Source organism: Scophthalmus maximus, chromosome 1 (assembly GCF_022379125.1).
Source record: "Scophthalmus maximus strain ysfricsl-2021 chromosome 1, ASM2237912v1, whole genome shotgun sequence".
Lineage (NCBI taxonomy): Eukaryota > Metazoa > Chordata > Actinopteri > Pleuronectiformes > Scophthalmidae > Scophthalmus > Scophthalmus maximus.
In genome coordinates, this window is record NC_061515.1 from 18913966 (window position 1) to 19202323 (window position 288358).

General features: G+C 41.1%; 9 protein-coding genes, 2 long non-coding RNA genes and 1 pseudogene across 48 annotated transcripts; 8 read left to right on the forward strand and 4 right to left on the reverse strand.

Annotated features, from left to right (window-relative positions):
- Positions 1-2741: 2741 nt before the first annotated feature.
- LOC118311613 lies at positions 2742-8189 on the forward strand (annotated as a pseudogene).
- A 224-nt stretch (positions 8190-8413) lies between these two features.
- Positions 8414-26968, forward strand: LOC118311876 (huntingtin-interacting protein 1-related protein). The gene is made up of 33 exons (XM_035635983.2): positions 8414-8843; positions 9200-9263; positions 9902-10044; positions 10172-10228; positions 11460-11540; positions 11623-11699; positions 11815-11876; positions 12940-13080; positions 13165-13222; positions 13489-13564; positions 13671-13814; positions 13919-14041; positions 15342-15525; positions 15623-15711; positions 15862-15978; positions 16095-16196; positions 17085-17279; positions 17809-17919; positions 18012-18206; positions 18293-18440; positions 19117-19203; positions 19301-19408; positions 19520-19656; positions 20353-20463; positions 20566-20624; positions 21488-21518; positions 21604-21666; positions 22871-22971; positions 23089-23194; positions 24202-24325; positions 24549-24610; positions 24706-25698; positions 25817-26968. The coding sequence occupies exons 1-33, from the start codon at positions 8763-8765 to the stop codon at positions 25844-25846; spliced, it is 4260 nt and encodes a 1419-aa protein (XP_035491876.2). The 5' UTR covers positions 8414-8762; the 3' UTR covers positions 25847-26968.
- A 2258-nt stretch (positions 26969-29226) lies between these two features.
- On the forward strand, positions 29227-50402 carry rilpl1 (Rab interacting lysosomal protein-like 1). Of its 5 annotated transcripts, none has more exons than XM_047333887.1 (8): positions 29228-29798; positions 31941-32088; positions 35424-35542; positions 38245-38490; positions 42463-42513; positions 42604-42758; positions 43474-43578; positions 48520-50402. In XM_047333887.1, exons 1-8 carry the CDS (start codon positions 29511-29513, stop codon positions 48650-48652), a joined length of 1245 nt encoding a protein of 414 aa, XP_047189843.1. In that variant the 5' UTR covers positions 29228-29510; the 3' UTR covers positions 48653-50402. The 5 variants fall into 5 exon arrangements, with proteins under 5 accessions (XP_047189841.1, XP_047189843.1, XP_047189838.1 ...); XM_047333882.1 differs by lacking the exon at positions 42463-42513 and adding an exon at positions 44995-45082; XM_047333884.1 differs by lacking the exons at positions 42463-42513; positions 48520-50402 and adding an exon at positions 44995-45088.
- Positions 50403-54459: 4057 nt separating this feature from the next.
- On the reverse strand, positions 54460-70436 carry kmt5aa (lysine methyltransferase 5Aa). 14 transcript variants are annotated; one of them, XM_047333899.1, is made up of 8 exons: positions 68342-70436; positions 62221-62233; positions 61514-61658; positions 61072-61327; positions 60586-60673; positions 59710-59769; positions 58946-59136; positions 54460-58262 (listed from the first exon to the last, which is right to left on the reverse strand). In XM_047333899.1, the coding sequence occupies exons 3-8, from the start codon at positions 61590-61592 to the stop codon at positions 58052-58054; spliced, it is 885 nt and encodes a 294-aa protein (XP_047189855.1). In that variant the 5' UTR covers positions 61593-61658; positions 62221-62233; positions 68342-70436; the 3' UTR covers positions 54460-58051. The 14 variants fall into 14 exon arrangements, with proteins under 14 accessions (XP_047189855.1, XP_047189860.1, XP_047189850.1 ...); XM_047333904.1 differs by lacking the exon at positions 62221-62233 and adding an exon at positions 64753-64853; XM_047333894.1 differs by lacking the exon at positions 62221-62233 and adding an exon at positions 64753-65802.
- Positions 62455-64092, forward strand: LOC118310117. The gene is made up of 3 exons (XR_004793717.2): positions 62455-62589; positions 63099-63284; positions 63789-64092. It is a non-coding gene; the product is annotated as an uncharacterized LOC118310117 (long non-coding RNA).
- On the forward strand, positions 67343-89591 carry sbno1 (strawberry notch homolog 1 (Drosophila)). 7 transcript variants are annotated; one of them, XR_004793673.2, is made up of 33 exons: positions 67343-67478; positions 73689-73808; positions 73901-73996; positions 74117-74344; positions 74453-74588; positions 74806-74906; positions 75059-75155; positions 75503-75663; positions 76168-76301; positions 76401-76491; positions 76573-76734; positions 76887-77022; positions 77108-77213; positions 77331-77484; positions 77590-77772; positions 78341-78438; positions 78529-78680; positions 78839-79042; positions 79992-80162; positions 80244-80413; positions 80537-80668; positions 80910-81045; positions 81166-81278; positions 81390-81461; positions 81548-81647; positions 81854-81928; positions 82066-82212; positions 82436-82530; positions 82613-82699; positions 84173-84310; positions 84404-84480; positions 84910-85285; positions 85688-85747. XR_004793673.2 is itself a non-coding variant. In XM_035632728.2 (33 exons), the coding sequence occupies exons 1-33, from the start codon at positions 67461-67463 to the stop codon at positions 88727-88729; spliced, it is 4227 nt and encodes a 1408-aa protein (XP_035488621.1). In that variant the 5' UTR covers positions 67343-67460; the 3' UTR covers positions 88730-89591. The 7 variants fall into 7 exon arrangements, 6 of the variants coding, with proteins under 6 accessions (XP_035488621.1, XP_035488630.1, XP_035488668.1 ...); XM_035632728.2 differs by lacking the exons at positions 84910-85285; positions 85688-85747 and adding exons at positions 86890-87083; positions 88587-89591; XM_035632737.2 differs by lacking the exons at positions 84910-85285; positions 85688-85747 and adding exons at positions 86890-87083; positions 88587-89591 and having other exon boundaries at positions 74456-74588.
- Positions 89592-93242: 3651 nt separating this feature from the next.
- On the forward strand, positions 93243-96682 carry LOC118313986 (cyclin-dependent kinase 2-associated protein 1). Of its 2 annotated transcripts, none has more exons than XM_035640035.2 (4): positions 93243-93440; positions 95512-95612; positions 95855-95981; positions 96070-96682. In XM_035640035.2, exons 1-4 carry the CDS (start codon positions 93413-93415, stop codon positions 96135-96137), a joined length of 324 nt encoding a protein of 107 aa, XP_035495928.1. In that variant the 5' UTR covers positions 93243-93412; the 3' UTR covers positions 96138-96682. The 2 variants fall into 2 exon arrangements, with proteins under 2 accessions (XP_035495928.1, XP_035495920.1); XM_035640027.2 differs by lacking the exon at positions 93243-93440 and adding an exon at positions 93946-94108.
- Positions 94007-96137, reverse strand: LOC118313997. The gene is made up of 2 exons (XR_004794552.2): positions 95487-96137; positions 94007-94669 (listed from the first exon to the last, which is right to left on the reverse strand). It is a non-coding gene; the product is annotated as an uncharacterized LOC118313997 (long non-coding RNA).
- Positions 96683-99008: 2326 nt separating the features above from the next.
- On the forward strand, positions 99009-133575 carry LOC118304770 (M-phase phosphoprotein 9). Of its 6 annotated transcripts, none has more exons than XM_035629683.2 (24): positions 99009-99126; positions 105567-105838; positions 106508-106655; positions 110020-110109; positions 110202-110710; positions 111029-111194; positions 111374-111440; positions 112058-112161; positions 113152-113268; positions 114566-115035; positions 115529-115678; positions 116367-116454; positions 116634-116849; positions 117932-117979; positions 118135-118199; positions 118745-118846; positions 119091-119324; positions 119405-119568; positions 122924-123181; positions 128525-128645; positions 129490-129581; positions 129964-130163; positions 130294-130362; positions 132753-133575. In XM_035629683.2, exons 2-24 carry the CDS (start codon positions 105597-105599, stop codon positions 132852-132854), a joined length of 3822 nt encoding a protein of 1273 aa, XP_035485576.2. In that variant the 5' UTR covers positions 99009-99126; positions 105567-105596; the 3' UTR covers positions 132855-133575. The 6 variants fall into 6 exon arrangements, 5 of the variants coding, with proteins under 5 accessions (XP_035485576.2, XP_035485577.2, XP_035485578.2 ...); XM_035629684.2 differs by having other exon boundaries at positions 129532-129581; XM_035629685.2 differs by lacking the exon at positions 122924-123181.
- A 22994-nt stretch (positions 133576-156569) lies between these two features.
- LOC118310673 (membrane-associated phosphatidylinositol transfer protein 2-like) lies at positions 156570-228249 on the forward strand. 6 transcript variants are annotated; one of them, XM_047334695.1, is made up of 28 exons: positions 156570-157094; positions 184720-184924; positions 191052-191266; positions 192760-192881; positions 193359-193592; positions 204325-204663; positions 205652-205747; positions 208896-209000; positions 209170-209234; positions 209476-209532; positions 212346-212436; positions 212865-213018; positions 213149-213338; positions 213495-213614; positions 214132-214343; positions 215258-215433; positions 215588-215758; positions 215893-216033; positions 217465-217626; positions 217720-217992; positions 218465-218613; positions 219327-219443; positions 219897-220013; positions 220124-220272; positions 220713-220862; positions 222146-222329; positions 222416-222544; positions 223551-228249. In XM_047334695.1, the coding sequence occupies exons 2-28, from the start codon at positions 184847-184849 to the stop codon at positions 223914-223916; spliced, it is 4362 nt and encodes a 1453-aa protein (XP_047190651.1). In that variant the 5' UTR covers positions 156570-157094; positions 184720-184846; the 3' UTR covers positions 223917-228249. The 6 variants fall into 6 exon arrangements, with proteins under 6 accessions (XP_047190651.1, XP_047190652.1, XP_047190653.1 ...); XM_035633815.1 differs by lacking the exon at positions 156570-157094 and adding an exon at positions 178616-178890; XM_047334696.1 differs by lacking the exon at positions 209476-209532 and having other exon boundaries at positions 156571-157094.
- A 10953-nt stretch (positions 228250-239202) lies between these two features.
- On the reverse strand, positions 239203-241943 carry LOC118307062. Its single transcript, XM_035629873.2, has 10 exons — positions 241892-241943; positions 241730-241798; positions 241557-241643; positions 241018-241360; positions 240639-240921; positions 240285-240518; positions 240112-240203; positions 239869-239973; positions 239582-239758; positions 239203-239435 (listed from the first exon to the last, which is right to left on the reverse strand). Exons 2-10 carry the CDS (start codon positions 241786-241788, stop codon positions 239430-239432), a joined length of 1386 nt encoding a protein of 461 aa, XP_035485766.2. The 5' UTR covers positions 241789-241798; positions 241892-241943; the 3' UTR covers positions 239203-239429.
- A 16771-nt stretch (positions 241944-258714) lies between these two features.
- LOC118312891 (kinesin-like protein KIF2A) lies at positions 258715-280277 on the reverse strand. 4 transcript variants are annotated; one of them, XM_035637955.1, is made up of 21 exons: positions 280039-280275; positions 279145-279239; positions 278287-278403; positions 274371-274425; positions 273170-273289; positions 272131-272231; positions 270701-270796; positions 268938-268992; positions 268693-268855; positions 268518-268608; positions 268380-268443; positions 268204-268295; positions 267507-267649; positions 267167-267371; positions 265761-265871; positions 265565-265632; positions 264896-264985; positions 263122-263266; positions 261889-261990; positions 261395-261530; positions 258715-259401 (listed from the first exon to the last, which is right to left on the reverse strand). In XM_035637955.1, exons 1-21 carry the CDS (start codon positions 280097-280099, stop codon positions 259316-259318), a joined length of 2196 nt encoding a protein of 731 aa, XP_035493848.1. In that variant the 5' UTR covers positions 280100-280275; the 3' UTR covers positions 258715-259315. The 4 variants fall into 4 exon arrangements, with proteins under 4 accessions (XP_035493848.1, XP_035493840.1, XP_035493856.1 ...); XM_035637947.2 differs by having other exon boundaries at positions 273125-273289; XM_035637963.1 differs by lacking the exon at positions 264896-264985 and having other exon boundaries at positions 273125-273289.
- Between the last annotated feature and the right edge of the window lie 8081 nt (positions 280278-288358).

Sequence of the window (288358 nt, forward strand, 5' to 3'; positions counted from 1 at the left end):
ATTTAAGACTGCAGGTGGCGCAGGTGAATCATAAGTCCATTTCTTTTTTCTTTTACATTCCAAGATTTATAACAATAAAAATGTGCAGCAGTAAAATAAAAAATACAATTAAAAAAATTCCATAATGATGCAAATGTGATGTCATCCCTGTTGATGCACTGATGAAAGGAACACAAATAGAGAGACATTTTTTTGGTAGAATAACATATGTTGTGAATGCTTCCATTTACACCAATTAGTTTGTGTCTGTTTGTTTTCTTTATCGATAGTTTGTTGAGTAGTTTCCTTTGGACATGTCGGTAATGCTGCCTGTGGAAGCGGAGGAGTTCATTCAAAGTCTGGAAATTTTCTCTATCAAGGAAGTGGCGTCTACGAGGAAAAGAAAACCAGCTAACCCAGCTGCTAGTTAGCCTTACTTAGCTAGATTAATAACATACAATATAATAATAATACATTTTATTTGTAGATATAGATACATAAACACTATAAATTAGCCGACATGGCTGTTACTTCTCTATGACAATAACTGTTTGTGTCACAATCTGAAAGCTTCAGTTTTTATATATGTCACATTTACTCTTTACTACTTATCAAATATGATGAGAAACAATAAAGCTGTATCAGTATGTGTGGGCACAAAAAGGCTGCCTCATTCTGATGGCCATAATTCAGAGACAAATCCTTGAAGGTTTTTTTAGTCCGGTCTCACTCAAATACATGTATGCCAAGTTTGAAAATATGTAATTTAATATAATCTGTAATAAAAAAATTTTTTTTTCAATTAATGGATTGTTAATTAAATCGTTTAAATAGTAAAAAACATCACATCATCCTAGAACACGTCGTGAAATTGCATTTTTTGTCTGGTTAACACTCCAAAAGAGAGATTGACGGTTTAATTTTAAAATTTACAATAATGTACCAAACAGGGAAGGGACCATGAACTTGCAATGAATATTAACCCTTGTTTTGTCTTAACATTCGGTATACTCCTCTTGTCCTGCAGGTAAAAAATTACCTGCCTTCACTCAACCCCTAAATTAAAGCAGCTTAATTGAATTTTAAAAGCTAAAACTATTTTTGAAAGAAGTAACAGCCTGTCATTCATCACAAACTGTGTGAATATCTAAGTTTTCCCTCTTCACAGTGGAGAAAGACTGCATTTTTTCAGTGGACACCACTTGCTTTAACTACAACACAGCTGTCATAATTGTTTTGTTTAGTGGAGATTTATTATAAATATTATTATTTCTTAAACTACTGCATAGGTGGTAAATAACATTTGACTGGTATGATGAACAGGTAGAAAGTTGAGGCAATGTCCTGCATGGCAAACAACATATCTTGTGGGCCCTGGGGTCATCTTTATGACATTTTGTGCTGCCATCCTGCCCTTGTTGTCATATGGTGATGAGGACCATATTGTTTTGCTGTTCTTTGATAAAAAAAAGTCTCTCTTTCAGCTTGGGGTATTTCTTCTACATCTGAAGATGATGCATCATGCCCTGGGTTGTATTCCTCCCCATCTTCTTCTTCTGATACATCCTCCTCTTCTAAATCAAAGTTGTCTCGCTGTACATCCGAGAAAATTTGATCTATGGCCTGTTCGACACTGAAACGTGCACTCATCGCTTCAGCACAGAGCGAATTCGGGGTACTGTCATCTGCAGCATCTTTATAGCCTCTGAATGTAGTATATAATATTTTTTTGAAAGCATTGTTTTTGCGTCAAAAAATATATATATTTTGTGTCTGAAATAGTTTGAACTTGAGTCATGTATGGGGTTCAAGGAAAGGTGATGCTATACCCGTGCGAGATGGTTTAAGTTCTGTCTAAGATCAATCAGTAGCACACATAAACTTGCTCGTGTGTGTGTGTATTTTGTATTGTGTAACTGACTCTGTGACTGTTATTTTGACCCGAAGACAGTCTTTGTACCCTGATGGTGTATAGCTTTTATGGAAATATGAATATGAAATATGAAAGAAATATCTTGAATTTGTTATTTCCTGTTTTATTCTGAAGTTCATTTCCTCATGTGTAGGCACTTCCTGTTTCCCTGTGTGTTTGGTGTCTTATCTTTGCTTGTGTCTTGATGGTTGTTCCCAGCTGTTCCTTATGTCTCACCTGTGTCTGATTACCTGTGCCCTCTTGTGTCTATTTAGTCTCTGTGCTTCCCTTTGTCTGTGTCAGTTCGTCCTGTCCAGTTTGTACCTGTTTCAAGCCTGTTAAGTTCTAGTTAGTTCTCTGTAGTCTACTGTTGTGTTTTCCTGCCTGTATTTTCCGGTCAGTGTTCAGCTCTATAGTCCGACTCAAATCAAGTCTCTCGACTAGCTTTACATTTTAGTAAACTCTTGGCCATGCATCATTTATGGTCCTGTTCTGATTATAACTCCGTCAACAGATTAACTTAAAGCACCTGCAACCTCACTAAGCTGGTAAAAACAAATTGTAGGCTTGTTGGATTGTACTATAAGTCAAAGATTTGTTTCCTATCATTGATTCATCTGACAATTATTCTTTCAATCAATAGTTTCATGGTTTGGTCTATGAAATATCAGAACACATTTAAAAAAATGTCAATCACATTTCCAATGTGACATTGGAAATGACATAGTTATTCAGTTTACAGTCATAAAATTATCACAATTATTGCTGATCTGTGTGATTAGAATATCAACATTCAGTTTTCAGTATTTATTTATTTATTTATACTTTGTTGACAGGTGGTTCAGACAAAATGAATACATCGTTCCCCATCTTGTGTCAGCTGCAAGACTTCAATCCCGGGAGCACATTTGATCTTTATATGGTGGTGAGTGCAAAATGAGCTGCATAATTATAATCACGATGCAGTACAAACAGCTGATTTCATGTGTTCTTTTGTGTCACCTTCTTAGATCCACCATGAAGCCATGATAATAAACCTTCTCAAAATGATAATGTTTCATAAGGTCAAAAGGTACACATTCAAACTCAGAGAAGGCAGAGAAGACTCCTTATTTCTCTAAAAATATTAATAATTTGTGACTTGTGTGTTATGTAGGATTCATGTGAGGCAGCTGATGATTCTCTCCTTGTCCTGATGGATTACTGCCACCGCAAACTCACCCTGCTGGCGAGCAAAGCAACCAGGGAGAACGCCAAGTCTCATGACCCACACAACCTGACAGTGAAATCAGATATATCCTCTATAGAGGTAAAATAGCGAGATTTATGGTTCTCTTTAGGTTTGATATAGAATAGTCTGTCCCTTAAATTGATGGGTAAAATGAGCTGTTAAAGGAGCTCGCTGGAGATTGAGATCTCCCTGAAGGCTGTATCGGTGCTGCGCTTCATCACAGATCACAGCAACAGGTACTGTATGGCCGCGTCTAAGATGTCAATAAGGTTTAGAGATCAGAAGTTTAGGGATCAGACATTTACTGAGCTCATCATATTTTAATGAACTACTCATACTTTTGAATTTAAAAAAAAAAATAAAAATCTGCGAATGCAGCTGACAAGGTCTCCAAGGAACTGTCATTTTCATTATTGCTCTGTTATCAATTCATCAACTAGTACATTTGAGGAAAAGGTGTATGTATAAATAAAACAATTGTTTTATTATTGTTTTATTCAACCAACTGTCCAAAACTCAAAGTTATTTTCACTTATCAATGACATAAAACATAAATTAAGCATATTTTCACATCTGAGAGGCAGCTGATTGACTGCTGCCCTTGGAGTCGCTTCAGAGAAGGTGAAGTACCTTTAAGCGTGTAAAGTTTGTCCTGATTTTTATATCTGCTAAAAATTATGTTTTCACCATTTGCCTCTGTCTGCCGCTGAATGTGAGGTAGAGAAGTACATAAACAGCAAATGGCAGGAGGTTCCTGCGGAGGACTGTCTAAAGATGACTAAACTTGATGGCCAGGTCTGGATTTCCCTTTACAATCTGCTGCTGAAGGAAGATTGCCTAAGGAAATATGAATTCAACAATTTCAACAAGAATCAGCTTATAAAGATATCGTTTGACAGAAATGATGAGATTCTTCTTTCAGTCAGGTCAGAATCTCCTCTTCCTGGTGGAAATCAAAGCTTCATCAAATCATATCATATCTAATCTCCTCATTGTTTTTTAGTTTTTTTTTCTGTTAGTTTTTTCTTAAAAAAAAAATAAATACAGAACACTCTTGGGGAAAATATTAATACAGCAAAATACAAATGTTGTTGGTTATAAATGAAATGATCGCATAGACAAAGGGGTATCAATTGAAACTCAAGGCAAAAGGCTACACAAGAAAAGAAAAAAACACACACACACACACACATATATATATATATATATATATATATATATATATATATATATATATATATATATATATATATATATATATATATATATATATTCCTGTACATCTTTCTTGCAATTTTGCTAGACTTTACTTTTTCTTAATTTTGTATCGTTTATAAACCATATAAAGGAAGGTTTAGAATATCTCCATTGATCTCCTCAGTTGTTAGAAAACATACTTTGATTATATAACCATGGGGTCTTGTGCATCCTCCTTTCTTATCATTGTGAGTAATGCTCTGCACAGTGTTGATAGGGACACATATTTTGGGCTCTGTTTGTCCTTGGGCAAGACACTTAACCCTAACTTGCCTCTGACAGCTCTTCTGACAGTGTATGAATGTGACAGAAAAATGCGTGGTAAAAAGCAGCGCTGTATGAATGTGTATGAATGGGTGAATGTGACTTTCCTGTAAAGGGCTTTGAGTGGTCTATATGACTAGAAAAGCGCTACATAAATACAGTCCATTTACCATATATTTTATTTAAAGTGTGATAGTGCCCTCTAGTGGCGTTCGCTTGTATTGTTATTTTTGTTGTCATACATGCGTTTCCCTCATGCTACCGGAAGTAGTCGGTCCGTGTCGCGTTTTCACAATTTCCCCCCCCCCCCCTCAGTAAGCTTCATAAAAGTCAGCAGCTTTGTCGTGGTGTGTAGTTACTCACGGGATGCTTCTTTATGAACAGTGGGAGGTTTATTTTCTCTGGTAAATGTTGTGCAGCACTGCAGCTTGACTGACGTTACGACATCGCTACATTACACAGTATGAACTATTTTCTTCTTCTACGTGCCTAACCGGCAACGATATCAAGGTCACAGCGTTACCTGGTGGACTGGCAATGTACACTTGAATTCACCTTACAACATGGAGTTTCTTTGGGACTGTTGAGCTGGTTTGGATAGCAAGCGAAGAGCTAGCGAGGACGAAGTCATTGGAGATAATTCTGATGAGGATGTTATGGTTGATGTACTATTTGTGGGCTTATCATTCATGTCCCACAGCTCCAAGGTTTGGAGGCAGTTCCTGACTCATCTTGCAGTTACAGACCCAGCCCCTCCAAAAAAAGAGCTTGTTTTGGAGCAGGTACACACTCTATATAATACACACATATTCCTTTTATCAACCTATTTCCCTGTGAATTAACCTTCAAAACATTGAAACAACTTTATGTGTAAATCCTAGAAATCTGGAACCGCTGATATTTTTTCCTACAGATCTAAAAAACGTTTTTTGTTTTTTTCTGCAGAGAATGTCAGGTGAAGCACTGGCCTAGACACAAGCATAGCGCCAGAATATGTTGACATATAACTCTTGGAATTTAGGATTTATTCTGACCAAGCGTTGGTTAGTTGGAAGAGTTTTGTTTCTGACATGTGTAAGAAACCACACACACACACATACACACGTACACATACACATTCACACAAACACCAAAAAATGGCATCTTCAAAATGTCTGTTTTGTCTGACCAATTAGTCAATGCTATTTAACAGAGAAAAGCATAGAGCTCTCATATTTGATAATGTGAAAACAGGCATTAATATTGCTGTCAGTAGATATGACTATTGGGAGACAATGTCTAAGGTGAGCATTATGTGTGTGCTGTGAGTTTGATCCCTTCTTATTTCTGCAAACTAATCTATATTCTGATCTGTTCAGCAGGTGGTGTATGTTATCTTGCAGCCTGAGAAAAATCATTCCTACTGAGATAAGTGCAGTTTGTTTTTTTTCGGGGGGAGGGCGACAGCTGGGAAGACAAGCTAACCCTAACTTGCTTGCTCCAAACTAGAACACACCATGTCTGAACTCTGCTGCCTACAACAGGTATGATAACTAAGATATCTAGGAAATGGTTCCAAAACTCCTCCTCGGTTGTACAGTCACAGCTTAGGAGATCCGAACTTCCTCATTCCTCCTGCTCACACGGTTTTCATTGTAAGCGTCAGAGGTATGTTTCTGGTTTGACCGCATATCTGAGAGTGCTCCTACCGTTTCTTCACCTGTGTGGCTCTGGGTCACTGTCATGTCCAATACCTGTTAAAACTGCACAATGAACTGACAAGAAAATAAACATCATTACATTACACTTATCACGGCAATTAGTGTTTTTAAAGACAAATTGAAATAAAATTAGACGTGACATTTAATTTTTTTAAATTTCCAAATTAAAAATACACATTCGGGTGGAAACACACTTCAAGACGCACAGTCAACTCCGCTAACGTCCAGGCTTCAGCAGTGTGAGTTAGTTATCCAGGGCAACACCAAGAGGTAATTTAGTCCGACGCCACTTACTGTACATTGAATTTGCTTTGCTGCCAGAATCGAGGAATAATTTCAGCAAAAACTCTTTGAATGTAAATATGGGCATCTGACTATTGTTTTTAGATGGCTTAGAAAAATGTGAGCCCATCATTTACGTGTCAGATGAGTCTGAGCCTGTCAGAGAAGTGTTAATTCAACTATGTTTATCATTGAGTTTGCACTGCTGTTAAACTACTACTAATACATTGTTGAGAGGTGTTTCTAATGTTTTGCCTACATTTACCAGCATGAGGGAATAAAAAAAGTTTAGAGGCACATTTTAACATAATGACACCACTCAGTAATAAATATAAAGTTTAACCAAAGTTGACATTGTGTTTAACAAAAACTGAACATTGGAAGAAAAGAAGAAAGTGTGACAGAGTGGATACATCACAATGCATTAGATTGTATAGGTTTACCTCAAAGTAGCTTAGAATAAAGACTGTAAACATTGTGAAACAGCCCACGTGGCTCTGCCAGAACCTCTGGCGTTGTTTCATCTCACCAAAAGCGTAAAAATGACATGTTGTGGTTTTACTGGCAGTTAAGTGCCTGACTATTTCTTGACTGTTTTTTTTACAGATTAAACAGACTACAAATAATATATCAATTAAACAGTGAAGCTAAGCTTACTGTCTCCTGGTTTTACAGTTGCTCCAACAGTCAAGACAGACATGATAGCGGTAGGAGTCTTGTCATCTAACTCCACACTTTGATCTGCTGCTTCAACAGTCAATTGCTGACAGCCTTCTTTTACCAGGGTCATGATCCTCTGGCCAGCTGATCTCTGCAGCAGCTGGTAGATGAGGTCATGCAGCTCATTACAAAACAGTGGCCCTGCAATGAGCTACAGAACCCCTTCACTCCCATAAGTGCCAGCCACCCCACCACCACCACCCCCCTAATAGCCCAGCACACACGGTAGAAGAGTTTCATCATCATTGTCGTCATCATCATTGAGCCTCTCAGCCTCTGTTCTTCTCTCTCCATTTGTATTCACAGGGTGTGGAGTCACAGGTGTAAGGTTTGGATCAACTGTTCAAACTGTTTGTGTTTGGGCGTGTTAAAAAGACATTACAGCTTAATTTTTTTCTTCCCACAGGCAAGTGAACCCCCACCCAAAGCCTTCCCTCAGCATGGTACCAGCCAGCCAAGTGGAGGGCTGAAGAAAAGACAATTTTTAGCGGAAACTTCACCATTTACAAGTGTAACAATGTTATTTATGAAGCAGTAATAATGCAGACAACACTAGATTCCACCAGTCACACTAGTATGACAAGATAGAATAAGATAAGATAAGATAATCCTTTATCCGTCCCACAACGGGGAAATTTGGGTGTTACAGCCGCAAAAGTGAAAGTTAATAAAAACTATATACAGATGTGTTAAACTGAATAGCACTGGAATCATATTCAAAAATCTGTTTTACTATGTGAAACTTTGTGTACATACCCACAGGTTGATCTCTATTGTCTCTATCATGACTTTGTAAAACATTTTTCTAAATATCTGTTATCTTGTTATTCATTTGGTGATTGTGGACGACTAAGTATATTTTCTATATGTGTAATTTCTGACATACAGATACTGTGTATATTTTTCTAACACAGTGTGAGGATTTTAAAGGCGTTGTGTGGAGCGGGTGAGATGTAAAACCAGTCCTACAGGGCTGTTGAGTGGTGTGACCTTGTTTTGTCTTTCCGGTTTCACTGCCTACATATTTACTTGGTGACTCAGTGGAGATGTTGATAGTTGTTAATTGTGACTTAGCCATCGTGTCACTACTTTTTTATAAAAAATATTTATTTACAAACCTCATACCCGAGGTATTTTACCGGCCGACAGTCGCAACTTTTAACAAACCCATTGTTGATTTAGTGTGTTTTTGTTATGTCCAGTGCGCGTTTTTACGGATTTAGTAAAACGTTGGAGCGCTTTTACGCACAAGAGAAACGACTTCATCGGCTCTCGGTTCTGCTTTGTTCAGAAAAGGCTGGTTAGTTCATGCGTGACATGCGCGCTGAGCTTGTGACGAACCAATTGTTTAAAGGAGGCGAAGAGCTGAAACCTGGGCAGACAGAGGCCATCTGACTTCTGAGGCACAGGGACTAAGATGAGCAAACCAAAAAACAAAAGCGACAATAAGACGGAGAAGGCTTTGGCTGCGGAGAAGGAGCAGTTTGGTAAACAACAGGTTAGTAACTGATTTTCTCTAAATGAGGCAAAATATTATTTTTTTTCCTCTGGTCAAATTATTTTGTTTATCCAGATTCCATTTATGGTTTTATGTGTCCACTAGAAACGTGTGATAACTATTTTGATTTAGATTGACGCACCAACAGATCGTTTATTTGGAAGTTAAAACCAACAAAAAAAAATCTGCCTAATGTCACAGACTTGAGAAAAGGCTTAGTCCTCTCGGTTGGACTAAATCAAACTTTGTCTCTTATCTTTCACCTATTTCCGCAAGCGGCATCCTGATGTTGACTTGTCGGGAAGAAGCAGAGATGTATATTCGTGTCTTAATGGCTTTTAATTCATTTCTTTCAGCTCCACAGCATCAGCAAAACCCTCACCTCCGGTGAAACACCGCCCAAAGAGAAATATGTACGCAGTATCCTTTCAAAAGACACCTACCAACAGGTTTTTGTTCTGAAAATATAAAACTAGAAATATGTTTACTGACCAATGGATTAAAACGTATCTTATCTGTAGCGGCTTTGTGGACCTGTCCTTAAAGCAAAATGCTCAATATGACTATGGTAACATGCTGATGCTATATGAAAGACCTCATCACTTGGTTTATGTTGATATTTTGATAAGATAAACACTAAGTACAGATGAGAATATCATTAGGTTTGCAGATATTTAATTAAAGTATTGGATAAAGGAAATATTTTCCCTGATAATGGAAACAAAAGATGAAGGTATATGAATTTCTGTCAAATGTTACACGTGTTCTTGTGTATGTTCTTGTGATTGTGCTTATTGTAGTAGTCACAAGATGTGTCAGTTTTTCTATCAATTTCAATTATTAACATTTGGTCCTTTAATGGCTCCATCCATCCATCTAGTAGTTGTTGAGATGTTTCAGTATTCTTGCATGACTTTAAAGTAAAAAGTATTTCTCAAGACATTAGTCTGATGTTGAATTGAGACGGTGACTGGCTGTTGTAGGAAATATCATGGGCTGTTTCCACCACAGTTCACCCTGTGCATCGGTACTTTGGAGTTTCCTTAACAACTATGAAGATATTATCATGGGGAGTCACAAGGAGGGTGGAGCTTCCACCTTCTGGTCCTACATCCTCAACCTGCCTCTGTCAAGCAACTCCATGATCAGCTGGAAGTTCTGTTACCTGCTGCACAAACTGCTTAGGGATGGACACCGAAATGCAAGTTCAAATTCAACATCTCCTCCATCCTCCCGCTGAAAACTCTTTTTCCTTTAACTCGCCACTTTTTCCACTTTTCCACTTTTCCACTTTCACACCGTTGATCTGTGTCCATATGACCCAATAGGCTGTTGCAGATTCTTACCGGCGCTGTCGCAACGTTAAAGATATGGGCGTCCTCTGGGTGAGTGGCCACCATTTTATAGCTATAACATGTGGATCTGGATGTGTGTGCTCAAATTTGTGATATAACAATAGTGTATAATATCAAAATGTGTTGCAAACAAGATTTGTTCAAGTGTGCAAGAATCTGTCAATATACACACTCAAAAAAAATTGTATTTGGCTTCAAGAGCTGGAAATACAATTCACTCCACTTTTAAAGTAGAATGTAGAATCTTCCTCACATTCACAGATTCTTCCACACATTCTCATAGCTGAGTCCACACATACACATTTAGGTACACAATGTCTAAAAACTGCGTTGAATGACCGTTGTGTGATACTTGCTTGTCATGTTTTGACATATTTTTAAGGCATCATATATTGTATTGTTGTCATTGGCAGAAAGTAACAAAGTACATTCACTCAAGCACTGTGCTTAAGTACAGTTTGAAAATAGTTGTACTAATGCATTTGACAAAAACAAAGTAAGCTTATAAAAATTCAACACGTGACTCTAAAAAAAAAGCAGTTTCTAGTCCAAGTTTCTTATCATCCGCAAGATCCACGAGACATTTTCCCTCTAATATTCTGATCAATTAATACACATTTCTTTTACATCCCATTAATCATGTCACGACCCCTCAGATTTAACTGGTGACCCTTTGTAGAGGCCCGACCACTGGGTTAGGAACCACTTAACAGAACTATAAAGTCAAGTACAGTAGTTAAAACTCCACTTTGAGTATTTACAACAGTAAAATGCTGCTTAAGTATTTATCCATGAGTATTGATGGTATAATAGTGTGTTATATAATCATTTATTAGTACCAAGGTCTTTTTCCTGCAGAACAAGTAATTTTTGCCGACAATACTTCTGTATCTCTGTTTAACTAAGGCTCTGAACCCTGGAGTTTCACCTGTAATGAAGTATTATTACTTTTACTAGAGTAAAGGACCTGAATACTTGTTCAACCACTGATTGTTGATGCATTTTATTGGTTCCATCTTCAGGTGCATCGCTTGTGGTCTGCCTCTTATTCAATAAATGATCAAGTGTATTGTTTCTTTAATCTAGAGTCTAGTCGGGCTCCTGAGCTAATTTGTGTTACTACAATTGTGGCAGTTTGTCTGTCTGCTGTGAGCTGTCTGACTTGTGTCTCTTTTATTATCCATGTATGAGCAACCACATTAATTTCCCCTCTCTGGATTAATAAATCTGATCCGATCTAAAATATCGCTATGCTCTCCAGGGAAACTTGCACGATCGATATGGCCACATCGTCGCCTTGTCAACCAAATTCCTCTGCCTCAAAATGGAATTTCATGCAAAGGTAATGCATTTATACAATTATATGCGACAAACTCAAAATGATATTGGACTTGGTTTTAATGACACAGCATTCTCCTCCACAGCACAAGGTGATCCCAGGCAACCTGGAAGCCAGCGATGACACTTTGGAGAGGGAAGCAGGAACTGACATGAACAAAGTGTAAGTTTGACACTCAGCTATATGCATGTGCACTTGTTGTTAACCAGCTGCCACATGAATACACTGTTCCTGAATAAATATGTGGTTCTTACATTTAGATTTTATTAAACTGTAGGTTGGATATGACCCAGGAGCTGTTGGATTATATGGACGCTGGACTGAAGATGGCAGAGACAGGTCAGTCTATCAACCCTTGACACCTCATAGAGTAATCCTCTCAAAAGCAGTGGTCATCAGTTTGTAATGAGTTGGATAAGGCCATATTTTTTTGTTTGGGTTTTTTTGTCATGGCAGCACTATGAGTTAGGACATTCTGAATCCCTCCCCGTCTATGGTTCTTTGCCTCAAGCAATGGTGCTTGAGTCACCCATAGGCGACAATATGTGTGACAAATAGTGCATTTGCTGGGGACTATTTTCCGTGATGGATTATTACACAGTTGGTGCTTTAGTAGTAACAGTAATATTGATATTAATAATAAGACTTTATTTCTATTGGACCTTTAATGCAAAGATGATGCAGCCCAAAGTGCTTAACAAAACATGATAAAAAAAAATCACTGTTTGAACAACAATACAATAAAATGTTAAAAAAACAAAACCAAGCAGGAATAAATTATAGAAATAGCAAAGATAAAGCTGACATATTATGCTCATATTCAAGTTAAAAATATTAATTTGGGTTACCACTAGACAAGGTTTACATGCTCTAATGTTCAGAAAAAGCATCAGTCTTCTCATACTACCCATTCTTGCAGCTCCTCTTTTCACCCTCTGAATAAAACGCCTGGATTTCTTTTAGCCCCTCCTCCCGATAAACTCCTGCTCTGATTGGCCAGCTGGCCTTGTATGTTGTGATTATTCAACCAATTTCAAGATGTGTAGGAAATGTCACGCCCCTTCACCAGAGAAATGAAGATTCTCAGATTGCAGGCGGGGTTTCCGAAAGGCTCCAACTGTGACACAGTGGGAGAGAAATCTGAACCAGTTGTTCAGAACTAGACTGCAGGGTTTGACAGCCCAGAATAAACCACAGGGTGGCCTGTTTCATCTTTTGTGGGCCTGCAGGCTCCACAGATACCCACATTTATGTGCACAAACACTGAAAAAGTGATATTTGCATTATATGTCACCTTTAAAATATAGGGGCTAAGGTTTTTGACACTATGAAAAAGAATACAGAATCCTGCCAGGCTTATCCTTCAATGTGGTTTCGATGTTGTTGTTTTTTTCGTCCAAAGTTCTGCGTCAGCTCGATGCCAACGGGGCCAAATCTACAACTGCAGCTGGACAGTGCAGACTGACTCCTCTGATTCCACTCATACTGGATTGCAGCTTCCTCTACCACTTCTCTGTCCGGCTGATGTTCAAACTTCACAGCCGTGAGTGAACCACACAAACCGTACCTTTTTATCCACTCTGACCAAACTGTGTTAGATCGACCCGTCACATCCTCTTCTTCACAGGCATCCCCCCAGATGCTCTTCTTGGACATCGAGAGCGGTTCCGCGATCTGTTTATGAGGTAGGTTGGTAATGAAGAATTTATGGCTGCTTATGCATTTCTAAACAACATAAAAGGTAAAAGAAAATGGAGAAGATGCAATCTTTCAGAATCAATTCTTCAGACCATCGTTGTCTGTAACAAAAAATCAACATCAATACCACATCAATAATTAAGAAAAAACCTTTCTGCAATTTACTCCACACAAACACAGTATATTAGTGTTATTTGGCATCAGCACTCCTTCAAATCTTCTGATGTCATATCTTCTGCATTTTCTTTTGCAGCCTCACACAGTTCTTCGACAGAGCCAAGGAAACGGAGTTCTTCAAGAGTATCATCCAGATCCCAGATCTTCCAGATGTAAGTAAGCGGTTGGGAGTTTCCATCTATCTTCCCATGAGCACATAGATCAGTTCCATGTGGTTTGCAATCATTCAATTGCGTTTTGTTTGTCTTTACCTCGCAGGCCCCGCCAAACTTCCTCCGTGCTGCTGCCTTGGCTGAGTATAAAAAGCCAGTGGTGGTGATGCCCAACGAGGAGCGGCATGAGGAGGAGGAGGAGGAGGTGGAGACACAGCCGGAGTTTAGGGAAGCACCACAGATGCCACAGGTAATAATGCATGCATGCAAGTCAAAAGATGAATTCTATCAATGTTCTCCACATGAATGTCTGGTAGTATGGCTAACACTGAGGCTTTTTTTTTCTCATGGCAGTACTATTTGCTCAACCAAATGACAGCACCTGATACATCGCTGGAACAGAGAGAAACGGAGAGTGAGAGCATGAGAAGGGAGCTAGAGGTGCTGAAACCAGAGCTACAGCTCATCAGGATTGAGGTAAGTTGGTGTTGGAGTGTTTGGACTCTGACTCGGTTTCTTTTCCTTCAAACAAAATCAATAAAAAACGAAGTCTGATGTTGTATAATAATAATAAGTATTTTAGTTGTAATTGTTTAAATCTTGGCAAACCATAAAAAGCTACCTGTATGCAATTTACTCATGGCTAGTTTGACAAGTTCTGCAGCTATAAGAGCCATTTAAAAAAAAATTCTAACCAGACTCATGGACATACATAGGTTTGACACATGTATCAGCGATAATGATACCTTCAGAAAGTGTCAGATTTGACTTGAAGATTAAAATTGTGATTTCAGATGCAAATTGCAGCATTTGGGCTTGAGCAGGTCAAACTGCTGTAACTAATTTATGAAGGTAAATATGTTGCAAAATGCAAGCGCTTGTAGACTAGATTTGTAAACTTGTAGAATACAATGTGAGAACTTGTAGAATTTTTTTTTACCTGTATGTTGAGATTTTCACTCACAGAAAATATTCACACCTGTGTTCTGAATTTGAAGTCACACAAAAAATATTCACATGTGTAGATTGAAATTTACAAGAATACAATGGCAGCGGCAAACTTGTAATCTAACATTTACTCATATTCATTTTTACACTAAATGTGCCGGTGTCGGTCACATATTGATACATTATGTCATCATCAAGGTAACGTTCTGATCTGGGTTCACCTAAATCGGTTACCCTCAGCTCATCTCAGGAAATACCCAAATTAATCAAGATTTTTTTTCTCATGATGACGATTAAACTCAAGACAATACTGTCGAAACACACAAAATAATTGCTAACACTGATCCACAGGAAGAGATGAAATATAAGTGGAAATGATTGAAGTAAAACTATAAATAATAAATAAACTTTATTTTTGTCTAATGCCATTTCATAAAATAAATGCTTGACTGTTGATTTTTAGTCACTTAGTTCGGTAACGAATTGATTTAGGTGAACCCAGATCAGAACGTTACCTGGATGATGACATTTTTTTCGACAAGTTCTCACATTGTATTCTATTCAAGTTCACAAATCCAGTCTACAAGCGCTTGCATTTTGCAACATATTTACCTTCATACAATTCCCCTTTAATTCTGCCATGAACTTGTTTCTGTCACCTCACACACAGTGTCTTTGCCTCACACCTCTCCCTCCACAACCCCCTGCAACTCTCATCTCTGATCTAAAATGTCTCCTTATGCAGCTGTGTGGCGGTTTTTGGGGGGACTTTTCTCGGTTTTCTTTTGCCTACTTCACATATAAACTCCCTTGTTCCTCCTGTCCTCAGGCCCAGAGGTGTGTGACTGAGTTAAAGGGTCAAGTGAATCGTCTGGAAGCCGAGGTTGAGGAGCAGCGCACCCACAAGCAGATGGCAATGGTGGAAAATGAACACCTGCGGATGGAAGTGGAGGCCTTGCGGTGCACTAATGTCGCCAATGTCGGGGCACACATTGGATTCAAAGAGGCAGATGGTGAGTAAACAGTTTATGTGTACAGGTGAATGAGCCACATCAATGTTGATGAATGTCACTGAAATGTAGTCGTCTTCCTCCCGCCGTGTCTGCACAGGTAGAGCTCAGGCAGCGGAGCTTCGTTTCACTCAACTCAAAGAGAGACACGCCGAGCTGATCACTAGTCACGCCGACCTAATGAAGAAGGTACATTGCACCATTGCTGTTGTTTCTGTCACACCAAAAATGTTTCTTCACTGTCCAGGCGACAGTCAGATGAGAGGATCAGCACCACCTGACAGCAACAGGTTCTGTCTGGAGTCGTGCTAATGTTGTTGTGTGTGTGTCCATGTGCAGAGCACAGAAACAGTGAAGGCGCTGTCCAGTACAAAACAAGACCAAGGCGATTTACTGAGAGCAAAGAAACAGCAAGAAAGTGAGCTGGAAAATCTACGGCAGGAGAAAAGAAACGCAGTGAGACAGATTTGACCCCCGACTACACCGCTCACACACCTCCTGATATCATCACTGATAGACAAGGAAAGATTCTCGTGAATTAATACTGACTCAGTGACTCCTCTCCCACTCAGATGAATCAGCAGCAGCAGGAGGCCGACCGCCTCAACAAAGAATTACTGGAGAAAAGAGCAGAACTGGCCCTCCTTCGCAGTACCCTGGAAAATAAGGAGATGGTGAGACTGACTGTAAAATACGCCCACACAAACTGTCATACGTGGACTGAGCGTTGAAGATTCCTTGGCTCGAATGTCCAACAGACCCTTTAGCACCACCATAATGCCAAGTTTAAGTTTTACTTTTAGGTGTTTAGAGTTGGAGCCCTTTATCTACTGACTAACATGCAAATTTAGTCTGATAAATGTATTTTTAGATTATTTTCTTCCACAAAGTAAACTCTATAACAAAACTCGATAACAAAAAATAGTGTTATCGACTATAATGTCAGGTCAGATTTTTTGGTCGTGATTACTTAGTTAGAGTTGGTGTTTTGTGTCACTGCTGTTGTTAAACATTTTCAAACATTCACACGGCCCTATTTAATCTACAATACAAGAAGAAAAATATGTTTGAGATGCCGTTCATTCCTTTACCTTAATGTACTTGGCATAAACAACATGACATTTCTAACCAAACACACACAGACATGTTGCCCTGTGTAGCATTTCATGAAGATCAGTCAATGAGATGATATGGATTGAATTGATATTTCATGTCTATCCAGTTCATCCTGTTTTTATGAAATATCAGAACCATTGTGTCACTCATAATCTTTTATGTAGAGTATATGACTTATTGTCCCAGGATATTCAGTTGAAAGCTGTAAGTTAGCAAAATGAATCACAGTGCAGGACAGTTCCATAGACGTCTCGTCTCATACATGTACTAGTCGGCGAATAGATTTAAATGTCTCAGGATAACCACTGTACTTTTCAGTCACAAACAGAATAGGACCAACATAGTCCCTCTTGCAATTTGCTGCTTTTTGCTCTGTTTGTTGAATCGTCTTATGCGGAGACTCGACATCCACTTACACGCTGTATTTGCCATGTCATCTTCTGCAGGAGGGATCTCAGGTGAGCGGCAGCCTGGCAGCTATGCAGGCAGAGCGGGATGTGCTGCTGCGTTCTGCCAGAGAGAGGGACGCAGAGCTGGCCTCGCTGAGACAGCAGGCACAGCGGCAGCAGGGCTCGCTGGACCTGGAGATAGACCGCAGCAACAGAGAGCTGGAGGCACTGAGAGCTCAACTGCAGCAACAGGTAATGTACACACTGACGACCAAGACGGAACCCCCCATGCGGCGACGTGGGTTAAGCCTTGAAACCGTTTCACATACACATCAAAATTCAACGGTTAATAAAGCTTTAAATTATTTTCATTGTTGATTCATCTGTTGATTTTTCTTTAAATTAAAATGGTAAAATCCCATCATAGACAAAGATGTCTTCAAATGTCTTGTGTTGCCCAACCCAACAGTCCCAAGCACAAAAATATTCAGTTTACTGTCTGAGAAGATGAAAGCAAAGGGAATTTTTTTTTTTAAACTCAAGATAATGAATTAGTGCTGGTGCTCTACTTTTTCTATGTTGGCACCAAGGCTTCAATATCTTAAAACATATTTCAATGGATTCACCTTCTTGTCTGACAGCTGCACCTATTATTATTATTCTACATTGTGGAAAATTTCACATTTAAATGTCTGTTTCTGCTGCATTGGAATTGCTACTGTTTGCTTGAAAAGTACCACAGTAATATCCGTGATACATCACTACTGCCTTTTTTCCACAGCTTGCCATCAATGCAGAGCAGAAGCTGGAGATCGACAGGCTGAGGCGAGAGCTGGACTCAACACGAGCAGAACTGACTCGTGCCAACAACACCCTGCAGAGCAAAGAAATGGTAGGAGTAACTTTTTTCTTACATCTGACATCAACTCCTCTTGAGATGAAATATTGGCAGTATAATACACCTATACACGTTTTGTTCTGCAGAGTGGCACCCAGCTGAGCAGTACACTGGCAGGGCTGCAGGCGGAGAGGGAGGGGTTGTTGCAGTCAGTGAGAGAGCAGCAGGTCGAGCTGAACTCCCTCAGGCAACAAGCTCAGCTCCAGCAGAGCTCCCTGGAGCAGGAAAGGCAGCGGAGCAGCATGGAGCTTGGAAGCTTGCATGCCCAGTTACAGCAGCAGGTGCTGTGCTGTGTTTATGACTGTGCAGTGTTGTGAATGTCTCAGTGGTTGGTCAGTGATGAGTTCATGTGTGTGTTTGAAAACAGGCCTGTCGTGAAGGCGAGCTGGCCCAGAAGCTACAGGACGAGCAGTTCTGTCTGCTGCAGTGCGCCGTGGTGGAGGCCGAGGGCATCATACTGGACGCTGTGGCCAAAGTGGACGACCCCATCCACGTGCGCTGCATTAGCTCACCTGGTACACCCCTTCCTCCCAAATACTCCCAGTCATCACATTGTGTTTAACACAAGGAAACTAACAAATGTTTTTGCCAATAATAGTTTTATAAAATACATGAAATGGTTAAAAAATGCTTCTCACAAGTTCCCAGAGCCTTCTGGTCTTCAGACAGTTTTTTTTGTGTGTGGAGCAAAAATTCGCACTTGCACTCAAAACTCGAATGTAAACATACCTTTTGATCAAGCAACATTCATATCACAAATTACAATAAGCCCAGATATAAAAAAAAAAATAAACAGCCAGCTGCCAAAATAACCAGTCACTAAGAGGACAACCATCAAAAATCAGAGTTGGGGCATAGGTGGAGGAAAAAATAAGATCAACAACCTCGATATCCAAGAACAGAAAAAAGACACAAATACAAATAAAATTGGTGAATGCTCACAGAGATATACAGAATAAATTGAAAGCAACAAAACAGAGAATAATAGATTCTGGAAAACACAAAATATGTAAGGAAAACATTGATTCTGATTATGATAAAAAAGTGATCAACAATCCAGTGAACATCCACAAAATAAGAGTAACTAGCTAAAGTAGATAGTAGTTAACTTTCTTGACCAACCTAGTCCTTAACTTGTGATTTTGCCTTTCTATTCCATTTTTCTCACTGGTTCTCCCTCTTGCTTTTTAGATTATTTGGTGAACCGAGCTGAAATCACTCTGAGTTCCATAGACAAGATGCAGCAGAGCCACGTGGTCTACCTGGGAAACAGGCATGGTATGTGAGGGGTGGCGTCACGTGTGTTCAGGTTATGGGATGCGTTGTGTTCACCTCGGACGATGGGTGCATTTGATGCTTCCCCTGTTCTCTTTAGATGCCAGCGGTTTGCTGAGAGCGGTCACACAGTTCTCTCACCTCGCCGCCGACACGATCGTCAACGGAGCGGCGACATCGCACTCTGCCCCCACTGACATAGCTGACCGTGAGAGACACACACACACTCACGCTGTAGCTGTTTGAAAACACACAGTGCTGTAAACTCTTTATGCACAGATGCTACAAATGCTACATCCTGCGTCTCTGTCTCACGCAGGCTTGACGGACAGCTGTCGGGACTGTGCAAACCACTGTCTTCAGTACTTGAAGGATCTGAAGCTTCAGGCCAGTTTACAGAGAGCAGACCCCTCTGTGATTCGCTACACTGTTCAACGGCTCCTCTCTTTGGGACAGGTTGGTCAAAATCTTTTATCTGAGGACTACAGCCATGCCTATGGCTCTGTGAGCAGAGCTTTGAGACAAATTCTGTAGGGAAAGACTGATATTTGTTTATAAAACGTGTATATTTTTGCCTTGCTTACAATCAATGTAATCCAGTAGTGTGACTGTCAAGGTTATACGACGGGAAAAGTAAGAAGATCACTCTGGTAAATAGGATGACCATGAATGTCTGTATAGAATTGAAATGTCATAGCAATCCCTATGTCATTTAATGCAGTAATTGCTGAAATATTTTTATCTGTTTGTGTAATTGCACGATAAATGTCATAAGACAATAGTCATTTGAATTTTCTTTGAGGACTTGTCTAGTCTCTGTATGTCTCTCTTTCTTCCTGGGACTATTGGGAAAGTACTGCTGATTACACATGAGCTGTATCATATTACCCCTGGTGACCTGTCAGTTTTTTTGTGCATTTGGGTTGTAATAAAAGAAAAATTATAAATAAAGAAATAAAGAAACATGAGAAAAAGAAACAAACCTGACCCGTAGCATGAATAGAAATCAAATAGGCTCAGATCTGGCTACTGGCTCAGGCAGGGTAGGTCGAGTTTTGGGGTGACAGGGTTAGGGCATGCACAATGGCCCTATGAATAAAACCCATTGCTCTGGCCCTAATGTCTAACTGTAACTGCTTGTTTCTCGTATAGGATTTGCATCCGAAAGGGCAGGATGTGCTAAAAGAAGAGCTGGGAAGCATGGTGGACAGAGAGATGATCGCCACCTCTACTGCCATCGAGGAGGCTGTGCTGCGAATGGACGTAAGGACGCGCATGTTGTAATGGATACAAACGTGACAAACTCCCGGACACATCTACACCTTAATGATGCTTGAAAATTCTGTTTACATTTATGCTGGACAGGAGATACTGAATCAGGCAAAGAGAGACATGACTGGTATTAAGCTGGAGGTCAACCAGAGGTGAGACCAAAACTGTATATCTATATCTATATATAATTCAATTCAATTCAATTTTATTTGTATAGCGCCATATCACCACATACATTGTCTCAAGGCACTTCACATAGTGAGGTCAATATTACAATATTACAGGGAAAACCCAACAAATCCCACAATGACCAAAGCACTTGGCGACGGTGGAGAGAAAAAACTCCCTTTTAACAGGAAGAAATCTCTGACAGAACCGGACTCAGTTGTGGGCGGTCATCTGTCTCGACTGGTTGGGGTGAGGAGAGAAATGGGGAAGAGAGGGAGAAGTAGGCAGAAAGAGGATGGGAGGAGAGACAGTAGGAGAGAAGAGAGAGAGAGGACAGTTGTACAACCGCCGCTTTAATCTCTACCAGACTGATACTTATAATTAAAAAAATACAATTATGTTGTTGTTATTATTAGTGATGCTATTATTATTATATTATTATTATTATTATTATCATCATCATTATTATTATTATTAGTAGTAATAATAATAATAATAATAATAATAATATAATAATAATAATAATAATAACAATAACAATAACACGAACAGTAATAATAATAATAATAATAATAATAATAACAATAATAATGACGGGTTTGGGTCCTGCAGCTCTGGAGTCAGAGATACACTAGGAGAGATAGAAAACACAAACAGGGTTAGTGACATGTACTGTAAACATATCGGGGGATAGAGGGGTTGTATAACAGTTGCTTTAATTTCTACCACACTGATACTTATAATTAGTGAAAACTGACACTTATAAATACAATGATGTTATTAATAAAAGTCTCCTTCACTGTCTAATTTCCAATCTGAATACTTTTTTCCTTCTGTTTCATCACAGTATACTGGGATCCTGCTCAGACCTGATGAAGGTAAGAACTCTGTCCAGTTTCAAATGATTTTCTGCAAAATTTTCACTTCATTTTCATTTCTTCTGCTCTGCTCTCTCCTCTCCAGGCTGTTCATATGCTGGTGACAGCCGCCACTGACTTACAGAAAGACATCGTGGAAGGAGGCAGGGTGAGTTACAGAGTTTCTCCTCAGCCTTCTGAAAAGCCAAAGCTAAAAAGTCCTTTGCAGAAAGTGACAAGAAAGTGAATGAGTCATATTTATCAAGAAACTCATTCCTACTTACTGCGAAGTATAGGAGGAAGAGCCGCTCTCAAGTCATCACATGATTTGTCTAGCAGACATAACCAATGAGAAACAAGGATTTAACCCAAACCTTAAACTAAATTAGTCATTCTAGAAAAGCACATTTTATTTTGGGGAAATCCTTCATCCTCCTATCTCTTGTAGCAATTAACAATCTGTTATATTTAATTTATATTTCATATATTTATTTTATTTTGCACTGTGGAATTTCTGCTGATTAAAGAGTTTATTGTCAATGAAATTAAAAAATCCCAGAAATGTTGATGTGATCAAAAAATTGGAATGGCTGTTAAATTCTGATGTGTTTAAAGTTTGCTAACCTGATTTCTCCATTGTATATTCAGTTTTTTTCACATTAATTCATACATTTTGTTGAAGAAAACAATGACCTGATGAGCTGACTGTCAATTTATGAAGTTACATCTCTGTTTTTTTTTACTTTTTTAAATTTGTTTGAAAATATTCTGTATATGCAGCACTATGATACTGGCTTATATGAGTGTATGGTGTCTTGAAATTCAGTCATATGTATATATTCAATTGGATTCTGCTGCGGATTGACAAAGTTCATTAGGGATATAATATATGACAAAACGTTTAGTACCGCAGTAAATATTTAAGGGGAAAAAAATTCAATGTTAGCTGATTCTTTTCCTTGCTCCGCTGATAGATCTGATAAAAGCAAAGCGAAAAAAGGAAGTCACTGTAACTACTGTCATCCATTGCAATTTTTTTTTATTTAACTTAAATGTATTTTTTATTAGAAAGAAAAATCCATCAATTTTCTTCTGCTTATCTGAGTCTAGGTCACAATAAATGATTGATTATATGATGGGAAATTATTGTAATTGAAATAAGAGATACAGTATAATTAAATAGAACTAAATATTGATATAAATGCCAGTAAATGAACTGCATAGTAAACAAATCGTAGGCATTATTTTTCACACAAGTTTTCCATCCGTTTTTGACTGGTATGATCATGAGAATGGTTATTCTGGTCATTCTGGTCATTCTGGAAAGAACAATAACAATAACCATCATGCATCTGTACTGGTTGTTTCGACAGGGAGCAGCATCTGTTACAGACTTTTATGCCAAAAACTCTCGCTGGACAGAGGGACTCATCTCTGCTTCCAAGGCAGTGGGCTGGGGTGCCACACAGCTGGTGTAAGTGCCCGAAAACCCACAATACAGACACGTACTACGTGTTATGAGTTATTCTTGTGCTGAATGTCAAACTGTACAATGAAATTGTGAATGCCGTTTTCACCTCTTTGCTGTCAGAGACTCAGCTGACCTGGTTGTGGGTGAAAATGGGACGTACGAGGAGCTCATCGCCTGTTCGCATGAGATTGCCGCGAGCACTGCCCAGCTGGTTGCCGCCTCAAAGGTACAGTCTTGAGTCAGAAGTGTCTCCAGTTGGTTTGTGAAGTAGTGTTGTCGCTTCAAAGGCTCCCGGTGGAGATTGCCACCACAAACTGATGCTGTGGAACAAGGTTTTTATGAGCAGTTCCTGGTGGTGTCAGCAGTCAAGTCATGTCAGATTTACTTGTATAGCCAAAGAGTTGAGCCAAAGTGCTTTACAAACATGGCAAAGGAAAAACAACACAAGTAAAAACTGTGCAAGACAAAGATGCAGTAAAAGAAAAACAAGATAAAAGTAAATAAGATCAAATAATGGCAGACATTAAAAGAATCATAAGACAGAATCAGGCTAAATTCAAACAGAACATCCTGGTCAGACAACCGTTTAAGTTTTTGACCAGAATGAGGAACTGAATGGCGTTGTTGCGTGGATGACCTAAAGCTGGGCATACACTGTACATTTTAGAAATGCTGTTGTTAAATTCCAACTCATACCTTCCGAGTAAATCGTCTGCAACGTGAAGCCTAAGCCCTCGATTTATGTGCTCACACTGTACAGACCGATTGTCAGCCATGACCTGACTGCTCACACTGTGCGGGTGAAATGCCCGTTGGCCCCTGCGGAAAACTCCTCCGAGGTAGAGAAGATTGTGTTTAATATAGAAAAACGCTGACAAGACAGAACTGTTTGCCACTTTGCATTGGCGCAGTCAGGAAAAAGGCACTGAGTTTGAGGAATCGACTTTCGGCATTTGTAATTGGGAGACGGTGGACCTCTACCAGCTTTGTTCACCCAAATTAAAGCAAAATAGCATATTTCACTACCACTGGTATCTAACTCTTATCATCCACTGTGTTGTGGTAGAGACAGAAATCTCAGAGGAAGACATATATTTAAACCTGGGGGGAAAAAAACTAATTGACATAGTCTGCACCAGGGTAAGGATCTATAATTATAAAAAAAGATAGCAAAAACCTCATGAAATATTCCTAAATTCTTAAAAGTGCCGCTGTGATTCACTATCATTTCAGGTGAAGGCCGACCGCAACAATAAGAAGCTGAACACACTCCAACAGGCCTCGCGACACGTGAATGACATGGCCGCTGTGGTCGTCACCTCCACCAAACATGGGCAGCGGCGGTTCTCTGACCAGGGTGAGAGAAGGAAGTAGATACTTTAGTACCTTTACAGATCTGCTAACAACATCTGAACCAAAGTCTATGACAATTCTTCAAATATATATATCAAATATGTATGACAAAAAAAGTCATAAATCAGCTGGGTTCATTGTCCAAAAATGTTATGGCGACCCCTAGACCAAAATGGTTGACTGACTGACCAACACCGCCATCAATATTCATAATTATGTCTTCAAAGGTACAATGGACTTCTCTGGCATGTCTCTGATCAAGCTGAAAAAAGAAGAGATGGAAGCTCAGGTGAGGCCCCTTATGTCCCATTTCGTTTAGCTCACCGCCTATTTGATTGTAGTTCTGAAGCTAACGACAATGTTCTGCTGCCCTGAATCTGTTAGGTGAAGGTGCTGCAGCTGGAGTGCCAGCTGGAGCAGGAGCGGGTCCGCCTGGGGGAGCTGAGGAAGAGGCACTACGACCTCGGTGACTCTGGGACTGAGGCACAGGATGCACCCGATCACTTCCCGCCGCCGCCGCCGCCCACTCTTCTCGAGTCCACGCCGGTGCCTCCATCCTTTTCACAAACAAAGCCTTATCTGAACACTAAGAGCTTTGCGCCGAGCAACCCGTTCGCCCCGACTCAAATACAACCCTTCCCGCTGCCGCAGTCATACACACCAACAAACACCTACACACAGGCCCAAGCTTACACACCGTCTCAAGCCCACACACCGTCTCAAACATTGTTTCAAACACCGTCTCAAACCTACACACCGTCTCAAACACCGTCTCAAACCTACACACCGTATGAAACACCGTCTCAAAACTACACACCGTCTCAAACACCGTCTCAAACACCGTCTCAAACCTACACACCGTCTCAAACACCGTCTCAAACCTACACACCGTCTCAAACACCGTCTCAAACACCGTCTCAAACCTACACACCGTCTCAAACACCGTCTCAAACCTACACACCGTCTCAAACACCGTCTCAAACACCGTCTCAAACCTACACACCGTCTCAAACACCGTCTCAAACCTACACACCGTCTCAAACACCGTCTCAAACCTACACACCGTCTCAAACACCGTCTCAAACCTACACACCGTCTCAAACACCGTCTCAAACCTACACAGCGTCTCAAATACCGTCTCAAACCTACACACCATTTCAAACCTACACACCTTCCCAGCCCTACATCCCAGCTCAGCCTTTCACACCAAACCCAACCCAAAGTTACTTAAAACCTCATTCATTGTCACAGCTCTCGTCTCACACTTCGCCGCCGGCTCAGCCTCAGACGACTCCACAGAACAACACTGAGAACACCAAACCAACTTTTAAGAAGCCAAATATCTTCACTAAATCTGGAAACTTGCTGAAGAACGCGGTAAGTTCCGACCCTTCATCTGCAACGTTTTGTATTCATCTAATAAGCAATAATAAATGATTCATCTGAGTGGATGATTGGTTGTATGTACACTAGTCGGTTCCTTTTCTAATTACAGTTCAAACGAGGCGAAACAGGGGAATCCTGAAGTACGACTGAAAAAGAAGACATGATGATTTCACTTCCGCATAATGGTTTTAAATATTAGAAAACAATGACTTTATTTAACTAACCCATTTCTCTGGCTTACCCGTTCCATTAAATGTGCAAATGAAACCATAACATTATACTTCCTTTTCCAGCTCACCTTTGTGATCATAGTGATGCTTATATTCTCTGACATTGCACATAAAAGTAAGAGATGAATTCCTGCACACTGTCAACACTGAGTTTAAAAAAAATAAAAAATACAATATTTTCATTCATGGAAAACAAAACTGCTTAGAAGCATGCACGTCTATTAGGGGAAATATTATAGACAATGTACACAGAAGAAAAATATTAAAGATCATAAAAATCAGCTGAATTTAGCAGTTTTCATTTTCACTAATTGTTCTACACTCTGTTTGACAGAGACTAATTTGTTCCCTTGTGCAGTGTGATGTCTCACCATCCCAGTGATAGAGATTTCTGAATACATTACATTACATTTAGCAGATGCTTTTGTCCAAAGCTACTTACAGTATAGTGCATTCAACCATGAAGATATTACCCAAAAGGTACAAGAATAAGAGTACATAAATACAACAAGATAAAGTGCGTTCCTGAGCGTGTGACTCAATAGGTGTGATTCAACACAAGAGCAACAAAAATAAAATAAAAGTAAGAAAAATGTATGCTGTAATATTATCTACACATCTAAGACAGAGAGATAAGTCAGTGTTTCACTTTACATTGATTAACAGGTTGCAAACACTGTATTGCTCATGACTTAACTTCCTATAAAGTGAAATAGGCAGGAGAAATGTAAATCAAATCAATATTGGCCTTTAATGTAGCACCAGTTCTCTACAGTGTTTTTCAGAGTATCGTGGAGAGGCTGCCTCAGTTGTTCTGTGGATCTACTTCTGTCGCTTCATGTGATCCCAGACTGACTGCATGCTTCTCTGTGGGGTTTCAACATCTGCTGCAGGACTCCTTCCCTTCTTCTTTTCTCTCAACATAGTTCTCTATGACCCTGGCTGTGTGTTTGTCCTGCTGCAGAGGGACTTAGGTACCGATCAGACACCTCCATGATAAAATCTAAATGATTAAAAGTTGTTTTTCAGTTTGAATTTTTCTTTTCTTTCTGGATTAGGTGTTAAATAAATTATTTAAGTAAGAACACATAAAAAAAAACATAAAAACACAGTCATAAAAGAATAAAATGAATAAACGTGTGACAGAAATGTAATTATGGCTTTGGTTTCAAGGAATTGACTGACTGCCTGCCGGGTTTTTTTGCTTGGGGAGGATGTATTGCAAAAGCTCTGCCCCCCTTAGTCTTCAGCCTAGGATCTGGAACAATTGCAATGTAATCATCTTTATGTACATCATAAAATATTAAAATACAAAAACATTCAATACTTAATACAAATTGTTTATATTCATTAAATCTATTTGAAGTGATAGTACTGTCAGTGATAGCTCAACAAATCCGGTGATGAAGGCCACAGAGAGCAGCTGAAAGCTCCACAACTACAGTATGTAATCTTATATCATTGAATAAGATTACAGTATGACACTAATAACATATATTTATTATTTGTTCCACCAGTCAGGTATCCTGCTTATTAGTTGTTGACAAATACATTGATGGTAAATATCACCTAAATGTGGAGAAATAGAAGAAGTGTCAGTCAGTCAGAACAAGTGAACGTCTCTCTCTCTCTCTCTCTCTCTCTCTCTCTCTCTCTCTCTCTCTCTTTCTCTTTCTCTCAATTCTCACAGCGACCTCATCTGTCTGTTATTTCTGTCATGCGCACAACAAACTGCAATCTCACCACCATGGAAGTAGCCACTGTAGACTCCCAGTGACCGAGGAAAAGGTGCGTCAAGTTAACAAAACTAAGCTCAGGGGGGAAAACACCGGCAGTTAGATATTGCTTCTTTCGAAATAAAAGCGTAATACAGACCCCTTAATGTGACTGGTAAAAGATATTTATCTTAAAATGAGCCGCTAGTTTAACCTTTACCAATATGTTAAGTTTAATGGAGTAGAAGTATAATGTTACACAAACTATAAATATTAAAGTAAAGTGAAAGTATTTCATAACTGTTCTCAGATATAGTACTAAAAGTATTTTATCTTTTTATGGTACAAAAGTCCAACCTCTAAACCTCACATCTGATCCCTCAGGCACAAATAATGGGGGATAATAGATAAATAGATATAGATAGATAGATACTTTATTGATCCCATGGGGAAATTAGGCAACCAGCAGCTTATATATATATATTATAAACAAAAAATCGAAACAAAAATATAGAAACCTAAAGATATACACATCAAATATATTTTTAAAAAGTAAAGGTGTGTAAAAAGGGGGTGAAGAGCCAGGAACTAACTGACTCTGGTACCAGAGTGGAGGTGTGTGTTCAGTCACCATCACCCTGCCATTGTTGAGGCGTTTAAGAGTCTTGTGGAGAAAAGACTTCCTCCAGTTCACAGGTTGTTAGTTAAACACAGAAGTTCTGTGTAACTTAAAAGGATTGTCCTTCCAGCGAGAGGAAGTTTGCGGTGGCGAAGGAACATAATAGGAAACCGCGGACTGAGGCAGCAGTCTGCTACTGAACACACTTCTCTGCCTGGTAAAGGTTCTGTGCAGTCGGTTGGAAGGGATTGTCCAAGACAACGGGGTGTTTAGTGGACTTCTCCTCGTGTACTGTTGTTGGTGTGTCCAGCATCAGCACCAGGCCACATAGCTGTCTTTCCTCATTAGCCTGTCCATCAAGGCATCCCTCTTCTTAATGCTGCTTCCCCAGCACACTACTGCACAGAAAAGAACGCTGGCAGTAACCGACGGGTTAGTGGATTTCCAATAATTCATCAACAATGATCAAAAATCTGCAAAAGCTTATCCCCACTCAAATCATAATCCAGGAACCCTGTTATTTGTTCTTCAAGTTATCTGGGTTTCACCAACAGATCATGGTCTTAAAAGTGGAACAAATTTGCAATTAATCCAGTTATGTACGGAGGAAATGTAACCTAATATTTTATTTTGAGCATAAAAAAGAGAGTATGTGTGTGTGTGTATATATATATATATATATATATATATATATATATATATATATATATATATACAATCACACACACACACACACACACACACACAGAATTAGAAATATGCACACATGACAGCCTTTCACAATCTAAATAAACATCTGTCCGAAAAAGAGTAGGAGAAGCAATATGCTTATCCGGTCCTCCCCCAAAAGTACAACTCATGTCACTATTGAAATAATCTTGAATCACCCAGAAATTGCTCTGCAGCAGATTCATCAATACAGTGTTTTTTATTGTGAAAGGGGTAGTAGGAAGTGCGCGGCTTTATTGTTGACGATTTGGCGCAGCGCAGGGAGGAAAGCAATGGGACGCAGGCAATATTTATCCCCAATAAATGAAACAGAAGCCCGGACTCAGACGTTAGTAATGGACAAGCAACAGTAGCCGCGTGTCGTCCTGCGTCATTGTGAACCAGTTCACAGGTTGTTAGTTAAACACAGAGGTTCCGTGTAACTTAGAAGGAGTGTCCTTCCAGCGGGAGGAAGTTTGCGGTGGTGAAGGAAACATAATAGGAAACCGGGGAGGGCCAAAGTATCCCGACATGGAGGAGTCCGGGTCGGCCCTGGAGAAGAATGTGGCTGACCTCACCGTGATGGACGTGTACGATATCGCCGCGGTGGTGGGCCAGGAGTTCGAGCGGATCATCGACCAGTACGGCTGCGAGGCTCTGTCCAGGCTCATGCCCAAAGTGGTGCGCGTGTTGGAAATCCTGGAGGTGATGGTGAGCCGCAGCAGCATTGGCCCGGAGACCGAGGAGCTGCGGCTGGAGCTGGACAAGCTGCGGCTTGAGAGGACGGACCGGCTGGAGAAGGAGAAGAGGCACAGAAAGGTGTGGGAGACTTGACATGTCACGGATCGATGCTGTTGATCGATCTTAAATTAGCCGTTGGCCTGTATCAGGGCCTCAAAGTTTCCTCTCTGACTGTGATTTAACCAGAGCTGGAGTAAGTACTCAGATTGTGACTGAAGTTAAAGTACAATAACACAACATTAAAATAGTAAAAATACCAAAAATTCTGTCAAAGTCCTACATTGGAAATGTTTTTTTAAAAATGTAACGCTACCAATATCACTGTGAAAATACTCCATCGATATTAAAAATACCACTTAAATTACTTGATTATGAATAAGAATAACCACTACCCCAATTAAAAAACTCTATTAGAGTACTAGTAAAATCCCAAATGCAACACTGTATTATCTCCCATTACAGGTACAAATCCTGCATTGGAAAAGTTTATAAGTAAAGTTACCAATACCATTGTAAAAATAAAAAGAACCAATAACCATTACCTCAAGTAAAAATATTCCATTACTAGTAAGAAAAAATACCTATACGTCATATATAAAATGCAAACATAAGTAAAAGTCTTGAATTATAAAGTAGTTTTTTAGAAGTAGAACTACAAAAGCCCTGGTGAAAGTAGTGTTTCCTTTGTATAATCCTGACTGCATCTGTAAGATGTATGTTGTGCAGTTTCTCCTCCTGACATGTGGTGCAGTAGCTGGAAATTAAAATTCTCATGTCAAGTGGTTCAGAATTGTAGCAGTTTTTTTAATGTGGTGGTTTTATATGAGCCGGTCTGCTCGCTGCTCCCAAAAAAAGTTCATGTCAGTTTCTCGTGACGGTGACTGAGCCACAATGAACACACTCACCAGTTCACTCATTAACTGTGTCTCATGACTGGGATAAAGTGGACGTTTCAGACCGTGACAGCTGAGAGGGCAGTATGAGTCAACATGATTCCCATGTGTTTTTGTTTTTTTTTCAAAATCTGGGTCGAATCAGTTGTTGTCGTTTCCTCCTATGCTTTTATTTCTCTTGTGTATTTATGCATTTATTGAGTCAACATTCAAGGTTTTATTGGAGGATGCACATGCTCTGGCTTAAAGAAGCTGCATCCGATAGACAACCCTGCAGCAAATCTCTTTCATTAACAATGAACCTGTCTTTTTTTTAGTCAATTGAATGTTTTATCTATGCATTTTCATATCACAGTGCAAAGTCAATGCCTGTTGTAATTTCTCTCAGACTGAGGTAAAAAAAATAATTTCTGACTAGCTGGACAAAAAAACATTGTATGTTCAGTTTTCTATCATAAAGTGTCACCTTTTCAACTTTTAGAGGATGGCACATTATATTAACAGCACTTGCCTGAAATTTGTCACATTTTTAAGTTCTCTCCAGTGTGAAAAGTATTGCTCTGACACTTGTCTGTATATCCATGGATCCGCTTCAAACAGGAACTTATAACAGCTAATTCAGTATATTTTTAACGATGCCAATGTGTCATAGTGTAAATAAATGTTGGTGAGAAATGACGTCAGACAACTGCTCTCCTTACTATGACTTTGTCTTTTTCCTATAATTTCTCACCAATTTAAAGTATGACTGTACAGCTGAGGCTGATGGGAATGTCTTCAATTCTTGCAGGTGTTTGATGATAAAAAAAAGAAAAAAAAGAATGGTAAACCTCACTGTAGTTGTTGAGGTATATCTTTTGGGGGGGAGGAGGACAACATTTGAATCTGGTGGTGTGACTCGAGAAATAGTTAGAGGATCACCAAAGTATTTGTGATTCATCCTCTGGGGTACACGAATATCTGTTCCAAAATTAAATGGAAATCCAACAAAATAGATGTTGAGATATTTCAGCTTGGACCAAACTGACGGACAGTGTTGTCAATAGAGCCACGTTGCTGTAGCATCATGCTGCTAACATTTTTCTAACATGGCTAAAACCACATTAAGTTTATAATCATGACCTATGAAGAGCTGAGAACACACAAGCAGGGATAAAGCACTTAGACGTACAGGCGGTCAGAGGATGGTGACATCCTGAACGCAGTTATGATAATTTTTTTGTGAAGATGAGGCCATCTTAAAATGTCCATGTGTAATAGGTGGGGTCAGTTATGTACAATAATGTTCAATGCAGCTCTGTGCGTGTGCTTTATTGTCTGTGTACAGGAGCTGGAGCTGGTGGAGGACGTGTGGAGAGGAGAAGCTCAGGATCTGCTCTCCCAGATCGCTCAGCTGCAGGAGGAGAACAAGTCCCTGCTCACCAACATGTCCAACAAAGACCCCATGAGTGAGGAGGACCTGCAGAGGCACGAGGGTGAGGACGTGTGTTCACAATACACACACGCACACACACACACGGACACCCAGAAAGATCAGTTCATGCACTCAAAATGTAAAGAACTGGTAAATGTAAATCATTATTTGGTGAGAAGACAGGACAATATCAGTGACTTCTACAAATCTTTATATGAATTATAACACAAATGTATCTGAAAATGTAACTGAAGTAAAGCAAATGAACATATTTTACAAAATATTAAAATCATCCTCAAAACAAACAAAATGTCATTTTCTGTCACTTGGGGTGTCACAGTCAAAACCATAACAAAAGGCAGAGTTAAGGGGCTCAGTGAAGCAGTGTGGCATCATGGGAGTTGTTGTCTTCATCGCGGTCAGCTTCTCCTGGTTAAGATTCCCTAAGTGTTCATGGTCCAGGAGCTGAATTCAAAACAATCAGAGCTGCTGATCAAATCCAGTGAATAGAGTAGCTTCACAGTGTTTCTCTGACGCTTCTCACCGGACACAGGACTTCTCTGAGGGGCCAACTTTGGAGCCAACTTCAATTCAATTCAATTCAAGTTTATTGTTATATGCACAGTAAGGAAACATGTTTTCCTGTACAATGAAATTCTTCATTTGCTGTCCACAGAATGCCAGACAATGTAAAATCTACAATATATACTACAAATATACTTATAAAACTACAAATATACAAAATAAAACAATTATAAAAGACAGCATGTGAAAAATAAAGCAATAATAATAATAATAGAAGGTGCAAATATAAACAGTGCAAGTTATGGATGTGCAAATTGAACGAATGTAAACAGTCAAGTACAATTATATGAGGTAGACCATGATTATAAACTCCTATCCGCTGTTTAGGAGTCTGATGGTAGTAGGAAAGAAAGAGTTTTTTAGTCTGGTGGTCCTGCATTTAACCCTTCTGTACCTCCGGCCTGAGGATATAAGTGTGAACAGTCCGTGCTGGGGATGGGTGGGGTCTTTGAGAATGGAGGCGGGTGTCCTGTGGACCCTGCGGTGGTAGATGCTCTGCAAAGAGGGCAGTGGAGTCCTGGTGATCCTCCCTGCAGTCTTCACCACTCTCTGCTGGCGTTTGCGGTCCATAGCAGTAGTGCTGCAGTACCAGACGGTAATGCAGCTGGTCAAGATGCTCTCAACAATGCAGCTGTAGAAGTTGCCGAGGATCTTTGGTGACATGCCAAACTTCCTCAGCCTCGTCAGAAAATACAGCCGCTGTTGGGCCCTCTTAACCAGCTGTGTGGTGTTAAGTGTCCAAGTGAGGTCCTCACTGATGTGGACGCCCAGGTATTTAAAGCTGCTCACCCTCGCTAATTCAAGCTCCTGGATTCAAAGTGGCCGATGAGGTCTCCTCTTGTTCCTCAAGTCCACTATCATCTCCTCGTCTTGTCCGTGTTGAGGATGAGGTTGTTGTCCTCACACCATAACACCAGACTGGCCACCTCCCTCCTGTAGGCCGCTTCGTCCCCACCAGTGATGCATCCTATCACTGCGGTGTCGTCCGCGAACTCCCACAAGGATGTTGTTCTTGTGGGAGGCGACACAATCGTGGGTGTGTTACTTGCTGCTAATGTTTGCTCAGCTTGTTCAAATCCAGACGTCCCATGACTTAAATCCTTCATGCAGTTAAAATATATAGTTACACCAAGATCTTAAAAAGTGTATCGTAAAAATGTGAAAAAGTCAGTTTTGACAAACAAAACACTGACACGTGCACAGTGTATATGATGCCACTGAAAGGTGACCGAATGAACGGCACCGTGATTAACATTCTCCAGGTTTGAAAATGAGTGGAAACAAATGGGATAATGTCCGAGCACAACTCAAAAACACATATAACGCAGACCGAGTTGGTTTTGGACATTTTAATGCAGAAGTTACATTATTCTACCTTAAAGTAGTAAAAGAAAAGTATTCATCAAAAAAGAAAGAGAACTTAAACAAAAAAAGTCCAGGTATCATGAAAACTTTTGCAGAGGTGGAAAAGTACAGTGAAATGAAAAGGAAACTCAGAAAATAAACGGTGAAGTTCATGAATCTTGTGTTTTAAATATCACTCAATTTTATACTTTGGGCATGTCAGAAATTTGGGTCGGCCGACTTCAGTCTATTGCACAGTTTGAAGCGGAGCCACGAGTCCATTCCTCAAACTCAGCGCTTTTTTTCCTGACTGCGCCTGTGTGAAGTGGCGAACATGGTCAATTTGACTTTGAGTAAAATAAATACATAATATATTAAATATAATAAATAGTCAGTGTGTTGGAGCATATTACTACGGGTGGAGGATCCCTTCGCTGCTGAATGGTTATTGTTGGTAATATCATAAATTATAATGTTTATTGGACATATAGTGTGTGCATCCTTATACGGCGGCGGCTCTTTTTTTGCCTCTTTTTTAAGGTTTCGGCATACAGATTACCCACGTTTTAGTCGTGTCAGTGTTCTTTTCTATGGTAAACACAAACTTCTCTGCCTCAGAGGAGCTTTCCAAAGGAGCCGACGGTCATTTCACACGCACAGTGTGAGCAGTGAGGTCGTGGCTGATGGTCGGACCGTACAGTGTGAGCAACTGAGCTTTGGCTTCACATCGCAGACGATTTACTCTGAGAGTGTGAGTTGGAGTTTAACAACAGTGTATGCCCAGTTTAAGACTTCAAAACTAACAGATGGCACAAACACAGAGAAAGTATCGTCTCAGTCAGGAAACCTCCTTTTCATACATCTGTAATTCCTATTTTAACATACTGAATTAAACTACACATCAAACTGTCTAAAGAGTTTATCCTTCTCCTCTTCATCATCTATCAAGTCCATTCACTTCACAAAAGCAATTGATGGTCTTAGAGCTCTTTTAATCACATCATCTCATTGACACAGCTGTTTGTATCGATGATTCCTGATACTCGAGAACAGCCGTGGATGGAAACACGCATTCATTCATATTTTATTTTTCTACATTTTGATGGAAACCTGACTAGAGACACTGGCTATGTCTCACATTCCCATTCCGATCCATTTCACGCATGCAAGCACACACACACACACACGCACGCACACACACACACACACACACACACACACACACACACACACACACACACAAAGGAAGCCTTATCCGTGTCTGACTTTGAGCCAGTCTCTCGTGGTTTCACACAGAGCCCACAGTCACCCTGACACGCTGTGGAAAGAACAGCCTCAGTGTGCAAGTACACCTGCTAGTCACACGCACGCACATACACACACACACCTACTCTTTCAGTAAAGACAAATTAAAAATAAGGGAAACTTTCTGATTTGAAGTTGTCATCTCCTCTCTTTGGCTTCCAGGTATGACAGAGCGAGAGAGGCAGGTGATGAAGAAGCTTAAAGAAGTGGTGGACAAGCAGAGAGACGAGATTCGAGCCAAGGACCGCGAGCTCACGCTGAAAAACGAGGACATAGAGGCAGTAAGACGACAAATTTGCTTCTTTTATTGTTTTACATTGATAGCAGCTCATTACCAAGGGTGTAAACATTAACAAAGAGCTGACATTGATTCTTTTAGTGCTAATTTTGATGTAACCACATGGAATATTATTGATTATGCCTGTAATTTTACTTAGTCAGATAATGCAAAGTCATCCATAATTCATAATTTCCATCAGCCTTTCATCCTGCCAGCAGCACTTTTAGTTGTTAACAGACGCTGTGGTCGTCATGGGCAAAAAGAAGATGAGAGGGTACATATTGTACTGTAAACTTCTTCAGAACCTCCTGCATCCAGTGGTGGACAAAGTACACAACTTCTTTGCTTGAGTAAAAGTATAGATACTCCTGGTCAAATGTTACTCCAAAAAAAGTAAAAGTTGCTGAGTCAAAGGCCGTGATGTAGTTGGTGCGTGGTTAACACAACTACATTTAAAACGGTAAGAATCATCCTTTGAAACATAGAACTAAGGTACAGCCATGGATAATTTGGTGGGAAAGTGTCGTCTGCAACGGCTGCCGTAGCCATAACTTAACTTACATAATGGCATAGCGAACCTACGACCACCTGCTGATGACGTTGTCTCATTAGATAGCTACAGGGGTGGACTGGGACTGAAAAACAACCCTGGATTCTGACCCAGACCAGCACACAACAATAGGGGCCTTGAAAATGCAAGGGCCCACAACAGTGGTATAACAATGCTTAATCTATCTTTATATGGTGGTAGATAACAGACCCTCTAGAGGGCCCGGGGCACACTCCCCCGCAAGAAAATTTTGTACATTTCATAGTTAAATCCATCAAACTTGTGAAGTTTGACAGCAATTTAAGAAGCTAGATCTATGAAGAACTTTATGCTCTTGTAAACAATTGTGTACTGTAGTTCCTGGAAGAGATTTTTTCTTGAGGATATTGCAATGTATCAGATGATTTTTCCTCATCTTTCTAAGACTATAATTCTGTCTGTATTATGATTTTCATTTAATTACCCCTATCATACATATGTTTTCTGATCCTCAAAGAAATTAAGATATTTTTCAGACATACATTTTATTTATAAGGGCAGCAGAGAGTCTACTCTGAATGTACTGAGTGTAATATAATGTAAACATACTCTTCACTGATGGAGACATTTTACTGATCTTGCAAGAAATCTGTCTGTTACACACTTGTGTGCTCGTTGCCACTGTCTATTCTCTGGTATGCTGTTTTTTCTTCTTCTTTGTTTACTTTGCGAGTAAACACCAAACGTTTGCATTTGAGCTGTCACCCTCTGTCGCCCTGGCAACTGTCTTACATGATGAGGTTATATTTTAAATTGAAGAAAGAAAAAAAAACATTCATCCGTGCTTGGCCGAGGTTTCCTGACTGCCGCCCGTTCTGTGATTCTCCAGATCACAGAGATGGCCAGTCTGCCCCTGGCTAGCTAAAATGTCTCTACCGACCAGCTGCCCAGTCTGAGAAGCGCATGCGCAAGATAGAGATACAGTAACACCACCTAAACAAACAAGATATATGCAGAACTGCATGAACACAATTTATGCAGTTTTGCATTTTGTGAAGAAAAAAAATCTTCCGCTGACTTCAACGCAAATGTAACGAGTAACTTTCAAATGTAGTGGAGTCAAAGTAAAAAGTTTCCAAAAAGAAACAATACTCAAGTAAAGTACAAATACTCAAAAACTGTACTTTAAGTACAGTACTTGAGAAAAGGTTCCTCGTTACTCTCCACCTCTGACTGCATCACACTAATCCACACTTGTCACCATCTTTGTGTCATTGTTTTTAATGCCTGTACCGTTGCTCTGGTTGCGCTGATGTTTCCCAGCCAACCGAAACAGCCGTCAAAGGGCACAGCTGCAGACCGATTCAAATCTGAACAAATCTGTGAGGTGGTTGGCAGTTCAGAGATCTGGACCCAGGCTAAACTCTCCTGCTGTCACAAATCAAAATGTCTGTTGTGAAAAAGGACTTTAGCTTTAAAAACAGATGAATTTTATTTGGCCTAACAGCTGTACCAGGACTCTGAGCCAGCCCCAGCCTATATGGGGCCATAAGGAGAATTTGATTTGGGGGCCATTTCCACCTCCACCAATACTATTGTCAATGCTTGATCATTTGCACACCTTTTGTAAATCTAACACAGCACTTATCAACTTTATTATTTGTAGCTTTGTTGCTTACATTATACCAAAGTCAGCCTTCATGCTTCTATGGTTTTTAATCTTAAAAGTAACCAACTCACAATAGTGGTCTAGTATTCATTTGCACTTCAATATTCAAAGTGATACAGTACTGAGTGGCAAACAATGCAATTATTGTAAACAAGTAAACCATTTTAATTGCCTTTGGTTTGAAAAACTGCAACAAGTTCAAAATGACAAACAACGACATATACCATGGACTGACTGACTGACTGTGGTTGTGTCGTGCCTATCGTTACATTGCGCATGCATGGGGATAAACGTGACCTCTGACAGAGGCAGTTGGAATTGATTAAACCAGAATTAGCTTGTCAGCCAATTAACATAAGATTGGATTGAATTGTATGATTGCCATTGACATATTACATTTAGATAATAAATCAATCTCTGTTGGGGGCCCCCCTGGTGGTTTTTGTTTGCACCATGTCTCGCTGCCTCGTCCTCATCGTTTTTGTCTGCCTGCGTGTCTCGGCAGCTCCAGCAGCAGCAGTCTCGCCTGATGAAGATCAACCATGACCTGCGTCACAAAATCTCCGTGGTGGAGTCTCAGGGGAAGGCGCTCATCGAGCAGAAGGTGGAGCTGGAGGCCAGTGCTCAGGCACGAGGCCAGGAAGTCGGCGCGCTGCGGCAGGAAGTCGCGCGCTTAAGAGAGCGACTCCAAGGAGAGCTGCCTGCCCGGAATCCTGACGAAGCCGCGCCTCAGCCCCCCTCACCTGCAGAGGTAACACAGCACAGAAAACCACTGAAATGAGTGGCTCACACTTTTGACCTGTGCAAGAAACCCTGGAAAGAAATATCAGATACAAAAGATTCTTTCATTGTGCAAAAACTGTCTTAAAGGGACTTAAAGGGGCAGTAAGCAATTTTGAAGAGAGCTTGTTTCTGTCTTTGTTGTGGTGGTGATTTTAGTGCTGTGGTTAGGGCCGTGAACCAGTGACCTCTGGTATGAGAGTCCGACGCACTGACCACTAAGCCAAAATCATGCAGTTGCAGCGCCACCAGCTAGCATGTCTCTCAAGGTGTTGACACGTGAAGTTTACAAACTACACTCGCAGTTTTGTGAGGTGTGGTCCGCACCATTTTTTAGTTTTTGATGTACCGAGTCAGTGCTGAGCCGAAACCCTGGATTTTCAGAGGGGAGCACACAAAAGCGACAGCTAACGGACGGTGAGGAAATATTTGCTGACTTTTACAGAACTTGTATTGCTTTAGAATTGCTTACTGTATGGAGGTAAATTTGTTGCATAACTAATTTGTTGTTGTATAAAAGAGTCACACATGTATCAGTAAATTTATATTCACAGAGAAAAATGCTTTAGGAGTTGCAAACTTACCCTCTCCCACAAACACAAAACTACAGTTGCACCTTCTCAAATACTTGATCAAATCCTATTCTATGAGTCACAAATTATGAAAGTCATATGCTGACATTTTTGCTACATTCTTTAAAGTAAATATGGTGCAAAACACATTCACACACCTGTGTCAAATTATGTGAAGTCACGGACAAAATTTGCACATCTGCTAAACAGTAAAATGAGAGTTGCACACTTGTAGAATTTTTTCTCACAAATATATTTTTTTTTCTTGGACATTTTTCAAAGTCAATAAGTACACCTGCTTGACACCTGCCTGCCCACTGACACACACACACACACACACACACATACACAGAGCCATGACATAAACGTTATGTTTGCAGCGCATCTCCTGGATGACAATTCCATTAGCATTTGCCTATACAGCCTATGCCAAGGGTGCCAGCTCCTCTACCATCAGACCGTGCGACTTGAGCATGGACTTGAGGGAGTTTTTTTTTCTCTGTGCGCATGCCAGGCGGCAAAATTAACCAATGAGGTTATGCCCGCTGGACCCTTCACAAACGAGCTCCTTTGATTGGTCAAAATGGATCTGTGCTGCGCCCAGCGCCCGCCCCCTTATGCTACAAGTGCACAAATCAGTTCTGCTGTGTTTTGCACAATTTTTACTCCAAAAAAATTATCAGCGTATGACTTTCATAATTTGTGACTCATACAATAGGATTTGTGCACCTTTGATTAAGTATTTGAAAAGGTGTTACTGTAGTTTTGTGTTTGTCGGAGTTGGGGAAAAATCTTTTTTTCAACTCCTAAAGCATTTTTCTCTGTGACTACAAATTTACTGTTACACGTGTGACTATTTTCTTCAACTACAAATTTACTGATACACATGTGTGACTCTTTTATACAACTACAAAATTAGTTATGCACCAAACTTACCTCCTATAACTGCCCCTTTAAAAGTTCTTCTCGAGTGTTATTTTCCCAAAAGGTAGATCTAATCCTTTAAGAAATAAGTATGTAATTATAAATGCAGTGTCATAGGCCAGTCACATTAATGGGAATGTCACGTGTGGCTGTATATTTAAAAGAGGTTAACCAATATGATAACCAATAATTTCCCACTTAAAGCTTGTAGGTGAATGGATGAACAAAACCGCTAAACATCTTTTTTCCCTCAACATCATGATAAGCACACGCACTCTTACCGAAAGGCTCAATAAACAGATAATATACTCCATACTCTTTCACTCCAGCGTGGCAAAGCTAACGCTACAGTGGTGGTGGCTGGGGGCTGGTCACACAGACATGACCTCTCTGAGCTGATGTCTGGTGGGGTTGACCCCGCCCCGCGGCCCCTGCCGGGTTCCCTCGGCCCAGAGGGACACGCGGACGTGTGCGACGAGGCAGAGGACGAGGCTGTGTTGCTTTGGGTAATGCAGTAGTGCCAGTTAGCAAACCAGAGCTCATGTGATTGTCCTGAATGTCACTCAAGACCTGCACTGCTCCCTGAAAAAAACTGCAACCTTATAGATTACAGAGGGGGAAAAAAACTGGTAGACTAACATGTGTCTGACCCACGAGAAGTGCATGGGTGTTTGTGGGCTAACAGAGTGTGACTGTGGCCTTTTTTTATTTTTGCTCCTCAGCCAACTGGGTCAGTCTCTCTGGACGCCTGCACCGATTACCCTTCTAAATATAGATCAGTCAGGCAGCTCGGCCTCTAACAGCACTTGAGGTTTTCCCTCATGCATTAAGCCTGAAACACGGACAATAAGAATGGTGATTTAAAGTCCAACTGAAAAGAAACAGCTTTCTCTCGTCTGCTGCAGCAGATCTGATCTCAATCATTTGTCCTGTGTTCTCCCTTGAGGGGAAAAAAAATACCAGAGAACTTGTTTACATTTTTAAAGTGGTAATGTCAGCGTTGTGTCATTGAGCCAGACAACAGCTGCTACACAACACAAGAGCAACAGAGTCTTAACAACATCCTACATCAGGTTCAGCTAAAATCACATCCTTATCTCACTGACAGACACAAACACACATCTTGTTTCTGAACAAGCATCCAAAGATCCACTCAGTTAGACTCTGGTGTTCCTCTCTATAATTTCAGGTATCTGCCTTATTTTACTGCTCTACAGTTCTCTTTCAGCCGTATTGTATCGCGCAATTATTGTGCCACATTAGTGAGCGCGCAGTCAGACTCTTCTGAGCACACAGTGGGACTCTCGATCAGAAAATATTAATCTGACCAAAGAAAAAATTGTCCTGTGCACACTCAACTCTGCCTACACACTCGCTCAATCTCTGGTCTGTGTGCTCACAAGCACCCGCACGCTTGCGCACAGTGTCTCTGCGGTCTCGACATCTCATGTGCGCTCGCAACTCTGCCTGGACGCTCGCTCGAGGTGGCAGAGCCTCATTACAAATGCACCCAAAACAAAAGCTGCTGCCTAGCACAGACTGGTGCTAGGCAGCAATTCTGATTGGCTGTTTACATCCAGGCTTGAAGCAGTCCCCACCCAGCATTTTTAATGAGGCTGTGCCACCTCGAGTGAGCGTCCAGGCAGAGTTGCGAGCGCACACTAGATGTCGAGAACGCAGAGACACTGCGCGAGCGTTGCGGGTGCTTGTGAGCACAAAGATCAGAGATTGAGCGAGCATGTAGTGTGTAGCGTTCAGAGCGCACAGGACAATTTTTCTTTGGTCAGATTAATATCTTCTGCTCAAGAGTCCCACTGTGTGCTCAGAAGAGTCTGACTGCGCGTTCACTTATGTGGCACAATAATTGCGCCATAGTATTGAAGCTTGTGTCAAGTTGCAGTTGACCAGACACAAGCTTTTGGCTGTTGCAGGGAGGGATCGTGCAAACAGACATGCTCTGGTTGTAGTCTCTGCCTAGCACAAACCTCCAACAGGTTTTCAAGCCTTCAGGGCTCCGAGCCTGCTGTGAATCCAACACAGACTCCAACAATCCCCTGAAGCTGCTGCAGCTGAGAGGAAAAGGAGCATTTCTGGTATTTCCTCAAAGACATTTTGTTTCCTTCTTCACTGACAAGATTTTCGGCTCCAAAAGGGACGACTGATTTTGAATTCAGTTGGACTTTGTGTACAGAGTACATATTAATAAGAATAATAGTCTGGTTGTTTTGTATGTTTTTTTTTCCGATTAGTGCATGAGTGACTTCAGCTGCATGTGGTGTTAAGATGTTTCAGGTGTTAGTTTGATAGACAGTGAATGTCTCAGGTGTACTGAGTTAAAAAAACAACAACAGTTGGTTTTAGTTCAAAGGCTGGGGGAAAGGGCCAACTAAAGACATGTTTTGGAACAAGGCTGGATGTCTGACTTAGAGTTCAACGTTTGCCACCAGGAGGCGATGTGCGATGAGGACATGCCTGCTGTGTTCCAATATTTTACCAAGGTATCCTTGCTTCCTTCCTTCCTGCCCTCCTTCCTCCCTTCACTTGCTAGGGTTTTGTTTCCTCTGTATGATGCATTTCTCTCTGAACAGGAAGCGTTGTGCGAGGAGGAGATGGGGGGGCTGGACCCACAGGACCCCAACCGGCCCCGGTTTACGCTACAGGAACTGAGGGACGTCCTCCACGAGAGGAACGAGCTAAAATCCAAAGTCTTCCTGCTGCAGGAGGAGCTGACCTACTACAGAAGGTACAGTACTCACAGGCACTAGGATTTCAGCCCGGAGAAATAATCTCTCATCGTAACACAATGTCGGCAGTGGAGTCTTTTGAAATTAGTCTTCATATCTTTTGTTATATTTTGCATGGAATTGAATAATCTACCTCCAAAACAAGATCTTACATTTTAATTAATTGATAACTTCATCCTGAACGATGTCATACTGTATTAAAAAAATTCCAATTTTTTTTAATAATATGATTTCTATCTTGAGTGTCACTATCTACAATACTTGATACCTTTTGCGCTTCATGAAAAAACAACCTATAGGATACTTGTTTGTGTGATTCATATTTTTTTTGTCTTTTCCAACTCCTGTTTTCTAATATTTCCAGTTTCAGACATTTAATGGTGGTGGAGCAAGGAAAATGTTCAAAATAAACTTTAAGAAAGTTTAGACTTAAGAAACATATAAATTAGAGTTCTCTCGTAAATTAACAAGTTACGTATGTTACCCTGTGTGCCTTTGAGGTCTATTGAACATGTTGGTTGCTTTATTAATTGATTATTATCGATGTTGATCAAAATGAAAATATCACTAAATCTGGTTTCTTTTGTAAGCCAAAGTAAGTTGCTTGATAACTACGTCGGAGCATTCTCGATTATAATTGTCATAGCCCACAACTTTATTGTTCTATGCCAAAAAAAACATGTTAATGATGATTGTGATGCTGTGTCTTTGTAGTGATGAGACGGAGAATGAAACTGTTACTCCCTCTCCGTCTCCCTCGCCTGAACTGAGGACTCGCTCCCGATCGTCTGCCCAGCCAGAGTCCGGAATCAAACGCCTGTACGTTGTGCCCACAAGCCTCACTCACTCACTCACTCACTCACTCACTCACTCAGCTACATGAACATAGCTCGTGAAAACACCCACTTGCTAAAAACACACACTCCCTACCTGAACTTTGGGAAGGAATTGAGTATGAAAGTCAAAAGATTGCTCTGCATGTGCAGAGTCGAGGCTGATCACTTTAGCTGCTTTCTGACATGCACTGAAGTTGGGACATTCTCCTGAACTTTTCCAGAGGGGCTGTATGTGAGAACCCACGTTGCTCTATCCTTTTTCAGAACTTTTCCTGCCATCAACATAGTAACATTTCCAGAAAATGTCAGAGTGAGCGCACAGCAGGAAAATCTGGAGGATTCACGGCGAGCGAGTGTGTGCTCTACCCAGGCACCACCCCTCGCCTCAATGCTCCAGAAACGTTCCTGCTGTTGTGAACTACTGACTGCTGCGTTCTTCACATGTGAACGGCAAACTCCTGAAAATGTGCAAACCCAATTTTCCGGACATTTCTTTTAGTTCTTGTCTGAAAACAGCCTCTGTCTGTGAGTGCCCAAACATTAACATGTTATTCTTCAAGAAACATGCAAAGGAAATCTTCACCAGCTGCACCAAACATCTGGCTCTATTTCAGGCTGCTAACATCAGCTTTGAGAACATTTTAATTCAGACAGTACATGTAATTCTACCTTCTGAGAGATTGCTGCGGTGAACGTTATACAGAATAACTTCATTCAAGGTTCAGTGGTGAAAGCGGCACAACTAAATGTCATCACTCGTTAGCACCAAGTGTAGAGTGTGACCACGTTTCAGCTGCAAAGCCACTTTCAGCCATTTCAAGTGGAAAGAGCTCATGCAGAGAGCCCCATCCTGCGTTTGTCCGACCTGTAAAAACAAGCCAGAGATAACACAGCAGCTGAGAAAAATACCACTAATGTAGTAGAGTTGGAAGTACAACATCTCCCTCTGATATGTAGAGTAATAAAAGTATGAAGTAGTATAAAATGGAAATACTAAGTTAAGCACACGTATCTCACAACAGGTTACTGTACGTAGTTAGTTTTACCGCTGTGTGGGCGAAGGACACCTTGCTTGACTTTTTCTTTCAGCTCTGTCAGTCACAGCCTCCACCCTCTGTGCATGGTGATGAGTTTGGTGTATTGGCTCATGGCTCAGGTACAACACATGATATAAATTAACATGTTGCTTGTGAAGAAAGAGTTTTTTTTCTTTTCATGTGCCTGCTGCCATTTAATCCTCACTAAAATGAATTTTGGTTTGATTTTGGTTGGGAACTTTACATGAGGTCAAAGGTTGATGTGGTCCCTGTCTCCCCCTGTGCCCCCCCTCCCCCCCTCCTCTCTGTGTATCTCTTTCTGGTTGTGTGTTTGTGTGTGTGTCTTTACATCTGTGCAACAGGATCTTCACAGCCATTATGCCGATGGTGGCGGCTGGTTTGATCCCAGATGACCCCACTTTACAGCCAATCAGACGTCTCATATCGCTTGTATGACTTTATATTTCGTTGGCTTCAGAGTCTGTCGTTTCCTCTGCTAACAGCCTCGCCCCCTTTGCATTCGCTGGCTTTCTGAGCCCTCCTTTCCACCTTTTGCAGCATTCTGATTGGCTGATTGTGGGGCTGTCGTATTATCATCGTCCACCAGGATGATTGTGGATCATTGACATCAGCCAGTCAGAATTAACATGTAGTCGTCTTGTCTTGTCCTTCACTGACACCAGTAACCGCCTGTTCACGTATGCGACTGAGCTTTAAACTGACAAAGTAATTCCGTGGAATTTACAAACTAAAGTTCTATTTAGCTCTTTTGCATTGGTTATTAAAGTGCTTGTACTGGACAGCAACAACAGAACCACAAAAGAATCACACAGGCCAAGGTCAGAGTTCAAATTCAATTCAAAAATCTGTAGCATTTTTTATCTAATGCCTTTAAAGGGATAGTTCAGTGTGGAAGTGGGGTTGTATGAGTTACTTATGGTAAGTAAATATGGTATGGCATAGTTAATATGTTACCTTATGGAGATGGTGATCAGCGATGTCATTTAACAGAGTTTGGAGTAGAAGCGGTAGTAGCAAAAGTCTTAGTCCCACTGTTGCAGAGGGGACCACTGAAAAGCCGTTTAAGTTGCACCTAAGTTGCCAACACTCGCTGGCAGAGTATCACTCTGCAAATCAGCTGTTCAAAATCACTGAACTACCCACTTAATTTAAAAAACAGAAACTTTTTGTTAACTATTGCGGGACTTAACTTTTGCCACCACTAAGGTGCTCTGTGTAGAAAAAAACTATTATTACATTCATTTTGAGACATTATCATAATTATTGTAAAACAAAAAAAAACTTATGAGAACATTCCTTACCCCATGGTCCATTAGCTTAACGTACTCCATGTGGCTCAATGTGTGAGTATGAGATGCCACCATAATTATATTTTGCACTCAATACATGTATTGTCCACATACAGTAAGTGCACAAATAACAACCTCTCTGTGCACTCTTTGGGTGTAATTAGACAGAAAGTGTAGCATACCTTTACCCAGCATTATTCAGATGGCTGCTTGTGAAAAACACTGATCAAGCACCAGATGCATTGACCGTGCCTATATTTGTGTTCAGCTCAGTGTCTGACTGCATACAGAACAACAAAAACCTTCAGCTGGTTCCAAATTTCTCTCCAGTCTCTCTTTGTTTCCTGTTGTGTCTGTTACTCAAGTTGATGCACCATGACCCGCAGCTTTTTAGCTTGAGTGGGGGGAAAAATGCATGTTATCTAACTTGTGTGAACAATGGGAGGCAAATACGCCTTTTGCTGTATAGAGAACAGATAACTAAGTTTTGTTGGTTTTCTTGATGATTTAGCCAAACAGCTAATGCATTTTAATCTTGATTGTAGTTAATCTTACTGTGGTGAACTTTTAAATCCCAGCACTTAAACTGTCTCTAAATTTAGAAAAAACTAATCAAGACATAAATTTATTTGACTATGTGCTACATTTACTGTAATAGTAAGTAAGTGAGCTAGTGATATAAATAAACGTTCACCTCAGGGCTGTATCAAGTTCAGTTTTTAAAGGAAATAAAAAAGTAGAAATGAGTTGCGCTCCATTTACCCCGGGGACGACGTCACACCTGAGTTGACTGCCTGTGCTCAAAGAATACAAATCTACTTTCACTATACTACGTCATTATGCGACGGTGGATGTTATCGTCGTGCGTCTGTCGTGGTGAAACTGCAAATTTACGAAGATGAACTACAAAAAACGCAGTGGCTCCATCCATCATTTTTCAGTGTGTATTACCACTGTGTGACATCAGATGTAAATGATTCATATGTAACAGTAACTTACATGATGATGTACGTCAATTCTGGGTCATATTTATACCCTTCTTCTTCTTCTACTTCTACTTAATTTAAGTTTGTGCGTGTCACGTCACGTTAAATATCGCTGCCGCAATGAATTGTGGGGGCGTCTATTTCTCCTGTTCTTTCGCTTCGGAAATTCCAGTGTACCTTATGCTAAAGGAGATAGGTAAGGAAGCATTGAATCACCTTTCCTAAACATTTAGAGAATCTGAACAGCTCTTATCATGGCTGTTGATCAAATACTTCCGGGTCAGGTCAGGATATAGGAAAATTCCCAAATCAATTTGACAATTCGACCGTACCCCCAGTTCTTTATAATAAGAATTTGATAAAAATTGTATTTATATAGCACCTTTCAGAAGTAACTTAACAAAGTGCTTTCACGAAAGCAAATATACCAGTCACAGACAATTAAAATCAGCATTCCAACAAAAATGCGGTTTTCAGGTAACATATCTGTATAAAAAAAAAAGATATAGAAAGACAATATGAAAAGATGGAGGAGTCCATTTTGCAATTTCCTCGTGGGAACTCGGAAATTCTGACTTCACAGTTTGAATGGAGCGCACCATAATGCCTTGGCTGTGTCGCAGGGAGGTATCATGTTCTCCAAATTAGCTTATTCAGCTACAGCTCATGTGTCACAAAATAAGCGAGCTGCCAACCAAGAGAGCTAGATAGCTATGGGGTAATACTGTGTCTTCATAGTGCAGTCAGATATAACAGATGTGAGAGCAAAACTTAGGAACTGCAGGTCATTATGAGTCATTAATAGACCTTAGACCAAAACTGTTACTTGAGAAAAAAATTGTGTTCTGTTTCTGTCCTTGGTTGTGTCTCCTGCAAGTTTGTGTGCAACCCTGGAAAGGCCACAGATGTTTGGCATCATTAGGTCATTATCTTCAGGTCCCACTGAAGATAATGACAAAAGTCAGGGATTCCTCCTCATTGCAACAGATGACTTGATAGGGATTATGGGAAATACGGATTTAGATGCAAGAGACAGACACACAACCAACAACACAAATTTTCTGTTATTCTGGGTCTGAGCTTCAGCATTCAATTTGAAGTAAACTAATGGATATGAGAGCCAAGTCTCAGCTTCAACTTCAGTTAGTTTATGTCAGTGTTGACAGACCTGTGCGGTAGACCATGTCAGTCAGTCAGCTGCTCTCTGTCCACTTGGGAAAAACCAGACAAAAGACGGAGAGAACACAAACAAGAGCTGAAAGTGGCTGCAGTCGCCAGAGAAAATACAAGGATTCTGAGGATGTCCGTGTGTCCAAGACCTCAGGCAGTCAGTGATCACAAATGATTGTCCACAAAACATAATGATGATTTTATTTGACCTTATAAATCTGTCCAGTTGCTTTTAAACCCCTAAACTGTGGAATCTGTGTTAAAAGTTCTATCCATAGTGGTAGGTCGCCAGAACTCTAACACTGCTTTACCTATAACTGAAAGTCACTACGAAAGCTAGATACATGTTTCTGTTAGCCACTGCCATTGACCTGTCTATTTAAAATATCGCCTCTGTCTCCTCTAAACTGTCTCGTCGCAGGTTTAGTTTCTTCTCGCGTGACAAACAGCGGACTTCGCAGCGGAGTGCGCAGTTTGACGGCAGCTTCGGCTCGTGGGCGGGGAAGGATGACGTGTACACAGAACAGGCCCAGGAGGCGTTACAGCACATGTAGTCATGGGGACTACGCAGGACTCGACGAGGTCACTCAAACTCCAAAACTCACAAACACTGTTCATCGCTTGTGAAACATCGACCGCACACCAAACCGCCACTCGTGACTCACACTGCAGCCGAATTATCATGTGCTTGAGGTGAGAGGCCCGACAGAACAGAGGAGGGAAATGGATAAAGATCATCGTCTTTAAAAATGCATTTAAGTCATGAGAATTATATATCTGATGATGGCAAATACAGACTGTTCAACGTTAAAAATGCCAGACAATATTTTTGCGCCGGAAGGTTTTTACAGATGCAGACGATTCACGTGATTGACAGGGGAGAGGGTAAATTCAAGTTGTCGATGGAAAGTGGAAATTTGTTGCAATTCAAGTGGTTAATGGTGTGCTGCTTAAAGTCCAGAGTAAATTGTTGTTGAACATTTCTACAGAGATGAAGGTTTGGGACACAACAGTGTGCAATAAATGTCAAATATCAAATGTCTAAACCTGCACAACTCCGCATGTTGAAATGGGTATTTGATGAATGATGAGGGTTTTATAAAACAATCCCACACAGAGATAAAAAAAAAAGCAAATCTGCAAAGAAAACATTTCTGATCTGGAGATTTATTCTCAAAGTGAGAGCAACACTTTCGTGTCCCATTAATTTTTTTTTGAGATTCCTGTCCTTGTTCATGCAGGTCCATCACCAGCATTCTGACATTTTGAATTATGCAGCTCAACGGATTTAAAACGCACAGGGCATGTTTATAAAGTGTTGCACAGACAGCATGTTAAAGCTGTCTACAGAATAAAATGAATAGGAAAATAACTTACTGATCATTTGATTTATAATTTAGTGTATGCCATGCAACATACAGTAAGTATGGGAGCCCATTTTGCTTAGAAAAAAGAGAAAAGTTAAGTCATAAAATTGATTTCAATAATAATATTATAAGTAAGTAATACTTACCCAGACAAAATCACTTCTTATTTACCATCCCTTTTGACAAAATATCAAATAATTATGAATTAGAATATTGTTGAAGTTTTGTCTCTAGTGGCAATATTACATTTAGCGTATTATTATTTTTCATGAGGGGCTGTGGCTCAGGTGTTGGAGCAGGTACAGTAAGCAAGAACAACATTAACATTAGTTTTCATGATGAGGTGCAAACGATCTTTAAAAAAATGTAAGATAAACTTAATGACTGTCCTATGTTTTTCCATTTAATTATAATACAGATATACATAAAAATGGAAATACATATAAGTGTAAGTTGCAGTTTGGATTTTATTTTCTTTAGGTTTACTTATCTCAGAAGTCAGAATTTTGAGATACTTTCTATTACATCATTTTTAGTTTTGAATTATTAATCTTGCCTGAGTTACTCTTAATTGCAATCATGATTTATTTATTTTTCCATGCACATGTTTCATGTTTCTTTTTTTCTTTTTCTGGCATTAATGGGCTTCCATAATTGCAAAGCGTATGCGTATCGCTTAGCCCACAACTAGAGAGACCTGAACACAATTGTCCATCCCGTGAGAGCAAAAGATGCGATGTGTGAATTCTAATATCATCCATGACTCATGTTACCAAAAATTTTGACTGCTCATCGTGCATGTATGCAAACTCACACTTTCCACAATAACAACAGTTTCACTGTCACCAGCTGAACCAAAAGCAGGTCATAATAAGTGAATCCAGTAAAAAAAAAAAGATAATCAGCAGCTTACCTACCTTTATCATAAGAACCGCAATAATATGTGCAGATTGTATTAGTGTTCATATACTCCAGGACTCAGTAAAACTAGATTTAACAAAAGCAGAATTGTCAGTATGAGACTTTACCTCTTAACTTATTTATTTTAAGGAGATTGCTGAGAGGTAGAGCATCAGAAAAGTGATTTTGAAAATGATTAAAAAACGACAACAACTGTAATAAAGCTGGAGTGTAAAACTGATTTTTTTTTTAAAATGGTAAACACTGTTTGTAGCTTCCCTTCACACTTAACACTGGCTGTGGTCCTCACCCCTGAGAGGCAGTGAGTAACTGTGGTGTGACCTGCTGTTTTAATACCAGTGGCACTTTATCTTCATTTATATTCACCCAGAGAGGTGGAATGAGTGGATGTAAAAGGACGAGAATGCCATAATGAGGACTGCGATGAGTCTAAAACTGAGTGTCAATGAGTGTCAAAGCAGCTTATTTTACATATTTACCAATACATTGAAATAAATTATGAGTATTATGTGCTAGGCTTTCAAACCAACCAGGGCCTTTCTTTGTGGAGTTTTCATGTTCTCCCCGTGTATGCGTGGGTTCTCTCCATGTTCTCCGGCTTCCTCCCACAGTCCAAAGACATGCAGAAATGGGTTAGGTAAATTGAAGACTCTAAATTGAGCCTAGGTGTGAATGTGAGACCGAATGGTTGTCCGTCTCTGTATGTGACCCTGTGATAGGCTGGCGACCTGTCCAGGGTGTACCCCGCCTCTGGCCCAATTTCAGCTGGGATTGGCTCCAGCACCTCTGCGACCCTTAAGTGGATTAAGCAGTAAACGATGGATGGATGGATGTGCTAGGCTATATCTGGAAGTCAAAGGGATCCGAACAAAAACATTGAAAGGGAAATACCGTTTTCAAGAAACAAAACCTTACCCCGGTTCTTCATCTTGTTGTTGTTGAAGTCAGTGTTTAACACATCTCTCATGTGTTTACTTTAGTCTTCTATGAACTGATTAAAATGGATATTTAAAAGACATAATTAATGGATCTGTGCTTTATTAAATAAAAGGGATTTTATTCAAATGTGTCTGCTCAATTATTAACTCTGTACAGTTTGAAGTGCTTGTCTGCTTTTTTACCCTGCGCGACAACACAACAACGGACGGATTTTCGCCAAACTTACAAAATATTACTTGGGAGGGTATCTCCAGATGATTCACTTTTGAGGATATGGTCTGAAAAAACAATATTTTTAAGATGTATCAGCCAATAATAGTGACACAATCTAAAGCTGCTCAGAAAATTATTCCCCAGCATATGTTGTCATGTGATAAGTGACGTCATGAAGAAGTCACAATGAAGTCAGAAAATTCCGTCCTGCATCGATCAAAAATGAATTTTATTCAAAATATCTCTGCCTCCTATCGGATCATAGACACGACTTAAAGCTCATATAGATCCAAAAATCATTTATGGCCATCTTGTAGGAAGGATCATGATGTCACAATGAAGTCAGAAGATGACAGCATATGGCATAGCAATGTCTTCACTTACTGCAACCAGTAAGATTAGATACATGATCTAATGCTTATTCAGATGAATTTAGTTATTCATCGTCAAATGGTATGGCTGATGCCATGGTGATGGCATTATGGAATGGCATTATTACAATATGATAGTTATACAGGTATATTTCATTTTTTTATTTCTCATCTGCCTTCACTGACACATAATGTTACTAAGCAAACAGTGAGAGAGCAGAAGGAGTCTTAACAATCAAAGTACAACAGAAATTGCACTGGCTCTCACAGTTTTGCTTTTCATTGATGATCCGCGTCAGGCCAGGAGCCTGAATGTTTCACATCCAAACACACTGAATTCATTCTTGGTCAAATAGCCCTTACACAGCCTGGAGGTGTGTTTGGGGTCATTGTCCTGTTGAAAAATAAATGATGTTCCAACTACACGCAAACCGAATGGCATAGCATGCCGCTGCAAGATGCTGTGGTAGCCATGCTGGTTCAGTATGCCTTCAATTTTGAATAAATCCCCAACAGTGTCACCAGCAAAGCACCCCCAAACCATCACACCTCCTCCTCCATGCTTCACGGTGGGAACCAGGCATGTAGAGTCCATCCGTTCACCTTTTCTGCGTCGCACAAAGACACAGTGGTTGGAACCAAAGATCTCAAATTTGGACTCATCAGACCAAAGCAAAGATTTCCACTGGTCTAATGTCCATTCCTTGTGTTCTTTAGCCCAAACAAGTCTCTTCTGCTTGTTGCCTGTCCTTAGCAGTGGTTTCCTAGCAGCTATTCTACCATGAAGGTCTGATTCACACAGTCTCCTCTTAACAGTTGTTCTAGAGATGTGTCTGCTGCTAGAACTCTGTGTGGCATTGACCTGGTCTCTAATCTGAGCTGCTGTTAACCTGCGATTTCTGAGGCTGGTGACTCGGATGAACTTATCCTCCGCAGCAGAGATGACTCTTGGTCTTCCTTTCCTGGGGCGGTCCTCATGTGAGCAAGTTTCTTTGTAGCGCTTGATGGTTTTTGCGACTGCACTTGGGGACACTTTCAAAGTTTTCCCAATTTTTCGGACAGACTGACTTTCATTTCTTAAAGTAATGATGGCCACTCGTTTTTCTTTACTTAGAATTTGTATTATGGCAAGAAAAAAGCAGCTAACAGTCTATTCAGTGGGACTATCAGCTGTGTATCCACCTGACTTCTGCACAACACAACTGATGATCCCAACCCCATTTATAAGGCAAGAAATCCCACTTATTGAACCTGACATGGCACACCTGTGAAGTGAAAACCATTTCAGGTGACTACCTCCTGAAGCTCATCAAGAGAATGCAGAGTGTGCGAAGCAGTAATCAGAGCAAAAGGTGGCTACTTTGAAGAAACTAGAATATAAGGCGTATTTTTAGTTGTTTTACACTTTTTTGTTAAGTACATATTTCCACGTGTTAATTCAGTTTTGATGCCTTCAGTGTGAATCTACAACGTCAATAGTCATGAAAAGAAAGGAAACTCATTGAATGAGAAGGTGTGTCCAAACTTTACCCATGCAGCTCTTTATTAGGAACACCAAATTAACACTGGGTACTTCCTCCCTTTGATTACAAACAGCCTCATTTCTTACTAATTCCACAAAATGTTGGAGACCCCCCCTTAAATTCTACCCCATGTTGGACATGTGACTGGATCACAACATTTCTGCAGATTTGTCGGCTGCACTTTCATGCTGCCAGGTCACCTGTTCTACCACATCCCAAAATTGTTCGACTGGATTCACACCTTGTGACTAAGGGCACTGAAGGTCACTGAACTCACTGTTGTGTTCCTGAAACCAGTTTTGGACACGACTTTCATTTTGTGACATGAATCATTATCCTGCTGGAAGTCTCCATTAGAAGATGGTGAACTGTGGCCATGAAGAGATGAACATGGTCAGTATCAACAATGATTGACTTAAGTGAGACACGAAAACCTTCATCACACATCACACCACCACCAGCAGTCTGACCTGTTGACACAAGCTGGGAAGACTTCATGGATTCATGCTGATGACTCCAGATGGTGACTATAACCTGTGCAGCCTCAGCAGAAATCAAGATTCATCAGACCAGGCTTTGTTTTTCAATCTACATCTGTCCAGTGTTGGTGAGTGTGTGTCACTGCAGCCTCAAGTTTCTATTCAGACAGGAGTGGAACCATCCACCTCACGGTTGGATGTTGTTCATCCTTAGATTATCTTTATGTGCGCTCCAACCAGTCTGACCACTCTATCTAGGTCACTGATATCAGATACTCTCCCCATTTCATGTGAACATTAACTGAAGCTCATGACCTGTATCTGCATGGTTGGATGATGCATTGCTCTGCTGTCACATGATTGGCTGATTATATCTGCATGATAAGGTGCTCCTAACAAAGTGCTAATGAGTAAAAAAAAAAGAGGCTTTAGATACCATATAGACAAATGAATTGCTTAAATATTTCTTGCAAGTATTTGAAGTCATTTAAAAAAAAATTGAACTTGTAATCATTTATTTTGAAGAATTAATCAGATGGCCACTCCTGTTACTTGCATAATACATCTTTATTCATTGATGCCTAAACCCCAGCATTAAGATTTATTCGACGTTACAACAGCAAAAAAATTATTATGTCCTAAAATGGCCAACAGGTCAGTTTTGCCCCTCAGGTATTATTGCATTAGTTCTACATAAATAAATAAAAAACAAATCATCCAAAAGGCAACATAGATGTTTGAAAAGGCTCATATGAAAACATTTCACACTTGTGACACATTACTACTGTTAGAGGTGACAGGGGAAGTGTACAGAAGGAGGAAATGTATTACGTCTTCAACACAGTGCATTTCCTAAACTCTTTTTCACATGGGCTCTTTGAATTAATCCTGGAATTCAATCATAGACTGAATGTTTGGGAAACTTAGTCCTTTCATGATTAGAGATTCGCAATTGAGACGTATGAAGAGAGGATGGATAACGTTTTGTTGGGTCCCACATTAGTGCAAGTTTGAAATATAGCTGCTACAAATAATGAAATTCAGGTGTCCGCGAAAAAATGTACTCTCAGCAAGAATGCAAATAAGTGAACCTCCCAAAATGTGAACCTATTTCTTTAAGACAAGAGCCTCAGGAATACCAGAAATAACTACACCAAACTCATAGTATAAAAACTGTTAAAATTTACATCATACTAGGAATAATACAAATCAATGACAATGTGTTGCCCTGCTAGAAAAAGGGAAGATGCATTTCATGTGAACACTGGTAAAATATTTGCTACTTCATTGGGAGACAGAAAAAAAGACGAGTGCCAAAACAGATTCATTTCAATTCATCGTGCTTGTGCTGAACCAATTACATTTTTTTCTGACTGTAAACACATCCCATAAAAAAGACCACAACCAGCAATGAATTGATCTGCTAACAAGCATTGTGTGCGTGCTTGTGTTTGTGTGATCAGAGCCTGATGGATCTTATTCCTCCATTGTTTGTCCAAAAACAGTGTCTCACTGCGATATGTTCCTTCATCACCATGAACACACACTTAGTTTATTTTGACTCAGTCCCACACACCCCATCCTACAGTGCCAAACGTGGATTAATTCACCACGGAAAATAGTCCCCAACAAATGCCCCCATTTCAACTGTCAATACCGTGACCAGTTGTTTTATGACATTTTTGAGTGTCAAAGTGTTGACAGACGGATTCACGTATTGCTAATAATTGTATTATTAGGGTTGAAACTATTAGTTATATTTGATAAAGTGTTTTCTGGAGGACTCTGAAACATAGATCGAGTTAATTAAAAAGATTAACCGTATATATTATATTTTAAGTATGTGATTGTAAGTGACAGAACTCTTGGACCTTCTGGCCTCAATAATACATTTGAAAAAGCTACTAAAACAATTAAGTAAAAAAAATAAGACCTGTTGGTTCAGCTGTTAAATAAACTAATTAATACATAAATACAGTTTTCACAATGAATGTCTAGTTATTGAAATATATGATAGCTTTGTGAGCGACAAAAACAGATGTAGAAAGTGGGAGTGTAATAGTTCATCTGACCCAAGGTTGCATGTGTGTTGTGTGCATGAAATTTATATGACACATTCAAGCCTTTGCTTTAAAAAAAAAATAAAACTGCGTACATGTTGTTTTCCAGCAGATACTTTACCAGATTCATTTTTGAATGGAATCATTTGATATCTTGGGAAACGTGCTGAGATGTCAGATTTGATGCTTTTATTTTGAGGCATTTGGGGAGCGTCCCCTAACAAAAAAAACTGCTGTGTTACAATTAATCTGCCACTCCTCTTCTCCAGCTCCTCAAATAATAATATACATTAATAAGACCCTTTAGCTCATTACCACTAAGCTGAAACTACACTTCCTGGTTACTTAATCATTGGGTAGACTTACATGTACCAATTTTGACTGTAAATTCTAAAAACAAGACAAAAGAATTTGCTAAAATATTAATTTCACATTTAGATTACAGATTATAGCTTTTGATACATTCGGGTGTATATTCATTATAAAGGTTGTAGTGTGCAGCGTTGTTTAGCTGGACCAAACTGTACTGACACATGTTTCTAATAGTGTTCTATCCCCTGATGTTTGTGAATGAGGTGGACACACCTCTCGATATAATTACAGTCTCTGCTGCAAACTGCAACCTCAATAATAAACACATTATTACAGTAAAACTAAACCCTCTCTGATTGAGTCAACAGAAAGTGGACATTATTATCTTTGTAAAGGTAGCATTTATGGGTGAGCTGTTGTATTGGACTGCATTGTAGACCACAGGTGTACCTAATAAACACTGAATACATTTTCTTATGCAAAATTTTTCTATGCAAATTATCATTAGGTTGTAGCTTTTTGATAAAAGTTTACATTAGTTCCTATATGAGAAAAGATGTTTTACATTCATCGTACGTTTTGTGGACATCAAACATGACTGGAAGCTTCATTGTTACTCTTCCCCTTCGTCTGAACTCAACGAGCCAGTTAACATGACAGGAAGGTTGTGACAGGATAAACTCCATCCCAGCCTCACAAAGCAAACAGTGATAAAGAATGATATTCAGGTTTTTAAAATTCTCATAGATCTAAATTAAAATTTGAAGTAAAACGTATTTCCCAAAAGGTCAAACCTTTTCCTAAATTCACCCCTGACTTTGCAACAGCAAGCAAATAAATATATTTACAGAGCAGTGATATGGAGAATGTCAGGAAATTAAAAAGACGACCCGACTGCTGAAAACACCTGGTAAGCCAGTGGAGGTCGCAGAAATTCAGCGCACAAATCATAGATTGATTGAAAACAAACTTTCATACACATTTACCTGTAAAGATACATAAAATATGAAACTGTCTACACCTATCTGCATTATTTGAACACTTAATTCAAACATGCACCGTAAACATTAAAACGTATGTTATAAAGACTAAAAAGACCCTTGATCGCAGGAGGAAAGACTATGTTGAATACTGTTATTTCACATTTAAAAAAGTATAATACCTGAATCCAGTGTCAAATATCTTTTTCGTAATCAGTACCCACAATGCCACCTGAACCATGAGTGTGGTGAACTACTACACTCCTTGAAAACAACGGTAGTTTGTGAGATTTTAATGGCTGAAATTAAATTCCACTCTGACAGAATGTGTCTTTGAAAAAGGGTTGTTCGTGTGTCGCATCATTCTCGCCGATTCAAACGGGGATCCAGGGCCATAAATAGAAGTATTGCTGGAAGTATCTAACCACTAATTAGGAAAAAAGCAGTATAAAAAACGCAGTGCCTCAACCACCACGTGCATGCTGTCAGAGCATTGGTCTATAGGTAATACAAAATGTAAAAAATAAATGTGCTGCAAAACAACTACAATGCCTCATATACACATATTTTAAATAAAACGACAGATTTAATCTGACGAGGCAGACAGACCTCAATCGATCGACCCCTCGGCCACATTAACAGCCACGTGACCCATCCAGCTTCCTTAATATTGGAACAAAGATGGCACACGTTCTGTTTCTAAGGCATTTTGTACACTAGCAAAAGAGAAACACAAGTGTTACTGTATTTTTCCCTTCTTTTCTTTTCTGTTTACGAGGTCCCCTCAGTCAGAACTTGAGCCACGGATGGGCTGCGATGGAGGCTTTACTGCGGTCGCCATAGTCGTACAGCAGCTCCTCGCCCTCGTCAATGTCTCGAGAGGCGACGAGGATGAGGTGAGGGATACCGTTGATGTCGTGGAGTTTGGTTTGGCAGTTTCCATTCTTACTATGATTTATCAACCTACCCATTCGACCAGTCTCTTTTGTGGCGTCCACACTGTCGAAACAAAATAAACACAACGTTCGCCTCAGTATGTGCTACGCTAGAAAAACGGCAGGCAACCACAGCACGATCCGCTAACTGGCATCTTCATGTCAACGTTTCTAAATGGAGCCTTGCAATACCTGCAAAAGATTTGTCAACGTACTGCTGAATCATCTTTTGAAGTTAGAGTTTTTCTTATTCTGCTCTTTAAAAAATAAATGTTAAGCACTTAAAAGAAGTTAAAGAAGTAGTTACAAACTGAAACAAGGGCAGAAATATTTATTTCTCTTATGTCAAAGTTGTATGTCAATTTTGGTTGGCTTTCTTGTTTGATTACTCAGTACAAATAATCTGTACAGACAAAACAGAATCCTGCATACTTTGTTCTCCTCTTTTTTTAAGGGTTTTTATTGACTGTCTAACGAGTATGGCGAGAATAGTTGACAGGAGTCTTTATCATGAACTGGACAAATAAAGGTCTCCAGTGAAAAAGACTGAAAGAGTACTTTGATATGAACTGTCAACATTTCACATTATAGAAGCCAGGTGATCATTTAAGAGCAAAATGTTGCATGTATTTAATATTATTTAAAGTTCTATTAAATACCTAACGTGTGTAACTTATGAAATAACATTTAGTCAGTTGAGTCCAGTAAATGTCCAGAAAGTGAAAAAAAAGCATTCAATTTGCATACCAGTATGTTTTGCAGAGGTACTGGAAGTAGTACATGTAGCAGCCAGTCGCGGGGTTCTGAGCGTATTCGGCCTCCCTCATATTGGCGTCGGTGATCTGCAGCAGGTCTCCGTGGTACTCCACCACGTACTCTCCTTTCTGGAAACACCGAGTGGCAAACACTGCTCTCCCTTTTCCTTCTATATGCTGCACCTTTAAAAAAAATAAGTGGGAGAGATTTTCTGTGAGGACATTCAAGCTGCATTTGTTGTGGTACATTTACAAGAAGAAAAAGCTGTTTAAAAAAGGTTTTCTCATGTCTCAACTAAATGTGATTCAGAAAAACAGGAATTATTTGTAAAGGCCTGGCCCGACTGAGCCCAACTAAATAAATCAGGATCAAAACTTATGTGATCAGACTTACTGTTGCTCGGTTTAAGAGCTGCAGTTGTCTGTACATGAAGTGTAGATCACGTCAATTCACAAAGGAGGAGGTATAGAGAGCAAGACATATAATATCCAGACAAAATTATCGAAGAGAAACCGAATGTGACATAAGTAGAGATGATCACTTCACTGCTCTGCATGTAATCTTGTGAGACCACTATAGGTTTAAGCATGAATGATAATTCCCTGTGTCATTACATTCATACATTTAGGCTGCAACATGACTTCCAAGTATCAAATTTTACATTGTATGTATTTAATTTGATCCAAAACAAGACTAGTCTGAAGGGAGACATTTAAACCTGCGTCAATAAGAGTTGTTAGAGGGAAGCTGAGTACCTCCATTCCTTCCTCTATTCCCTTCGCGATGAGATCGTCTATGAGCTTCTTTTGTTCACACTGGTAACAAAGTTAACATGGAAATGGCATTACTGGAAAACAGCAGCACTCACACACACACTCACACACAAATATTTCACAAAATCAGCTAAATCCTAATACTGTATTGGCCTGAATATATGATAACGTAGATAAGAAACACCCCCCTTTTGGATTTTTCGCCAACAAAATGAAACAAGAATAACCAGAATGACAAAGGAAATATTTAATTCTTCTGTTGGTCTCTTGGAAGTGGCATTTCTCAGCTCCTTACTATAAAATTCAGCAGAAACTCTTGACAGTTTGAGATCATCTGTCTTGTCCTTGTCTTTTCCCATTGGAATGGTGATCTGAGGGGGTCTTAGGTAAAGCTACCAGTTGAGGAAGTGGTTGGCTCATCACTAAAGACAAATGAGGGATTCAGGCTATGGAAGGGGGAAAAAAATACTTTGAAACAAACCACTTTTCTCCTCTTGTCAGGAATTTTAATTCATTCATAAAATGAAAAAAAGGTCAGACATTTTACTTTTTTTGTACTGGGAATCATAAAGGTAAGGCACACCAATTCAGACACTCTGCTGGAAAGCATCTATAGGGTTGCATTCGACAGTAGTCATGAAGTGTCAGACATTGTCGTGCCAGAAAAGAACAAAAGAGAGAAGTTCGAACTGGCTCCTCTCTGGCCTCGACACATTTTATACATGACATGTGTGGATGTCCAAGGATCAGAACTTTTGTTCAAGCCAATACAGTAAAATCTGGTACAACTTTATTTTGGGCAGCTATCCCAATTCATACGATATTCTGTTGTGTATGACAAAAAGAATTTCATCTTACCTTTAAAACCGTCTTACTTTTTCTTGAGCTTCGTCTTATTGGATAGTAGTCTGTGACCTTTCTGTTTTGGGAGTTTTTCCCAGCTGCACTTAAGTGGAAAAAGAGAACACGACAATTGCGTCAACAACTAACACACTATTGTGTTAACTGATAGGGTTTCGCCCTCTACAGAATTCATGTAACAAGCGGCACTTGAGCGGTTATGTGTCCTGTCATGATCTCAATGACTAAAGAACACGCATCTTCTAAGTACAAACAGTTTGCAATCAATAAGTTTCTAAAAACCTGTTGTCCTTTTGCTAAAATGCAAATGATTGCTGTATCAACTCAAATCATCTACTCCATATGGAGTATCTGTAGTGTATGGTATATGAATTTTACATTATTTATCTTTCTTGAGTTATCGTGGTCATAAATGCCAGCATGACGACATCATGCCATGACGGCCGGATATAAAAATGCATCAGTGATGAGAAACACGCGTACATTCTTCGCGGTGGCTTCTTTCCTCCGACCCTGGGGCGGACTTCTCTCCTCTGTTGGCCGTGGAGAGCGCTGCCGTTGTTGCTGAGGAGGAGACTGTGACATAGGCTGTTACCGAGCGGCAGGGAGGGTTCAGTGGGGGAGTGGAGGATGGTTTGAGTGCAGTAGAGCTGCGGAGGCGACAGCTGTTCATCTGACCAGCAGGGTGAACACTGGCTCTTTGACTCTTTCGGTGTAGTGATGGTGTTTGTTCTCCAGCCTGGGACGAATGAGGAAAGGGCGAATGAAAATGAGAAGTATGCTTTTATAGTTCTTCTGACTTCCCACTTGTACATAATCTGCTGAAATGTAAAATAAATAGTGATCTGTTTGCCCTCCTGCTGAATGATCTCACACTTTTCTTAGCTGGAGATTGGGCTGTCAGAGCTGCAGTAGAGACACTTACCCTCTCCCTGCCTCTGAGCCTCATTTTGCTGTGAAGTTATTGGAGGGCATCTCCCTTCCTGAGTCAACTTGATCGCCATTTCATCCTGACCTGGGGATGTGGATTTGGCGCGGCTTAAGACAGTAACTGAATTGCATACTATATCCTGTGAATGCAGAGACAAAAAAAACAAACTTACTTAGCTCAATCCAAATGCTGAAACATTTGTGAAACTTGGATATGCACAAGGCACTTTAGCGAAGCATTCGGGAAATATGCTCAATCACTATCTTGCTGAGAGTTAGATGAGAACATTGCCGAAGTTGTTTTGAAGCCTCAAGTTTAGCATTTTGACCTACGCCTTCTTTGGTTTTTTGCAACCAGAGTAGGAGCGCGGGGGGTCTGACTGCAAGCTTGTCCACTGCGCGCCCACCTACACCTGCAATCATGCAATGATTGGACGTAACCAGCTGTAAATCACGCTGTATTCACGCTCCAATGTATATTGTGCTTTACTGCAAAATTAACTGATGTATTTGAGACTACCAAACTAGCAATTGAGACAATGAACACCTCAGGAAAATGTTTACTGATGTTATGAAATAGTCATTTTCTCAAAAACTTCAATGGAAACGGACTTAATTTTGCAACCAATGGAGTCCCTCTCTGCTGGTGATTCCAGAGAATACAGGCTTCAGGTACTTCTGCATTTCATTCACTTAACATACCACTGCCAGAGATCTGTAAAAATAAATACGTCAGTTAATGACAAAATATTAAAAAGGTTTTCTGTAAATTGCTTTAGTTTGTTTGTCTTTGTGTTGTAAAAATTTAGTGCAGTTGTAAAATACAAAAAAAATAAAAACATGCCATTATGATGCATATGTGATGTCATCCTCGTTCTTGCAATGATCAAAGGATCAAAGGCACGCACACTCCTGTGATCTGTGATCTGATCGCATATACATTATAGTGAATTCTCTCAGTCCCATATGAATTGAAGCAGACAGAGGAGAGACACTGAGCTACAATACCACATATGAAAATACCAAACCTTATCGAGACCACCACCCGGAAAGATAAGCACAATTTTTGAGGTATGTCTTAGGCCGACCACACGATTAGAATGAACTCGTTCATATTTTCTTTGAATTTACACTTTTAAGCATTTAAATGCAGCCTTTAATTTAAATTGAGTTGGGGTTAGCTTAGCTGCATCTGAGTTAGCTTAGTGGGTAACACTGCTGACCTTGCCAAAGTAGGTCGGGGTTTGATTTCCAGTGTGGGCCCTCAGGCAAGGCCCCTAATGCCACCTGCCTACCTCTGATATGTGTCAAATATTATGATAAACACATGATAGTGCTTTGGACAAAAAGCGTCAGCAAAATAATGCAATAGAGCGCAACAGTGAGGTTCCGGAAGTGAAAATCCCAATCATTTTTATCCATTAACATTTTTATTATTAGTCATAATGTCGTAACCATCCAAGGTCGACTTACCACAAGCTATTAGGTTGTGAAACAATGGTATATGTAGAAGCCACAAATCTGTATGATATCAACCTAGTTTTGAGAAAAAACATGTTTTACTCACTATGTCATTAAAGGTTGGGAAGGTGATTTCGAAAATCGCCGCAAAATCCGACTCGCTTCCTTCAGACCTCCGTCCCAAGCCCCTCCCCCCTCAACACATGAACGCGCACAGCTGCCTGAGTCTGACTCTGACTGCGTCGGAGGAGGAAGACACGAGTGGACCACAACATGCTAACTGACTGCTCGTGGCTCATTCACAAGTAAGAAAACACCGGACATTATCTTAATATAAACGTAAACAATGAACATGGCTATTGTTGGTGGGCACATTTGTCAAGCTAACATGTTAGTGTTGGGAAATATCATTGAAAATAGAGTCCTGATGCAGTAACTTGTTGCTGGCTAGATAGCAACAGGCTGCCGCAGGCTAAGCTAAAACATAAACACGGTTAGCAGTTCTACACAGGCAACGTTTGTTTTGAGTTTACATTTTTTTAACTTCAGCACATTTCAGCCATATTGTGATGATGAAACAGCTGCAGCACCTTCAGAGCTTGCTGCCCTTTTTTTCTGTTACTGTCTGTGGCACAATGAAGGTGCATGTTATACAAGACTCATAACATGTTGTTTAGCACGTCAGAGCTTCCACGATGAGTTGAGTGTTGTTAGCTCAGACTGAGTTTACTCCAGACTCTATTCAATGTATCAAATCATACATCGAACCATTTATCATGTATCTAATCTAATCATGTGTTACTGTACAGGCCAGAACTCGAGGACTGAGCTTGGAGAAGTGACGTGACACGAGCCTGCTGCTTCACTTTCTACACCTCACATCAGCAGATGCTGCTCCACCGGCCGTCCCGTTGCAGGTCAACCTACTTGTGTCTGCCAGAACTGCCCACAGACATGGAAGGATAGTGCCGAGGGCAACTTCATGACCCCCGTGTCCAGGCTGCCACATATGGAGGTTTACATTTTGCACACAGTATTTTGTGCAATACCAATGTTAATTTATGTTCTGTATAACCTGCTCTATATTGTTGGAATAAAAATATTTTAAATGTTCAAGGCCTTTTCCTTATGCTCACAGCATAAACAATCCAACCATTACATTTACCTTTATACAAGCTGTACAAATAATGAGAACACAATGTGTCATGACAACTGTTTATTTTTTGGGAACATCATACAATATACCAAATATGTATGATAATATTAGCATAAACAACATATGTACAACAATGAAGAAACTGTCTGCACAGGGTTCCCTAGCTCTAGTGTCAAAGCTGGTCTGTCGGCTGACGGGTCAGGCTGCACTGTAGTCGACTCTTAGGCAGTGGTCCTGTATAAAGAATATCGCAATAATAGATGACTGAAAACATTACAGCAGCATTTTCTGCAGTGACAAACAGTTTTCTTTGTCACCTTTTTTGCGAGCCAAGTATAATTGATTTAGGGATTTGTTGGTGGACCAGCCACTCTTTCATATATATTTGTGTTATGACTCTGTTTAGATAAATATTGAAGATCATAACAAGTAGTTCTGAGGTTCAGAATCTGTAAAAAAAATAAAATTAAACAACCCACTTGGCATAAACGTTTACACTTTGGAATTTTTTACAACATTGCCATATGGATTTTAAAGTAGCTTTTGTACACAAGTATTTTACCACTTCATGCTCAACCTACAGTATCATAAGCCGATTCACCTGGTCCTCTACTGACCTGCTTCTCTAGCTGTTGAAGGGTATCGTCTGGTCTCAGTGGTCTGGTCCGTGGCAGAAAACATCCAGGTCCTGGACTTCTTCATGTACAACTTGCTGTACCTGGTATAAGAGAAAGGAGGTCAACTTAGTGAAATATTCACATTACCTTACATTGAACAGTACTTTTCATTTCATTTCCTGCCCGTCGTCCAGATCGTAGTCTGGGAGCAGGGAGACGGTTTCTCTAGGGCCGAAGCCCTGCATTGCTCCGGGACCTGCCCGTCCTCGGGACCTGCCCCTCATGCCCGGCATTGCGGCATTTATTATTGCACACAGACTGCAACATGCACATCAACTGCTACTACAAGCCTCTAACCACGTACACCAAGCATTCTCACCATAAACGCGCACACGCACGCACACACAGACACGCACCCACGCGTAACGCTACGTCCCGTTCAGAGCGGATATAGATAAACAATCAAGCGACATTTGCTCACAGCTACAGTGACGACACCCGGCGAACACACAGGCAGCTTTAGCTGTAGATAGACACAAGCTAACGTAGCGTTAGCTAACTTACCTAGTGGCGCTGGCTGATAAACACACAAGCTTCCCAACACTTCTGTTGGTAACACAATTGGAGAACATAAACCGCTTTCACCGAAATGAAGCAGAAAATTACCTTTCACCCTCTTCTCCTCCCGGAGTTGACGCCAGCGGTGAAGAGCCACACGATGTTTACTCTGTTCACTCCTCCTGTAGTCTCCAACCTCTTTGTGTCCGTAGCCGTCTCCACTGTTCTGTCTGTTGCGACCGGAAGCTGTTGTAGACACTTTCTATGCCGTTCTGCAACTCTTTTCTTCTTTAGTTCAGTGCAGCAACTCGGCTACTGGAGCTACCGGAGCTACCGGAGCTACTGGAGCTTGTTTGAAGACGCTGTGTAGGAGACTGGTCACACGCCCGACTGTGTGGTGAACGAGCGGAGTGCGCACAGGCAAGAGAAAGCTGGTTCATCCAATCACTCTCTTCAGGCTGAACTTTCTGATTGGTCGTGTTTTTTACAGTCCTGCCGCGGCCACAGATGAGGGATTGTTTTCGTTTCAGTGTCGGATCATTCAATGTACTCATCGCTATCGGTTTGTTATGAGAGCTTCAAGTAATATGACAGAAAGTGCTTCTCATTAAAAACGCCTACCGTACCTTTAAGAAATACTATGGCCTGTCACAATAACTACCTTTTGTTGCACCATAGTATCCCGGAAATTATTGCTATAAACAATATTATTATCCTTTTGATACCATTTTTTTGATACTGAATCATGTGAGCTTGCAGTACATTGGTCCTACACGATTTGTGTTGCTGCTAAGAGAAATGTTATCCAGAGTTTAGACTTGTGTTCAAGCCTCAGACAAAACCAGCAAGTTGAAGACATGGTCCATTTAGAAAAATACTAAGAAATACATATTTTCTGACATTTTATAGCCCAAACCAGTGATTAATTAATCATACTACGAGAACAGATGACAGGATAGAAGCAGTGAGACTTGCTGGACTGTTGTTGACACTCATTCTAATGTCAACAAACACGCATGTAGACACAATGGCTGTTGTTGAGGTCAGTAAAAATGATTGAGTTCATATGCATGTATCTTACGATAAGTGGATAATGTAGTTATCGTGACGGGCCTAGAAATTCTACACTACCCACAATGCTAGAGTTTAACATTGACATCTCTGATTGGTGGAGCTTGCTGTTACCATGGAAACACTTACTACACCCGCGAACTTCGTGTCGGCTAGTGATGCTGCATTCCATTATACCTCGGAACTCGCAATTCGGGCGTCAGTGTTGTCGTTCCTCAGAGTTGAGGATGAGTTACTGGTACCCGCTGCTAACACTGAACTCTACAATCGTTATACACTATATACGCACACAAAACACAAGCCGCAATACATTACAAGACTAATCACAATATAAACACTATAGTGATGATGAGGCAGGTTAAATTCAAGCTAAGCTGTCGGTTGGGAGTAGTTGGAAAGGCATTCGCAATGGTTCTAGGGACGAGGAGTTCCTTCACTGTTAAAATAATTATGTACACAGTCTTGTACATGTGCCTTTTCCCCCTGCCTACCAATTTTTTTGGCGCCGAATAAAGTGATTTATGGTGAAGATTCATCTTGTACTTTATTTTCTTGGTTCCAGGCTTAAAACTCTTTATATAGAGATTTTATGAAATGTCAATGGAGTAAATGAATGGGAAATTCCCTTCCGGAACCGGAGCCGTTCTAAAAGTGGGTGGTCACTGTTGTGCTCTGTGTAATCTAATATGTTGCCTGGGTGGGGGATCAGAGTGTGGATGGGAGACTTGGAGATAAATATAACTATTTTTAACAGTGCTGGCGTAAAAAATGGTCAAAGCCCCAGTGTGTAATTTTCATTATTTTTGTGGCTGAATCTGGTAGTAAAGTTGCAGACTGCAACCAACTGAGCATCCGACGGGGGACATTTTATGGTGACGCACCGCTAATTCGATACCAAGTTTCCAACAGCGCTGGAAATTCAACGGAAATGTGCAAATATTCTGCACCGTTTTCTGCAACCATATTAAATGCTGCGTTCCATTATACCTCGGACCCCGAAAGTGGGGGGGTGATGATTTTTTTCCCCGCCCCCAGAGTCCCAGTGGAACCGGACCGCAGCACAACACGGCCTAGCACCCATGGCGATTTACACGGAGGTAAGGTTCCCCTAAATGTGACTATATTTAACTCATTCAAAGTTGACGAAAAAACATCGGTTCTTTGATGCAGGTGATTATACATATATGAACACACAATTATGGACAATATAATCAATTTCTGTGAATAAATTCTTCCAAATATTACACACTGTAGCTTCAATGCATTCTACACCAACTTGCAGAAATGTAGGGGGCGGTGTCAATGTGCAATAGTGTAATATTGTGTTTGCTTCACTCTTCCAACCTTGCTTAATGAGCTTCAACGTTATATGTGGGTTGATTACAAGAACATAAAACCAAACCAATAAAGTAAAATAAGAGATACACATACTCAAACCACTATGGCACTTTAAAGTAATTTCCACCAGTGGTGTGGGAGGGGCGCTGAGGAGGACCATGCTGGCTCCACACCCACATCCACTCTCCCGTCAGTACCTTTAACTCCAGGGGCAAGGCACTGACAGGCCTCTTGGTTGTTCGTCTTCTAGCCGAACTAAATCACACATGAACAGATGCCTGTAAACGGTAAAGCTAACATTACAAGACAAATCAATGTGTCTGTTCGCGCCGTCTGATGTCAGAAACCACTGGTATTATCATGTCCTCAGGGCGCATGTACCGATCATCACTAGCTAATGTTAGCCGAGTACTGCTCAACAAACAGGCTCACATATAGTCCCTGTAAATAACTTACAGTAAAAACGCGTGATAATTGTCATATTGGTTTCTGTAACTTGCACTTGCAAATAAACACGTTAGTCTCACTGTGATGTAAAGTAATTATCTACTTCGACTGGCTTTCGCTCGAGCTACTTAACCGATGTTTGAAACGGCGGTGATGCCCTCGCAGGCAAACTTACCCCGTTCATGACTTGTTTTCGTGGCTCCTCACTCGGCTCCAGCGTCTCGTTTCGAGGGGAAACTATAGATGAAAATCTCTGCCAGTTCAGAGATAGACTTCGCCCCGCACCTACGGCAGTGTCCTCCCCACACGGCGGCCCCGTCCGCGATGACTGTGCCCGTGAGTTGTGTGTAAACCGCCAGGTGCTCAGCCGATGGAACCTCCGCAGCTCCGCTCCGCCATTTTTTCTACATGTAAATGATAGAGAAGAGACGTAGGAATGTCGCCCCCCGCGGGCCGGCAAGGATAGCGCGTGAATGGTGTTATGGAATTAAACCTCCCTTCCCATTTGACATTTAACATTTGATATATTCTGAAATCAATAACAGATGCAATATGGTTCTTGAGATTTAACATTCAATACATGCGTAAGAAATTAAGAGAAAGTACACCAAATGTAAACCAAAGCTTACATTTTCTAACCATTTCCAATGATATAATAATGTTTCCCTTTTTCAACATTTAAAAACGTTATACTTGTCTTAACATCAATTCAATACTATTCCCGGCACTAGACCATAGAGCAACATAAGTCGAAGTAATGCAGAGATAGTCGCCTGTCCAGGGTTAACTACAATTAAATAACAGAACCTTGTCCGTGTAAATTACAGTTTCATGTTTTTTTTTATCTTAGCGTCTACAACTATCTTGATCAAAATCTGGTTAGGTCCCCTTCCAAACTCACTACTGGGGGAGCCTACGAGGACTGAGGACACAAAATGACTGAGCAATTTGAACACTGTGCTCTTTCCAGTGTTCAGCAGAATTTGTGCTCCAGATAATCGTTACATTTAGCAAATTTAATACTTACATTTTTTTTCAATTCAATTCAATTTTATTTGCATAGCGCCAAATCACAACACACATTGTCTCAAGGCACTTTACATAGTAAGGTCAATAATACAATATTACAAAGAAAACCCACAATGAGCAAGCACTTGGCGACTTGGCGACTGTGGAGAGAAAAAACATCCTTTTAACAGGAAGAAATCTCTGACAAAACCGGATTCAGTTGTGGGTGGTCATCTGTCTCGACCGGTTGGGGTGATCCAACATAAACATACTCTATCACTCTCACCCACATGGGCACACGGTCAGTTTTTTGCAAGTACCTTAAAGTTGCTTGAGAAATCTTCTGGACTAGTATTTGCTAAAAGGCATGTAGTAAACTCTGAATCAAAGGAGATGCACAGCAGTGTGCAGTTTTAGCTTATGAAGACAAACAGTGACATGAATGCATCAAAATACAAAAATTATGAAAAATCTGCTGCAGTCTACAAGATAACGGAAACTCATATGCACTCGTGAAACCAAGTTACTTGACAGCATTAGATCAGTTTTGCTCAAAAGAATATAATTAATAACTCCACACTCTGAAAATGATATGGAGAAGAAGAGAATATCTTTTTTCATTCAATTATGAATTAATTAAATGGCAGGAATTCTAGATGTTTATCAGAACTAGCTTTAATGTGAGGGAATAATAATTAATGCTGCACAGACCGAATGTCTGTTACAGCTAAAGTATTCATGAAGGATTAAAAAAAACTGAAAATATGAACCATCCGTTTATAATGTGCAGAAAATATTACAATGTCTTGTGTATTGGTGCAATGCAACATTAGAGTACACCTGAAACGTATTTTTCTGAGGAGGATTTACATGCAAATACAAATGAACCATTTGTTATTCTAATTTCCATCTTTACCAAACACACAAAACAACACAGCTATGACCTTAGCTTTTTTTATTTTATTTTTCATGGTCAGCTCTTTTTCGGAGAATTCGAAAATATGGCAGATGTATTATGTTTAACCAAAACTTTTGCCCACGCTGCAGTTATTATAGCTTAATAGTTAAAGTCCATGAAATAAAAAGCGGCAGTACATTAAAATTTGAAGGAAGGCTCATTTCAATTTTTATGTGTGTTTGTTGCAGGGGGTTTTGTTTTTGTTTTGTTTTTTTCCCACTTAAAACAGACCGATTTTTGCTCACAGTTGCAGTGCTCATGTTATTTGTAAGGAGCAGCAACAGAGGAAGACGACGGCGAAGAAGAAGAGTCTGCAATCGTCACTTCCGACGCAGACATGCCAGGGTCACGTGACGTTGCGTTAGCTCGGTGACTCTGCTATGTTTGTCGTTTGCGTTAACGTTTTAAAAATGCCAAATTTCTCGCTTTGCTCGGTTTACCGACGTCGAGGGGCGCCCTGCGGCTGCCCTGAGGCCCGTTTCCACCGACGTCGGGAGCGGAGTCTGAGTGAGAAAGCGGCCGCTGTGCAGCCACACGTCACGTGACCTGCATGCGGCGAAGCATTTGATAAAAACATGGCGTGAGCGCGGCAGAGCGGATAGGACAACAACCCGCCGACCGACAGACCGTCCAACCGGCCGCCAGGTAACCGCACCTCTGCGGGGGAACAGTTTAACAACGACTGAATACCAGCGTCGATGAATACGAAATCCTATCACCGTGTATTGACACCTGAGGGATGTTTTTTTTGCGCTGGTTGTTTGCGGTTTGAGGCAGTAACGGCAGCGTTGTTCTAATGCTCCTGGTTGCTAACGTTAGCTAGCTAAAGCGATGACACTGCGCGAGACCAACAACAACCGTGTGAGTTGACCGACAGCTGCCGTGAAACGGACTTGCGGAGGACACCCTACGGTGGTGCTCTTGTCACAGGAGGTAAGCGCTTCACCAATTCAGTTTCCAGCAGCGGCGTCGGTTTGACTTAGCTTAACCAAAACTTTGGCTGTTAAATTTGAACGAATATGCTCGTTAACGCCCAACTGTGCTAGAAAGTTGGAAACATCAGGTTGTGAATGCATAATGTCACCATGTGTGTGGCGCTGCCGTGGGGGTAAAAGACGGACTGACGTGTAACATCTAAAGTCTCGGCTGGATCATTCTGACATTAGTAGCTACACACTGCTGAAGTTGCGTCCTTGTGAGCTTGTACATATTTGACTCTACTGCATTGTCTCTGTACAATGAGCAAAGTGAAAGAGTCGTTGAGCTAACAATTCTGCTAAGCTGTGTCACCCTGGGCTAAACCAGGCCAGTTATAGGCTGGCGTGACACCGTGCCAGTTAGTTGTTAGCTTCTGCAATTGAGCCATAACCGATTCAGGGGGTTAAACGTTCATTACGGTGACACTGCAGTTGGATCCTGTTTTGTTTATAATAATTAACCGGCTGAGTTAATGGAGAGTCCGAGAGGGGGAGGGGGGTAAGTTGAGTCAGAGGGACCAGGAAGTTAGAAGCAAGGCATTGCAAACACGTGTCTTGTTTTGGGTCACTTTGGATTGATACGCGGACCAGTTCTGGTGTGTAAACGCTTCATTGATACCTGGATAAATGTCATTCTTCTATCATTAGTCTCAGTCAGTTTTGGTTTCCCGGCTCGTTGTTCACAGTTTAAAGTTTCATTTTCACTCTTTGTGCAATCTCTTTGGAGATGCGTTGAGGCGAACATTTAAGTTGGAGGCTTGATAGTTTTTCTTACATTAGATCGAAATAATTTAACCTACGTGTTTAAATTTTAACGCGCGCATTTGAGCTTTTTTATATTGTGTGTAAAAGACGTGTTACTGGTACAATTATATTTTGTAACTGGAGATTGAATTTACTTGTTTGTGTCCCACACGTGTGCCTAACATGTGGATCGTTTGGGTCTTATTTCTAGTTTCTGCAGCGAACATTATTGTCAGTATGGATTAATTGACTAATTATTTTCTGTTTGTCTTTAAAACGTCATAGAATGGTAAAAAAAAGAGCAGAAGTTGATGATTTCAGATGTCTTGTTTTGACCAACCAATATTCAAAACTTAAATTTGGGAATGCTAGCATAAAGTTAACTACAACAGTAATTAAAATGGATGCTGATTTCTGTCAGTTGATTCATGTTCCACCCCTAACAATTTCACTTGCTTCAATTACTGTAATGTGATATCGTCTTTTTATATTATTTTTTTGAACAGATATGTGACCTTAAAAAACATATTATTGTTGGAATACTGATTTTAATTGTGATTTGTATGTTTTTGTGAAAGCACTTTGTGAAGCTACTTCTGAAAGGTGCTATATGAATAAAATTATTATTATTATTATTATTATATGTTTTCCTCTGTAAGCATGCAGCATAGCATCTTGAAGCTTATGTCCATTGTAAATATATTAAGTTTTAGGCTGCAACTAACATTTTCTGCTCATTGATTAATCATTTGGTGTATGAAATCATTCCGGTCACATTTTATTAGAGCCCAAGGTGACATCCCCCCCCAAAATTACTATATTCACAACACAAGCCTAGCAGTGGACTCTCAAAGTTTACAACACAGAACAAATGTTTAACACTTTTGGTTTGACAAACGTTTGACTTCTACAATTACAGAAAAACTGTCGCTCATCGAATGATGAATAAAACATTTAAATAGTTGCCAATTAATTTTGTCATGATCGATTAATTAACTTGGAGCTCTATTGCTTATATATGGAACGTGTTATGATATATATGATGTGGTTGTAGATGTGGTTGCGTGAGCTACTGGTCCATCAAATAGCTCTAGTCAAGATGAGCCCTTTTGTCAATATTTAAAATAACATTAAAAAAGTAACTTCATGTGGAGAAAATACATGTTGCAATAGATTCATAAAGTTGAACCTTGAACCCAAAGTCTTCAAATATGCTGAGAAAAGTGTAGAGTTTGATGAAAATATCATGAGATCCTAAGCTCTTGGTGTGGACGTCAATCAGTACATGCACAGGGAAGTTAGTACATGCACAGGACCTTATAGTATTGTAAATTCCCACATTCCATTTATTTGCCTGGTTGTTTATTATGCAGCATAACTAACTACTCCTTTTTCTACAGCCCTTTTTTGCTGTGTTGCAATACTTTTTGGGCAGCTAAAAACAATGGTTTTTACCGATTAATGTGCAGAACACTATTGGGATTAATTGATCAAATCTTTGGTCTATATAGTGTCATGAAATATTTAAATATGCCGATCACATTTTCTTAAAGCCCAGTGTTTCATGGATGTAAATAAAAATTCATCAAACAGGCAAAACTGTGCAACATTTTAGATCATATTTGGTTCCTCTGTTTTAATGATTCATGGACTAAGGCGCAGTCTGAACAGGTGAGATTTCGGCCTGCGACGGAAAGATTGTCAGGTTTCTGCTGTCCTGATGTCAATGGGAAGTTTTTTTCACCATTGTGGAACCAGGACAGCAAAGGATGTATATATTGTCAGCACTATACATGAAAGACTAATACATTCAGTTATATGCATTTGTCTTGCAGATGGATCCTGGACAGGATTTACTTCTCGCTGCTCTAAGTGAGAGTGGCATTTGCCCAAATGATATTGGGTTATTTGATGTTGATTCTCAGGATGTTGCACAGCCCTCTACAACCCAGCAAGTAAGATGATCTTTAGTTTTAGTCATTATGAAATAGAAGCAATATATTAATACTTTTATAACGTATTATTCTAATCACTGGTCCTCTTGCAGTCTATCTCCATCAGTACCCTGGATGTTGGGGTGGGGACAGGGACGGAAATTGTTCGAGCAGAGCCTCCAACTCCAGTCCCTATAGTAACTATCAGGGTGAGATCACAGGACATGATGTCCCCTTAATTAACGATGAAAGACACAATGCTATGTTGCTGCTATTGTATTGCAGTGTAAATTAAAATCAAACCCAACTCCGCCCAATATCTCCAACAGCATAAACCTCAGCCATCGACCACCACGTTTGTCTTAAATCAGCTGAACCAGTTGCCATCGCTAGGATCTGCTGTGAACAAGCAGTCGGTTACAAACCCCATCAAGCATACGATAACTGTCACCAAGGTGGTCCATGTCGCTAACTCAGCCCTCCGAGGTTCATCCACCCCCTCTACCACAACTGTTCCTCCTTCAGCGTTGACATTAGTGCCTTCCAACAGAAATCAGGTACTTTTGGGGAACCCATGTGTCAATATTGTTAAACTTTACGGTGACCTGCATGCCTCTTGGTTATCATCGTATATTTAATTCTTATTATATCTTTTTTTTTTTTAGCAGATTCAATTGAAAGACCTGCTTAGGACTGGCCATGTGAAGAGCACTGGCCTGAAGGGCAACAGTCTGATGGAACTAATGAAGCTAAAGCCTCCACCTAACATTGCTCCACCAGTAGCAACAGCCACAGGTCCAAGTGAGTTACTTAAATGTGCAATTTTTTGTTTACAGAATTCCCTGTGGGTTCAACCCTCATTGTGGATCTAATGATGTTTGTACATTTCAAATAAAAGCTAATGGAACTATCAACCTGATGTTTGGCAGCTCCCTCATAATTGTAATATTTTGACATTTTGTCAGTAGGTAAGTGACATCCACAGTATCAGTAACACCCCTCGTCTCTGATGTTTCAGGTGACATTAACAACGGTATCAAGAAGGAATTTATGGGCAAAGATGCTGCCAGGATCTGGATTAGTGATGATATTAAAGTGCAAAACTTTTCACAATCTCACGTGAGTTGTATTTTTAATAGTCCTCTTGGCAGATACATAGTGCTGCCTGATGCGTTGGTATTTTAAAGGCACTGGTGTTTATGGTTATATTTTGGAAATTATTAAAAGCATATACATATTGTATGAACTTATTGCCTCATTAATGTGTTCAGAAACCCCCGGGGATGAGGGAAGAGGATGAGCCTGAGGAGGAAGAGGAAGATGAGTTGGGGCATGCAGAGACATATGCCGAGTATATGCCAATGAAATGTAAGTATAACTGTTGCTGTAGTGGAGTATACAATTTTTGTTTAAAAAAAAAAGTCTTATAGTGCAGAACAAGCACATCTCCATCTAATGACAAACATGGAGAAAATATAATATTTGCTGAGCCATAGCCAGACTTGGAGGTGCACGTGTTTAATGGTAAGCTGTGGTCACATTAACTTAATTGGCAGTTTTCCACCAGGCACTATGTAATTCGGTCTGGTGGAAAGTGGACTGGATCGAGTGATAACCAATCACCCTTGGTTAACGATGCTCAGTTAAATCTTACAAAATGCCTCCCTGTTGTTGTTTTTGGACTGATCCACTGACCAGTCGGTTTGTCGATGTAGTAAAAATTGGCCTGCGGCATCCGGATCCTGTGGTGGAGACCAGCTCCCTGTCCAGTGTCAGCCCCCCAGAGGTGTGGTACAGACTGTCCATCTCAGAAGAAGTCATTGATCGGGGCTGCCTGTCTGCTCTGCAGCTTGAAGCCATTACGTATGCAGCTCAGGTAAGCAATGTTTTTTTGTGAACAAATACTATGACGAAAAATCCTTTTTTCACACCAAAGCAAAAGTTTAAAAAAAGCTTTTGAAACTGAAAGTCATGAATAATGTATTAGTTTCAGGGACAAGCTTAACGATTGTGAATCACAGATAAATGAGCACATTTTTTCTAAAGCAAAGTCTTATTCAGTTTTTCCGGCCTGCCCCCGGTGCTGAAAAAGATCCTAGACGAAACACAGTTATTCAATAACCTGCATCTGCAGAATCACACATCCACCTGGCTCACACATGCGCTGTATCAATTCATCCGTACACTTATTCTCTTCTACAGAAGTGGATCTACTTGCTTTACCTGTGGCACTGTGAGAAGTATCTGTCACCATTTTGTTCAAATCCAAATCCGGTGTCAAAATTAGCACAGCAGGTTAACACTGTACATGGTTTTGTCTGACACTTGACTTGCTTGGAAGTTGTGCATTTATAATTGTGTTTTCTTCTCCGTACCACAGCAACATGAGACATTCCTACCTAACGGTGATCGAGCTGCCTATTTGATCGGTGACGGAGCTGGTGTGGGGAAAGGCCGCACCATTGCAGGGATCATCTATGAGAATTACCTTCTAGGCCGGAAGAGATCACTTTGGTAAATTCCCTCAATGTCCAGACACATGAGATTACAAACTATTACGTTCAATTCAATGCCAACATGATAATTTACATATTTACTCACCACTTTTTTCAGGTTCAGTGTCTCAAATGACCTGAAGTACGATGCTGAACGGGATTTGAGGGATATCGGCGCCAAAAACATTCAGGTTCATTCACTGAACAAGGTGAGATGTTGTACTTGAGTACAGGTGTTTTCTGGCTCGTTAATGTCAAATTGTGACTCAATTCCACTTATATTTTTTCAGTTCAAATATGGCAAAATCTCCTCAAAACACAATGGGAGTGTGAAGAAAGGTGTGATCTTTGCTACATACTCCTCATTGATAGGAGAGAGCCAATCAGGGGGCAAGTACAAGACCAGATTTCAACAGCTTCTCCACTGGTGTGGGGAGGACTTTGATGGAGTTGTATCCTTTCATTGTAGGGAGTTTTTATGGTTCTTATGAAATATAAGTTACGGCACTATATTTTATGATACACAAAGTGATTAAAGTGCGATGATTATATACTGCCTTCTTTTCAGAGATATAAATGACTTTCCTTAACTCAATATCTCTAGATAGTCTATGACGAGTGTCACAAAGCCAAAAATGTGTGTCCCATCGGATCATCCAAACCTACAAAAACTGGGCTTGCGGTGTTGGAACTGCAGAACAAACTCCCCAAGGCTCGGGTTGTGTATGCAAGTGCTACAGGTTAGTAAATGTAAACTTTGGTTGAGGTTGGTGAATCTGTTCAAACACAAAATACTGACAGTGGTGTATGTTTTTTTCTGTCTAGGTGCATCTGAACCACGGAACATGGCCTACATGAATCGCCTGGGCATCTGGGGGCACAAAACCCCCTTCAGAGAATTTAGCAACTTTATTCAAGCTGTTGAGCGCAGGTACATTTCTCTTTTCGTTTGTGACAGCAATATTTTTTTCACTTAAAAACAATTGTCCACAGGTTTGACAGGTGGTAACTGGTGTTTTGCCAACGTGTATACGTTTGTGCATTTCAGAGGTGTAGGTGCCATGGAGATAGTCGCTATGGACATGAAACTGAGGGGGATGTACATCGCCAGGCAGTTGAGCTTTACAGGTGTGACTTTCAAGATTGAGGAGGTTCCCCTGACTCAGCAATACATCAAAATGTACAACAAATCTGTGAGGCTGGTAAGCAAATAAATCTGCACGTAGAGATATGTTTTCAGCACACGACTTAACTTCTTGATTTGTGCTTGCATATAGTAAAAAATGTTATCCTTGTGCTTCTCTCAGTGGGTGAGCGCACGTGAGAAGTTCCAGCAGGCTGCGAATCTGATGGATGCAGAACAACGCATGAAGAAGTCCATGTGGGGCCAATTCTGGTCTGCTCACCAGCGATTCTTCAAGTATCTTTGTATTGCATCCAAAGTCCGCAGAGTAGTGCAGCTCGCCAGAGAGGAGGTCCAGAATGGAAAGGTGAGACCACGCTTGAATTTGTTTACCTCCAGTTCTGACAAAAATGCTGTGCTTGTGTCGTTAAAAGAATTGTGCTGTCTGCGGTGTGACAACGTTTAGTCAAAAGCATCTGTTACTTTGCAAGTAAACCTAACACATTGTGTACAACCACCTGAAATAATGATCAATACGATGATGCTCTAAGATCAGAAAAAAATTACTCTGTCCCCATCCACTGGATCATCTTGTTTTTTTGTTGTGATCCCTGATCCAATGTTAGAAATGCACTGTTAATTCTGATGTAACAGTCATGTCATACTCGCCGCTGCTGCTGCTCTCAATTAGTCTTGACACAAATGTTGCATCCATGGAGGAACACTCCTGCTTCTGAAAAGTTTCAAAAGCCGTAGTATCTTATCATTAGCAGTTTTTAACAGGTCGTTCACCCTCATATAGGCTAATGAAATAACAAACTATGTATGAAGGTATTATAATATTAAACAAAAATTGAATAATTTGGCCTAAATGATTTTAAAAGTTTTCATGAAAGTCTGGCCAGTATAATACTGACAAGCTGTTTCCTCTGCAGTGTGTGGTGATCGGTCTTCAGTCCACTGGCGAAGCAAGAACACTGGAGGCCTTGGAGGAAGGAGGAGGAGAACTCACTGACTTTGTGTCTACTGCAAAGTACGGACTGACTCCAGACGATTGATTTTCAAAAAGTTTAATCAGGATATATACTGAGTATTAACTGTAATAACATGTTCTTTGTTGCAGAGGTGTGCTGCAGTCCCTGATTGAGAAGCACTTTCCAGCTCCAGACAGACAGAAGCTTTACAGCCTGCTGGGCATCGACCTCTCCGCTAAGAAGACCCCCTCTCCCAGTGACACCGCAAAAGAACCTGAACAGAAGGGCAAGAAGAGAAAAGGTAAATATAAATTAAAAGCTACGGTCAGAGCTATAACTAATCTGGATTTGTTACTCCACAATTCCTTGTTCTGATTCTCATTGACAGAATCGTGTGCCGATCAAACATTTTTCATGTTTTATAATTTTCTTTTGGATTATCTCTGATAATCTCTCCAGGTTCAGAGGTCAAAAAGCAGCAGAAGAAGAGGCCTCGCAAGCACGGAGGGCTGTCGGGTACGAGCTCGGAGGAGAGCCAGTCTGAGGATTCAGACAGAGAGTCTGGTAAAGACAGTGACGACAGCTTCAAATCTGTCAGCTCGGCAGACGAAGACGATGATTTCAACCCGTTCAGAGATGAGTCTAATGACGACGAGGAAGATGGTGAGTTTATGAGAGGTTGTGAATAGGGATGGGTGTGAGTAATCGATTCCTCGAGTAGTCCTCGTTTCAAATAAACTTGATTGGTGAACAATTGGTGTGCATGCGTGCCCACAGCACTCCTTGCTTCTGCACTTGATCCGAGACTCAAACACCATAGATTTTTGCAGCAGCGAGCGAGACCAGTGTGCGCTGCGCTTCACCATTGACCGGAGTACAACGGGGGAGCGGCACGAGGATGCACACGACCAGGCGGGGAGATAGACCCGGGGAGGAGAAGTGGCGCTTATTTCAGTGAGCCATGCATTCGTTCTCAGCAAAACCCACTGCAGAGGTGGAAGTCCAACAGGCACCGGTAGAGAAAACTGAGCGTTCAGTTATCGGCGCCCTGCTGATACCTGCCACCTCTGTGCCAGCGGAGCGCGTCTTCTCAACAGGACTGATCATAAACAGAATGCGTTCTCGCTTTTCTCCCGAACATGTTGACCTGCTTGTTTTCCTGAGCAAGAATTGAATTCATTTTGAGTTTTCAGAAAAACAGTGTTTCCAAAATTTAATTTTTTACAACCACAACCTTTTTTTTTTTTTTTTTTTACCGTTACAGGCCGACAGCATTAGTCAAGTACGCTTAGTCAAGTAAAGTGTGACCTGTGAATTTAATTATGTTTTTGTATGTAAAAAAGTTTTGAAAAATAAATCCTTAAAGGATAACAGACAGTTTTGATTGAGAATAAGCATTACGTGTCAGTATACTGTATTGCTGTGCATCGTTATCCCTTCAGAAAGATGCGTTGCATTCCAAAAATATATTTGGTACTCGAGGAATTGATGCTATCCCTCGATCTTGGAAGTTACTACTCGTGCCCATCCCTAGTTGTGAATGTTGAAACCAAGATATTTTTATTGGCCTGTCTGTGCTAATACTAAAAGCTTTATGCCTTCATTTGTTTAGATCCTTGGCTCATCAGAAAGGAACCAAAGAAACGGAAAGAAAAGAAGAAGAAAAAGAGAAAGAAGAGTATTGATCCAGACTCCATTCAAAGTGCCTTGTTGGCCTCCGGTCTGGGCTCCACCAGGCCTGCTTTCACTTCCCCTGTTAACCTCCCCAGCGCGCCTGCCACAGGTATCACATGGCAAAGCAGAAATACTTTACTGATATTGCCTTGTTAGATTTACGAATACTTTGTCTTTACTTGTCCCTAAGTCAAGGCAGAGAGTCAGGATACCTGCCTAACGAGTGAGGATGCAGTGGAACATGCCCAGAAAATGAAGAGAGATCTCCTGGAAAAACTAGAGGACCTTGCAGAGGATCTACCTCCCAACACTCTGGACGAGCTCATAGACGAACTGGGTGGACCCGACAATGTAGCTGAGGTATAAACATCTGTGGTTGGCTTCTGGCTCTTTGTGTGTAGGGTGTTATTATTTGTTTTAGTTTTTAAAGCTGGATCAGTTTTTGGTGTAAATAACTAACCCGTTTCTTTTCCCGTGCTTCAGATGACTGGCCGTAAAGGTCGCGTGGTCACTAATGACGACGGCAGCATAAGCTACGAATCTCGCTCTGAGCTGGATGTTCCAGTGGAAATCCTCAACCTCACAGAGAAGCAGAGGTTCATGGATGGAGAGAAGGTAAGAGTAGTTAATTTGGAAATTGATTTTGATAAATGTGTCACTCGTAATTCATTAGAGGTTTGGTGCCATAATTACTTTGTCCTGATCAGGACTCGTAATCTTCAGTTGCGTTCGCCTCTATCTGTATACTGTGGGATCTGAAACTTGTGGTAGCCATGACAGAATTTTGCAAATAACAAAAAAATTCTCTTCTTTTTTAATGGGACAAATGATAATAATTGTCTTTCTTTCCAACCAGAACATTTCCATCATCTCAGAAGCTGCCAGCTCAGGTATATCCCTACAGGCCGATCGCCGAGTGAAGAACCAGCGGCGGAGAGTCCACATGACACTTGAGCTGCCGTGGAGTGCAGACAGAGCGATACAGCAGTTTGGTCAGTAGATGCTAACCCCTGGGATTAGCATCTACAACTTTCATGTAATAAATTATTATTATAATTAAAAAATAATTATGACGTTGTTTAAACATTTTTGCTCTGTTTGTTTGGACACAGGGAGAACTCACAGGTCAAACCAGGTCACAGCTCCAGAATATGTCTTCCTCATATCAGAGCTCGCAGGAGAGCAGAGATTTGCATCAATTGTTGCCAAACGACTTGAAAGCCTGGTAAGGGTTCACTGAATTCTTAACTGGGACTTATTTAATTCTGGTGAAAACGTATTGTTCATCATTTATACATAATATGAACTCCATTTTTTATATTCCTTTTTTTCACAGGGTGCTCTGACTCATGGAGACCGAAGAGCGACGGAAACCAGAGATCTCAGCAGGTTTAATTTTGACAACAAAGTAAGAACATCAAACATTTGTTTGAGAGAAACTCCTGTGGTTGTTTTTGTTTTCCAGTGGCTCACTCGTGTTTGTGTTTGCCACAGTACGGCAGAAATGCTCTGGAAATCGTGATGAAGTCAATTGTGAAGCTCGATTCTCCGTTAGTGTCGCCGCCCTCTAACTTTAAAGGGGACTTCTTCAAAGGTATGACTCATGCTATTCCAAATGAGGCAGTAACTTTATCATTTGTCTGACAAAGACTCAAACCATTTTTTTTACTGTACAACTAGTTAACCTTATCCTTTTCTCCAATTATTGCAAATGCCATGATCTCTTTGTATTTAAACAAATAAATAAAGTAAATGTTCTTGTCTGTGCCTCTCTGTAATAAATGTGTTTCTCTTCTGTAGAAATTCAAGGTGGATTGATAGGTGTGGGTCTCATAAATGTGGAGGACAGATCTGGCACAATGTCACTGGACAAAGGTGATTGTCATTTTCTTTTTTCTTTTGTAAAAAATCAGAAAAGGAAACAACATTACAGCTATTTAGTCAGCTTACACTGAAACTTCCAGATAATAGATCATGATCATGATCTAATGCATATGCTCTGTGACTGACAGACTACAACAACATCGGGAAGTTCCTTAACCGTATTTTGGGCATGGAGGTCCAGCAGCAGAACGCCTTGTTCCAGTACTTTTCTGACACACTTGCAGCCGTCATTCAGGAAGCAAAGAAGAATGGCAGATATGATATGGGCATTCTCGGTAAGATAGTGTTGTTGTTGTTGTTGTTGTTGTTGTTATTATAATTTTATCAGTAAACTATTTTCATAAAGAAGTGAAACTGGGACAGATGGCTTTTTTTTCTCTTCCAAAAACATTAATTATTTAAAGTGTTTGCTTCTGTGAAATCAGTAGAGTTGTTATGTCTGCCCTGAAGGGTGGATTTAAGGGAAAAGAAAACCTATCCCCACTTGTCTTGTATTAGATTTGGGCTCTGGTGATGAGAAGGTGAAGAAGGTAGACTGCAGGAAATTCTTAACACCAGGCTACACCACATCAGGACACGTGGAACTCTTCACAGTACGTATACACTTACCAGCACTACGGGTTATGGTTAGGTTGCACTTTACCTGACTTTATATCTGTGGGTCTCTGTCCACAGGTGAGTGTGGAGAGGGGAATGTCTTGGGAAGAAGCCACACATGCTTGGGCAGATCAGAGTGGAGCAGATGACGGTTTCTATGTACAGGTATGAAGAAATTGGGGTTGTTTGTTTATTAAGATTTTGCTCTGCAAACAGTTGGCTAAAACGATAAAAAATACTTATTTTTTTAAACAAAAACCTACTCTGATTTTGTTAAGTGAGATTGATTTGAGATAAAAAAGTTTTTATCTCCTTTTTTGATAGTTTCTACTAGCTGCAACTATTTGCGATTATTCTGGTGATTATTTTTCCAACAAATTCATCAGTCATATGGTCTATAATATTTAAGAAAACAATTCCAAAAGCACCAGATATTTTAAGATTTAAAAAAAGAAAACATTCAACCTACCATCCAACAAACCCCTTTGGCGGCAAACAATTTGACCAGTCTTAGCTGCTAGTGCGTTGGTAAAAGTGATTCTGTTTAACGAATAGTTAAAGTTGATAGTGAGCCTGCATACACAAAACTGAGACCCTTGAATCGGCGCAGCAAACTGAAATCTATTTGTATTTGGTCACTCTTGTGCTTTTCCTCAAATGAAAAAAGGGTCAACACCCAAAATGTTTAGTTTGTAAAGATACCAACAACAAAAATCTATATTGAACATTTGGCATTTTTGGTAGAGAAACCTACCTAATTGACTATTTGACTATCAAAATAGTTGCTAAGTACTTTTCTGTCATTCAACTATTCAATAAACTATTCAGCTCGAATGGAAGCAAAATGTGAATCATGGTGATCTGTGTGAGTTCTACGAAATGCACCAAGATCATCCTGCTAGTTACAGAGCCCATTAATGAAGATGGAGGACGTCTCATTGGCATTGAGTGATTTCAGTACTCAATGGTTTGTGCACTGATGCAATTTTGTAAATGAGAGAATCCGTGAGTAAGCAAGTTATCTGAGATGTTGCTGAGGAAGGTCAACAAACGCAAAATGCTGCAACAGTAAGAACAAAACTTAAGTCAAAGAATGGCCAAATATGATGCAGCAGAGACCAAGACCTGCTGACTTCATCCCTAGTGTGGGTCAAACTCAAAAACATTCAGGGTCCTACGTTTCTCACATTGCAACTCGTGGAATCTTTAATTAAACCCTACCTGACTTGTACACGCCTGTCTTTCAAACTTGACTTCATCATTTTTCACAGCAGAGTTTGTTATAGAACTGTCCCCAAGTCCTAGCTGAGTTCAATATTTTCTAAGACTTGACAAAAGTAGTCATTGTTCAAGTCTTCAAATGCAGTGGTACTAACCACGACGAGTAATGCAGAGTTCACGCTACCCGTTTTTGAGCTGTGACGTGAGTTTATTGACCAGGAAACCCAAAGGAGGAACTGTAGCACAACAACACACTTCACCCATATTCTCTGCCTAGGCCTTTTCCTTGTTTCTGAACAAATCATCAGGCAAGACTATATGCAGAGCTTTTTTCTGTCGTGTTGCGCGTTTTCACTGCAACAATGAGCAGAGTGGAGGGCCCCCTTTTAAATACTTCATTTCATTTTTCATTTCCAGACGAGGAACAACAAGAAAACGGCCATACTGGTCAAAGAGGTGAACAGCAAGAAGAGGCTGTTCTTGGTGTACAGGCCAAACACAGGCAGACAACTCAAACTGGAGGCATACGCAGACATCAAGAAGAAGTTTAAAAAGGTTACACAACATTCTTTTAATTGGGGCGGCTATGAGAAGAACACATTTTTTTTTATGTGGTTAATCATCATCTTCCCCCCCACACTCTGTTAGGTCTTGTCAGAAGATGCGAAGCAGCACTGGACTGACCAGTACAAGTCGTCCGCACAAATCTGCTCTCATGCATTTTGGTATGTGTATTTGAAGTCTATATTTTAACTTTGAGTTAAAACCAACGACGATTGCCTGCGCGCCCATTCAAAACACATCAGTGAACCACACCGTTTCAGTGACATGTTCCTTTATGACCATGAGCACCGGGACTAACCTTAGTCAGTTCCACTCACTCACTAGACCACCAAATATGTGGTAATTATAATTAATCAGAAGAAAAATTTACCATAAAACAAAACTTTCAAGCCATGAACTTCTCTCGCCTTTTAAAGTGCAGCAATATATTGGACTCAATTGTTAAAGCTGCTGTCGGTAGAATTTGCAAAAATAACTTTTTTTCATATTTGCTGAAACTGTCGCTATATGCTGGTATATGTGATACAGATCGTCTGTGACATACTCTGGGTCATTCAGCTCCCTCTACTGCCTTTAATGCCATTTGCCAGAATCCACCGTGCCCGATCAAAAATCTCCAATCACTGCCAGGGGGCGTCTCTCCGCTCTGTCAGTCATCTGGGTACGAGCTGGGCAGCACTGCAGAACCTGTGCACAGCCTCACTCGCTCGGTCACGACCAAGCTCACGTCTTCACAACAAGAGCTCGCAGCAGAAGCAGAGTTAGTTTAAAAACACCGCGGCAGAGAAGCGCCAAGCATCGAAAAAACTGCCCGGCTCCTTTGCCAGAAACTGCATATATGACAAAGACCACGAGCCAAAACGAGCTAAAAAGAAGGAAGCAGATCGAGCAGATGTAAACATCGGAGCGGCTCCAAAGAAGCAACAACACCGACATGGTTCACAAACGATGCGTTCTGCTTGACTGGTAATTATCTCTGTTTCATTTATCTTTTATTTTCCATGTTATTGTCGCACTCTGTGACCGTATGCTACTGTGCTGTTGTAATCAGGCTGCTAGTTCTAATCAGGCTGCTAGTTCTAATCAGGCTGCTAGTTCTAATCAGGCTGCTAGTTCTAATCAGGCTGCTAGTTCTAATCAGGCTGCTAGTTCTAATCAGGCTGCTAGTTGCTAGGCCAACAGTGCTACGGCTATTGGTTAGTGGTGTTTGTAGCATAATAGCTGAAAATATGTTTGTGTCCAAGTGGTCTAATCTGTTTTGAGTTTTCAAGACGTGTTGTTAGCTTCACTATTTTATCACCAACGTAGCATCCCTAGCTATGCTAAATGCTAACTTTGTGTCGCTATTCATGGTGGTTTTCTCCACAGATGCTGACTTTGCTGGGGGATCAGCTGAGGAAGGAATATTCAACACAACTACTGTATTTTATTCATGTGCAAATTAAAGCTTGACAATATTACATCATTGTGTACTTTTTTTAATGCTTTTCTTTGAGCTGCTGCATCGGTAGTACTGAACTAGTGAATCTGATAACCCCAAATTAATATAATTGTAATGCGTTGAATCGATTCAAAAGGTATATTGATAGTATTAAGTAATGCTCACATTGTTGTATATTTAGGCAATGAGAAACCAATCACTTTCAAAATACACTTTATTGCAAAGCAAATACTGAGGTTGCATAAATATTAAAATAAATAAATAAATGAAATAAAAAAAAATATATTGCATAGCACAGTCTGAGGCTAAACCATCTTGGGATGAAATCAGTGCAAGCGGCAGGGACCAACTGGCTCATCACATGAAGATCAGCTTTGTCTCGGCTCCCAGGTCCTCGGGTGTCGGGCCGACCTCTGCCCCGTCTCCCACGATCGCTGCCCGGTGCGCCTCGTATGCAACTCCCTCTTCTCCTTGCTCGACTGCTCGTCGAAGCAGCCGTGTTCACTTTCTCATCGTCCAGTGTACCAGTCTCAAAGCTCTATAAAATATAGATAAGTGTCAGTATAAACTGATTTTCAGTCGCCAACGTTCAAAAACACTGACGATGTTTTCACAAAAAGTCACAGGTAATAACGTGAGGCAACGATAACTAAAAAAACGTCTTAAAGTCTATCAATATGGACAGTAGTCTCTGTTAGCTTCAGGTTAGCTTCTTACTGGTGGGAACATCATGTTACGTACCTTGCTTGGCTTCGGCTGCCATGGTAGCGTGCACGGGCACGGAGGGCTGGGAGGAGCTGTGGAGGAGGAACCGAGGTGCAGGGGAAGGGAGCAGGAGTCATTGGATTTTGAATTCTGATACTATGTCCCCACATCTCTCAATCCTACCGACAGCAGCTTTAAGTCAGTAGCAACTTGTACGCTCAGAGCTGGTGAGAGATAGACTAACACATTGATCGATTGATTGATGGATTTTTATTTTGTCCAATGGATTTGTTTACCGAGCTACAACACATCGTCGACCTTCCAACCTATAAAGCCTCCGCGAAAATTTAAGCCTCACTGACATTGATCATGTTAACCTAGATCTCCTGTGGTTGTAAATGTGTCCGTGTCATTCTGCCCTCAGGCGGGGGAACTGTAAGAAGGCGTCGGTGGGGCTACAGTGTGAAGTTGGTCTTCGGTGCAGGACGTACTATGTTCTGTGCGGCTCGGTGCTCAGCGTGTGGAACGAGCTTGAGGAAGTGCTGACCCCCGTCAGTGGAACCAACGTGAAGGTGCAGATAGTCCGCCTCCGAACAGAAGATGGACAGAGGATAGTTGGTAAGTGGAAGGACTGCTGCTGTACATCGGCAGGTTCACATTTCAGGAAGGATGCTGCTTTGCTTTTTTACTGAGCATTAAGATGAGAATGTTCATCACTACCCAGTCTTCTTTGTCTCCTGTCGGAGCTCCCTCCTTACTCCCTATCCTGGCCAATGTGTTCAGGTATCTGCAAGTCTTGTAAAGTTTTATATATCAAGTATTAAAAGGGCTTTAAATGTAATTGGTTGTAGGTTGCTAGACACTATACAACCTCATCAGACCTGCAGTTAACTGCTTTTATAACTGCTGGTTAAGATGCGTGTCTTCTCTTTAAGGTCAAGCGTAGATTTTTGCCCAAAATTTATAAATAACTTAATTGGTTAACCCATCAATCTGTTTCCTCCGAATCAAAGTTCAGGTCACTTAACTAAATAGGAAATGTTGTATACTGCAGGGAAGGGTTGCTTATGGTTTTTTGTTTGATGAGAAGACACCATGTAGCGATCCTCAGTCTTTTGCATATCCGCTTTGTTTTTTGCCGCTGTCAGTCATGGTTTGACCTTTTGTCATTTAGGCTATTGTGCTTGTGTCTGAGTCATAAGGCCATATAAGTAGGTAGAGATGTTCCAACTCTAATAACAGTATCTGGAATACCTTTGTTATTTGGACCTTTGGAATTGTTATTTATTTAGGTTTGAATTTGCTGTTGTGCTCTTTTACACTGTTACTGTTCTGTTCGACACAACAAAGCTCTTATTTTTACAAGCTGTGACTGCACTTTAACAGCTATTTAAAGTAAGTGTAATTAATTCCTAGATTTGTGTATTTGTGTTCTATTACAGATATGACTGACTAACTACATAATAAAAAAGTTCAGTCATTCATTCTCTGTATGAGTCTGATTTGCAAAGGGTTTAACCTGAGCCAGGCCCATACAGGGTCAGTAGCAAACAGCTGTTATAATACGTTTTATACGTTCTTTCAGGTATCAGAAATCCAGGTATCATAATCATTATCGGGAAGGGAAAAACGGTATCAAAACATCTCTATAAATAGGTGAATTTTACCACAAACTCAAGCGGTTCATAATTTATTACAACTGCTGATTGATACAACAGTAATATTTGGTAAGTAAGTTGTAATATTTGCCACAGCCTGCAGGTCAGCTTATTTCAGGAAATGGCTTTTTTTGGTCTGTCCAAAAGTAAAAAACCTCTTGCACATCCTAATGCTCATAATTAATGTAACATCTAGTGTGTTTAATATGTATAAAAACCAAAGTGGAAAAGATGACAGATTTTGGTAATGTGTTGTTGTCAGCCAGACCATGTTGTTGGAGTCTTTGTGGGATTGCCAGCACAGACTTCTTGAGTGGTAATAATCTTCTCATCTAACTCGGAGCCAGAAAAAAACGTGTTTCTGAAAATGTTGAACTCTCCCTTTCATATTTGCTATTAATGTAAACATTCATCATTGGTCTCACAGCTCATAATCATTCACAACCCTGTATTTCATTCTCAGGACTCATTATTCCAGCAAACTGTGTGTCTCCGTTAATTAACAAGCTGTCGACATCGGACCAATGCCAGCAGCTCGCTGTGCAGGAGCAACAGAAGCGGCAGCAGCTCCACCCTCAAAGTCTGAGTCATGCACCCAACACATAGTTTAGGTTGGACCACTCGGCTTCATGGGCATCAATCTTCTCTCCACTCCTTGAGTCCACCTCCAGCTCTGAGGGTATCCGGCTCTGCTAATGTCTATCTCTGCAGCGCAGGCTCCAAGACCGCTGCTCCTTGTGCACCCTCACACTGCCCCCTCCTCTCCCATCGTCTCTGAGGGTCAGTTGTGTCACACCAAGCTGTGGGGATTCTCTAATATAAAGGAGTGGTTGTACAGAGAACAGATTTCAGGGTTTTTTTTCTCTTGTTTTCTCTTTCTTTTAATCTCCGGGGGCTTTGGTTTTCACCTAGAGAGATTTGACGGGTGATGTTTTGTCCTCCGACATTCAAAGTGAAAAGATTTGTCCTATATAGATCCAGACAGAGTTTAAAACCTAGAGGGCATATTTGCCTGTGGCTGTTAGTCACTCCTCACACATGCTTTAAGATCTTGATTCCAGATCACCTGGCATGAAGCAAAGACTAACTTTCTTGGTCCAGACCAAAGGTGGGCGAGACAACAACCACTGTCTTTCAATGTGTGAGACCTTCTTTTATTCATAGTAAGTGGCATTTAACGCTAAACCACTCTGCCATAGTAATCTATGATGAGAACTGTGAGTTAGTTCATCACTCTGCAAACATTCATCTCTAAAGTAGAGAAAGAATTGGTTCTTTGAAGTAGAAGTGGTGCAGACCTTTAGTCCAGTCAACTGCTTGAAGACCTGATGTGTCCCGTTGTTCGGATGCTCTGTAACCGTTGTATTCACTCACGAGAAAAAACGATCGAAATGTCGCCAATGTCAAAAACCACAGTTTGTTTTGCTGTATATATTTGTGTAATTAAAAAGTCTTTTTGTTCCTTTTCTTCCATTTTCATCATCCATTTTCCTCTTTGCCTATAACAGCCAGGAGTTTGTCAGATGTGGTTTTGTAACAGTCAGGCACCTTTACAAAGCACCAACAAGGAAAGATTTGTTTTCGTGTCAGTTCATATATTTCCCCAAAAAATAATGTTGAAACAGTGAAACATCTGAGGGATGAGTTCTCAATGCACCAGTTTCTTTGCAGACATTAGATAATTGGTTTAGGAAGTCAGACGGCAGCTCAGTCTAGTCATTAGAAACGATAATGTCAAAAAGACGTCTGTTTAGCATTTATAAGCAGTATTCAAACATTTAAAAAATATTCAAATGAAATCAGAGTGTAAGTTAGTTATAAGCATATGGATTTTTAGAACAATGTTTATTAGTCAACCATTATAACATCTATATTATCACAGCTGTGTTAATGTCATACACAAATATTCACTTTTGGGTGTCTGCACGAGGACATACATCGTTGACAAATACATTAATATAGTAATTTATTATTATTTAAAATGCCTATAATTGTTCAAAAGAGTTCTCACTTTAGAGTTGCTGTTCAATTCAGCAGTTAAGATTCATCTCAGTTTATCAAAAATGTTTTCCTTTTTTTTTCTCAACTTGACGTTCATGATTGTTTAAAAATCACCTTTGGTCTTTGCCTCAGTAAACTTGTTTCTGGTCTGGTGTGATGTTGGTGATATTTGGCTGAACTAGCTGGGATTACATATTAATATTTAATAAATACAAATATTTTAAAGCAGGCAAGAGATTCTGAGAAATTTGAAATGCATGTCAAAAAGGCCCATCGCTTCTTGATTTCCAGACAGTTTTCAGAGCATTCATGCTCTACGCAGATGTTTTTTCTTCTTCTTTGCTTTATTTATTCTTGTAATTTTTGATGGAAATCCACCTGGGGGTTAAACTCACACAAATCCCTCTTTGAAAAGCAAAACAAAGATAATCTTAGGTTTTACCGTGTATCTGAAATGCATGACTATAGCTCAGATGATCCCTCTACTCAGTAATGTTACTGTGGCTGTGTCTAGCTGGATTTACAACGTGTTATCTTTGCACTACATGTTCCTAAAACACATCCCTGTTGCTTTCTTGAGCCCGGTTGTAATTCTAAATCCAATGATCGTTTCTTTTCTATAAGGCACCTTTTTTGCTGCCTCAGTCCTACATTGCATTCTTCTCAATCTGCACTGGAAGGGACAGACCAAAGTCTGGATATGTGAGCTGTGCTGATTAAACAGGTGTTTTCTGTCACAGTATGCTCAGACACATCCTTCACCTGTGGGTTAGTTACTCTTAATACATGTTCCCTCTTGTTTTTCTGTGATCCATTTAAAGACCAGTGGAAAAAAGGAAGGACAAAGTATTTTTATAATACCAATGTGCATTTGTACAATTTGTAAAAGGATCCAAACCGAATTTCTTCATGCTGCACATCTCAACTGTCAGACAGTATTGGGAGAGACCTCAATGGATCTGCGCTCTCATAGGAAGTCAAATTTTTTAACTTGAACGTCCACGATATACATTATATATCTAAGCCAACAACATTTTTATTTTGTCTTTGTTCTGAACATGGGCTGCTGACAGGGTAACATTGTTTTTGAATGCCGTTAAATGTCACAAAACAACAGCTTCTCTGAAGTTGAAGCACTTGAATCGTCGTGTGTCCCCCCCCCCCCCCCCCCTTCCTTTGAACATTGCACGAGTTGCACTACAGAAAAGAGTTTTACAAAAAATTTACATTACCTGTACATGAATGGCTGCACGGTGGTGTAGTGGTTAGCACTTTCGCCTCACAGCAAGAAGGTTCTGGATTCGAATCCAGGTTCAAAACAACCAGGGCCTTTCTGTGTGGAGTTTGCATGTTCTCACCGTGTATGCGTGGGTTCTCTCCGGGTTCTCCAGCTTCCTCCCGCAGTCCAAAGACATGCAGAATGGGGTTAGGTTCATTGAAGACTCTAAATTGACCGTAGGTGTGAATGTGAGAGTGAATGGTTGTCCGTCTCTGTATGTGGCCCTGCGATAGGCTAGTGACCTGTCCAGGGTGTACCCCGCCTCTCGCCCAATGTTAGCTGTGATTGGCTCCAGCGCCCCCATGACCCTTAAATGGGTAAAGCAAGAGACGATGGATGGATGGATGTACATGAATGAGTGAGACACTCAATAAAGCTTGATTTACTTCTATCTTGTGATACTTGCAATTCGTATACTTTTTACATTTGTTTGTATATATTTTGTGTGCTGTGTGAAATGTGCTGCTGTTACACTGCAATTTCCCAGCTTGGGATAAATAGAGTAACTATCTATACTGATTATTATGGTACACAATAACATCCTGCCACGATGCTGCAGCTCCTTCAGGACGACAACCCACCAAGTTCACGTTATAAAGTTACACATGTATCTGCTGCCATTGTGACTTATAATATTTGTGATATTTGTATTTTATTTAAAAGACTGCAAGGCTCTTTTGTACATATATTTCCAAAACTTGACATTCATCGTGCATTTAGATAAATGAAAATGTAACTTGGGTAAAATCTTGTAAATGTTTACTAGTATGTAAAATATTGAAAGTAAAAGCACTCGATGCAGAGCAATAACCACTGTGTGATCCAGGAATTGGCCAAAGCTGTTAATCTATAATAATAAATCAGAATGTATTTGTTGGTTATATTTTCTCTATTGCTTCAGATGACGTGAAGCTGACTTCTTTGTACAATCTTAAACCTTAAAGTTAAAATCATTCAATTTTTCTCGCTCACAAGAAAAAACGACCCAAATGTCGCCATCGTCAAAAACCACAGTTTGTTTTGCTGTATATATTTGTGTAATTAAAAAGTCTTTTTGTTCCTTTTCTTCCATTTTCATCATGTTGTTCCTCTTTGCCTATAACAGCCAGGAGTTTGTCAGATGTGGTTTTGTAACCACAGGCACCTTTACAAAGCGCCAACAAGGAAAGATTTGTTTTCGTGTCAGTTCATATATTTCCCCAAATAGTCTTTGAGACTATTTAAAGTTAGCATTCCAATGCAGTAGCAAATCGTTGTATTTACTTATTATGTATATATGCACTTGTATTTACCTGACAATCACCTCTCCAGCGGTGGGGATACCTCTATAGAAGTAGAAATACTACAGTTTAAAATAAGTCATTTCATTTTTCCCTGCGCAAAACTAGAAGTTCATGTTTTGCAGAGTGGTCCATTCCAGAATAATTTATAATACACTACATGAAATTATATTAGTGGATGATAACTACAGAGGCTATTTTTGGGTACACCAGGTACATGTGGGGTTTTATTTTAACTATTTATTATTGCTGGTTAGCTTCTAATGACACATCCTAGCTCATTTGTTGATTGTTTCTGTAGTACTAATTTGAATATGCAAATATGAAAGTTATCAAATTGAAGTATAGGGGGCGAAAATAATATTTGCCTATGATGAGTGGTGAAGTGGAAAGAGAAATACTCTTTATTACGTTTACTTTCCACCACCGTCACTATATGCAGCACTTCTCACCACATCAGAGATTTAGGGAGCCAGACCTTGTTCTTGTGCGGCCGACCATGTGGTCCCGGGGGGGTCCGAGGGGGACACATGAAAACAGCGGTGCTTCTTCTCCTGCGTCCTATCTGACCCGGGAGGACAGGAGAAGCGGATCCACGGTGCACGTGCCTCCAAGACAATGCGAGTGGATCCTCTAATGTGGTTATCAAACCCGAATCACGATTAACTTTTTTCTTTTGTTGTTGATGTAAAAGCTGCACAGATTCATTGAGAGTCAGTAGACGAAGCAATGGACGCGCCCCCACAGACAAAGACAGGTATCTGCAAACTGCCTCCAGCTCGGCTGCTGCGTTGGAGGGGGAGGCGAACTGAACCGAAACAAAAGCCTTTTACTACACTAACTGTGGCGGGTTCACACACAGTGTAACCGCCAACTGTCTCTGTGTGTGTATGTGTGTATATGTGTGTGTGTGTGTGTGTGTGTGTGTATATATAAAACTCACTTTAAACCTCGTTTTCCTTCCTTTAATGCGGTGCAAACATTTAAGAGGTGACTTTAAAAAAGCAGCTCGCATGTTCACACGTAAAAAAAAAAGTGTTGTTTTTTTTAAAGAGTTCACAAAGTGCTGTTTGAAGTCAGCGTTCTGATAAACGTCAACGCGACGTGTTCAATGTGTGTTCAAACCGTGTGAAAATTCCCCTGCTTTATCGTGGAAAAAAATGACGCGTTTTTCAAATACAATTTTTTTAAGCAGTTTTCCCGATAACCCGCAGCAGCGGTACAGTTGTAGTGTTCGAAAGCACAGTGGGTGTCAATATAAAGTGACGGCCATATTTGCCGGTGCCGCTGTTGTAAACAAAAAGTGAGAGACAGACGCTTCACTGAATTTCGGGTCATTTTTATTTCTTTAATTTACAATGTCTTTGGGAATGTCTTATAAACCCAATGTCCATCAGCAAATTCCGGGAACTTCTGGGAACCAGGGTAAGGAGAAAACGTGGGGAAAAATCATAGTATCCGTCGGTTAAATCGTGTGTTAAATTCGGGGTCTCGGAGAATACCTGGAGAAAGACAGTGTCTGTAGTTTTTGTCCAGTTATATATATAGGGTCAGATCCTGGGAGCTAGGCTAATTCATATCCGCCATTATTACTAATGTAAAAGAGCGCCATCCGTGATATCAGGCGGCGGAGAAAGGCGGCCGGGGTGAGAGGCGAGACGGCGGAGGTTCCTAAAATGGGTTTATCCGTCGTTCGGGGCTGCGGTCCCGCCGGGCGGCTGCCGTTACACGGTGACAAAAATGTATCACTTCTGTCTTCTTAAGCCAGCCTTGTTCCGTTTCCTCCATGATGCTCCTCGGTCGGAGCTGCTGATCGATCTGCCTCTGAATTTTTTTACGACTCTTCGAGGACACCTGGCGTCGGAGGCGGAGTATTACAAGTGAACAAAGCAGCAGGGGAGCATCGATAATGGAGGACAAAATCCTCCAGAGAAAAACCCTCACCATGGGGGAGTTTATTCATCCCCAGGGGTGGGGGAGGAAGTGCTGCAAATGAGAAGCAGAAGTAGAAATACTCAGTTACAGGTTGTGCGTTCAGGTGTTTACATTAGGCTGTGCATGGATCATGAGACAACAGACACGTGAACACACTGACCACTTCAACATCACAACAAGGGCCAGAGATACACCTTGGCCGATTTTGTCTATTGGTTTTAGGTTTTTTTGGTTATGTTTCTCTTTGAGGTCTCACTTTGTTAACCTTTTCCTTCTTTTGGTCATTTCACATCTCATTGTTGTTTTTTTCCTGCTGTTTTGTGTCTTTTCAGTGTTGGGTTGCGTCTCTGGTAGTTTTCTCCCTTTCTGGTTGTTTTGAGTCTCTTTACACCCTTTTTTCTCTCTTGATGTGTCTTTTTAGGTAATTTTCTCTTTATTTTTGGATTCTTGTTTTCTTTGGTTGTTTGTGTCCCTGTTCCCTGGGCCCTCTGACCCCTTCAGCCCCTTGGGCCTTCGTCCATTAAAGGATGAGTTCACTTTTTTTTTAAACGTCTGTCTTAAAACAATAGTCAGGTGCACAGATTAGCAAGGAAAGAGGCATTTGCTTTGCTGTGATCATTCCTCCTCTCCACACCGGACAGTACGCTATCAATGCATAATATGGTTCAGTCCACAATTTTGCAAAAATACTGAACACTCCCAAGATAATATGAGACGTCATCAATCTGAGCCATAGCTGACAGAATATAAGATGAGGTTTTTGAAGATCTTGGATTGTGAGTTGGAGCTGTGATGGTGCAGGTTTTTTGGGGGTTATTATAGAGACTAAAGTAAATCAAAAAAAGGAAAAGAGAAGATTAATTGTTACCTGTCAATGTTTGATCTGTCAACAGTTGGGAACCTCCAGTCTCCCTCAGCAGCGAACCTGGCCACGTTGCAGTCTTACAGGCCTCTCCTGAGTGACTACGGACCTCCATCCCTGGGATTCTCACAGGTGCATTTAAAAACAAACATATTCACATATATATATGCAACTGGCTTTCATTTATATGAATATATTGTATGCACTCCAGCTTTAAGTTGTTCCTTATAAATTTTGGACAACAATATAAGCTGCTTCTTCTTTTTCTTGTTGTAATGTTCTCCGCAAAAGAGTGTCTTTCACTTCCAATAAAAAAAGAATGAGATGAAATGTGTCAAACCTGGCTCATCTTGCACCGTTTGCTCCAACCTCAGGGCTCCACTGGTAGCCAAGTGCCTCAGAACAAATATGCAGAGCTGCTGGCCATCATCGAAGAGCTTGGGAAGGAGATCAGGCCCACATATGCTGGAAGCAAGAGTGCGATGGAGAGACTGAAGAGAGGTGGGTGTAAACCTGGATGTGTGCATGTTAAAATTTGGCACAGCTGTGGGTGATTCAACGTTGAAGTGTCTTTGCCTTTTCTTTGTAGGAATAATCCATGCTAGAGGGCTGGTGCGCGAATGCTTGGCTGAGACGGAGAGAAACGCAAGATCCTAGCTACCAACGCCCATCCGTCCCTGCAAGAAGATCTGACAACATGCGTCTCATGAAAACAATAAATAACTTGCATGGCATTTCCTCTGAGAGGAGGAAGTAAATGAACAAAGGATGGAAAAGCAAGCAAAAAAAAAATCACACAATTCATGTTTCCAGGTTTCTGGAGGATAATTTTAATCACGTGTGGGTTATTTGAATTCAAATATCATGGAGGATATAATGTGTTTTTTATTCCCCACTTTTGGGATCTAAATTTTGACTCCATATTTAAATAATTGGTTTATGCATGTGAAAGGGCCCATGGTTTAATAGTAGACACTGCATGGCTTGTACAGGGGTAGATGGAGAATACTTCTTTTTGATAGTGTTCAGTCTGTTTTTCAGACCCCTATAACACACATGAGCGAGTGAGTGATGGACAGAGATGTGCCAAATGCATTAGTTAATTCATGTTGAGGTCAGTTTTGGTATTAAAAAAAAGGAAAATGCTGTTACTTGCATCTTTGTATGTATTTATTACTCAGTGTAATAAATTGTATTTTCAATATAGTTGTCATTGTGATTCATTGCGTATTCCACACTCATTGGAGAGGCTGGTCTTGGCCCACCGGAGGCCACAGGTGAGATCGTCGCTCGACCCTCTACAGTTTGCCTATCAGCCTCTTCTGGGTGTGGACGACACTGTCAGCTATCTGCTGCAGCGGGCCCATTCGCATTGAAAGCACTGGAGAAATCAAAGAAAGTGATTCTCACAGTGCCGCCAACACCATCCAGCCACTGCTACTGGGTGACAAGCTGCGGTTGATGGGTGTCGGCGCGTCCACTGTCTCCTGGATCACCAACTACCTGACAGGCAGGCCACAGTTTGTACGACTGGGCCGTGTTCTGTCTGACATGGTGGTGAGTGGTACAGGAGCTCCACAGGGCACTGTGTTGTCTCTTTTCCTATTCATCGTATACACCACTGACTTTAAGTACAACTCTGAGTTGTGCAACTTGCAGAAGTTCTATGATGACTCTGCAGTGGTTGGGTGTATACTGGATGGACAGGAGTGAGAGTACAGAGCGCTGGTGGACGGGTTTGTGGAGTGGGTGGGAGCAAACCACCTCCTGCTGAATGTGGACAAGACCAGAGAGATGGTGATCAGCTTCACAGCCCCTTTTCGTCGTGGGGGAGGAGGTGGAGACAGTGGAGGACTACAAGTACCTGGGAGTCAACATCGACAACGGACTGAACTGGAAGACCAACAGCCTGACTGTGTACAAGAAGGGGATGAGCAGATTCTACTTCCTGAGGAAGCTGAGATCCTTCAATGTGTGCAGCAGGATGTTGGAGATGTTCTATCAGTCTGCTGTTGACAGTGTACTGTTCTTCACTGTGGTCTCCTGGGGGAGCAGCATCGGAGTCAGCGACACCAACAGATTGAACAAACTGATCAAGAAACCTGGCTCCATAATAGGCTGCAAGATGGACGCGTTTGAAGCTGTGGTGGAGAGGAGGACTATGAACAAACTGTTATCCATCATGGATAACCCGGACCATCCTCTCCACCTCACACTGGACAGACAGCGGAGTTCCTTCTCCAATAGGCTGATTCAGCTTCGCTGTCACAAGGGCCGTTACAGGAAATCTTTCCTGCCACAAGCCATAAAACTATACAACACCTCACCTCTGGCTGACAGATAGACCTTGTTCCACTGTCAATACTGCATGCAAATTCTGTGAATTTATTATTCTTATTTTCTATATATATATATATATATATATATATATATATATATATATATATATATATATATATATATATATATTTTTTTTTTGGCAATTCGTATATTTTAAATTTATTGTGTAAATATTGTATATATTTTTTTTGATGTGTGATGTGTGCTGTGTGAAACGTGCTGCTGCTCCAACAGAATTTCCCAGCTTGGGATGAATAAAGTATTTATCTATCTATCTATTGTAATGTCCACTCCTGATATGCCTGTACTTTAACACTGAAAGTGGTTGCATCTTATTATAAGTGAAAACGACAAGCGAGGACAACTGCAGCGATTGTTCTCTTGAGCCTTTGGACATAGATCAGGTGAAAGACTTTCAGTTACATAAAAGCTGCTTGTTGAGGTCGGTAATATGGTAGACGACAGTGATGGGGAATCATTGTTTACATTCATGTTCCCCAGAGGAGAGGAACCTGTAAAGTGGCATTTTGACATTGCTTTTAGCAATGAAAATTGCTCTATAAATGAAATTTATTATTATTATTATTATTATCATTATTATTATTACCATGACCATAACCGCACACTTACATACTGTCTACTAAGTGATCCTGCAATTACTCGTTTCATTTAGTCTGGACTGTCAGGTAATCTAAGGTCAGGATTCATCACACGATTACTGCCTGATAGAATATATGTAACAAAGGTGTAATAATAAGAAATTCATTAAAAATATATTATCTCAATGAATTAAAATACTTTTAATAATAATAAAAGTATAATTTGCTGTGATGCTACAAGTAATAGTTATTTTCAATTCACTGCATTGATTAATGACATTAATGGCTAATTCAAATGACAACACCCTTCCATAAATGTTTAGTAAGAAAATGCATATGAACTTTACCTTGCTGCTGAATCAGATGCTGTGAACAGAAATGTAAGCATCGTGTGCAGGTATTATTGACTGAGAGTAATGTCTTGTTTTTCATATTTTTTTCCATCCAACTTGCTTATGAACCGTAGCCCAGTGTTGTCTCTTGTCCCAACAGATGTGCACGCCTCTTTCAATGATCAGCTAATAGAAAAACAGAGTGAAAGTGACGGCCAATCACTGCTCAGTATTTTTAATCACATCTGGCCAATAGCGTTGCGGACAGTAAACGTTCAGCGGCCAGCGATTTCTGCAGTGCTGTGGCCAACCAGCAACCAGCTAGCCTACCCACTCAGAGAAAAATATGGATAACTTAACAGCACAAGTCAACGGGTATGTTAATTCATGTTCAATGTAGACCGTCTCCGCTTCCCTCTTTTCTGTCATGCAGTATTTTGTTCTTCGGTTTTGTGTGTCATAATTTCACCCGCGCTGCATACGCTATGCTTACAAACCTGTAACAAACCAACTAAGCTCAACATAGCTAGCGAGCTAACCATTTGAATTACCTGTGAATGGTGGCTGTAGCTGTCAGGTTAGCTTGCTAACCAACTAACCCAGGCACCCGGGGAGTTTACAGGAAACTAAAAACGTCTGAAGCATCTGCTGGCGCCGGCTGACACCGTGGCTAAATTGTCTCAACAGCTGTGGGGCTAAAGCTAATGTGTGTGTCGTGTCGTTTCTGATGATGTTAGCGAAGTTACTCAGCTATTTAATGAAGCCAGGGCAGTTTAATATTATTTAAAACATGCATTGCAGACACGCTCTCTCACAAAGGAAAAGCAGGTCATGACAGGAAGAGAGGACAGATAAGTGGATGTTAATGTGAGTCATTGGCACATGAACACTTGTTTTGGGTTGTGTTTATGTTTTGTTACTGAATGAGAACCCAAGTGAACATTATATACAGTAAAGGTTATTCAATTCTCAAATTTTCCATGAAACAGTCATAGCTAGTGTTGTGCAGTGGTTTTTCATCTGGTCTGAGGTTGTCTTAATGTGACAAAAAGCAGTGACATCTCCATTTATTGCATGTTCACAAATCGAATAAGGGATTCACAAATCGGGCATAGTGTTTAATGCAGCCTTAATGCACTTCTTGTCAATCTTGTCGAGATTTGACACATCTAGCTTCAGTGTCTAGCTTCCAAAAGAATAAAGACATTTTATAATATTTTCTGTCTGGTTTCACAAATCTGAGACTTGAATCAAAATATTCCAAATGATTAATCGGCTGTCAAAACAATAGAATTTTTCATTTTTATTTAATACTCCGCCTCGATATAACTGTTTAAATTCAAATTTTACATAATGTTGGTTAGTAAAATTTTTGTAATGCATCTTATTTAAAAATTCCTCATATGTTCTGGCCAATAATATGGCTGCAGCTATCGATTATTTTAGTAATCGAGTATTTTACCGATTATTCTATCGATTACTCAAGTAATCAGATAAGAAATACTTTTGCTTAATTTAGGAGTGTTGCTCTTTTATCCTGCCTGTCGTCCGGACCGTAGTCGGGGAGCACGGAGATAGTTTCATTGTTCCAGGACCAACCCCTTATTTTCCCTCTGACAGCGCGGTGAACAGACACACTGAGACTTCTGTGTGGAACTGAGGCGTTGCTGCATTTATTACTGGACATCAGATGTAACATTTACTGCACATCTGCAGTCCTTCTAGCTGCTCCACTCCTTTTCTCTCTCTCTTGTCACGCTCTCGCTGCACGCATGTACAAACACAGTACGCATATACTCCATGCACTGGCCCATTCATATGAGGGGCCGTTAGGGACATATTCCAGAATTACCTCTCACACACACAACTGAAATGCTCTCACACACACGAAAGGCTCTCACACACACAACTGAAACTACTGAATTCAGCTAAAAGGTCCTGGCACACATGCTATACTTTTATTTTTGGATTAAAAAATGTGGCTATCCAGCCACATTTTGTGGCTATCCAGCCACATTTTTTAGGGATGAAATTGCTTGTTGATTTTAATCTTGACATAAGCGTTGCAGGGCTCCAGACACAAAAAAAATCTAGGAGCAAAATGAAACCTTCAGGAGCCAAAATATATTGATGTCAGAGTACAATGTCAAATGTTTCCCTTACCTTTTCTTTCTCCTCTGTACTGTCTGCCTTTGTATGCCCTGCATCCCATAGTGTGCAAAATGTATTCTTTGCACAGTATGTGCCATGTTTAATATGTTTCAATATCGATACCATGAATACATAAATGTCAAAAAAATTAAACAGATCACCACCATTAATATCCTTACCACCTATGTGTTGTATAGACACTGACGACCTCCACCCACATACCATTACAAAGGAAGGGGGAAAATGAACTTCTTTTGAAAATATGTGAACTTGACACTTGCAGGAATTTTAAATGAACTAGCAAATTGTATGAAATTATGAACAGATTATTTCTTGAGGATATTGCAATATATCAGATGAGTTTTCCTAATATTTTTAAGACCATACCTCTGTCTATACTATGGTTACAGAAACATAAATATGTTTTGTGTTCTTCAACGTGGGGACTCATCAACGTTAGAGATCATGTCATGTTATGTTATGTTATGTTACAACACAGTAATTATTTCCTTTAATCACTTTCATGAAAAATAATTAATTTCAGCAGAGTATTATATGTTAAATGTTATCTAGCTATAGGCTCAATGAATTACACACTGAGACACTTGAAGCATAGTCATTAATAACAGAACAGAACAAAAATTAGAACATACAAAGCGATGACTGAACGTGAGTCTGGGTTCTATAAGCCAGGCCCCTCAGGACGCCACACTATGATGTCATACACTTTCTCTCAGCACCCCTAACTCTGACCGACTTCCCGTGTCCCTGACCTTGTGGCGCCCAGTTCAGGTTCATCTCTATCGAGCAGGCTGACCATAACTGTATCATCAGCAAGTTTAAGGATGTTCCTATTAGGGATCGACCGATACAGATTTTGTAGGGCCGATGCCGATACAGATTTTTTTTTCATCTGCCGATTTTCTTGAGCCGATATTTGGAGCCGATACTACTTTTGCTCCCTCAATTTAATAGTTAAATAGAATTAAATTCACCGGGTTGTCTCGTCTGATCTGAGGTCTTAGTCAAAGTGGGGTTATGGCCAAGGCCGTGGCTCGCCTCCCTGGGTAGAGGGAGACGAGGCTCACGTTGCTCTGGAGCATCTCGGGAGTTCCCACCGCACCGGGACTCGTCCGCCCGCGAACGGGATCCCCTGCGCAAAGGCTGCGGCGCGGTCAGCGCGGAGACTCAAAAAGTCCACCGGCAGCCGCGCCCGACTCTGTGCGGGGCCCGACGGGGGGCACCGCCAGTCCCAGCCTGCCGAAGCAGAGAGGGGAAAGGCGGGGAAGAGAAGGAGGGTACGGGGGGAGAAGAGCCAGCCGACGAGCAGAGAGAGCGCGAGGACGCGGACGATGCGTAAAACAGCAACCACCAGCCTCGCGCCTGTCGGCGGCGGCCCCCCCGAGATTAAAAAGTAAATTTCCACGAGGCAAAGGGTTTGGAGAAAAAGGAGAAAGACACAAACCCACCGGGCGCTCCGTCCACCGCGACCCACGACTAAGCCGGCCGGAGCCAGCGAGAAGTCGTGGAGGAGCGGCGGCGGCAGAGCGGGGTGGGAGACATTGAATCCCCCTCCCGCTCTCCGGAGGAGAAGGAGAGTTGGTACCCGGCGGGCGTGCAGCGCGGCAGCCTAGGGCGGAGGCACCGCGACGGCGCTGGGTAAATGGTTCCGGAGAGAGAGGGGCCGGGCCCGATAGGCGACCGGATCTGCCCTCCCAAAAAAAACTATCGGCGAACGTAGCAGCCGCGCATCGGCCGATGCCGATACATTTAAAAAACGGTCGAACACTAGTTCCTATACACATGCTAGCTTCTACAGTCATTGGTGTAAAGAATGAAGAGCAAAAGGGACAGGACCAAATGTTGAGGAAAGCCAGTGGAAGAGGAGCGTTGCCCTGACAGAAGGCCATTCTACGTGTTAAAAAAACTGAAATTCAGCCCACGAGGCAGGGCTCCAGATAGTGACTAAAACGGTCGCCAATGCGACTAACTTTTTGATTGCTCCAAAAGTGGAGACCATCCAGACGCAAATAAACAATACATAAAAATAAATAATTAAATTGGAATGGCTATATCTTTCATTTGTGTTACCCGCTAAACTCCCATCTCCTTACACCTGCATCTTCCTGCCCTGCGTGAACGGATTTGGTTTCGGTTTCACATACATTAATGTCGGTCTGTAACGTTACCAGCATGAAATCAGGAAGACAGCAGGAGCACTGGTGTCAGAGGAGGAGAAGGAAGCAGAAAACATAAAAAAGGGGCAAAGACACCGCTACATGAAGTTAAACTTCACCCGGATAAAAACTCCAGATCATCCAGCAGAACAGGCAGCAGCCGCTCTTACGTTGGCTTCTCCTCCGCCGTGTTTGTCTCCCGACGCTATTGCGCAACACCATGAGGACGGTTTAAAATCCTGTTTAATTGTACAACTTTGAAGTGTTATCATGTGTTTTATTAAGAATATTTCGATGTAATTTTGTTCGACTGAGTATAAATTCATAAATTAAGTGTAGCTAACCACATAGTTGGATAACGTTGGCAATAAAAAAAAATCTGTAAACAAAAATTATTAGATTACATTAATTTGGCACACGATTTTGTCCAAAGCGACTTATATCATGAAGATATTACCCAAAAGTGCAAGAATCAATGGAGTACATATACATTTATTAAATAGGCAAAAACAGCTTCAAGTGATCATTTCACTTCTTTTTTCTTTTTGACATTTAGGATACAGGGCAGGCAAAGGCAGACAGTACAGAGTGGAAAGAAAATGTAAATCAACAAAGCAATTTCATCGTTAATACTAATACATTTTTAAATCCAAAAATAAAAGTCTGGCATGTTTGCCAGGACGTTCAAGCTGAATTCAGTAGTTTCAGTTGTGTTTTGAGAACTTTTCAGTTGTGTGTGAGAGGTCATTTCAGTTGTGTGTATGAGAGGATTTCAGTTGTGTGTGTGAGAGGTAATTTCAGTTGTGTGTGTGAGAGGATTTCAGTTGTGTGTGTGAGAGGTAATTTCAGTTGTGTGTGTGAGAGGTAATTTAAGTTGTGTGTTTGAGAGTGTTTCAGTTGTGTGTGTGAAAGCATTTCAGTTGTGTGTGTGAGAGGTAATTCTGGAATATGGCAGCCCCTCATACATTCACAACAGGAGTTACGCCACTCAGGAGGCATGGTCACCTCCACTCAAAGCGTTGCACCTCCCGCCGGCCTGCTCCGAGGGCTCCGAGCTTTCGTTTTTTATCAACTTAAAATTATCCCAAACTTTGGACACTTTCTGTCCTTTTCTTCCGCCTGTTTCACTGTTTTCCCTCTCTTCATTCATTTTATAATCTGCGCCGGCTAATAAATCTTCACTGCAGCTTCCACAGCAGAAATAATAACCGTGCAGAAGCGTTACAATGCTAAGTTAAATTGATTAAACGAAGCTTCCAGGCAAATAAATTTGCAGATTTTTAGTAATCAAATTATTTGAATAACTGGAGGAATCGTTTCAGCCCTAGCTGATAATATCGGCCGATATCCTCCTTTCACAGACATATCACATATCACTGACTGATATTAACGGTTTGTGGTTACATTTTACGTAAAAGAAGTGTTTATTATAAGTTCTATATATTTGGTTGTATTGGTATTTTCAATTTATAGTTATTTATGATAAAGTTTATGGTTAAACTAAAATATCAAGCCTCAATTACATTTCTTTAGAGCTGCAACTGTCAATCAATTAATCGGTTAGTAATTGACAACTAATTAATCGGCAACTATTTTGATAATCGATTAATTGGTTCAGGTAGTATAATGGGGAAAAAAAAGTCAGCTTCTTAAATGTGAATATCTTTCTTTGCTCCTTTATGACATCAAACTAAATATATTTGATAACATAATGTTGAGGTTTGGGAAACACAATCAATATTTTTCACCATTTTATGGACCAAACAACTAATGGATTACAGTGTTTCCCCAAGGTTTACTGGTTTGGGGGGTTTAGGGTTAGGGTTAGACCTCGTTAGGGTTAGGTTTTACAAATCACGTTTCATCCACAATCTTTTATACAGGAATGAGAAATAAGGTACATATGGAAAGTGACCATAAATGACTTCTGCTTGGCATTATATGTAAAATACAATCTTTTTAAATAAAAATAATAATATATATATATATATATATATATATATATATATATATATATATATATTTTTTTTTTTAATTAATTCACTTTTCAGGGGGGGGCGCGGGTTCCATTGGAGGGGCGGGGCGCCCCCTCAATTCAATGGTAGGGGAAACATTGGATTAATCAAGAAAATAATCAACAGATTATTTGATTATGAAAATTATCGTTAGTTGCAGCCCAACATTTCTTTGTCACAAAGGTTTGATAACGTCATCTTAGGAATCATTGACATATTAAAAAAATATGTATGTGTATATATATATCGGCCGATATATTGGTATTGGGATTCTTGTTCTCCCAAATATCAGCATTGGCATCTGCCCCCCAAAAAACATATCGGTCGGGTTCTCCTAGTAAGTGAAGCTGTCAGAAAAATATAGTGTGTAGAAATGAAATAGAAAAAAGACAATTTGTCACTTTGAAAAGTACTGTACTTAATTACTTTCCACCTCTGCTGAGTGCTGTTGTTTCCCTCTGTTTGTTTCTAGCTGTCAGACTGACCCCCTCTGCATGGGCCCATGAACATGTCCACAGATGACAGTATCTCTGAGGATGTGTCCAGCTCAGGAGCTTTGAGCCACTGCCATGTCAGTGCTGAGGGGGATGCGGGGAAGGAGAGTGAGACCTCTCTGGTGTCATCTGAGGGGACATCAGCCTCGGGCCTGGCCGTCCCTGAGGACAGACACTTGGCCTCCCAAACAGCAGGAGGCACTGTGGAGAGCAGGCCAATGGCCATCACACCAGCATGCAACAAGATCAGGTGCAGTAACAGTAAACACACTAGACATAAAATGGTATATGAAAATTATTTTAATAATAGATTCATCTCCTTTTTAAAAATGAATCAATTAGTCTTTGAATTATAAAGACATTGTCACAAAATGCTCATCACAACTTTGCAGAGCCAAGTATGATGTCTCAATGTTTTGTTTAAAGCCCCCCAAAAATGGTATATTAATGTTTTGTCTGACGTGACAAGAAAAGCAGTGCATTTTCTCATTTGAAAGGGAGGGGCTGAATATTTGGCATTTTCACAAATTTTGTTGAACTTCACGGGAAATGTATTCAAATTTAATAGAACACATATGTGGAAAAACATTTTACATTAATTGCTACCAGTCAAATCTAAGGAATCATGGCACATGCCATATGTTATGAAGTCTGCCAGATCAGATATACAGTAAATCTGCCAGGTCAATATACAGTAAATGTATTTAAAAGGGTAGAGATGCTACTTGGACCTCGTCACTGCACAATCAAGTTGAAGTATATGAGGGAGTTTAGATAAATAGAGGTTGAAATCATCCAGAAAGCTCTGCAGCTATGTCCTATTCTGATATTTAACCCTGGCTGATGTAGTTTATATATATTTTTTACTATATATTACATTACTTTACTACAGTATGATTTAATATTGATTTTATTGCAGGAGTCTGTGTCTGAGGACAGAGGAAGCATTTGGACAAGGGAAGAACCTCCCCTTCATCAACCCAAGCTCCCTCGAGACCCTTCGGGCTTTGGTCCAGGAGATTCAGAGCAGTGGAGAGACAGACCCCGAGATCTGGAAGGATTGTGAGGTGGGGAGATATCGCAGAGCCTGAAATGCAAAAGTTATTGCAGAATGTGCAAATGAAAAGTGCACCCTTATGATGATGGTGACAGTGAAGTTGGGGTTAGCTGCTGTGACAGTTGTTTTTGTGCGCTGCATTTGGCACTTCTATTTTTTTGTGCAGATCACACCTGACAGTAAGACAGATACAACAAACACACACACACACACACACACACACACACACACACACACACACACACACACACACACACACACACACACACACACAGATCTTCTCAGACACAGGATGTGATTTGTAGGGAACAGACAACTCTGAGGCGAAGCCACTTTTCAGCATAGATGTGACGACCCTGTCTATGTTTGTGAGTGCTGTCAGTATTGTCTGTCTGCCCAGGTCAAAGGTCAGGAGACAATCAAAGCCAGATCTGGAGCACCTGTGCCAAGTGCTCTGCAGGAATAAAAAGTCCCAGCTTACTGTTGATCACCCTCTCCTGCTGCTGGCAGTCACAGTTGTTTGTTTTGTTTTGTATTGAGTTATTTATGTTTGCTATAATAAATAGCTTAATTTTGTCTGAGTTCTGTGTCCTTTCTCCGTTTGTGTCGTTTGTGAGCTTAGTAATGGGGACTGGGTGTTTAGTTAGCGGGAAACTCTAAACCCTATGAGGAAAGTCCTCTTTGTGGGCAACTCGCTGTGCCTCTCTGGACCTGTGAGGTGATTTTGGCCAGTTATGTGAAATTAAAAAAATAAAAATAAAAAAATAAATAAGAAAAAGTGGATCCTGGAATGGCAGGACGTGAGGCATTTATTGCTGCTATGTCGGAGGAGGCTTTGGAGAAGTATACAAAGGAACAGTTGCTTCCACTCGCTGAACATTATTCTGTGGTAGTAGGGGGGAGGTAAAATCAAAACTGGTTGAAATAGGAGTCTTGACAGCGCAGCTAGAAGAACCTTCTCTAGTTACCGCTACTTTATTGGCACAGATGCAGGGACTAAGTTTTGAACAACAAAAAGAGCTTCTCTGGATGCAGTTGGAGCATGATAAAATTATGATGAAATGACGATTTCGTCTGGGGGCCAGTCAATTTTGTCATAACCCGGCTCATGGGCAATGACACAAACGGAGAAAGGACACAGAACTCAGACAAAATCAAGCTACTTATTATAGCAAACGTCAATAACTCAATACCAAACAAAGCAAAACAAAGCAAACATCTGTGACTGCCAGCAGCAGGAGAGGGTGATCAACAGGAAGCTGGGACTTTTTATTCCTGCAGAGCACTTGGCACAGGTGCTCCAGATCTGGCTTTGATTGTCTCCTGACCTGTGACCTGGGCAGACAGACAATACTGACAGCACACACAAACATAGACAGGGGTCGTCACATAGATCATCAGATTACTTCAACTTCACTCCTGTGTCTACGCGTCTACGCAGGAATTAAAGTTGTCAGTCGCTTCGCTACAGAGAGGCCACGCATGAGATCAGTGTAGATCCACCTCCGCTGCCGGTGGGGAGGTCCCTAGATTACGCTTGTGTAGGGGAGCGGAATGAAAGAGCGCGCTGTTAACCGCTGTTAACAGCGCGCTCTTTCATTCCTTTCACTGTTTGCGGCCTTGCCGGGCCTGTTCTGAGGGCTTAACGGGCTTGATGTCGGTGCGCTCGCGGAGGCTTTACAGAACAGCAGCAGGGTGGTGCTTAAATATCATAATTTCACTTATTTAGAAGGCATTGAGGGTCAATCCTGTGTACACACGCTCCACCTTTTTACATTAAAACCTATGGGAAGCGACCGCATGGCAGAAAAAAAGTGGCCTCTAAAAAGGTAGATGGGCAAAGAAATAAGTGATCAATCAAAAACTTTTTTTTTGCATTAATCCCTGCTGAGGTCTCACTTAACAGTGGCAAAATAGCCATTGACCCTTTTTCCTCATTCAATTAAATTGTGACATTGTGAACTTAAAATGAAACTATTCATTATCAAAGCATTTCTCATTAATACAGTTAAAATGGGCGAAAATGTGGATAATTGCGTTGCAGGTTGATTTAAGGTGTGCTCCTGAATTCTCTGCTTGTGCCCTTAAAGTTTTGATTAAGGGGCGCTCCTAGTAAAAAACTTAGTCTGGAGTACTGCATACAACACAAATATAGGTTGTAAAGCTATACAGCACAAAGTTGTTTGCAAGAGCAAAGAGTTCTTCATAGATCTAGCCTCCTAAATTGCTATCAAAGTTCACCAGAGCATGCCCCCGGAGCATGCCCCCTGATACCCTTTGACGGTCTGAGGTCCACCCCCCATAGTCTCTCAAAATCCTATGGGTAACACTGGAGTTTGTATTTAACGCTCAGCTGCTTCCATAAATTCTACATAATCATACACATGTGGTGCAGGCAAATTCAATTTGGGAATTACAAATGTTTTACGATTTTTTAAGATTATTGGACAGTTGACAGTGAAAAGACAGGCCATGTGAGAGAGTGAGGGGTATGACATGCAATAAGGCTGTTTGCTCACAGAGAGTCCTGTCACTGTGCTGCAAATGATCCAACACACACACACCCACACAAAATCACACATACTCATAATGCAGTGTATTGCATCGCTACAAAAGTCAAAGGTGGACCGCTTTGTAAGTCTCCATGTTTGCTACGTCGTGTTGAATAAGGTTGCACAGAAATGTCAAGAATACGGTGCATTCGTGTTGAATTTTCAGCGCTGCCGGAAACCAGAGATAGAATTAGCGGTGCGCAACAATAAAGTGTCCTGTTGGGTGCTCAGTTGGTTGCAGTTTGCAACTTTACTACCAGATGCCGCCAGAAAAGTACAACAATTACACACTGTAGCTTTAATTAACTGTGATGCAAATATTTAATATCAAATCTGCTCCTCCCGCTCGAAATGTAAATGTATAAGTAACTGAAATAATGTTAATTTCAAAAGTTTAACTGCTGAACATAAAATGTGTCAAACAAGCTCAGACATCCAAGTAAAGTAATAAAAAGATTTTTTTTAATTTTTAAAATAAGTAAGGCCCAAAATAAAGTTGGTAGCATGGGAGAAAATGTAATTACTTTCCTCCTGCAGGTACTTGTATGTGCAGATTTCCATTACCCTGGTCACTATAGTGCATGTAAATGTGTGATTACCTGTGCAACCTGGTATCTTGTGTACATGTAAACATTCTGGTTAAGGTTCTCTGTGTTGGCCTTTGTGTGTTGTGTCATACATTAGATTAGGATCATCATAAGTCACGTTTCCTCTGAACCTCTTCACTATATCGAGGAAAAGACCTGTAGAAGGCAAATATGCAATATCAGTATTGACATTGTCATTCTGTGAGTAATGACAGTACATTTTTTTCTGCAACAGGGTCGATGGCTGCATCTGTTTCAGCTGGTTGAGAAGCAATACCAAGAGCAAATACTCGCTCAGCAGGAACAATACCAGTGCCAAATACAAGTGAGCTCTCTTTTGGTAATGTCCAATCACATTAATGAATATTAAACATTTGTTCTTGCAAGAAAATAATAATGTGCTATTCTTTTTCTCAGTTAATTCAGGATGAAATTAAGGCCCTGGTTCAGCTCCAGAACCGCCAGGCCAGTGTCCATCCACACACAGAGTTCTCTCCAACTTCAGTGACCAAAACTACTACTGACACAAAGGATTATATTTTCCCCTTCATATCCAGTGACTGCACAGTCCCCCAAAATGTGCCCAGTGACAATGACAGCCTGGTGGCCCCTGCCCATACCCCTTTTAGCTCCTATTCACCTCCACCCCACAGATCAGAAACCACCAACCAGAGGGAGGAGCGCGCGACCACAGTGCTCAGTAGTGGCTACGGGACTCTGTCTGCCTGGGAAACGTGTCTGGAACACGCCGGGTCTCCAGGGGATGATGAGGATGGTAGTCAAGCGAGGGAGAAGCACCACTGGTCGTCTAACTTCCAGGAAGCCACAGAGACAACTGTGATTGGGTGCCAGCAGAATTTTTCCGATGCGAGGCCTCTTGGAGTGGAGGAACTTGACCCATTGGTCTACCAGCAGAGAGCCTCTGGGTATGTCTGACCACAACTCCTTAAGATGGGATATCTTTCTTACTTTGGCTAGTATAATGCATTGTATCTACGATTTATTTATCATGGTTCCCATGGAATCAATTTTTTTACCACCGCTAATTCCATTCCGGTTTCTGGCAGCGCTGAAAATTCAACACGAATGCGCCGTATTCTGGACAGTTCTGTGCAACCGTATTCAACACGACGTAACAAACATGGAGACTTGCAAAGAGGTCGACCTTTGACTTTTGTAGCGATACAATACACTGCATTATGATTATGTGTGATTTTGTGTGGGTGTGTGTGTTCTGTTGGCAGCACCAGCCAACCTTTGACCTCTTGGGCCCAGAGGCACAAACACAGGCCCAAGAAGAGCAAAGCGGGACAAGCTTCGTCCCAAATACCTGAGTACCAGGAGCTGGCACGCGGCCCCAAAGAACCCCACAGACAAAAACCCCTTGACAGCGCAGACTCCCAGGACCAGGTACAGCTCAGCAAGTGGTAACTCTTTAAGAACAGATCAAATTGGGCAGGGATAAAAAAAAAAAGATAACATTGCTCTGCATCTCAAGTGTTTTTATTTTTGATGCATATGTCTGTTGTGGTAGTCCTGATTACATTCCTGCTGCTGTTTCTAATTCACTCATCTCTGTTGGGTTTCAGCATCGACCGGCTGGGCCAAGCACTTTTCCCCTGAGGAGGAGTGACAGCCTGATGTCTGAGGCATCAGGTAATAATTCACTGACTCATCACAGAACAACAAGGCTTGGTCAGCATAAAGAAATCACTGGCTATATGACTGTGATATAATAAACAGTACAGGATTTTGTAGTTGTGTGAAAGATGAAGATAGGCACCGTTGTACCAGAAAGGGCTTTTAGTATGAGGAAATATCAATTCATTTATGTACTCAAATGTGATGTTTGTTAGTTATGTTTTATTAGAAGTCTGATACCCAGATTGGCACAACTGCCTTTTCTCTATTGCATGTCACCACATGGCATATCAGTTTTAAAAGCTTATGTCCATGGAAAGATACTTGATATTGCTTCAGGGAATTATTACATTTAATTTTTCATAGTTTGTTTGCTACCGTTTTAATGAAACTCAGATTATTTAATTCATAGCAATTTAATGACAGCACTTTTTAAATGCAAGTTTAGAAAGTGTGTCACAGGCATACGAACAGAAAAAATATACTGCAGTTTGGAAATTGAAATTCTTTTTTTATTAATTAAACCGATTTAAAGCCATTTTTACACCTGTGTAACTGAGTTGTTGCTTTTCTAAACTTATTGCCAAAGATAAATTATAAAATCACACTTCATTGTTTTATCTGGGTCGCAGGTCTCACCTATTGGCGTCTGAATGAGAGTGAACTGTATTGCCCCTTACCCCACAACTTCGACAGCGATGCTTTCCTCCTTCTGCAAGAGGCATCCATCAGTCTGGTGAGTAAAATACCACAGTTCTCAGTGACTCTATGACTTGTCAGATGAGGAAGTCGTCCCACAATTAATTATACTTCATCAGTGTTATCAAGACGTGAAACTAACCTGAAGCTGTTTAAAGGGGCAGTAAGCGATTCTGGAGAGAGTTTGTTTCTCTCTTTGTTGTTGTGATTTTACTACTCTGGCCGAGCCTACAGGGGTCAGACGTGAAGATCGACGCACTACCTAGTAGGCCAAAACTGCGGAGTCGCAGTGCAACCCGCTAGCACGTCTCTTAACGTGTCGACGCATGATTAGACACTGCACAGACAGTGTTGTGAGGTGCGGTGCCATTTTTGCAGGGGAATTTACAGAGCTAGGGCTGAGTCAAAAACCCAAATGTTTTTACAGCACACACAAAACCGACTGTAGCAGACCGTGAGGTAATATACTCTGGTTTTTACAAAATGTGTATTGCTTTAAAATCGCCTACTGCCCCTTTAATGCAGCTGTGGATCACAGATTTCACTTCCTACTTCTACTGTTCGAAAATAAGTTTTGTGGATTTATTTATTTATGTATGTATGTATGTATAACTTATTTATTTCTTATTTGTTAACAGTTATTTTAACACATAATCATCAACATTAACATCGTTGACAATAACACTCAATGAGACTCACTCCTTATGGCTCAGAAGGTGAAATTTTAAGATGAAAAGAGGGAAAATGTGCATGCACAAATCGTATATGCATAGTTAAATGCATATGATATGTATAACGATCTACAAATCCACAGTTTTGAATTTAAACTGCCCGTTAGGGTCTGCAATCTAAGAGGTCATTATCCATCTTTAGCAAATTGAATTAGCCCAAGATTTACTGCAGACATGATCACTAAATCATTATTGTTCCAAAATATTCAACTTTCCCTTCACTGTAAATAGAATGATAAATGTTAAACAGTGTTAATTAACTTTTCTCCTAAATGTCATATCTCCGTCTCTTGTAGACTCCCCCTCCAGATCCTGGGCTGACCCTCAGAGAGATCTATAGGCACAAGCAAAGAACAGACTGTAAACGTTCAGACTGGGAAGGCTCTGATAGGTCCAGTCCTTCATCACCACAGGTATTTCACATGACTTTCACATCAGTGATCGCTTTCGTCCTTGGCATTAAGTTATCACTGAAACGACTACAGTAAATCCACACTAGCTTATATTCCTTTTTAAATGCATCACTGCCCTTAAGTTTACGCCTGCCATCCACTCTACTCAAAACAGAGAAGTTTGGAAACGTTTCTTGCTCCATTAGTTTGAAAACTCCGGGGCTGCATTGTAGTATGGACAGGCAAAAACAGACATTTGGAAACGATGACTTAGTCACCCGGATTTGCTTCCTCTTGCGCGTCATGACTCCACTTACAGGGCAAAACATAGGGGTGGGAATGTTGAGGCACCATCGATTCGATTCATATTCAGAGGGCTACGATTCGATTATAATTTTCTTTCGATGCATCTCGATGATACATGATTTTTTAAAATCTTTTTTTAATTCATAATGAAAATATACAGATACATTTCTTATATTTTATTAATAATAATAATCAGTGGAAGATATATGTCCACTGGTATGCCTGTTACAGCATCTTTGTATAAAAAAAAAAGAGTTTCAACGTTTTCTAAACTAGAACAAAAAAAAGCTGCTCTTCTAACAAAAACCTGTTATGGGCAATGAGCATAGAATCCCTGAGACAAAAAAAACCACCTACATTTAGCTATAGCTTATATGAAAATCAAAACAGCTTTCATTGAAAAAAATGATATAGAAATTTGTACCAGCTCTCATACAAAAATAGTTCTTTCTGTGGAATATGTGTTAAAACAATCAACAAAAAAGAACAAAAATGCAACAGTCCAAAGGTGCTTAGCTGGTGGATGCTGGAACGTGTAGCTTTTCATGCAGTGGGTGCCGGTCGAATAGCCTCATTGACTTGTAGTGGTGCCATACAGTCTGAAGCCCGGTGATGTTAAGTTGCGTCTTAATGTTGTTGTTTAATGAATCGCGACGCATCTGACAATCATTTATTTCTGCCACCCCTAGCAAAACATGATAAATACTTAAGGTAACAGTTTCATCTCGTGGTCAGTCTAAGTGAAGAAATACCTGCTCTTACTTTTCACCATTGTTGTTTCTTGTTTGTGGTATTTTCTGTAACTAGGTAACCAACTGCAGAGTAGACCATCTTCTTCCAGTTATGTACTGTATTTGATTTATCATGTGATACATGTTTTCAGGTGTTAGTATAGATGGGGATTAAAACTGATAAAGAGCCAGACCGCTTGTCTTGACGGAAATCATTTTTTAAAACATGAAATCCATAGAAGTATGGGTGTATTCTCATACTCTCCCTCTTTGCATTTCAGGTGTTGACCTTGGACCCAGCATTGAACATGCGGCAGTCCGATCGCACCTCTGGCTTTACTTCCCCCTCTCACTTCAGCAGCCCTTCGTTTGCCACTCGGCCTCACCTCAACCCCAGAGCCGGGACCCCTGTAACCCCCGACAGCATGGTGGAGTGTAGTCCCAACCCTGGAGATACAGACTGTATCTCCGATGCCTCCAGTGTTTCATATGCCGGGCCTTCCCCCTCCAAGGTGCAACGCTTGTGGGGAAACACTTCCCAGGCAGTCCTATTTCCCTCCCAGGATAAGACCCAGCCCTGCTTCCACGTAGCCAACCAGCAACGCATGGCCAGTGCTCCTTTAGCCAGCGAGGAGGAGGGCAGTCACACCCACACCAGCACCCTGAAGCCTTGTTCAGCCTCTGGTGCTAATCTGCGGCCTGCAGACATGGAGAGAGCTTCATCACTAGAGGACCCTGTTGTCCTTTCTTTGTAAGTGTAGCACACACACATACATTACATTACATTCATTTAGCAGACGCTTTTTTCCAAAGCATCATACAATTAGAACATTTCAATCATGGAGATATTACCCAAAAGTGCAAGAATCAAGAGAGTACATAAACATTTATCAAATAGGCAAAAACATCTTCAAGTGCTCCATTTAGAATTTTTTAATGTTTGTATTATTATTATTATTGTAAATTCAATATTGACCACATAGAGTGCAGTCATACTGTTTATTCTATATATTATTATATGATTTATGTCTGAATTCAAACACAAATTTACAGTTTTTTTGACATTAAATAAAAGGAAAAATAAAGTAAATAAATCATGACATCCAGCAGGGATTCAGTGTGAGTGATGCTGTTTTGTATGTGTTGCTGTAGTGTGGTACCGCATCAGGCTCAACGACAGCGCGCATAAATCCTCCAGTTTAAACAGATTCATTAATTTCTTCATCTTTGTATTTTCTCCTCAGACTACGGCAGAACCTGAGAGAGAAGCACGCGCGACATGTGGCTGATCTGAAAGCTTATTACGAGTCTGAGATCCAAATCCTGAGAGACAAACTCAAACTCAGAGATCTGCCCCGGGATTTAGAGAAGATCAACCAGGCTCTCACAGAGAGGTTTGTGTTCACTGCCTATATGATTGATTTGTAGTCCCTTCTATAATATTGTATTGGTGTTTTTTTATTTTTTGTTTTGTTTCCCCCTTATAATATTCACAAAATGTTAAACAAACTGACAACTGAGCAAAATGATAGAGGCTGTGAAACCTTGATGTCACTACTTTTGTCAAACTCTTCTTTCAAGGTCCATAACTTAGTATATTTACAAATGTATTGCTGTATGAACATTTATAGCAGCAACACATTAGTAAAATGTTATTTCTTACCATCAAAACATATAGCAGACTCTTAGATATTTCTTCTTATTTTACACGACATAACTTTATTACCATTTATATATACATATATATATATATATATATATATATATGACAATATTAAGATATGATGATCTTTTCCTCAATAAAATCGCATCAGGATCAGCCCCAAGTGTCTAGTGTCGGTCGGGGTATAAAAAATTCACATTATACAATTTTTAGGTCGAAGGTATTTAAATGATTCTGAATAGAGAAATCATCATTAATCATTTGTCAATTAATACATCAAAGTTGTTGAATGTCAAGACACTAATTAAATAAAATCCCGTAGGACCCCCACATTCACCCAGCATGATATGGTACCTCTGTTTTGGGTTAATTTCTAATTTTTTTACTCCCGTATTATTGTGACGTTTGTTTGTTCACAGGTGTAAACATCTAGCAGAAACTCTGGCTGAGGCCACCAGTCGTTTTCAAGAACTAGAAGCAACAAACGGCTCGCTGGAGAAAAAGCTGGTATGCATTTCACAGTTTATTTTCAAAATAGTGATTTGTCTTAACATAGCAAAATGCTTCTGTTCAACCTCAACATATTTTCAGAGTTAATAGAGAATAATGTCACCATTTAGATATTTTAAATTAAATGTTTTTATATTTGTTCTTTGCTTGATTTTGATGTGACTTCTGGTTGTTAGGCAGAATGGCCAGAGCGGTATGCCGTTGCGGTTGCTACTGTCAAATCTTTGCAGCAGCGACTAGAAGAAAGTAAACGCTCGGGCAAAGAGAAGGATGCCCTGGCAGCACGATTGAAGACCCACATAAGGCAGCTGAAGAAGGCGGTGCAGGAAGCCTACAGGGAGTCAGACGAGAAGGAGGCCAGGAGGGCAACGGAGTACAATATGCTGCAGGAGGTGTGTCTGAGTGGGGTGTGGGAGAGAATAAATCACATAAAATTCATATAATCTATATCCTTTAATATCCTCTTATGGAGTAGAACCTTGTAATTATCACTATTTTGTGTTTTATATGAAATCTATATTGTTGCTATATTGTTGATGTGCTCTACAGAGTGATTGTTCCATAATCTTTAACTTAACTTGCACTTACGCTGTACTAAACACTGGAATCATCCAGCTGATGTATTCAGAGGATCAAGAAATGTATTTGTATCTTAAACTTGAAGATTTAAATTTTATTTTGAAAGATGCGTTTACCATTTAAGGATTGATTGGTCTGTTTGGTTTTGCTTCGATACTGATCTTTGTGATCACATCAGGTATTACCCAGATGTGACTGGCTCGTAGTTACTGTGAAACTGGAGTTGTTGACAATGCAATTCATGTTTGGCTGACATTACCAAAGACTGGCTCAATCTAAATTCTAACTGTACATTTTCTTCACTTTTCGTGGCGATATATCGTTTTGAAACACTGGACAAAGTAATGTTAGAATCTGTTAAATGTTGCAAAGCTTGATAATGGAAATACAAGGCTTGATCTCACATGTTATTAACAACAAACAAAAATAACACTGCAGAACTCTGTAATGTAAGTGTAACCGGTTGGTTTCTGAGGGAAAAGAACAAATAAGACCCTTGTTTTCTAACAGCAGTGCAGTTGTATTTGTTGTGCAGTTATGTATTACAGTTACGGCTTCAAGTTAAGTTAAAAAAGAATGATCCCTGATAGCAAGAAACAACCATTATGCAGATATAGGTATTGTATCAGCAGAGAAAAAGCAGGAGTCTGTGCTACGCAGCAAGATTTGTGGTTAGTTAGATGAGTTCAGGTTTAACCCTGGGTTTTCAGTGCTACAAAGTTGGTTCACTTCTAACCAAGGTACAATAAGTCACCATGGTAACTAATACTTCACCTCTCATCTGCTCCGGAGCAGGAACTGATTGGATTAGTGCATCTCTATTCCATCTATGCGTGTCTGTCAACACTGATGTTACCACACATGATTTAAGCTCTCTGTTGTTGTGTTTCCACAGCTGAGCAGAAAGAATGATTTTCTGTTAAAGGAGCATGAGGAAGTCAAGGTAAAGATTATTTTACTGGAATTTACTGCACATACAGGATTTAGTTTTATTATCTGATTACCATTGAAATATGGGAAAAAGAAAATCACCTCAATATGTTATTTGTATGTCTTCCTTCGGCCTCATGCATTTCTTTTTACTTTTTTTATACACAGAACAACCTGCTGTTGTTACAGAACAAGCTTGATGATGCCAACCATCAGATATCTGAACTGAGGAGGTGAGTCGACGTAACACAACAGAACACAGCACTAACTGCCAATTAGGTATGATTATTGGATGAATGAAATTGTTTTTTATACTTCACATGAAATCCAGTGAGTGAGTCATTTATGAGATTCCTCTCATGTCAAATAAGTCTATGAAAAATAAAATAAAAAGACGTTTACAACCACCACAGTCCATATGAACACAATAATTCACATAATCATGCCATCTGCATGGATGATCAATGAATATCCAGCTCAATGATTTATGTACTGTATGTGAGCATCACATCAGGCATCATAACTTGAAAACTCTGGTTATCCAAGATTAACTCTTTGAACTTTCACAAAAATGTCATTTTTGCTATTAAGAATATATTAATATATAACAGTTATTAGAGTGTGTGTGTGTGTGTGTGTGTAAGTTTGCTTCATAACCTTTTGTGAAGATGTCACTTTTTACTGTTAATAGTAGTCGTCACTTGTCTCCTCATACTTTGTAATCTTCTGACCTTGTGTGTGTGTGTGTGTGTGTGTGTGTGTGTGTCTGTCCTATCAGAGAAAAATCCAAACTGGAGTCCCAGGTGAAGCAGCTGGAGTATGAGAACCAAACCAGGGCTCGTTATGCTTCCCACAGTAATGCACAACCCTCTGGGCCTGGGTAAGCGCTCAAAGCATAAACTGAAAAACAAATTTGTGCTTATTAAAATAATGTTTCCGACTCCCGTGGCATCCAGCTGCGGTGGGACTGATAGTCTTATCTTATGTTAAATGTGCAGAGAGCTTACTTTTCTTACATATCAGAGAATAACAGTATTAGGCTAAGATGTAATTATTTATATTTGTGCCTGTTCATTTCAAATGAGGACTGCCAAACCTTGAATTTCCTCTTGACATGTCCACAGTCTCTTCCACCGTCCTGACCTACTGCTGTCACCAATTAAAAGCAACGTAGAGCCAGATGTCCCCCGTAGAAAGTCACCTTGTCCTCTATCCGACCAGCTGAACAGAGGCAGAAAGTCCCCGTTCTCTCAAAGTAACCAATCATGTGTCCACAAGAGGTCGTTGTATACATTAAATGGTCAATCATCTGGACCCGGAAGATCTGGTGACACGTCTTTAGCCGATGGGAGCTGGAGGCAAGTTTTTGTTGTTGTGGATATGTCCTCAGGCAAATTTAGTGAAGTTTTAAATGACTCATTGAGATCCTGTTCTCCAGGTGTGCATCTCCCCCAGAGTGCGAACAGCCTCTGCCTCAGACCAGACACCTGGAGCAGAGCCAGTGGGAAACTGGTCGGATACAGAACTCCTGTGCCCTGACGCCCATGATGAGGGCCCTGATAGAGCTGGAGGAGACCAGAGCCACTGAGAGCCGGGCCCCTTGTAAGATTAGCTCCCACACTCACAACACTCAATTTAAAACTCATGTCTGGTTTTCTTTCCTCTTACTTCCTCCTTGAACACAAAGATCAAGTTACCAGAAACCACTGGTAAATTTTGTGTCTCAGTTTGAATTATGTTGAAACACTGAAATAGCAGTTAAATGCAGGCCATTAAGAGTCTGTGATCCGATCCTTATTATTAAGATATAGTTGTATGTGCCAAAGATTTGAGATACCAAGGTTTTTAAGACAAACTAAACAAAAGGAGTTGACAGTGCCACAATAGGTATCATAGAAAATCTATGAAAACCCTATGAAAACCTTAATTCAATAATTTCGATAAACTGTGTCATGGAAAAGGAAGCAGGAGTGCGCGAGACAGGCTGAATCTAAACGTCTTAACAGACACGTTCCTGGGAAATGAGTGCTGTGGGCTGTTCACATCCACAAACCAGCAAGGGAACAATGGCTGCAATCACTTGGTTAGTCTCGGATCTTAGACCTTGTTGTGAAGTGGCAAGAACTGAATCAGGACACGATTAAAAGTGCTCAGTGTGGTCAATCACAACAAAGCTGGAGATGTTTCTTTGTATCAATGAGGAAACGGGACATTAACAGAATAGGTGACTATTATTTGTTAAAATGTTATATATTACTGCATGTTTCATCTGCAAGACTCCCTAGGTCTTTTTAGGCTAATGCTCCAGTTCCTTTCTAGATTGATCAAATGTTAGAATATTTATAAAACATCAGGAAAATGTAAATCTTGCCCATCACACTTCCCTAAGGCCAAAAGTGTTGCCTAAAAAATGTCCCTGTTTTAATTAACTCTACATCTACATATTTTCGTACATTTTTTACAGGCAGATGAAACTGTGAATTATGTATACAGCACACTCAACGTTTTTTGGTCACACTTTCTATGAAGCCCATATCTAGTGTATTATGACAGCTTTTGTAGTGCATTATAATGCATTCATGATGTTTTATAACTGTCCTCATAAACACACATAATGCATTCTGATGCACTATATCAACAGTCACAAGACATTGTGATGAATTATAAAGTGCCTTATGGATGCTTTTGACTAGTTATAAACAAAAGGTTTAAACATATCATGTAGTTTTTACATGTTGAGGTTCCATTCCTTAAGTGGATACATTTTACTTGTAATTCTCTGCATTTTGCCATCTTTAAAATATTCATCTATGATGCAGCTTAGCTTTTTTTGAATGTATGCAAAAGCATTACACTTTACTTAGCACCACAAATGAAACATTATAATGAGGCATGATTCATTATAGATAATAATAATAATAATAATGATAATAATACATTTTATTCATAGCGCACCTTTCATTGATAAAAGCAATCTCAAAGTGCTACAGAGTAAAAGGTAGGGTAAAGGTTTTGTTTCCAGAGCGGAGGTTGGGTGAGGAGGTTTGTGGTGAGAGTAGATCTTTGAGGTAGGGAGGGGCATTGCCATGGATTCACTGATGGGTGAGTAGGGAGATCTTGTATTCAATCCTGAATGAGACAGGAAGCCAGTGGAGTGAGTGAAGGACGGGTGTGATGTGATCATATTTTTGTATCCTCATCAGGATCCTAGCGGCGCTGTTTTGGACGTATTGAAGCTTTTGAATGCTCTTGCAAGGAGTCCGGATGATGAGGGCATTGCAGTAGTCCAGCCTTGAGGAGACAAAGGCGTGGACAAGTTTTTCGGCATCTGACAGACAGGGTGGGGGACGGAGTTTGGCAATGTTCCTGAGGTGATAGAAGGTCAGCTGCCATCAGCGGGTCATTTGTGACACTGGCCAGGGCTGTTTCGGTGCTGTGGGCGGAACGGAAGCCGGACTGGAACTTCTCAAACAGGGAGTGAGAATTTAGGTGGTCCTGAAGATGGGCGGCGACTACTTTTTTCAGCACTTTCGACAGAAATGGGAGGATAGAAATGGGCCTGTAGTTGTTGGAGGATTTCTGGGTCTACGGTGGGTTTTTTGAGGAGGGGTCTGATGACAGCAGTTTTGAAAGCAGATGGAACATATCCAGCCTGGAGTGAGTGGTTGATGACTTGAGTGATTAGGGGACTTAGAGAGCAGATGTTGGATTTCTACCAGGGCTTTAGGAAAAGGGTCCAGGGAACAGGTGGAGGGTTTCATCCTGCGAATGTTGTCCTCAACCTCTCGCTGAGAGATCTTGGGGAGAACAGCAGAGAGGCTGGAAAAATCTCAGGAAGTGGGTCTGCAATTGGGACAGACAGAGCAGGGGAGCTGGAGAGAAGAGAGCGGATGGTGATGACTTTCCCTGAAGAAGTTGATGAAGTTATTGCCATGCTCTTCTGTGGTATCGGTGTGTGAGAGAGTTTGTGGCTTGAGGAGATGATTTATGGTTTCCAGGACTTTTATTGATGATGTTGGAGTAGATCTGTGACTGTGCTACTTTGAGTAAGCCTTTTGGTGTTCTTGATAGGGCCACTCTGTGTACAGTGAGTCCAGTTTGTGCAAAACGCCACTCAAGTACACGCCCAGCTGCTTTCTTTTTTTTGTAGATCTGAATTGAACCAGGGGGCTGAGCGTGAGAAGGTGACTGTTTTCACAGGGCGTGGAGGTCCAGGATTCTGCTCAGGGTGTTGTTGTAAAAATTCTCTGATTCATTTGCTGATGTGAAATTTGCAGCAGGGATTTGACGGAGGTCCAAAGTCATGTTGGTTGTCATGTTTTTCAGGTTTCTGAAATGAATTTGGTGTTTTGGCTTGGTGAGATGAGTTGATTTCAACTCCATTGAAATGGCTTTGTGATCAGACACTCCCAGATCGTACACCAGCAGATTTTTGATGGGGGCAGTGTCAGTAATGACCAGGTCGAGCGTGTGCCCTCTGTTGTGTGTGGGGACGTCGACATGCTGTATGAGGTTTAGACAAGTCCAATAATTGTAGAAGTTCAGCTGCAGGGTGGCAGGAGGGGGTGTCAACGTGAATATTCAAATCTCCGAGTATGATAATATTTGAAGGTGTGATACAGAAGGAGGTGAGAAGTTCATTTATCTCTGGGATAAAAGCTTGGTGTGTATAGGTAGTCATAATGTATTATAAACCCATCAGTCAACCTCTCGTTTATAACTAGTCAAAAGCATCCAAGGTTTATTATTACATTATAGGCAACATCTATAATGTCTTGTGACTGTTGATATAGTGCATCAGAATGAGTTATGTGTGTTTATGAGGACAGATATAAAACATTATGAAGGCATTGTATTGCACTACGAATGATTTCATAATGCACTATAGATATGGGCTTCTTAGAAAGTGTTACTGTTTTTTTAATGAATTATGCCTGTGCGGATTGTCTCGCCGCAGGGGTCGGCAGTCAGAGAGCCACAGTGGGTTTTGTGGAGCAGCGACACAAAGAGTTGATTCAGGAGGGAGTCGGGCGTCAGGCAGACAGAGACATGGTGAAACCTGGTGGAGCTGAGCAAGGAGGAGCAGCAAAAAGTCAAAGTGGAGCGAAAAGGGCTGCAGCTCTGCTGAGGGCTCAGAGGAGTCTGTCTCCAGACGGCCACCGATCCTCCTCACTGCCTCCTCCAGCACAGCGAACCACACCCACAGCTACACCCAGTATGTGTTCCCAGTCCTTTCACACCCATACTTCTGAATCTCTGTGAATGTATGTGAAGACAGCATATGTGGTAAAGACCATTTTTAATTCGGGACACAGGCTTTATTAAAAGTGACAGAAATTCAAGGGGCTGTAAGCGATTCCAAAGCAATACACGTTTTTTTTCAAATCTGCGAATATTTCGTCACCGTCGTTAGCTGTCACTTTTGTGTGTCCAGGCTCCGTAAATTGAAAACAAAACAATGGTGCGGACCGCACCACACAACACTGTGAGCACAGATTGTAAACATCACTCATCGACACATTAAGAGACATGCTGTGCTGCAATGTTGGGGTTTGGCCTAGTAGTTAGTGCGTTGGACTCACATACTGGAGGACAATTTTTCTCCAGAATCACTTAATGGCCCTTTAAATTCATACAGTAGTTTGGACTGCATCTACGTGAAGTCATCTACTTATTAAAAGGACATATGTAGAGATCAACACAGGAAACTGCAAAAACTACCCTTGTCATTTCATGGTTGCGTCGTCATCAGACAAAATCAGCACAAATGCAGGTTGATGACATGGTTGTGCTGTATGGTTGTCCACATCGACGTTTGAAATGTGTCATCGCAGAGACAACGGAAAGTTATCCTCTGAACTTCAGTCAATTGTGAGTGGTCAGCTACACACACACTGTTATACTAGCTTTGTTTCCATCAACGTATTTTTATGCGCATTTTAAAGTATCGCATTAGAAAAAGTTGATAGAAATGGCAAAATGTGAAAAGGTGTTTCTGCCGTGTGCGAAAACAATTAATGGGCAAAATGCGAGATGGAAACAACTTTGCCGAAAGTTCTGATGTAGCGAACATTCAACTCACATGAGTGATCAGCTGTTCCTGAGTCTTATCGCCCTTGTTGCCGCTGCGTGCATCAGTATTGCATTTCTCTCTCTTCATCTTCATCTTCAGACAGCGTTACACATTGCTAATACTATGGCGTTAGTTTAGTTTCAAAACTTGCGCACGCACAAACCTATACGAGAGAGCAAGATCAGCACCGTGAGTGCAAAACGTACTCGCGAGGGCGCATTTCAACCCCGGAGCTGAGCCCCCCCTCCCCTACCCGCTCCCATCTGCTGAACTCAGTTTAGTTTCAAAACTTGCACACGCACAAACCTATACGAGAGAGCAAGATCAGCACCGTGAGTGCAAAACGTACTCGCGAGGGCGCATTTCAACCCCGGAGCTGAGCCCCCCCTCCCCTACCCGCTCGCATCTGCTGAACTCGCTCGCTCAACTTCACAACATGCACACTCGACAAGATGAGTTTTGAGACTTTGGAGGCGGGATCAGTGACTGATGCTCCTCTGTGTTGATTGGGCATTTCACGCCAGTCCCCAGTCTATCACCAATCTCCTAACCTCCCTCTTGGGGCAGAATCATCAGTGATGTGTAGAGGAAATGTCAGAGTAAAAGAGAGGTCAATTGATTCATCCACATCTATAATACCCTAACACACGTAAAAAGAGCATAAACAACACATGTCATAGGCTTATCGTGTGGCTAGCAGCAGTATATATGATCCGCGATGTAAATAAGATAGTTATTTTTTTAAGAAAATATGGATAAGATAGTTATTTTCTTTTTTAAGATAAAATGGATATGATAGTTATTTTCAAGAATGTGTCAAAACCCGCTGGTGTGTCGGTTTATGAAGGGGGCTGCTGTAAAACTCAATATCCCGTGGCCCACGGTGCAGGCGGAGATAACCAGATCCCGCTATGATGGAAAGAAGCAACCCAAAATCAACAAGACGGGAAGGCAGCTCCTTCCCATCTTTCCTGAATTCCTGGATGAGCCTAACATTGAAAGCCAAGCCATACAGAGATAAGCACCCCATCCCCGGTGGCTCTCTTCTTGACTGCGAAGGGACGGAGGTGCAAGGACTGCGTCAGATGCCCCATGTGGAGCCAGTAGGGGCCTCTCACCTCCATCCTAGCACTCCTATGGCGGCTCAGTTCAGGGGAATCATGTATTCTCATACTCATGGAGAGTTGGCTCACATTTTACAAGGAGAGATCAACACTGTTGGATAAAGGAGCCATAAGAATAGTTCCTCCTGGTCAGAGCCAGGGAGGTTTTTATTCCAGATATTTCGTAATTCCAAAAAAAGGGGGCGGGGAATTAGAGCTATTTTAGACTTCAGGGTCCTAAACAAATACCTCAGGAAATACAAATTCAGGATGCTGACTCATGCGTCACTCCTGCGCTTTCTGCGCCCGGGAGATTGATTCATGTCGATCGACCCAAAAGGCGCATATTTCCATATTCCCATATTCCCATATATCCTACACACAGGAAATACCTAAGATTTGCTTTCCAGGGAGTCTCTTACGAATATCTGGTGCTTCCTTTCGTCCCGTCTGGCTTATAGTGGCAGCCTCGCCTCTTGTGGCGGCTCACACAGCAGTGCTAGCAGACCACATAGACACCTGGGTTTCAAAATAGATGTTGAAAAGAGTGTTGTTTCCCCGACACAGAGGATCTCATTTATTGGCCTAACCCTCGATGCGGGTCAGTCAAAAGCGACTCTCACACTCAGTACATGCTTGAGCCTATTCCGCAGGGGAGAATCGGTCTCACTGAAAATGTGTCAGAGGTAACTTGGTTTGATGGCTTGGGCTCTGGTAGTTGTCCCGCTAAGCCATTTGTGAGAGGGCTTCAGCGCTGGGTGGCGGCACAGAGGCTGGATCCGGTGCGTCACCGGCACGGAAGGCTGAGAGTCTCCAGCACTTCCTTCCTTTTTTGGTGGGTCGTGTTGGTCAGGACAGACAACACCACGGTGGTGGCATACATCAACAAGCAGGGCGGTCTCGGGTCCGCAAAGCCAAACACACTAGCACACAGACTGCCTCTGTTGAGTCATGCCAAGTTACAGTCTCTGAGAGCGACTCATGTACCAGGAGTAAGGAACTTTGGGGCGGATCTGCTTTCGAGGGGCAGCCCACTTTACTCAGAGTGGAAGTTGCACCAGGAGGTGGTGAAGACGATCTGAGAGAATTATGGTCAGGCGGAGGTAGATAGGGGGAGGGCTGTCGCCGCCTACGTCATACACGATATCAGGGCCAGCCAATAGGCTGGCTCAATGTTATAAAAGGCTTCTGTTGAGGGCACGCATACCCCATTGTGAGACACTCACTCATGCTACTCAGAGAACAGGGTTATGCAAATAACCTTAAGTTTCGCTGCGGTCTATTTGCAGCGTTTTTTGAAAATAAAAAGTTTTCCTTCTAAAAAAATATAGCTTGTTATCTATTTTGTTTTGACAGGTGACTAAATCAAATGAACTTAAAGTTGAGCAGATTTATTTTTAAATTTTTTATTCAGCAACAAATTTGTATTCACCCGTTTTACAGTGAAACACATTACTTCTTGGATCAATATTTGTCTAATGCAGGGCTGCCCCCTCAATCATTATTTGCTCTATTAGATCTTGTAAAACTTATCCTTTTTTCCATATTAAGTTCTCAGAGGAATGATTCAGGTCCCCATTCCTCTCAGCTGCAGGCCTTGAGCCGAATTGCCTCAATTTATACACCCTGCAGAACATCTACAACATCTACAGAATGGACTACGGACCTCTGAGGTGCAGAACAGAAGAACAGTAAGTTTCTAATTAATAGATGTTATGAGATACAACTGCATAAAATAAAGTAAAACACGTTTTCAATATATGACAGGATCCACAGAACAAATGAAAAAATGAGAAAAATAAATTTCTTCAAAATATCTAGATTTTTTGCAAATGTAAGGAAACCAGTAATAAACACATATAAAAAAATATAGCAGTAAAGGCAATTTGCAACTGCAATAACGCCTCATTGTTTTTCTTGCAGTTGGTGCTGTTGGACGCCACAACAGGGTCCTCATCGCGCCATCCTCCGGATCCGCCAGGAGTTTCCTGATCCAGCTGACCAGTATTTTGGCTTCTGACCGCCCCTTGACTGAAGCCTGACATGTGGCGAGCAACCACTTCCTCCTTTTCACAGCCTGTCATATTGGGGTTGGGGATTTTTTCATCTACTCCACAAATGGTGCTGGGTCCTCAAACACCATCTTCATCAAGTCACCCACATAATCTGTAAAACATTTCATTCAATTGTTCATTTTCTAGTGTTTTCCTGAATCCACCTTTGTTGTTTACTTAAAATGTTCAGAATTATTTATTACTCATTTGAATTTGTTATCATGTTTGTAATAATAAAATAGTGTTTTACAACTTACTGAATGTGGGTTCTGTTTTAACAGGCTTTGTGGTGGCTTCATCCTTTTTTGTCTTTGGGGAAGAGGGGATCTTCATGCCCATGGATGTTTTGAATATTGTTAAACAGTGAAGTCCACTTGGCTACCTTCTCAGGCCCTGAGGTTGAAGAGGTTGTACTCCAATATACATGGTTCTTTAAACCGTGGAACATGGGTGTTGCCGATTGGTGTGATGTACTCCAATCAAGGGGAAATAAAACAAAAATTGCATCTAATGACAACGATCACTATATATTCTAAGCTGCATCTCCCCATCATAGGCTTTATTGTGATTGTACAACGACATTTTGTTGGTAACTCTTGCAGCTCCAGCAATATAAAAAACAAGATAAAGATAAGGATTTTTTATTAAAAATAAAAAAAATTTTTTATATATAATATATACAACAACATGTGCTGTGTAAACTACATAACACACATGCATTTAACCAGACGAAGAGAACACAGGGAACAAAAAAAAAAAAGTATATTATTTTTACTTGAAGCATGAGCCCTGGTGGTCTAGTTCAGGACCAAATATACTGAGGGATAAGAGTAAATAAATTCATATAATAATGTACACACACAGTCATCGTCATATGCGCTCCCGTGTCTTGCAATTCAAGGGCGGAGATTCTCAGGTTGGGGGCATGGTTACCCCAGGAGTAGCTTCATGTTTCGTAATAGGAAGCCTGGGTTGTGACTGGCTCGTTTAGAGCCCGTCTGAAAGGTTAAGCCAATCCATTAAATAACGACTTTGTGTTTCTTTTTTACGTTTTGTGGGCCGGCAGGCACCCCACATACCCAAAAATATGTGCAAAAAGTGAAAAACAAAAAGTGGTTTTAGCATAATATGTCACCTTTAAGTTGCATCGCTGTGAGCTCTCAGGGCCACTGTACTTAATAAATCAACAACAAAAGCCAGAAAGTTTTTTTATTTTTATTATATTTTATTGGATCACTTCTAACTACCTGCAGCATGTAGTTTCTAATTAACTTCATGTTGGTTTTTTGAAGTTTTAATTAATGTTTTGCTATTCCCCATCCTTCCAGCAAAGAGAGAAACCTTACTCCTGCCCCGGTCTGCCAGGTCCAGCCCAAAACGCTGCCCCACTGAGAACTACTCCACTGCTTTTGGTCACATGTTGCCAAGAGAGGAACTCCTGGTCAACAGGTGAGAGACATACACCTTCTTTTCAGAAGTGAGGCCTTGAATTGTATTTCTTGCACTTTATCTCCAAACATCATGGTTTGTTTAAAGCCTCCTCCATTCTAGGGATCCAGTCACTAAAAATCAAGTTTAAACGAATAATAACTTACAAATTAAACAACCAGATACAACAACTGAATATCACATTAAGATTTTCTCCTAGAGGTAAAAATTTGTTAGAGAGTTACAGTATTGTGGAGGTGCTTTAGAAATTTAAAGTACAATAGCAAGTGTGGTGTTTTTGAAAACGTAGCATAAGTTGGGGGGATAAATGGCAACAATAGGAAGAGCGTCAATGTTTTTTACAGTGATGATGTGTGAAAGAGGAGGAACATGAATGTGTATGTATGTGCCTTGTATGTTTATCTCTGTTGGTCCAAGTTAGAATTTAGTTTCTTATAATTGCAGTGAGTGTCATCCTCTAACCACGAACCCACAGCTTTATTTGCAGAGATGCTAAGGTCACTCAGTGGGATGGACATTGTGTTTGTAACAACAGAGACCAGGAATACAGGTGAAGAAAGGAACATGGCTGCTTGTCCTTCCACCTCTCTTCAAGGCTGTCACGTCTTAAGACAAATGAGCCTTTTCTCCGTAGCTGTTGCTGTAAAGAGGCTGAGGCCTAAAGGTTGTTGTGCTTACCAAGTCATCCCTTTATGTAAAATACTGAAGGGCCTGTTGAAAGTGCACTACATGGTGTCAGCTTGCTGTTTTTATCCAGAATCTCTGTCAAACGAGCCCCAAAGACGAAGAGGGGAAACATTATACTTGTTAGAGTAAATATCAGATAATAGTGTGTTTTCTACAGATTTAATGGCCACGTTGACCAGAGACGTCATTCATTCCACAGCAGCAGTCCCAGGAGGAGACTCCAGTTTACATCAACAGAAAGAAAAGATGGTAATTCATTCAACATCTAATAGATATTACAAAGATGCATTTATATTTAAGTCTGTCTGATGCTCAGACCAGGTTACCAGGTTTTTTGTGTGTTTTTGGTCAAATAACATAGTTATAACAAGTCAGTAATGACCCAGGGTGCAATGTAACTAATAGAATAAGTTGCCATGTTGTTACCTGCCTGGACTTGTGAGCAGTCTAAGCACTCAGACTAAGTGACTGAGTAACTTGGAGCTGGTAAAAAAGCCGCTACTGTAATAATTCTATTTATGTGTTGGGAAGTTGGGTGGGAGAAAATGTGTTGCTAACAAAGTGGCCCCTGATTGTAAATGTCATCTTGCGAGGAGGAATGAATCAGACTGTACGTCTTCCTCTCCCTCAGACCTTCGCCAGCCAGATTCCTGCGGCAGTGTGAACCCACCTGATGGAAACTCCCAGCTAGGCTGGAAGGAGCAAGGGGCCTGCGGTGGGTCCGACCTGCCGGACACCTGCAAGGACTCAGCCCTGCTTCTCCTGGATAAACTCAGCTCGCTGGCTGAGGCCGAGAAACTGTTTGACGAGCTGACGCAGGAGAAGCTGCAGGTGAGCGTCTTATCACTCTGAAGGACACAGGCACACCTTCCACCTGTCCACCAGGACATTTAAGGCACGCATCTCAGACACACAGGCCTAACCAGAACAAATTGAATCCCCACCCTGTGTGTGCATGCAGATTGAGGCAGCTTTGAGCCGGATGCCTGGAGCAGGCGGTAGAGTGACTCTACAGACCAGGTTAGATGAGGTAAGACCATTCAGATATTGATTATTTTTATATAACTTAGCGCCATGTTGTTTGGAGTGGATTTTTTTTGCACATTAATTATTTCAGTTCAGTTTTTCAAACAGAAATTTGAAACTTTAACTTGTTCCAGCTCCTAAAATATGATGATTTGCTGCTTTTCTTTGTTATATATCAGCGTAATTAGAAACTTTGGCAAAAAGGTGATTGAAGACGTAACCTTGAGCTCTGTGAAATTTCAGTGGGGTATATTACTTGGGAGGGTAGCTCGGGTGTATTCCAGAAAGCTGATTTAACAAACTCTGAACCTAACCCTGAACTCTGAGTTGACGAACACTGAGATTGGAAACTCTTGAGTTTTGGGTTCCAGAACAGTTGTTCTGAGTTAGTTAGGTCAACTCTGAGTTTGTTCACTCTGAGTTACGCATGTGGCTGCCCACTATAAAAAGCCATCATCAATGGAGCTCCAACACAACGAGTCACCATGGCAACCAAGGAGAAAACCTATAATAATAATAATAATAATAATAATAATAATACATTTCATTTATAGAGCACTTTTCATTGCTAAAAGCAATCTCAAATCATCACGCCGTTAGAGTTGGAGATACTACTTAGTGTTTATGGAGAAAATAAGCACATTCTGAGAAAATAGAGCATCACAGCTGCAACTGCAAAGGAGAGACAGTTGGCGTGGGAGGCAATTACTGCCTGAGTCAACATGTAAGACTGAACGAACAGTCAATTGATTTAAAACTGTTCGATATTTTTCTTTCCCAGTTCTTATGTAACACGTTGGTTTAATTGTTAGTAATGCTCTCCGGTGGGCGACGGCCGGGATTCGATTCTTGTTGCTCACGTCTGAGAAATGTGCAATGTTATATAATTCGTTTTAATTTAGGTGCAATCTCACGTGCACAACAATAACATGGCTGCAGCTGAAAATGAATTATATGAATATAGTGCAGAGAGGTGAGGGCATATGGTTTTATTCTTATTTCACATATTGAACAAAGATGTTTTCATTGTTCAATATGTGAAATAAGAATGGCTATTATTGTAACTTATTGTACAGAAAACTCTGTAATTCAAACTCAAAAAAGGGCAATGCAAAGATTTGCTCTGGTCAGAGAGCATTTCAGCTATATGAAATGTTTGAAATAAGGCCGGAGAATATTGTTCAGATATGTGATACAGTGTGGGGGGAAAAAAACTGTAAAGTTCTACTAATTATTCATCGAGGAATTAAAGCAGATCTATTCGGGGTCTCAACATCCTCTCCCGACGTGAAGCTTCTGAATTAATTGTGCTTCCATATCAATTGGGTTGAAAAGAACAAGCCATTGTTCATCACCTATTTCGGGTTCAGGAAAAGGGAGGATATCGGGAGAAACTGGGTTTTTAAAAGAAAACATGCTAGCAAGCACGTTAGGTTCAGAGTCAGTTACCACGGCAACTGGCATAAAGTTCACTCGCTTTTTGGAACGGAAAACCTTGAGTTTCCCTCTTCTCAGGGTTAACAAACTCAGAGTATTAGCAAAACCTGCTTTCTGGAATACACCCCACAGCCATAATGATTATTTGATTAGAAGATTGACAAAGTCTTCAGCAACTTTTATCCTCATTAAATAGTTACAGTATTATAATTTAATGTGGCTGCGTGAAATGTCAGTGATTGTCAGACACTGAAGATTATTCAGTATCTTGCCAGAGGACACTTCAACATGCAGACTAAAGGAGCTGGGGACCGAACCATCGACCACACTCAACCTCTAGAGTCACAGCCTCCCCATGGACAACGCAGCTACACTGTAAAAAAAGAAAGAAGAAAGAAGCAAAAATATCTCAAATGAGGTTGCTGCCTTCTTGTGCTGCTGATGTCATTGGAGCCAGAGTCTGGTGGAGCCGTGGTATCCAGGTCCCATCTATACACAGACTTGACCAATCACGAGTCAGTCTCAGCTGTCAACCATAACATTTCACCCATATTTAGAGCATCAAATAACCAATTAAATCGATGGGACCTGGGTCCCATCTGCTAATATGAGGGGGGGGGGGGGTTATGACCTATACTGCAGCCATGTTTTTGCTTCCATTGTCAGCACTGAAATGCAGTAAATCTTTATTTATAATGATCATCGATTCAGATGGATAAATCGCCACAAAGCTTCGTAAAATTTAAGGGGTGTGAGATGTTTTCAGTCTGGACCAACGTTGTGAAGTGACACAGAAGCAACCAACAGGCAGACATTTCCGTTCCTTGAAATATGCAGAAGGCCATCACATTTTAGAAGCTGAATCCAACTTATATTTGACTGTTTCTCCTCGATAAATGAATTTGACCATGACTTGATCATCAGAGCAAATTATTTCGACTTCACTGTCCTCCTCAGGTGGCCTTAGAGAATCGTCTGGAGAGACTGAATCGCGAGCTGGGATCCATCCGCATGACTCTGAAGAGATTCCATGTCCTCCGCTCCTCTGCCAACATATAGACATGTCTGTCTTTTTACACAACTGTGATGCTACCACTTAGTATCGTAGTTTTTATTCAAAGCACTGATTGTCCTTCAGTCTCTCCGTGCCATAACCCCATCTGTACAGTAACTCCTCTGAATCATTTTTATATGTATGAATTATTACTCTGGGATATTTTTTATATGTTAGAAAGATATTGCAGTATATTTTTAGTAATACACAGATTTGTAAGGTTGTTTACTTTTTTAGTCACACAGTTTTAATCGCCATGTTTAGGTGTAGATCTTTAAATCGGCTAAGCCTCAGTGTAAATGTAAGCGATTTAAAAGACTTTCCTGTACAGATATTCATCCACTTTGGAAATATCACTGAATTTTTTTTGTTTTACTTTTGTCGTGGCATAAAAATGTATAATGTATAATAATTTTTTTTATGAAATTATGAAACTTGAGATAAATACTCCGTAATATTGTTAACTTGAATCCAATCGCCTTTCTTTTTTGTTCACTGTCTGTGACGGCTTGTTCCTTTTTTGCTTAATGTTTAAATTTGCTACAGAACTGGATAAGCGCCACATTTTCAGTATCCACACTCGCACATTTTCCCACTGTCAAAACCTCCGGCTTCTTGCACTACTGCGTTTCTTGCAGTACTTCTTTTTGCCATGCAGTTGTCCGAAAATGACATGGACCTCACTGGAACCATAATGTTGTAGTGCACAATAAATGGACCTTTTTTTTTTTTTTAAAGAAAAAAAACTGCAAGTGAGTGTTGCTCGACTATTATTCCTTTTGAATGACCGGTTAATTTATTATTCCTGCACTGATGTGGTCCAGGTGTTAAAAAAGCACTAAGATCTCTCTTTTGCATTAACATAAACAGAATAAAGGCTTCATAAAGTCTCTGGCTTCTCTGGGATCATCTAGTCCAGATTTAACTGATGTTGGTTTTACATCAACACATGGTCTGATGTGGTTTAGATATGGAAAAAAAAACTCTTTGTCTTCTGATGTAACTGCTAACATCGGTTTATCACAAGCCTCAAACTCTGAGGCTGAGAAATGAAGCCAATGCGGAAGTGCCATTAACCGCAGTTCACTAAATGGCCGCTTGACGCTGGCTCCATATAAATCCCCATAGACCCCCATGTTAAAATGCCCAACTTTACAGCAGAATTAAACATGTATACAGCCTGGTACAAAATCAGTTTTGTCCCAATGGCTAATCCCCCCCACCACCTCTTTGTGACAACTGTACAGGGTTTGATTTATTTAATAACTCACCCATTAAAATGATATTGCGGTTTAAAATTACGCATAATTATGAGCTTGGATACTTGAGTGACATATGACGTCACGGTGGCTAGCTGCTGCTTGGTGTCACCTCTGAACTTAAACTTGAACTCTGACTTGAACTACACTGATATGGGAAACTCAGGGATTTCGGTTCCAGAAACGCAGTTCTGAGTTAGTTAGGTGAACTCTGATTGAGAAACGGTAAAGTTCTACTAAGTAGTCGTTGGGGAATGAAAGCATCTATACAGGTACTAAATCCTCTCCCGATGTGAGGCTACTGAATTGATTCTGCTTCCATATCGATGGGGTTGACGAGGGAAGGACACGTAATTTTTTGACATTTGGATCAGGTTCTGGAAAAGGGAGGAGTTAAGGAGAAAACTGTGTTTTTTTAGGGTTAGCGACCCTAGCGAAAACTAACTGGTGGCTTAGTAACACGGGATGGGTAACGTTTACCAGTCTTTTCAGGTGGTGTTGGTTACCTCTGATGTTCTGTGAGGGACATCACTCACTGGATCAGTAGATGGTTGAGTAGCAGGTTCCGGTGTGATATTCTCCAACCCAGACAGACCTTCATGCGAGAAACCTCATGACCTCCCTCGTGCGGAGCATCCAACTCTGCATGCCGGGCAAGCATCTGGTCCGCATGGCGTCTCCAGTGTTCTGACGATCCAATGTAGACTGTGTATGACAAAGGACCAGTCACGGCTGAGACCACCCCCAGGTGTCCACCTATCTCCTTTCCCATAATCACCAACCAGCACTTTGTCACCCACCGCGAACGGTCTGACTTTAGCATGTGTCTGTCTAGAGCAAACTGCACTTCCTGCGCCTTCTCCCCTTCAGATGCCACAATCGGCTTTAGCAGGTCCAGGCGAGACCCCAGGTTGCGATGCATGAAAAGCATGGATGGTGTTTCGTTGGTGGTGGAGTGCGGATTGTTGCAATACATCAGCAAGAAAGCATCCAGCCGGTGCTTCAGTGAATGTTTGAATGTTTGTACAAAACGTTCAGAAGACCATTTGTGGCAGGGTGGAATGGTTCAGAGTGTATGTGTTTCACTCCATTGCTCTTCATAAAGGTCTCAAACTCACTTGACGTAAACTGGGGGCCATTGTCACTGACTACGACTTCAGGGAGCCATAATGACTAAATAACCCTCTAAGCACCTGTGTGGTCTTGGAAGCCGTGGTGGAACTCATGAGGTGCACTTCTGGCCATTTGGAGGGGGGGTGGTATTTTACTACCAGATATAGTGACAGTTTCAGCAAATTTGAAAAAAAGTTATTTTTGCAAATCCTACCAACTGCAGCTTAAATATACGTCAGCAAAAGACAAATAAAAATAAAATGTATTCAAAAAATAACAGATCCGGTGTTTGACTTGGACCAGCAGAAGTAGAGTGTACTTTCACTTTTACATTCACTAAATGTTTCGACAGTTGCAAAACATTGGATGAGATGACTGATTGTTTGGATTGAAATTTTTGATGCAGTGCCATGGTGAAATGTTACGAGCGGAAACACTGAAAGGTGTCCACAGCATTTCCCTTGTCCTTCAGAGATGAGGGCAGTGGTAAGGGTGACGGTCCATCATCATTGCCGTGACGCGCTGCTTCGCTGTACTGGATAGTATAATTGTGGGCAGCCAGTAGAGCCCAGCGCTGCATTCTGGCGGCTGCCATTGACAGTATTGCTTTGCTAGGGCTCAGAATTGTGGTTAGTGGACGATGATCCGTGAGGAGAGTGAACTTCCGACCATATAGATAATGGTGGAATTTGAACTGTGACGACCCCTTCAGGTGAAATCGTCTCGCCAGTGTACATCTTTAGTGTGATAATTGTCTTGAACAAGGGTAATTGGCACAACTGCATGTCATACAAATCTTTGGAAATTAGAGAAACAGCAGCGCCTGTGTCTAATTCCATTTCAATTGTCTTCCCTTTGATTTTTGGCTTAACACACGTGACAGATTTCCCTTCTAAGCCACCATATTAAATGTTAGCTCTGTATCTGTGTCACTATCCTCACTACTGGATGTGTTTTTGCATCCATGTGGTGCACCCTGGACTTCTTCGAAGAGTCACAGCTTTAATGCAGGAGATAACAAGCTTGATTAGGAACCGGTGTGCAGCGAGGAACTCAGGAAGACCACGCCCAGAAAGAGAACTAATACACACAGCAGCAGGAGAGAGAGCACACATTTATTTTACTATACTGATGCGGGACAAATCAATTAGGCCCAATATAAGGGATGCCCCGGCTAATACAGCACAGTTTGCAACCCTAGTGAGCAGCGATGTCATTTGCCAGCACAAAATTCTCCAACCTCTCCATGTAGGTTGGCCACTGCCCCGCTGACTCCTGATATGCATCAATATGTCCAATGTATCCGTGTCCGGCAATTATTGGCTGTAAGCAGTTGTCCTCTGGTGCTAAGCTATGCTCAATAGCACTCGCTAGCCCTGCACACCGCCTCAAAAACTTGTTAATTTTTTTTTATTTTTCCGCTCACTACTGCAGGTCATCTAAAGTAATCCTCATCGCCAAATATTGTATCGTGGGTTAGCTTTAGATAACCAGTCTGATAAACAATAATGACACAGGTCTTGATGGTACATAGTACTCTCTTTTACTGAAGGAATTAAACAAGCAAGTCCATAAAGATAACCAAGGTAATGTTGTGGGCACAGTGTCGCCTAGTGGTGTTTATAACCATTAACACATAACACAGACATCACAGATGTTTTCTTTGTTTAACATGTCAAATCTGATTAAAACAATATGCCTTACCTATCTGCACTATATTCTTTTAACACTTTTCAGCTGTAGCCACGTGATTGAACTCCGGCGTGTGTCCCTAACCATTACACCATCATCTTATACAAGAATCTGGCGGGGAAAATATCATAATGTTTTTAATCAATTGATTATTTCATTCAGTCTCACATGTTGACACGGGCAGTAATCGTCTCCCACACAACTGTCTCTTATCAGCTGCAGATGTGATGTTCCGCTTTCTCAGAATGTGCTTATTTTCTCCATAAGCACAAAGTAGTATCTCCAACTCTAACGGCGTGACGTAAGAGAACCTTGTTTTTGCCTCGGTTGCCATGGTGACTCGTAGTATCGGAGCTCTATTGATGATGGCTTTTTATAGGCACACGCATAACTCCATGTGAAAATAATCGGAGTTGACATAACTAACTCAGAACTGCGTTTCTGGAACGGAAATCTTTGAGTTTCCCATCTGAGAGTAGATCAAGTCAGAGTTCAGGTTTAAGTTCAGAGTTTTGTAAGCTGAGAAGAGGGGAAACTCTGGATTTTCCGTTCCAGAAAGCGAGTGAATTTAAAAAGGAGGTCCGTTACCATGGAACCTAACCTGCTCCCTGGCAGGTTTTCTTCTCAAAAACGCAGTTTCTCCTTAACTTCTCCCTTTTCCTGAACCTGCTCGATATGGAAGCAGAATTAATTCAGTAGCCTCATGTCGGGAGAGGATGTTCAGACCTTGTATCGATGCTTTCATTTCCCGCCAACTACTTAGGAGAACTTTACAGTTTCTCTCACAATTTATTACATACAACAATATTCTCCGGCTTTATTTCCATCATTATAATATCGCGGACATGCTCCGACCAGATCAAAGTCTTTGCCCTTTAGATTTTTTTCGAACGGGAGTTTTCTTTACAACAAGTTGAAAAGCCACTGATGTTTTTTTTGTTTAAGATGTGGAATCTGATTAAAACCATGTGATTTACCGAACTGCACTATATTCATGTAATGAAATTTCAGCCGCAGCCGCGTTATTTTCGTGCCTGTGGGATTGTACCTATAAATAAAAATTGCTTTGGTTTAAAATATTATGATATACATCTCACAACCTTCAAGCTTGACAGAAAGTGATTTGACTTTTATCTTGGTATATATCGATATCGATCAATATTATCGAGATAAGATTTTTTTTCCATATCGCCCAGGCCGAAGCTGTCACTTTAATCTGCTGGATCCGCCGCACTGCACGTGATGTGCATAGGACGTAATTGTGTTAGTCATCAAACGAATTTGGGATACAGTAGCAGCTACAAACAAAGACGCTGGCGTGAGGGTGTGTGTCGCCGGACCCCCCTGATTTGCACATCAGCGTTTGCTTTAGTCCTTGGCATTAGCAGCAGTACAGAGGAAAATTTGTCGTTTCTTAGTAAAGAAGTAAAAAGACAAAACGAAACATTTATTCTTGGGAAATATTGGAGGGATATTATAATGAAAAGAAAAACCTGAATATGACTCTCAACTTGCAGGCCTAATCTAAATTTTATATCCATAATTTTTGTGAGTGTGGAAATAATAAGCAATGCATGCTCACAATTAGCATGCATTACTCAATCCATGAGGGTGTTGAATCAGGAGCAACTGGACTTGGTTGTAGTTTTTTGAAGACATTGCACCTCTCATCCAAGAGGCTTCAGTTCTAAATAAGTTGACCGTAGAAGATCATGAGCCTGAAGGGATAGCTCAGGCTTTTGCTCATTTCTATCCATAATTGGTCTCTGTAGGAGGACAGGCAAAAAGAGGCAACGAAGTGCTTTCTTTTTAACAGTGATGTGTGTATTTGTATTTGTGATTTACAGTTTTAGTGTGATTTACAGTGAGATGTGAGATTTACAGTGTTCCATTTTGGGTTTGGCTGCTTGGTCATGGGGGGTTTGGGGCTTTGTCTTACTCTAGGATGAATGAGAGGGGGGTTCCAGCTGTTAGTTTTGCTTTGTTTATTTCTTTTTTGTAGAGCACAGTTGTTTGATGAATAAGTTGGTGGTAGTGGATCCCAGGTATTTAACCCTCTGTTGATGCTCCAGAACGTTTCAATGACCGTCGTTGTAACAAGGGTCATCAGAGTCATTGGAGTCGACGAGTTTCTCATGTCAAAAAAGGACAAATAATAATAACATGTATTTTAAAAATAACAGATCCCGTCTTTGACTTGGACCAGCAGAAGAAGCGATTCCATTAGGGCCTTCGCCAGCCTCCAGGCTGTCTGCGATCGGGCCCTTATAATAATAATAATCAGAGTGATTCCAATAGGGCCTCGCCAGATTCCAGGCTGTTGGCGCTCGGGCCCTAATAATAATAATGACGGGTTTGGATCCTGCAGCTCTGGAGTCAGAGATACACTAGGAGAGAGAGAAAAACAGAGTTAGTGACATGTAGTGTAAATACATGGGGGCAGAAAGAGAGAGACAGAGAGAGAGGTGCTCATGAAATAAGTTCCTCCAGCAGTCTCGGCCTATAGCAGCATAACAAAGAAATGGTTAAGTAAACACCTGAGCAGCTCTAACTATAAGCTTTACCAAAGAGGAAGGTTTTAAGTCTGTGTCATCTGCCTCCCTGATTCCAGAGGAGCGGAGCCTGGTGGCTGAAGGCTCTGTCTCCGATTCTACTTTTAATCACTGTAATGACAAACAGTGGTCCAATGTAATACAGATGCCATGTAGAGTAGCAGTAGAAGTAGATAAATCATCAGCCTCTTAATAAAACTGAAATAATGAATTATCTCATTTCTAATTTCAGGAAGTCCACCAATATGTATAGGAAAAACAATCAATGGCTGCATGGTCCGATGTGACCCAAACTTCTCAGGAATGATAACAGCCCCGCCCTCAACACATCTACATATCAATATTGACCGAACGCCATAGCGCCGCCTGCAGGGAACAGGATGTGTCATGTTTTACGCTGTATGTCCTCTGCCTTGCAGGATGACCAGATCCACCTCAAAATTGCTCAGAAAAGCTAAAACACTTTGATAATGTCATGTACAGAAATCTGTGACCCCCCCATCTGACGCCCTCCACGTGGCATGGCGGCGAACTTCGATGTGCCACCATGAAACATCAGACTCGGCCATATGTGGTCATACCTATACCAAATTTCTCATGCATGATAACAGTCTCACCCTCAACATATTTGCATATCAATATTGAACCAGGGTTATAGTGCCGGCTACTGGCAACAGGGAGTTAAAAGTTTTGTACTTCCATGTCCTCTGCCTTGCAGGTTCACCAGATCCACCTCAAATTTGGTCAGTAAAGTTGTGAGACGCTGATGATGTTATATTCTGAAAAGTTTGACCATCTGTTACACGCTGTTGCCACGGTGACACATTGTTCACCATTAAATATGAATCTGTGTTTGATGGACTTGGGATGCTTAGAATCTCATCAAACTTGGCAGACGGATTAAGAGCGGCGAATTCTCATGTCTGAAATGGCTCTTTAGTTTAATGGTGGCAAAATGGATTGCTAGCGCCCCCTATAACATTTCAAAGTCAAGGCCCCCACCTTTAAATTTGATGTAAATTTGGTATGCACATGTATCATGTGACGACTTACAAAAGAGCCTCTGGGAGCCGTTAGCCCCGCCCAACCGGAAGTCGGTCATTTTTACTTGTTTTTTGCATCAAACATCACACTGTCATAACTTAACCATATGTGGTCATATCTTCGATCGACACGTCCCTCGTCGGTGGTCCGACCAACGCCTGCTCCACATCGCCAGTCGGTGGGCCGATCGACACGTAGCTTGTCGGTGGTGCAGCCGAACTCTGCTCCACCTCGTCAGATGGTGGGCCGACGCCTGCTCCACGTCGCCAGTCGGTGGTCCGACCAGCGCCTGCTCCACGTCTCCAGTCGGTGGGCCGATCGACACGTTCCCCGTCGGTGGTCCGACCATTGCCTGCTCCACGTCTCCAGTCGGTGGGCCGATCGACGCGTCGCTCGTCGGTGGTTCAGCTGAACTCTGCTCCACGTTGCCAGTTGGTTGGCAGATCGACATGTCCCTCGTCGGTGGTCCGACCAACGCCTGCTCCACGTCGCCGGACGGTGGGCTGATCGACGCATCGCTCGTCGGTGGTCCAGCCGAACTCTGCTCCACCTCGCCAGTTGGTGGGCCGATCGACGCGTCCCTCGTCGGTGGTCCGACCAAAAGCCTGCTCCACGTCCCCAGTCGGTGGGCCGATCTACGCGCGCTCGTCGGTGGTCCAGCCGAACTCTGCTCCTTCTCGCCAGTCGGTGGGCCGATCGGCGCGCCGCTCGTCAGTGGTCCAGCCGAGTGGTCCACCCTGGCAATGTCACAGAAATGACAAGTTGTTTTTTTACCCTTTGATGGAACCAGGCAAACTGTATACCCGTGTTTTGACTGTTTTTAATTACATGTAACCAAAGCTAACAATTTCCTCCTCTCATCTAAATGTCTGTCAGTAAGATAAAAGATGTGTTAATTATTACTGACTGAATAATTTGTTGAAATTCGAATATAGAATATCATGTCTTGAGCAGATCTGGAGTTTTAGTTTTTTAAGTAATACTGAACAGAGACGTATGCTATTAGACAAAAGAGAACCAGATATTATATATTGTCAATTGTGTCTTTCCAAGTTTGTCATAGCCAAGATGTGAACTCATAGCTGTAGTCTGGCTATTGGCTTCAGGCCTATAACTGTCACATTGTCCTTGGCTGGCTCAATCAATTTTGTAGGGAAAAACTTGCAGTGGAGGCTCGTTGACAGACGCGAGATGGAGAGAAGAGAATTCATCAATAGTCTAATGATGGTTTCTGTGCTGATTAAACTTTCCTTTGCAGAATCAGCTCTGCCTGTAAATTGGCACCAACAGGACTCTGTATTGATGAAGTGTGTGACGTCACATTCAGCGAATGTAAGGATATTATGTTGCTATTATGTAAAGATATGATGTTGACCTGTATGTGAGAGTACAGGCCCTCCTGAAGAAGAATGTAGAGATGATGATGTTACACTCTGGGTCAAGTTGACCTAGAGTAGAGTGTTCTGGGAAGTCTTGGCAGTCAGTTAGACTCTTGGCCAAGACTTTGGGTCAACGATCACCGAATCTAACATTTCGGGGAAAACCAAAATGTTCCACAACAGCATCAGAACAAGCGTCATTACAATGTTATGTTCCAAGCTGCGTGTGATGTTGCACGTTTGCACCAATGGTTGATAAGGTATAAATATGTGGCACTCAGCTGAATGCTTCTGATTTGATCTATGATTTGCTGTGATTAAAGTCCCCATCGTAACTGCATCTCAGACCTCTCTCGACACTTCTTTGAACCTCAACGCTTCAACACGAATTCACGGACGGATAGCAAGCTACAGCTTGCAGTATATCAATAGATATGTGTGATACGAAGGCTTTAGCAGTGAAACAGCTTACATGGAGGGAAGGCAGATCTGGCAGCCAAGGGTACAAATACTTGAGGTCCAGAATAGGAAACTAGAGCTGCTTTTAGGCATGCACTGAAGTCTGGAGATTGTTCGGAACTTCTCTGGAGGGGCCAGAACCTTGGTATAATCTCTTGAGAATGTCCGAGTAAGCTCATGTGAGAATACAGCAGGAAAATCTCCAGAAAATTCACAGTGAGGTTGTTGATGATTGTAAACGAAAACACTGCTTTCCTCAGTGCTCCAGATATTATCCTGCAGTTGTGACAATTCTGACTCGGACAATCACCTGCTGCATTCGTCATATGTGAATGCGACACGTCATGAGTTCATGTCTGAAAACAGTTTAGTAAAGAAGTTTATACAACTTACCCGTTGAACTGACAATTATCAGTTCATCCGAAGGGCATTGTTGAATCAGGAGCAACTGGAATTTGTTGTAGAATCTAGATTCTTCAAGATTGATCAAGAATCTACAACCAACTCAAGTTGCTCCTGATTTAATACTCTTTAGATATGGATTACAAGGATGAATGAGAGCTTTCTATGGCGTTTATTTAGTGTCAAAACTCAGTACAAACCAGACACGCCACTTATAATATAAAAAAAGCAGATCAACACCACAAGCGTAAAACATACAGTAATTGCGTGTCTGCATTTCTACTCTGCATGCACACGGAATGTAATCCGCGAGTGTAAAAGATTTCTGCTCCTTGTGCAGGGCTGAGCCATTTTCCACATTTATCAATGTATCGTATGCATAAAAGATGTCAGTGAATCCTGAGAACAAATGAAGACAGGTTGAGCGAGGACATCATTTTATGAAGAACATCTTAATTGATACTCTTGTTTCTGTTGAAAAAAAACAAGAGAGAATAGTATGTGCAGCTAATGGATGGGTGCGTGGTTAGCACAGCCGTGCACCTGGCAACACTTCTTGTATGAGCGCTAGAGCACAGGCTGATCCGAACCGGAGTTCTCCTCAGCCGCAATTCCAGCACCTAGGATAGCCCCAGGCTGTCTCACCGGCTTCCGCTGCAACTGTAGCTGTCTTTTCAGCACCACAGACAAAACCACCAGTGCCCTTTTTTACTCCTAGGGATCTGAGATGTGTCTAAACTGAGAGCTCTCTGCTGGTGGCGACACGTTCATTAATCTTCCGCCTTGGCACTCTCAGGTCGGAGAACTTCATGCTAACAGGCACTTAACTAGAAAACAGGAAAAATGATCAACGAACATCAATACTAAATGTGACTGTTAACTTGCTAAGGTTTTACATTTTTCTGAGTTTAGTTCTCTGATGTCCTCGCCTGAGTTACCACCGTAGGTCCCCTGCGCTCTTGTGTAGAAGGGGAGATAAAACAGAGGGGGATTTCTCCTACACCGTCGCCCATAAAGTTGGAATAAAATATTTTTTTACCTCTTCCCATGAAATGATTGTGACAATGTGATTTATTCTTGATAAATAAAGTGACTATGTTCTCAAAACTTTATTGATCAATCTCTTTCAAACATATCAGTGAAAATTAAACCACAATTAACCTTTGCAAACTGTTAATATTCCAAGGAAATCAGCATTGCTGGCTTGTTTGTGTCCATCCTGTCGGAGTGGAAGCACTCTTTGGCGTATTGCCAGTTGCTTCTGAGGAGGCATAGCCTAGGGAACTTCTGTGTCAAATTTGGTTGAACATTTTACAGTCAATTCCGAAAACGTGGACTTCCTGCATACAGACTTTAAGCAGGAAAAGGACAACACAGTGAATGTCTTGCCTTTTATAGCGGCAAACTATTGTTAAGCATGATTTTGTTTCACCTAGGTAACTGGGACTAAGTATGTGATCATTGCACCTGGTCAAAGGTGATTACCGATGTGTATAAATAGGAATCAAAACAGATAATGTGTCTACAAACAAAATGATTCCAACTTTATGGGGCGCTTTATGATATACCCACTTAACCCTGTTATTTGCGCTAAACCTTCACCCGTAACCCTTGTAAGAGTAATCGTCCTATACCCCTATTCATTAATTTACCCATGGTTGATTTTTATTAGAGTCCTACCGCGTCTTTACCCTTTATGAGATGTGTCTGTGTCATCAGTCATGTGGCCGTGGTATGAAACAACTGAATCTTACCTCTCAGGAGCGAAGCATCGTCCTGGGCTGGAAATTTTTATCTAGATTCTTGGTGTATATTCATAAAGAAATAAAGTTCAGTTGGAAACTCTCTCTTGTTACCTTTGAATTAAGAGCAGAACCCAAATGCAGACATAACAAAGAGCCAGAGAGTGAACCCAGGAGCGTTCCTCAGGACCATACCCCTCCCAATCCACGAGGTACTGGAACCCCCGACCCCGGCGGCGAAAATCCACAAGCTGCCGGACAGTGTACACCGGACCCTTGCCCTTGATCCTGGTCGGAGGAGGGGGATGAGAGGGTGGACACAGGCTTAATCTGGAATACATGAAAGGTCGGATGAACCCGTAGCGAGGCAGGAAGCTGGAGTCGCACAGCACAGGGGTTGATAACAGACAGAATTTTAAACGGTCCGATAAAACGAGGTGCCATTTTCTTAGATTCCACTTCGAGAAGAAGATCACGCGACTTAAGCCATACCTCTTGCCCGGGAGTGTAAGTGGGAGCCTGAGAGCGGTGGCGGTTGGCCTGCCTCTGCATGTATGACGATGCTCGATACAGGGCTATCCTAGCCTTTCTCCAGACCTTGAAGCAGCGGCGCATGCGAGTCTGAACGGGGGGTACCGCCAGCTCCCTTTCCTGTGAAGGGAACAGGGGAGGTTGATAGCCAAGAGCACACAGAAAAGGAGACAAACCGGAGGAAGCGTTGGTTAGAGTGTTATGAGCGTATTCTACCCAGGGAAGCATGGAGCGCCATGACACAGGGTTGGCCCCCGTGACGCAGCGGAGCGCGGTCTCCATCTCTTGATTCGCCCTCTCAGCTTGACTGTTGGTCTGGGGGTGGTATCCAGAAGATAAGCTGGAAGTGATGCCCAACGCCGAACAGAAGGCTTTCCAGACCTGAGAGATAAACTGAGGGCCCCTGTCGGAGACAATGTCAGTGGGCAAACCATGTGAACGGAACACATGTTCGACCAGAATGTCAGCGGTTTCCTTGGCAGTGGGAAGTTTCGGTAGGGCCAAACAGTGAGCAAATTTAGAAAAACGATCAATTACTGTAAGGATGACTGACCTTCCAGAGGAGGGGGGAAGACCAGTGACGAAATCCAGTGCATGGGACCAAGGACGGCTGGGTATCGGCAGGGGTTGGAGATGTCCAGCGCTGGGCTGGGTGGAGTTCTTACTCTCTCACTCTTGCACATACTGAACAGGCACCGATGAAGGCACGAGTGTCCATCTCCATCTTGTGCCACCAGAACCGCCGGCGCATAAAGTCCACGGTTCGAGTGACTCCGGGGTGACAGGTAAGAGGAGATGAGTGAGCCCACTGCAGAACCTGAGAGCGAACAGACTCAGGAACAAACAACCGGTTAGGAGGACCGTTCCCTGGGTCAGCTTGTTGGATTTGGGCCTGTCTAACAATTTCCTCAATGTCACAGGTAATGGCTGCAATACTGCAGGTGGGAGGCAAGATGGGCTCGGGGTTGCTACCAGTCTCTAGAGCTGAGTGTACACGAGACAGGGCATCAGGCTTTATGTGGCGTGACCTAGGACGGTAAGATAGTGAAAAATTAAATTATTCAGCTGCTTGGCCGACTGGATGTAAGCAAGGTTCTTATGATCCGTCCAAATGATGAAAGGTAGTTCCGCCCCCTCCAACCAATGCCGCCACTCCTCAAGGGCCAGCTTCACGGCAAGCAGTTCCCGATTGCCGACGTCATAATTTCTCTCCGCCTGAGACAGTTTACGAGAGAGAAGGCACAAGGATGCAGTTTGTTATCAACAGTAGCCCGCTGAGACAGCACGGCACCTACCCCAGTGTCGGATGCATCCACTTCCACAACAAACTGGCGGTCCGGGTCGGGCTGTACCAGAATGGGGGCTGACGTGAAGCGATGTTTCAGCTCCCTGAATGCCGATTGGGCCCCCTCGGCCCACGTGAACGGAACCGAGATGGAGGTGAGAGACGTGAGGGCCGCAGCAATGCAGCTGTAGTCCTTGATAAACCTCCTGTAGAAGTTTGCGAACCCCAGGAAGCGCTGAAGCTGTTTACGGGTCGAAAGGGCTGGCCAGTCCGTGACAGCGGAGACTTTAGCTGGGTCCATCCTTAACTCTCCCTGAGCAATGATGTAACCCAGAAAAGAGTTGTTAGATACTTGACATTCACACTTCTCCATCTTTACAAACAATAAAGATGGAGAAGTTTCCAGTAACCGTTTCAAGACCTGTTGCACATGTAGGGACTTTGAATAGATCAGGATGTCATCCAAATATACAAAGACAAATCTGTTCAACATATCCCGAAGGACATCGTTAACCAGAGGCTGGAATACAGCAGGGGCATTGGACAAACCAAAAGGCATAACCCGGTACTCAAAATGTCCCAATGGCGTGTTAAAGGTGGTCTTCCATTCGTCGCCTTTACTGATGCGTACCAGGTGGTTTTAGTGGTTCTGTACTGGCAGGGGTTTGAGCAGAATACAAACAGTAAATATGACAGGAAGTGCTGCAGGAAACAATTGTACCAGTTGACCAATCAGTGTGCGGGTTATGTCTCCGTAACCAGGGGATACCAAGAACCAGGGGGTTCTGAGGACAGTCAATTATGTGCAACTTGATCCTCTCCTGATGATTCCCTGAAGTCCGGAGTAACACAGGAACAGTCTGATGAGTCACTTGAGCCAGTAGATATCCATTAAGGGCCTTAGCCTGCAGTGAATAGTCAAGGGGAACAGTCTCAATGTCCATTTGTTGGGCCAATTCACAATCCAAAAAACTCTCATCAGCACCAGAGTCAATAAGCGCACCAACAGGGAAACTCTGGGACTGCCACTGGAGGGAGGCCTGGAGCTGAATACGGGAAGAAGAGGGAGAACTCGTAGCTCGGCTCACCAAAACCTCTCCCATTAATGATGAGCCGGTCCTTTTCCCGAGCGAGCTGGGCAGGAAGAGACAAAATGTCCAGCCTCTCCACAATAAAGGCAAGCTCGAACATGAATGCGGCGTGCATGCTCCTCAGAGGACAATCGTGCACGACCCACCTCCATGGCTTTGGGTTCGGCGCTCCTCGTAAAGACTGGGGGAGTCTCGGTCACCTCCGGAGCGAAGCAGCGGGGGGGAGGAGTTGATTGATGACAGACAGGTAACCTGGGGCTGACCGTTCTCTCACGGTGGCGCTCCCAAATACGGTTATACAACCTGATGGCTAGAGAAATCAGTTTATCAAGCGTAGCCGATTCATCGTGTGACAATAGTCTCAGACAAAACGTTAAAGGGCCCATATTATGCCCCCTTTTACACAAGTTACATCCAGGTTTTCAGGTGTGCGCACTACATGTCTTTGCCATTCCATGTCAAAACACCTCAAGGATCAAGCCACACAGCACCCTCCTCTTTCTGTATAAACAGCCCTGTGAGACTATGGTTGATCCAGCGCTTTCCTGCTCACATCTCGCCCCCCGCCCTTCGTGTACCGCAAAGCCCCGCCTCGCTCTGCCTCGCTCCTCCCCGGGTCTGCTGCGCAACTACGGCGTTGCGCTGCCATGACAACAGTCGCACGTGACAAGGCACAAACACGACGTAGAGACCCGGGAGGCACAGCAAACACGTTCTCCATAATTACACACAGAGCACATTAGGGCCGGCCGCGAGCTACCTACGCTGGCCGGAACACTTATATCGTGATACAGTTTTCAGCCATATCGTCCAGCCCTAGAGCACATGCGATCTTGAAAACGTACATTTGCCTCCTCCGGGGCTTCGCCTCGGACAGTTGGAAAGGCTCCGTCTGTCAAAAAGAGATGGGTTGCCAGTCTGGCATTATGTTGGTCTGTACATCCAACAACAGAGCAACCATTATTATATCTTTTGGCCATGCCCGCGGTCGTCGTTCGCTTGCGGGGAGAAAATTAGGGCGTAGACGCGATATGTTTTTCCGCACTTCAAGGGGGGAGGTGCTGCTCAGGTTGGGGGCGTGGTTGCCCCAGTAGCAGGAGTCAACTCACGTCACTTGACGCCCGTGCTGTGAATGGCTCGTTTACAGACCGTCTGCACGACCAACCCAAACCACGAATCGACGACTCATTGTTTTCTTTTCATTCTCCGTGGGCTGGCAGACAACCCAGATAACCAAATATACGTGGAGGCAGGCTGAAAAGGTGCCTGGAGCATAATATGGGCCCTTTAATAAACACTCCTTGCAATGCCTCATCATTCCAGGCACTCACCTCTGCCAGAGTCCGGAACTCCACCGCCATTTCCACCACACTGCATGATCCCTGCCAAAGACACAACAAACGTTTAGCAGCCTCCTTACCCCGTACGGGGTGATCGAAAACCTTCCTCATCTCTGTGGTGAAGGCTACATATGAGTCGCACACATCCGACTGACTCTCCCAGATCCCCAGGAACGGGCAGAACCGATGGTAGAGTTGATCAGGTAAGCAATATGGGATCTTTCAGTGGCAAAGGAAAGTGGCTGTTGTTCAAACAGTAAAGAACACTGACTAAGAAAATCACCACAGGTTCCCATGTTACCACCTTAACGCTCCGGAGCAGGAACAAAAGTCTGTGCTGGCGGAGCGAGCAAAACAGGCGGACCGGGGGGAGAGGCGGCTTGCATGTCATGAACGGGGGTCGCAGCGTTAACTTGAGTGGTGAGGGCAGATACTTGATTAGTGAGCATTTGGACCTGGTTGAGCAATATTTGACTGTTATCGGATATAGTCTTGAATAGTGTATCGTGTTGACCTAGTAAAATGCCCAGGCTTGCTATGGCAGTCCGGATCTGAGTGATCTCAGGGATGGCCTCTACGTTCATGTCTGCTGGGTTCATTTTTGGTCACATCATACTGTTACGTTTGAATTAAGAGCAGAACCCAAATGCAGACATAACACAGAGCCAGAGAGTGAATTGACCAGTTTATTCAAAGTACAAGTCCAGGTTTCCGGGGGGGGGGGGGGGGGGGGGGGGGGCGAACAAGTCCGGTGGGTTCCGAGCAGGAGTGGTTCCGTCAGAGCAATACACCGAACGCCTGGTGGTGAGGTCTAGTGGTGGTTGTCTGGTCCGGTGGATGGCACGAGTGGTTCCGTCAGAGCAATACAGCGATCGGCTGGTGGTGAGGTCCATTGTTGGCTGTCTGGTCCGGTGTATGGCAGGAGCGACGCGGTATCAAGAGTCAGGTTCCAACAGTAGCATGGTTGTCTTGACTATGATCTGACGTGGAGTGGAGGAATGACCGGGTATATGAAGCAGAAGTTGATTGTGGTTGAAGAGATGCAGCTGGAACCCTGATTCCCGCACACCAGACTCCATTCCTGCAATTAGGACAGCCAGAGGGGAGGGGGAGAGGCGAGACAGAGAAACTACCTAGGAGCAGCAGGCCTAACATCTCTGAGTTTACATGATTTTTGTTTGATCACCAAGAATGATTACAAATACATTGAAACTTGAAAGTATACTCAAATCAAAATTGAAAAGAAAATCACATTGAATTAAAAGGTAGAAATTAAAAGGTAAAAATTAAAACAAAATCTAACTTCACAAAGTTATTCATAGGAAAAAGGTTCACTGCCCATTTTTTTTATTTGAAACAATCCAATTCAATGGGAAAACCCTGTTTTTTCTGTTATTTATTAAGTTAGTTTTCAAAATTTTTGTCTCAATTAATTTAAGCCTCTAGTTCAATTTTCTAAACCTTCAAGGTCTCTTTACTTCATTTCCGAACAGCTCCAGCAGCAAGATTGTTGGAGAGCAGCTTGCTGGCAAGCTGCTCTCCGACAATCTTATAAGAAACCACCTTGGTTGCTGCTGAAAACTCAATATGGTACAGAACAACACTCCACCTATAGAAACAGACCCAGGTCCACCCAGATAGAGTTGGCTCGGAAAGGGGTTCAAAAATACAAGATCCACCCGTTTGCCAATTTCTATCAAGTTTCCCGACCATCTATTCCTACTCAGTGTGTCTCTGTTTCAGTTTCACCAAGGACAGCAGAGGCAAGTTTGATATGGGCCAATCAAGCATCGTTGAAGTCTAAATGAGAGTCCTCCTAAAGTGCCTCCCCCCAGTCCACATGAGCGCCACTGCGCAGCTGGCTTGTACCAGCCTCCGTTGAAAGGGGAGTTTCACAACTTGGAGTTCTCCAATGGGAATTACAGCTCCGCCCATAGCTGTAATTCCAACCCCTCCCCTAGGGAGACTTCATCTAGTGAGCATGGAACCACTCCCCCTTCCAGCAACAAGAGTTCAAGTCGAGTCAAAGAGGTTACTGGAGTTTATTGCTCTGTTCAGCCCCCTGTGCAGCCACCTGGTAATATATCTTGGCAACTTACAGTCAGTGTGTGCTCTTCCCAAAATAAATGGCAGTTAAAGTGCAGTCTTCTCTTTATTAGTCAGACTGTTCCACTCTTGTAAATTATGTATAAAATAAAGTTTTAGCCTATATAGTCCCAACATGGTTTCCACACATTGAAAGGATTGAAAGGCAAATGTAAAAACACAAGGTCAAAAACTAAACATTGATCATGGCATATAAACTTCTTAAACAAAACATATTTGTAAACATCAAAGCCAGCATTTTCTTAAGACAATCCCTCTGTTTGACAGTTTCAACACATTCATGGTATAGTTCCAGTGTAACATTGTTTTAAATAAAGCATTTCCTGGTTTTTGGAACTTAAAACCTTCAACCTTTAATGCTAACACTTTCCGTCTTTCATGACGAAGCTGGTTACATAGTGAATATAATGATAAAATATAAAATGATAATAATAAAAAGATGAAATTAATACAAAGTAAACTTTTCTCTCTGACAGCTCCCTGTCAGGGCCCAGGTCTTGTGGAGATTTCCTCCTTTGTGTTTTGTCTTTGGCCTTTTTAGGGGTTTGTTTTCTAATCAGTCCCGAAGCCTGTAAATCTAGGGCTAGTTTGATTACTCTTACCACACCCATGATTTTTCAAAAAAAGAAGAGAATTGTTCATCATTTGCATAAAACTCCAATTCTCTCAACATGTCAAAGTACAGCATAGAAAACTAAGACATAACCCTGAAAAGACACATTACCTATGGAATGGCAGTGACATGAGGCTCCTTACAGGCCAATCAGTCAGAGGTAGGACATAGTCCATGTTAGGGTTAGTCGTTACCTGTCTGCTTATACTTCTTAATCTTGTGACCTTGTGTGTGTGTCCTATCAGAGAAAAAAGGCAAAGTGGAGACACAACTGAGGCAGCTGCAGTTTGAAACCAGGCCTTCCCACAGTAATGCACAACTTAATTTTATTAGATCACTACTAACACCCTGGAGTGTGTAGTTTCTAATTAACTTTATATTGGTTGAATGAAGTTTTAATTATTGTTTTACTGTTCTCCTCCCAGCCATCCCGCTCCTGTTTGGCAGTTTCCTCCCAATACGGCCACCCCGGACCAACGACTTGCATGTTTTTTATTGACCAACAGAGGTCACCAGGTGAGAGACACACATCGTCTCTTCAGAAGTGTGGCGTTGAATTGATTTTCGCACTTTACCTCCACCCATCATGGTCTGTTTAAAGCCTCCTCCCCTCTATGGATCCAGTCACTAAAAATCAAGTTAAAATGTTTTTGTAAATGTAGGATTAGTTGGGGGGATAAACAGCAACGATAGGAAGAGTGTCAATGTTGGTTACAGTGATGATGTGTGAAAGAGGAGGAACATGAATTTGCTTTTAGGAAAACAAGTGCCTTGTATGTTTATTTCTGTTGGTCCAAGTGAGAATTTAGTTTATTATCACTGCAGTGAGTGCCATCCTCTAACCACTAACCCAAAGAACTAACTGCAGAGATGCTAAGGTCACTCAGTGAGATGGACATTGGGCCTCATGCAAGAACATGTTCGTATTCTTATCCTAAATTTCTCTTACATTTGTTCTTACCATGAGTTCGTACAAACAGGCCACGTCGGTTTCATCAAACGCTTCCATCTTCAGAAAAATGTGTAAATTACGTGCGTAAACAAGATGAATGTCACCTGTGCATATTTGAGCGAGCGTGCTCACGGCTCGCAAATTAGCATAATCAACGCCCCAAAACTACCATCTAAGGTTTCGCTTCCTGCCCTGTGTCCAGAAGAGTTCATTCATTTAAACAGCATTAAACGGCAACTTTAAACTAAAAGAAGTTTACGAGATCAGAGATTGAAGTTCTGTTTTCAGAGATCCATAAATTAAAGTCTATATTTTAGCAGTGTTAGCAGGAGTTAAGTGATGGACTAAAGCAGAGCTATTAAAACGAGTCACCTGTGACTCGAACTGTCACTGAAATAAAGAGGAAATGCATCGATATGAAAATGGCTTATTAAAAAATAACACTCGCAACAGCGAGGTGATCGATGACTGCGGGGAGGTCTAGCTGAAGTCTCCGTCACTGATATGATTGAAAAAATATGCTACATATTCGGTGATGTTGCACATATTTTAGATAGTCCTGGATCAGTGCACCTTCGTTCATTGCAATATTATAGAATGTGCAGCATGCTATAACTATTTAACATTTCTTCTCTGTAGTATAGAGCAGTTTACCAATAGCTGTTTTAAGGCTCCTCAACCTGCCCTCACAATACCAACTGTGCGCTTTACCAAGGCATGAGTGCACATATGACGCTTGTATGAACGCTCCTGTCTCGTCTGCGGGTTGACTAGAGATGTCACGAGCTAAATTCTAAGAATTTTAGGTAAATGATGTGAAAATAGTGTGCATGGTGACAATAAACAACAGACATGTCAAGCCAACAACTCTGTGCACAACATGCCAACTGCCAAAGATGTGCGCTGCCCTGGCCATTGTGCAACACTGTTAACAAGGATATGAATAAATGTAGAATTATATTATGAATCAAATTGCTGAATTAAACAGAAGTATGTTAACATAACGAGGTGAAATATATATATATATATATATATATATATATATATATATATATATATATATATTTTACATTTAATTATGATTTAAATATGCATAATTGCGTGCATGCGTGTGTTGGGCAGATTGAGGCAGCTTTTAGCCAGATACCTGGAACAGGCAGTAGAGTGACTCTACAGATATTGATTATGTTTATATAACTTAGCGCAATGTTGTTTTTGAATTAGAGCGGAATGATTTTTTGCACATAAATCATTTCAGTCCTCATTTAACTAAGATGTAAAACTTTAGCTTGCTCCAAATCCTAAAATGTCATTATTTACTGCTTTTCTTGGTTTTTATCAGTGTGTTATCAGTGTGATTAGAATATATTTGGGTTTTGCAAAAAATAAAAAAGGTAATTGAAGACATCACCTTAAAGGGAAAGTAAGCAATTCTGGGGAAAGCTTGTTTCTTTCTTTGTTGTTGTTATTTTACTGCTCTGGCTGGGTTGCGAACCCTGGTCCTAGGTGTGGGAGTCCGACGCACTAACTAAGCAAAAATGTCAACAGACTAAAGAGAGGAGATGTTGTGATGGGGATTCCACAATGTCTGTGAACGAGTACTGCAATTTTTGTTGGAGAAATTTGAAAATATCCGGTACTTTTAGTCAAATGCTCATTCATCAGCGGCACCCTTGATTGTTCACAAAAGTCGCTTCTCTCCGTGTTGTGGTATAAATGCCGCCCATTCCCATTACAATCGGTTGTGATTGGACCAGCAAGTTTTCTGCCAGAGGGAAATCCCTTTCCAATGGAGGAGATCCACACCATATTCTGGAAGAACAAACGAAATGAGCTCCCAGAATTCCTCTGGGTTCCTGGCTAGGGTGTCACATTTCTTTTGAAGATCAAGGGGTATCGGTTAACTACCCCTTCAAACCACTTCAAACAAACCTTCAAACGTAGGGTGGTCAGATGCTGACTTCAGGTGGGGGGGGGGGGGGGGGGGGGGGGGGGGGGAATGGGACAGACACTTAAACATACCTCATTGTGATGAGAACTTCCAAAAATGAGAAAAACCATCGGCTCAGTGAGAGCAGTGCAAGGTAGGCATGATTGGCACAGCTGAGGTGAGTTGGCTAATCATGCTCTGCCTTTTTATGCAGTAGGCTAGTGGCTGGACTGAAGACAACTGAGCTTTGTTTTGACTTTGGTTATGAATGACAACAAAGGACATTGTCATTTGAGTTAATTATGTTAAAGAACAAAGTGCTTATCCTGAGTCCGGACTGTGTGTGTGCTTTGTGCTGCGGGAACTCACCGAGCTAACGAAACGTGTTGCATATACACGCATCACATGTAAAGTAGATGCGATGCACGTCACTTAAAGGTAAAAAATCAGTAGGATTCATCCTACAGATTCATCCCCCCTGTACCAAATTTTATAACAATCGGCTAAGCTTCAGTGTAGTCACACAATGTGAGTGACTATAAAAGACCCTTCCTGCACAGATTTTCATCCACCTGGAAAATATATGGGAAAATTCTTTGTTTCATTGTTTCTCTTTTGTCATGGCATAAAATGTATTTATTTAAGGTTTTTATAGGTTTAAATTTCTCAAATTTTTGCGTTTTTGTGTTTGACCAAATTATCAAACCTGAAAGAAATATTCGTTTACTTGAATCCAGTCGCCTTTCCTTTTTATTTAATGTCTATGAAGGCTTGTTTCTTTTTTGCTTAATGTTTTCAATTAGCTACAGAACTGGAACCACAATGATGTAGTTGCAGAATAAATTTAGCTTTCTTTGAAACAAAAAATGTTATGACCAGTAAATGTTTTATTCCTGCACTGATTCGATGACATATACATGCACACACACGAATGCACAAGCACTTTAAATGTGGATTGGCTCTTACCGTCCACCCAGCATGTACAAATGCATTAGCACTTTCTTAAAATGTGGAATTAACTTTTTATGAATCAGCAATTTTCATTTACTGCTGCTCTATGTTTTTAATGTGTTCCCTAAGTGTCTGTCTTTTAAAAAAATATGTGTCTGTTTTTAAATGTAACATACACTGGTCTATGGAGAACGGTATCTCACTCCCATGTATGCTTGAGTGTGTAGTATGGAAGTGACAAATAAACCTGATTCCGATTCCGATTTGGTCCAGATCTCCCTTTTTTTGCATTTAAACAAACAGAATAAATTTTTCATAAATTTGAAACTGTGTTTACATAAGTCTCTGGGAACATCTAGTCCAGATTTGACCGGTCTAAGTACAGTGGTTTTTCAATTTAACAGCTGGTCTGGTGTGAAATGAAAAAAAACAAAGTGAAATCTTTTTGTGTTTTCATTTGTAGAATAAAGGCTTCATCTATAATATCAAACTCATTATCTTGTTAGGAACACCCAGCCCTTACCTGTCTTATCCTCTGCCTGACAAGACTGACAACGGAATAAATGGCAACTCCACGCTAGTGTCGCCATTTTGTCATGTACAAGACATTTTAGTTGAGCTTCTTTTTGACTTAAGGTATGTGTCAGTTTTTCCATCAAGAAGATTTCTTGGTCTTTGGAAACTCTCCAGTTCTCAAACACCACTCTGTGCTGGTTGTGTCTTTGGTCATATTGTGTCTCTGTGGTCATATTGTGCATCTGTTGTTTTTTCTTTTCTTCTGGTCATCACATGTCTTTGTGGTCATATTGTGAGTCTTTTTGGTTTTGTCTGTCTTTTTGGTTGTTTTGTCTGTCTTTGGGGGTCATATTATGTATCTTTTGTTGTTTTGTGTTTTTTTCTGGTCCTAAACTGTCTCTCTGTGGTTATATTGTGTGTATTTTCGTTAGTTTTTGGTGTCTTTGTGGTCATTTGGTGTCTTTGTTGTTGTTTTGTGATTCTTTGTGGTCATATTGGGGTTTTTTTTGTATGTCTTTGTGGTCATCTTGTGTCTTTGTTGTTTTGTTTATCTCAGTGGTCATATAGTTTGTCTATTTGGTTGTATTTTGTGTCTTAATGGTCATATTATGTGTCTTTTTGGTTGTATTGTGTGTTGTTGTGGTCATATTACGTATCTTTTTGATTGTTTTGTGTGATGTTGTGGTCATATTGTGTTTTCTTTGGTTGTATTGTGTGTTGTTGCCCCGTGTCAGGGGCCTGTGTTCAGTCCTGCTCAGTGACTACGTATCTCTGGCCTGTTGTTCCCCAGTAAAGGTCTGAATACTTGACTCCTTCCTTCACCGCTGACTGAAGTGATCTGTCAGTAGGTGTCGCTGTTTGTTTGTAACCCCTGCAGGCGGCTGTGCTCCGCTAGTGGGCGTCTTTCTCCTGTTGTTGTCCTGCAGAAGCGATGTCCTCTCTTCTGATGTAACTGCTAACCTGGAGTTTATCATCATCATCCTCATCAGTCGCCAGTAACTCGCTGAGGCTAAATCTCCCGTCAATACAGTCGTGTGCTGGATGCTGGAGGCGGTGACATCCGTCCACATGCGGAGGTGCCGACGAGCGGACACACACCGGGGGGATGAACGCTGTGTTTGGAGGACAACGGGACGCATAGCGCTCACCCACCAGCGTGGAACATAAACACCAACAACGCTGCCACCTCAGCAGAGAGAGAATCTTCCTACAAGCGACTGGTGCGCACACAGGGTCCTTTCTGGAGAACCGGGGGAAAATACAGGACTGCAGACACTCAGAGCCGCAGGTGGGTCGCTGATGACACGGTGACACGGTGTGTGCCACTGCTAATTAACTCTGCCATTGATTAGACTAATCGACTCGATGCAAATATTAATTATTTCCACCTTTCTCTGTGGTGGGTCGTGTGTGTCTGTGTGTTGGCAGTGGTCAGGTGACATCATTTTCAGAATCAGCTTTATTGGAGAAGCATGATTAAACATACAAGGAATTAGACTCCGGTTTCATGTGCTCTCACAGAGTATTTACAAAGAATAGACTTATGATAAACAAAAACAAGGGCGAAAGAGCTGAAAAAGATGAACATAAACACTTAGCTACTATGTGCAGATATAAACATATAAAGAAAAAGAATATATATATGAAGGAGTGCAATCAAGTTGGAAGGAAGTCACTAGTGCAAATATGCTGGTATAAATATGGATAATAAACAGCTTACTATACATACACAAGGTAGAATACTGTAATAAATATGGAATAAAACAATATAAGCCAAGCATATGGATGTACAGTGTATATTTCCAGTATATGTCCAGCATTTCATTGTGCATGGCTGGATTAACTTATTGACACCCAGGGCTTTTTATTTATTTATTTATTTTTTCTGTTGGTCCCAATGTACCTTGTAATCTACACTACCTGGAGTAAATTATAACATACATATACAATGATTAAAAAAAAAAATAGTTGGCCTGTGCAGTCTCACAAAAGTAATGTTTTGGTGTTTCCCACCAAAACTAATTTATGTACCTCTAAAGACTAACAAAGTCCATTTTTTGTCCATTTCATTTCTCTTCAAAAGGTGATTTCCTAAATATTTTTTAACTTAATGGATTAATGCATTGTCTACATTTATGTTCAATCTCTTCCGGGCATTTGGTGTTGAATTACGTTTCTTCCCATGTAAACACTCACTCCCAACATAATGAGCAACACAGGGTGAAACCAGTGTATCCCGATGCTGCGGCAATAAACAAAACAACATAGCATAACATTGCCCTGTTAGTACTCCCACTGCTCAGAAACTCCTTGGGGCACCTTTATAGTTTTCATCTTCGATTTTAAAGGGATGCAGGGACCATGGTAGTTGATGTTGTATATCCAAACAAATTTTCAAGTAAACAAATTGTAGGCAGTGAATTTGGGGTTTTAGGGACAATAGGGTATTTGACTGATAATCCAGTATTCACCTGTAGTGAATCTTGCATTAGCAAGATTACAACCAACGTGATCGTCATTTCTGGTGAGTGCAAAACTGTCCCGTTTGATTTGGGACAACACTACCCTGTCGTAACTCATGCACTACATCACTGACTATACTGCGTACACAGTGTACCACATGACATGACTGAAGAACATGATTTTAGACACAGCAGTTGTTTCAGCACTCAACTGCACCAACCTTTCATTTGCCAGTTCCGCTTGCAACTGTTCGTCTGAATCCATCATTGGACACTCGCTCCAGAACAGTAGATTGTCTAATTCACTATATTCAGACATAAACCTAGACCACTATTATTGCTCCTCATCTCTGGATCAGCCTCCCTGAAAAGCCTCAAAGGAGCCAAAATGCTCTAGTGTTCAATTACATTTTCCTAAAATTATCACTTATTTTCTGCTTGTTTGTGTCAATGTTGCCGTTCCCCTCTATCTATGGACGATATGAATTCATGTTACTTGCTTACTCACATGCTGTTTAAAACCCTGGCTTGACAAATGCTCTGGACGTACTGATAACAATGTCTATTCTTAGCTGGTGAAGGTGAAAACGCTAGTGGAGATGTGGTAGGATTGATCCTCACCAGAAGCCTCTGACTATTTTAGAGGGTTGCACTGGAGCCAAAACTTTCTAGGAAGCACACTTGAAACCTGCAAAGCATTTGTCAGCTTGACTGTCACCTCTGTCCTTTAAATAATCAGTTTTACCACATGCTTTCTGTTCAGTAGTGTGAAAGAAGTATTTAATCTTACTGCATGTTTGTACATGTATTTAATCGTACATGTACAAACTGTTTACTGATGAGGGTGATGTGCAAAATAAATCCATAAATGTGGACACGTCAGATATTTTATTATATTTCCTTCAACTGAAAATGCTGTTTTTTAATAAGTATATGTGCACCCGAGAGTCTGAAGCCGTTGGAATTGTGTTAGCATTGGTTTTTAATTTGATATAACTGTCAGCGTCGATGCCTTCGAAGCCATTGTCCCAATAGTTTCTTGACTTGTCTGTAGTTCCTTTCGCCATCTCCGATTTGGAATTGCAGCCCAGTGTCTGACCTAATGTTGGCACTAGTTACAATGTTAAGGGTCCATCAGAGCTATTAGTTCATCCTGAGGGGAACATGAATGTGTGACGCAAATTTCATGGCAATCCAATCCAATAGTTCTGGAAATATTTTAATCAAAATCACAAATGTCAACCCTAATGATGCTGCTAGAGGAAACATCAGCTACATCAAAGTCAGTAGGATTTACCCTCTGGGGAGCATGAATATCTGCACTACATTTCATGAAAAGCCATTCAATAGTTGTTGAGATTTGAGTGTGGACCAAAGTATTGAACCGTGAGAGGATGTCCTGCGTTGATATCTCAGACTGGTTGGTTCTTTATCGAAGGTTTTAAGCCTCTCCTGCACCAGATCTATCACACAGCATCCGTATCACTACAACCATCTGATCCATCGCATAACGTACCAGTCCTGTTTCCTCCCATTTCAGGTTCATTGTGCATGATTTTAATGTGTGTGGTGGGGAGTGAAAGAAGATGGAGCCTGACAAGATCTGATTATCGAGCCAAAATGATTAGGTTTGCTTTAATGAATGCTGTTAGGAAGTAGCCACCGCAGAAAGAATGAGTCATAGAATTTATTGCCACCCCCTCCTTTACTTGCTCCCTCTTTCTACCCCCCCATCTTGTCAATCCCCCATCTTTCCTTTGCTCTTCCTTTATCTCATCCATTATAATTCATATTTTGTTCACATGCCAGATGCCCCCTCTTCTACAGAGAAAAGACATTCAGGATTGGAGGAGAGGTGGTGTGCAGCCTGGGCAGAGCGTTGCATACCAATAACAGAATGACTCGTTCGGTGCTACAGTCTGGATGAGAGAGGGAGGAGGAGGATGATGGGTGGTGGTGGGGGTCTTGTCATGAGATGCCACGTCATCGCAGTGTGTGAAATCTATTTTTAGCAGCGTAAACAGAGGGATTCCAGCCCACTGATCATGGTGTGGCGCTGGATGTGAATGAACGATACTTGTATTAAGCCAAGTCTGTCCGCCTCCCCTGTCACTCCCCTCCCCTCCCACCTCCTCCGCCTGTCAGGGCGAAACACTGAGTCACAAATAAACCCATCGAGCTCTCAGTCTGTCTGTCTCTTTCTTCTCCTCGCTCTGGTTCTCTTGCATGCACATATGCACCATGTCTCTCATGTGGAATAGTAAGACTGCCAGTGGTGGAAAGTCTCCAGTAATCATGACGCAGATGAACATTGCTACATATAAATAAGCAGTGCAACACATGTAGCATATGCAGGGCATGTAGCTGAAGCTAATGTCCAGCCCCGCCCCTGGTTTTTAAAACAACCAAACAAAAAAAGCTGGACAAATAACCATGTACACGTGGGTTTTCATTTGTCTGTGTTGGACATTTCTTTGTAATTATTGAAATGTACTGTTGGTGTGACAGTGTATGTAGCCAAGTATGAGAACAGTATGTCAGCATACATATGACAAGGGAATCTGTTCATAACACACAGTTACTACGGACATGACAGAGTCATTTACTTTACAGTGAAGGTAAAACCAGATATAATAACAGAACAATAGGTAAAATAAAGTCCTATACACTCAGTTGGCAGTTGGATCACCCAGTCGAAACTAACACTGCCATTTAATCCTCACTCCATGAAGCTCACTACGTTTTAGTTTACACTGTTGTACAGCTGTGCCAGATTTTTTCCTAAGAAACTTTTTAAGTTTTAAGAAAATAAGATATTTAAGGCTTGGTTTTATATATTATGTGGAAACAGCATCAAAGAAGCCATCAGTTTTGATACTTTAAATACATTTTGATGAGACTTATCAGAATATTTTATTTGGATATAGTTATCAAATAGTTTTTCAAGCACCTTACTCAGACTTACATTGTCAGAACTCTTTACAGGGCCCATATTGTACACCTTTCTGGTGTTTTATTTTAAGTTTTGCTATCTTTAAGAAGATATGAGTTTTTTTAGTACCAAAAAAGATCTCAATATGGTTTTATAGCTCTTTTCTCAGGAGCTCTGCAAAGAAACATGTCTTTTTGGCCTGTCTAATTAATATGTTGTAAGCTTCTCTTCTGATTGGCCGACTGTTTCCTGAGTGACGCATGGCTAGGCCAACCACCTCCTCTGTTCACCGTGTGTCTGTTCAAGTAAGGGGTTTGTCCAAGACAGCTTTGGCCTCCCCCCATCTGCTCCTGACTACGCAAAAATTCATCGATAACCGCTGAGGTGGAAGATGCCAAAGCTTTCTTTTGAGGGACTGGAACCTGGACAAAGCTGATGTGATGTGGAGCTGTTGCTGGGGCAGAGATGCCGGTCGTTCTAGACGGGGAAGGAGCATAGGCGCCGTGTCTCCCTCTCCCCTGGAGTCACAATTGACACGCAGCCGCAGCTCCCTATGACAAGCCCGACCTGTGACAACGGACCGGACATTGTCGCGGTCTGCCCGCTCCCTTACAGTCCAGAACAGCCGGGGCGTCTCTGCCCCAGCAGCAGCTCCACGTTGCAGGCCGCGGCCGACACCGGTTACCGATGAATTTTGCAAAGGTTAAATAATTCTGAGTTAGTTCTGGTCTGTTGTATTAAATCCTTAGGAAGCCTGTGTAATGATTAAGCTTCCTGATTTATCCCGTGTGGTTGATAGCTGAGGAACGGAAAGGGTGAGTGCTGGGGGCAAGGCTAAAGGCAGTGACTGCGTCGCTATGACATCACATTTCTGTGGAAGTCCTGGGGCGTCGTAAACAAAAGTAGCTGCTGAATGCAGGCTGTGTATTTGTCTGTTTATGACCGTTTTGACACTTTTACGGTACTTACAGAGCCCCTAGACCTTATTTTTTTATGAAAAAAGCCAGGGAATATACATTTTGACCATACGGGCCCTTTAAATATAGATCCATACCTACATGACGTAGGTATGGGGGATCATTTGAGACCAAGGTTGAGGGGGTGGGTCACGTTTGGTCATCTTTGCGATGCTTCATTTGTGCACTTACTCTAATTAACAATCCTAGGGCTTTATTCAGATGCAGCCATCCGTTGTTTCCTCATCAAATATTCAGATGCACACACACATATTCAGGACAACGGATGAAGCAGAGCAGCCTGCTCACTTGATACTTAGAGCGTCAATTTTAGTTAAAAGTTCTGTCTCTGTGTTTGTTTTCTCAGAGACCAAACAGACGTCATGTTGTTCCTGGCCAGTCCGTGGTGTATACCGTACAGGCTATCGTATGCTGTGAAGCACTGTTCCTGGGATGTGGCTTAGCTAATTCAGGCTAACATAATCATATTCATTGTCATCCATCAACATTTGTTATGTGCAGGCAGTTTGAGGATTGGTACCTTTTTAATAAGAGTACCAGATGAGCAAAGAGGTGAACCTGTGGTGAGCATTGATAAGAGTGATGGAGTGCTGATCGGGTACATGAGGCAACCGATTTTCACATTATCTGTTAAACTTAGAAAATTAGATGTAACCTCACGAATGTGGTCAGACTACGAGTGGTGTTGGTGCACGATAAATATCTTAGAGATATTTGTCCCTGATGGACCAGCAAGAGACTTTTCAGTGAAAATCACACGTCAAATTGTTTTGTGCCAGTCTTTCTCGGAGACAGTAATAACCCTTCACTGGAAAAAGTTAAAACTTTGACCTGCTAATGACCTGCACTAGATGAAAACTACTGGGATCAATTCAAGTCATGAAGAGTCTTTTTCATCTTACCTGAAGTTATTGGACCTCCATCCAAATGTCATCAAATTTTTTTGGTTTCGTAAACTTGGATTTGCAGATGATGCCAGATGAATTAGTCAGGGAATCACAAAGATTACGCAGAAACTCCTTTTCGGTTCAGGCACTATGAACATGGGCGATCAGGGAATGGATCTTTAGAGTTAATAGATTTTAAACTTCAGATGTCTGTGATCATCTCCGATGCCATTTGCCGCATTTGTTTGCTTCTTTCTCTCAGCTTTGTCTGCAGGTCCTGATCTCAATGAGATTTCTTAATTACAGTTTTTCTCTGTCTTATGGCACGGTGCTCGTCTCAGTTCTGCAAAAATAAAAGTACTATTCCATCCAATTTACAAACTAGGAGCATACAGTTACTACAAATTACTTTACCTGTATGTGATATGGTAGAGTAATAATGCATTTTCGACAGCATACAGCACGATGGCTACAGTACATGTATGTGCTCTAACAGCGCAGAGTCCAGGAATCCAAAGTTACAGTAGAGAGCAGTATGTCAACCAGGTCTTATTCTCTCTGAAGGTTCGTTTTAGCTGCTAAGATTTGGCTGCAATCTTTTCCCAGCTTCCCTCATCCACATGGACAAGGACATGGTCAACAAGAGTTGCATGAATTTCATCTGAAACAATTTGTCTCTTCCTCTTGCACTTCCTCTTCCTAAATGTGGATCCATTGTTCCAAAACCAGTTAACTGCCCCATGGCCCTTGTATCTATCCATCCTCATGTTCTGATTGGTGTGTGAATAATTTTTGACTCCAGTGTTTCCACCTGAGAAATTGTGTGCTAATTGTGTTCAAGTTGTGATGACTTGAGTTATGAGTTAATGATATTGAATGCTGTGCTTTGTGAATGAGCACATGTTGTAGCCAATGATAAATTAAGGGATTTGTGTTTAGAGTTTTGGGAAATGTGTCTGTCTTTTGTTAGATGGCATTATGGTTTGGGTTGTTTAGTTACTGGGTCTAGGAAGAGTGTGTAAGCAATCGAGAAAAACTGTAAGTAAAGGGTATAGCCTATATACCAGAGACTACTTTAAAAAAATGGACATAGTCATCAGTTCCAGAAAGTGAAGCCAATGCGCAAGTGCCTAAAACCTGTTTTCTCTCAGATGACCAGCATAGGGCAACTCCACTGGTTGCAAAAATAAGTCATTTTCGATAGAAGTCAAGGAGTTTCCTGAGGAGTTTATGGTTCAGTCTCTAGTTTCAAGTCTCCGTCAATACAGCGTGATGTTCATCTAGTAAATTATGATCTAATTTCAAAAAAGTAAAGTCAAAATAGTCTAAAGTCAAATAGACGATAAAGGATTGTATGGTATTGGGGCATGGGTGACGTGTGGTCGTAAGCTAGTACTTTCCAATAGGTGCATGGTTGCAGGTGCAGGACATGCAGTAGATGAGCTCTCAGGTTTAAAAAACAAGCTAGCACTGGCCAAAATACTAAACGCAAAGCTATCAATCGTCAAATCACAGATAAATGTGTGACATCACGAGTTGGCACTTGGTATTCACATAGTGATGCATTCATGGTTCAACTTTATTGTCATTATGCAATAAATTGAAATGCAGTTGTAGCACCCTCTTCACTACATGCCAAATATTTTAACTTAGAATACAATAAATTAAACAGAACAAAATGCAGAAATGAACTAAATGCATGTTAGTATGTTTTCAAGGAGGATATACAGTTATTTATATACCGTATGCTCATATGTATGATATCAGTGTAATGGACGTTATAGATATTGTGAGATGTCAGTGGTGGGGTAGCACCTTACATCCCCAGGAACAAAAGAAACATCCACAAGCTCACCTGTGAGGGGGTTTCCACAAATTCACGCCGAATCAGTGAGAGTGTGCTCGCAGAGTCCAACAGCGCCTCTGTGTCCCTCCCAGTCACTGTTATCGGAAACTTTGGTGGTTGGACTTGCTCATGGGCCCAACAGGTGGTAGGGTAAAGAGATGTGCGGATGGGGTGTTCTCCAGCCTTCTCTGTCGGCATGCTGTCTTCCTGTCCTGGGCAGCTCCAGGACAAGTGGCCCTCCTTACCACAGGAAAAACATTGTCGGGAGTCCCGGTTGTTGGTGGGTCAAAATTGTTCCAGTTGGGGCCTGGCTGGCTGGGGCAGGGCCATCCTTTGTGAGTGTTCCTTATCATGCTTGCTACCCCCTTGGGGTGATCGTTTAGGGTCGGTCCGTGGACGCATCATTTCACAGGTAACTTGAAATTTCTCAAGTAGGGCCACAAGTCCTTCCAGCCTCATAGGTCCTTGTTGGGCAACATACCTCTAAGAGTCCTGGGGGAGGGCTCGCATGCACCACGTCTACCACCAGTCTTTCCAACAGGGGTGGGCCATCTCCCTCGGCTAGCCAGCTCCGGGTTTACCGACACAGATGGGCTACTTAGGCCCGGGCAGGAAGGCTTGGGTGGTATGCCCACTGATGGTTTCTGGGCCTTTGCTTGTAAGCTGTAACCATACTGTGCCAGGAAAGCGGCCTTGAGGCATTGGTAGTCTGCGGGCTGCCCCACAGACAGGTCCCGGCAGGCCTTCTGTGCTTCTGCAGTCAGAAAGGATGCTACGATATCCCCCATTTATTTGGCGGCCATTGCTCTCTCCGTGCTATTCTCTGAAACACCTTGAGATAGGCCTCTACATCGTCTTTCCCATTTAGCTTGGTAAGCAAATCTTTTTGGTGGCTTCTTACTTCAGTGGCTCTGGTGCTCTTGACCAGCTGGGTGACTGTCTGCAATAAGAAGCATAGTCCTAAACTGAAGCCCACGGTTCACCACCCACCACTTCACGTTTCTAAAAAATTCTCCCCTCTTGACACATTCGCTGATGAAACAACTCTGGTCATTGGCGACTCTATTTTGAGGAACGTGAAGTTAGCGAAACCAGTGACCATAGTCTCTATCCCTGGGGCAACAACAGGCGACGGTGAATCCCATTAAAAACTGCTGGCTAAGGATAAACGTAGATATGGTAAAATTATTATTCATGTCGGCAGTAACGACATCCGATTAAGCCAATCTGAGGTCACGAATATGAATATTGAGTCAGTGTGTACTTATGCAAAAGCAATGTCAGACTTTTCTCTGGACCCCTGCCCAACTTGAAGACTGATGACATGTATAGCCGCACATTATCACTAAACCGCTGGTTGTCGAGATGGTGTCCAGATGTGGACAATGTGGGCTACATAGATAACTGGCTCACCTTTTGGAGGATTCCTGGTCTGATGCGCAGAGATATTCATCCTACTATGGATAGTGCAGCTCTCATTTGTAGAAACCTGACTCAGTTACCTAGGCGGTCAAGCCCATGACATTTCAGAGTTGGGACCAGGAAACAGAGCTGCAGTCTTACACGCTTCTCTGCGCTTCTATTATAGCATTGTATTGCTTCACAAAATGGAGGACTTGACCATTTGGTTCTTTGTTCCAAAGATAAAAAGGACTAGACTGGAAAACTCTGATTCCCAGAATGATTCACTTATCACCCCTTGGGTGTGAACTCTCCTCCAAGCTCGAGCTGCCATTTATCACCGTGTGCCCCAGACCCCAGGGGGTCATCAGGCCCATTAAACCCAGGCGCACCCATCTTTTTATTTTTCCTTTAATTAAGCCTCCTTGAGGGGTAAAGTCCTCTTTCTCTGGGAGAAACCACTACTCTTTGAGGATCCTGACTTCCATGCAGGCCTGCAAAAGCTGACTGCTACAACTTTCACAGGCATCCCAAAGGACCTTTCTTCTTCATCTTTTCATGGACTTGGTACCATAACTTGGGCATACAGCATAGCATAATGCAACACGGCTGAGCATATGAATGTTTAACCTTGTAAGTGTACTGTATTGATTTGAGTCAATGTGTTCACTTAGTGTTATTGTTATATTTGCTCATAGGTTAATGTGATTTTAGTACCCTGTGACTAATCCTCTTTTAACCTGATACTCTTTGTGCAACAAATGGCTTTATCAAAGAAGCACAGCATGTGGCCGAGCTGACACCTCTGATGCCACCATTTTGTAGTTTCTTTGTTCACCGCCATCTTGTTTGCAGTACTTCTTAGACCTTTGACCTTTACGGCCACCTAGTCAAACACAAACACACACACTCTCTCAGACTTGTATATATTTCGTTTGTTAGATTAGATATTGTTGTTTCATCTTGTCTTTAAATATTTTTTATTAAATATGCAGTCTGGTCTATTTAATATTGCATAAGTGTGACTTTCCAACCTCTGACTGGTAGAACTCCAAATCCCTCCACCTCTGCAAACTACCAAGGTGTAGATTCTGGTGGTAATTATTAATTTAATTATCAGAATCCCAAATTGATAGTTAGTATATTGTAAATGAGACTGAATCAGTTGATTGACTATCATTTCCCATCTTTGAAGGGTGGTGCCCCGAGGAACTTTGATATTAATTAAAGTTATTCATCATCTTCAACCGCTTATCCGGGGTCGGGTCGTGGGGGCAGAAGCTTCAGTAGGGGACACCAAACTTCCCTTTCCCGGGCCACATTAACAAGCTCTGACTGGGGGATCCCGAGGCGTTTGCAGGCCAGTGTGGAGATATAATCTCTCCATCTAGTCCCGAGGTCTCTTCCCAGATGGACGTGCCTGGAACACCTCCCAGGGGAGGCGCCCAGGAGGCATCCTTAACAGATGCCCGAACCACCTCAACTGGGTCCTTTCTACGCAAAGGAGCAGCGGCTCTACTCCGAGTTCCTCACGGATGACTGAGCTTCTCACCCTATCTCTTAGGGAGACACCAGCCACATTTCTAAGAAAACCCATTTCGGCCGCTTGTACCCGCGATCTCGTTTCTTTGGCTAGACCCATCCTTCATGACCATAGGTGAGGGTAGGAACAAAGATTGACCGGTAGTTCGAGAGCTTTGCCTTCCGGGTCAGCTCCCTTTTTGTCACAACGGTGCGGCAAAGCGAGTGCAATACAGCCCCTCCACACCCAAAACTTTCAACATTTCTGGGCGGATCTCATCAACCCCCAGGACTTTGCCACTGTGAAGTTGTTTGACTACCACAGTGACCTCCGCCTTCAGTCGGGCAGCTTCCCTGACCACCGGTATTCTGTAACCGAGGGTTACCGCCCCTTGAGGCACCTAAGACCTTGAGACCACAGCTCACTGCCGCAGCTTCAGCAATGGAAGCTTTGAATATTTCCCACTCGGGTTCAATGCCCCCAACCTCTACAGGGATTCCAGAAAAGCTCAGCCAGAGGTGTGAGTTGAAGATCTCCTGGATGTTGGCCTCCTCCAGACGTTCCCAGTTCACCCGCACTACACGTTTGGGCTTACCAGGTCTATCCAGAGTCTTCCCCCACCCCCGGATCCAAGTCACCACCAGATGGTGATCAGTTGACAGCTCCACCCCTGGAGCTGTCCCCTGGTGCATATGCACAAACAACAGTCAGAGTTTTCCCACCCACCACCCAAAGGCGTAGGGAGATGACCCTTTTGTCCACCGGGGTAAACTCCGGGGTTTGTGAGTATAAAAAGTGTGATTCATACAAACCTAATAAAGATCAACACAAATCCTATAAATGAACCTTAAAATGTGGATTTTTAGATATTAGGTCACTCCCATCTAAATCTTTGTTAGTGAATGATCTGATTACTGATTATCACATTGATTTATTCTATATGACTGAAACCTGGCTACAGCCAGAAGAATATGCTAGTTTAAATGAATCAACACCTCCCTCTTATAATAATACTCATATTCCTCGTACCACAGGCAGAGGAGGAGGGGTAGCAGCAATTTTCCAATAAGACTTATTTGCTCAACCCTCGACCTAAACATAGTTTGAACTCATTTGAAAGCCTAACATTTAGCCTCATACAACCAAGCTGGAAATGTCAAAAAACAGTTATCCTAGTCGTTGTAAATCAACCACCAGGCCCATACTCTGACACTTTTAATCTGAGTTGGTGCTTAGCACAGTTAAAGTCATTATAGTGGGTTATTTCACCATTCATGTGGATGTTGCCAACGACAGTCTTACTTCTGCCTTTAATTCGCTAATAGACACATTTGGTTTTATTTAACATGTAAACAAACCCACTCACTGTTTTAATCACACCCTCAACCTCGTTCTGACATATGGCATAGAAATTGACAATCCAATAGCATTTCCTCAAAACCCTCTGTCTGATCACTACTTAGTTACATTTGAATTCTCGATTATTAACTTTACTGAATTTGGAGAAAAGTTCTATTACAGCAGGTGTCTATCAGAAAACTCTAAGTAAATTCAAGGAGAACATTCCATCGTTATTGACTCCACTGCCATGTGTCGATACAGTGCAGGATAGTTATCAAAGTTTTACCCCCACACAAATTGATGATGTTGTTGATAGTGCAGCAGCCTCACTACCTTCCACACTCGACACTGCCGATCCTCTGAAAAAGAAGACAGTCAAACGGAGGAGGATAGCTCCATGGTTTAATGCACAAACATGTGCTTTAAAACAGACGTCACGTAGGTTAGAAAGGAAGTGGCATTCCAATAATCAAGATGATTCTCACCTAGACTAGAAAAATAGTTTTATTACATATAAGAACTCCTCTGAAATGCCAGAACCATGTATTATTCTAAACTAATAGAATAAAAATAAAGATAAACCCAGATTCCTCTTCAGAAAAAGCTCTACTGAACAGTCTATTCCTCCAACTCTTAGTGCAATGCTGATCTTGCAATGCTGAATGCAATGATCTTCTTTACTAATAAGATTATTAACATCAGAGAAAAAATTATCAGCTTATTCCCACTAATAGCACAGACACACAGTCCAGCACAGTAGCCTCAGAACCAACAGTATCACCTAATTTATACTTTTTTATTACTTTTCCCCTACAGATCTGGCTGAGCTGACTTCACTGGTCACTTTATCTTAGCCATCAACCTGTCTTTTAGATCCTATTCCATCAAGGCTATTTAAGGATGTATTACCTTAATCAATAGTTCCATATTTGATCAGATAAATGTATCTCTATTAAGAGGCTATGTACCAAAGGCCGTAGTAGTTAAAGGTGGCAGTAGTTAAACCTCTGCCCAAAAAAATGACTTTAGACCCAGATATCTTAGCTAAATATAGACCCATATCAATGAATCAATCCCCTTTATCTCTAAATTCTTGAAAAAGACACACATAACCAGCCCTCGGATTTTGCTTGGCACTTAAGACCACCACCCGTATAAGTCCAAACAAATAACGTTTGGAACTACAGAACAACTCGCTACAGAGCACGTGAGAAAGCATAAGAACACAAACAAGACGCTAACATCAGAACACACAAGACACTATCGTCGGAACACAAACGAGACGCTATTGTCGTAACACACGAGTCGATAACGTCAGAACACAGAGGCGATAACGTCATAACACACACAAGGTGTTATCATCAGAACAGACACGAGACGCTTTCGTCGGAACAGACACAAGATGTTAACATCAGACTTAAATCCTAGCCAAAAGAAATGCCTAAGAATCTTGTTATAGGTCTTCTTGACACCCCTGTGCCTTGCCCAGGGTTGGTCATGGGCTAAGGACAGTACCTAAGGGCAGTAGTACGTTGGAACAACAACCTGGAAAGTTGCGCTCCAGTCCTCATTCTCCAGGTCATCACTAGTCCACCATGGCATAAGCAGGCCGTCATCATGATTGTAGGCCATTTTCTTCTGCTATGCCTCTTCTAAGCAAGAATCTGAGGTCAGGATCTGCCTTACGGACCAACTCCTCCTCCTGAGTGGCTAGCTGAAGGCGGGCTAAGCAACCTCACTGGATTCACTGAACTCTGGGGAGAAAGTCAAAAAAAAAAGGCAGAGTTGGAGCAGGAGCCTGGCTTTCACCAACACCCTTTGGAGGGGTGGCCTGTGTTGCCGGTTCCTCTTTGTTATCCAACAAAAAAGTACAAGGTCCAACAGAAGCCTCAGGCCTTGGCTAGGCTGGGCTAATTTCAAGGACCTTGATTTCTTTGTCACCAATTTTCTTTATAGAAATTTCAAAGTGTGCTGAAATACATTATTGTGCATGAGCACCATGGGTATATAAGAATTGGGGCCTGCATGTCATCTCAGAAGCCTGAGTGACCGCATGGTCTTCTGAAGAAACAAGCAGAACAAAGAAAGGAGTGCTAAGACTCCTGGACTCGCGCAGCGACCCGGGCAACCCCGCATCTCCCACCTGGGGGCGTGATCTGAACACAGCCCAACTTGCATCCTCATTGGCAGAAACCCGCACGGAACCACGAGGGGTCCTGTGATGTCACAGACTCTAAAATAGAATGTGACACCAACTGCTCATTGAACTCCAGGTACCAGACTGGCTTTGATCAGGTGGATTCCTCTGTCCTACAAAGGAGGCAACCACTTCTAACTTAGACTTCGTCCTCCGTGACGATTACTCTACCAGAGGATTTACCCAGGATTTACGACTTCGCTGGGCGAACTGGAGTCAATTCAATTCAATTCAATTTTATTTGTATAGCGCCATATCACGACATACATTGTCTCAAGGCACTTTACATAGTGTGGTCAATATTACAATATTACAGGGAAAACCCAACAAATCCCACAATGAGCAAAGCACTTGGAGAGAAGAAACTCCCTTTTAACAGGAAGAAATCTCTGACAGAACCAGACTCAGTTGTGGGCGGTCATCTGTCTCGACCGGTTGGGGTGAGGAGAGAGAGGAGGAAGAGAGGAGAGGTGGGCAGAAAGAGGGTGGGAGGAGAGACAGTAGGAGAGAAGAGAGAGAGAGGACAGTTGTACAACTGCCGCTGTAATCTCTACCAGACTGATACCTATAATTAAAAAAATACAATTATGTTGTTGTTAGTATTAGTGATGATATTAACATTAATATTAATAATAACAATAATAATGACGGGTTTGGGTCCTGCAGCTCTGGGGTCAGAGATACACTAGGAGAGATAGAAATCACAAACAGGGTTAGTGACATGTACTGTAAACATATCGGGGGATGGGGGGGTAGTATAACAGTTGCTTTAATTTCTACCAGACTGATACTTATAATTAGTGAAAACTGATACTTATAATACAATGATGTTATTAATAATAATAATAATAATAGTAATAATAATAATAAAGTTTGGATCCTGCAGCTCTGGGGTCAGATCTACTAGGGGAGAGAGAAAACAGAGTTAGTGACATGTAATGTAGATACATGGGGGCAGAGAGAGAGAGAGAGAGAGATTGAAAAAAAAGTGGAAAGAAGGAGAGAGATATAAAGAGAGAGAAAGAGGGAGAAGGAGAGAATGGGAGAGGGAGAAAGATGCTCATGATATAAGTTCCCCCAGCAGTCTAGGCCTATAACAGCATAATAAAGAAATGGTTTATTAAACACCTGAGCAGTTCTAACTATAAGCTTTATCAAAAAGGAATGTTTAAAAAATCAGCCTTTTTTCCGCTTTCTTGTGCGCTTTGGAAACGCACAAAGCACCGGTACCGAGACAAGAGCCGTTGAAACGGAACACTCTGTCAATTGAAAGCAGAAGGAAAGACCTGAACCCACAGTCTTTCAACCGAGTCGACCGCCGTCCATCCGAACCCGGAGGACTGTGCACCGCCGTCAGTCGCTAGGAAGCAAGGACGGACCACACACGCTTGTTCCCTGCAAAAAAGTAGAGTAAGGGCTTAAGCTCTTTGTGTGTTTCAGTAAATTAACTTACTGTGTATTGTTGTGAAGTTTTTACCGGACCGCCGTGTCCCGTTTATTGCTGCTATAATAACTGCGTTATTATCAGTGTTGCTTGACTGTGATTTGTGTGTTGCTCTGCCATCGTGTCTGAAGTCAGCACACTGTTGTCTGTTTAAAGACCAGAGACGTGCCGGCTCATCATCACGTTTAAAGGTAACTGCTGTTTAACTTGAGGTCTTACGCCCCACCTTTCTGGCGCCACGTGACGTCCCACACCATCTTGTTCCTCCCCTTTTCACGTGCATGCACACTTGATGGTTGTTGTCATTTTGTATGATATATGATTGGTAGCTTAGCTTATAATAGACATTTGTTGATAAAAAGGTAGTATTGATTTTACATTGATATTGCTAAAGTTAATAATTGCTGTTATAATTTAAAAATAAGTTGTTATTTGCATGTACATTGTTATTAAGGCTGGTTGAGTCAGCGTTCGGATTCACACCTTCAGTTCACTCCATAAATGCTCATATCTACCAGATTTTAACATTTTGAGTAATCACCTTTAATTCTTGAGACTGAATTGACTATTTGGTTATTGGTCCCGGTTTCCGGGTGGTGCCCCGCTCTATTGATTTTAATAATCATTAATTATTGCTGATAACCAAATTAGCCCAAACCGCTGCACAACAACATGGCACACAAAAATAAATCATCCTTGCAGCATGAATCCCATTTTTTCGAAGGTAGGAGTGTTCCTTAAGTCCTGCAACTTAAAACTATTCAGAAATTTAATTTTACAACCACAATGACCCAACAAACTTTGGTTGTTAACTAGCTCAGGGAAAAATTTGCCCCCATTTGTTACGTTCCCTCTTTAAATGGAAAGAAGGAGTGCAACGAAAGTACCAAAAGAACGCACGAGTCAAAGTTAATGTGTAAATAACTTTAGTTTTATTGTTAACAGATAAAAAAATGTGCAACAGGTTAACAAAATTGTGGGGGAAATGGGACGGGGGGCTGGTGCCAAATAATCGAAATTAAGAAAACAAAACAAAGACCTAACTGACTTATCTAACAAAGGATTTACAAAGAAATAAACATGTGGCACCAACCCATAATCCTAGTTTGTCTAACATAAATCACCTACCTGCATGCTAAATGTAAGGGTACCCAACTCACCTACCAGTCCACATCTCACCACAGAAACACATTAACAAAGTTTAACTCAAAACTATAACGCACCCAAAACACATGGTCACTCGGACAGAACATAATGAAAACAAAGGCAGAGACATCGGATCCGGATTGGTCCCTTTTTAATGGAGCCCACTGGATCCGATTTGCCTGCTAACAGGTGGAACCCAATCAGGTCGTTGGCACCTGGGGAGAAAACAGAAAGGAGGGGGGAGGGGGAGAGACACACACACACACAACCACCCCCTCGGATTTTGCTTGGCACGTTACGTCTTTCTGTCCTACTGTTCTCTCTCCCCCATTTTCTCCTCACCCCAACTGGTTGAGACAGATGGCCACCCACAACTGAGTCTGGTTCTGCCAGAGATTTCCTCCTGTTAAAATTGAGTTTTTTCTCATCCACAGTCACCAAGTGTTTGCTCATTGTAGGATTTGTTGAGTTTTCCCTGTAATATTGACCTTACTATGTAAAGTGCAACAATGTATGTTGTGATTTGGCACTATACAAATATATAGTAATGCCCTCCTAAACTCCCCCTTTAGGAGGGCTTTAACCGCTCCGTCCATTAGACTTAGACTGTCACTCCTATTCCAATTGTTGGTTGAACTAAATAGCGTTGGCTCAAAATGTCCACATTCTCCACCATAAAGTATGTGAGATGGCTGCCTTAGGTCGAGGTGAGTTCAGCCTTCGGTTTCCTTGGTTCCAACAACAATCCTCCTGATCTGTATATGAAGGGGTTAGGGTCTTTTACTCACACCCTCAATGTTAGCGGCAGCTCCCAATGAGAAGTCCTCTGCTCTCTCTCCTTCCTTCCCTCCTCTCAGTTTGTCTGTGCTTAAAAACAGATCTGTGGTGCAGTATCGATCAGGGGGGATTCACCACACCTATGTGGCTTCCCTCAGCTCTAATCAACTTGGGTGCAGCTCACCTGTTACTGCTCTCCCAGACTGAAAGCAGGTAATTGAGGATATTTCCCTGCAATGACCTCCCCCAGTGGCCTGCGATGTGGGAAGGCACTGGTGTGCCACAATATGTATTGTTGTGGTTACAGCTTCTTCTGCTGCCTTCAAGTAGCCCCCCAAAATCTGCCCATTGTAAAATATTGATTGAAACATTAGTGTTAAACACAATCAACTGTTTAACAGCAGAATTTTATTTGATATGCTGTTGCTGTTAGTGACATCCAGTTGGCTCAGCATGGCTCTAAGAGAAAAGTTACTTCTGTGTTTGTAAGTTTAGTGAATGCCATGATGGATACGCAAAGAAACCACAGGCCCAGATCAGCAGTGTTAGCAGTGATTAGCCAAGCTCCTTGGACGGTGATGCATCGCCGTCATTAACCAGAATGCAGGAAAGCTGAGCAATTTGGGAAGCATCACAGCTACAAACACACACACACACACACACATACACACACACACACACACACACACACACACACACACACACACACACACACACACACAGGTAAAGCTAAATGTAATACTTCATCCACTATGGGTAAGAAATAACATACAATGGAAATGCTGAAGTATAAAACAAATGCGGTTTACTATGCTATCCGTCAGAAACATTGTGAGTATCAAACTTCTCTAGCCAGCTATAACCTTTTTCCACGTGTACACAGTGAGGGCTGCAGCCTGTAGCAAGCGACCATCCCCACCACATACTGTTGCTGCCTGTGTGAAATCCTGACAAATGCCTGTAGTAAAAACACAGTAGGCGTGGTACTGCTACCCAGGCCCTTGATTGATGATGTGCAGGATTAATATAAAGAGTGTCTGGTGAGGAAAGAGGTGTTTGACAAGATCACAAATTAACAGCTATAGCTGTAGCAGATGTTCACGTGTAGCGGGACTGTGGTGTTTGGAGAGCAGGGGTTGATTCTGTTAGCGTGTGCTCTGCTGATGCTCAGATAAAGTGTGTGTGTGTGCGTGCGCGCACGCGTGTGCTGGGCGGAGTACCCAACAACAAGTCATTTCATTTGTACATCCCTGCAGCTCGCAGATAAAGCCAGAGGCTGCTAGGGAGGAGAACGATGAGCCGTTGGGCTGATCGCCGGAACACATCTTGAAGCTCATTCTCATTCTGAGCCTCACTCCCTGTTCATTGATATGGCAGTAAATTGAAATGGTGGTGTAGGTTAATCTTCAGTGCCGCCTTGTAGTAAATGTCTTCAGATTCATCCTCCTGAGCCTCGCAAACTCTCAATGCTTGTGCTGTTTCAAATGTCCTTAACGATGAACCAGCTCCTTCACACCTCCCTATAGAACATGTCTGGCTGACAGTGGGATATATTTAACCTCAAACCCACTCAGACGCATTAGCTGGATGTAATTAAGGAAACGTTTATGAAGCATAGACAAGTGAGTTGTATAGTTTATCTTATATTTGCAGTGCTCACTCAGTGCACATCAGGTCTCATTCAAAGTAAAAGCTCCACTTTGTGCATCTCATGTATCCCTATTACTTTGAGTCACAGGGCAAAACATCAGAATTTCTGAGAAATAAATACCTAGTGATCTTTTAAAGAAACCAGAAGGTTTTTAAAAAAAGCTCTTTGGACATATCCAGAATCTATTCAACATTTTGGGAAACTCTCTTGCAGAGATAGATTGATGCCACGTCTCATATCCCATATCCGTCATTATGAGCCAGGAGACTCTGGCATAAAGGAGCATTAAGACTGGAAATGGGGAAACGGCTAGCCTACCAGCTCTTCATGTGTTCCATTAATTGAAAAAAACATTTGCTCTTATGGTAATCCAGCATGCAATTATAGTTTCCATCACATCATATTAGGGGAAAAAAAGTCAAAATTTATAAAGATAAATTTTAGGTACTAGCTTACAGTATCCCCTTTTCTAAAATGTTTGGCACTCGCAAACTGCAGCTACAATTGAAGCAAATCATATAGTTCACATGCATGCTACAATTGGTTTAACAGCACAGAGAAAATTATGTCATGGGGCAGGTTGCAGCTGTCATGTTGCACTCTTTTTGAAACCGGCCCAAGGTAGCCATGAAATCATCCATGTCCTGGCTCTTCTTATAAAACACAAGGAAAATAATGATTACTTTTTATAATAATTAAAAGTAACATATTGTTATTGTTGCTTATTGTACAAATTGGGGGAGATTGGAGATATGCCATTTGTTTGAATTAGGAAAAACAGGCCTAAACTTATTGTGCAGCAGATATAATAATATAATTATTTTTTATTATTTTTTTCTTTACCAACTCTGCAAACACCTTTGAAACAGAGGTAATTTTTCTCAAATGACCTCCTGGGTATTAGATTGCTGGGTTTTAGTCTTAATGGTAACACATTTTAGACACAAGCTTGGATTTCTATCCTGGCTGACCATGATACCTTGTCATGTTAACTTAAATCTCTGTTTTATTTTTCTTTGCGTGTGTTATTCAGTTTTGCATTGTGAATTACTATATTGACAACCATTCCGTTAACAGCAGTTAAGTCTAAAAAACTTCTGCAGTATTCATGAGTAACTGTAGCTCCAGCAACGTACTAGAGCAGCGCCCCAACTACAGTCTTGAATGATAGCATTTGTATAGTGTACAGTTTTCCTCATTCACTCATTTGAGGGTCAAAAGGGAAAGAAAGACCAGTGTTCACTCAGCTGGCACATTCAAAAACTGTGGACAATACAGGTGAGAAAAAAACACAGCAGGTGATCCTCCCCATAGTACACAGATAAGAGGAATTCATGCATATTCTGTGCACATCAGTAGTACCATATAAAAAAAATTGAGTGTTAATTTACCATTTAATCATTGAAAGAGATTTATAATGACAACTATTTAGATAGTACTTGATTGACATTCAGTCCTTATTTAAAGGACAAAAAAAAACCTGGTTCCAGCTTCTGAAATATAAAAATTGTAAAATGGCTATCTGGGGTTTTCTCTGATGTTTGGTATAGACCGAACTGCTTGTTGCAGTTCTTGTTGAATGTCCAGAATGAGTCTCAATTTTATAAACATTTGTTGCACACTTGGATTTAGAAAGGTATTTATAACTATTTTTGATGACATCTTTCTCTAGACATTGGATGAAAATAAGACAATGCTTTAACAATAATTTGATTTGATTACTTGATTGATGGAAAACGATGATGGATATGTGTCAATGTTATGGTCTCCTAACCCTAAGAAAACAAAATCAATACAGCAACACTACTTTTTGTATTTGGTTGTTTTCTGAATTGTGTTTTGTTCTCATTTTACAGCATTTTTATCATTAAACAGTGTGTTAACATTAAATTCAGATTGAGTTACACTGTATCTTATTTTAGAGGAATTCTTGTATATCTGTTCTAAACTTACTTGTTGAGCTAAATCCTCCACAATCATAAGACAAATGGAAAGCTGATTCTGGAGCAGTGTTAAGAGAATGATGTACACTGAAATGAAATGGCAATCAATCTGGTGGGCAGCATCCTGCGCTCGCTGCATCACAACAAACCCCACCAATCAGGCTTCAGCCTCATGCGTCTCCGTGGTAACAGAGCTTCCTCTGTCCCGGGGAGGAGGAGACAGTGAGGTGGGCGGGGGGCGAGGGAAAATGAGAAGGGAAGCGAGGTCTTTGGGGAAGAAGAGGGGAAGAGAACGAGGAGGTGGGAGATAGAGAGAATCGATGCCTTCTCTTATTTCACAGTGAGAGGCTCCTTTCTCAATCTGAGGTGGAGAGTGGGGCGGTTGAGCCGTTGTGGATGGGCTGACCGCAGATGGCAGAGGAAGGAGCGGAGAGCAGAGATGGGGGTGGAAGGATGCCTTAGCTGGGAGTCTCTGTGGGACCAGGATCTGCAACGGCTTGTAAGCCTCTGCTCAGCTGATGGGTTGGGAAGCTGTACTTAGATGGTTCCTTCTGCGAGGTAAACATCCAATTTCTTTCACTTGTACTAAGTCACCAGGTCGAAATGTTATCAACAGTTGCAGAGAGAAAGGAAAACACGTTAGGTAGAGGACCTGCTGGTGGCTTTTGTCTGGGGAGTATAATTTTCTGCATGAACGTTATGAATGTGACAGATGTGTGTGCCATTTATTTGTCAGGATCAGTCTTTGTTGATGTGTTGCTGCAGTGAAGCTTCTACCTTGTATGCAACACATGTTGGCTGGTTGAAATGTGTGTACTGAAGGGAGGAGGCTGTGAAAATCAATCATTATAGGAGGTTATACAGTATATTGCACACAAAATCCCATTTGAATCTATTGCTATTTTTGCTTGAAGTTGTTTTTTAGCCACAGCTGCTGATGATCACTAGCATAGTAGAAACTTTACAGACTGCCTATGTGCATGGCAGATGTCATCTAATTTGTATTCCTTTTCTTTGTATTCATATTAATTTCATTCATTTGTGGTGTGTTTTGAATGTGATTCTGTTGTGATTATCAAAGGCAGAGAGAAATCTCGTCAGGGGAATTGGGTGCAGCACGACTCAAGTAGTTAACTGCTCAAAAATCAAATCCTTTTATCGTGGTGCATCAAACCTGCAATGTACTGTACAAAGAGATGATAGATTGGCTCCTTACTCTGAAATTTGCTGGTGTATATCAGATTACTTTGTGACATAATAATAATAATAATAATAATAATAATAATAATAATAATAATAATATATTGAATTTATAAAGCGCTTTTCAGATGCCCAAAGCGCTCATACAAAACAAGACAAAACAATATAATACAAATTAGATGACAAATACAGTATATATGCTTTGTTTGCATATTCTGTGTGTCCTCTTGATTATGATAATTCATTGGCATTTGGCCAATACCTTGTAAGGAATTTAAAGTATTTTTGTTTTTTTAAGAATTAAACATGACTGTCACACATTAAACAAGGATTTATAGAACATCACACATAGACAGATCTCAGGGCAACCAATGAGGAGATCAACATGACCTAAACTGCAAAAATCAAGTAGAAATAATAATCCTTTGCAAAATAATGTGTAACATCTCCAAAATAAAACCTCTTTTCAATTATGAGTACATGTTAATTTGTTAATGACGTTAATGTTGTTTTTCAATGCTCTTTTTTGGGCTATTGTTAATTCTCTTCATGCTAACAATACCTTTTCAAATATTAACCTTACTTTCTCTAATGCCAATGTTATCTTTTAAAGCTAATTGCTTCCTTTAGTAGTGCTAACGTTATTTTTTAAATGCTAACATTCCTACTGTTTTTAGGATAACGTTACTTTTCTTATTGCTGACTATAATACTTTTTACTGCCATGTTACTTTTCTAATGCTAATGTTACTTTTCTAATGCTAATGCTACTCTTTTAAAGCTAATGTTCTCATGGAATTGTTTCCTGTTGCAGGTGTTTTTAACATTGAGTTGTATTAAACTTTCTACTGCTTTCTGCTGAGCAGCAAACAGCTAACAGACAGTAAGAGACCTGCTGGCAAACATAATGGAGCATTTAGCCGCAAATATTTCCATTTAGAAGTTGGTATACACCAAAAACAAGGTTAAAATTGGACGTAGACAATAAACTTAGACTCTTCAGGTGGACAATTGATATTGTTCCTTGAAATATCAATGTTGTGTCCTCAACCATATTTAACTTGTAATTCAGGATGGTATGCTGGGCATGTTTTTCAGGGGTGTCAGTTGAGCTAAAAGTCAGCCCTGGGGAACAAGCTGCTAGCAGGCAGTTCTGTGTTTAATGGACCAGAGCTGCTTTCCTCTGAGTCGGTTCCCTCTTTGGCAAATTTGGTGCAGTTTTAGCTGTAGGCTTCCTCATTCTGCCATCATCGGCACTTTAATAGAGGGCCCTGCACCCTCTTAACAGTGCAAATGAGACTCGCTGTGATGGTGCAAACACTGACTGTGTGAATTAGGAAGTTTTCAAATTTAACCAGGAAACCATGGGATTTAAATTCCCCAGTGGCTACAAGAGGACAATGGTATGTTGGATTTGTTGGTAATTGTGAAAGTTATTCACATCTAGAGATGTAACAGTATGACAATTTAACATCACAGTGATAGTGACCAAAATGATCGTGGTTATCAGTGTTATGGCGATATTTTAAAAATATGATGATAATTTTCAAAAAGATACATAAACGTTTCAAAAGAATGGCTCATCATTTTTTTTCTTAAATAAATTAAAATAAACCATCAGGAGGAGACCAAAAATGCTACCTTTTGCAGAGATGTGCCTGTTTGATTCCAATTTACAACATAACCACCATGAAATAATCAGAAAATAAATAAAACAAAACAAAACAGTTTTATTGCTCGGATTCAATTATCTGTCCTCACTGACGCTGCTCCCACCCTGAATCACTCTGTACTCGCTTGACCCCCGTCTCTCTCTCTCTACCGTGCAGGAGTAAAACTGAAATTGAAAGTGTGTGTTCTGCGCTGAACCTCGAGAGCATATTGGTCTCATGACTAACGGATTCTCTCTGCAAAATAAAAAGAACGGCTCCCAAGCGCGATTCTGATCCACAACAAACCCACGTTGCATGCTGCACCTGCATCTGCGTCTGGGAGACTGTTGTTAACTGAGCTGGACAGTATTTACTGGGGAAAACGTCCGTGGTAATCAACTGTGGTTTTAATGATAGTTAAAATTTTAAACGGTAGAACTAACTGTCGGGGATTTCACCGTGGTTTACCTTGAAACCGGTAATCGTTTCATCACCGATAAGAGCGGATAGAGGTATGTAGGGAAGACAGAATGCTGATTTCCTACGTGCTGTGGTTTGGTGGCCTTAACCCCAAGGGATCTTAGTTTAGGTTTGAAGTCAGCAGTGGACTTTCCAAAAGTAATTGGAGGGAACAGCCGTATTTTATGCCCTGAGAGAGAGAAAAATGATGCTGAGAAGCTGAAAATCATTACATTGCATCTTGATAGGACACTTCCTGTTATTCTGTAAAGTAAAAAAATGAAATACTTACTTGAAGTATGTGGTTGTCTGCCATGATTTTAATGTTCTAGTTTAAGTGTCTAAGTGCTCAGCTTATTGAAAGTACTGAAATAAAACGTGTGGTTTATTTAATGTCTCCCTGGCTGTCATTACTGGAATATACATGCACTTATGTTATATACACAATGGATATTATGAAAAGCTCACTTTTTGTTAATCGAGTAATCAATTAGTGGACTAATCCTTCCATTCTCACTGTACACCAGTTGTCCTCTGTGGTTTTTTTCAGTGAGCGCAAGCTGATGTGCTGAGTCATTGCTGACTTTGCTGATGGAGGCAAAAAAAAAAGCCTGTCTATGTGCCAGTTTTCATCTTCGTCTTCGTCTTACATTCGGCATTATTACTGGATCTCTATTTATGGCTGTTCCTCTGTTGGTAAAGAACTCGTCATTGGATCCATTGAATTTCTGTCTCCGCTGTATGTCTTATCTGAGTTAAATAGCCTTTAGGTTGAGGTTAGGAAGCAGGCAGTAAAAGGGAGTAAACTAATTGTTTGGCTCTCCTAACTTACTCAGAATATATTCAGAGAATGATTTAATTTTGTTAAACAGATTGGGTCAGAAAATGATGAACAGAGATATTGTTCAGCAGAGATTGATATTCTGTAATAAACATGGACTTAGTTAAGAAATAGAAAAATTAATGTTCATGAAGCCTTGTGTTGTTTGCAGGAGGAGCTTTCAGTCTATCTTAACCAACACACTGTACATCATGACCTCAGTGCTTCAAATGCTACAGCAGTTAGACCAAACATGCATAACCTAATCATGCACAGATGGATAGACTGTTGGACACGACTACACACGCATACATACCCACCGCTTTTCATTTGACATCACATCGTCCTCCTCGTCCCTCTCCCGTGTTAAGACAGCATCAGATTTACAGTCTGTCTTAATCTGTGTAAGATAAAGTAGCCATTGTCATGTGACCCTCCCACACTCATCCCTGTCTGCTTGTTTGCTTTGTTTGTGGCTCTTGTTTCACCAGCAGCAGGTGGACCAACAGCACAGCAGCATCGCAAACATTACGTTCGATCACCACTACTTGGAGAGATGAGTGTTGATGTTGGAGGAAAAGACGACTGTGTTTATTTATTTATTTTGGGAGTGGACAAGCTGTCACCTTTAAAACAGTTTTTCTTTATGGACACAGATGGAGAGAAAACACACAGAGCAAGTAATTTTACTTGAGTAAAAATACCAAACTATGAAAATACTCCTGTATAACTAAATGTTCAAATGTTACTAGTGTGGAATTATTGCAAGCAAAATGAAATTAACTTTAGATAAAGTATGTTTTATGCAGAAAGAATACTGTTTGGTCTTATATGTATTATATGCTAATTGAATACTTAAAGGCATTTCCTTGAAAAAAGTGAAAAATAAACAAAATTAAGTTTAAAAACATAAATAAGAATATTTGACAAAACTAGATTTTATATTTCCATTTGAATGAAACAAAACTCAAGAACTTTGGAACATTCATGCTCCACTTTTTGTGTTTTTAAAGAAAATATGACTTTAAAGAAGGTATTATCAATATCTTTACATAAGGATGTTTCAAACGTCAATGTCAAAATAATAGGTGATTTTCAGCTTAATATGCTGAAAATATTTTTTCATTCTGAAAATTCTGTTTCATAGAGCCTGAGAGTGAATTTCGGTTTATTATGCAGTTTATCTGAAGCACAGCCTTACTGTTCTGGTTCACTGTCATCGCTCTTTTGCTGCTGTTTAACAAAAGAGCTCTGCACTACCAGCAGTAAATTGAGCAGCTGGTGAACATAGTGGAGCAATCAGCTGTTGGTGGTGGAGACCAACAATGGAGCTAAAAGCTGTGAGTGTTGGATTTCGATTCAGCAGGTGGTCACAAACGACTCCAAATGAACGTTCCGGCTCAACAATGGCGCTGTTTCGTTGGCTGATCGTTAATGAAGTGTCTGCTGCAGACCTTCATTTGAGAGGTGACAGAGAAATGATCCCACTGTGTGTTTACCAGCCATCGTTTTCTCAGGTCGGGATGGGTCCGAAATCCATGAAAACTTAGTATGCCATTAAATTTCGATTGACGGCGACAAAAGTAAATTGGGACACAGTATTGCTCTGAGTACTTCTTCATCTGTTTTGAAAATGTCCCATTTTGGAACATTTCCCTGCGTTCACTCGTGACAAATCTCTGTATGAAGTAGTGAGTAAACCCAGTAACGGTAAACAGAACGGACGAACAGCATTATATTGAAGTGGCAGTATGCCACGAAGCCTAGTGCATGTAGTCCATTTGTGTGCTCTGCATTCAAGTGGAAAAAAATATATATATATAAACTGACCATATTTGTTAGTATAAAGCTGGAGCTGTAAAGCTGGCGTTTAATAAATGTAGTGGAGCTTCGTGGAGTTTATGTGGACTCTCACATATACTACACGTACCTCGATACTGTACATGCAGTTCTTGTATAAATGTACTTTCTGCCACAACAGAGAAGCTTTGCTGGATTTAAAGGCTGCGTCTTTGGTGTGTAGATTGGGTTGGGATTTAGGTTGCAGGGGGATTTCAGGGATATTGCGAGGTCAGTGGATTACCTTGTAACAGATCTGTAGTCGGGCTGTGTATGGAGACAGGGTGGGGTTGTGAGTGTGTGTGGGGATTGATCCTTGAGACAAACATGGTAAATCCGTAGAAGCCAAAATCTACATTTCTTGTACTTTTCCTTACTAAAACTCGGCTTCTTTTCTCTCTCTCTCTCTCTCCCCCAGGTGTGAATAACAATGACTCCCATACTCCCTGTTTGAACATGCTGCTTGGGTAGTGAAGCTGACTGAGAGGAGCGTCTTCCCACTTAAACACCTTCACACCCACACACACCCACACACAAGCACAACCATGCTGATCAAGGAGTATCGTATCCCCATGCCAATGAGTGTGGAGGAGTACCGCATCGCTCAGCTCTACATGATCCAGGTGAGTGTGATCTAGCTTCATTATCAAACATCTCATACTATATTTCTGTTCTTTATATTATGGTTTCACTGCCAATGGCACAGTTTGCACCAGACCTATTTATTATATAAAGAGCAAAATGCATTCTGACTGTAAAGCAACAATAATCAGTTGTTTGCTTGCTATGTTGAGCAAGCAAACAACTCACATTGTGAGGGGGAAAAAAAGTGGTTTGGATTGTCTCAAATGTAAGAGGTCAGTTTGAGTGTGGTTGTCAGTGAATTACCAAGAGAATATTTTAATGAGTAGATGGATAATCCCGGTCGTATGTTAATGTGAGTATGGAGTACAGGTTCTGTGAGGGGGGCTGAGTTCAGGAGGTTAAGGTGTCATTGTGTCATTGAATAGGGGCAGTGAAGAACACAGCTAAACGTTTACATGGGGCAGTGTTGGTCTGCAGACCAGATGTTGCTCCATATGCCTGTGGACGGTGTTTCATTAAATCACTCTCACACACACACTCACACACACACACACACACACACACGTCTGCTGCTCGACCCCTCCTCCTGTTCAGCGTCACAGCTGAGAGCCGGGTTGCCCAGGTAACCTGTGACATCAGCTGCAGTATGGTGGGAGCTGCCATCATGCATTTGTGATACAGAGAGAGAGAGTTTGATAGAAAAACAGCATGTCATAACACAAACACAGGGTTTGAACTTCTCTCTGTCTCTCTCCATCATTGCCACCAGTTCAAGATGATTATTGCACAGTTAATGGTAAGTTATCATGGTTACATATTTGTGATGATTTGAACAAGGATGTTTTCAGCATTAGTATCAGCCTGATGATAACATTATTTTTCTATGAAAGGCGACCATTAATCTATTCAAAGAAGTATTTTGAGTACAGTGTCCTTGCGCTCTCAGTTAGACCCATCCGTCGCTTCTCCCCAGATTCACCCTCTCACCCAAATATGGTTACTTCTTGTTTCCAAAAAAAACCAAGATGGCATTTGCCAAAATTCCAACTTGAGGCTTCAAAACAGCAATTCAATCGGGAGAGACAAGTGGATGAAGAATATTTATTTATTATAGATTAAACAGAATAATATGAGATGACAAAGTCTTGATAGAGTATTTGGCGTTTGGACTCAATGGGGAGATATTGTAGTCGAGGACATCTGCCCTGAGTAGCGGCAGCATAAATCCTAAGAGACTACTGAGTCTGGTTCTGTCAGAGATTTCTTCCTGTTAAAAGGGAGTTTTTTTTCTCTCCACCGTCGCCAAGTGCTTTGCTCATTGTGGGATTTGTTGGGTTTTCCCTGTAATATTGTAATATTGACCTCACTATGTAAAGTGCCTTGAGACAATGTATGTTGTGATATGGCGCTATACAAATAAAATTGAATTGAATTGAATTGATGAAGACTGGGCGGTGATGGGGAAGTGGAGGGTGCATCTAACAGCAGCATGAGAGAACTAAGGCAGGTAGAGAAATCATATTTTATACAACAGCAAGATGATGGGCTAACAAGGCAGGTGTGTAGTGATGCTATTGAATAGATAAGACCAGCTGATGAACAGCTGATCGACAAAATGACGGCCCAGGGAAATGACAGCATGAAACTGGAAGTGCGCATGCATGAGAGGCGAAAAGGCAGGATGAATGAGAATTAAACTACGACCGGAGCAAGCATGAGAGTGGTCTTCCTGACTCAACTTACACTAGAGCTACATTTAAAAAAAATAATCAGGGGAAATCAGACAGTTTTGAAAGACTGACTAATAAATTGTTAGTTTTGTTGATTAAAACAAAAACAAAAATGTATATGGCCGTTCTTATTCTTTCAAATGTATTCTCCTTCAGGTCTGTATGCCCATCCCTCTTTAGCCCATCATCGCTTTTTATAGTCTTTCCCGCTTGTTGTTGCTGTCGTGCTATGTGAGATCTCATTGCATTTTGTATTGAGTTTAAACAGTGATCTGGTCTCAGTTTCAAACTGAAAGTAACCACAGAAATCAAGAAATGAACGGCTAAAGGAAGGGGCATGTTAATCCTCTGAGCAGCTGGTGATAACGCTTGTTGCATGAGTTTCTAGTGGGAACATATGTGGACCTGTGGTTGTCCACTGTTTATGCTAACCTTGTGTTGTCACATTAATTATTCGGTGGTGGCTCGGCCTGGCAGAAATGAGGCAGACCCATTATAATTCCACAGACGTGGTCCTCATAGTGTCTTACCAGCCTCGGAGCATTCCTTGATCATGGTATGTCATATGTTTTTTTTTATAACAGGAAAAAGTAGGAATTTACATTTTAACCCCAAATAATATCAGTTCATTATACAATATACTTTCTATCTTTAATTATGTTTGCCTTTAGATTGCAACTGAAATAATGAGTTGATTCTTTTATTTTAACTATATTTTATAATCGATTTACTCATTTTTCAGGCAAAAACATTGAAACAACGTCAAATATTCTGTGGCACTAGAATATAAGAGAATAAGAGAATTTTCTCCTTTTTTTGTCACATATCATCGTATATTAAATGTTGTACAGTATGAGGACTTTTGGATAAACATCACCGGACATGAGGTTTTTCACATTATTATTTACATTTCAGGGTATTCATCAAAACGAAAGTAATAATTCGGTTCACCTTTGCTGTAGACATATTTCACATTTTCACATGTGACTTCAATACTGTGCAGGTTTTTCTAAAAAATAATTTGAGTCATTTAGTTTGTAATGGACTGATGTTCATAGTTCTTCTCTGAATAACTGGGAACAATTCAGAGAATATGGACTTACTTCACTTCTACTTCTTATTTGACCTAAGAAATACAAACATGCTAGAGTCTTTTAAAAATACTTAAAAACATTTAAAAACTGTTTTTATCATACTGCATAATGCTCCTGGATCTTGTTTCGTCCATCTTTGGGTTAACATTAACATTATGCTAACATTGATTCAAGCTTTCACCACTGATTCAATCGTTAAACATCGTTTACCTGTTGAACTGACTCTGCTGGTCTGCTGCCTTCTTCTGCAGCTCCACTATGAGGTTAACAGTTGTGTTTTTGTTATTTTGTGAAATGTCTCTGGAGAACTATTGGATGGATTGCTGTGAAATTTTCCTTGGGATGAGTTGTAATATCATCATAAGGTCAAAATTTCATTTGTGAATAAATACCCGCAGAGCTAATGACATTCCCATTAGGTTTAGCTGTACTTTTTGTCTACTATTAATTATTAAGTTGCAATCCATCATTTTGGTCATAGTGAAGATGCGGCTCCAGCTGCAGTGTTGATTGCACTGCTTTTAATGAAGGACAAATCCATAAACCTTGTCAAGTGAAATTAAGCACAGCACAGTTAATGTTAAGTTAACATGATGTTACAGCTTTATATAATATATAATAAACTTTTATGGCTGCTTTAAATATGTATTATCCTCTTTTATTGCTCTGATGAGCAGGAATATATTATTTGCAACAACCTGCCTAAGATCAGCCTTGCAGATCTGCCTTGCTGGTGTGCCTGAGGCCTCTTAGGCTTGTTGTCTTTCATGCCTCAACAGTTGTGTGTGTGTGTGTGCGTGCGTGCGTGAGTTTGTTATTGCGTGCATGCGTGCATGTGTGTTTGCTGCAGCAAAGCTTCCACTTTTGTTGAAAAAGACAGTGGTTTTGTTGTAAAGCAGCAGAGGAGAATTAAAAAATTGAAGGTTATGTTATTAATGAGATGGACATAATGCAGCTGACTGCAGGTCTGATGGTTTTGACGTTTAACACTTCAATCTTTAACCTCAGATCTTCAGTCTTGATTTTCTTTGACAGTTTAGACTGTTGTGTTGGAGAATAATTTTAACTCACCTCTGTTGCTTTCATAAAGACCTATAAACCCCCTAAAAGTTCCCAGGGTAATGCTGTATAATCAACGCTTTGGCTCTTGGCTTTGGGCTCTAAGATTTGTGTTATAAACACAGATTGTCCATGTGCCGCAGCAGAAGGGACTCAGTGATTTAAGACCCTTAGCTCCCCACCTAAATTACATTACCTGCTAAATTACACCAATTTTCCAGCTGTTTGCCCCTTCTGACCTTCATTACTGATATCACCTCCCTGAAGTCTTCAGGAGAGAGAGCTCCGTCTTCAATCTCAACTCCCGTTCTTGACCTCGGGCACTTGCTGTTAATAAAGATCGCGATGATTTGTATTTGCGTCGTACTGTTCCTCAACCTGCAGCACATTACAATTGAAGGAATGAAATACCTTTTCAATCATCAATTTAAATCCAGAATACTGTGTCTACAGTGTCGTCGTATGACAGTATTTACACCAAATCAACAACAAGATTATAACTTAGCACCCTGTGCGTAGAATGTAAGATTTTAATAATAATAATTTATTAAAAATGCAGGCAATTGAGCAGTTTAAATTTTGAGCTATAGTGTTTATCATACGTATGATTTTGGGCCAACTGACGATAACACATCTATACATATCTGTATTGATGTGTGTTTAATTATAGGCTGTTCAATTTTCACGTCAAACTTTCTTTCTGTTGGACTCCAAAATGCCGAACACAAATCTCTGAGGCAAAAAAAGAAGTTTAGAAGCACTTATTGTACAGTTAATGATTTGAATGTGTAAAATGGTGTCACAAAGACTGAATGGAAGAGTCAGTACTACAGACAGTCAGGAGTTGATTAACAGGTGGGGAACGGGTGAGGATCTGGATGTGGCACAATCCACCCCCAGTATATGCACGCACGCACGCACGCACAAACAGACAATAAAGGAAAGAGACAGGAAATGAAAGAGGGAATCTTGAGCAAAAAGGGCAAGAAAACATGGATCTCAGGATCCTAATAATTGGCACCTGCTCCATCATCAGTGTGTGTAGCTGTATTGAGGCTGTTCCAAATTACCTGCCAACCTCAAAGCACTTGTTTGTTTTACGCAGAATTCTCAAAAAAGAAATTATCTCTGAACGCATCTACCTCTTGGACCAATTCTGCATCCTACACACATTACATTCCAGGGGTAAACAAAATGTCTCTGCATTTAGACGCTATGGTCTAAATGCAGAGCCTCTTAAGGAGATGGAGTGTGTTTATAAACTGACGCTGTAATCCTAAGCTCCGTCTGTTGAGCAACAGGCTTAATGCACAGCTCAGTCTTACATGATCAGTGGGGTTGAACCATCTGCCGCCTTTTATTAAACAATGTTTCATGCTGGGCAGAAAGGGAAATAATCTATGTGTACCTCCTCTGTGCAGCAAATCTCGCATGTCACAACAACACAACATTAAAAGTTAGAGTTTGGGTTATTTAGGAAAGGGAACAAATAAGAAGAAACAAGTGAATGAGGGAGCGGGGCAGAAATTTGAATCTGAAGAAGGAAAACGCAAGTGTAAAAAAATAAAATGTGACTAAAACAAGAAGAAAGAAGGAAAAGAAGTCTCTTTCTCTACTTAGCAGCTTGTTTTGTTTTTTTAACAACCCAGTTCATCACTTTGTTTCTGCTGCATTGTCCATTCAGCTCTCTGATGGAGGGGGATTTCATGAGTTTCACCTGAATGAGAGACAGGAGTGCTGTGTAAGGGTAGCAGGGGTTTCACTGGACTTGGTGATTGCCTGATAGGAAAGAAAGGAGGATGGGCGGTGTCTGTGGATAAGTTTGCTTATATTTGCTGGTTTTGCACTGAAATGTCTCTCAAACATACATTGGATTAAAGCATGTTCCCCTCTGTTCATTTTACTCATTAAAATATTAGAAAGTGAGAGATGATAAAAATGTTGATACATTAGGTCAGTTAGTATAAATTAATCTAGGTCAACTGTCACAAGTATAAAATCTGATGCTTTATTATGGTAAATTAAATGGGAAACAGGTGCCAGCTGCAACATTAACATGTTACTTATATGCAAATGTATCTTATAATGTATAATCTAGTCATATATTAATGCAACACAGCAGACATTTTCCTGCACATTGACTTTTATCCATCCATCCACCACTGACAAAATGCAAGACAAAGTAGTACTATCACAGGTCTGTATTTCGTTTTTTGGGAAAATCTGAGCATATCCTAAATATCCCTCCTCCCGCTGTCCCTTCACCTTCTGTTGCCTTGCAGAAAAAGAGCCGAGAGGAGAGCTGCGGCGAGGGCAGCGGGGTGGAGATCCTGGAGAACAAGCCGTACGAGGATGGCCCTGGGGGCCTGGGCCAGTACACTCACAAGGTCTATCACATTGGGAAACACATCCCGTCCTGGTTCTGTGCCATTCTGCCTCAAGCTGCCCTTCGAGTGGAGGAGGAGTCCTGGAACGCTTACCCCTATACACGAACCCGGTGAGACCACTACACAAACAGTGGATCTGTATTTATCCAACTGACACAGAACTTATGTGACGGATAAGGACAAAAATCCTGCTCACAAAATTAAGATGGTCTAAAAGGGGTCTTAATGTGAACAGTTAAGTTGATATGATTACATTTTTGATACTGCAGGACAAAAAACTGAGCTCACCCCTTTTTTTGTCTGTTAATAATACATTAGCTGAAGCAGTGTAATTTACAATAGAGTCGTTTAGGTTGATTATTTTCATTTGAATGACACCAGGATGCTAGCCACTTCTTATTCAGGTGTAGCCAAACAATAAGTTAAAGATGGTGTTCATTTAATTTCATTTAATCTTCATCTAGGCAGCAAATGTTTGTATCATTTCCCTGACACACATCATCCTCCAACAGCAAAACCTCTATCAGCAAAGTTTTGTTTCCATCAAGACCATTTCCTATTATTTTGTCTCCATTCCGTATTAGATTGTGTTTTCAACACAAAAATAAAATGACCTTTAGCATGAGCAGACGTGAGTTAATCATGTGATGTGAAATCTTACTCCTCGCACTCAGACAATACTTTTTATACTTGGTACTTAAGTGATGTATAGTTTCACTCTTTGAAGTTTGACAAAACACAGCTACTGGTCAGAGACTCACACTGCTCACATTTAACAGCAAAGTGACTCAGCACACAGACATTAAAGATGATGACAGGCCATTTGGAAAGCACCAAGTTTTGCATAATTGCTTAGACTTTCAGAAAACAGGCAACGATATCCTCCCTGTGACCTGTTGGGGATACATTTGCTCCACGTCAACACTTTTTAAATTAATTGATTTCTTGGCATTAAGCTAGACCTTTTAGTCATAAAACATTGTTAATGGTTTTTATCAGGTGGCTTCTAGATTCATAAAATTGTTGGATGAAAACAATAATGCTTTTTTCAGCAGACTGCTGAAGGAGCTGAATAATCTCATATTCAGTTGATGCACACACTGTTGCCAACTTTGTGCCAGATTTCACAACTTTTTATATCCTCCACTTGACTAAATATTTCTAAAACTTCATAAATCACATACATTTTTGTCTGTATGATGGGATCGTGAGAGTTATTTGAGCATTTCATCCTGTGGGGAACAAGAATGCTGGAATTAAATCCATCCAATAGTTCCAGACACTACACTGTACTATATATATACTGGATCAGAAATGTCAGCCAAGTTTTCACAAATCAACCTGAGGGAGCCGCAAATGTCAGAATTTTGTGACAATCCATCAGATCAATGTTGAGATATTCCAGTCCTGATGGTCCTGGTGGACTGACCGACATGTCATTTTGGTTCTTATGAGACTGTTTTGCTGTCAGGAGGCTACCACTTGTGAAGAAGATGTGTTTTTTTCTTTTCAAAATGTACTGTTTATTTAATATTAGACATGGACTATTGAACATCTTATATGCATTTCAACTACTAAACAACTGTTTATTTCGGTTTTGCAGGTATACCTGTCCCTTTGTAGAGAAATTCTCCATTGACATTGAGACTTATTATAAACCAGACACTGGAAATCAAGGGGATGTCTTCAATATGTGCTCCGCTGAAAAGAGACAGAGGACTGTAGGTAAGCAGATCAGCAGGCATCAAGAAGACTTACGGCTAAAAGTGTTTCTCACGGATGGACTGGGTGGTCGTCATCTCCTTGTAAGCAGGCTCAGAAATCAAATGTAAACAGTATTGTTTGCAGTGAAAACAGACGGCATGATGCAAAGCTCGTGTTGATCCTCTGAATATAAAAATGAACTGGGTGCATGAAATGTGTGAAGTTTGCTCCAGACACGTTCCCTGATTCCCCCTGATTACATAAAAGACACACACACACACACACACACACACACACACACACAAACACACGCACACACACACACACACACACACACACACACACACACACACACACACACACACACACACACATTTGGAGGCAGGTGTTCAGTGAGGACATCATGACATCTGTCCTTGATCCTACCTGCTGCTCACATCTTTTTCAGTGTTGAATTTACAGTATATAAATAGTACATGCCTCTGTGTCCCCTTGTAGACACCATAGACATTGTGAAGGACTACATCGCTCCTCATGAGTACCTGGTGGAGGAAGACCCCAAGCTGTACCAGTCCGTCAAGACCAAACGGGGTCCGCTGTCAGAGGACTGGATCGAGGAGATCAACCAGAATCCTGGTCAGGACCCTGTCATGTGTGCCTACAAGCTCTGCAAAGTGGAGTTCAGATACTGGGGCATGCAGTCCAAGATCGAACGTTTCATACATGATGTGGGTAGGTATGGCGGATTGTTTGTGTGTGTGTGTGTGTGTGAGATATATATATATATATATATAATGAGAGAGAGAGACAGAGAGAGAGAGACTATATTTATCCAAAACAGGGTTCCTGAAATATCCGGAATAACCTTGTAAAGAAAGACAAGAGCCTGAAAAGGGCAGAATAACACTTTTTATACACAAAACATGTGATACACTGGTGACCTGTCAAGTGTGAACGCCGCCTCTTGCCAAGTCAGGATTGGCTCCAATCCCCCCGCGACGGTATAGATAATGGATGGATGGATGGAAATATTCCCAAATACCTGGATCTGCTCCTTCGTCTGTTACTGCCCCCAAATTTTATGGGTTCTTTCTTGGCCCGTGTCCCATCCTTCCACATTGTGGAAATCCATTCTGTAGTTTTTGAAAAATCCTGCTGACGAATAAACACACAAATCCAACAAACAACAACAAAAAACTAACAGGAGAAAAAACGTCCTTGGCGAAGGTAATAAACCCCTGGAAACAATGAACACCCTGAGAAAGCTGGGAATAACCCTGAAAAGTGAAGAACTTCCCTGAGATGCCCAGAATGAAAAAGTAAAAATAACTGATTGGGAATATAAAATAATAATAATAACTAGAGCATGTCGTCTCATGCAGTTTTTCAAACTGCAAGCAGTGTCAAGGGGGCCCTCGCTCATCGTGTTGCAAGTTGGGATGTGTTGCGGATTTCACATCCCATGTCTGCGTGCACCATGTAAATCGGTTGATGTTCGTCACATGAGTCATACTTTCTGTTGCAGGTGGCGCTATGACCATGGGTCAATATTGACATGCAAATGTGTTGAGGGTGGGACTGTTATCATTCCTGAAGATATTGAGTTTCGTGAAGATATGACAACATATGGTTAAGTTATGATAGTGTGATGTTTGATGCAAAAAAAAGTAAAATGGGCTTATGGCTCCCTGAGGCTTTTTTGTAGGTCATCACATGAAACGTGCATACCAAATTTCATTCATCTACATCAAATTTAAAGGGGGGGGCCTTGACTTTGAAATGTTATAGGGGGCGGTAGTGAGCCTTTTTGCCACCATTAGACTAAAGAGCCATTTCAGACATGAGGATGTGCCCCTCTTAACCTGTCTGCCAAGTTTTCTGAGATTCTAAGCATCCAAAGTACCTCAAACACTCATTCGTATTTAAAGGCGAAAAATGCATGGTCAAACTTTCCTGAATATAACATCTGCAACGTCTCACATCTTCACTGACCAAATTTGAGGTGGATCTGGTGAACCTGCAAGGCAGAGGAAGTCAAAGAACAAAACTTTTAACTTCCTGTTGCCAGTAGGTGGCGCTATAACCGTGGTTCATTATTGATATTCAAATATGTAGAGGGCAGGACTGTTATCACGCCTGAGAAATTGGTAAAGATATGACCACATATGGCCAAGTTATAACAGTCTGATTTTTCATGGCGGCACATCGAACTCTGCCGCCACGCCACGGGGAGGGTGTGTGACAAAAAGTCACAGATTTGTCTACATGACATCATCAAAGTGTTTGAGGTTTTCTGAGCATTTTTCAGGTGGATCTGCTCAACCTGCAACGCAGAGGACGTAAAAGTATAACACATGTCACTTCCTGTTGCCGGCAGGTGGTGCTATGGCATGCGGACAATATTGACATGTAGATGTGTTGAGGGCGGGGGCTGTTATCATGCCTGAGAAGTTTGGGTCTGATCACTAGCAACTTCCTGTTTAATGGCGAAGGATCGAAATTCGCCACGCCGTCACCGCCATGCCCTCTGACCACAAGTCAGGATTTTGACAGTTTTTGTTCCAATAGGTCTTTAGATGACACACACCAAATTTGAAGTAGGCCATGTGGAATCTGTAGGATTTTATGCAAATAGCATCAAATTTCTTCTTGGAAAGACATTTTGTTAGTTTAGATACAAATATTACCCTGAAAATCTGATATATTCTGGACTTTTCAGGGTTTAATATGTTTGCGCCTGCATGTGGGCATGAAATAGTCACTAACAGGTCTGTGAGAAAACAACAGACCGTATATTTGTAAGGATTAACCTCTGATTGATGAAAACCCTCCGGTGTGGAGTGTAGACAGACAGTGAGGAGATACTAAGAACAAAATGAGTGAGTTGAGTGCGAGGGAACTGGCAAAGGCGATAAATAAAATAGTGTCAATAAATGGCTCCGAAAGTGCAGGGATTGTTTGAGAGGCAGGAGCAGAGAGAAGTGGCTGCTTCCCTGAGATAATGCATCTCTCTGGATTCATTTCCCTGCCACTGTTGGACTGTTTCTGTTCCACCGCTGTGATGTGGCTGTTTGTTCAGCTCAATCCATCACAGAAGCTAGTCTGTCTTCATTGCACTTTTCACTCTGTGGTCTCATCACCGCATCTTCAACGACAAAGGTGTATTATTTTTTTCTCATGGACACTCTCCACTGCCATTAGAGGATTAGGGCCACACATAAAAAAAAAATATTTGAGTTCTGACTTTATTCTCAGAATTCTGACTTTAAACTCAGAATTCTGACTTTAAACTCAGTACTATGGGCACCTGTAAGGACCAGGACCAACTTCGGAGGAGGGTCCCTTTTCATGCAGGTGGGAGAAACGCAGGGTGGCCGAAGATGTCCATCGGCGATTTTTGCGTGTTCGGGGGGTCCCCGAAGAAGCTATTTCTTTATGGAAGACCAAAAGGTGAGTGAAAAGGAAATATGTGTTGTTTTGGTGCCCGGAGTAGCATATCACCCAACCCTATTAGCTAGCTTAACTGCAAACTTAGGGTGTGCATGTAACAGTAGTGTACAGGTTAGTGAGTAAGAGTACAATGCCTGGGGAATCTTCACGTTCATGTAGGCATAACAGACTATCCCCCGCGTGTACCTTAGCTTCCGAAGCTACTCCCGTTTGCCAACATAAACAAACGGACATAAACTAATAACAAAACACACATCATGTGACCGTATATACCGTACAGATGTGTTGCGCTTATGTACTTTTCTTAACTGCAAACACGTTTAAGATCTTAGAGACTGAGTAGTGCTCTGTAGCGTTTGCTCGGCTGCGGTACCGCTGCTGTCAACTGGGCTCATTTCTTCTTTGTGTAGCCTACTACAGCGTCCGTCACTCATATTTCTCAGCCACTACTGCCATTTATTGGCGGAAAATGGTATAGCACTAGTTATTTCAGGAGATTGCAGGGGAGTTTTTCAAATGCTAGAAGTGTGACAGAAATCCATTTTAATAAGAGCAAACTATATATAAAAAGTGCTGTTCATCTGTTCATCTAAATACTTACACAGGCATTTCCCTCCTTACAATCACTGTCAATTTGTTGTTCGATCCAAAAAACAGATAATTGTTTGGGTAAGTTCAAGTTTCTTTTAGAATGATTTAGCCATTTAGCTCTATTCACCCCAATTTTCTCAGGTCCGGGAGGTCTGGTCTAATAGCCATGAATTTCCTACTATGAAAGGGTTAGACTGAAATAAAATAGATAATATCAGGTTCTATTGCAGTATTCAGATACTCATAATAAGTCAGTGAGTGTGTAGTATTACATTGAAAGGGTTATCAGTCCTTTTTTTAGCCAGGTGATCCGGTTATTGAAAAGCTATACAGAGTCAAGAAAATAAAAAGCAGGATTTTTGTTCTGTTAATATACCGACAACTGCATTCAAAGCTTTCCTGCAAATTTAGATTAGTATTATCCCACTGTCACCAGTGTACTGACTTAAGGGTCTTAACCTTAACATTATCTTTGCAATGTGCATTTAGAAGAAAATAATTGTCTTTTCTTTATTCTTCTTTACAGATTGACAGCAACGTCATCGCACTGATGGATGATGCGACTGGAGACCTAATTGACACCTTCAATTTCTGCAAAAGGCTCTTCTCAAAATGATTAGATAGATTACAGCAGTTTTACTGCTCACATCAATACCTGCAATGGCAGAATTGGATGACTTGATTAAACTGTACTTCAGACTTTCTTTCAGTAACAAGGAAATACTTGCAATTTTAGCACATAACAATCATAAAGTACTAAGTGTCAGACCTTTAAAGAGAATTTGTAAAAGACTTTGTCTGTTCAGAAGGAAGAACCAGTCTAACTTGGACCAAGTGCTGGCTTTTGTCCAACATGAGATCATGACCAATGGACAGATGCAGGGGTACCGTTGGCTACATCTTCGCGCAGTTCAACAGAGATTTATTTTCTCACAAGATACCATGAGACAAACAAGTTGGTTGATCCACAAGGTGTGGAATTAAGGCGAGCACGACGCTTGAGAAGACGACAATACAGCTGCAGAGGGCCAAATGCACTTTGGCACACGGACGGCTACGATAAGTTAAAGCCCTATGGCATTGCAATCAATGGCTGTATAGATGGTTTAAGCCGCTGTGTGTTGGCCTATACCACGAACAGCAACCCTAAAGTAGTTGCAAGTTACTTCATCAAAACAGTTTCATGCATAGGAGGATGTCCAGAGAGGATTCGTGCAGACAGGGGCACAGAAAATGGTTGTGTAGAAGACATGCAGATGTTTTTGCGGAGAAACCACCCTAACAGTTTTGCAGGGGAGAAAAGCTTCCTTTACAGAAGAAGCACAGCAAACCAGCGCATTGAGGGATGGTGGAGTACCCTCCACAAACAGAGTGCACAGTTCTGGATGAACCTTTTTCAAACATTCCAGGATGATGGGCACTTCACAGGAGACTTTTTGGACAAAAGTCTTATCCAATTCTGTTTCCTTAATCTTGTTCAGGTAAAAATCTTTACTCGCCTTCTGAAATGAGTCACTAATAAATGTAGCATGAAATGCATTATTAACATACTTATGAGTTATAATCTGCAATACTTATAATTCATACTTCTTATACTAATTCATAATTATTATTAATAGTGATCATAACCCATAATAAAGTTTTTTAATGACTCATAAGGTGGAGTATCATAATACCTCCTAATTCATAGCTGGTCACTGACATTGTTTTTGCAAGGATCCTAGTGTATTATAAATTTCATAGTTAATATATATTAGAATCATGTTATAATGCATTATAATGTGATAATATGTTACTCTAAGTGGTCATTCTGTGCTTCTTAGTAATGCATTTCCTAAGGTATAGGCACTTACAGTGTTCCAAGATGGAAATTCCATAAAGAACATTTACCCACCTGCAAGAATAAATAACAAAATGGATCAGCCTGGTAATTTATTAATAATAATAATAATAATAATAATAATAATAATAATAATAATAGTAATAATAATAATAATAATTATAACCAAGTATCAAAAAAGTCTTTATACATTTTTTTAAAAGTGCCTTTTGTTTTAAATAGAAAGGTTAAGGTGCTCAACAAGCCAAGTCACGTGAACATTATTTCCTTTTTGATGCTTTGATGGAATTTCATTTTATTCTTTATACCAATGAGACCAACCACCTTTCTCAGGACAGTTGCATGGGGCACATTTGTTTTAATTGCAGAATGCATCTTGTACATGTATACTTGGGAGCCAGCGACCCTGAAAGAGACCAGAGCTCCCCTGAAAGCAAGAAGTATACATTTTGGGTGGCTCTAAAATTGCCATCATCTTAAATATTTCTTACTGCTTAGTTTTACATTACGTCTACCAAAATGCGTGCTATGTATGTAAAGTATTGACTTACCTAATGGGGGCATGAAATGACAACGCAGCAACCTAGGCCTCAATTTAGACAGGCAGCAGTAGTACATGACCTCCTATTTTACACGTTTGTAGTCTGTATTTACTGTGCTTCTTTCTATGCAGGATGAACTGGATGAAGTTGTCCACACATGGAATTCACACAAAATCAGACCAAGATCAAGTAATGACGCGGCATTGGGTCAGCCAGTTGTGATGTACTCATTCCCAGAGTTACACAGTGCTGAGGATATACTCAAACCGATTGCCATGGAGGAGGTCACTTTGTGTATGGAAGAGTGTACTCCCAAAGGCCAGTTTACTTGTAATGAGACTGTTTTTGAACTGTGTTGTCTACTGATGGAGGAGAATGAATGGATGCTCCAGCAGATCGTCTAGCTGCAACTGATCTATACATCATGTTAAGAGAGGAACTACTGCTAAATATTTGATCAATGGACAAATCCAATTTTTACTAAATACAACGTATTTGTGGGCTGCACGGTGGTGTAGTGGTCTACACAGCAAGAAGGTTCTGGGTTCGAATCCTGGTTCAACCAGGGCCTTTCTGTGTGGAGTTTGCATGTTCTCCCCGTGTATGCGTGGGTTCTCTCCGGGTTCTCCGGCTTCCTCCCACAGTCCAAAGACATGCAGAATGGGGTTAGGTTCATTGGAGACTCTAAATTGACCGTAGGTGTGAATGTGACAGTGAATGATTGTCCGTATCTGTATGTTGCCCTGCGATAGGCTGGCGACCTGTCCAGGGTGTACCCCGCCTCTCGCCCAATGTTAGCTGGGATTGGCTCCAGCGACCCCCCGCGACCCTTAAATGGATAAAGCGGTAGACGATGAATGAACAACGTATTTGTCTTATCTTGTTAGTACTATATGGGCAAGTATTGCTGTGCTGCAGGTAATTTAAGAATGTAAAGTAATTTTGATAAGGTAATAAAGTAATGGATTTCGGGTGCAAGCAAACACAATGCCTCCTTTTTGTGTTATCATTCACACACTTCTTTCACTATTGTTATTAAATCCGGCTGACTAATATGTTTCTTACATTTGTGTCCAATATATATGACAATAAAATACTGTACGCTGTATTTTAAACCTTATTTACCCCCTCACTTTTTACACATATGGATATGGAGATTCATCAACATTAGATCAACATTCAACTCAAGAACTTAATACAAATGTGATGGAAAAAGTAACATTTTATTAACTTTAACACTTTTTAAACTAACATTCCAATGTTTAAAGGCTATTCAACTAGGGTCTGTAGTATAACAAAATACCTAAAATTTCATCCATAAACATGGTGTAGAATTAAGGCAAGTGTTTATGCATAAGAAGACGTGCATAGCTATACTAAAGCTATACTCCAGACTTGCTTATAGCAACAAGGAAATACTTTCCGGTATTGTACTAAGATAACAAAACACCTGAGAACATGACAATCTGGAACAAGGAAGACTGAACAATCACAGCACATTGGTATTGCTATTATCAATTTGGTTGACACACAAAGTGTGTAATGTAAGAACACAACATGATCAGACTGCATTCTATAGTGTCCAAAATGAGAAGAGATCACATCAGCTTGTGCTCAGTCAACTTGAGATCATGACCAATGGACAGATGCAGAGTAGCTATATCTTCATAAGATTCAACTGAGATGTGGTGTCACAAGATACTGTAAGACGCATCATAAATTTGGTTGATTAACAAAACATGTGGTGTCAAGGCAATATGACATATGAGAAAACATCAGAACAGCTTCAGTATTTACTATATACACTACATTTGCTTTCACTATCTAGGAAGTGATATTTTAGCAGTCATCAGCAAGTATCCAAACTTTAAAGACCTGAATTCAATTAAACCCAGTAATTGCATATAAAGCAACAATTGACTAATGCAAAATTCATGAGTAAAATTTTACATATTACTGGTCATACAGTGTTGAAAGCATTATTTTAAGATTGTGCCAATGTCTGGTTCTACTTAGTTCAGACCTTAGTAGAAATATAGTCTGGATGAACTAGTCTGACTTTAAGAAAGCGCTTGCTTTTGTACAACATGAGGTTCCAGTCAATGGACAGGTGCAGGATTGGCTACTCTTTTAAACAAGAGTAGGACGAAAGTTTCTTTCCTTCTTGAAGGATTTCTTCTAATCCAGCATCATTTGCAAGTTTAACTTTTCTGGTGCCACTTCTCTGCTTTCCCCTCACCTGTTTGGCTATGTTACCGTCACTGTGAATCCATCCTATCGCTACATTTCGAGATGTTTTTAGCCTCTTTGCCTGAGTTGTTCTTTTGTATGCATGTGATGTGTCTTCATTAGTGCTTTCCTTTCTGACTTTCATTTTTTCACAAAGTTTTTCTAAAAGTCCATGTTTTCTCTGTGAGAGGGACTTTTTACTTTTGCAGAAATTGAAGAGGGCAATACGGTCTCCGTGGGAGGGGATGTAATTTGGTAATGTTGCATCATTCATCAGTGCGATGATGCCGCTGTCGGTCTACGAAGAAGAATAAAGAAAAGACAATTATTTTCTTCTAAGTGCACATTGCAAAGATAATGTTAAGGTTAAGACCCTTAAGTCAGTACACTGGTGTCAGTGGGATAATACTTATCTAAATTTCCTGGAAAGCTTTGAATGCAGATGTCAGTATATTAACAGAACAAAAATCCTGCTTTTTATTTTCTTGAATCTGTATAGCTTTTCAATAACCGGATCACCTGGCTAAAAAAAGGACTGATAACCCTTTCAATGTAATACTACACACTCACTGACTTATTATGAGTATCTGAATACTGCAATAGAACCTGATATTATCTATTTTATTTCAGTCTAACCCTTTCATAGTAGGAAATTCATGGCTATTAGACCAGACCACCCGGACCTGAGAAAACTGGGGTGAATAGAGCTATAATTATAATTGGCTAAATCATTCTAAAAAAACTTGAACCCACCCAAACAATTATCTGTTTTTGGATCAAACAACAAATTGACAGGCTAATTGATTGTAAGGAGGGAAATGCCTGTGTAAATATTTAGATAAACAGATGAGTATTTTTTATATATAGTTTGCTCATATTAAAATGGATTTCTGTCACACTTCTAGCATTTGAAAAACGCCCCTGCAATCTCCTGAAATAACTAGTGCTATACCATTTTCCGCCAATAAATGGCAGTAGTGGCTGAGAAATATGAGTGACGGACGCTGTAGTAGGCTACACAAAGAAGAAATGAGCCCAGTTGACAGCAGCGGTACCAGCAGCGGCACTGACCGCAGCCGAGCAAACGCTACAGATCACTACTCAGTCTCTAAGATCTTAAACGTGTTTGCAGTTGAGAAAAGTACATAAGCGCCACACATCTGTATGGTCTATACGGTCACATGATGTGTGTTTTCTTATTAGTTTATGTCAGTTTGTTTATGTTTGCAAACGTGAGTAGCTTCGGAAGCTAAGGTACACGCGGGGGATAGTCTGTTATGCCTACATGAACGTGAAGATTCCCCAGGCATTGTACTCTTACTCACTAACCTGTACACTACTGTTACATGCACACCCTAAGTTAAGCTAGCTAATAGGGTTGGGTGATATCTTAACCGACCATATTAGCAAACAAACGTCCTACTCCGTGCACCAAAAACAACACATATTTCCTTTTCACTCACCTTTTGGTCTTCCATTAAAGAAATAGCTTCTTCGGGGACCCCCCGAACACGCAAAAATCGCCAATGGACATCTTCGGCCACCCTGCGTTTCTCCCACCTGCATGAAAAGGGACCCTCCTCCGAAGTTGGTCCTGGTCCTTACAGGTGCCCATAGTACTGAGAATAAAGTAAGAATTCTGAGTTAAAAAGTCTGAGTTTCTGAGTTTAAAGTCAGAATTCTGAGAATAAAGTCAGAATTCTGAGTTTAAAGTCAGAATTTCTGAGTTTAAAGTCAGAATTCTGAGAATAAAGTCAGAATTCTGAGTTTAAAGTCAAAACTCAAATATTTTTTTTATGTGTGGCCCTAATCCTCTTCAGTACATTTAAGCCTTCATGCCTCCTTTAAAATTTTCCTTTGTCTTTTTGCTTTGTGGACCAAACCTTATCAAGCCTGATTCATGAATATTATCATACATCAGCTCCAACAGAAATTGTGCAAAAAGGGTCTATAGGTTTTATAATTCAGATCCTTTAGAGCTTTGTTAATGAGTTATTCAGCAATTTCCACTTTCATGCTTCATCATTTAATTTTGTGCTGGTGGTTCTTTTTTACTGGATATTAATATTACAGCTGTCTCTGTTTGCTAATTGTGGCTTTTATAGGCAGGTTGGATGTTTTAATCATGAACAGCTTGAGGGGTTTCAGGGTTTAATAAGCAGCTGTTGCTTGTTTAGTTCATATGCGCCATTACTGTGAATACAGTGATGCAGTTAACAACAACTTCAGATGCATTGAACTCTTAACAATTTCTGATTTGAAACATGGTTTGCAAAACTAGAAGTGTTCTGCTCACAGTATTTTTAGTCTTGTTCCCAATTAAGAAAATGTTTTTTCTGTTCAGTCGGCTCATTGGCTGTGTGAAAACCTCTAACTCAACAATCAGTATTAATTATGAACCTTAACGAGACACAGCAGGTTGGTTATCTGGTGTTTACTACTAAAAAAGGAGGTAAAATGGATGTCAACAGGAGGAAAAGCAGCTGTGCTCTAGGGAGTGTTAATATAAGGTAGGGAAAAAATTGGAAGGACAATCCATCACTGAGGTCGTTCACTGTGTCCTAATTCCATACAACATGCTGACTCTGAGCAGGTTTAGTTTTTTTTTCACACTAATCAAATAAACCTGCACTCTTTAACCTGACTCTGCATTCTTACCTGTGAATCTCTGAGGATACATTCTTTATTCACCAGCCACAACTTTGTCCTTTTCAAGGTCAATCCCCTTTGTCGATTTATGTCACAGGAACACGATTTGGTCCTCACTGAAATTAAATTACATGCCGATTAATCCTTGTTGCCGTCCTTCTAGGTCTGCGTAAAGTGATGGTCCGTGCCCACCGGCAGGCATGGTGCTGGCAAGACGAGTGGTACGGCCTGACCATCGAGGACATCAGGCAGCTGGAGCTGGAGACCCAGCTGGCGTTGGCTAAGAAGATGGCTCAGTACAGCCTCAGCGAGGAGGGGGGAGCGGAGACCAATGGCTCCTCTGTCAGCCAGGACCAGGAGCCGGGATCTGAGACCACGGGAGCCGTTGCAGAGGTCGAGGGAGGAGGAGGGAAGATGGGGGATTCACTGGAGACACGAGGGGAGCTCACCAAGCAGTGGTCAACATCCTCTAGATCCTCCAACAGGTCATCCAAGAGAGGAGGTGAGGGGGACTGATTTTTATCTTGTTTTTTTCGGCTTCTGGCAAAATTCTCACCTGATGCTGAGAAAAATTAAATAATAATGTGTCATATTATTTGTACTATTTTGTAGAATTAATTGAACAAGATATAGCAATCTTTCCATTACACATTACCACATCTTATTGGTGCATATAAATAGTATATTTAAATGTTTTTCATACTTAATTCTTTAGGTAAGGGCCAGATAGTTCACACACTTTATTCAATACACAATGTGGAGCATTTTCTGTGTAATGGCTTACTTTGTAGCAGCCAGAAATAATTATGTTATAATGTGACACACACAAAAAACTTCTATTCCAAATATTTTGAGTGTCTCTTTAGCAATATCTTTCAAATGTGTTTTGAAAAAAGTAAATAAAGAGCAAGCCCAGAATATTTTTAAAATGTTTTTTTTTCTGTCACCCGTGTGTGTATATTTCAACTTTTGAGGCACAAATTGAATGAATAATTAACCGTCTCAATCTGACTTGCCCCACATTCTCCCAACTCTTAATTATCTTCAGGCCTAATTTGCAGACCCATTTCTCTCTGATATGGTGGTTGAATCATTTTTTTCGAGTACAAACCACATAATAAAGAATATACTTTTAATTTCTCCCACTCTTTGTGAAACCCCACCCATCCATCTTCACATTTGCCACTGGTTTTTCTGTTACCAATCCAGAATACAATGTAAAGCAATTCAATGAAACTAAGACAAGTTGCCTCTTTAGGTTGAATTTATTCAGTCTGCCCTTACATTTGCAGAGATCTGTATTCTCTCAATAACATGTAAATCCTTTCACATGACACATGGAGTTTTTTTGGAATGATTGTATGATGTATTCATGTTCCCACCAACTAAATCCTTCTCCATGTCCTGGAGTTTGGAGTTTCGTATTCTGCTGTATAACTATAATATTACAAATTATCTTCACCGTCCTCTCCTGTGTTGTGTGTGCACAGGTAGTCCGTCTCATCAGAGCATTTCAGAGTGGAGGATGCAGAGCATCGCGCGGGACTCAGAGGACAGTACAGACGATGAGTTCTTTGATGCTCATGGTAAAATCATCACTTTCCAAAACACAATACATATAATACTCATAAACAGCTCAGAATACATTAGATTTATTTTGTATTTTAAACATGGAGCATTTTTATTATGTTATGAATTATATTTCAGCAGTGTTTCTGTCTTTGTTGTGGCTCTACAGCATGCAAACATTCTGTCGATCGATTATTTTATTTCATCTCAGGTTTCAGCTGTCTGTGTCCGTGGGCCGATAAACATTAACTAAATATTTCGCTCAAGGTTTCGCTCCGTAATCCTACATTTCTTTTTGTGAGTGATCTCACTGAAACATTGAAAGTGAATGTATCAGTTTGTCAGATTTATTCAGGATCAACGTTGTGTTGTTGTATTAGATTCACAAAATGAAACCTACATTAAAGATGCAGTCGATAGGATTGAGAGGAGTATGGACTTAGTCTTAGAATTCAAAGTCCAACACATCCTGGTCCGTCCCCCTCCCTCTCCGCTGCACTTCGGTTCTGCCTCCCAGCCTGCCGTGCCAGCGCAGGCTACCATGGCAACTGAAGCCAGGCCAGGTACGTAACATGGCTTTCCCACCGGTAAGAAACTAACACAGACTACTGTCGGCTTTGCTAGACTATAAAACGTTTTATAGTTACCGATTCCTCACATTATTACCTTTTGACTTTTTGTGAAAACAACATTGTCAGTGTTTTTGAACGTAGGCTACCTAAATCAGTTTTTATTAGCTTGTTTACGTACCTAGCGTTAGCTAGCACATTAGCTACAACAGAATGTTAAAAATTAGGCCTGTAAATTAACAGCTTTATCTTCACATACATCATTTGTTGCTTTGCAGAATGACTGACGCATTTTATCTTTATTTTATAACATTATTACAACTTTGAGACTATGACACTGGACTCCGATGAGGCGTTCACACCTACGGCTGCTTCGTCAAGCTGTCGTGCGAGAAGAGGGAGTCGCCTACGAGGCGCACCGTGCAGGGGCCGCGGGAGACGGGGCAGAGGTCGCCGTGTTGGCCCGACACCCGAGATCCCGGGAGCCAAAGACATAGCTGATATTAATGTGATGAGCCAGTTGGTACCTGCTGCTTGCAATGGTTTCATTCAAAGATGGTGTAGCTTCAGTTGCCTTTGCAAGATGTAAATTGTGTGCTGTGCAATACATTTTTTTTTTTTTCAAAGTTATATTTTAATATTGATGCAAACTCAGTTGTCTTGCAATAAAGTGTATTTTTGAAAGTGATTGCATAAATATACAACAATGTGAAGATTACTTTTTTTTTATCAATATACTTTTTGAATCAATTCAAGGCATTACAAATACACTGAACAAAATTATAAACGCAACACTTTTGTTTTTGCCCCCATTTTTCATGAGATTTTTCATAAGACTTTTTGTATGCACACAAAAGGATTATTTCTCTCAAATATTGTTCACAAATCTGTCTAAATCATGCTGTCTAATCAGCATCTTGATATGCTACACCTGTGAGGTGGATGGATTATCTCAGCAAAGGAGAAGTGCTAACTAACACAGATTTAGGCAGATTTGTGAACAATATTTGAGAGAAATAAGCTTTTTGTGTACATACAAAAAGTCTTAGAACTTTGAGTTCAGCTCATGAAAAATGGGAGCAAAAGCAAAAGTGTTGCGTTTATAATTTTGTTCAGTGTATATCAATTTGAGGTAATCAGATTCAATGATTCAGTACCACCGATGCAATATCTCAAAGAAAAGCATAAGAAATTTATCAAAGTTAACAATGATGTAATATTGTCAAGCTTTATTTTGCACATACAATACAAAGTAGGTGTGTTTAATATTTATAATACTCAGGTAGATTTATGTATTTGGATCTACAAATTGAATGTTTGAACATAGTTGCAGGATTTGTTTCCTGGTTCGTCTGGATGCTAATGTAAGGCATTGCTTCTGGGGAAGTGTCTGGTCTGTGGTCTTATCCTTTTAATAAGTATAGAGCCGTCAGTTCTTCTTTTGGGTGGTCTGTGGACATGTAATGAAGGGGATGATGCTGAAGCGCTTGCTGGCATATAGTACATCAGGATGTGATCATAGAAGCTCCAGCTCTGCATTTGACTTGACAGGAAACTGTAATAATATTTTTCATTAAAAATAATCAACAAACAAATATGGTCCTACAGGTTAATAAAATTCATAACTGTACCGTAAGTGTGTTAGTGAAGTGAAGGGTTTTGGAGACGACCTGGTCTGGACACCACATCCCCACCATTGAAAGACAAAACTCTCTCCATCCTAGACAGGGCCGTCAACAGTCTCCCCAAAAAAGCAAAACCCGACCAAACCAGCCTGAAAATATACCTTGCATGTGAAAAAATCTACTAACGGTCCTGAAGTGGGCCGTAAATAGAGTATGGAGCTTTAGGTTTGTTATCTGTCTGAGCCCTTTCCAGACATGGTGACTCAACATATCACATAAAATGTATATACGTACACAGAGTTCTGAATATAATTGAAGTCATCATCAATATCATCATGGATATCCAGTAATTACATACTAAAAAACATTTATAAATATATTTCTTAATCAATCATATTCTAGATTTGTGTTGTAAAGGGTACACATACAAGGTATTCATATCTTTCAGAACGGAATGCCATTATCATCAACAAGTATATAGCATACCTTCCTTCCTCAGCTGTAACCCCCAGCAAAGTCATTTTTGCAAATCCTACCGAATGCATGCTGTTCTTCAAAATAGCTGCCAGAAAGATACTCAAGTTAAATCACGTAATACTTCATTTATAAAGCACATTTAAAAACAGCAAAAACCTTGTTACCTGTTGTCTTTATTGTAGAACTTTATAATTTTTAAAGTAAGGTAGAACGATTGGCTGCGTTATGCCACGATCAGACCGAGTTTAGCCATCTGTTTCAACGCAGGGCGTGCAATACCACATTCCTGCAGGTAGATTACTTTGCAGCGAGGAAGCTGCATTACTACCTCACAACAACAGAAATGATTGTTTCTGCGTTCAACCCTACGTTTCACCCTTTCTAAATCCCATCAATATGTATTGTAAACTTGTGTGCAGAACTAGGTTCTCTGATAAGCCTTCAAAATCAAAGATCTGTTTCTCAAACATTTAATGTCCCTGTTTCTAATGCAGAGGACTTTTCTGACAACGAGGAGATGTTTGCCAAGGTTATCACCAAGTGGAGCTCCAATGACCTGATGGACAAGATAGATACAATAGACGCGGATGAAGCACAAGGTAGTCGACCCTCTGTGTTTTATTACAGGATGTTATTTCAAATAGAACAAGGCACCAGTTCCTGTACTTTAGTAAAAGAAACACTGGAGCACAGGAATCATATGAAAGTTTAAGTCTTTAAAAAAATTTCAACACAACTTGACTGTGGGAATGAATCGTGTTTTCACAGAAACTTTGTATCAGGAGTCAGGCGGGGAGTATGCCATGATGAGTAATGAGGAGATGCAGATGGAGGTACGTTTTTCTTCACTATTTCCACATTTCATTCATGTTCCCTCTCACACGGACACCCTTGATTAAATAGCTTGTAGATAACACTCCTGTTACTGTGCAGTGGCATTAGGCTCCACTCTCTACTGTGGCAATCAGCTGACTTAAATTTCAGCAGAGATGGGCGATTAACGTTTTCTCGGTTTACGTTGTGAGTTTCTATAAATTCTGGTTGTGGGTGTGTGCTCTCGCTCTTTGTGTCTAGTGGGTTTTCTCAAAAAGGCAAGAACTTCATTCCATCAGGTTTCCCAGAAGGCCGAATGTGAGTCTGTAAAGTCAGTGAGAGGACGTGTTGTAATCTTGGGAGTATTGCTTAGAGATATCTCTATCTATTCAAATGTTATTTTTGAATAGATAGAGATAGCCTCTCTACGTTTTGTATAGATGTAGCATCTTCATTAGTGAGATTCAGAGTTGCTGGAATGCTGACTTTGATACTGCTTTGAGTCTTTGTGCTAACTGCTAAGCTTAGCTAACTATCTCCTGGGTGTGTATGTATTTTACTAACATCTAACTCTGAGAATTCTGGTGACTTATGACACTCCCATAAATCTGGGAGACATGAAAAATAGAATTGATGCTGTAAGTCATCCTATGAGTCTGGATATTCTGACTTTTTTTTCAAACTTGACAGAGCCACAGAAGACATTATTCGACTGTTTTCTCAGACTTAGTGGTAAAGTCCTCCTTTAACTTCAGTTTCATTTCACATTCAAAGCCAAAAGACATCAACACAAGGTCTGTTCAGTAGCTGTTCTGGAGCTTTCGATCATATCGTCCTACATTCCTCATTGTGGAGTTCACGCAGTTGTGATATAAATTAAATGGATGTTAAACAATTTTAATGAGCATCTGAAGGTCTCATACATGTTGGCCTTAAGGTTTTGAAGTTGACCTTTGAAGCAGCAATTGCCAAAACAGTCTCAGCACAAAGTCCATTTAGCAACTATTCTGTAGCTTTCGATCACATCAAGCAGGTCTTCCACTGACTTTCAATCTCAAATCGCTGATTTTTTATTTAAGTCAGATGTAGTATTTTCTTCTGCTCCAAGCAATTTACATTTTTATTATTTCTTAATTTCAAGTGTCAGAAAATACTGAAAAATGCCTCTGGCAACACAATTTTCCAGAGCCCAAAGTGATTGGATATTTAAAGATGTGCAGAAACAGGACCCAGATGCAGAGTGCAGTCTGATAAATGTTAGATGTTTTAATAAATTGAAAAGAAAACAAACTTACGAAGTCCAAAGTAAAACAAAATCTTACTAAAAGGTGTCCACGGGTGTAAAAACGTAAGCGAAAACTCCAGAAACAGGCAAAAAAAAAAATCTCTGAATCACTGGGCAGGGGCTTTGCTGGGGGACCCCGGATGACGGCCCAAAGGCAGATTGGAGATAGAGCAAAGGGGTGCAGGGGGATGGCCGGGTGTCCGAGCAGACCGGTGTAGCAGTTCGGGGAGACGACCAGGTGTCCGGGCAGACAGGCATAGCAGTTCAGGTTGGAAGCTGGGGATCAGGCGCAGGGGTCAGACAGTACGTCGACAGAGGATCAGAGGTCAGAGACGAGGAGCTGGGGTCAGCCGACCCCCGACGGGAGACAAGGAGCTGGGGTCGGCTAGACCACCAACAGAGGATGTGTCGGTCGGCCCGGCGACTGGTGATGACGAGCAAAGGTCAGCCAGACCACCGACGGAGGATGTGTCGATCAGCCCACCGACTGGTGATGAAGAGCAGAGGTTGGCAAGACCACTGACGAGGGATGTGTCGGTCGGCCATCCGACTTCAGTCGAGCAGACATGCATAGCAGTTCGGGTGGAAGGCAGGCACACAGGGGTCGCCGCTCAGACAGGCGTAGCCGCTCAGAAGGGTGTAACCGCTCAGACGGACGTAACCGCTCAGACGGACGTAACCGCTCAGACGGACGTAACCGCTTAGACAGACGACCTGGGGGTCGAGCAAGCGGGTGTGGCCGCTCAGCGGGATGACCCGGAGGTCGGACGGACAGATGAAGATGCTCAGATGGGCTATCCGGAGGCCATGCAGGCAGGCGGAGGCGACCTGGGGGTTGACCAAGCGGGGTGTCGCCTGACGAGGAGCAGAGGTCAGCCAGACCACTGACAGAGGATGTGTCGATCAGTCCACCGACTGGTGATGAGGAGCAGAGGTTGGCCAGACCACCGACTAGGGATGTGTCGGTCGGCCCGCCGACTTCAGACAAGGAGTAGAGGTCAGCCACACCACCGACGGAGGATGTGTCGATCGGCCCACCGACTGGTGATGACGAGCAAAGGTCGGCCAGACCACCGACGAGGGATGTGTCAGTCTGTCGGCCTGCTGACTGGAGACGAGGAGCAAGCGTCGGACGACAAAATTCAACGAAAGGTGTCCATGGGTGTAGAAACGGAACGGAAAAGGATACAAACAGGAGCCATAAAAACGTGTAACAAACAGCGCAGGAATCACAGGTTGCAGACAGGTGACAAAGGGAAGCACAGAGACTAAATAGCCACAAGGTGGGCAGATCAAATTGAACACAGGTGACACACTTTAGGAACAGGTGCAGACAATCACAGGGGCAGGAGACTCAGGCAAAGTACAGACAAGTGAACAGACACAAGACAGGGAAACAGGAAGTGCGTAATCACGAGGGGAACATTACTTCAAAATAAAACAGGAACCAAAAACAAGGGATCAAGAAACTAATATAACAGCTACACAAGGAAAAGTACAACAAGGGAATAATAAAATAAACAAACCAGAGTCCACTATGACTAAAGAGTACATTTTTTGATGGTGTCCTTGCGGATCATGACAATATTTAAATTTTGTCCAAAAGATATTCAGTGTAGTAAGTTTTAAAACAGAGAAAAGCTGTAAATCAAATTTCAGAAGCTGAAATTAGGGGATGATTTTGCTTTTATTGATTGTGTAATTGTATTAGCACCAGTACTTTGCCATGAATGATACTCATTTCCTCTTTGCTCCTCCTGTGTTCTCATCTCCTTTATCCCTGTAAACCTGTCCTTTTTTCCCCTGCCATTTCCCGGCTTTTTGTCTCCTGTCGTCTGACTTGCAGGATTGTTCGTCTCAACAGTGTCTCGAGACTTGCAAAAGTCACGTCCTCGTTCTGGTCCTGCACGGGGGAAACATCCTGGACACTGGGTCTGGTACAGCTTCAACCTAATACTGTTCCATTGTTAACAAATAAACATGTTAAAATCAAAGCTAAATCCAAACTCTGTAATAACTGGAAATCCCAAATCTTGAGAATCGAAAAAGAACTAGGGCTGCAACTGTAATTTTCCTTGCTTTCGATTGTGCAAGTAACTTAAAACATTTTTTTTTGAAAACAGTCAAAAATCCTATATGACTTAAAGCAGCAGATCCTGATATTTGAGAGGCTTCAACCAGCAAACGTGGTATATTTCTTTAAAATATGATAAATGATTATCTGATTATTAAAATTGGAAGGATTCATTTTCTGTTGATCAAGTAGTTGATTTAGTATTAACTGTTTAAAAAGTATTCACAACCTTTTTTAATGTGTAAATCTGACGGTTCAAAAATTACAGTATGTGTTCTTGTTTGTCTTCAGGTGAACAGAACAGCAAGCAGGGGGATGTAAACACGCTTAGTGGGGCTTTTGAGAATGTGATGAGGGTCCATTACCCTGCAGCGCTGGGCCGCATCGCCATCCGGATGGTCCCCTGCCCTGCTGTGTGTGTTGACGCATTCTCACTAGTCTCCAAGTGAGTGATAGTGTTGAGTATTCAACAGTGACTAATTAATCTCCCGTTGTGCATAAAAAAACCTGCTGTGCACTCATTAAACACACATGCGCGACGGGCGGATAATGTTGTGTCGCTCTGTGTTCTTCAGCTTGAGCCCCTATAGCTACGACGAGAGCTGCCTGTCCAGCAGTCAGGACCACATCCCACTGGCTGCTCTGCCTCTTTTGGCTACATCTGCACCACAGTATCAAGACGCTGTAGCCACCGTCATCTTACGTGCCAATCAGGTCTATAGCGACTTCATCAAGTCTTCAGAAGGGGCATCTTTTAATGGCCAGGTCAGTGCGATACATGCAGGTGTGGTGAAACTCTTACTCGTGATTCTGCATATTTCTGTCAGATTTACCTCTGTAGTTTGGCCTCAGTGGCTTGGTGGTTGCATGTAAGGTGAAACCGCATGTATTCATGTGTCTGTGCCTTGTTTTCTAATGCAGGTGTGTGTCATTGGGGACTGTGTCGGCAGCATCCTTGGATTTGATGCTCTGTGCAGCAGCTCGGTGACAGTGTCAGAAAGTCAGAGTAGCAGCAGACGGGGCAGCGCCATCAGTGTGCAGGTATCAGTCTGAACACCCAACACGCAACTTTATGAGGCTGAACTCAGGCACAGCGATGCCTCCAGCTGAGCTGGTATTGCTTGTGGAAATGACGAGTGTTTTGGGGGCACTAGGTGGAAAGTCGGTGGATCATCAGAGTAACTGTATCACAACTGATTCTGAGGGGAACATGAATGAGTGTAGCAAACTTCACAGTTGTCCTCACATCTAAGCAAAAAGACAGAAGAATTTATCCTCTGGAAACCTCTGCTACTGCAGATGTTAAGATATTTCCTAAGATAGGTGACATTTTTTACCTGTTGGTAGCTCTAGACAAGTCAGGGGATTACCAAAGTAAGAAGGGTTCACCCTCTGGGGACCATGAATGTATGTACCATATGTCATAGTGATGGACATGCCTTCCAACCATTCATCTTACATTGCTAAAGACATAATCCTTAAAACTGTATAGGGCATAGAACTAAAAGAAAAGGCCTGACAATGTTCTTTCTGTTCTCTTTCCATCTCTGTCTCTCAGGACACAGACCTTCTCTCTCCGGGTATTGTCATAAACAGCGTCTCTCAATGCTCACCATCGCTCGAGGGAAGCCGCCATCTCAGCCGCAGCAACATCGACATCCCTCGCTGCTCAGGGCCCGATGACCCCAAGAAACAACTTCCGCGAAAGCGCAGCGACTCGTCCACATACGAGCTGGACACCATCAAACACCACCAAGCCTTCCTGTCTAGGTGAGACACAAATGTACCGGACTCTCCCACAGATATCAGCTGATGTGTGCAGTATTCATTTTGACATTTGTCCTTTGAAGAACATGTGTGTTAGAATGAGTCAAGTTGTGGTCATTTGATTTTTGTTTCGTTTTGTTAGTCAACAAAATATAAAAGAAACATTTTGGTCCAGTTTAATCAGTGAACTTCCTCACTTTTATTACCATGGTTACATTACCATCATTCTTCACTTTTTGGTAAACTCAATGTCGATGTGGTTTCAGTAAAGTGAACAGTTTGTTCAGATGTGTTCAGAGTTATAATTATGAATAAACACAATCTCTTTTGATTAATAACCAGAATTGGGAGCACTGTAGGGCATGGCAAAAAACAACAACCAATGTGGGCCCTGAGCCAAGGCCCTTAATGTTACTGTACCTGCCTACCTCTGATATGAGTCAAAAATCTATGATTGTGAGTCGATTTGGACAGATCATCAAAATGACTGTAATGTAATTTAATTAAGGCCCATCAATACAGTAGATGTATTGATGGGCAGAAAATTTGATGGCAACTCTCGAATAATATAGTTTGCATTAATGAGTGATGGAAGCTGACATTTAAAAGTGACTCAAAAGATATTTATCCGTGCAAATTAATACTTTTGAATGCAGTCATCGCTAGAGTGGAGTCCAGTCGATACAAGGAAAGTTTGAAGGGTATGGTTAGAGCCACTTTTCCTGAAAATGTCTGCTTGATCTTGTGGCATGGATTGTACCTTATTACATGGTTATTATGGTTCCTGTTGTCAAAAGGTTATATTTTATTTACTCTTATTTTTATTTTTTTCAGTATTAAAAAAGGTTGTTAACAAATATTTTTTTGTCATTAGTATTGACGAACACTGATTGTATGGATTTCTCCTCTCTGAGCAGTCTACACTCCCGTGTGCTACACGCGGAGCCGGGATCACGGCGCTCCAGCAACAGCACAATGTTGGAGGGCGGCTCCTTGGGAAAGTTCGACTTCGAGGTGACCGACTTCTTCCTCTTCGGCTCTCCCCTGGGGTTGGTGCTTGCACTAAGGAAGACTGTGGTGCCCTCGTTAGATGGTGAGCAAAGTTTCCCACCCTTTTTTTGCTCCTCACTTATACCTATAAACTATAAGTTTTAAAGTAAAGGGTGATTTGTACAGACACAACGTTCAAGTTTGATAAAAACTGCCTCACGAGTCTCACTCTCCCTGTGTTTGGTTCTGCTCTCCAGTCTCGTCTCTGCATCCAGCCTGTCAGCAGGTTTACAACCTGTTTCACCCAGCCGACCCCTCTGCCTCGCGCCTCGAGCCTCTCCTGGACAAGAGGTTCTATCTGCTGCCTCCCCTCAGTGTCCCCCGCTATCAGCGCTTTCCACTGGGTGATGGACACTCAGCTCTATTGGGTGAGTCCATGCACCATCACACATGTTATTGCAATGCTGCCATTTCTACACCACATGTGGGTGTCTTCATTGTTTACGAGCTTTCGCTGTATATGTGTTGTTTCTCTCTTCCCTCTCACATCTGTTTTCTTTAGTGGAGACCGTGCAGAGTAACCCACATCTTTTGATGGAGTCTGGTGGTGCGGGACCCCAGCATTGCCAGGACAGCACCGTCATCGAGACCTCCATCCCTGTGCCAGTCCGCAACTGGCAAACCTCACAGCTCCACACAGAGAGTGTGTTTAAATTAGCTTTGTGTTGACATTATAGTCTTGTCAGTCCTTCTTTTTATCTCTTTCATCTCCCTCCTGTTTCCTGGTTTATTACAACCCTATTTACAGTCTTTTGTACATCATAATTTTTGGCCATAATTTCTATCGGGTATTTTTAAGTTGAGAAAAAGTTCAATATCTTAGGAAATATAATTAACACAAAGACTGGAAACTAAAAGCTAGTCTGGCTCCTACAGTAACAAACTCTACAAACACCTCTTAAAGTTGATCCCAAACAAGGTACCAAGCACAGAAAAATTAAGGCAAAACTTTTTGTCGTAAATGGTCATCAGAGTTTATTTATATTTCCAACTGTATCGCTCAACTAACAACAGACTTACTTGACTTTAACTGAACAAACATAATTTTCCTGTTCATTGGGGGGTTATTGCTCACTTTCATTTTTATAAATGTTTTTTTTTTAAGGTGGTTTAGATAATGAGGTTATATATAATGTGTGCTTTGCTCTCAGACTCAGCATTTACCTGTTTCATTTTCCACATTAGGAAAATGGTCTCTTTGTCAGGTACAGAGGAAACATACAGTGTAAGATTACTATTATGGTGCAGGTAGCCTTTAGAATCATCAGCTGGAAAAGTAAATATGTTTCCAAGCTGATCATACACTGTTACCTGTAACCATACGCTGTAACCAACAGAAATGATGCCAAAATCACCACAGTAAGATCCAAATCTTTATGAACTGGAAATTTGCTCAAAGCAGCTACTAGCTAGGGTCACTCAGACGGATGAACCTACTAAGAATTATCACCTAAATCTGCAGCCCCCCCCCAGCTGTACTGAGTTTAAGGGAGTTTCAGCTCATTATTTATCTTTTCTGGTTCACTATAATCGCTTTCACAGCAGGCAGCTGTTTTCAAAAGCACCCACTGTACTTCAACCTGACCTGCAGCAAACAGCAGACAGGATTTACCACTTATTCCTTAACCAAAAAAAAATACTTACACATTCTCAGAACTCTTTAATTTGATTGTTTTGTCCGAGCAAGAGCCCAAAAACCGAGAGATATGATAATGACAAGCAGACAATCATTTCATTTAAAGATTTTTAATCATGAAAAATGACTAAAACAACACTCGGCTTTCTAATTGATTTGTCAAGTCAAGTCAAATTTATTTATATAGCGTGAACAACAGGAGTTGAGCCAAAGTGCTTTTCAATCAAGGCAAAAGTAAGCCACACAAGTAAGGAACAATAATGTCATATATAAAAGATGATGATTTGTCAGCGTTTCCACTGCCCCAAAGTGATTAAAAATATGAGATAATGTCGGTTGAATTCACTCATTAATTTCATTAATACACAACCATTAATTATTAATTCTATAATTGCAGTGGATAATTAGACTCTAACGCGTCTCCTTCTGTCTCTACAGTGGATGCTCTTCACTCACATCATTTTGTTGATGGCCAGTATCCATTGTCCACGTCACCAGGGGTCCCTCACCTACGCTGCAACCGCAGGGCCAGCGAGGCCAGCATAGCCAGCCAGGTGTCAGGCTTAGCCGACACTTACACTGCTTCCAACATTGCCACGAGTAAGTTGACCTATAACCTCCTGAAGTTTTGGTGTACGAGGTGACTATTTGTATGTTGATGTACTCATATCCTCCCTCCAAACATCCCCTCAGCACACAAAGTGAGCCACACTAAAAGGCCCAGTCTGCTGTCCCACCTGGCTCTGCCCTACAATAAATTTGCCTCTCGGAGCTCGTCCCGCCGATTGCGCAACAAAATCCGTCAGGTGTTCCCGAGACCCAATGGTGTGGAGTCTGAGCAGAGCTCGGACCTTAGCTCGGACCTGACCTCTGATATGACCTCTGACTTCATCGATGTCACATCTAACATCACAGACATCAGCTCTGCCCCCCCATCACCCGGGGTGCTAAAGAACATGGAGCAAGGTATCCTGGGAACTGTAGTACAAGGACATGAGGGAAGGATGCTAGACTCCATCCTCATTCCTTGAGTTTCTTCCTTCTTTCTCTGGCATAGTCCTCCTCACTAGTCCTCTTTCCCTCCAAAGATCACATATGAGATCAGTAAAACCTTCTTGTTTGACTTCTCCCTCAGCTCACTCTCATGAGATCCAAGCCTCTCATAGATTCTGACCTGTCGTCCTCTTGCGAGTATCCATTTGAAACCTCTTTACAACTCATGGCTGATTGTTTTTAATTGTAGCTCGGAGTCGAATGCCTCCTAGTGAAACATTTGACACTTTGCTATTCTTCTACTTCCCTTAGTTTATGATCATCTTGAACTGTTCATCTCTTCTTGAGCACTGCAGTGGAAGGAGATGGATCACGATACTGCCTGCACTGATTCCTAAACTCATTGTCTTTTTTCTTCCTTTTCCTCATTCCCTCCCTGCTGCAGTTGCATCTCGGTGGTGGGGCAGCAAGAGGATGGACTATGCCTTGTACTGTCCTGATGCCCTGACAGCCTTTCCTACAGTGGCTCTGCCTCATCTCTTTCATGCCTCCTACTGGGAGTCTACAGATGTTGTCTCCTTTCTACTTAGACAGGTGCGTAGACTATTCTGATCTTAAATTTGGAAATGTTTTGACTTTTACAGCTGTTGCCACATAGGCCTTTAAAGTTGTTATAATAAATATGTTCTAGTAGTCGGCCAATGGCGTGATTCTAACAATGAGAATTTGTGTCTGTGGGACAATTCATCCATCGCGTGGTCCAAAAGAATATAGCTCACAACCACTGGAGGGACGGTCATGACATTGGATAGACAATAATATTCCTCAGATGATTAATCTGATTAATCTAACCTCCTGAAATTACCTTCATGACTTTTTTTCTTGTGAAATACTTGACAACTAAATTGTGTAATTTTGTAGATGGGCATGGTGGCTAGAATTAGCCCCCTGAGAGTTTTGTTTTTGAGAAGGACTTGAATGACCCTTTTTCTGTTGTGCCACCAGCAGGTTGACATGGAGTCTGTTTACATTAATATCCCAGTTTTGATCCTTATCCTAGTTTTTATAAAATCTGGGATATAGTGTTTAGTCTGTGTGCAGTTTTGTCCCGAACATCTCTGCGATTCATCTCAGTAACTATTACATCAACAGTCAGGAGGGGACACCTTTTGTTTATCTGACTTTCTGAAAACTGCTGCATTTGGCTTCACCAGTTATGGAAAACGAGGCCGTTTACTTGTATTTTACTTGTTTTATGACTAGTAACGTGGTACTTAAACGTGATAAGCATCTCATTTTCTTTATAGGTGATGAGGCACGAGAACTCCAGTATTTTGGAGCTGAATGGTAAAGAAGTGTCTGAATTCACTCCATCCAAACCTCGTGAGAAGTGGTTCCGCAAGAGGACTCATGTTAAAATTAGAGTAAGATCTCTGTTTTCTTTTTAAACAAAAAATATAATTTTTTTATTTAATTCTTGTAACCTTTATTCTGTTTTACTCTTTCTCATTTAATTAATGCTCACAGTACTACCAGTGCAAATCAAAGAAAAATAATATTTAAGAAAATATACTTACTTAGTTTTTTCTTTCCTTTTAACTGTTTCTATATGCCGTTGTAACATGAAAATGACCCCTTAGGGATCAATGAAGACTTTTCTGTAATGAGGTATATCAGTCTGTAATGAAGGACTTTTGAGGATGAACATATTAACAATTTGAGCAACATATATGTAGAGATTCTAACATCTGGATCTTGGCAGCTGAAACTAAAAAATATATTCGGTTTAGAAAGATTTAGTGAATAAATGAAACTGAAATGGTTAAAATGGGAAGAACCATTTGTGATTTCCTGTTTTTCCCTTGTCTGTGTGTCAGAATGTGACAGCTAACCATCGTGTAAATGATGCTGTGTTCGCGGAGGACGGAGCCCAGATGGTGATGGGACGTTTCATGTACGGCCCTCTGGACATGGTTACCCTCACTGGAGAGAAGGTGAGAACCAAAAAAAGACCACTTAAGTCATCATGTCTCACCATCGGTGTTTGTAAGGTTAGTCTTTTAGTTCATTCTTTCGGTCATTTTTGTGTTTTTCTTTCTTACAGATTGACATCCACATCATGACCCAGCCTCCCTCCGGAGAGTGGGTGTACTTTGATACAGAGCTCACTAACAGCAGTGGACGTGTCTCTTATGTAATCCCTGAGAGCAAAAGGCTGGGTATTGGTGTGTATCCTGTCAAAATGGTGGTCAGGTATGATAAGTCATTGTTATTTCACTTCATCACACTTCCATAGAAATGTACACTCACCTTTAGCCAATCGTTCTGGTAACAGTTCATGAAGACACAAACACATATATATGTATATATTTTAAGGTCAAAGTCAACACATCTTCTGTTGGCTATTTCCACCACTTTGTCACAAAGCAGACATCATTCCAAGCTGCCTCCACAAGCTCCAACTTCAAAAAGCCTTCACGGCCACCAGATCTCAATCCAATAGAGGATTGCGGAGCGGGAGATTTGCAGAATAAATGTGTGGCCAACAAATACGTTTCTAACTGTAAAGAATTCAGGCTGTCCCGGGCACACTCTCTATTAGAAAGGTGGACCTAATCAAATGAGTGTGTATTTAACTTGAACAACCTTTCTTTTCCATCTTTATCTCTTTCCCTCTGCTGTTTCTCTTCTAGGGGTGACCACACATTTGCAGACAGCTATATAACTATTTTACCACGGGGAACAGAGTTTGTTGTGTTCAGTATTGACGGGTCGTTTGCTGCCAGTGTGTCTATCATGGGCAGTGACCCAAAAGTTCGAGCTGGAGCTGTGGATGTGGTGAGGTAAGGATCATACCCAGAACTCCCTGTGGGTCTATTCTGCAATAATATTTACAGAAGATATGTAGAAGGTCTCTACGTAACTTAGTTATATAGCAAACTGTATAAAAAGATGCTGCTATTTCGAAGCCACTATATGCAGACTTTTCATGTGATTACAGCAATTATCCAACTTTTCTAATGCGTTGTTGGTTGGTTGTTGTTGGGGTCTGTATAAAAATGAGGCAATCCCTCTGAAAGTCTGTGCTGTTGATATGTCCATCCATCCATCATTTACCGCTTTATCCATTTTGGGGTCGTGGGGAGGCTGGAGCCCGTCCTAGCTGACAGGGTGAGAGGCGGGGTACACCCTGGACAGGTCGCCAGCCTATCGCAGGGCCACATACAGAGACGAACAACCATTCACTCTCACATTCACACCTACGGTCAATTTAGAGTCACCAATTTACCTAACCCCAATCTGCATGTCTTTGGACTGTGGGAGGAAGCCGGAGAAAACGGAGATAACCCACGCATACACGACGGAAAGATCCTGATTGGTTTGAACCGTGATTTGAACACAGAACCTTCTTGCTGTGTAGTGCCGTGCTAACCACTACACCACTGTGCAGCCCCCTGTTGATATATGTTGCTGATAAAATGAAAATATCATTAATATTGATATTGATCTTGGAGTTCCTCAAGGAAGCATTCTGGGCCCTTTTCTTTCTTGTATACATCTATCTTCTGGACAATTGTTTCAGTCACTGTAATGTCAGTGACTGTTATGCTGATGATAGATGATTCCCTATGTAGTTCTTAAAATTAAATACTTACAAATCGGGGTTTCTTGTATATAGAGGAGCTAGACTTAATCCCAAAAAATGACCTCTTGGAGTGATTTTAGACTCACACTGCATGAAAATTTTCATTTTTGTGATTAAAATTTTCCCAAATTAGTGAATTAAAAATAAGTCAATTGGTCAGATATTTCAATTCCTTCAATTGCAAAAAAACTGATGTAACCAGGATTTTCAATATTACTTAAAAAGAGAGATCACATTACACCACTTCTAAGACATTGCGCTTGGCTACCTTTACATTTAGAATTTGTCCTAAGACCTTTTTTAAAATAAGCTTACAACTTGTGGCTTTTCATTGTTAATCCAGTCTACTGTATGTGCAATGAATATCTTTGTGTTTCATCTCTGCATGAACAGTGCTCCATAAATTAAGGTATTATTAAGTTACCATTAATGAACCCATTCCTCTCAGCATGCACTCTTAATCATTATAATCATTTGCAGGTACTGGCAGGACTTGGGGTATTTGATAGTGTATGTAACCGGCCGTCCTGACATGCAAAAGCAGCGCGTGGTGGCCTGGCTCTCTCAGCATAACTTTCCTCACGGCATTGTCTCCTTCTGCGATGGGCTGGTTCACGACCCCCTCCGACACAAGGCCAACTTCCTCAAATACCTCATCAACAAGGTAAGACAGGCTGTTGAGTGTCTGAGGCAGTGATATAATTAAATACTTCTCTGGATCTCTAAAAGCTGACCTCCCTCTTTGATCAGGCCCACATGAGGATCTTTGCAGCCTACGGCTCCACCAAGGATATCTCGGTATACACGTCTGTCGGCCTGCCTCCGTTTCATATCTACATTGTGGGAAGACCCACAAAGAAAATGCAGAACCAGTGTCAGGTAAGGAATAAATCCTGTTAAGCCTGAAGGCCCCTCAAAATGTTTCACGAATCATATTCATATACTCACATTTATTGCAGTACAACACAGGGTGAGGGGTAAATTGATGCTCATGAATATGCAATTTAGTTCACCATAATCAGCATTTCTAAAGTTTTAATTATTGATGGATTCAGAAAACATAAAAAAACATCTGTGATTTTTTCGACTCATGCCACAAGTATTATCACCTTGATGCTAGCATGAAAGCTGGGCTTTTTTTTATTACAGAGAACAGGAAAAGACCATGAAATGTTTGAAACCAGTTGACCCAAGAGGTCCTCAAAGTACTCAGATCTTTAACTAATGTACCAATACCAAGGGGTAAAGATGCTCCATTTTTTGTGAAATTCCTGAATTCAAAAGCCAACTTAATTAAAAGTTCAAAAGTATTATCAGCGAAATGCACTTTTAATGACAAATGTCAAAATAAAAGTACTCTTATTGTGCAGTGAAATATCCCCAGTAACTGATATATTGTTATATCTGACAATGTTAGAATGTTAATACTGATTCATCAGTGCTTCAGCAGCATTTTACTGTTTATTTACTTTATACACAGCTAGATAATTCAGTCCAGTGATTCCTAACATAGTGGCTGGGCCCCTCCAAAGGGTCACAAGATAAATTTGAGGGGTCACGCTATGATTAATGGGAGAGGAAACACAAAGTTTTCCTGCACAAATGTATTATTTGTCAGAAGGAAACCATAAAAGAATTTGAAACATACCAAGGGGCTTCAACCATAGTCACAAGCCCAAAAAGTTGGAAACCACTGATTGAATTTACACCCCAACCCAATAGCAATATATTAACCTTTTTGTTGTTGTTGATATTTTAGATTATTATTTATTTTTTATTTTTTGTAGAACATTTTACTCTGAAATGTAGTGGATAAGTAAAAAGGTATAAAGCAGCATCAAATATAGTATAGTAAAAAAGTGTGGTACTCAAATATTTCTTCTAGTTCATTTCAGACGGCTACGCTTCCCACCTCTCCCAGCTAGAGTACAACCAGAGGTCTCGTCCTGCTAAGTCCGCCAGCACCCGCATGGTCCTCCGCAAGGGCAGCTTTGGCCTGGGTGCAGCCGGAGGAGAATTCCTCCGTAAGCGCAACCACATCTTTCGCACTATCTCCTCTCAGCCCGGAGGAGTGGGGTCGGCCTCCCCCAACCAGCCAGGCAGGACTGAGCGTACACAGAGCCAGTGTGAGATGGAGCGCGAAAGAGGGGTAACCACAGCAACCCAGAGAAGTATGAGTATAGCTGCTGGGTGCTGGGGCCGCAGCGGGAGCACCAAGGAGGGCAGTGGAGGGTTACTCAGCCCTAAATGATTCGGATAAGGAGCCGCTGTGTCAAAGGACCTGGCCTGATCCACCATGATCTCTGGAAAGGGACAAGGTTGGATGAAGAAAGCAAGTGGATGGAGAGGTTGTATTTTAGAAATGATAGATAAGTGAAGGATATAGTGTAAAGAACACACTTGATTGGATCAGGACAGGACAGGGAAGGAGAGATAGTGAGGGATCTATTAAGGAGGACTGGACTAATCGGGCCAAGTCGGATCCAGCAAACAAAAGAAAGAATTCTGTAGCATGACTCTTTTACAGTAATACTTTTTATAGGGTACATCAATGACTGTTTTAAAAAAAATGACAAGGAAGAATTAAGAGAAATTTTGTAAGCCTTAAACTAATCTCGTATAACGCGAGCCCCCAACCCTTTCTGAACACACACATGCCCAAGGATTCACACTCATGAGCTCAGGACGAACTGCAGAGCCAGATTCATCTTCAAACAGTCAAGCTCGGGTTTTGGCAACCATTGCAAAGAGCCAATGACTTTCACCTCGGTTTCTGTCCAACTGTCAGCTGAGCGACATGTTTCAAACACTGGCAATAAGTATGTCAAGAGAAGCCTTGCAGTGCAAAGAAAGAAAGAAAAGATACAAGGAAAGAAGAGGGATGGGAAATGAAGATTAGGTCTCCCAAAGTACAAAATATGTACAAAGGGAAATATATACATATATTCCCTTTGGAATTTTGTGGCTTAGGTTTTGTTTGTCCACAATGTGAAATATCTGTCTCTGCCATCTTTGATTTTCAGTGAAACTACTTTCTCCTGAAGAAATAATCTCATTGAAAGCAGGATTATTTTTGGCCACTTGGGGGCAGCAGAAAAGCTGTAAACACAACACTGACATTGAGCTTGACATAAAAAAGAACACCATTAAAATCAACCAGAAATGTTGTTTTTCCAGGATAGCCCTGGAAGTCTGGATAACCACTCACTCGTACTGTCCACAATGTTTGATTGTTTGATATCTAATCTAAATAATCCTATTAGTAAAATAAAATAAAAATACTAATTATGTGGAAAAAATAATAGAAATAGCCTACCTCTTTGTATAACGCAGTACAGTTCAGAAGCACCACAATATGATCACACAGGCAAATCAATAAAACTGAACAAACTGAACATTTTACCTACATGATTTACTTTTGTATTACACAACATTATGCATAACTTCCAAATGAGTGCTCCTCCCCGAAAGTTTTTCTCCCTTTCACCAAAAATGATGAAATTAAAAACATAACAATACAAAGAAAAAACACCACCAAGTCATTTGACCCATTGTTAACACAAACATGTTGATCAATTCAGCTTCAAATGTATTTTTTAGTGAGCAACACAAAGAAAAGTAAATTTGTACTGGGTGAAACGCAGAGACTGGTATCTCAAAACCTTGGCACATAAAATAAAAAGTGCCTGAGATACCACAAAATGTGTTGTTGTTTTATTATAATTTGGGTGAGAGCAGATATATATATACATATATGTATATATATATTCATCTATGTATACATATATATTTGTACACCATGTGTGTGTGCGACTCTGTAGTATTATTCCCTTTCAGCGTTGCCTATGGGCTGTCCAAGGCCTTAATATCCAACGAGACACTTTTACTCCACAAATGGACCAGGACGCAGAAAAACAGGGCATGCAGCATTAAAGCAACAAGTGAAACTCTGTACAGTCCACAGCAACAATCCCTTTATATATCCATCTGCTTGCAATACCTCTGATCTGCCTGCGAATGGAGTTCTGTTTCCCACTTGCTGCTGCTGGTAGACACCCGTGTGGTGATCCCCCGGCTTTTTGCTCTTTTTGCATTGTGAACAGGATGGACCTGGTGTTTCTGCTCAGGTGCCTGTTTTAACTCAGGCTGGACGCTTGGTGTGGGCGGAGGCAGGATTTCCACTCGCATAGACTTGTGAATCATTTCATTATTTTTACCAAACGGATCGAAGAGTGGGCTGCAAGTGATTCAGCTTGATTGTCGAAAATGGCTCAAACGTGATTTTGTTGCTTCTGTCTACTGAGCTGTACGGTGTATTTTCATTCACAGGGGAGAAGAAGAAGCTCAACACATCTCTGATCCAAATCAATAAAACACAAAGTACAAAGTAGTCAGATTTTCCACCCATGCCACCCTTGTTCAATAAAGGATTTGTTGAAAACAATGGTCAGATGAAACAGATTTTGCTTAATGGAATAATTCCTCCTGTTCATACTGTTTCAATGCAACTGATGAAAATCCACAGTCTTTTTTTAGTGCATTGAAAACTTATTTTATGAGCTTCAGATAAACTTTAAGTACATTTTTGCACTGAGAGAGGATTGTGTTTGTCCCACATCTCTTCAGTCCACACAGGAAACGCTTGAGGAATCGATCACCTCCAAGCAGGATTGATTAAAGCTAGTAAAGTCTGTTTCAGCGTTCAGACCAATGACTGTAAATAAAGAAGGAGGTCACGTTCACAATAACCCTGATATGGGAGCAGCCATCTTGTGCTGGTGACATCATTTGGAGCCAGAGTCTACGGATTGGAGCCGTGGTATCGAGGTCCTACCAAATTCATCTCCCCTACCAATCACAAGTCAGTCTCAGCAAGTAACAAGTTAAAGCCCAACTTATTAGAAACATGAACACGAACATACATCAGTGTGATAAGAACTACTAAAAGGATAAACATGGAGGTGACAGGGTTTATGACCCAAACTGCAGCCACCAGGGGTGATCAACGTGTTGGTAGGGAGCTGTCATCTCATCCATCTTTATATACAGTCATTGGTTCAAACAACCACTTGACTAGTGTTTAGGACAGGCAGAAAAATGGTGATGCTATCTTTTAAACCCATTAAAGCTAATGTGAGCGGTTTCCCACTTTCCTTTAAGTCTATTCTGTTGTTTAATGGCCAGATTCCACACTGCACAAGAGTGTGTCTGTTTCCACGTTCTGTCTTCAACCCAACACAAAAGCTAATACTGTCGTGAATCTACTGTGTAACCTCATTGTTGGTTTTTTTTGCACTAGTTTACAGTGGAAATGTATTGTAGTTACCATCTCGTGTTGCTATATTTGAACACATCTGTGACTCTTTTAAAAATTTATTTCAGGGTAAACTGCACGTGCAGGTCAGCACACAACTGTATGTTTTGTCAGGATATGACAACGATGCAAGGAAATGTGCCAAATGGTGAACAGCCTCATTTTTAGATATATGGGGTTTTCAAGTTTTGACTCTGAGACAACCTGAAATTAGTAGGAACTAGGTCTATCACTATCACTGCCTCAAGTCCGTTTGAAAACCCCTTGATGTCGACTGTATCGAAGCTCTCATTTACAGCCAGAGGGGGAGATTGTATATGTACTGAGAGCATCTGGATTTGGTGTTTTTTGGTGACCACATCTTTTTAATTTGATTCTGTCCATGTCTGAGAAAGAAAACTATCTTTAACAGATAAATTAGTCTGTCTTTTAAGCCTTTAACAGAGGGCAGAGGCCAATTGAGTCTCTGTAAGCCTGGATAATAAGCTGTTGTGCTGTGGGTTAGATGGTCAGTTTTTAGACACCAACACATTGTTCCCCTTTGGCCATTTGGCTGCTGAGTTAAATGTTTCCCCAATTGGATCCCGAGTCTGTTCCGGGACCATGTACGTGTCCGTGTACATAGTGTAAAGATGTATATGTAGGACCTATATGGTTGAGAGTTATTTATTTACCTAAAGATCATGATGTTGATTATGGAAAATTTCAGTGAAATGTATTTAAAAATATGTAGCATTTTTTTTTGTCACTTTGGCATTAAGGCTATGGACCAACACGGGAAGGTTTTTGCTTTTACCAGTGCAATATTATTGTTCCAGTCACAACCACCCAAATCACACACTCACCCACACCCGAAAAGGTTTTCGAGTTACAGCTGACTTCTGCTGTCTCTGTACAACATCTGCTGAGGGTTTTATAGGACTTACTGTACCAATTTTCAAACTGGAGTATTTTACAGAACCTTTCAGATATAACTGGGGGCTGGTTTTCTAGTCAGTGGTGGGTGCATGGAAAAAGATAAAATCCCATAATTAAAGCATCTCTATTTAACAAGATGTTGCATGTCGTCCAGTCAGATTGGAACTACGTAACTGCCATGCTTAAAAATAATAAACCAGTTATGCTGTCCTCTACTTCCTCACTGTTTAATGAAATATATGTGTATATTGTTATGATATATATATATCAAAACATCTTGCTGGTCATATTTGAGATTATTGCAATTATTGCCACCTTTGTGTGAAAATAAAAACAGGCCTCTGCAGCTCTGTTTGATTTTGATTTATTGATTTTGGATAAAAGTAGCCAAAATATTCTTATATCACTTCATGTCAAGGTATCATTTATAAAATGTTATAAGTTCTGCTGATTGTTAAAGTTATAGTTTGACATTGTAGGAAAATACACAAACTGTCAGACAGAGAGTTAGACGAAAAGATCAATACCAATTTTTATATCTGTCTGGTCAATATAAATCTACAGGAGACATCTTGTTAGCTTAGCTTGGCATAAAGACTTTAAATGGGAGGAAACGGAAAGGCTTGGAGCCCAGCAACAAGTCCCAACAACCACACACACCACAAAATCACCACTTTTGGGGGTTTTTTGCACTTCTTTAGGGTATGATTTTAATAAAGAAGGGTTTTAAATGTTCAATTTGTAAGAAAAACAAGGAAATAATAATAGTACAGCAGATATCCAAACAAATAACCACACGCAAATAAAAAAATATATCAAAACACCACCCTCCCTCCCTGATACAGTGCTGTACAGTAGTAAAGGTTATGATGGAAACAAAAGTTGATTAAAGTAATAATGGGTTGTTTCTTAGGAAACAGATGAGGGGCAGCCAGAACTTTTTGAATCTCGTTTCTTCAGACAGAACTTTATTTATTATTATTATTTTTAGATGAAAGTTAATTGAGCCCCAGTTTATAGGCTTTCAAAAAAATATATTTTTTTCTTTGAAGTAATCAGACTGTGCTCCTTTTAACACAGATGTCGAATTTGAAGCACAATTCCCACCACAATTATGACAGGATCAGGTTGAATGTGGATATTAAGAATATCAGAGGATGTTTTCAATATCGCTTTTCTCTTTGGGACAAAGCTTTGGAGGAGATTTAGGCAGATTATAATGAATGTTAAAATGTGACACCCTTCTGTCAGAATCATTTTCACACTGAAGTTTTCTACTGATTGAACAAACGAGACATAACGTTTTAATTTGGCAGATTTTACCTTTGGACAGAGCCATGTTTAATGTTTTAATGCTTAGATAAGATAATTTGCTGTTTATTTAACTAACAAATATGAGAGTGGTCACGGTTTGCATTACACCTCCCGAAATGTCAAACTATTCCTTTAATAAATGAAGTACTTATGCTTTATAGATCAGTTAAAAAGAGCCATTAATAATTAATTGTTTGTGTTGCCAGGTTGTAAAAAATCTCCTGGACTGGTTTGGCCAATTTGTTGTTATGTAAAACATGTGAAGAAAAAAGAGAAATTATTATTATTAAAAATAAAAGAGAAATTATTAAAACTACCAATGACTTAACATTTACAACCTCTGTCTTACTTATAACAATAGTTTTAAAAAAACAATTCAGAACAACAGAGTTAAAAAGAGAACCGGTAAAGGGAGGCCAGAACTGGGGAGACACCATCTTGTCTTGGACTAAGTAAAGGCATGAGTTGTTGTTTTGTATTTTTAAATACAGCAATTTACAATAATCAAGTGTCGTGGAAAATCTTTTTGTGTGTCCGGAGGATAGGCTGGAATAAAGATTCTTTGAACAAAGTGGATTTCGTCTAAGTATTTTATTCTGTTGCGAGCAGAAGACAAACAGGTTTCACAGAGCACACAGAAGTGATGCCCTGAAAAAGTGCCGCACTGAGGTCTATTTTCCTCAGAGCTTTATAGTGATAAGCCATAGAGTTCACAGTGATGACACTCAAGCAAAGAGTTCTGCACACAAGCAGTGCAATGTTGAGCTGTGGGAGTCATCAGTTTTTCACAGAACAGTGCACTTGATATAGAACTATGGATCTGATATATAAAGTCATGCACACAGTATAAAGTATATGTAACACAGTATATAGAATATTTTCTATTACATTCCCTCCTTTTGATTATATATTAATCACAACAATAGAGCTTCAGGAAACATCAAACATATTACACCAAGAAGGTTTAAAATGCATCATCATACAGAAATTATCTTTAAAACAAGCAAAAGGGCTGTTTTTGGGTTCAATAGTTGTACTGATATTTTAAGTAAGCAATTAGAGGAGGGTTTCAAACATAACTAAACAGTAGAATTTTCGTCAATCAAACACATCTAAACAGAAGAAAACTTGGTCTTGGAATCGTCATAAGCATCATCATCATCGGAAGAAATATCATTAGACTCAATGTAGGAAGGGGTAGGATACAGATCTGGTGTCTTGGCAGACACACATGAGTACGCAACCAGGGAACATGTTCGCAATCAGACGACACAAGAGAGGGACGATGCAGGATGCGAAGATCACAAAAGGCCAACAATAGCGTCAGAGACCACAAAACCCTGGACCTCGAAAGGGGTGCCACAGCCGTTGCGGCTGTTCCATGGTTGTGGATCTCGCATAGGTGACACCCAGACAACGTCTGCACGTCACTTGATGAGGTAGAGGAGATGTCGTTGTCTTGCTATGTGTGATGTGATAACAATGTAATCAGCGTAGCCACCGGTTCGAGCCTCGCTCTCGGTGGTGTTGTTCAACGTCGGGTATTTTTGGCACAGATTGTAATGTGCTAATATTTTTACTGTGTGTGTGACCAGAAGCACCATCTGGATCTCCAGTTCTTTCTCCTGAAGTCCTTTACCATAAAGTAGTCACCTGGCTGAATCCTGTGTAGCTGGCTCTCAGCAGGGTGTGGGAGAGCTGCGGCTACTTGTTTCCTTATGTCAGATACGGTGGAAGATAGGCTAGCACAATAGGACAAATGTTACTTTCACAGAGGGGCTTCCTCGGGTGAGCCACACCAATGTGGGGAGGTACTGCGAACAACACTTCAAAAGGACTAAGATTATTTCTCGTTCTTTTCCTCATCCTCATGTACATCAGAACCAGCGGCAGAGCTTTTGTTCATGGAAGACCGGTTTCTTCGCAGCATTTGGCCAATTTAGTTTTTATTGTTCTATTCTCTCTCTCTACAGCGCCTCCGCTGGCAGGGTGATATGCACAATGCGTTTTCATATAAATGGCCAAATAGCAGCTTACTTCTTGAATGGCTTAGTTGACAAAATGTGTCCCGTTGTCACTGGACAATCTGCTCGGCATTCCCCATCTGGGAATAATTTCGGTGAGCAGGGCTTGTTTCGAGGCGGGGAAAGCTTCCACCCATTTGGACCACATATCTACCATTACCAGACAATGCTTCTTGCCTTCAGATGGATCTAGTTCAATGAAATCCATCATCACATGTTCAAATGGTCGTGTAGGTGGTGGGTGTGCTGCCTGTGCTATACTGGTCTTCCTACGTTGTGTGTTGCACATGTGACGCAGGCTTGACAATGTTTTTGAGCAAAAATGGAAAAACCTTTTGTGAACCAGTATTGATCAACCATACTCAAAATCCCCCCTTTTGACACATGGTCTAACCCATGTGTTAACTTTGCAAAGTGAGCAAAAAAGTGTTTGGGGAGGCAAGGGTTACCATTCGGCCCCCACCAAACGCCATCACTGAAAGTGCATCCTGAAGAGGACCACAGGCGCTTCTCCGCCGGTATGGAGAGAGCTTGCAGTTGGGAGAGGGAGGGAGTCAGGGAGTGGGTCATGTGTCTGCAGCAAAGCTACATTTATCAGAGGGAGTTGGGCCCTCTGAGTTGGGCGAGAGCAGATGCACCTTGGCAGCTGCATCTGCTCTCGCATTTCCTGGTAGAGACAGTGTCAGAGTTGTTCGTGTGTGCAGCACACTTGCATACAACTACAGATTTGGTAGCAAAATGGAGTCCAGCAATTCAGACACCAAAAGATGATTTAACACCGGTTTTCCGTTAGATTTGAGAAACTTTCTGTGTTTCCACAATGCACCAAAGTCGTGTACGACTCAGAAAGCATATCTGGAGTCGGTGTAAATGGTTACGGTCTTACCTTCGGAGAATTTACAATTATTCGGTAAGGGCGGTCAACTCTGCTGCCTGGGCTGAGAGGTGACAAGGGCAGAGAGCCAGAACGGACAGTCTCTGAATCTGAAACAACAGAAAAACCAACCCGATTAAAGCCTGTAGCAGGTTCACAAGAGGCAGAGCCATCAACATAAAGAACCAAGTCAGGGTTGTCGAGGGGAGTGTCAGTCATGTCAGGGCGAGGAGTGCCAAACAGTAATGCTCCTCGCCATCGTCAGGTGTGGGGAGTAGAGAAGCAGGGGTTGAGAACTGTGCAGTGTCACATTCGGCATGTCCAAAATGTGTGATATCTAAGATACCTAGCAGCAGAGAGGTGTGATGTCTTTTGTTCAAGCAGAATGTTTGAAACTGCATTTGGAACGAGAAGTGCAACGTCCGAATAACCCACAATGTCTCTTGCTGTCAGCGCCTTTTCTGCAGCTGCCACTGCTCGGATACAGCGTGGTAGACCCTCAGCGACAGGATATAACTTAGCTGGGAATTAGGCCACTGCTCGGAGTCTGTCGCAGTGTTGTTACAGAACAGAGGTCAAGCATCGGTCGCGCTCGTCTACAGCCTGTCAACATTTGACACATACATTTGACAGGGATACCAGCCATCACAGTACAAACATTTGACCACATGTGTAAAAGGCTTGTGTGGGTCGGGCAGTCCCAGCGTCGGTGGGGATTGCAGAGCCACTTTCATGTCGATAAAGGAGCACTCAGCGGAAGGAGTCCAGCTAACAGATGTGTGGGAGGTGAGGCCTTGGCCATGTATCATAGCGCTGAGTGGAGCGTCAATCTGAAAATAACTAGGGCTGAAACACCTGCAATAGGAGCACGTGCCTAGAAAGGACATCATTTGTTTCTTTGTCTGAGATTTAGGCAGATTTACAATGGCAGAAATGTGCTTGGGGGAGAGAGTTTTACCCTCTCCGGAAATCTGATGTCCCAAGAAACACACTTCTTCTTGCACAAACTGTAATTTAGACAAACTAGCCTTGTGCCCTTCGGCAGCCAGGTGGGTGCAATAGTTTGACAGTGTCTTTTTCGCATTGCTGTTTGGTCGGGGCGGCAATCATTATGTCGTCAAAATACTGGAGCAGCGCTGAACCTGTAGTGAGCTGGAGTGGATCCAAGCTTTCTTTCAGCACTTTGTTGTAAATGATCGGTGATTCAGTATTACCTTGACACAGACGAGTGAAAGTGTAAGGTTTGCCATCGAAATTAAAGGCAAACCAAAACTGGCTGTCTTTAGCAATGGGAACACTGAAAAAGGCGTTAGAGAGATCAACCACAGAAAACCACTTAGCTGCAGGTGGCACTTGAGACAGAATGGTGTAAGGGTTGGGCACATCTGGTGCTCTCGCATGAACTGCTGCATTTACTGCTTGCAGATCTTTGACGAATCTCCATTCAGTAGGTTGGCCCTTGTCTCAGATTTTCTTTACAGGAAAAACCGGCGTCCTGACGGGTTAGTCTGAGCAGGGATACAAATGGGATACAGTATTTAATGGATACTGATGTTTGTGTGGTCTGAAATCAGATTTTGGTGTGATGACCATCGGTTGGGTGTTCCTGATGTGTCCCACGTCATATTTATGTGTGGCCCACAGTGAGGAAGGAACTTCCTGTAAGGCTGTGGGGAGAGTGGAGACATCAAGGAGATAGTTAGAAAGTGTCAGGGCATCGTTGTCATCAATCAGACACACATCTCTCAGTGTTAATGCGCATTAATGCAATGCAAAGGAGAATACATGACCTTTGCACTTGAAGTCGGCTCCCAGTCAGTTATAGTTTCACAAAAGGCCACAAAAGCACCTGTGTCGCTAGTACGCTGTTGAGGAGATAGGCAGACGGAAACTGCACATCTGTGAGTTTCCAAGAACAAAGTACAGCCAACAGAAAGTCAGTTCTGTCCTGAAAGAACAATGTTTCAAAGTCAGGGTAAGGTTCATGAGACACATGCGCAGTACAGTGTAGACAATCTGGTAGCATGAAGTCAGCTAACGAGTGCACTCAAGATTTAGCTTTGTCTACCATTTTCTGTCCCACAGTCAGAGGAATGTCCCACTTGTAGATAAAGAGGGAGTCACCTGTGGACTCCGTAAACATGGTGGGTGAGGTAGACTGGCTAGTTCTTACCACTATTAAACCCGTGGAAGTGGATATCAAACGTATACCAAATGCCAACAATAAGTCTCTACCTATCAGATTGATTGGACAACATGGAGACCACAAAAACGAATGTTTGAGGGACATCGTGGGTTGTGGGTCATTAGGATCTGTGTGCGAGCATGAGAGTTGGACAGTATAACACTCTTTTGTTGTGGAGCCAGACGCACCCATGGAAAGAACATGTCTGCCACTCAGTTTTTGATTTGGTAACTGGCTTTGTTTAAAGGGATACTGTGTAGGATCTTCTCCCATCTAGTGGTAAAATTGTATATTGCATTCAAACGAATAGTGCTCTCTAGCGCTTCGTTTTTTCAAACGTGCGTTGCAACTACGGTAGGCGCTATGTGCCAAAAATCTATGTCATCCAATACTACCTTGTCGAGTTTCCTTTCGGGTGATGAGGTACGTTATTTCAAACAAACTTCAAACTGCATTGAATCATTAGTGTGAGCATGTATTAGTTTTTACTCCTTCAGTAATTCAATTTTTAAAAGTGAAACTCATATTTTATAGACTCATTACATTCAAAGTGAAATATTTCAAGCCTTTATTTGTTTTAATTTTGAATATTACAGCTTACAGCCCCAAATTCAGCATCTCAGAAAGTTTTTATTATTTCATAAGAACAGTTCAGTCAGGAACACTCTCGCCATAGATTTAACCATTTATTGCAACAAATGGAAATACAGTTATGTTTGGCGCTGATGGCTCCGCTCTCGATAATGCTCCCTGTATTTAGCCAAGCGCATGCTAGGCTAAGACAGGGAGCGCAATGCAGAAATCCCCCAAAACAACTGAACCAAGCGCCGAGCTGAATAATGCCCATGCTAGGCATCAGCCGGACTATGTGAAAATACTATGTGTAGCAGCATGCTTGCTGCAGACCTCAGCAATCCCAACTGCTTTTGGGAGGGATGCAAGCATGCAGCCCGTGAGAGGTCAACCTACCGTTATGTGAAATATCTATGTGTAGCAGCAAGCATGCTGCAGACCTCAGCAATCCCAAATGCTTTTGGGAGGGATGCAAGCATGCCGCCCGTGTGAGGTCATCTACGGTTAAGTGAAAATCTGTGTAGCAGCAAGCATGCCGCAGACCTAAGCTATCCCAAATGCTTTTGGGAGGGAGGCAAGCACGCCGCCTATGATAGGTCACCTACCGTTATGTGACTATATATGTGTGGCTGCAAGCATGCTGCAGTTATGTGAATATATATGTGTGGCAGCAAACATGCTTGCTGCAGGCTTTTGCTATCCCTAATGCTTTCGCAAAGAGCAAACATGCTACTAAAAATATGTGCAATGAACCGCAGCCAACCACTTTCAAATGCACCATTTTTATTATTACGCAGTGAGGAATTTGTCTCGTTAGGTGTTAGCACTCGTGGCCTTTTGAGCCGAGATGATCTCATTTACTCCAGGGCGAATGCAACGTTCATAGGCTGAAGAAGACCAGTGACCCATGGCTTTGAGAGTAGAAGTAGGAACCAAGGCAGCTGTGGATGTTGCTGCGCCGATGCGGAAGGAGTGAGAGGTGTACAGCTGAGGGGGGAGTCCACATCGTTGGCACAGGAGATGGAGACGGGTTGTGAACCATGACCTTGACATGGCCTTTCCTTTGTCGGTCAGGAACAACGGTTGGTCTTGCCTCACACGAGGATGCCGTTGCATTCCTGGAATTTAAATCGGGACATGGAGTCAGCAGTTTTATTATCCAAGCCAGGTAAGTGTGCTGCGCGGAGTGCGAAATTGCCCATGACACATGACCATGTTACTACTCTAACAAATCTATTAATAAAGGGGATGGATGAGCGACCCTTATTAATGATATTAACGGTAGCCTCGTTATCACAGAAAACTAGGATTTGTTTGCTAGACCATAGGTTGCCCCAGAGAATGCATGCGACTACAATAGGATACAACTCAAAAAGTGCAGTAGAATGTAGACCGGAAGGAAGATCAAGCAGTTCTTTTGGCCAAACGTCAGCAAACCATTGATTGTTGTAAATTCCCCCAAAACCTATGGAAGGAGCTGCATCGGTAAAAAATTCGAGGGTGACTGACATTTCTACTTTTTCATTATAGAAAAAAAAATACCGTTCCAATTATGGCACAGTTGAGACCAAAATCTTTGGTCAGATCTATATCCTTCATCTAGAGAAACAGTATCGTGTAATTTGTCTGCTGTTTTTGAGAGGTCCAACAATCTAGATATAAATGATCTGCCTTGGGGAATGATCCTCATAGTAAAGTTAAGGTGGCCTAATAGAGACAATAATTCACGTTTAGTGATTGACGCTTTATCCAACACGCTTTTCGTGATTTCTCTTATGCGTACTAGTTTTTCTAGAGGCAGTGAAGCTTGCATGAGGTCGCTGTGTGATGCCTAAAAATTTGATTGTTTTCAATGGGCCTTGGGTTTTCTCTGCAGAGAGAGGGACACCCAGTTGCTTAAAAACATCTTTCAGAGCTCTAATGCATTGATCTGGTTTTGACTGAGGATAATCTACCAAAAGGAAATTGTCTAGAAGGTGGAGGACAAATGGCAATTTGCAATTATTTAAGAGAATCCAACAAAGCGCTTCTGAAAGGGTATTGAAAATACAAGGGCTACTCCGACAGCCGAAGGTTAGTCTGACCGAAAAATATATTTTGTTGCACCATTTGATTCCGAAGACATGCCACTGCGAGGGATGGAGCTGCATGACCTTAAAGGCGTCTGTTATATCAGCCTTCCACAGCCAAGCGCCTTTTCCAGCTAGCTTAATTAACTGAATTGCATGATCAACTGTACCATAGAATAAGGAAAACGGCGCAAGAGGTTAATGCTTGGGGTGCTATCGTCATGCGGTGCTGACGTGTCTATGATCAGACGCTTTTTTCCTGAGTATTTCCGTGTAGCTATGCCTTCAAAAAAACTGAAAAAGTTCATCGTGGCTGACCCCCAAGGGAGCGGAGATGTTTCGGCTGTAGAGAGCATCGAGGATCTTAGTCACTGGCCAGTTTTTTATCAACGGAGGACTTTTACCTGCCAAGCGAGAGCTACGGCGAGCCTGGCAGCGTCCTTCAGCTCTTTCATCTGTCTCTCCCTCCTCGTCTTGGGTTTCAAGGATGTAATCGTAATTGTTGAATTGAATTAATGAAACGTATGAACTTTTCCATGATATTCTAATTTATTGAGATGTACCTGTATGTGCCAATTAGTAGTGATACATTCTTTATTTGTTTATTTTTCGATGTCCGTGCATTGTCAGAGATCATCATCATCAGGTGATGCAACGGTAGGGAAAGGGAGAGGGAGAGGAAGAGGGAGAGGGAGAGGACAGAGAGCCAGTGGGTCGGCGAGGCGAGGAGAACGACGTGGACGAGGACAAGGACGAGGAGAAGAACGAGTCACAACCACGTCCACGACGACAAAGATGACAAGCAGCTACAAGAGATGATCTTGATAGGATTGAAGGTTTCCAAAGGCAGAGAAGAGAAGCGACAGAGTTTTGTACAATTTAAATGGCTAGCAACAAATGAGCAGGCTATGCATTTCCATTCTCTGCCCAATCCTATGCACATAGCGAAACCATAGTCACAACGTGAGCTAATTGAGTGTTTTTGAAAACAAAGGCTTTTAGAAAATATGTATATATATAGAGAGAGAGCATATATTAAGAAAGCATTTTTCTTTGGCACACCAATGAAGTTGTCTTTTGTCAACATTGATAAAAAATTAGATCCTTTACACTGCATTGCCTCCTGTGCACAGCACACTATACTGCAACACATGTCCAACCTGTTGGCTATATAGGTCTACCTGTAAACATACCTGTATACCTAATGGCCTAACCCTATCTTATTTCCTTTAATTTCTTCAGAGATTTCTGCAGGAGATTAGCCTGGAGGATCACAGACGCTTCGCAGCGGGAATGTTGGAGAGGCAGCAGGGTCTGATTCTTGATCTGTTGATGGAGCATCAACAAAGACATGGTGCTCCTACAACTGCGGAGGTACCGGAAGTACCTTGGTGTACCTTTGTCTACTGCAGAGACATGGCGACGGACATGGAGCGGAAATGCTGTGGCCAAGACCCTGCCCACTGTTTGAGCCTCCTGCCACATTTCACGCAGTACTGCCTAGATGAGGATCCATAGACAGTACCAGGAGGACCTCACTGCCTTTGGAAATGTAAGGGAGCCTGGCGATGACAACAGGGAATACAGGCATCCAGCTTACAGACACTTTATTTTCTGTCAGCATGGTGCATTAGGACAGGGGAACAGAAAAGTGATTCCAAGCTGCTGTGTTTGCAGGATCAGGGATAAATTCCCTGACCCTCAGGGACAATACACTTGCTACATTCCTGGTATTTAAGAGATTAACATAAATAGTTTTGTAAATCGTTGTTGTAAATAATAAACATTGTAAATAGTTATATTCATATCTGTCTATCTGTATATTTTGTATTGTAGAGTTCTGTTGACTTCTAACTTTGTTACATATAATAAAAGATTTGTTATTTGAGTCAGTGCTGTATTTGTTCTACACTAGGGAATCGAGAAAAATATGTCAAAATAAGGTGCAATAGCAATTTCATAAACAATACGATTGAAATGAATGTTTTTTTAAAAACAGAAATATAGATTTATTCTTATTTACAAACATTTTTGCCCTTCTGTATACACCTCAAAAACCAGCATCACCAAACAACAGCTCAATCAGCCTCCAAGTTGGTAGCAGCTTGGAAGGCTGATCCTGTAAAAGACATGGAGTGCCATTAGTCATGTGCATACAATGGATTATCATTAACATGTATGTGCACACAATTCAGTATCAGTTAGAGGCAAATGGAATGAGCTGAAATAACAGCATGTAGATGTTTTTCACTTACCTAGACCTCTGCTGACCTGTGTGCGTACCAACTCTGATGTCGGTGGTGGAGGTATTGGGAGCACAACACCAAATTGCCTTGGATCATCCGGGCGTAGGGCCCTCTTTCTTAGCATCCCAACACCGCTTGCGACTCTTCCTTTCACAATCTGCGCTTGCAACTCGGGGATATAACCATGTGATTTCTCAGATTTTAAGGCGTAGAGGCTATATCTCCTCGCATTCTTGTTGTACTTCTTCTAAAACTAAATAAGGAAAAGGCAAGTAATACAAGTCATTATGACAACTAAACTCACATACTTGTAAGAATATGCAATTATTTTAATACAACAGAAATTTTGAATGAGAGTCTGTGAAATTTCTGTTTAATTGTCATGCCCCTACACTTTACCTGAAGTGCAGATACTTGTGAGCATCCTTCTGCTAGCGCTTGTTGAGGACAATGTTCACTAGCGCTTTGGCTCTGGGAATCCCTCTCAATCCACTGTTTTCCTTGAGTGTCTTCGAGTTGATCATGTTGGCAGCTTCCAGTCTCCCAGGTGTGATGGAGAACCCCAATCCAAAGTGCCTGAGGAAAGTAAACCAAATAAACACAAAAACAAAACAAAATTATCATGTCACAGTTATTTGAATCATGGAACTTATTGAATTAAAAATATATATATTAATCTTGCTTACAAGAAACTGCTGATATGTATCTGCTGTCTTGCAGCACCACCAGACATGGTTGACTACATCCCTCAACCAGTGAAGGAGAATAGACTGGCCTTTCAACTTTCCTGCCTTGAGGGGATAAACAAAACACAAACAATGCAGGTTATTCCATGCATGTATTTTTGCATTGAGACCTCACATAATGCAATGATTCAACTGCAGGTACAGGATAGTGTTATGAATGAAATTAGATGTATTAAAACTTACAACAGCAATTTTTTTGGACAGGTTTTTGGCACCATGCCATATGTCCAGGCTGTGGTGAATCCTGAGCTTCTTATATCTGCCTTTGTCTGGGTCTGTGAAGTAAGGAATCATTTTATTTCCAGGTGTCTCAATTGAATATTTGTATTCCAACATTTTATCTGTTGACCACTTACTCAAAAGGGCTCCAATCTTGACATGGGCATCTTTGCAGAACTCCACTACCTTTATCTCTTTGGTTAGTTTTTCCACAGTCTGGATAAAACCTTCCTTTTCCATGATATTGGAGTTCCAGTTTGTCTGACGCTTGTCTATAGTGGCCACATGGACAATTTCCTTGGTATCAAGCTCCATGGTCGTGTAGCTGCAGTATTGTGCAGAATGCCCTGGTGAGTCATTTCTGCCATCACCTAGAAAAAGAAGGTAATTTCAAAATACAACACATGTATGACAGATGCTTGCAAAATTTGTTTCATTGTGTAACACTATAAAAATGTAGGTAGAACAAGGTAAAATATAAAAATACACACCCAAGAGCACAACATCTTTCCCTTGAAGTCGGCTGATGGCCTCAGACCTCTTCTGTTCCCGGTATTCTTTAATAGTGTCAACACAGTATGTGTCCTGGATTGTGAAGTGGGTGTTCGGGTTGAACATTCGGACGTTCATGAATTTCAGGAGGAGAGCAACTTTAGCGTAGTTGTTTCCAGACAGCAAGATGTTTGTTGAAAGTAGAAAGTCCCCAGCCTGCTTGCCAAACTGTAACACAGGCTGGGAGTTCCACCGCCATTGGCAATGTCCATTGGGGCAGATCTACTGGTCAGAAAGAGTAGCCTAATAAATTCACAATGCATATACAATGCTATCTGTTACCATACATTGTGATGTGAAGTTACTGTAAAGGCTTACCCATTCAAAGCTCATTGCAGTGCCCCTGATGGTGATGTTTGTTGAAAAGGGGGAAACACTGTCACACACCAAACCATTCCTCAAGACACCAGTGCATGTGTGCACGGGCAGAGTTAAAAATGTGACCAGCTGCCTCAAGCTGTTCTCATAGATGACTGCTGCTCTGACGCCAACGATATCATCCTCACTAAGGATCTTATGAGGGCCTGGCAAAATTGGCTGCTCGAGACTCAAGGGCTCATCAGAAAGAACTTCAGGGGCAGGCAGGTCGTGCACAGTCTCATCGATCCCGATAGTTGGCAGATTATCTATTAACTGCGCTCCCTTCAGTGCACCACCCATTCTGCAAAGGCAGAACATAAGGGATCATACACAGTTCAATCAAAGAATTTCCATAACTTTTCGGCATATAGCCATGACCTAAACCTCTGTGTCAACTAGAAGAATAGAAATACATTTCAAAATAGTCCTGAACATCGTTTATATGTAAAAACTCAGCACAGAAACAAATTAAAGAGTAGTAATAGATTTCGACTCACCGCAAAGAAATTGGTGGAAGATATTCCTCATCAGAGCTGTCGTCCGGGTCACTGTGAAATGTGGGCCGCTCTTCTGCCCAATCAATCCTTTAAGGCACAACATACTCAGAACATAGCAATTTCATGAACGAAGCCTACACAACTCACTAGAAACCAATGACAAGCCAACTTACACACTGTTCATGTGGTCATTGAAGGTATTTTCGTCCAGCTCCTCTTCCTCAACGCTCATGTCATGCAGGCTATGAGAATAAATAATATTTAAAAACATGTATCAGATGAAAATATGCAACAGACTACATGGATAAAAAACAATGTGAAAGTTTATGGGTTACCTCTGCTCAAGGGTTTCAATTTCCGGTGCCTCTGCAATTGCACTTAGCTGTTCATCTCTGAAAACAATAATCACAACACACTATGAGGTAAAGGTAGATACAAGTTTTATATGAAACTCGCACTCAAAAAAACAATGACAAAATTATTTCCATGCGGTGACTTGCCCATCTGTCCCACTGGAAATACCGGACAATATCGCAGCAGTTGGCACTTCATAACGGTTTGGCTTCATGGGGGTTGATGTGTTCCAAATCCCAAGGGTTCTCTCATAACTGGACAAATTAGATGGATATATCAGATCAGGTTTATTGACCAAGCATTCTTACAGTAAAGGAACTTGACTCCAGCAGTTGTGGACTCTCTTCAACATGAAGACAAATAACACTATTGTTAGAATAATCTGAAATGAACACAGAAAGTTGAATTCGGTTTTTAGGCAAACAGTAACATTTAATACATACATATAGTCTTGCTGCAAGGGGACAAGTCAATACAGCAGCACAGTGTCTGAGTACTGAGGTTGTCCGACGAATACAGGAGATGCAAGGATATTTAAGCAGGATGGGTGGTTCCCCTATACAATGTACATCTGTGTGTTACTTGTTTACAGACAGTCACATTGCAGGGTCATGCATTTCCTGAGTCACATTGCAGGCTCATGCATGCCCTGAGGGGCTTCCGCTTCCATAGTAGACAACAAGACATACAAAGATCACGTCTGTATACTAGATACAAGTACAGACTGTTCTCTTTAAGATCAGCATGTTCTTTTTAGTTAGGTATAATACATATTTTTCTGACATTTCCCTCCTGTTTATACTAATAAAAAGAACACAAATAAACCATTAAATATAGCAAAAAATACATGTAAATACAATGCACTTAGACACGTCTTTCTCCAATATCCTTGGTTATTATTGGTTGATACATGGTCTTGGTCAAGGCTGTCTCAATCAGTTTTTTCAAGAGTCCTCGTATGCAAGGAATGCAACCACAGGTAACAAGGATTCCTGCAACAACAGCTAACGAGATCAGAAAAGGTTATTGGGAGCTCCATTTGCCAAACCAGGAGCCTAGGAAGTCACTGAATGGATCCTTGATGCCCGAATTCTCTGCCAGCTCTTCAGACAGAGAAGTCAGCCCCGCCAGGGCTTTGGTGATGCTGCCATCTGGAGATGTGTTATTTGGGATAAATGTACAACAGAAAGTTCCAAACATTTTGCATACACCTCCTTTTTCGGCCAATAACATATCTAGTGCCATCTTGTTTTGCCATGCTGTGAGAGAAGTAGGACCCAGTTTTTCTGCTATCCCTTTTACTGCATCCCTGGTATAATTAACAAAGCGCTGCTGATTGTAATAGATATAGTTAATCCAATCCACATTCTGATTTACTGTAGACCACCAGAACAAAAGTGACTCCAACCCTGCAGTGATTTGATTCCTAGCCTTAAACTCACCAGGTACCCCTCTGGGCACCCAAATGCTGTCAATGTACACTCTGTTGTCGAAGGAGCCTCCTGGGACTGAACGTTTCTGTCGCAGCATTCCTGCTTCTTTTAGTCTAGTACCCAGTTGGCCGTAATCACCTGTAGGGAGCATGTAAAATGGCATTACAAGCTGCACTAAAGCGCAACTACCCCGCCACATCTTTGGTAGCTTTGGTCTTAGTGTCATATCTCCACACAACCACCAGAGGTCTGCTCTCATGGTTATATGGGTCAGAAACCAGGAAGCTGAATAGTTCCCATAGTCGGAGGTGATGTCGATGGAGTGTTGACAGTAAATTTCAGGTAATGGTCCTAGCCTACGTCCTTGGCCTGATCTATCAAAACAGGTGTAATTACCTTTATAGGTAGTTACTGAGGGAGGTGGGCTTGCTTTTTGGACTGGGGGAAACAGTAAGGACAATGTTTTACAGTCCTCAGCAGCTGAAGTGTTGCAAAATAATTGCAAAACGCATTGGAGACCCTAAGGGTCATTCTTATTATTTAACTGAAACGGGGTAGTAGCCAGCTGGGGTCTCGCTCTGGCACAGGCAATGCAATCAAATTGGCCACTTTGCTCGGTAGTATATGTCATCCATTTTAGCCATTCATTCTTTTCCGCAAAACCTGTCTCAAGAGCAACTTTATCTTCATAGGTCAGGTTAGTCAAATATTGTACTAATGAGAAAGTTTCACCCTGAGGCATGATAGTTGGTGTGATTACTGATGATGCTGTGATTGTGTTATGCTGTGTCTTTATTACTGTTATGACAAAATGTCCTAGAAGATTTTTCCCTGACTCATAGGCACCCAATATGTACTTGCTGGTGTCTGCATCTTGTGCTCTTTTGAGTGTCAAGATTAAGGGGTTACAGCTGTCCTTGCCACATGAAGATTGGGCATACCCTTTTATTAAGGTCAGTCTCTGTTGGAGGGAGTCTGATCCTTTACTGGCTCTGGGTGGCTGATAGCCCTAACTACTTCCTGTGTTTGTTATTACATAACTCCAAGATCCACACTTTGTTTCATAGTCACCTGCGTTACGTGTCCCCATTTCACAAATATAAACGACTGACCCTGTATGTTCTTTCTGATTTTCTTTACAGCTTACTACGTTATACAGGTCGAACTGTACGCTACTATCCTTTCCTTCAGTGAACTGGAGGGTCAGTGGTTGAAATGAGGATGTCAGCGATTTTTTATTTCTAGTGTGGTTCTTTGCAGTCTGCATTTCATACCAAAACAAGGGAAGGACGATTAGGAGAGCTATTATTAACAAACAGCAAACTGCCCCCCGCATCCCACACAGACCTGGGTGTCTTAATGGATGCCATGGTTTAGGTCTATCCATGGTGTCTCACAAACAAATAAGACTAACAGGAAAAGGATGATTATCAATAGAAAGACTATACCTTGGCCTACTGATCTCTTCTTCTATATTCTATTCTCCAAGTAATTAGCCTTTGAACTCCTGGATTCTGCGTTAAGGGTCTCTGATTTTCTTTGTCTGTCATTTATTTCACTATTCCTCTTCTATTTTAGGCTTACCCTATGCTCCCTTTCAGCCGTTGATTGCTTCGCTGAGTTTGAGACGAACTCCCTCTTATTGAGAGAATCCCCCTTTGTAATCAGACTTTGCCTCTGGGGAGCGGTGGTGAGTAACTAATCTGTCCCTTGAGTTTCTCAAAGCCCTTGTAGTAGTTTACAATGTGACAGATGTATCCAAGATGTCCTTTCAGCTATTTTTACTGCAGTGGGTGTGGTGAGCAATACCTGGTAAGGACCTTCCCACCTTGGGCTTGACCAATTCTTTTTCTTGATGGCTTTGATCAGTACCCAATCTCCTGGAGTCACCTTTTCCACTGGCATTTCAGTCTTTTCCTCGGTTGTTCCTGGAAGAGAATTGGCACAAAACACTTTTCTATTTGTGATAAGCACAATGGTTCTTCAGATCTATTTTTAAATTTTGAGCTAATGCTGTTATTACATGATTTACAAAATGGCTTCCGTTATCACTGTAGATTTGTTCTGGTATCCCAAACCTTGGTATTATCTCTTTTACTAGCGCTTTCGCTACTGTTAGTGCATCAGGGGATGCTGTTGGGAATACTTCTACCCATTTGGTGAACATATCAATGATAACTTAACAATATTTCTTCCCTTCACATTTATTTAACTCTATGAAGTCCATACAGATCATTTGGAATGGAAATTGTGGTTTTGGAAATTGTCCTCTCTTTGGTCTCAAATTTCCTTGAGCATTGTATTTTGCACAGATAATACAGGCTGAACAATTTTTTTTTTGAATAGTTAGTAAATCCATATGCTGTAAACACCTTTTGTATGATTGCTACCATCCCTCCTGTTGAGACATGACTTAGTCCATGGCTCAATATTGCAGCATATCTAAAAAGGTTGTTTGGCAGAATAGGTTTTCCTTCAGGTCATACATAAAACTCATCTTTAAGTGTTGCCCCTTTATTTTTCCATTTTAGTTTTTCTGAGTTTTGTGACACTTTCTGCATATCTCTCAAGACTTCTTGGTCTATGTGTGGTTGTACGTTTTGTACTGTAAATATCTCTGTTGTTGCAGCTAGTTTTGCTGCTGCATCTGCTTTTGCATTACCGCTAGATACTGGGTCTTCTTTACCTGTGTGAGCGGAACATTTACATATTGCTACCTTTTTAGGTAGCTGAATGGCATCTAGTAAGGCTAGAATTAAATCTTTATGTGTAATATCTTTGCCTGTAGATGTTACCATCCCTCTGTTTTTCAATTGTTGTGCAAACACATGGATTGTTGAAAATGCATACTGGCTATCAGTGTATATAGTTACAACTTTCCCCTTGGCTATTTTGCATGCTTCAGTTAGTGCTACTATCTCAGCAGCTTGAGCTGAGTAGTTTCTTGGTAACGGTTCTGCTTTTAAGGTTTTATCCTGTGTCACTACTGCATTACCTGTAGCATTAGTCCCATCCGGCAATTTCCTGCTGGAGCCGTCTACAAAGAGTGTTAGCTCACTGTCTGCTAAAGGCACATCGATTAGATCTGCCCTCGGTAAAACTCTTTCCGAAATATCTGCTAGACAGTCATGTGGTTCTCCATCAATTGCGGTTGGCATTAGCGTAGATGGATTTAGAGTAGTACAGCGCTCTATGATCAAGTGAGGTTGAGACAAAAGCACAGTCATGCATGACAGATGTCTCGATGGTGACAAATATGAGATCTTGTTCTGGAGTAGTATAACTGATACTGCATGTGGCACCTTCAAAGTTAGGGAATGAAATAATACAATTGAAGCTGAGACTTGGACTGCCAAAGAGGCTGCCACAACTGCCTGAACGCAGGGTGGTAATGCTCTAGCCACTGAGTCAAGTTTGGTTGAATAATAAGCCAACAGTCTGTTTTTTACTCCGTGAGTGTGAGTAAGCACCGATGTCATAAAGCCGTCTTTGCAGTCTACTGTTTGGATAAAAGGTTAAGAATAATCTGGCAAACCTAATACTGCAGATCCAACAAGCAAATTTTTAACCTTTATAAATGCATTCTCTGCCTCTGGTGTCCAGGTCAAAAGGACAGAGGCTGCCATGGGTTTATCATAGATTAGAGCTGTCAGAGGCGCAGTTACTTAGCATAACTTGATATCCAGCTTCTGCAAAAATTTGTCATATCTAAGAATGACATCATTTGTTTCTTTGTTTTTGGTTTTTGGGCCTGTAAAATTGCTGTTTTTCTTCCTTCATCTAGGTGCTTTCCCTCCTGTGAGAGATTGTAACCTAGATATTTAATAGTTGTCTGCCACAACTGTAACTTATCCTTGCTTACTCTATGTCCCTGTTCAGCGAGAAACTTAAGCAGAGCTATGGTGTCCGTTTTACAATCTTCCTCTGTTGGAGATGCCAGCAAGATATCATCTACATATAGCAATAATTGACTCCCTCGTGGTGGAATGAATTTAGCTAAGTTTGCTGACATAGCCTGGGAAAATATTGTTGGTGACTCACAATAGCCCTGTGGGATTCTCGTATAAGAATACCTTTTCATTTTATAAGTGAATGCAAACCAAAATTGACTATCTGGATGAACTGGTATTGAAAAAATGAGGTTGCTAATATCTACTACAGAGAAGTATTTACATTTTGGACTCAGGTCATTGAGGAGAGTATATGGATCTGGAACAGTGGGAGCACGTGGGATTACTGCTTTATTTACAGCTTGTAAATCTTGGACCATCCTCCATCCTGATGATGGGGGTGTCTTCTTTACCGGAAATAGAGGAGTGTTACATGGTGAGTCTGGACATTCAATTATAACTCCTGCTTTTAAAAGATCTTAATAATTGGTTCTATCCCTGCTTCAGCTTCTGGTTTCAGTGGATATTGCCTTTGGTGTGGTCTAAATGTCGTTTTTGGCGCTATCAGATTTCCCTTTTGACCATAAGTATGAAGGAACTTCTTGTAGTTCTTTCTCCTGGTCCTCTGTCAGGGTCATTATTTGTCATTCCTCCACAGCCCTATCGCTATCTAGGTGGACTGTAGTGCGTACTCGCGATAACCACTTCAAAGGACTGGAATGGAGTCCCGTAGATGGGCTCCATCTGAACCCAGAACCATTATCCCGCCAATCTGATGCTGCCTCTGCTCTTGTGATAATGTATCCAATATCTTCCCATCTGATACCCTTATCTTTTGCTAATGAGACATGAGGCACGGTATCCCAGCTTTTGTACAGCGGCCGTAATTCTGGACTGAGTGTGCAACTAGCCCCGCAATTCCCGCTCTTGTCCCAATATAGGTCTTTGAGATGGACGGAACTTTGTTTGATCTTCAGGAATCTTTCTTCATACTCTGTGTCTGGCCCTGTAGTATGTTTGTAGTATATAGTGCAATGTAAGTCTTCAGGTTTCATTATGTCTGCCTGTGGTGGCACTACTTGCTGAGCCTTTTGCAGTAGGGCTGAGGTTACAGATCCTGGCCCTGAGGTTATCAAATCTGTACTGTACCAATAATGAACAGGTGTTTCATCTTGGATGACTAGACAGGAAGTCATTCTGAGTGCTTTAAGTCCTTTCGCTGTTGGCACTGTAGCTATGCCTAAGCTTTGCATCATATCTCTTCCTAACAGATTACATGGACAAACGTAGGATAACACTACTTGACAGGGACTGTTTTTACCTGTTTCTGGATCTGTTATTTTTATGGGCTCCGACAAAGGTTCTCTATGAACTCGTCCATTAGCTGATTTTACACAAATAGTGGTTGTTGAAATTTGCACTTGAGCTACATCTTCTGGGTTGACGACAGTTCTGGATGCACCTGAATCACAGAGAAATTTTATTTGCTTGCTTTGTACTGTCAGCGTAACTTCTTGTTTTTCCTCTTCCCATAGTAGCACTTCTAGTGTGCTCAACTCTAATACTACCTCTTCAATTTCTTTATCTTCTTTCTTCTTTTAACTGTCCCCACTTTCTTTTATTGGCTTCAGCGAGCCACTCTCTGGCCTGACTTAATCCATTCTTTTTGTTTGCTTTTGGATTAGGTAAGCCTATTTTTTCGATGTCCTCCACTAATTTGTTACATCCTTCTACAGTGATTCTACCTGTAAACCTGAACTTCTTTTCCCATCTTTGCAAATATTTAATGTTTTCCTTATCCCTTATAAACATACATTTTGCATCTCCACTAAGTTCTAATTCTTGCTTTTTACAACATTTGTCCCCATTGTTCTATGTTTTGTCAACAGCCAGTCAGTTTGTATGACACTTTTGTTCAGAGCAACTGACCCAATTAGCAAAGATCTTTGGACAGTTTATGTTATCACTATTAGGTTTCCGCCGTCTGTTTTTCTCTGCTGAGACACTGTCAACAATCTCCTTCAATGGCCAACCAGTTTGTATGGAATACACCCGAGCAACTGGTCTGATCAGTACGTTAATACTGAGACACGACTGAATCGCTATCTCCCAGTTTCACACAAAGACAAAAACATACAATACACAATGACAAAAACACACAACACACAAAGACAAACACACACATCAGTCGTCTTCCTATCGCGATACCTTAGATCCTCGAACTATTTCCTTTTAACGTGTACACGGAGTTATTTATTTCCTGTAGTCTTCTCACACAGACTATGGACTACCATGCTACCTCACAGAGTTTTGATCACAGTTTATTACTGCTGATCTCTTTCTCCATAGGTTTTTCTTTAGCGCTTATCCTAATTTTGCGACTTTAATTCTCTTACCTTCAACCGCTCAATTCTGTGTTCTCTTGTTTTGTTTCTTTTGGGTCCCGTCACCCTTCCACCCTCCAGTGGTGACTGGCCTCGCTTTACAGCAATTCAGCTGGAGGTCTTTGTTTAGGAGTCCTCTGCTCCCCCGTGCACGGTTTCAGTCCCGCTCCTGGATGGTGGAAAGGATGTTGGGATCCGGCTCGAAGGACCAAGATGTTAGAATAATCTGAAATGAACACAGAAAGTTGAATTCGGTTTTTAGGCAAACAGTAACATTTAATACATACATATAGTCTTGCTGCAAGGGGACAAGTCAATACAGCAGCACAGTGTCTGAGTACTGAGGTTGTCCGACGAATACAGGAGATGCAAGGATATTTAAGCATGATGGGTGGTTCCCCTATACAATGTACATCTGTGTGTTACTTGTTTACAGACAGTCACATTGCAGGGTCATGCATTTCCTGAGTCACATTGCAGGCTCATGCATGCCCTGAGGGGCTTCCGCTTCCATAGTAGACAACAAGACATACAAAGATCACGTCTGTATACTAGATACAAGATCAGCATGTTCTTTTTAGCTAGGTATAATACATATTTTTCTGACACTATACACACACAAATATATATATATATATATAATCTGATGTGAGGTCACAGTATGATGAATAACAGTAGGCCCTAAATGTCAGATAGCCTTTGGTGTGCAAGCAATGCAATTGCTTTCACATAATATGCTCATTCAAAATGGATTTGGACCAAACTTCTAGGCTACAACCTTGTTAGCACCTTCTCCACTTTACACTTTACTTAATAGCCAACCCATCCCCCATTCGCAGGTGGGGGTTGTCGTCAACAAACTTGGGTTTGCATTCAGGAGCACTCTTAGAATGAATAAGGTAAATAGAAGTCTCTCCTGACAAAATTATATTACAACTTTATGGCAGGCGTAAGACCATAATTTACCACCGTTGTCTATTTTCCAAAGATGAGATGATGAGATGAGATGAGATTCAACTTTATTGTCATTACACATATACAAGTATAGAGTAACGAAATGAGGTTTGGCATCTCACCAGAAGTGCAATAAGCAGATAGTGCAAGAATAAGCAGATAGTGCAAGAGAAGTACTAATGGAGGTAATAGGCATGAAATGCAACCCTTATACAATCAAACATAGCCTATGCCGCTATCCACCAACGAGCCTGTTATTAACTATACGTGTTCTACTGTTATGCTGCCTATGTATGAATTAAACAACCAAGCAATAAGAAAAGCTTGTAATTTAGACAGTAACATTGACTTACCTGTCGAGAAGAAAGCAGGCAACTTCAGCGTCGCTTTGAAAATCTTTCTCCTTCATTAGCTCTTTCCACCTGGGAAAAGCTACCCCGATGTTTTCTGAATTCGCCGGTCACGTTGCCTTTTTAATTCTCTTTTTCGCTTTTTTGGCGACGAGGATTCCTTCTGCTGTGGCGTGGCATAACTATGCTCTTGCATTATGAACAAAAGTGCAGTGCAGGCTTTCACATTTGCTGGGGCAGTGACAAGCGCATCTCTCTGAGCTCCTTGTCCGTTCGCTGGCTCTGAGCAAAAACGCGATTAGCCATACCGGTAACAGGTAGTGCTTTATGTCCCTCTCGGCCGTTCGTAGTTTTCTATAGACCGGAAGGACATGGAAGCCTCCATAGAGCTTACCCGTCTTATGTAAATACAGATAAGAAATTCTTCGCTCAGGAAGACAAGTCAGATTGTTGGCAGAGTTAATTGTACACCAATGAGGACTTATTTATGAATGAAAATGTTGATTTGAGGTAATAAATTACTTAAAATGCTGCACAGTGTCCCTTTGACCACACAACATGTTGCAACTGAATCTACAAGAAAAGTCAAAGTTTTTCCATTTACCACAAGAGCTACTTCAGGCATTGTTGTATAAGCCTGTGATGTATATTTAGCACAGGTGTGTAAAACTGGAGTTTTTTGTTCCTCCTGTTTGAAAAATGCAATGGCTGAAAACAGTAGTCTTTGTTGTTCAGCTGTGATGTGGACGTCATCTAGGACCGCCAAATGACAAAGGCAGCGTGGGGGTATGTCGGTCTCGGTGCGGTAAAGTCCCCATCGCCGTCCGGGCAAAAAGTGGCAATTTTGTCTCTGTAGGGCCCCATCTTTTGAGGGGGGCCCCGACCCCAAAGACCTCGGTGTCGGCACATGAGTTTTGGGGCAATTGGACAATTGGCCCGCGGGGGCCCCTGGCAATACCCACTAGTGGTGTCCAATGGCAATGACTAGCCATTGTCCAATTGGGATACCCTGGCCTCAGCTCTAAGGTATTGCAAGTGGACGATGTCCACTTTCAATCCCGAGTGGACAGCGCGTCCAATGGCAATACCCACTAGTGGTGTCCAATGGCAATACCTTTTAGCTGACAATAGAGTTTGGTTGCTCTTTTGGCCCCTGAGGCTGTGGGGACCTCAAACGTTGAGCAAAGGGGCTTTTCAGGATGCAGATTAAGCCCCTGAATAATAAAGTACAGAGTTGTGTCCCCAGTGACCATCTGTTGGGTCAAAGGAGGGGGAAAAGGGAAGATTTCCACGTTGTTGTCCAATGGCAATACCTTCCCATTGGAATCCACAAAAATACTCTGAGCTGTTTGGGGGTCTTCCCAGAGGGTCAGAAACCCCAAAATTCAACCAGGTGCCCTGCTGTGACAACAGACCAGGCACCTAAACGTTGGTGGTTCAATACCTTGCCACTGTCCACTTGGGATACCCTGACCTCAGCTCTAAGGACTTGGAAGTGGGATGTCCACTTCAAATACCTCAGACATCGTCCACTTCAAATACCTCAGACATCGTCCACTTCAAATACCTCAGACATCTTCCACTTCAAATACCTCAGAGCTGGGATCCGGGTATTCCAATTTGCCATTGTTGTCCCACTCTAAAGTCCCTGAAGGGGACGGCATAGTATCTCAGCCAAAAAAGACATAAATGAAGTGAAATTTCTACGGGCGCACCACATCTGCGCTATAATCCATAATCCCGAGCCTCGGCCTGCTGCGACCTCCCCGCGGCTAGTTCCTTCCAGGGGCACCGTAGCGGCGTAGCACCGATGTCGATCAATGTAGTAGCTCGCACCCATCGCCCTGTGTGACTGAGAAGGCTGAATTCCTCATGGCAACGGAGATATAGCCTAAATTGGCAAAAGGTTGACAAAAGGACAATCATCCAGCGGCAGGATATTAAACGTTAAAGTTTGAGGGTCCGTATCTCCGAAACCGTGCATTTTCTTTTTTTCACTCTGGGTGCTTCATACACATAGGAACAGCTCACAGTGTGCCGAGTTTGGGGCGAATGGGACAAACTCGATTTTTTTGGCTTTTTTGGCTTTTTCAGCCTCAGAGGCCTCTGCGGCTGAAAACGCACTCCAAGTTTCACCGCGTTTCGGCGGCAGCTGGACAAAAATTGGAACCGGGGGCAGCCAACTTGCTGCCGCAGGAGTCAAACTTGCAATCGCCAAAGGCCAGTGGTGCCAGGCCAAGGTTGAGTATGTGGCTCTGACGGTGGGTCCCGATAGCATCGAGCCCCAATCGGGTAGAATCCGAGCCATCCGCGACATCAAAACCCCAACATGTGTGTCTGAGCTCAGGAGCTTTTTAGGCGTCTGCAACTACTCCCGGCAGTTCGTCAAGGACTATGCGGAGATAGCCAGACCCCTCACAGAGCTCCTTCGAAAAGACAAACCTTTCGAGTGGGGAGAACCACAACAGCATTCTTTCCAGCAGCTGAAAGAGAAACTCTGTTCCGCGTCTTGCTTTGCCTACCCAGACAAAGACAAAGAGTTTTACCTTGAGGCATGCTTCTCTCCCCACTGCCTCAGTGCCGCTCTGGCACAGAAGCATGACACCGACAAGCAAGTTGTCGCCTACGCAAGCCGACCCTTAAGCAGCGTCAAGATCAAATTCTCTGACTGCGAAAAGGCCCTTCTCGCCACCGTGTGGGCAGTAAAACACATCAGAAGGTGATCATCTTGTCATCAACCTGTCACCTTCTTGAACAGCCAGAGACTGAGAGATGGACGAGTTTCCAACAGCTGCATCACCTCGTGGATGATGGCGCTGCAGGGCTATGATGTTGAGATCAAGTATGCCCAGAACCACAAAATGGCTTTAAGCCAGGGTCTGGCAGAATGTCACCACTGCGACTGTGAAGGACAATCGAGTCCCCAGTCCCTAGTCGTCACCACCCCGTCACTCCTGTCCAACCACATTTACCACGACGAGAATGCCTGCTTAGACCTCCCAAGAGTCTACGTGGACGGCTGCTCAATACACCATGTGAGCCAGATCCGAGCAGGAGCCGGTATTGTTTGGGTCAACCGCAGTGTTGAAGAACCAAACAACTACTCGCTGGGTAACAAGACATGTCAGTACGCGGAGATAGCTGCAGTACTCATCCCGCTCCAACAAGCCACCAAGCTGGCTATGGTGCAACTGGTGATCTGCTCGGACTCCAATTACGCTCGTCACAGCTTAATTTCTCACTTCCCCATGTGGAAAGATAACGGCATGCGAAGCACAAGGAACAAGGAAGTCAAAAACTCTGAACTCTTCCTGGCTTGTGACTGTCTTGTAACCGATCAAGGGATGACCGTGTATTGGAAGAAGGTCAAAGGCCATTCCCAAACCTCCGGTCTAGACAAGAACGGAAAGGACGAAGCCAACCGCCTAGCAAAGCTAAGTGCTGAACAGGGTACACCCTGGGAGTTCAGAGATGAGTGGCTGCCAATATCCAAGACCTGCGCAGTGAATGCCATCACCCGCCGACAGGCGCGGGAGAGACGTGAGGACCTCCAAAACTGCGCACAGACCGTGCACCTGGGTAGCAAACCTGGTGCCGCCGACCTGGTGACCATGCAGGAACAAGACCCTGCCATTGGATTGGACCAGTCCCCAAGTCCTCAAGAGGTAACAAGTACCTCCTGACCGTCACCTGTGAATTCACTAAGTGGGTAGAATGTCTTCCAGCGCCTAACGACACAGCCGTGACAACCGCAGTCTTACTGTTGAATCACGTGTTCAGCCACTGGGGACTACCCCTCTCCGTCGACTCGGATCGAGGCACCCATTTCACGTCAAATGTCATGAGGGCGGTGTTCGAAATCCTTGGCATGGAGGCAAGCTTTCAAATTTCATACCATCCCCAGTCATCCGGCATAGTCGAACGTGCCAACCGCACTATTGTTAGCATGCTCAAGAAGTACATTAACTCTAGTGGCAAGGACTGGGATGTCAAGATCCTCCTGATGCTGATGGCCATTTGGTCCACCCCACACTGCACCACGGGAGTCACAGCATTCGAAATGATGACGGGGAGGGAGATGACCCTCCCACTCCACCTCTTGTATAGCCCAGAGGATGTCAGTGTTGCAACCGCCTACACGACGCACCAATATGTGACAGATCTGCACGACCACCTTCGGATTACATTCACCCTCGCCCAACAGAACCTGGAGGCCAGTGTCGTGTTGTCTACAAGACATTTATCTGCATTTAGATAATAAACAGTTAATTAATACTTGATAATGTGACAAATGGGTTTTTAACACATTTTAATATCGCATTAAATCTGCCTGTGAGTTTTTAAACATGTATAAAGAGTTATTAAATGCTTGACAAGGTTAGATTCATGTATGATTACAGCTTTTATATTCTGCATAAGCATTAATTTACTGTCTAAACACCGATTATAGAGGAGTCAGGATGTGTGAGTTTTAGATAAATATATTAAATACATTGTAAAAATACTTACCTGCCTACAAAACATTACAGGGTTTCATAAACTCTTTATATACTGCTCATAAATGTACAAGAGGGGGCTACTGTATACAGATGATCATAACCCGTTTTTACGTTGTTAACTTGTGTTATTCTTTTATCCACTTTGACAGATGCTGTGTATTTAATTAACACCAGTATCAATTTGACCTCTGACCCCGGCGCTCTCTACCATTTTATGTACTGTGGAATAAAACCAATTGGACAGTAACTCAACACAAATACATGTGTTTTTATTCGATCTATGCACATTGGTTAGTTCACATTTCTGGTCCAGACTGAAATATCGTAACATTTGTCGGATGGATTGTTTTGAAATGTTCATGTAACACGCGTAGTAAATCCTCCAGGCTATTACCTCATCATGTTTTTTTTTGTTAAATGGTGGTTTCTTCAAGGAAATAACCTATTTCTAATTTGGTCACAAGGTGGCAGCAGAGGTGCATCAGTACACTCTGTTTAGGTGTGAAAAAAGGTGCACGACATCATGTCATTCGCATATATGATCTTTGTTCCTTTTTTTCCTCGCCTGCTGCCAGGTCCATGTGGATGTTAGTGAAATTGCGTAGCTTTGAGCTCGATAAACCTAAGTCAAAGGGTTCATAATTGACACAGAAATTAAACATTGACAGACAAGAGACGACTGAGAGGCTGTTGACGTCGTGTAGAACTCCGTAGGACTCCTTAGAAGCTGTTAATTGATATTCCGGCTGTTTTTTTTTGTGGAGCTCTTCAGTGGAACGTCATCTGTCCGTATCTTCATCCCGGTTGCTTTCCATCTTCTGCCAAGGGATCATCATCCACGTTGCCATTTCATCCTGCGATACTGTCTTCGGACTGACTCATTTGACATTCATTGGGGAAAAGGGTGGTAGGACTTTCTGAGTGCACTCATTTTTGTTTTCCTTCTATTATTTTTTATTTATTTTATTTCTTCCATTCATTTGAACTTTGAAAATATTATTTTTGTTGTTTCTATTTCTTTCCTGAGATTTCAGGGATTTTGGTAAAATTTTATTTAAGTAATTCAATGCGAATTTAAAACAACTGGATTACTGTGGTTGACATACAAACCCTGTTTATTACTTACCTGTTTTTGTGGTGAAAAGTGAAGTGTGGTACTTTAGAAATATTTTCCTTCATTCCATCCCATTCCAGTGTAAAAAGTATCTACATCGTGGAATACTGACACCATAAGTTACTTTGGTTGCAATATATATATATTTTTCCTTAAAAGAAATTGCCAGTCTGTTGTCGTGTGAGTTATTTGGGGTGGATATTATAGGTCTGTACTAACAGTATGACCATTAAAATGTAACCAATCTCATCCTCGAGTCTAAAGTAGATAATAACCCCTGCCTCTTGCTTTGATATAACACTAGCTTAAAGCGATAGGTGCAAGGGGGGGTTACATTCACATTCCCCAGAAGAGGACAATCGATCCCCGGACGAATTGTGATCATGTCACTATACTGCTACTGCCAACAGAAGGTCTGTATTTAAATTTGTTCATATTCAAATAGCCATTTCTGTGCTGAAGTATATTTAGTGGTTCACCTGTTGTAGCTGCAATGCCGCTGGTTTAGGATTAGCATCAAACTAATTTGTGGTTTTATTTTACTTGATAATCTTCTTTAATACAAACATGTGGAATTATCTTGAGTTAACATTATTGTGTTTCTTTGGCACAAATAGAAAAGCAATGATTTCTTACAATGAGACATTTTATGATCATGAATCATATTATCTATATGCTGCGCTTTTTCTGTCATATTCATACACTGCTGTGGGGGCCGTCAGAGGGCAATTTTAAAATTAAAATTAAAAGTCTTTCCCACAGACACTTTGGCATGCTGACTGGGGGAAGCAGAAATCAAACCACCGACCTTCCAGTATGTGGATGACTTCTCTACCACCAGCACCTTTAAAAGCTTACTAATTAACATGTAACATTGTGTGTTTGATAAGTAGATGTCTCTTTATGGTCATTTGTCAAGTAATACTTTACTTTGAATCATTTTATGATCTTTTTAAAAAATCTAATTTGAATTATTTTGTCCCTTTTGTCAACATTTTTTTGTTCTTATTTTTATTTTATTATATATTGTTTTTTACATTTCTGCTCTGCTAACTAGCGGTCATACACTGTCAATTGCAAAAATGCTGTTATGGTGCTGAAGTATAGTCTGTTGATGTTGTAAGGTTATATTTTGTGTTGACAAACATTTTTTTAGACATAAAATATAACTTTTGTTTTAAAAAATTTGAGCTACTTAACAATATGACTAGATATCCCTGGTAACTGCATAAGTACTAATCACATAAAATGACTTTAACTTAGGAAGAAGTGCACTCTTGCAAGCAATGTGTATAAAAGCCTGCGATGTCTTGCTGTGTGACTGACGTTAGCTAAACACTACAGTACACAGCTATTAACTAGAAAATTTGAAACTTTATGATTATAAAGCATGATGGAATATCTTCACTTGTTCCTTAGTCATTGTATTAAATAATTTGCCAGACACAAGTGTTTGCATTATGATGTCACAGTGAAGCTGACCTTTGACCTTTTGGATATACAAAAATCTTACTTATCATATTAACTTTTGATATTCAAAAAAAAAGATTATGGTCAAAACATGTTTTATGACCATCAGTGCCACCTGCCATGGCTGTCGGAGGCATAATATGTAGACTGACAGCGGTTTTATCCTGCATGTTCAGTCAAAGACACAAAGGGTGGTCACCCTTTTCTTTGCAAATTATTGATCACTCACAGGTCATAGCTCCAGAAAGACGTTCAGAATCAGCAATGTACAAATTTTCAACGTGAAATATCTGTAGGATGTCAGGAACATAGAAAGTCTGGTGACACTTTACTGCAAGTTCCGTTAAGCATTCGCGAGCAGCATATTATGCTTTAATAGTTTATAACACACTATAATGCAGTTTTCAGCTAAATGTTCATTAATGTACTTAACACATAACTCCTGTAAGTGGAACCTGCTGTATAAACAGAGGATTTTGATAACATGGTAAAAAGTATGATTGAACAGATAATTTTGATAACATGTATGTCTTCATAGAAGTTACAATTATAGTGTTAGAAACCATTTATTTCATGTTTATATATTACAAATAAATGTGTATAAATAAGTGTTACACAAAGTCTGACTGCTGTTACAATAACGTAACACAGCTCGAGGCTTCTAACATTTAACATTTAAGTTTTTGCAGGACAAATAAAAAAAGCGCAGCAACAAGAAGTTGTATCTCTTTAATATGGCAAATGTCTGGAACACTCGGAAATCAATTGCTTTCTTTGTGAACATAGTGACCAAATTAGGTCAATGAATGTAATGTCAGGTTAGATATGTGTTTTTAAACCTGTATACAGTATCAACACAAACACACAGTGGCTCTTTTGAATGTACACAAAAAAAGGAACGTTTGCTGTTCACCCCTGAGCTGAAACACAGGGAACAACAGGAGGAGAAGCCTCTACATATTGCACAAAAAAGGCAACAGCTGTTTATAAAATTGGCCACAGTGAAGATAAGATATGACTTACTCTATGAAAAAATCATTTAGAACAAATAATTATTCACCTTTTTTAAAATGTATCTTTAAATAAAGCACTTATAACGGAGAGGTGGTAGATACATTTCACAGGAGGATGGAGAGCAGAGACAGTCTGCTGTATGGTCGTACAGACGGACGGTGGAAAGCGGCGGCAGCCTGTACAGCAGAGAGGTCGGGGGGGGTGAACCAAACACACAGAGTATAAGTCATAAAATCACAGCTGAGCTCCTCAGAGGCAAGTCGATATTACAGTGAAACATCACGTATTTGTGGGCGTCTATAGTGCACGAGGCCTCTTGGGGGTTATTTGTTGGCTAGCCTGCTCCTCTTCCTGGAGTGTACAACGGAAAGACTTGACTTTGTCTGAAAAGAAAGAGAACACCACAGCATTGACTACAGAAATCAGGAAAGAGAGACTTGTTTTATCAAGCGGTGTTTTCTCTTAACACACCGTCAGACATGAAGTACATAACACTGCTGAAATCGTCTGTCTGGTCCAGTGATTCAGACACTGGTGGTTTCTTTTCTAATGCGTATTGTGGCTTTATTCATGATTCTGTCCTCTCTCAAGCTGCATCACAGATGGACTCTAAAAACGATTAATTTTGCAGTTGAAGCCTTTATTAATAACCCTCTGTGTCGCAGTGATTAAGGGGCAGCAAGTGATTTTAAAGAAAACTTGTTTCTCTATTTGTTGTTGTGATTTACACTAACCAATTAAATTCAATTTTATTTGTATACCGCCAAATCACAACATACATTGTCACAAGTGTATGTGACATAATGAAGTCAATATTACAGTATACAGAGAAAAACCCAACAAGCAAATCCCACACGGAGCAAGCACTTGGCGATTGGGCAGCTGTGGAGAGAAAAAAACTCCCTTTAACAGGAAGAAATCTCTGGCAGAACCGGATTCAGTTGTGGGTGGTTATATGTCTCGACCACTTGGGGTGAGGAGAAAAATGGGGGAGAGAGGAGAGATGGGCAGAAAGAGGGGGAGAGGAGAGACAGGAGGAGAGAAGAGAGAGAGAGAGAGAGAATGGCTGTACAACCGCCTCTTTAATCTCTACCAGACTGATACTTATAATTACAAAAATAATACTGACACTTAAAGATGCAATTATGTTGTTGTGAATAATGGGGTAGGGATACAGACCCTGGTTTGGGTAGGGGTTGGGGTTAGGGAGAGGGGTGAGGGTGGGATACAAACCCTGGTTGGGGTAGGGGTTGGGATTAGGGAGAGGGAAAAATATATACCGTAGCAGCCATGACCACTAGGCCAAAACCACAGAGTTGCAGCACAACGTGACTTAACGAGTCGACGAGTATTGTTTACAAACTGCAATCACAGTTTGTGTGGTGCAGTCTGCACCAAAATTAAATGATTTTGAAGTTAGTTTTGATGCTATTTTAAGGTTTAAAAGTTGCATAATGTTGCTTTAATGCCATTAAGAGCAGAAATGAGAAATGACACCAGAACTTCTGTTCCTGAAGTAAAAAAAATCGAATTCCAAACTAAAATAACTAGGTTGTGGAACAGGAACTTTCTTGACAGTATGTTTGGACAAGAATGGTTCTTGTTTCAGAAAAATTTGCTAATATTGTTGTTTAGTCAATATTAATGCACTTTAGCAAACATAATTTCCTATATACATCAGACATTCGCAGACTACAGAAGAAGCAAGTTACTTTAAAAGCAGCAGATAAGAGACTGAACACTGCAGAAGTGAACAACCAGAGTTAAGATTGGAGATTTAAATGAAATTGGAATCATCTTGACGCCTTCAGCTGCATACATTCCTGACATGGGCATGGAATTGTTGGCAGGCACGCAGGTACCTGCATTTGTTTTAACTAATTTTACGCCTTTTTGTATTTTTCTACATGTTTAATGTCTTTTTGTGGCCATTATTTTTCTTGTTTATCTATTTGGACTTTTCTAATCTGCTTATTTTCATGCACTCTAAATTGCAGAAATGCTGTTATGGTGCTGAAAACACCGGACAACAGAGCTCTGAGCACTTAGTAGAAACACACTCCCTGACGATGTATTTGGTGCGAGGCCAATGGCATCGACCAAAAAAGGACTTTAGAGGAGTGTGTGAATGTTTTATGGATATAGACCAAACTAAGTTACGATGACATGCGCTGCTGTCATCGTAACAGCAGCGCTGTTTCTTTTCTCATGGCCCTCTGCCTGTTTAACCTTGAACTGCTGCAGCCTGTACATGGGTCTGACAGTGTTTAATGTAGACAAGTGCCATGTAGAATGTGATATGAAAATGTTGAAGTGTACTGCCCAGACCAGGACACATGCTCAGACACAAGACAGAGATCAGAGGAAAGACTTTACCTCTCAGCTCAGTGAGAATGTCTATCTTTTGGTCCAAGATTTGTTCTAGTTGAGTTGCGTATGACTCAACATCGTAGTCCACCTCCTCTGTCATTTCCAAGAGCACCTTCTCATCCTCAAGCCAGCGAATAGACTCCTGTGCAGGGACACGCTGCAGGTCAGCACCTTCTGTGAGGTGTAAACTTCATAACTGAAGACATCAGAGTGATCAAAAAGGAATGGCAATGAACATTTGCCTTAAATATACACAACATTCTACTGAAAAGCATCTTCAACATGTAATGTAAATGTACATTTTCATAGAGATGCACTAAGGATGCCTTCTCGCTGTAGGGAACAATTTTTTATTTTTCTGATAATTTTTACTATATGTATCATCAGAATGTAACTGTTTCTTCAGAGATGCAACTTGAAACTTGAGTTGATGTGAATCTGGGTGATTTGACATGATGTTTTAGTAAGAGTTATTTGACTTTGTGGAGACTATATTGCACCTGGAACACGGCCCGATGGTCCTCCAGAACCTGCTCCTCCATCTCCACCAGCTGAGACACGGCTTCATGGAAAGTGAAGAGCTGCGGGGAAACCTCTTCTTCCTAGGAAAAAAAAAAGATCACAACCCCGTCTGTTTTACACCTGAAGGTCTGCACTTTGTGTTAATGTTCCTCTCTGTGTGAACCCACACAGAGAACTTTATAATTCAAACACTAAACTTAGGAACTTTTAATTTACTTTTTAATAAAACCTATAATGCAACTTACATGGAACACTGGTTACCTGTTTAATCATCAGACTGGCTAAAACATGAACGTTCATGTTTCCTAGCAGGACACAAAGAAATATTCCTACTGACTGATTTAAATAAATAAATAAGACCTGTACCACGATAGGTGGCAGAAAATAAGTGGACTGCCGGTTAAAAATGATTAATGCATTCAGGTTCATTTCAGTTAAAAAGTGACTCTTCCCAGCTTCTGTAGCAGCAGTAGTGTTGACAGTGTTTGCTAAAGGTCTCATTAAAACTGACTGAGACGCAGCTCACTCCGCTGCCACAACATTATAATGTTGTAGTTTTTTCCGGGGAAACTAGACTTTTCGAGATCATAATAGTTACAGATTAACTTTGGAATATATATTTTGTACTGAATTAGGAGGGTACCTTGGAAGATCATTATGAAGTGATCATAAAGAGAGACAGAGTCATGACCACACCTTCTGTCTACCCTCTGTTCTACTAGTTTCAATAACTTGCGTGATTCCTGTAGTTCGTGTTCCACGTTTTCGCAGACAACAATGTTCCACAACCATATCTTTCCTCTAAAGCCATTTTTTCTTTTTCTTCCTTTTCTCTGCTGTCTATCCAACCATGCTCCGTACCTCCTCGTTCATGTAAGTATTTTAAAAAAATCCATGGTTTATGGGAAATGTTGTTCAGTTCAAGACCTCTCAAAACATAACATTGTTTTTTTTTTTTAAAAACCCTACCATCCTTATTTAAGTGAGTCACATAACATAGTGTTGAGAAAAGTTTCTGTTCCAAGGCCTGATTATTAGTTATAAGCATAATTATAAAAATATTAATGTCAAGAGGATTTTGGATCATAAAGTTCTGGTTTCACTTTGGCCAGCATGAACAGGGGGAGTAAACAGTATGTTTGAATATACAGACAGTATGAGACAAACTTGACACCGTCCCCCAACCCTGCATCCACCTGACTTCGTCTTACATTCTGTTCACAGAGCAGCTTCAGATCGTCTCTCTGTGGAGAGCTGCCGACTCCCCACTGAGCCTCCAGCACCTCCAGCTGGTTGACGAGTCCTCCCTGAAGGTTCTCCATCGCTGCTGCTGGGTCAACCGAAAGCTCCTTCACCCTGACAACACATCAGCGCCGCTGGTTACAACGGCAATACTGTGACTGCTGCTGAAGCATTGCATGAGCAACAATGGGACTGTAGCTGTAGCTGCAGGGAACTTATAAACACACATGTGGATGGTGGAGTTGCTCAGCATGCCAGGGGAAAGAACAGCAAAACATTTGAAGCATAAGTGTGCTGATGAAAAAACTGATGAACATTCCAGTCTCCACGCAGGTTTTTTAGGGAGATTAAACCTGGAAAAAAATAACAACAATAATGGATAGCAAGCAGAATAAACAAAAAAAGTAGAAGTTACCTCTTCTTTTAAAACTGGGATTAAAAGGGCAGTTAGCAGTTTTGGAGAAAGATTGTTTGTTCTACACTGGTCGGGACTCAAACCCGCAGGTCGGGTATGGGAGACAGACGCGCTAACCACGAGCCAAAACCCCAAAATCATTGCACCTGTCGCTAGCACGTCTCTTAATGTGTCAGGGAGTGATGTTTACAAACTGCACACAGTGTTGTGAGGTGCGATCCACACCATTATTTTGTTTTTAATTTACAGAGACAGGGCTGTGGCTCACATACAGAACTGACAGCTATTAATCGATCAGTTATGTCCATCAAATATCATATAATGGTGAAAAATGTCGATCTCGTTTCCAAAACCCCAAGATGATCTTTTGTTTTGTCCATACACCAAAGATGTTTAGTTTACTGTCATAAAGGATAAAAGAAACCAGAAAATATTCACATTGAAGAACTTTTTTTTCATGAAAGCTAGTTGAACCGATTACTCGATTGTCAAAATAGTTGGTAATTAATTTAGTAGTCGATTACTAAATGATTAATCTATTAACTGTTGCAGCTCTAGCATACATCATTCTGCACAGCGATGATCAAACATCCAAGTGGAGTAACAATAAGGAAAAACAGCTTTTTGAATGGAGGGGAAATTTAAAGCAGCCTGCAGTAAAAGAATAAGGCAGGTAATATTGTATATTTTACTTATTGTCAACACATCTAATGAAAAGACCAAACCCATCAACGTTTCAGTTCATCTCTCAACACTTCTCTACCCTGTCGCTCTCAGCTCCAAACCCATTAGTTCCTACTACTATCTTAAAAAACAAATAACAAATGTATATATAGTTTCATTTTTTTTAAGAAAATAAAAACAGCTGTGAACTGCAGTTTATACCAATCTTTACTCAGACAGATGGGAGTTGCTGGGGACTATTTTCCACAATTTGTTGCTGTAGTGAGTGTTTGGAGCAGCAGGACTGAGTCAAAATGAACTCCAGTGTTTGTTCACGGTGATGAAGGAACACATCACCCAATGCGGCTCAATTATGTGTTTTCCATAGTCCTTGGAAACAATGAAGCTCTGTGGATCAGAGGACTAAGGTATACTGGGGTTAGGATAAACAGATAATAATCTGTTTTCAGAATACAATAGTTGTTGGTTATGGTCTTTACATGACATTTGTAAAACAAAATAGAGAACATCACCAGATGTATCCTTGATCTGAAATACACTTTCTATGTTAACTTAACTGAGTGGCCATCAGTGGGTAATGTGGTGTGATGTCATAATGCCATGTGGAGGGAGAGGTTGTGGAGAGAGGCTTAAAGTGACCCTACTCATAAGAAGGGGAGAGCTCAGAGCGGCCCCCTCCACCCCCGCTCTGGGAGAAGGGAATGTCTGAGGGACTGATCCCAAACTCCTTTACCCTGGAAACGTGGTGGGAGAGAAACAAACACAGAAACAAGGATAAGGGAGAGTAGAGGACAGTGGAAGAGAAAAAAACATTCAAATCTTTTACTCAAGAAAAATTATCAATACCACCGTGTAGAAATACCAGTACGGTTCCTGCAACTTTCATCTAAGTAGAATAGTATTAACATTGAAGGATACTTCAAGTAAGAATAATAAAATCACTATGCAAAATCGCCTATGTTACTGTACATTATTGCATTATATTGCAGCTGGTATATTTAAGGCTAATTTTAATTACTTATTATAATGCTGGGTAGCTTGTGAATTTCCCCTCAGGGATAAATAAACATATTAATATAGTTACATCTCATAATCATACTGTATTTTATATTATAAATATGAGTCTTAAATGTCACTATGGTAAATTAGACATTAGTCGTACTGAAGTCTGTTTGTTATTTGTATGTTTTTTGTATGATATTTTCAAGTGTGGAAATGTTCGACTGTAGGTAAATGCAGTAATATCGTAATATCAAGTTCTCTTGAAATTGTTAAAAAATTGTTTTCCACCTGCTCAGAAGAGTCTGTTTTACCTGTTGGCATATCTTAGCGTGTTCAGGGTGTTTTCACAAGAGGCCATTCCAGGAGAGATGGTGGCGATCTGTGCAAGGAGACGTTAGATAAGCATATATCAAGATACAGTATATTCGAACCTTCTCAGTGTTGTTGTATTTTCAATACTGCCCACAGAAGGAACAGTAACATACTGTACGTGGTTGTGCTTCTCACCATGCAGGTTCTGGAGTTTTCTCCTATGAACGAGTCCCTCAGCACCTGGGTCAACTTGCTGGCTCTGAAAGGAGTGTGGGGTTTGTTTCGGCCCAGAGCACGAATGCACTCCTGCACAAAGACACCATCAGAAGGGGAGCAGGGTCATGATATGTAAATGCATGCAAGTTTTTTAAAATGTTTCCATAATTGTGTAAATCATGCATCAAGACAAACTGCAACTTGTCACAAGTTCCAGCTTCTCAACTGTAAGGATCTTCTGGGGTTTTTTCAGTTTTATATCACATAAGTATTTTTTACTGAAATAAGTATTTTTTCACTATTTCTTGCCATTTTGCACAAACTATTAATCTAAAGATATGTGATATATTATGTGAGAACATTATCTGAATGGATTTAGCAGTCAAATAAAAGTACCTCCAACCTACAAGTTCAAGATGCGAGTAATGAAGATTGATAAAAGTCAACCACTCTGGTCCTTTACAGACAACTTTTAAACCTGAGCAAGAACTCTGTAATGTAGGAAGGGATTTTTCTCTCTTTTGCCAAAAAACTATCAAACCAGCGGATCAATGTATGAAATATAGTCTAGTTTGAACGGACGTGTAAGATGCTTTGTCTGGGCTGTGCTGTTCTCACTTGCTCAAGAGATAAACTTCAACCTTGGTGAAAAAAAAGAAAGACAATATGATAGCCACAAGCCTTTGTTCTAGAAAAATATTTTTAACTGCAACCTTCCACCATTAAATCCTCATGTGTGCATCCTGGCAGGGGACAGCACAATACGTGTTTATGTGAGTACTCAAAGATCTCTGTGGGCCGAAGAGCTTTACTCAGGAGGTGGATTTGCTACAAATCTACAACAATAACTTAACATGTGACGTATAATCAGATCAAACTAAGGTTTGGTCATGAAATTTTACATTATGTTCATCTAGTCAAGAGTTGGATGAGGTGGAGAGAGTGAGTCTCAGTTTCTTTTGTACTGTGCAAACTGATTTTCCATGAAATGGCTAAAATAACAACAAACAAAAAATAACCCTGAACAAATAATGTTATAATTTTAATGTGCTTAAGTTTGCTTTGTCTGTCTGAAAAGCCTGGAGAAGAATGCCAGCTGGATGATTAAACTGATATTTATTCAGATTTCTCAGATTTACATGTTTTTGAAAATGAATTATAAAATTGTGTGGTTGTGAAGATTTCATTTTGAAAGTTATTAAAGCTGCCAACTTGTGTTTCTCTGGTTCTGTCGTCATGGATTTATTGTGTCTTCTGAGCCCATACAGGCAGCCAAAAAATCTTAATGAGTGCAGTTTTAAATGTGCCCAAATCTTCCAGGGCTTAGGAAATAAACAGTTGAACCTCTGCAGTGATGCAAAGGATATGTGAACCGCTGAGGAGACCTTGAGTGCCAGCAGGCTCTTGTTGATCTCAGCTCCTTCGAGGCGAGTCTGGCGGTCGGCGCTGGATGTGTCTGCACCTCTCTCATTCCCCGCCAGGTCAATTAGAGAAAACTTTCCATGCATCTTCCCTCGTCTACGCAGGATGATCTGAAACACTGCGTGGCTCCGAGAGGAGTGAGCGTTCGCTGAGGTTTGACCAGAAGTCCTGAAGGAGATGCAGAAAAACAACGGGAAGCTTATTTTTGTCCCATCAATATTTGTAACATCCATTCAGCTGCTCTCAGACCACTGCTCGTTTCAGTTGTAATTGATCGACAACTGTTGCCTTACTGTTGCTTACCTGCAGCTGTTTCCCATTTCAATGAGTTTGAGGACGTCTTCTGTGCACTTCACATCCCTCTCCTGCAGCCCCACCACCTGCACCTGCTGCTTCCCGTCCTCCAGGACCCGCAACTTGGATTTGCGGTTAAGAAGGTCAAACACCTTTGAACGGCAAGCACAAAGTCACAGTCTGTTCCTCACTCGCATCATTAACTGTACTGTGGCTCAATAACAAAAAACATTTAAATTTATGATAAATGTGAGAGAAAATATTCATTACCCACTACTAGGGTAAAACTTTATTTAAACACATTTTTTAAAAGCATTTTAAGTTTTTATTGATGTAAATGTCAAAAACTTCCACTTCTCCAGTGAACCATCCATACCTGGATGCTAGTATACAGAGCAGTGTCTGGACATTTTTCTACACTGATGATTTTATAACTATTATAATAAATTGTAATACTCAATGTAATTATATTCAACTTAATGCTTTGTCATGTCATCAGCATCTCATTAGTGTCCGTGTGCACATACACTTAACATCATGTCCAGGACATGATGTAGAACACAACCTGATTATTAATATCTCTGGTGTGTTTATATACAGCTTATTAATGATCAATACTGGGGGTTAAGTCTTACCAATTAGCACAACACAAAGCCAATGCCCTGTTTGATTAAATTAATGACTAATCGTGTAAAAAGAAACTTGCCTTCCCGCTGTAAATCTCAAAAAATGTGGCGTAGACCTGCAGATCCAACTTCTTGTAATTTGGCTTCTTGAGCATGACAAAAACATCTCTGGCTGCACAGGGAGAGAAAACCAAACACCTTATTTCAGCCAAACGCAATGACCAGCAGTGAAGGCCGAGGAGAAGCGGAAACTTACCGGACAGTGCATAGATCCCTTTGGAGCAGTCCTGGTTCTTTCCTGAAAAGTCACCTCCCATTGTCTGAAAGAAGAAAGCGAGTTATGACAGGAAAAAAAAAACATAAACCCTTTGCAAGTCAAAGTCAACGCACTCACGTGTGTTTTCCCACTTCCAGTTTGTCCATACGCAAAGCAGGTCGCCATCCCCCGCTCAAAAATGGTCTCGACCAGTGGCTGAGCAGTGAACCTGCGAGCAGACAAGCGTTTTCTACAGCAACAGGGGTTTTCTCTTCTGTTTCACAGTGGCTGGAGCTCAGAAAAATCACATTACCTGTAAACCATTTCATTGGTGGAGTTCTCATCAAAGGCGTAGTCGAATCGGAACGTTTGGTTCTCTAGGTAGCGGGTCAGGTCGACTTTCTGCTTGGGCTCATGGACCATTACTACATCCTTACTGGGAATGGTGATCACGTCCAAATCCTTCACCGATACCTCTAAAGAGACATCGACAAATACATTGCTTGTGTTCATGCAGAGCCCTGTGCTGCAGTTAAAAAAAAAAGGCAGTCTTCTTACCCTTTTTATTGAGGGGACGTGCACGTACACAGACACATATCCTGTGTTCCTCAATCTGAAACACCAAGAGGGGTAGATCAATTATTGTTCATACCCTTGAATAGGTTTGAGTTTATGTAGAGCTTCTTTTCAACATTTCACCCCCAGAAAATCATAGCTTTCCCCTTTCATTTCCCCTCAAGTAGCTTTGAGATTATTCCACACTATTTCACATATGTTCCGTATTCTTCCATCAAATGGAAATATTTTAAATGTCACATTTCTCCAAAATTTAACATTGGGATTCTAATCTTAATTCTAAAAAGGAGGTTTTGTGGGTCAAAACAATGTTTGGCTGCACGCTATGAGATAATAACACCAGCTTTTCTGTGTCACTACCCAAAAAACAAGCAAAGACTAGCTTATGGTTAATGATAACAAACTTCTTTGGCTAAATTTTTTTTATTTCTAATGATACCTCATGCATGTATCTACATTTTACCTCATGTACATATGTTAAAGCTACTGTTCCTCTGAACAACTGGACACCTTGTGGTCACAGAGGAAATACCCACTACCAGGCGTCCTCACACGTCCTCTACTAACGCTGCCTACAAACACAACTTGTGAGCTCGTGGTTACGATGTGGGAAGTTACGTGCACTGTGTTTGAGGTTCCATTGGTTAGGTCAACAGCAACCTGGACGCTACTATTAACATTACTGTTGGTGTCTGGAAGCCACTGAGGGAGTTGAAGTTGAGGTTGTGTTCTTGGGCCACAACCAGCTAAGAGATCGCAACGTGATCGGTTGTACACTCTTCTTAGTCATTTTTAATGGTGGTTGGCAACCAGCGTAATTGGTGCATTATCGGAAGCTTCTTCTCCGGAGTTTTCCCTTAAAGTATTTTAATGTGGTGGAAAAGCGAAAGACGAGAGGTTTGAATATTTGTTTGATTGTAGTGATTCTTTTTTTTAAGCCAATGTAATGTTCTTTTTGATAGATTCGAAAAAAGTTGTTGCTTAAAGGGATAGTTCAGTGATTTTGAAGTGGGGTTGTATGAGTTACTTATGCATAGTTAATATGTTACCTTATGGAGATGGAGATCAGCGATGTCATTTAACGGAGTTTAGAGGAGAAGTGGAAGTAGCGAAAGTCGGAGAAGAAGGTGCCGATAATGCACCTATTACGCTTGTTGCCAACCACCATTAAAAACGGCGTTGTGTTATCTTAGCTGGTTGTGGCCCAAGAACACGGCCTCAACTACAACTCCCTCAGTGGCTAGTACAACGAACCATAACCATAACCACAACTATAACACTAACCAAATTAAACGCTGCATTTAAAAGCTTTAAAAGTGTAAAATCAAAGAAAATATGTACGATATTACGTCGTAGCCCGCCATCTTTTGAATTCCAGGAGATGTGACAATACGCATGCGCAAGCAGTGAACCAATTAACAAGCTCATTCTTATCGTGTTCTTGGCACCATGTTCTCGGTCGCAGACATACCTCCACTGAGGCTATCAACTTTGCGAGTTAGCAGTCAGGTAAGGTAATGCAGGAAATGCAAAGACGTAATGATGGAGGGAAAAATTTTCCCAAGTTCTTTGTGACTAAAAATTACAATATATTAACTTTCCATTCAACTAAACAATGAACGTCATTGGCCTCCGCCATTTCTAAAAATGTCAGCAAATGCGTCACAACTTTGAGAACTCTTTGAGAAAAGTCTGAGGTCATGAACATCACTTGAAGGCAGCATTATGTTATGAACTAGACTTACGAGATCATTGGTGGTTAAAGGCCTGTAGTCCAGACTGGCTCTGAAGTCTCTGATCATACACATGATTTCATAGTTTGGTAAATTGACATCCACCTCCTGCAGTGGAACAGAAAACAAATGAAATGAACATGTCCTCCAAAAAAACAAACAGCAAGTTGGGAATTTGGTTGAATTTGCAGAGAAGGATGCATATCTTCATACAGAAACAAATGAAAACCATATTCCTTATTTGCAGTTTGGGAAAATGCGTTACCCCTTCCCCCCAGAACAGATGCTACAATAAGAAACATGACCATTACTTCATGAATTTGGTGCCTTCGTTGTGTGATAGAGAAGAACTGTATGAATGTGTGTTTGAATGGGTGAATGTGACTCATAGTGTAAAGCACTTTGATTTGAATGACATGGCAAAACAATCAGCAGGAACTGAACAGTGTTTTAAACTGTCAACGACCTAAACATCTCAGTGAGGGTACCAGCACCGTGTGAATGAATTCATCAAAAAAGGCTAACTTGGTTTTTACCTTTCTATAAAGTGAAATTATTTTTCAAAATGATGAATATTCATGCTCTTCAAGCATTCTGCACGACTGATGTGTTAAAAAAAACTACTGCGGTCACTTAAAACGAGAAATGGTTCTCCAATTTAGAGAACGTGAAAGAAGAATCTTGCAGTAAATCTTCCCTTAATGGAGGTTATGTTTATTAATGTATGTTAATCTGCTGTAGAGATTAACATACAGTTGACTCAACACCTCTCTAGAAAGGTTTTCAACAAAAACAACCTTCATTAAGGCACCGTTGTATTAGAACTAGGGATGGGCACAAGTAGTAAATTCCAAGATCGATTGGCCCTCGAGGAATTGATGCAATCCCGCGATTGCATCAATTCCTCAAGGGCCAATCGTTTTTGTTGACAATCATACTCGTTTTTCTAAATCAATTTTCAGAACGCAACGCATGTTTCTGCCAAATTATGCTTATTCTCAATCAAATCAGCCATAGTTACCCTTTAATGATTTATTTTTGTTGAACCAACCATATAGGCCTGTACTGGTAGAAAAACAAAAACAAACTGAGGCTCAACAAAATTTGGAAACACTGTTTTCCTGAAAACCTAAAATGAATTAAATTCTTGCTCAGGTGCTGGGTGACCAGTCCTTCTGCACTTGCAACGTTGTGGTCCCGTTCATGCGCACACGCACACACACACACACACACACACACACACACACACACACACTTCTTGCTGTGAGGCGAAAGTGCTAACCACTACAGCTCCGTGCACCCCCATTGTTCACCAATCAAGTTAATTTCAAACAAGGACTACTCGAGGAATCGATCACTCATGCTGTGTGTTTTAGAACTGTGTATTTCTTAATTAAAATTCTAAAATAAAAAAGCAAAGCATGTGTTTGCTTACTCCTCACCTGTGCTCGCTTCTCTCGGAGCTCTTGCTGCTGAAGTCGTCTCTTCTCTCGTTTTTCCTGCAGTTTCTCCACTTCCTTCACACAGTTGGATTTCTTCCTTGCTGCAAGAGGAGCAGAACTACCTAAATTATCACACAATAACAAGCTGCAGTACTTTTAATTGAACAGAGTATTTTTACACTGTAGTGTTACTACTTTTACTTCAGTAAAGCATCTAAATGGTACAGACGCACAAGGAATGAGCCTAGACCCATGGGCACTAGTGTCTGGCGCTTGCACAGCACTCGACTGCCAGCCAACAGTCGAGGGCACTCGACTGCGTGCACAACAAAACAAAACATGCAAGAATTAAATCACGTTCCAAATATTTGTGCTTGGTGACATTCTGAAAAGCCACTCATTGTTCAATGCTAATGGAACCAGGATCATTAGGTAAATTAGCCACATTTCATCGACTGTCTCACGAATGAGTGCCGACAGTGGGTGTTCCATTTTGGATTTTATCTTTCTATCCCACTATAGACTGTTCACATTACAGCGCTTAACTTACTTAAAAAAATTATATTTGAGGTATTTTATATGGTCTATTTGTAAAGTAGCATTGATCACTTTGGGGTTAGGGTCAATGGATGTTTAGGTTTTGGTCATTTTTGTTGAGAGTAAAAACCTCACACTTATCCTTCGATATGACTCTACACCTTTGAGTGTTAGTGTGATGTGATTCCCACTGTAGCGTACATTTATGCTAAATTCAACTGCCACAGCAGAAAACTAGAACAAGTGCTGCAGTATGATTCGAACTCCCGAAGCCAGTGAGCGGCTGTGAAAGAGGCTTTGAGGCCGTCGCTCTCACAGCTGTGTGGGGAACATGACATCACTACTGGCTCTGCCCTAGGCAACATGACCTCCATCAGAAAACAACAGCAGAGACACACGGGGGCCTAGAAGCTACTTCGGAGAAACGCACAAACTGATGCGTGTGGATTTGGATTACCTATCTCCGTCGTGCATTTGGCCACACAGATGGACGACGTGTTACCGTTCTGCTGCTGGATCAGGGCCTGGTTGAGTGCAGACTGGGATGCAATAGCGGGCGGAGGTGGCTCTGCGGCTTGGCTTTGCTGACTGGGACGGGCCCGGGTGGTTCCCACAGCTGCAGCTGAGGAGCACAGAGTCCCAGATAATCACTCATTCATGCAAGTTAAAGGGTCAGTTCACTAAAACTATAAAGCACACAAATTATTTTCCCACTATTTTCCCACTCCCTATTTTTATTTCCGGACATCCTTTAAGATTACATTACATCATTTTTTTCAAATGATTAATCAAGAAAATATTAACAAGCGCACCAAGAGAGCAGACCTCGCCAAAACTTTTCACGCATTCATCCATAACTTATTGAGTAATCCTGCAAACAGACAGACAGACCGGATCGATCACATAACCTCCTTGGTGGAGGTAATTTAATTACAATGAAAATAACTGCTACTTGCAGATGTAGTTTTCTTTCGTTATCGCTCCTTTTTACAGAGGAAAACAACACTTGAGGAGACTGTTCACAGACCTGGAACTTTTATTATGTGTTTAACAAAGCTGGATAAAGGAGAGGAGGTTCATGCATTAAAGCAACGCAATCTCATAAACTGTATCGATCAGTGTAATCAACCTTTTATGATACAGTGTCCCACCCCTGGACTGGAAGTGTGCCAGACTCACTGCTCACAAAACCTTGACAAACGACAAATTGTCTGAAAGCTCTTCTTTCACAACAAACATTCTAGGAGCCACATATTACAACCGACTATTCGCTCCAAAGTGTTTTCCACACTTTCCTATATGTTTCCTTTTTATTATTTCATATACTTGTTTGTGTCTCTGTAACTTCACTTCCCTTTAGATCTCTTACACTCAGTCTGACCTTTTGGTTGTATGATTTAAATCTTTACATTTCAAAGGACACCAGGTTATCTAATTAAAAGGGTTGAGGAACAGTAACATTATTTTCAGGCTTGTGCACAACAATGGAGCTGTCTGGTAACTGATAAGTAAAAGTGTGCACAAGATTTCCATACATGAACATCTCATTAATCTAAATATTACTATGATCACTATTACCTATTACTACTTTAATATACTGTATGAATTTGGTTAGGCAGGTAGAGCCACGCGTCAGGTTTGTAACCTGATTCAGATTGCGGGTCAGTGGGTTTTTAGGTGTCTACACATTTAATGGAACATACCTCTGTTCTCCCGCGGAGCGTTCTCAGGCTTCGGTATTGCTGTAGTCCGTCTGGTCTGAGAAAATAGCAAGAAAAAGACAGGAGCACAAACCATGACGGAGCTGGACAGAGATTGACTTCAAGAACAGAGGGCAACAGTCACAATAACGGAGAATTAACAAGCAGAAATTATTACGGCTTAAACTTCTTTTGGAGCAGATCCCACAGGAAAATAACACAAAACACACAAATGGGTGAATTAACAGCTGAGATGTTTCAAAAACCATCTTCCTCAATGATGAAAAAAAGCGTTATTTGATTCACAACAATTAATCAACTGAATAATCTATCTTACTATAAAAGCTGACAGTGGTTTGAGGTTGAGCAGCATTTCTGCTACAAAAGAAACAACAACATAAAAGCGGTTAATACAGGAAACAGGGATTGAAAGGGAATTAGCGATTCTGATAATCAATTAATCATTTAGGTAATTTTACAAGATACCAAATATTTACTGGCCTCAGCATCTCATATATTGAGATTTGCTGTCTGTTTTTCTTTGTTTTATGTCCTTTAAAAGGGCAGTAGTCCAGGAAGAAGGTTTAAAAAACTTGAACTCTGACTTGATCTTCTCTCAGATGGTAAACTCAAGCGTTTTCGGTTCCAGAAAAGCTGTTCTGAGTTAGTTAGATCAACTCTGATTATTTTCAACCAGATTTATGTGTGCCCGGTGAATATAAAAAGACATCATCAATGGAGCTCCGATACTACGAGTCACCATGGCAACCGAGGCAAAAACAAGACAGTTACTGTCCGAGTCAACATGTATGACTGAATATTGATTTAAAACATTTTGATATTTCCCCCACAAATTTCTTGTGTAAGATGATCGTATAATGGTTAGTGATGCTGTCTGGTGTGCAAGTGTCCGGGGTGTTATTTAATTATTTTACCCACGGGTACAAAAATGACGTGGCTGCAGCTGAAAATGAATTATAAGAATAAAGTGCAGATAGGTCAGGCATATTGTTTTAATCAGATTCCACATGTTAAACAAAGAAAACATCAGTGGCTGTTTCAACTTGTTGGACAGAAAACTCCCATTCGAAAAAAATCCAAGGCCAAAGTCTTTGTTCTGGTTGGCGCGTGTCCACGATATTAAAATGCTGGATTTAAGGCTGGAGATTATTGTTCAGATATGTGATAGATTGGGAGAGAAACGGTAAAGTTCTACTAAGAAGTCGTCAGGGTCTGAACATCTTCTCTGACGTAAGGCTACTGGAGTAATACTGCTTCCATATATCGATTGGGATGACGAGGAAAGGACAAGTGATTTTTGACAGCTAGATCACGTTCAGGAAAAGGGAGGAGTTAATGACAAACTGTGTTTTTTTCAAGAAAACCTGCCTGGGAGCAGGTTAGGTTTACCACATCAGTTACCATGGTAACTGACCTACTGTTTCAGTTCACTTGCTTTCTGGAATGGACACCCAGAGTTTCCCTCTTTTCAGGGTTAAATTCTCAGAGTTTTAGCAAAACCTGCTTTCTGGAATAGGCCCCTGGAGAGAGTGTGCTTCTCTCTTTGTTGTGATTTTACTACTTTGGCCGGGCCAGGAACCCAGGACCTCGGTGTGGGAGTCCGACGCAATAACCACTAGGCCAAAATTGCAGAGTTGCAGTGCCACCTGCCAGCATGTCACTTAAGGTAATGTTTACAAACTGTGCTTGCAGTGTTGTGTGGTGTGGCACTGCAACTCTTCAATTTTTGCCTAGTGGTTATTGCGTCGGGCTTGGAGTTTGGATCCTGGCTGCGCGAAAACCTGGATTTTTTTCGCCGCACACACAAGACGAACAGCTAAGGGACGGCAAGGTTTCCGTTTTGAAATGTCATGAAGTCGCAATTTCAAGACCCTGCGAGGGCTTTTATTTTGACACGACAAGACATAGCGACGGAGCACTTGCAGGCGACACGTCCCAGAGGAGAGGGAGGGAGAGAGGAGTTAGAGTAGTCTTACCGGGTACCTGTGAGAAAAAGTTAAACTTCGCTTCTGCTTATCGGTTCCTACAAGATATATATATTTTAATATACGTCACCGCGCCTGTGTTTTGATAGGACCTAGCACGTAGCATGCTAACGTCCGAGTTAAACGGTCAATGTGCTGACTGTTCTTAAAGCGACAACAAGGGAAAGTGCAGTAAATACATTTATTAGCTGCAAGTCGGTTGCACTTCAAATCTGGACAAACATTTAAGGAGCACGACTTTGATTTGGAGCAGTGTAGCTGCAGTGTTGGTTTGTTGTGCTGCTGTCGGACTGTGACAGTCTGCTGATCAAGCTCCTCCAGTAAAGATCTGTCAGATGTGTTGCACTGATGCATTTTAGTTATTACTTTTGCCCCTATTGCTGCTTTAATTGACTTATATTCCTTGAATCTGACTTCTAGATTTATCGATGAACTTCATTGATCCCAAACTGGTAAATTCCGGTGTTGCAGCAGCAGGTATCTGTCAAACAACACACCGTACAAAATATTTTTTTTAAAGAAATACAAAGGTAAAAATATAAGAACTGCAAAACTATACAAGTATAAGGAATATAAATAAAAATAATGTACATAATATTAGTGCAAGTGTGTAATCAGTTACCAGTAATGTGCATAAGAAGATGACATTCAGGTGAAAATGTGCTGGATTTGTGTTAAACACAATCCAGAGTGTCTCTGTCAGACAGAAGTGAGGTGTTGTACAGTCTTGTGGCAGGATACTTTTCCAATAAGGTATTGATAAGCAGAATCGTAATCGATAAAATTCAAACTGTACCCATCCTTAGGACAGAGACAGCGAGAGGAAGGTATATTTAACAAGCTCAAGTTAAGTTTGATAGATTCTAATGTTTAAAAGAACATCACCAAAAGTTATTCTCTATTGTTATTCTTCCAACAGCAGGTTTTCTACGCTTGCACATTTAATATTTCCTCCTAGAGGAAACACTGGACGGTGAATATATATTCGCTGATTTTTTATAAAACATGTATTGCTTAAGAATCGCTTACTGCCCCTTTAATCACCTGAATAAGCAAAAATACAGGATATAGAGATTGATTGGCAGAGATTGACAGGAAATTCTGACCTGGGTAATTTTACAAGACACCAAATATTTACTGGTCTCAGCATCTCATACAGTATATTGACATTAGATGTTTTTCTTTGTTTTATGTCCTTTTAGGCTCTGGGCAATTGTGATGGGAATTTTTCAATGATTTCTGACATTTTATGGACAGACATATCAAGAAAATGGATGTCAGATGATTGGACGGATTAAAACGATCATTGTTACCCCTGATGGAAACTGGTGTGGATTAGTGATCAGTAAACAGACAGTATAACCAGAAACCTATGATCAAGGTGATTGTTTCTTTGTTTGCAGTTCAGAATTAACGTGCCTGTGCAAAAATGCCCCCTAAATACTGAACAGATAAAAATGATTGTTTATTAGTTGCAATTAAATTAAAGCCCCAGTGTGTAATTTTTGTACTTTTATGGGGGCATCTGGTGGTAAAGTTGCAAACCGCAACTGACTGAGCAACCGACAGGGACATTTTATGGTGGCACACCGCTAATTCCATTTCCGGTTTCTGGCAGCGCTGGAAATTCAACGTGAATGCGACGTATTCTGGACAGAAAAAACATTGGTTCTTTGTTGCAGGTGCTTACACATATATGAACACATAGTTATGGACAATATATTCAATTTCTGTGAATAAGTTCTTCTAAATTTTACACACTGTAGCTTAACTCAAACCACTGACTCAGAAAATGATCTAAAATCGAACAATAACAGCCTGTTCTCATTAAATCCTGAAAAATTATCTTTGAGCATGTCATGTACAGTATGTGAAGGGGCACTAGTAACAGAAAGTGCTGGTGAGGAGCAGACCTTGGGGACTTTGCTGGTTTTGGCCACATTAGAAGGAGGAGGAACCTCCGGACTCTGTGGAATCTCCTCATCGGGAACAACATCTGGATTCAGAGCAAAGATGCTCTCCAGGTCGATCTGAGGCAGAAACAAGGGACAGGTGAATGAATTAGCTGCTGGAGTAACAGCACTTCTAAAACTGTGATATCTACAGTCAAGCAACATGTTTTAAATCAAAGTAATCTACATGTGAACACACACATCTCTCCATATGCTGAGGAAAAAAGCAATTACAACATGGGAAACACTAATTTATGTGAGATACTACAATATGTCTGACCCATGAGCAATAGATATTAGCATCTGGTTGGACATTTCACCTAACCGACTATGATCCACCATTACAGTCGTGAACGTCAACTGAGAGAAAAAGCCGCCACGCCGCCACACTGACCCTTCCAGGCAGCTACTGGCTGAGTTTACGTTGGATGAGACTCTAAAACAAGCATATGAAACGCTGCAGGCATGTTGTACCTACAGTTCCACAAGTTTACTTTTTTTGACGAGAGGCTCTTAAATACCCGATGAATTGCATATGTCCCTGTTATTGACAACAGTCATTTATATAGTCATATTCAGTGGGTTTCCCAAGGATTTAGAGGTCAAGTCTTAACCTTACTCTTGTGTCCGTCTCTACACTTCTGATTTCTACCGATTCTCCTCAAATGGAAAAATGCTGCACCGCCATCTCATCAACGTAGTGCCACATCTCATACTCTTGGATCGACGGAGTTTTAAAGAAACTCATCGGAGAAACAACAGGAGCAAAGCAATCCTGCACACAGTAGAGACAGTTGGTGGCAGGAAGTGCAGCTCTACCTCTTTCCCTTTGGTGTCCCCGTTCTCGATCCACTCCACCGTCACACTGTCGTTGTCTTCGTGCAGTGATGTGACCATCGCCTGGTGTATTCGTCCTGCAGAGAGGATGTAAAGAGATGCTTGGCCCTTGCAGTGAACCAAAGACACACTATCTCTGTCTCACAACATTCTTTGCACATTTTTGCTAACAAGATAATGCAGACATCTCCTGTCACTATTATTACAGACTGAAATAAGATCCTAATGGGTGTGGCTCATATCAGGGATGATGATGATGAGGCTTTCCCCGTGTCATTCACTGTGTGCCACACAAAGCCAGCTCCTGCATTTACTGGCTGCTAACAGCATTATTGAGAGCCTGTCAGTCATTTACACTTGCAGCAGAAAGAGGGCTTGAACCAGGCTGCTTTTTCTGGTGCCATTGTGAAGAGATGCAGTGAGAGGGGAGAGGCCCCACGCATGCAGCCACCCATCCAGCCGTTAGCCCATGATTCACAGGCCACTGCCGGAGGAGGCAGTGGCGGTTCGGCGCATGCAGCTCATCCTCAGCTGAAGCCGTGGTGCTGAGGGGAGGAGAGGGGAGACAGCAAAGCAGGGAAGGGCAAGCGACATTTTTCTTCGTCTCAAGTCACAGGTGCCGCACAGGGGCATGCGACTGTGTAACTGACAGACGACAGTAGCATGGCAGTAAAAATAACACAATTTCTTCGGCTTTTAAGGCTGTTACACTTAACACGTTTGTTTGTCTTAACGACGAGCTAATCGACACACTGCGGAGAAGGGGATGTAGCCGACCGCTAGCAAGCAGAAACACCGCCGCTGAGGTGAGAGGTAACGTTAGCTCCGCTCATCAGGATCAACCGGGTGGAGAGCGGTGTCTCTGAGTCAACGTACCGTCGCTCCGTTTTATCTCCACATAAATACCCACGAAGATCTTCCCGAAAATGCCGGCCATCTCTGCCTCTGCGCGGCGTTTGGTTGTTTCGTGCTGCTCGTATGTATATGAGTGTCCACGTCTGTGTGTATATATATATATAAATATGTAAGTGGGTGTGTATGTGCGTTCAATGCCAGTCCAAGTTGTGGTGCTACTGCAGAAACTGAGGTCACTGTCAGTTAGTGATAGGAGAGGAGAGTGGGCCTCTGCGCATGCGCGGGTGGAGACGCTCAGTAATAATAATAATAATAAATGTAATTTATGGAGTGGGCTAGTTTGAAGTAAAAAGCACCTTCTGTCAATTTGTGAGGCCCTCAATTTATGAATTGATTAATTTATTGAAAATGTATTGCTAAAACACTCACTGATGACACCCAAGTACAATTCTGAAATACTACGACTGACAGATATAAGATAGATGTTTTGAATGAATTATAAAACAAATAATAATCTAAATGTATTTATAATGTTTTAATCCCATAACTTTATTACAATGAACAGAATTTCTAAAATAACAAAAAGAAAAATGGACAGCAACATTTTACATATTTTGTTTATTTAGTTAAATGTTCAGCTACTATGTCTATAGATTAACTTTCCCTACATTACCGCCTAAAGGCTGTTTCAAACCCCCTTCAGACTTACCAGGAGTGACAATTATTTTGTTGTATTAAACTTCGTCAACTTTAAAATATACTCAGTCTGAAAACATTGAGCTCATCATCATATTTAAGTTTTCAATTTTGAAATGTAATGTTTAAAATGCTGGTTAAATACTGGACTGTTAATGAACGTGCATGTCTTTTGTAAATTCTCCCTAAATTCTCCATTGTTTTTTTTTGTTGTCCTCATATGATATGACTCTATTCTGGATCTGTGTACTGGTGCATTTATTTCTGACTGCAGCGTAGCAGAAAAAAGTAAGACTCATGCGCCCCCCCCCCCCCCCCCCCCCCCCCAAAAATAAAATAAAATAAAAATCAGTTCATTAATTAAAGTAAATGTCTAAAAGTAGCTAAGGTAGAAATACAGTTTCACTTCGTTTTTCTGATTGATTAAATTTCACTTTTAAAGAAAACCTAGTAACTAACTTACTAGTCTAAAATTATCCAAACTGTTACAATGACTTTGTCTTTAAATGATGAATGACTCTTTGAATTTTTACTTAAATTTTTTCCTTACTTATATGTATTCTTGTCAAATTCCAGTTCACATTAATTTTCAGCCTTATCATTTCCAGTTTTTATTCTAAAAGTGTTTAAATTGTAGTCAGTATGGCTCAGTGAGTGTCATGTCAGAGGTTAAAAGCTTGCCAATTAGAGCTACTGTTAAAACATCATATATTGCACATTTAAATCAAATGAATTAGCAGTGCATACATTTGCAGATGAATTAACTGAATTCTTATGTATATAGCAGAGAACAGAGGTGCGTTTTAGTAATTGGCTGTAGTTCTCCCAGTTGAACACAAGATGGCAGCAACGATCAGCACAGAGAAGGAGAGATTGGCTGAGTTTGACCCCAACTGGGATTGGCTCCAGCCTCCCACGAGCCTCTACTTGAAGTGCCTATTGCTGATAGATGGAGACTATCTACACCTAAAAGATTATAGCAGCCTCTTCATATCACATTGATTTGCCACAGAAAAAGCGTTTATGTCACAAAAGATCTCTGTGCAGGAAAGCATAAAGCTGCAGTTATTGTACACTGTAGCCGTTCATTAATCCCATGTATTAATCCCATTATCAAACCAAAACCAACATTACATTAGGTAAGCAATGTATAAAATAATGTGAAATCCATATATTGAGAGGCAGAAAAATGTAGATGAATTAATATAAAAATATTTGAACTCATCGATAAATACAAGAATAAATAGTTGAATGTAATGATAAAAATAAATCGCAAATGTATATTAGGACAAGATGGCATGAAACACTTAACTAACCTCTTATTGATGCTTTTTGATATGACAACCAGACAAGCTTGATCTTCATCTGATTACATGAGCACAAGGTGACATGTATTTCTTTCTAGCCCAGTGATTGGATGTTTCCTGATGAATGCACTTTTGGAGTTATCGTAAATGGACTGTATTTTGTATTTGATTTTAAGTTGCTTTCTTCTTCTACTCCACTAAAAGGTAAATCGACTGTATATAGCACTTGTCTAGTCTTATTGACCACTCAGTCACATTCACCCATTCATATAGCATTCATATTGTGCCAGCACAGTCATCAGGGGCAATTTAGGGTTATGTGTCTATCCCAGTGATCGAACCATCCACCTTCTGATTGGTGGACAACCCGCTCTAGCAGCCCAAACACCGAGGTTGCCCAATGTCATCCTGCCCAACGCAGTGGAAGTTTAAAAAAAAAGTGAGCTAAACAAGCTAGTAACCACCATCTTTTAAATAAATAAACAAATGAGAAATTAATTAATTAATAACCAGTTTAACAGATATAATATTTTTACTTTTGCATATGTTTAAAAAAGAAAAGAATATACCTTAATTAATCACTGGTTTGATGCACCCCGGCGTGTAAGCTACGTGACCAAAATTCGAAGCACACGCACATATTCAGCAAGTGCACGCTGGGTCCAGCTAATTACTCAACCATCATGGCGCCCACTCTTGCAGGTGTTTCTACGTTTGTCAGTGACTGTCTGCCTTCAGGGAGGAGTGTGAGGCCTCCCTGCTGTTTCTGACTGTCACTCCACGTCTAAAGTAAGTAAAGTGCTCAGTGAGCTGCTGAAGTGCATGGAAGCTTTGAGGAGGCCAACCCACGTTTAACACACCGTGGACCCCATCATGGAGATGGCCGACAACAAACATTCCCCTTTCCTTTTTTCTTTTTCAAGTCAACTAGCTGGCACTTTGCTGCCCAACGAAGTCTGCTCAGCCGCCGTACACTCCGCTGCACGCCGAGACAGCAACCACTCACCACAGAGTGGAACACGAACGCCACCAGAGCTGGGAAGCCGGACGGATCGCCAACACACCGCTGGCTCCAATGCGGCCCACGTTAGAGGCAAATGTATCTGGGCAGAGATGGTTTAGCTGATGTGTGTATATTATAAGTTTCACTATCGAGTAAACTTATTGTTAATGTTGAATGTTTGTGAATGTGTTATGCTAATTTGTATAGCACGTGTCCGATCGGTATTGTATTTTATCTGCTAGAACTCCAACACCAGCGGTTGCACACCCGGTCTCAGTGATAAAATTACAATATCCGAATCTCACACCGCTGTTTTGTACCACGTGTACAGCTGTTGTGCCGTCAGTTTCTGAATCGCTAGTTAGCTTTGCTATCATGTGTTAGCACAGTGGGCTGTTTACAACCGTGACCAGGAATACACCGTGTTCCAATTTATTATGCAAATGATATTTTTCTCAGATTTTCCTAAATGGTCGATGCAAATGACAGTCAGTATAATTGTCAAGTCATCAACCGTTAGGGTATAATTCAAATTTTATTGAACAAACCTCTAAATAATAAGATTTTTTTCAAAAATAAAAAACTCAAAATGCAGTGTTCCAAATTATTATGCACAACAAAGTTTCAAAACATTTTATAGGTTGTAAAGAACTAAAAATGGTCATTTGTTGAATTTGCAGCATTAGAAGGTCATATTTACTGAAATCAAAAGCTATTTCAATAAAAAACATCTTAACAGTGGAACCGTTTCTGCTTGTGAGCATTGTTTAGGGGTGGCCGAATAATAGGTTTATGCACAACTGCAAACCTCTGGAGGATCCTACACCTTGAGGTTCGCGGGACTCCAGAGGCACCAGCGGCTTCAAATACCTGTTTGCTGCTTTGTAATGGCATTTTAGCAACTGCTCTCCTAATCCGATGAATTTGTCTGGCAGATACCTTCCTCATTATGCCTTTATCTGCACAAACCCGTCTGTGCTCTGAATCAGCCACATATCTCTTCACAGTATGATGATCACGCTTAAGTTTTCGTGAAATATCTAATGTTTTCATACCTTGTCCAAGGTATTACACTATTTGATGCTTTTCGGCAGCAGAGAGATCCTTTTTCTTTCCCATATTGCTTGAAACCTGTGGCCTGCTTAATAATGTGGAACGTCCTTCTTAAGTAGTTTTCCTTTGATTGGGCTCACCTGGCAAACTAATTATCAAAGAGCCCTGAGACACAATACCATCCATGAGTTTAATTGAAAAACAAAAAATGTAATGTTTATGACACTTAAATCCAATTTGCATAATAATTTGGAACACGGTGTACAGCTCACACTGTGGTCCTGAGTGTTTAAACAAGCCACTGTCTCTCTCAGAAGAATCTCTTCTTCTTTGTCTGCATTTCATCCCTGGTCAGATCCTCGGTTAAGCGGATTCCGGCAGTTTCGCAAACCTGCGACTTCTTGGTCATGTTCCATATGTCATCTCTGTGGTGACGTTTAGAGAACTGCACAATCTGGGCCATTCAGGTGCAACTTCCCCGAGTAGCCATATCACGACCTGCCTGATTGATTCAACTACTCCTTCATTCCTTTAATCCTCAAATTCCACTGTTGTTTTTTACCGGTCCTGCAACCCATCACCTCACTCTTTCATTAACAACACAGGTTTCCCACAAACACTGACAAATCCCCTCGCTGGCCTTCAGACGCCGTAGTGTCGGCCATCACTTTCTCTCGTTTCCCCAGCAACAACCGCCTCCCGTCAGACTTTAGAGAGTGCTGTTCTCTGTTTGCTTTGGTTTCTAGAGGATTAATGGACATGCATTATAGTACTGGTGATGTGTCTAGGTGTGTGGAACACGCACTGAAGCGTACAATACAATGAAAACTGACTACAATGAATTAGATTAATATGCAACCATTTTGAAAATTGATTTATCATTTTAGCCACTAACCGAGCAACAGAAGCCCCCTCAAAAATCCTCTTTAATGTGAGGACCTTTGTCCTTTATGATAGTAATGTAATTATGTCTGGAATTTGGAGATTTGGTTGCATCAAAAAAACAAAAAAACAAATTAGCGGATGTTGTCACTTGATATATTTCTTATATAGGGCATTTTCAATATTTTCAGACATTTTAGAGACAAAATATGCGAAAGATGAATAAATAATGAAAGTAATCACTGTAGTGAAATCCATTTTGAGAACAATTTTTTGCTTCTATGAAAAGATAATTTCTCCTCATTTACCCAAACCACTCATGACATTTGACTCTCAGGAAAACGTGTTCCCGAGCTCATTTGTGTGGTGTAAAAAAGCTTCCTGAAGCTAGCCTGATATTCATACATATTTCTATGGATCACTCGCATTATTTTACATACCAACATTACACGTTGCAGCTACAGCAAGACATCCATTTTGCAACCATGGATAATTCATGATCTGCACAGACACTGGATATGAAAATCCTTGTGAAGGTGGATGGGGACTGGGAAGTTCCCTTTTCTTACACGTGGGTTCACTTTGTTAACGCCTTGCATCTTGTGTTTCAGTGTGTGTAAATTCACACAGCGAGGTGATCTTCTTTTCAGTCCGGTAACATGACTCACCTGTAGTGTAGGAGCTTACATGAGTCCTGCGTGTTAGAATTAATCATGCTGTAGTTTCATGCAGACATGTAATGACACTAAAGCCCCTTTCACACTGGCCAAAAAACCCGTTTACACCCGGCGTTTTTCTGCAGTGGTGAACCCGCTAATTTGCTCGATGACGGAGGCAATGAGGGCTTGACTCCTTCGTCGGTAACTGCTGTTACTTCACCAGCTGTAGTAAAAAGACGTCTCGCGTGTAGCTAGCTCGCTTAGCCTAGCTTTGGCTCGTTGGTGGTAACAACTAACACAATCATCAATGAGGTTTAGAACGGGGCACTTTATTTCAACCCTTCGGTGGGCACACACGGCCTCATCAGGCGGTCTCTCATTACTTAGCCCATTCTCCTTGTGGCTGCAGCTACATACACAACAATAGCGCGCAGAGCCAAACTTCTTCTTCTGTCATACACACACACACACTTCAAAACCCATATGGCCTCCTGCTTAAAGGGCCAAGCTTAGCTCGTAACACTTAGTTTGTAAACTTTGATAGAGTGACAAGTACAAGATATAAGGTAACGTTGACCCGTGTTTAAAAAACCTGGGTCTACACGGTGATTTTGGTGTGAAAGTGGTATAACTATGTTGCCAGGTTTGCCACACAGAATCTGAGGTGTTGATGGGTGCAGAGGTGTAGGAGTACGCAGATCTTCTATTTAACTAGAAGCAGCAACCACAGTGTGCAGAAATACTCAGTTTTAGAATCAAAAATATACCTAAGAAAACCATTAGAAACCCTCAATTTATACCTTAACAGGCCTTCACTTTTGATTTGAGAACAAAATTCAGTGATGATTTGGTCATTTTTTTAAAAGGGTTTTTGACCCTTAAACCTCCCTGTGTCCTCACCCAACCTCCGCTCCATAAACAAAACCTTCACCCTTCACCCACCCAGGACCATGGGGGATCAAGCTTTCTGCTCTGCCGCTCCTTTCCTGTGGAAATCCCGAGGGCTCCACAAAGCACTTTATTTTAAACAAGCCCCCTAAATTTTGTACTTTTTCTTCTACCTTTGTTTTTTTTTTTATCTTTTTAAACCTATTTTTTTTTAATATTTCTTTTATCTTGTTTTTACTCTGTAGCCCTTTGAGATTGCTTTTAGCAATGAAAAGTGCTCTATAAATGAAATTTAATATTATTATTATAATCCTTTTAGAAGTACTGTGAACTAAAATCCATTAATCCATCCATTTATTTTTCCAATATTTCGTGTAAAAAACATTTTTTAAGGTTTAAATTGGGGAGTACAAGTAATGTTAAAGGTGCTGTCGGTAGGATTTGCAAAAATAACTTTTCATATTTGCTGAAACTGTCACTATAGGCTGGTAGTAATGTGAGTCAGATTGTCTGTGACAGACTCTGGGTCATTCAGCTCCCCTTACTGCCTTTAATGCCATTTGCCAGAATCCACCGCGCCCAAACAAAAATCTCCAATCACAGCCAGGGGGCGTCTCACCGCTCTGTCAATCATCCGGGTACGAGATGCGCAGATGACGTCTTAGCAACGAGGAGCTCGCAGCAGAAGCGGAGTTATTTTGAAAACATGGCAGAGAAACGCCAAGTATTGAAAAAAATGCCCGGCTCCTTTACCAGAAACTGCATATACGAACGACAAAGACCACAAGCAAAATCAAGCTAAAGGGAAGGAATCAGACTGAGCAGATGTAAACATCGGAGCAGCTCCACAGAAGCAACAAGAGCTAACGGAATCACAAACTATGCTTTCTGCTTGACAGGTAATTATTTCCATTTCATTTATCTTTTATTTTCCATGTTATTGTCACGGTGACATATGCTCCTGTGTTGTTTTAATCTCTGCTAGTTGCTAGGTCCACAGTGCTACAGCTATTGGTTAGCAGTGTTTGTAGCATAATAGCTGAAAATGTTTGTGTTAGCATCACTATTTTGTCACAAATCGTAGCATCCCGTGATATGCTAAATGATAAGTATGTCAATATTCCCAGCTGCGGCTACAGTCATGTTCACATACTGAATTTGAAAAATGCGTGATGAATTTGTAAGGAGGAATAATTTTTCGTGGAACACTCATGTTGCTTTTCTCCACAGATGCTGACTTTGCTGGGGGAAAACAGCTGAGGAAGGAATATTCAACAGTGGTAGCTTGACAATATTACATCATTGTGTACTTTGATAAATTTGTTATGCTTTTCTTTGAGATACTGCATTGTAGTGCTGAACCAGTGAATCTGATTACCCCAAATTAATACATTTGTAATGCCTTGAATTGATTCAAAAAGTAAATTGATAAAAAAATAAGTAATCTTCCCATTGTTTTATATTAATGCAATGAGAAACCAATCACTTTTAAAAAATACACTTTATTGCAAAGCCAATACTGAGATTGCATAAATATTCAAATATAACATTGAAATAAATGAAGAAAAAAAATATATTGCACAGCACACTATTTACATATAGCACAGTCTGAAGCTAAACCATCTTGGGACGAAACCAGTGCAAGCAGCAGGTACCAACTGGCTCATCACATGAAGATCAGCTGTGTCATCGGCTCCCAGGTCCCTGGGTGTCTGGCCAACACGCCAACCTCTGCCCCGTCCTCCACGGCCACTGCACCTCGTAGGCGACTCCCTCTTCTCCTCGCTCGACTGCTTGTCGAAGCAGCCGTGTTCACTTCCTCATACACTCCCAGGGTACCAGTTTCAAAGCTC

What these genes read in the sequence shown, in the direction of transcription:
- LOC118311876 (XM_035635983.2), top strand. Translation starts at nt 8,763, where the DNA reads ATGAGCAAACCAAAAAACAAAAGCGACAATAAGACGGAGAAGGCTTTG. An exon ending in GGAACTGACATGAACAAAGT is followed by an intron (nt 11,700 to 11,814) that starts GTAAGTTTGACA and finishes ATTAAACTGTAG; the next exon opens with GTTGGATATGACCCAGGAGC. An exon ending in ACATCGTGGAAGGAGGCAGG is followed by an intron (nt 21,667 to 22,870) that starts GTGAGTTACAGA and finishes TTGTTTCGACAG; the next exon opens with GGAGCAGCATCTGTTACAGA.
- rilpl1 (XM_047333887.1), top strand. Translation starts at nt 29,511, where the DNA reads ATGGAGGAGTCCGGGTCGGCCCTGGAGAAGAATGTGGCTGACCTCACC. An exon ending in AGGAGAAGAGGCACAGAAAG is followed by an intron (nt 29,799 to 31,940) that starts GTGTGGGAGACT and finishes GTCTGTGTACAG; the next exon opens with GAGCTGGAGCTGGTGGAGGA. An exon ending in AAAACGAGGACATAGAGGCA is followed by an intron (nt 35,543 to 38,244) that starts GTAAGACGACAA and finishes GTGTCTCGGCAG; the next exon opens with CTCCAGCAGCAGCAGTCTCG.
- kmt5aa (XM_035632883.2), bottom strand. Translation starts at nt 61,941, where the DNA reads ATGATTGCAGGTGTAGGTGGGCGCGCAGTGGACAAGCTTGCAGTCAGA. An exon ending in GGCTCAGAGGCAGGGAGAGG is followed by an intron (nt 61,328 to 61,513) that starts GTAAGTGTCTCT and finishes CATTCGTCCCAG; the next exon opens with GCTGGAGAACAAACACCATC. An exon ending in GAATAGAGGAAGGAATGGAG is followed by an intron (nt 59,137 to 59,709) that starts GTACTCAGCTTC and finishes TTTTTTTTAAAG; the next exon opens with GTGCAGCATATAGAAGGAAA.
- sbno1 (XM_035632728.2), top strand. An exon ending in AGCCCTCTACAACCCAGCAA is followed by an intron (nt 73,809 to 73,900) that starts GTAAGATGATCT and finishes GTCCTCTTGCAG; the next exon opens with TCTATCTCCATCAGTACCCT. An exon ending in AGCAACAGCCACAGGTCCAA is followed by an intron (nt 74,589 to 74,805) that starts GTGAGTTACTTA and finishes CTGATGTTTCAG; the next exon opens with GTGACATTAACAACGGTATC.
- LOC118313986 (XM_035640027.2), top strand. Translation starts at nt 94,042, where the DNA reads ATGTCTTTGGGAATGTCTTATAAACCCAATGTCCATCAGCAAATTCCG. An exon ending in GGGAACTTCTGGGAACCAGG is followed by an intron (nt 94,109 to 95,511) that starts GTAAGGAGAAAA and finishes ATCTGTCAACAG; the next exon opens with TTGGGAACCTCCAGTCTCCC. An exon ending in GATGGAGAGACTGAAGAGAG is followed by an intron (nt 95,982 to 96,069) that starts GTGGGTGTAAAC and finishes TTTTCTTTGTAG; the next exon opens with GAATAATCCATGCTAGAGGG.
- LOC118304770 (XM_035629683.2), top strand. Translation starts at nt 105,597, where the DNA reads ATGAACATGTCCACAGATGACAGTATCTCTGAGGATGTGTCCAGCTCA. An exon ending in GACCCTGTTGTCCTTTCTTT is followed by an intron (nt 115,036 to 115,528) that starts GTAAGTGTAGCA and finishes TTTTCTCCTCAG; the next exon opens with ACTACGGCAGAACCTGAGAG. An exon ending in AGTACAATATGCTGCAGGAG is followed by an intron (nt 116,850 to 117,931) that starts GTGTGTCTGAGT and finishes GTGTTTCCACAG; the next exon opens with CTGAGCAGAAAGAATGATTT.
- LOC118310673 (XM_047334695.1), top strand. Translation starts at nt 184,847, where the DNA reads ATGCTGATCAAGGAGTATCGTATCCCCATGCCAATGAGTGTGGAGGAG. An exon ending in AAAGAGACAGAGGACTGTAG is followed by an intron (nt 192,882 to 193,358) that starts GTAAGCAGATCA and finishes GTCCCCTTGTAG; the next exon opens with ACACCATAGACATTGTGAAG. An exon ending in CCTGTCAAAATGGTGGTCAG is followed by an intron (nt 220,273 to 220,712) that starts GTATGATAAGTC and finishes TTTCTCTTCTAG; the next exon opens with GGGTGACCACACATTTGCAG.
- LOC118307062 (XM_035629873.2), bottom strand. Translation starts at nt 241,788, where the DNA reads ATGAGCGTTGAGGAAGAGGAGCTGGACGAAAATACCTTCAATGACCAC. An exon ending in AATGACCACATGAACAGTGT is followed by an intron (nt 241,644 to 241,729) that starts GTAAGTTGGCTT and finishes TGTGCCTTAAAG; the next exon opens with GATTGATTGGGCAGAAGAGC. An exon ending in GAAAGATGTTGTGCTCTTGG is followed by an intron (nt 240,519 to 240,638) that starts GTGTGTATTTTT and finishes TTCTTTTTCTAG; the next exon opens with GTGATGGCAGAAATGACTCA.
- LOC118312891 (XM_035637947.2), bottom strand. Translation starts at nt 280,099, where the DNA reads ATGGCCGGCATTTTCGGGAAGATCTTCGTGGGTATTTATGTGGAGATA. An exon ending in GAGCTCTCCCCTTCTTATGA is followed by an intron (nt 263,267 to 264,895) that starts GTAGGGTCACTT and finishes ATGTGTTGTCAG; the next exon opens with GGTGAAGGAGCTTTCGGTTG. An exon ending in ACCATCGGGCCGTGTTCCAG is followed by an intron (nt 261,531 to 261,888) that starts GTGCAATATAGT and finishes GTCCCTGCACAG; the next exon opens with GAGTCTATTCGCTGGCTTGA.